At 43.4% G+C, this 284,213-nt stretch overlaps 2 protein-coding genes and 2 long non-coding RNA genes across 19 annotated transcripts; 2 read left to right on the top strand and 2 right to left on the bottom strand.

Moving 5' to 3' along the window:
* Positions 1-59,260: 59,260 nt before the first annotated feature.
* RBM46 (RNA binding motif protein 46) lies at positions 59,261-167,074 on the bottom strand. 10 transcript variants are annotated; one of them, XM_051819963.2, is made up of 7 exons: positions 166,833-167,074; positions 151,174-151,335; positions 148,443-148,910; positions 147,285-148,067; positions 132,364-132,406; positions 121,088-121,147; positions 113,197-114,400 (listed from the first exon to the last, which is right to left on the bottom strand). In XM_051819963.2, exons 2-6 carry the CDS (start codon positions 151,322-151,324, stop codon positions 121,111-121,113), a joined length of 1,482 nt encoding a protein of 493 aa, XP_051675923.1. In that variant the 5' UTR covers positions 151,325-151,335; positions 166,833-167,074; the 3' UTR covers positions 113,197-114,400; positions 121,088-121,110. The 10 variants fall into 10 exon arrangements, with proteins under 10 accessions (XP_051675928.1, XP_051675922.1, XP_008265530.2 ...); XM_051819964.2 differs by having other exon boundaries at positions 113,205-113,339; XM_051819965.2 differs by lacking the exon at positions 121,088-121,147 and having other exon boundaries at positions 113,166-113,339.
* On the top strand, positions 166,537-207,996 carry LOC103350671 (uncharacterized). Of its 5 annotated transcripts, XR_007909363.2 has the most exons (9): positions 167,006-167,337; positions 167,742-167,854; positions 175,981-176,097; positions 177,811-177,903; positions 179,166-179,314; positions 181,961-182,065; positions 197,428-197,503; positions 201,470-201,565; positions 207,793-207,996. It is a non-coding gene; the product is annotated as an uncharacterized lncRNA (long non-coding RNA). The 5 variants fall into 5 exon arrangements; XR_011378214.1 differs by lacking the exons at positions 167,006-167,337; positions 181,961-182,065 and adding an exon at positions 166,537-166,555; XR_007909362.2 differs by lacking the exon at positions 181,961-182,065 and having other exon boundaries at positions 167,007-167,337; positions 197,428-197,612.
* LRAT (lecithin retinol acyltransferase) lies at positions 192,233-201,853 on the bottom strand. Its single transcript, XM_002716901.5, has 2 exons — positions 201,018-201,853; positions 192,233-196,448 (listed from the first exon to the last, which is right to left on the bottom strand). The coding sequence occupies exons 1-2, from the start codon at positions 201,555-201,557 to the stop codon at positions 196,296-196,298; spliced, it is 693 nt and encodes a 230-aa protein (XP_002716947.1). The 5' UTR covers positions 201,558-201,853; the 3' UTR covers positions 192,233-196,295.
* Positions 207,997-221,806: 13,810 nt separating the features above from the next.
* On the top strand, positions 221,807-283,974 carry LOC127483253 (uncharacterized). 3 transcript variants are annotated; one of them, XR_011378025.1, is made up of 10 exons: positions 221,807-222,715; positions 236,458-236,661; positions 237,462-237,537; positions 239,608-242,631; positions 253,368-253,470; positions 254,374-254,514; positions 269,108-269,201; positions 269,324-269,468; positions 278,781-278,921; positions 280,501-283,974. It is a non-coding gene; the product is annotated as an uncharacterized lncRNA (long non-coding RNA). The 3 variants fall into 3 exon arrangements; XR_011378026.1 differs by lacking the exons at positions 278,781-278,921; positions 280,501-283,974 and having other exon boundaries at positions 253,368-253,422; positions 269,324-277,940; XR_011378024.1 differs by lacking the exons at positions 278,781-278,921; positions 280,501-283,974 and having other exon boundaries at positions 269,324-277,940.
* The last annotated feature ends 239 nt before the right edge of the window (positions 283,975-284,213 follow it).

The raw sequence follows: 284,213 nt of genomic DNA, 5'->3' as shown, positions 1-284,213 counted from the left end.
GAGAGAAAGGTCTTCCTTCCGTTGGTTCACTCCCCTAATGGCCGCCACAGCCACTGCTGCGCAGATCCAAAGCCAGAAGCTGGGTACTTCCTCCCGGTCTCCCATGTGGGTGCAGGGACCCAAGCACTTGGGCCATCCTCCTCTCCCCTCCTGGGCCACAGCAGAGAGCTAGACTGGAAGAGGAGCAACAGGGACAGAATCCAGTGCCCCAACCGGGACTAGAACCCGGGGTACCAGTGCCGTAGGCGAAGGATTAGCCAAGTGAGCCGCGGCACCCGCCTAGCATCCCATATAAGCGCCAAGTTAGAGTCCTGGCTGTTTCCCTTCCAGCTCCCTGCTTATGCTCCCGGAAAAGCGGTGGAGAATGGCCCAAGTGCTTGGGTCCCTGCACCTACATGGGAGACACAGATGGAGTTCCGGGCTCCTGCCCAGCTCCGGCCATTGTGGCCATTTCGGGAAGAGAACCAGTGGATGAAAGACCTCTTCCTCTGTCTCTCCTGCTCTGTCACTCTGCCTTTCAAATAAATAAATTTGTAAAACACTAATAACTGCAGGGGTGGGTGACTGGCTTAGTGGCTAAAATGCTCACGCCAGTGCTGGTCTCTTCCCTGGCTCCTGCTGATGCAGACCCTGGGAGGCAGTGCTGATGGCTCAAGTAATTGAGTTTCTGTCACCTACATGGGAGACCTGGATTCAGTTCCCGGCACCTGGCTTCAGCCCAAGACAGCCAGCCCCAGGCAAAGCAGGCAGTGGAGGAGTAAACCAGTAGATGGGAGAGCCCTCTTTCCCTATGTCACTCACGAATAAACAAGAAAATAATTACACTGATCCCCCCCCCCCCCACCTCTCTCCATCCCATCCCCACCCGACTGATTGGCGTCACTGGCAATAGAACCTAGCAAACTACATTTCTGGTAACTTCCCAGATGGGTTCTAACTTGAAAATCACCGGCCCAGAGGAGCATGGGGTCAGAGGCGCGAGGTGACACTGGTCACAGCCCTCCGTCTGCACCTCCGCGGTGAGGGAGGAGAATGCCGTGGGCAGCCAGTGGCCACTTCCCACCCATTTCACAGCATTTGACGACTGTCCAGGGTGTGCAAAATCCATGCCAGGAAATTCTCAATTTAAAAATTGCCTTTGATAGAGATGAGGAGAGTTGGGTTGAGGGGAGAGCAAGAGAGTGTGCGTGCACGAGAGAATCAGCCTGTTTTTCTCTCTTCGAAAATCAGGGAGCCGAAGAGTTGGATGGAGAGGAGCTTCTAATTCTAGTTTGCTCCAGTTTCTGAACTGGTTGCCCCCACCAATAACATGCACAGCAATTTCAAACACACGCACAGAACTACAAAAATAACGCAACCGACATCCATGCCCACCACCAGCACGAAGCACATTGAAACCATCTGTGATGTCTCCATCACACATTTTATTTTTTATTTTTTTGGACAGGCAGAGTTAGACAGTGAGAGAGAGAGAGAGACAGAGAGAAAGATCTTCCTTTTCTGTTGGTTCACCCCCCAAATGGCGGTTGTGGCCAGCATGCTGCGCCAATCTGAAGCCAGGAGCCAGGTGCTTCCTCCTGGTCTCCCATGCAGGTGCAGGGCCCAAGCACTTGGGCCACCCTCCACTGCCCTCCCGGGCCACAGCAGAGAGCTGGACTGGAAGAAGAGCAACTGGGACGGAACCTGGCGCCCCAACCAGGACTAGAACCCGGGGTGCCGGCACTGCAGGTGAAAGATTAGCCTAGTTAGCCGCAGCGCTGGCCTCCATCACACATTTTTTTTTAATTTATTTTATTTGAAAGGCAGAGTTATAGAGAGGCAGAGGGAGAGAGAGAGAGAGAGAGAGAGAGAGAGAGAGAGAGAGAGAGGTCTTCCATCTGCTGGTTCATTCCCTAAATGGCCGTAACAGCTGGAGCTGCACCGATTCAAAGCCAGGAGCCAGGAGCTTCTTCCAGGTCTCCCATGCAGGGTTGGGCCACCTTCTACTGCTTTTCCAGACCATAACAGAGAGCTGGATCAGAAGTGGAGCAGCCGAGTCTCAAACTGGCACCCATATGGGATGCCGGCACTGCAGGCGGTGGCTTTACCCTCTACACTATAGCGCCAGACCTGTGGGTTAGTATTTTTATAAATACTGTATCTTCATCATGTGCCTTTTGTGCCTTTTTGGAAATATCCTCAAACACATCTCTGTTCGCAGCTGTACATCTGCTGGATTCATTTTACCCGATACGGGGCATCCACTACATGCTCACTCCCACCAGCTGTCCAGCCAGGCCTCTCCTGGCCAGCACTCTGCTCAGATGATAAAGTTCAATGAGGGGCTGGTGCTGTGGCACAGCGGGTTTACACCCTGGCTGGCCTGAAGCGCCAGCATCCCATATGGGTGCCAGTTCGACTCGGCTGCTCCACTTCCCATCCAGCTCTCTGCTATGGCCTGGGAAAGCAGTAGGAGATGGCCCAAGTCCTTGGACCCCTGCACCCACATGGGAGACCTGGAAGAAGCTCCTGGCTCCTGCTTCGGATCCGTGCAGCTCTGGCCATTGCAGCCATCTGGGGAGTGAACCATCAGATGGAAGACCTCTCTCTTTCTCTCCCTGCCTCTCCTCTCTCTGTATAACTCTGACTTTCAAATAAATAAATCTTAAAAAAAAAAAAACTCAATGAAAAACACTCTTTGACAATCAATGGACTACATGGGATTTACAAGAAACAATATTATGAACTTAATTATTAGTTGTGAATTGTAGGTTATACATACCCTTTGTAAAATGTATGATAAAAAATAGACATGGCTTTTTCTGGGAAGAGCTGGTTGTTAAACATTTGCCAGCACCCTTCTGTGTAGAGTCACCCTCTCTCAGTCTGTCCTGTTGTCAACACCGTTCCCAAGGGGGCGGTTAAGCCACCATTGGAGACTGCACTCCCATAGCAGAGTGCCTGGCTTCGAGTCCTGATTCCAGCTTCCTGCTGACGCACGCCCTGGGAGGCAGCAGGTGGCAGCTCATTTTGTTGGGCCCCTGCCACCCATGTATGAGACCTGGGTGGAGTTCTGGGCTCCCAGCTTCAGCCTTGCCTGCACCCAGCGGTGGGGCATTTAGAGTGAACCAGTGGATGGAAGATCTCTGTATGTCTGTCCCTCTCTCTGTCTCTTTGCCTTTAAAATAAATAAATGACTTTTTAAAACCTGTCCCCCAGGGACCAGGGTTGTAGTATAGCAGCTAAAGCCACCATCCACAATGCCGGCATCCCATGTGGGCACCAGTTCGAATCCTGGCTGCTCCACTTGCAATTAAAATCCCTGCTAATGGCCTAAGAAAAGTAGCAGCAGATGGCCCAAGTGTTTGGAGTCTTGCCACCCATATGGGAGACCTGGATGAAGCTCTTGGTTCTTGGCTTTAGACTGGCCCTGCACTGGCTGTTGTGGCCATTTGGGGAGTGATCCACTGGATGGATGATCTCTCTCTTTCTCTCTCTCTCTCTCTCTCTCTAACTCTTTCAAAATAAAATAAATCTTTAAAAGCTGCTCCCCAGATTCTACTGACTTAAGGTTTCAGAGAAATCAAATATCTCAGCTCGCATTTGGGACACCTAGATAGATCAATGTGGTACATCAGCTAATAAGATCTCTATTTCAAAGCTAGCTTCCTTCCTGTACCGTGCTCGCTGTGGCCCTGTGTGGGGTGCCCCTTGCTGAGCCACACACAGGAACAAAAATCACAGGATGGAAAACCTGCAGACCTGCTGCAAATGCTCTGATGTCACCATGAGGGACAGAACTGGTGCCAGGAAACCCTCACCTGCGATGTCCCTGGTGCCACCAGCAGAAGAGGGGCCCCCAGAGTGGTCTTGGCACTGACAGCCTTGTTCACAGGAGATGCCAGGGGTGGGCACTGTGGCGTAGTGGGCTAAACCTCTGCTTATGGCACTGGCATCCCATCTGGGTACCGGTTCGAGTCCCAGCTGCTCCTCTTCCCATCCAGCTCTCTACTATGGCCTGGGAAAGCAGTAGAGGATGGCTCAAGTCCTTGGGCTCCTATACCCACATGGGAGACCTGGAAGAAGCTCCTGGCTGGTGAGAACCAGTGGATGGAAGACCTTTCTCTCTGTCTCTTCCTCCCTCCATCTGTAACTCTACGTCTCAAATAAATAAATAAAATATTAAAAAAAAAAAAGGATATGCCAATGGCAGACTTTTTGTCCTTGGAGACAGACTACATTTCATAAAGTCTCACTCTGGACAAATTTCTTTCTTTCTTTCTTTCTTTCTTTCTTTCTTTCTTTCTTTGGTTATAATCCAAAGTTCTACATATGCTAATTTTATAATTACAAAGGAAATCTTCCTCCATTTCTGCGCTGGCTTGCCAGGTTCATTTTTGAGGGAGTGACCATCAAAAGAGGAAATAGAGGATTCTCTTCACTGCCTTTGGTTTTTCTGAGGTTGCAGTGGCTACAGGTCCAAAACGATAGTTTGGGGCTGGCCTTCAGCTTAGCGGTTAAGACACTCACCCCGTACGCGACCACCTGGGTGGGACACCCACCTCCTGCCCTGACCAGCTTCCTGCTAATGCAGACCAGGGGGACAGCAGGGATGACCCAAGCAAACAGGTTCTTACCATCCCTGTGGGAGACAGGGACCAAGCCCAGTGTCCAGCCAGGCCCACGGCCTTAGCAGGAGTGAATCAGCCAGCAGATGAGATCTCTCTCCCTCTCTCTCTCTCTCTTCTTCCCCTCTCAAATAAATAAGTTGAAAACAAGTTAAGAATTTACCTGGGTTGGGGCCAGTGTTGTGGCACAGCGGGTTAAAGCCCTGGCCTGAAGTACCAGCATCCCATATGGGCGCCAGTTCAAGTCCTGGCTACTCCACTTCCAATCCAGCTCTCTGCTATGGCCTGGGAAAGCAGTGGAAGATGGCCCAGCTCCTTGGGCCCCTGCACCCACCTGGGAGACCTGGAAGAAGCTCCTGGCTCCTGGCTTTGGATCGGCACAGCTCCAGCCATTGTGGCCATCTGGGAAGTGAATTGGCAGATGGAAGATCTCTCTCTCTGTCTCTACCTCTCTCTGTAAATCTGTCTTTCAAATAAATAAAATAAATCTTAAAAAAAAAAAAAAAACAGAATCTACCTGGGTCCCTCTCGTGTACATCCTCTGCTAGAGAAGAAGTGGCACAGGATTTGAAGCAGCCCAGCCCCTCACAACGGCCCCAGCATTGCCCTGGTGTCAGAATCTGAGACAAGGTCATGAAAACTCAGAACATTTTTAACCCAAGACTCCCTGCCTTTTCAATGGCAAAACGTCAAGCCCCTCTGGCATCTCTAATTGAGCCCAGGGCTACGAATTCCTGGAGTTGTGCAATTCTATCTCGAACATGTAGTCAGCCCCAACCAATGCTCACGGGAGAAGAAGGAATGAGAGCAGAGGAGCCCAGAGGCTGGCCTAGACACGCCCACACCCGGAGTCCTGCTTGGAGCCCCCATTCCCGAGGAAGTGACTCATGGCTACTATCTGATGGTGCAGGGGAGACATACTGGCACGTGTCTCTGTCAGCCCGTTCCATGCAAGCGCTGTCCTCATCCCTGGGGAATGATGTGTGTTTGGCTAAGTTCCATGTTTAGCACAAACACACAGGCTGTCTGCCATCGCCAAGGCTGGGGCCGTCTCGGCTTCTGTGTCTGCCAGACAGCTGCGCTCTTCATTGCCGTGTAAGTTCAGGCAGAGTTCCAAAAGCAGGAACTTCATCATCAGAGAAACTCCTAAGTGAGTGCCTACTGTGTACATGTGTACAGCAGGTGCAATGAAAAACTAGGCTATGGGAGTGCAAGGGTGAACGACAGAGTTGGATAAATAAACCCTGGGTCACACCACAGCAATGGCAGAGCTCTGGGCAGTGTGGGGGGCACTTGACTCCTGGCTGGCAGGCCTGCACTCTCTCGGGAGGGTGGGGGGCACATGACCCCTGGCTGGCAGGCCTGCACTCTCTCGGGAAGAAGTGATACATGAACTGGGCGTTGGAAGAAAAAGTTCCCATTCGCTGGGGCTTTGAAACCAAAAGCCTCTACCTTCCCTCCTGACTTCCTGTGGCCTCAGATGGGAAGAGGCAGGAATTCTGCCTCCGGAGAATAACAGAAATTCTGGGGACTATGCTGTGGTGTAGTAGGTTAGGCATCTGCCTGCGGCACCGGCATCCCATATGCGCGCGGTTCAAGTCCTGGCTGCTTCCCTTCCAATCCTGTTCCCTGCTGATGGCCTGGGAAAGCAGTGGAAGATGGCCCAGGTGCTTGGGCCCCTGCACCTGAGTGGGAGATCCGGAAGAAGCTCCTGGCTCCTGGCTTAGGATCGGCCCAGCTCTGGTTGTTGTGGCCATCTGGGGAGTTAACCAGCGATGGAAGACCTCTCTCTCTCTGCCTCTGCCTCTTCTGTCTGTGTGTAATTCTGATTTTCAAATAAATACATACATCTTCTGAAAAAAAAAAAAACAACAGATGAGGATGAGGATTAGGGCTTAATGTGTCAGACCCCATTTTTTTAAAATTTGTTTATTTGAAAGGCAGAGTGACAGAGAGAGAGACACAGAGAGAGAGGGAGAGAGAGGGAGACACAGAGAGAGAGGGAGAAATCAGTCTTCTCTCCACTGGGAGAGAGAGGGAGAGAGAGGGAGAGGGAGGGAGAGAGAGGGAGACACAGAGAGGGAGACACAGAGAGGGAGACACAGAGAGAGAGGGAGAAATCAGTCTTCTCTCCACTGGGAGAGAGAGGGAGAGAGAGGGAGAGGGAGGGAGAGAGAGGGAGAAATCAGTCTTCTCTCCACTGGTTCACTCCCCAAATGGTCACAATGGCCAGGGCTGGGCCAGGCTGAAGCCAGGAGCCTGGAACTCCATCCAGGTCTCCCATGTGGGTGGAAGGGGCCCGAGTACTTGGACCACCTTCTCCGCTCTCCCAGGCACATTAGCAGGGAGCTGCACTAGAAGTGGAGCCAGGACGCGAGCTGCCACTCTGATTTGGGATCCCAACACCACAGGCGGCAGCTTAACTCAGGGCACCTCAACCGTCAATTCCTGAGACCCCTTTCTAAGCTGTATGTGTGTTAGACAACACGTGCAGTATCACATATTGACTGCTACTATTCTCCCCACCTCACAGATCAGGAAACCGAGCCACGTGGAGCAGAGTCGTTTTCCTAAACCACATATGAGAGGCAAGTCAGGTTCCAGCTCGCACTGCAGACGGCACGCCCCCGCCCCCAGCATGCCGCTCGCACGACTGCAGGGAACCCGGAATGCATCTAACCGCGGCAGAGGGAGCAAAGGCGGCCTCTCCCACTGCTCTGCGCTCCCACCGGTGCAGGAACGAGGAGGACTCGTCCTAAGAGTTTCTGGCTAAGTCAGGAGTCACTGGTGCTGGGCCTGTGTGATGCCGAGACCCAGCTCCTTATTTATAAAATAAGGGGGACAAGGAGGTCGACCAGATGGTCTCCGAGGCCCCTTTGTTGTTTCTGGGCTATGCAAGGCTCCGGCCAACTTTGGTGACTGGGGCCTGTCTGCAGCCGCTCCCCCACCTCAGTGGGCTCCCAAGCCCTCGGGAGTGGCTTCCGAGGCCTCTAGGGGCTGCGAACCCCACTTTGAGAGCCAATGAAAGTGGAGGCTCATCCTCTCCGGGAAGAACACCTGCACCTGCTTGTTTAGCACTGCGCCTTTGCGCACGTGACTCCAGGCTGTCCCATTGTCACTGAGGGCTGTGCCATCCGGAAGTCCCCAGGATAAAATCTCCGGCACTGGAAAACGAGGCCGGAAGTGAGTGAAGTTGAAAGCGCCAGCTGCCTCTGCGGAAGCTGCGGTGGGCGGGTCAGCTGGCCGCGCGCTGGAAAGCAGACCACGGAGACCACGCAGGCACAGGTGCAGAGGGGCGGCCTGGCCAGGGAGGGCTCTGAGACTGAGGTGTCGCCTCCCGCGTCTCCTCCTGGGAGAGGAGAGCGTGTGTGAGCCCCCTCTCAAGGCTCCGCAGGTGCCCCGGCCCTGAACACTTGGCCCCAGCATGGAAGACACCTGCTGGGAGCAGCAGGTGTCACCTGGTCCATGGCTCAGAGCCGGGCCCACCTGGCCTCAAATGCCTGGCAGCTGCAGGCCGGCTGTGTATGTGGGAGCTGGGGCTTCTCCATATGCGCAGACTGGCTGAACTCGACACCCCGAAGGCCCCGAGATACCGCATAGATAAAACTCCAAGGACTTCTAAAAATACCTTTCAGAAAGGATGCTGAAGCTGAACGTAATACTTGCCAAGAGACCCCCGGAGAGAAAGCAGTAGGCTGTGCAAACTGTGCTCCGGGCTGGCTGGCTGCTTCTCCCCCAACCCCGGCACTCTGGTGCATCAACGCGGCCAGTGCACAGGAGCTGCGTTTGCTAAGACGTTTTTTTGCTTCTTGCTCTTGGGCACCGCCCTTGTGGGCGCATGAGCCCACCTTCGTGGAGCAGCCACGCCCGCCTCTCCTACCTGTTGTTTGCTATCGCGAAGGAAGTGCACAGAGCACTAAGAAACCAACGTCAATAGTAGGAGCTTAAGGACCTCGTGAGTACGCACGAAGGCTGGGTTTTCCTTGGCGTGTTTGCTTGGAGACTTTGCTCTCTTGGTGTTGGATGAGGAATACTCGCTGTGTTCTTAGAAGCAGACCATGAAGGTAACTCTTAAGTTTTTACAAAGCACGAAGATTTGGGTAGAGCTGTTCCTAGGGTGGAGATGAGTTTTCTTTAGTAAACAGGAGGACGCCAGGTGAGGGGTGGGAACGTGGGGCCTTGTTGGGAGAAGTGAGGACAGCTGTCATGCAAGGGAGCATCTGTGTTTTTATCTTGGCTACACCCAAGATTCCCCTTCCAACGTCTGGCTTGCCTATGCGTATCGTGCAAACGCAACTCAGGCAAAATGTGCCATTGCATAAAGAGGGATTCCTAGGATAGGAACTTTTACCCCAGGCAAACAACATCTTTTTTAGCAAGCAGATGCTTACAACAGGAGTCACTGTGCACTACTTCCCACGCGGGACCTCTGTCCTCACTGAGTTGTGTTAGGAGAGTTAACTGTAAAACTCCAAGATTCAGTTCGTCGTAGTGCATGAAGTGGGAGATGTGAACACCTTGTCTCAGCTGTTGAGGAACAGGTTTGCAAGTGTGCAAATTGTTGAACTCTGCTTAGTGTGGAGCTGGTCTTCTGTGTAGAAATTCAACTGAAAATGGATCTTAGTGGAGGATGGGACTGGGGAGGGGAGAGGGAGGAGGAGGAGGAGGGGTGGGGGTGAGCATGGTGGGAGAATCACTGTATTCCTAAACGTGTACTTAGGGAACGCATGAAGTTTTTATCCTTTAAATATAAGGTTTCTTGGGGGGGGGGGGTGCTTTCCTTTTTTTTTTTTTTAACAATGCAATATTCAGCTTCCAGAAGACTGAGAAAAGATTTAAATTTCTCAAAAGCCAAGGAAAACAACAGAGAAGTCTGCATCCCGTGATCTCCACCCACAACCTCTAACTCAGCCACAACCTGAGATGGACGTGCTGGGGGGAGGGGGAGCCGGTCTGGGCGCCTTTGAGGAGCCTGGGGAACGAGTGCCCTCTCCTGGACAATCCAGTGATTGCACTTTCAGGAAGCCTTGATGGAGGCTCCGCTCTCAAGCTTGTTCTTGGTACAGACCGCAAAGACGTTCGTGGTGGTGCCTGCGTTCAGAGAGCCAGCTCTATGTCAGAGGATCAAATAGCTGACTCCGGGGTTTTCCAAGTAATCGGAGAGAACAGGAAATCTATTATCTAATCCTGTTTCTTAAAATGTGATGGCCTGTTCCATTTATAGCCCACATTTCATTTTTAAAATCTAATCGTTTATGGTCTTTCTCTGTTTAAATGTGTTTATTTAATGGTTCCAAACCCCTTCCTTTCTGAAGAGTGGGAGCGGGGTGGGTGTGTGACCTATGACTAAGGCAGCTGCCATGCACACTGGAGGGCCCGGGATTGAGTCCTGGCCGCTGGCCCTGACCCCAGCTTCCTGCTGAGGTGCAGAGGACCCAAGTGATTGAGGGAGACCTGGATCGGGTTCCCTGCTCTGGCTTTGGCCTGCCCCGATTCTAACCACTGTGGGCTTTGGGGAGTGAAGCAGCTTATGTGGTAGCTCTTTCTCTGTCACTCTCTTCCTCCTCCTGTCTCTCTGTTTCTCTTGTTTTCCAAGAAACAGATACAAATTTGAAAAATAGAGTATACACAAGATTAGTGGCAAAGATGTATAGAATGTTTGTTTCCAGGAGAGAGACTGGATCCTCAATTACCACCATAAGAAGATAAACTGATCTCTGTGAAGACCAAATCAAATTATTCTCTTGTGTGCCACTAATGTATCACAGAGTTCTTGGACAATACCTTCAGCTCTTCCAGAATGCTACTCATCAGGGCTGGCGCTGTGGTACAGGGGTCAAGGCACTGCCTGCCGTGCCCGCATCCAGTATGAGTGCTGGTTGGAATCCCCACTGCTCCACTTCCTTCTTCCTTTTTTATTTTTTTAAAGATTTATTTATTTATTTGAAAGAGTTACACAGAGAGAGAAGGAGAGGCAGAGAGAGAGAGAGAGAGAGAGAGAGAGAGAGAGAGGTCTTCCATCCACTGGTTCACTCCCCAATTGGCCACAATTGGCCAGAGCTGCGCCGATCTGAAGCCAAGAGCCAGGAGCTTCTTCCAGGTCTCCCACATGGGTGCAGGGGCCCAAGGACTTGGGCCATCTTCTACTGCTTTCCCAGACCATAGCAGAGAGCTGGATCAGAAGTGGAGCAGCCAGGACTGGAACCAGTGTCCATATGGGATGCCAGCACTGCAGGCAGCAGCTTAACCTGCTGTGCCACCCCCCACCCCCGGCTACTCCACTTGCAATCCAGCTCCCTGATAATGCAGGGAGTTCCAGGGATCCTGGCTTCAGCCAACCCCAGCCCCAGCTGTTGTGGGCATTTGGGGAAGGAACCAGCAGATTAGAGCCTCTGTCTCTTTCTAGCTTTCAAATTAAAAAAAAAAAAAGTTTAATTTGGTGCAAATTTTATTTTTTATTTTTATTATTTTTTTTTTTTACAGGCAGAGTGGACAGTTAGAGAGAGAGAGACAGAGAGAAAGGTCTTCGTTTGCCGTTGGTTCACCCTCCAATGGCCACTGCGGCCCACGCGCTGCAGCCGGCACACTGCGCTGATCCGATGGCAGGAGCCAGGTGCTTCTCCTGGTCTCCCATGGGGTGCAGGGCCCAAGCACTTGGGCCATCCTTCACTGCACTCCCTGGCCACAGCAGAGGGCTGGCCTGGAAGAGGGGCAACCGGGACAGAATCCGGCGCCCCGACCGGGACTAGAACCCGGTGTGCCGGTGCTGCTAGGTGGAGGATTAGCCTATTGAGCCACAGCACCGGCCAAATAAATTTTAAATCCAAGGGTAGTTTTTTCATAATATGCATTTTCCAAGAACTTTTTGAAGACCCCCTCATAATAAATGTCCAGCACCCCCATCATCAAAATCGCTTTCCACCCGTCTCTGCTCCTCTGCTTTGCACTTTTGATTATAAAAATAAACTCTCCAAAATAAATGTGGAACTTAGTGAGCTGTCATAGGTGAATGCCCTTGTGACCAAAAGTGCTAGCCACCCTAGAAACTCCTCCACTGCCTGTCCAACTCAACCCCCTCTCTTCCCCACAAAGAACCCATGTCCTGACTTTGATTGCAATCTGTTCCTTGTTCCTTTATGGCTTTAGCAACCACACGTGCAGGCTTAGTTATGTCTTCCACTTTTTATACTTTATGGCTTTTATCCTTTCCCACAGAACGTCATGGGGCCCGGGTTTTGCCGAGCGTGGTCTCGTGGTGCAATTCTGCTTGTTCCTCCATCCCCTTGGCAGGAAACTGCATGTTGGTTATCTGAAGCCGGAAGCTGAATCAGATGCATGTTTCGTTTCCCTGGCAAGACTGTAGGTGGCGCTGTGTCCTCTCCTCAGGAGGTGCATTGCCACGGCTTTTGTGATGTCACCAGATGCTGTAGACCCATCGCTTTGCTGTTCTACAAAATGGAGTGATTCTAATGTCGCTCTTTTTCTTCTACTTTTATAAAGGCTTGCTGCCCTTCGTGTTATATTTGAGTGCCCAGTAGTTGGATTCATATCAAAAAAGCTTGATTTTCTCTGCTTTAATTACCCAGTCTTCAAGACAGTGAATGCATCCCCGGGGTGAATTTAAAACATGGCTGTAGATTCTCAGTGCTTCTGCCTTCAAGAGGTGGACTCTGGGTGCCATTGAATCTCGGTGGATGACTGTATAAGGAGTGACAATTTGTGACTTCTGCGCAATATCATAGATCACGCAGCTTCTGCCTTGTGTGCTGAAGTACCTGCTCTTGGTGCCCAGAGCTGCCAGTGAGAAATCTGAGGACCTGAGAACCCACCGCGGACAGGCCACACACACACACACACCACACACCCCACACATGCACACGCACATACACACACCACACACACACACACCACACATGCACATACACAAACCAAACATACACACCATACACACCACACATGCACGTGCACATACACACACCCCACACACACACCCCACACACATACACCACACATGCATGTGCACATACACACACCACACACACCACACACACATGCATGTGCACATACACACACCACACACATGCATGTGCACATACACACACCACACACACACCCCACACACATACACCACACATGCACGTGCACATACACACCCCACACACATACACCACACATGCGCATGCACATACACACCACACACACACCACACATGCACATGCACATACACAAACCACACATACACACCACACACACCATACATGCACACACATACACACACCACACATGCACGTGCACATACACACCACACATGCACACACACATACACATACCACACACCACACACACACACACACACACACACCCCACACATGCACATGCGCATACATACTGGCTCATGGCCCCCGCTGACTCATCGCCCACCCCCACCCCAGCCCCAGATTTGATGGGAAGCAGCTTCCGCATGATTCCAGTCCCAAATGAGGGCCCAGAAGTCATGGGCCGTTCCCACCAGGCCCTGCCTGAAGTCCAGAATCCATCAGCATCAGACCATTGTTGCTTTGTGTTACTGAGTCTTGGGGGAGCTTGCTGTCCACGGTAGTTAGAACAGTCCCACGGCACCTCCTGAAGACAGTAGATGAGATGCTGTAGTGTCCTTATGAGCTCATGGATTTAACAAAGCCCATAATTTCAACACTGAGTATTCCCCATATTTTCAATGCTCCTGTTTGCCCTTATTTGGCCAATAGCGCCTCTTCAGGTTGGTGTTTGGTGTGACAAGATGATCAGGGATTCAGTCATTTCTCCAGAAATCCCTGGTTTTTTTCTTTCTTTTTTTTTTTTTTTTTGACATTTTAAAATTTTTTTAAGGAATGCAAATTTCATGAGTACAACTTTAGGAATATAGTTATTCTTCCCACCATACACGCTCTCCCACCCACACTCCCACCCCCCACCCCTCCCTCTCCCCTTGCCAGTCCCGTTCTCCATTAAGATTCATTTTCAATTAACTTTGTACACAGAAGACCAATTCTATACTAAGTAAAGGTTTCAATAATTTGCACACAAATACACAAACTGAGAACTAGTTTTACAGTTAACTCTCATAATACAATTCATTGAGGACAGAGGTCCTGCATGGGGAGTTAGTGCACAATGACTCCTGTTGTTGATTTAACAATTAACACTCTCATGTATGATGTCAGTGACCACCCGAGACCCTGGACATGATCTGCCTAGGCTATGGAAGCCTTTTGAGCTTTTGAGTCCACAAACTCCATCAGTATTTTAGAGAAGACCATAAGCAAAGTGGAAATTCTCTCCTCCCTTTAAAGAAAGTACATCGTTCTTTGATGACCACTTCTTTCTGCTGAGGTCTCACTCACAGAGATCCTTCATGTAGAACATTTTTTGCCACGGTGTCTTGGCTTTCCATGCCTGAAATGCAGTCCATACAGTAGACTCATAGAATGACAATCACTTTAAATAACATTCTGACTTCAGAATCAGCCCTTAAAGCTTCCTGGCCTGGCCTCGTTTCTTTTTGCAGGAATCATTCATTGCAATTAGATTGATGATTGTCCCTGGGCTTCAGCTGTAGATAGATAGATTCAGTAGACAGATAAAATACTTACAGATTCAAACCTGGATATTAGCTATTTTGCTTAACCCATTATGTTCCATTATCCTATATTTAGGACACCTATAAAGACTTCAATAGAGCTATTTATACCATGTGTACTAACTTTGAAATAAAGAACATGGCATTGAAATATTCACAGAATTGCAAAGTTGGGGCTTATTGGGTGACTTTCTTGCACCTTTCCTGACTGATTTCTTTGAATCTGTGCGGATTTTCTTCACACACTGCAACACCTGATTCTCATGGGATGAGAAAATGCCTACATTCCATAATTACTCTTTTACTGCAGCTGGCATCACAAGATAGCAGTCTCAGCATCACATCAGTGCTGCCATCAATAAAGTTACTGAGAACAGCTTAGAGTGTTCAGCATGTGCTGGTTCCCTTCTCCCCCATTTATATTTTAGGTTTGTTCTGTATCCACAGTGTCTGTACATATAGCCTGGACATAGTGCATACTCATCTTTTTAACACTCATTTAGTTTTAATTATGGTGAATATTTCAAAAAGTTCCTGGAGGGGCCAGTGTTGTGGCTCAGCAGGTTAAGCCACCATCTACAATGCCAGCATCCCATATGGGTGCTGGTTCAAGTCTTGGCTACTCTACTTCCAATCGGGCTCCCCACTAATGCACCTGGGAAATCATCAGAAGATGACCCAAGTCCTTGGGCTTCTTCACCTACATGGGAGACCCAGATGGAGTTCCAGGCTCCTGGCTTGGGCCTGGTCTGGCCCTGGTTGCTGCAGCTATTTGGGGGAATAAACCAGAGGATGGAAGATATTCTCTCTCTCTCTCATTCTGCCAAATAAAGAAGTAACTCTTTTCTTTATAAAGACGATCATGGAAAAGTGGAATTAAAAGATATGTGGGTTTTTTGTTTGTTTGTTTGTTTGTTCGTAAAGAAGCTTCTCATGGTAGGCATTTTCCGTGAACTTGTGCGGGCAATATGTATCGGATGTCCCCCAGCAGTCTGCTTATCGACGGAGCTCTAATCACTCTGGCTGTCCGAGACTCATTCTCCAGCAGATTCCTCGGGAAAGGCTATGGAAGCAGCAGTCCATACGTCCTGACATGTTGATGACAGTCCGTACCCTTCACCAGAACTCAGTTTTGCTGCATGTCAAGTTTCGGGCTCATGTCAGCCTGAGCCCGGTGGCCGACTGTGTATGCGGGAGCTGGGGCTTCTCCATATGTGCAGACTGGCTGAATTCGACACCCGGAAGGCCCCGAGATACCGCATAGATAAAACTCCAAGGCGCTCGAGGCTTTGAACAGAATGACTTCTAAAAATACCTTTCAGAAAGGGAAGCTGAAGCTGAACATAATACTTGCCAAGAGACCCCCGGAGAGAAAGCAGGATTTGTCCAACCTGCGAAATCATGGATGAAGAATCACTGTGTGTCTGAGAACAGAATCCTTGTAAATTGAATTCTAGTTAATACATCTTAGGGGAGCTCTCTGTATTTTTTTTTTTTTTTTTTTTTTTTTTTTTTTTTTTTACAGGCAGAGTGGACAGTGAGAGAGAGAGACAGAGAGAAAGGTCTTCCTTTGCCGTTGGTTCACCCTCCAATGGCCGCCGCGGTCGGCGCGCTGCGGCCGGCGCACCGCGCTGATCCGATGGCAGGAGCCAGGAGCCAGGTGCTTTTCCTGGTCTCCCATGGGGTGCAGGGCCCAAGCACCTGGGCCATCCTCCACTGCACTCCTTGGCCACAGCAGAGGGCTGGCCTGGAAGAGGGGCAACCGGGACAGAATCCGGCGCCCCGACCGGGACTAGAACCCGGTGTGCCGGCGCCGCTAGGCGGAGGATTAGCCTAGTGAGCCGCGGCGCCGGCTGCTCTCTGTATTTTTTTAAATGTTAAAATAGGAGAAAGAAGAAAGGGAAGGTCTCAAAGAGGTGGTTTCTCTCCTTTATTAATTTTTTTGAAAAATTTATTTATTTATTTGAAAGAGTTAGAGAGAGAGAGAGAGACAGATAAAGATCTTCCATCCACTGACTCACTTCCCAGATGGCCACAATGGTCAGAGCTAGGCCAGACTGGAGCCAGGAGCTTCATCCAGATCTTCTACATGGGTGTGGGGGCCCAAGCACTTGGGCCATCTTTCACTGCTTTTCCCAGGCCATTACCAAGGGGCTGGATTGGAAGTGGAACAGCCGGGATATGAACCAGAGCCCTTACGGGATGCCGGCAGCACAGGTGGCAACTTTGCCCACTACTCCACAATGCCAGCCCCTATTTTAAAGGAGCTTTTCTTTAGATGGATTTAGTGGCAGAGTGTTGATAAAGCATGACAGGTGTTGAACGTCCATGGTAATAAGGCAGCTGTATAATGTTAGTGGGAAAAAATGGAACTAAAAGATAAGTGGATTTTGGTGCAAAAAAAATGAAAATCATGTATAGTGTTCTCATATAACATGCAGTTTCCAGGAAAGCTTTGAAGACCTTGTACTTCAGTCTGAGTTGCTGGAAGGGATGTTTTAGGGGAAAGGATGAAAGGATACCAAGTGTGCGGGTAAAGGTGACAGCAGCAGGGCGGGCAGGGCAGGGCAGGCTAAGCCTCCAGCTGAGATCCCGTGCCCCACATGGATGCGCCTGGGTTCTGTACCCAGCTCCAGCTCCGACTCCAGCTCCTGACTCCAGCTTCCTGCTAATGTAGACCCTGAGAGGCACCAGGTGATGGCTCCCTGCCTGCCACCTGGGAGACCTGGATTGTATTCCTAGCTCACAGCTTCTGCCCTGCAGATGTCTTGAGCACTTGGAGGGATTGGCCAGGGTATGGGAGCTCCCAGTCTGTCTGTCTGCCTCTCAAATTTAAAAGAAAATGACACAAGGCCTGAATTGACCGGAAGAACTGGGCTGTGTCTCTGAGCAAAGCCAGCCACGGCCTGCAGGAGGCAGCAGCTGCTCCCAGAGACCAGGGACCTGGGACCAGGCCCTGGAGTCCCACCCCCCACCCCACCCACCCTGGAACAGCCAGGATTTGGTTCTGGCTGAGAATCGCTGACCACAGGTGCCCTGGACGAAGCGTTCCATTTCCTGTGCCTTAACAGGGGAATTCCTAGGGAATGGAGATTTCTTTAGCTCAGGTGCTGGAGGCTGAGAAATCCCAGGGCACAGGGCTGACTTCTGGTGAGGGCCCTGCTGCTGCAGGAGAGACAGGGAGAGACAGACACGCATGCATTCGGCGGCTCAAGTCACTCTTCCTCTCCCTACGGAGCCACTGATGCCATCACAGGGTCCCTACCTAATGGCCTTACCTAATCTGAATGACCCACGAGAGACCCCATGGCCCAACAGCATTAACAGATACCTTTAGGGCGTCAGTGTCCAGCACAGGCATTCCCGGGACACACCCTAGCCGCTACAGCTGGCGTGATTAGCAGGAGAAAGTGCCCGCTGGGCTCATCCGCACCAGCAGCTTTATCGTCCCCCCAGAAGGGCCTTTGCATTTGGTTTTACTCCCTGTTGCAGGCCTTATCTGACTCAAGGTGCCCCTGGGTGGGTTCGGGTTGCTGGCTGGCCACTTATCTAAGATGACAGAAGCCTTCCTGCGCCTAGGCATGTTAAATGCCTCTTTTCTCCCATTAAACAAAAGCCAGAAATTTTCATTTCTCTCTTATTTTCTGCAAGGCATCACATGTCCCAGGGTACTTCAAAGGATTCATGCCAAATGGATTCAAAGATAAGTTTATTTTGGTGCAAGAGAATGTGAAATCCTCACAGATAGGCTCCTCTCCCAAGTGCTAAGCCCGGCATGGGTTTGGCACTGAAGTGTTAGATCTGCCACCAGATGTCTTGGGTGAACCCTTGAAAATGAGGCACCCTTCAAACCTGATCACTACAGAGCTGACCGTGCACAACGCAAAGAACCGTGGCACCATCGCTTCAGTGCCTAAGAAGTTACCTCTGTTAGGTAGGAAGTTAAGAATCAGCCTCTGTGTGTGTGTGTGTGTGTGTGTGTGTGTGTGTGAAGGGCCTGAAGAGACCAACATCTGCTTTGGAAGCCCCAGAAGCCCTGCATCTTGCTCTTCAAAGTCCTGCTCAGACCCTGCTAACCTTGCGGGTAGTCCCAGCCCTTCCCCAGAGAAAAGCTCCCAGGAGAACTCTCTCTCCTCAAGACCAAACGGGTCACCTGACCTGAGAACAGGGGGCAGTAAGCCTTCCCAGACACTCAGGGAAGCCCCTCTGCTCTGCCCGGTGCTGGCAAATCTGGGGAGGAATTTGCTAATTTTCACCCAACAAAGCCTTTGCCCAGGGCTCCCCATCCTTTGTCCTGGGACGGGGTAAAGAGACTCCTTAAAAACCGGGAGTCTGAACAAAGACTGCACGTTCAGCTCTCTGCTCTGCTGACCGCCCACCTGGCCTGCCCAGGTGCATTCTCTCCACTCAATCATGTCACCTCACTCTCCCCCAGTCCGAGCAACTGGGCGCTCTCTCTCTGTCCCTTCCATTCTGAATGATGCCCCATCCCTAATAAAGCCTTATTACTTCGCTCTCCGTCTCACGCCTGAATTCTTTCTTGCGTGAAGACAAGAACCCCATGGTTTCCACGGCTCTTTTCTCCGGTGACACCTTCAGGACCTTCAGAGCTCAAGTGTGCAAAAACAGTTAGCGCAGTGCCTGGGCCAGAGAAACAGCCGTGTTAGCCGTCATCATGTGTTTGCACCGCTGCGCCTCTCCCTCTGTCTGAGAGTACTCGCCAGATCCACAATACAGAGTCATCTCCAGAGTTCTCTGCCTGTTCTGAGTCCATCTCTGATGTTTGCAAGCCAGTAAATGCAAACACAGGCAGCAAGGACAGAGGACTCGCTTATGCGCCCTGAGTGAAGGAAGAAACTCGATGCTGCGGAACATGCAAGCAGGGCCTCGTCTCCACCGGGCAGCACCTCCTGCCACGTGTCAGGGTGTGCGAAGAATTCTTTACTTCCTGCAGCTGCAGGGAAAGTGGTTTTGCCCTGTGTATCTGCCCCAGCAGTGCCAGCCTTGCCAGTGGCTCCACACAGGCATGGTGCGCCATCAACCAACAAATAGGCTCATCATGTCGCATGTGCAGTGACATGGGCCAGGGGTGGTGCTCCACTCCGATGGCAAATAGCTCCCGCCCCCACGCCACCCACCCCACCCCACCCAGAGAGCCTCTGCTCATAGGAGCCTAAAGGGAAGGGGATGTGGGGGGTGCAGCAGGGAATTTGGGAAAGAGGCCACAAGGAAAACACAGGCTCTGGGATGATTGTCTGGGGCCCTCAAGTCAGTGGAGAGGATTTGTTTATTTATTTGGCAGAGTGACAGAGAGGAAGAGACACAGAGAGATCTTCCGTGCGGTGTTTCACTCCCCAGTTGGCTGCAAGGAAGCCCTGAGCCTCAAAATACCAACCCCCAGGCCTCCCCTGCACCCCTTTCACCCCACAGGCCCCTCACCAACTCTGGATTCTGTGGGGACCCCACCCGAGGCAGCTCCCCCACCTCAGACTTCCCAGTCTCTGAACTGTGAGCTGAGTGAACCTTGCTTCCTTGTAAATTACCTGGTGCAGCAACCGGAAATGGCCCAAGGCTGGGGTCTAATTTACATAGACTGTATTCACTGATGTTACTAGCACAGTACAGAGTGCTGGGAAATGTGCGGGCGTGAAGCCACCACGCAGTCAGGAGATGACACCTGCTCCTCACCTCCAATCCACTGTGTCCCTGCACCAGGGTGCTTCCTGCCATTGTCTGGGACCAGCCAGCCACTGATCTGCCTCCTGCTTCTAGAATTCCTCTTCTGGAATTTCATGTGATTTAAATTACATAGGGCACAACCTTTGGTGTCTGAATTCTTTCACTCAACAATGTGCTTCTTTTTTTAAGATTTACTTATTTATTTTGAAAGGCAGAGAAACAGAAAGACAGAGGCAGAGAGAGAGAGAGCGCGCACAACAGAGAGGTCTTCCATCCTCTGGTTCACTCCCCAAATGGCCACAACGGCTGGGAGCTGAGCAGATCCAAAGCCAGGAGTTTCTCTGGGTCTCCCACGCAGGTGCAGGGGCCCAAGGACTTGGGCTTTTCTGCTGCTTTCTTAGGCCATAGCAGAGACCTGGATTGGAAGTGGAGCAGCCAGGACTTGAACCAGTGCCCATGTGGGATGCCAGCACTGCAGGCGGCAGCTTTACTTGCTATGCCACAGTGCAGGCCCCAACAATGTGCTTTGAGATCTTGTGTCCACCAGGAGCCTCTCTGTTGTTGAGAGTGTTCTTTTGGATGGATAAACTGCAGTTTGTTTCCTTAATTCACCAGCTGGTGCACACGCGAGTTCTTTCTGGTTTCTAGCCTTTATAAATAGAACTGATGGGGCCGGCGCTGTGGTGCAGCGGGTTAAAGGCCTGGCCTGAAGGGCCAGCATCCCATATGGGCTCTGGTTCTAATCCTGGCTGCTCCTCTTCCAATCCAGCTCTCTGCTGTGGCCTGGGAAAGCAGTAGAAGATGGCCCAAGTCCTTAGGCCCCTGCATCCTTGTGGGAGACCCTGTAGAAGCTCCTGGCTCCTGGATTCAGACTGGCTCAGCTGTGGCCATTGCGGCCATCTGGGGAGTGAACCAGCAGGTGGAAGACTTCTCTCTCTGTCTCTACCTCTCTCTGTAACTCTGTCTTTCAAATGAATAAAATAAATCTTTTAAAAAAAATGAATAGAACTGATACAAGTATTCACCTGCACATCTTTGGGTAGGCATGCAGTATCACTTCCCTTGGGTCACCATATACCCAGGAGTAGAAAGGCTGGGTCACGTGGCTTGGTAAACAGAATTCTGAGAGTGACCCCCCCAGATGACTCTGGCCCTTGAGTAACTCTCCCTGTGAGTGTCAGTGAAATGTGTGACAATGATGCGTTGGATGGCACCAGAGCCATGTTGTCGAAGGTTGGGGGTGGAATTATCTGTGTGTGACCTAATCTAATCAGGCGAGTCATCAAAGCTGTAAGCAAAGAAGGAAGTCAGAGAGACTAGAAGCCTAGAGGAATCCAATGCGTTGGCCTGACACCAGAGCCACCCCCAACCCTGCTCCACGCTGACCAGCAAAGAAGGGGAGACCTCAGTCCCGCAACAGCGCGGGACTCAGTTCTGCTAAGTACCTGGGTGAACTTGGCAGTGGCTGCGGGGGACCCAGGGGAGGCTGCAGCCCAGCCCACAGTGTTGTCCGAGTGCTGTGGTTCCGTGAAACCCAGCCACCCTGCTCCAGACTTCCTGCCTCCGGAACTGTGAGCTAACAAATGCACGTGGTTTTATCTAGAGTTGCGGTGGTTTGTTACAGCAACAGCAGATGGACACACGTGGGACATGTAAGTTTAGTTTCATGAGCAGCAGCTCCATTGTTTCCCATTGCTGCCAGCAATGCGTGAGCGTTCCAGGTGTCTTATGTTCTTGCAAATACTGCACTTGGCATTTTCAGTCTTGTTTTTCATTCGTTAGCCATTCTTTTTTTTTTTTTTATATATATATTTTTTTTAACTTTTATTTAATGAATATACGTTTCCAAAGTACGAATAATGGATTACTATGGCTTCCCCCCCATACCGTCCCTCCCACCCACAACCCTCCCCTTTCCCACTCCCTCTCCCCTTCCATTCACATCAAGATTCATTTTCGATTATCTTAATATACAGAAGATCAGCTTAGTATACATTAAGTAAGGATTTCAACAGTTTGCTCCCACACAGAAACATAAAGTGAAAAATAATAGATGATTTTTTTTAATGATGATGAAATCAGATCAGACCTATTGTCATGTTTAATCCCAGTGATCGTTAGCCATTCTTATCTAGTAGAATTTCACTGTGGTTTTCATCTGCATTTCCCAAATAATCAATGATGCTAAACATCTTTGCATGTGGTTATTTGCTTTCCATAGCTTTTCTTTAGTGAAATATCTGTCCACATCTTAAGTCCATGTTTAAAAATCGTCTTCTTTCAAAGCACCGTTAGGCTTGCTGTAAAGCCAAAGAAGGGTGGGTGAGCCCGGCTTCTGACCCCAGCTTCCTGCTAATGTGGACCCCAGGAGGCGGGGCTGATGGCTCACGTGCTTGAGTCCTGCCACTGTCATGGGAGACCTGGTCTGTGTTCCTGGATCCCAGCCCTAGCCATTGCAGGCATCTGGGGGAATGAACCAGCAGCTGGAAGCGCTCTTGCTCTCTGTCTAGCTGTCTGTCTCTCTCTCTCTCACTCTCACTCTCTCTTTCTCTCTGCCTCTCAAATAAATTTTTAAATGTAGAGTTACTCTTAAAAAAATTACATGCTTCAAAGAAGACTCAGGGTACAATGTGAATTTTCAAAACATAGATTACTCTTCTCAGCTTGAAAAAGCCTTTTTGCTTTATGAAAGCATTTTCCTGCCTGTTTCTTTTACGTAAGCCATTTCCTTAGAATATGGAACTATCACTTACTTTATGAAAGACTGGTAGCATATGGCACTTTTCAGAAATGCATGTATACCTTTTAAAGAGATACTTTTTGGGACCAGCGTCGTGGCATGGAGGGTAACTGCCGCCTGCAACACCAGCATCCCACTGGGCACCAGTTCGAGTCCTGGTTGCTCCCTTTCCTATCCAGCTCCCTGTTAATAGCCTGGGGAGAGCAGCAGGAGATGGCTGAAGTGCTTGGACCCCTGCCACCATACAGGAGACCCAGATGAAGCTCCTGGCTTGGCTTGGCCCTCCTCTGGCTATTGTGACCATCTGTGGAGTGAACCAGCAGATGGAAGATTTCTCTCTCTTTCTGTCTCATATACTCTTTTTTGGTACTCTGTTAGTTACCACAGAACAGGGAAAACATATGGTATTTGTCTCTTTGGGAGGGGTTCTTTTTAATAAGTATAATAGTTTGCAGTAGCATCCATTTTATTGCAAAAGACAGGATTTCATTCTTTTTATGGCTGAGTAGTATTCCATAGTGTATATATACACCATAATTTCTTTATCCAGTCACCAGTTTATGGACATCTGAGTTGATTTCATATCTTAGCTATTGTGAATTGAGCTGCAATAAACATGGGGGTACAGATAAGTCTTTTATATGCTGATTTCATTTCATTTAGGTAAATTCCCAGGAGTGGGATTGCTGGATCATGTGGTATATCTATTTTTGGCTTCTGAGACATCTCCATGCTGTCTTCCATAATGGTTTTACTATTGTGCATTTCTACTGACAGTGGATTAGGGTACCTTTTTCCCCACATCCTCACCACTATTGATTGGTTGTTGATTTCTGTACAATAGCCATTCTAACTGGGATGAGGTAAAATCTCTTTGTGGTTTTGATTTGCATTTCCCTGATATGTAGTGATCCTAAGCATTTTTCCATGTGTCTGTTGGCCATTTGAATTTCATCCTTAGAAAAATGCCCAGGGCCTGAAGCACTGGCATCCCATATGGGCGCTGGTTCTAGTCCCTGCTGCTCCTCTTCCAATCCAGCTCTCTGCTATGGCCTAAGATAGCAGTAGAAGATTCCCAAGTTCTTGGGCCCCTGCACCCTTATGGGAGACCCAGAAGAAGCTCCTGGCTCCTGGCTTCAGATCGGCACAGCTCCAGCTGTTGCAGCCATCCGGGGAGTGAACCAGAGGATGGAAGACTTCTCTCTCTGTCTCTACCTCTCTCTGTAACTCTGTCTTTCAAATAAATAAAATAAATCTTTAAAAGAAAAAGTTTAAAAAAAGGAAAATTGCCGATTCAAGTTCTTTGCCCATTTCTTAACTGAATTGTTTATTTTGTTGTTGTTGAGTTTCCTGAGCTCTTTGTAGATTCTGGATATTAATCCTTTATCAGCTGCACAGTTTGCAGATATTTTCTCCCATGCTGCCTGTTGCCTCTTAACTTTGCTGAGTGTTTCTTTTGCAGTACAGGCGCTTCTTAACTTGATGTTATCCCATTTGTCAATTTTGGCTTTGATTGCCTGTGCTTCTGTGGTCTTTTATAAGAAGTCTTCACCTATGCCAATGTCTTGCAGAGTATCCCCAATGTTCTCCTCTAGTAATTTGATGGCATCAGGTTGTAAATTCAGATCATGGATCCATTTTGAGTTTTTTATATAAGCTGTAAGGTTGGGTTCTTGAGTGAACTTTTCTTTTAATTCCATTTTCCATGAACTTTCTGGAATGCCATTGAACAATTTATCATAAAGTAAAACCACTATGGGGCATGTGTACATTTATAGTCCTGCTATGCCTTGCATGCAAGCTCATTGATTTGTTTCAGTTTACCTTTTAGTACTGCTCTGCAGACTGCAGAGTATAAGATATCCATACCCAGGAGTAAAAAAGTAGCCTATGAACATCTGCATTTTATGTAACTATGGACAGCCTCATCCACACCTCTGATCTCCCCTACCCAAACCTTCACCTAAAGTAAAGAATAAATTATTTTTTACCATATGTTCATCACAGCCTTATGGTGGGAGGTTATATTCAGAACAATTGTTGACTTATTCTGTTTAGGAGATTATCCACAGTTAGATATAATTCCCATGAAGTCCCCCTTCTGTTTCACATCTTTTCTATTTTTTTCATTTGAGAGACAGAAAAAGAGCGAGCTCCCATCTGATGATTCCCCAAATATCTGCAATGGCCAGGGCCAGCTAGGCAGAAACCAGGAGCCAAGAACCAATCAGGGTCTCCCATGTGGTTGGCAGGGACCCAAGTACTTGAGCCATCTCCTGATGCAACCCAGGGTGCACGTTAGCAGGAAGCTGGAGTCAGGAGTGGAGCCAGGACTCAAACTCTGGTGCTCCAATGGGGGACGGCATCATCCTAATCATGAGGCTAAATATCTGCCCCTGTTTCACACATCTTCTGCCCCTGTTTCACACATCTTCATGAGCCTCCTCCTCTCTCTTACTAGAGCCAGCTGGTACTCAATCACCAAGTTACAAAATAGCTTCAGTACAACGAGCGTCCTTCAAAAAGTGTGTGAAGAAATGAAATGGAATTTGGTACTGAAACATTGAGATATTCTATAAATGAGCATCTTTCTCAGAATAAGAAAAAATAAAGAAGCAGAAGAGACTGTTGGAAGTCATTTGAAAGCCAGTGGAAACTCCCTTGGTAAATGTAGACTGTAGTAAATAATTAAAGACATTAATACAAATGTTGCGTGGTTTGGTACTTCTGAAGTCCCTTTGTCATGTGGCTGTTAATCTATGGCTGTGAATTTTAGCAGAAATGCAAAATGAGATCAATATTTGTGTGGAAAATCTTGGGAACAAACCCAGGGGTTTTTACTGTTGTTGCATTTTTTGTGTTTTTATTTTCCTCATCCTTTAGCAAATGGCTTTAATTTTGTTGTAGCTGGTTTGTTTTGCTAAAGAAACGTAGAATTTCAAACTTGAATGCTTCAGAAGAGGCCTGCCTGTGGTTCATAATTTCAAGCAAAACCAGCTACTGTCAGAAACAGCTTCTTCATAAGCTCTTGCACTTCATGAGACTGTGATAAATGATAAAACTTCGTCACATTGAAGTTCTTTTTGTCACTGAAGTGAGCCTTGGTATTTTCAAAAGTTTGCACACGCTGCTCTGTGTGATTGTGTAAACCTAAGATTACAATGTACAATTCTCTTTTCCTATGGTGTATGAATCATTTATTGAAAGTGATCCTCTTTTTAAAATTTTTTATTTTAATTTTTCATTAGTTTTTAACAGATTCTGTGTGATTTGTAGATACAATGCTAAGAACATAATGATATTCTCTCCCTTCCACCCTCCCTATTCTTCCCATCCTCTTACCTTCTCCTTTTTTTTTTTTTTTTAGTTTTTGAGATAGCACATTTTACATTACAGTCAAAGGGCTTAATACTTGGCCGGCGCCATGGCTCACTCGGCTAATCCTCCACCTGTGACACCGGCACCCCGGGTTCTAGTCCCGGTCGGGGCGCCAGATTCTGTCCCGGTTGCTCCTCTTCTAGTCCAGCTCTCTGCTGTGGCCCGGGAAGGCAGTGGAGGATGGCCCAAGTGCTTGGGCCCTGCACCCGCATGGGAGACCAGGAGGAAGCACCTGGTTCCTGGCTTCGGATTGGTGCAGTGCACTGGCCGTAGCAGCCATTTGGGGGGTGAATCAATGGAAGGAAGACCTTTCTCTCTCTCTCTCTGTCTAACTCTACCTGTCAAAAAAAAAAGGGGGGGGGGAGGACATAATACTTCATCAAATAAGAAGTCTAACAAGTTAAAAGCAAAAAAGACCCTAGCTTGGTGAGAATAAATACAATGGCTCTAAACAATAATTGAATGGAAAAATGGCCAACTCACCCATATGCAGGAAATTTGAAAGTAATCACAGATCATTAAAACTATAGTAATATAACATTCTTAACCATTGGCTTGACAAACACATAAAACAAAGTTTTACAGGGCCGGCTCTGTGGTATAGTAGGCTAAGCCTTTGCCGGTGGCACCAGCATCCCATATTGGCGCCAGTTCAAATCCTGGCTGCTCCACTTCCAATCCAGCTCTCTGCTATGGCCTGGGAAAGCAGTAGAAGATGAACCAAGTGCTTGGGCTCCTGCACCCACGTGGGAGACCCTGAGTAAGCTCCTGGCTCCTGGCTTCAGATGAGCTCAGCTCCAGCCATTTGTGGCCATTTGGGGAGTGAACCAGGGAATGGAAAACCTCTCTGTCTCTCCCTCTCTCTAAAGCTACCTCTCAAATGAATTTAAAAAAATTTACAAAATGGTATTTGCAGTAATACTGATACAGGCATTTCCTTCTTTTTTCTTTTCTTTCTTTCTTCTTCTTCTTCTTTTTTTTTTTTTAATTTAGTTCCACATGGAAGGAAGAACATGCGGTGTTTGTCTCTGGGCCTGCCTCTTTTCACTCAACATCATGTCCTTCAGTTGTGTACTTTATCATTTTGAAAACCTCATTCACATTTTGTCACTGCAAAATAAAATGAACATAAATTTCAACGTTTCACATTTTTTAAAGCATCGTGGCGGGGGTGGGGAGGCGGGGCGGCGGTGTTAGCGGTTGAACCTCCGCCTGGGACGCCTGCACCCTATTTCAGAGTGCTTGGGTACAAGGCTGCACTCTGCTCTTCATTCCAGAGGGGAGGCAGCGGTGACGCCTCAAGTACTCTGCTACCCACACGGGAGACCCAGATTCAGTTCCTGGCTCCCGGCTTCGTCTGGCCCAGCCCTGACTACTGCAGGCATTTGAGGAGTGAACCACGGACAGATCTCTGCCTCTCTGCCTTTCAAAGAAATGAATATTTTTAAAAATAAACTCACTCGGTGGGAAGGGGTGAGTGCTGCCCACACCCCCGCCTCCCTCCCAGGCCCCTGCAGCTCCGACTGTATTCCTCAACACCACAGCTTTCCTACTTCCGCCCGGCTACCCTCGTGCATCTCCAAGTCTGTGCTTCAAAGCCCGCACCCACCTACATCCTCCTTGGAATGCCTAGCGCTGAGTCGCAGTTGTCAGAGAAACCGCGCGTCTGGAGGAAGAACCTGCTCTCCTGGGTTTCCACGGAAACCACCCCGGCAGAAGCAGGTGCAGCGAGCCAAGCACGCCAGACCCGGCTCGCCGGAGGCGGGGCCGGGTCCCTGGGGGGCCGCCCTGCGCCAGGATCGGCCTGCTAATAATGTCTCTACTTGCTCTCACACACAACTTTCGGTGGAATAGCTTTCTTTGACTTTCCACCGTCCAGACAGGACCACCGGTTCTTCCCAGCTTGGTAATACCGCGCGGCCTGCGAGGGAGGAGCTGCCTGCGCTGGAAATGGTCCGGGCCAACGAGGCACTGCCACGGAGCTCCCCGAGACAGTAAGGTCCTGAGTGCTGGGGCAGGCGCGCGCGCCCGCAGCGCCAAGCGAAGCGCCCTAGGCGCTTCTCACACTCGGCGCCCAGGGCATCCCGCCTGTGCCCAGGAAAATGAAGTCGAAATAGCGCTGAGGGTGGCGGCACAGTGGGGTCACTGCACGAGTGGCCTGCCTCGCGTTTTGTTTCCAAAATACTGCTGGGGCGGGATCAGATGTGTGCTCGGAGCGCGCGGGGAAGAGCGGCGGTTTCTGGAGAATTCTTGGCTGGCTCTTCAGCCTTTGCCTGCTCTGCTCCTGCACAGTCACCCCGGCGGCGACAGCGGCGGGCAGACCGGGTCCCCCCGCCCGGCGTCTGCGCGCCTCTCCGGGGGAGGGCCGGGCTGGCCCCACAGCTATTAAGACCCGCAGCTGCCGGGGCGGCACCGGGGCGCGTTTCAAGTGAGCTCGAGGGAAATGAGGGGCTTGCAGCCGGCCGCCTGCTTATCCCCTCTCGCCGCCTGAGAGGCGACTCCGGGAGCCCGCGCCGTCCCTCCGACTGCCCGGGCGAGCTGGGGGAGCGCGCGCCCTTCGGGAACCCCCGGCAAGGGTGAGTCTCGGTGGCCCGAGGGGCGGGCGCGCAAGGGCCGGGCTGCGGGAAGGCTCCCGGTGCGCGCCTCGCCACGCCTCCGCCGGCCGCGGGAGGGACTGGGGAACCTGCCGGTGCTCTGGGGACCAACACACAAAGGAAAAGAACCTTGGGCCTCGGTGGCGCGAGGCGCCGGCCCGGTTCTGTGCCCAATCCCTGGAGTGATTTTAGAAGGGGAGACGCCGCTTTTTTTGCGACTGGCCTGAAACAATGGGGCAAGGCTCCTTTTCCCTCTGTGGCTGTGCGGCGGGTCCCGCGGGGCCGCGGGTGTGGCGGCGGCGCGCCCCTGGGGCTGTGGGTGCTGGCGTCCCCGGGAATCCCAGAGTCTCGTGGGTCCTGCTTCTTCCCTGCGCATCCCCGCGCATTGCGTTTGCTCTCGCGGGATAGGCGGCTTTGCGCTCAGTGTCTCCCCAGCGTGTGAGTGAGATCGGAGTGCGTTTTCTTTCGGCTTCCTATTGATGGCTACAGGAGATCTTGGAAGTTCGATTTAGTTTTTATGTTTAATTCCGGACGATTTTCCCGGCTTTCCAGAGCTGGCATCATGGTTTGCACGTTTCGTGAGGAGCCGCGGCTTTTTCCTAGGCGGGGTCTCGGGGAGTGGTCAACAGTCAAGTGGCTCCACAATGTCACGTTCAAGGTTGGCGGTGCGCGTCCGTGTGCGTCTGTCTCAGGGGAGGGTGTGATAGAGAGAAGCCGGCGCGCGCCGCCCCTGAGGTCGGGTTTCCTGATGTGGTGTCTCCGCGGTCATGGTGTAAAAGCCATGGAAGCCCTCACCGTCCCGACAGGTGCCTGCCAGAGCCAGGACCCATCCAGTGTGGGAGGGTGGACAAGAAATTGTGAACCAGCAGCTTAAAGTTTGCGGCTTTCCCTTTCTCATCCACTAAATGTGCATAACAAAGGATCAAAACAGTCAGTAGTGCTAGTCGACCCACTCCATCTGCTGCTACACAGCGTTTCTGTTAACCTGGCGTTAGGGGATCGCTTTAATGTGAACAAGTAGGAAAGAAAGGCAAAGCCTACAAGATGGGCAAATTTTTGAAATAATCCTCAGAAAAGCAGTAATCTATTGTAGCTCAGAAATTGCATACAAACAGACTAATAATCAGTTGATCATTAATTATTAGGTGGGTAAAGAACTAAAGCTGTTAAGGACATATGATATGGCTCCTTTCATTTTATATGTCAGGTCTTGGCCCTACCCCAAAAAATGAGTCTTGATATTTGGTGCTTGAATCTGCCCCCAACCTTTTTTTCTTTTTTTTTTTTTTTTTTACAGGCAGAGTGGACAGTGAGAGAGAGAGACAGAGAGAAAGGTCTTCCTTTTTGCCGTTGGTTCACCCTCCAATGGCCGCCACGGCTGGCACATTACGGCCGGCACATTGCGCTGATCCGAAGCCAGGAGCCTGGTGCTTCTCCTGCTCTCCCATGGGGTGCAGGGCCCAAGCACTTGGGCCATCCTCCATTGCACTCCCTGGCCACAGCAGAGAGCTGGCCTAGAAGAGGAGCAACCGGGACAGAATCCGGCGCCCAACTGGGACTAGAACCCCGTGTACCAGCGCCGCAAGGCGAAGGATTAGGCACTTGCCATCATAATTACAAGAAAGATTTACACACACACACACACACACGCACACACAACAGATGAAGAATAAAATGAAGGCGGTGTTGGATGGCAGGCTGGACTGGCTCACCCTGGGAGAAGTGGTGCAGACAGCTCATTCTGTGCCAAGGCGAGGGAGGGGAGGGTGCTATTTTTGGACACGGATTATTGAGTGGTGGCTCTCAGGCTGCAGGGAATGGTTAGGACTGAACATGTAAGCAGAGAAGGTGGAGATGTTTTTCCCTTAAGGAAACCAGATGAGCAGTAGTCCAAGGGGCTGAGTGAACATGGACTTGACAATCCCCTTCTTGATGGTTGTTGCAGGAGAAGACACACAAGGCCTTGGTTCTGCAGACAGATGACTGGGGTTTGACCCCACAGGTGTGTGACCTTCAGTGATTTGCTTGAGACGCAGTCTCAGGGGCTGGCTCTGTCACTTAGCCAGTAAAGCTGCCTCCTGTGACACCAGCATCCCATGTGGGCACCCATTTAACTCCTGGCTGCTCCACTTCCCATCCAGCTCCCTGCTAATGCACCTGGGAAAGCAGTGAAAAATGGCCCAAGTGCTTGGATTCCTGCCATCCATGTGGGAGACCTGGAAGAAGCTCCTGGCTCCTGTCTTCAATCTGGCCCAGCCCTGACCATTGCAGCCATTTGGGGAGTGAACCAATGGATAAAAGAACTCTCTCTGTCTCTCTGTCTGTCTTTTAAGTGGATAAAATAGATCTTAAAAAAAGGACACAGACTTAGAGTCTTCCTCTATAAATGGGAGCAGCGTGTCAGGTGGTTTTAAAGATTCCAAAGAACTGGTCCAGCCTGGTTCACTGCACACAGATGATGAATCTGGGTGAATGAGCATTGTTATCAGGTCAAAGATGATGCAAGATGGAGCTCCGTCTTACTTCAGTATCACAATGACGACTTTGGATTTGTCCCCAAGACGTTACTGGAGCCTGAGTCTTTAGGACTCTTCCAGAATCTTGGGCCACTTGTATAAAAAGCTCACTGAAGTTTCACAAATTCTTAACTGACCTTTGAAGTCTCTGCTTGGATTTCTTTCTACCTCCGGGTCTGTAATTCAAACTTTAGTACTTTAGTACTTTAGTACTTCTCTCCATCTGTGAGGAGGAGTCCCCAGACAGCTTGTCGGTGCCCTGTGTGACCCGTGGTCAGCAGCATGTCAGAGACTCACGGTGGCTCAGCGCTGAACCACGCAGAAGTGCTGCCCGCTAGCCATTGCCATGACAGAGAAACTGGGGAAATTTAGTCCTTGAGAATTTTTATTAATTAGATGGGATCGTCTATTTCCATTCGTATATTATTCTTTTCATGTATTTTGCACAGCCCACTGTTTTCAGTAAAAGCTTCACTATGCTTCTGATTTGGTGATAAGTAATGTTTCCTTTGTGTATCTCTGTTTTACAACTTCCCCAAAAGCTGTTGAATACAATTCTTGGAATAGGAGACAGTTTCAGTCTTCACACTGTGGTTTTGAAATACCTTTTTATGTCCCTTCTGAATTAAATGTTTCCCTGAAATTCCTCTCCCAACCCCCCACCTCTCCCCTTTCTTTAATTTCTGTTGTATGCTTTTTTTTAAAAAAAGATTTATTTATTTGAAAGGCAGAGAAATATATATATATATATATATATATATATATATATATATATATATATAGAGGGCGAGGGAGGGAGATCTTGCACCACTGGTTCACTACCCAAATGGCCACAACAGCCAGGTCTGGGCCAGGCTAAAGCCAGGAGCCAGGAACTCCATCCAGGTCTCCCACATGGGTACAGGGGCCCAAGGATGTGGGCTGTCCTCTACTGCTTTCCCAGGAGCATCAACAGGGAGCTGGATGGGGAGTGGAGCAGCAGGGACTCAGACCAGCACTCCAATCTGGGATGCTGGCGTCCTGAGCAGTGGTTTTACCCGCTACACCACAGTACCAGCCCGTGCAATTGGCTTGGTTAAACCCTGTACTGGAGTGGAGGGGATGTTATCTGACCCTCGCCCATCAAGCTTCCAAGAGATATTCCGGATAAATCACTGATCTCTCTAGTGTCCCCAGTGGGAAGTCAATTAATCTTGCGAGTTACTAAGAGGACTTTTAGGAGAGGATTGTCGATTTCCAGGCTTGAAAGCAGGGTTGGGGGTAGCTCTGCCCCACAAACATTAATGAGTTCAGTTTCTGTGCTCGCACTCATGTGTTTGTGTTTCCCTAGGAGGGAGTGAGAGGAAGACCAGGCACAGTCCTCTCCACTGTAGAGTAAGTCTTCACTGGCCAGACTCTTTGTAGGGCTATCACTCGCCCATTCTCAGGTGCTCTGAGGAACAAAGATTTCGCTGTCCTTGAAATGAAATCAGCGCCTTTGTTCTAAACGTGCAACACAAAACTTTGAAAGGGGGATCCTGCTCCTTCCTTTGTACAGAAACACTTTGCAAGCAAATATTTGTAAGTAACCCCACTGCTTTTACTAGCACCGAGGTGGGTCAGAGATACTCCCATGCTTCGTGCTAAAAGGCAAACTCCACACATCAAACATGTGCGCTTATGCACCGCCAGTATCCTCCTTGCCTCTGCACATGCACAGATCCAACCAGCTTCCTAGATGGCTGAGTACTGGGCAGGACTCCAAGGCGGCAGACGTTGTGAGGGACACATGGCAAAGCATCAGTGAGCATGGCTCCGCGGACCTCTGATAAGTAAGTGCACTGCTGTCCTCCACAGCTGACTTAGAAAGTTGCTGTATTCCACCGGAGGAGATTTCACTTCCATCCACCAGGAAAAAGAGAAAAACCAGATAAGGCAAGATGGGAAGTCAGGTGCTTAAGTGGACGTGGTCAGGCTGTGTTCATGGATAGGCAGTAAGGAAACCTGAAAATCCCAAGTGAAAAGCACGGGCCCATTCCCTCTCAGGAGCAACTGTTATGGAACGCATTGCCAAGTTCCTGAAACGTTGAGGGTAAGGACTGTGGTTTTAATCTCTTGTCATTTTAACTGACTGCTTTGGCATCTAGCACATGTTCAATAAATATTTGTCTGAATGCCTGTATCAGGGTTCTCCAGAGAAGCAGAACCAATAGGAGACATGTAGCTATGGATATAAGTGATACAGAGGACATGGATATAGATGTGCAAAGAGATTTGTTGAAAGGAATTGGCTTACATGATTATGGAAATGGACCCATCTAGTCTTCAGGGTGGGCGGGCAGGCTGGAGACCCAGGGAGAGCCAGAGTTCCCATTTTGAAGGTCTTCGGGCAGGAGGAGCTGGTGCTGCAGGTGAAGTGTGGCGTGACTTCTCTTACACAGGGAAGGGTCAGTCTTGGGTGCTAGGCAAGCCTTCAACTGATCGGTTAAGGCCCACCCATAATTAGGGAGGGCAATCCACTTTACTCTCCCTACCGAAGACTCCATCTCATCCCAACACCCGGAGCAATGCTGGACCAGATATCTGGGAACCCCATGGCCAGTCAAGTGGCACATAAACAATTAGCCATCCCAGTGAGAGGACGAGTGGATGAAGAGCAAGAGTTTCCAGGCCGTGGCAGAGCGAGAGCTAGGGCAGGGCAGGCATTGGTTTCAGGCTGCGGTTCATTGCAGGCTTCACTTCACCCAGGGCCTTGCTAACAGGGAGGCTGCTCTCCCCAGAGCATGAGGCTGCCAGGGGTATTCGAATCTTCCTTTTCCACTGGTGCCCAAGTGACCAGTTCCCACTGGACTAAGTGAACTAAAGAAATCAGTTGGGCCAGTTACCATGCTCTCCAGAACTGAAGTATGGGGGCCGGCGCTGTGGTGTAGCAGGTAAAGCCCCCGCCTGCAGTGCCAGCATCCCATATGGGCACCAGTTCGAGCCTCAGCTGCTCCATTTCCAATCCAGCTCTCTGCTATGGCCTGGGAAAGTAGTAGAAGATGAACCAAGTGCTTGGGCCCCTGCACCCACGTGGGAGATCTGGTAGAAGCCCCTGGCTCCTGGCTTCGGATCAGCACAGCTCCGGCCTTGCTGCCAACTGGGAGTGAACCAACGGATGGAAGACCTCTCTCTTTCTGCCTCTCCTTCTCTCTGTGTAACTCTGACTTTCAAATAAATAAATAAATCTAAAAAAAAAAAAAAAAGAACGGATCCGTTAATGGGGTAAGATTTTCTTGAAGGTAAAATTCTAACAAATATATAAGAACCTAGTTTTTCTAAGAACTTGTAGGAAAAATAATATCTCCTCCAATAGTTTCCTTTTAAAAGAAATTTATTGTATTTATTTGAAAGAGTTACACAATGGGAGAGAGAGAGAGGGAGAGAGAGAGGGATATCTTCCAAATTCTGGTTCATTCCCCAAATGGCCATAATGGCTGAGACTGAGCCAGACCAAAGCCAGGAGCCAGAAACTCCATCCAGGTCTCCTGAGTGGGTGGCTGGGGCTCAGGCACTTGGGCCATTTCACGCTGCTTTCAGTCACGTTAGAATGAAGCTGGATTGGATCTGGAGCATCCGGGACTCAGCTGGTACACAGGTGGTGGTTCAACCCACTGTGCCTCAACAATGGCCCAAATAGTTTCTTAAGAAAGGATACAGAGAAGGTCATTTTGAGTCTTTGAATCACTGATGATGTCTTTATTACACTCGCACATTTCATAGTTTGCCGCTGTAGGGCCACCAGGTAAAATCTGTCTGCTCGGGATGTTGTAGTTGACCCCACTGGTGCCCACCACGCTCCTTACTTGTGGGCTGCACTGCTTTTGCCTGTCTGGACTGCCGCTGCTGGGCACCTGCTCCTCCATCCTCCACTCCCTCCCTGTGAGCTGGGCTTTCCCCCCGTGCACTCTGATAGTTCATGTGACTGCCTGGGACTTCAGCGTTTTCCCTTAATTATGTTGATCACTTGGCCTTTCTAAGATGCACCGTGACTTTCATTTCTAGGAAAATGCTCTCTGTGTTTATTTTGTTGACCCCCCCCCCCTTCTATTTCTTCTGTTCTCTCTTCTGGAACTTTATCACTTGGATCCATCTCTCTCTTTTTAAGAACTTATTTGAAAGGAGAGTTACAGAAAGAGGAGAGAGAGAGATGAGAGAGAGAGAGAGAGATCTTTCATCTACTGGTTCACTCCCCAATTGGCCACAACAGCCAGAGCTGAGCTGATCTGAAGCCAGGAGCCAGGAGCCAGGAGCTTCTTCCACATCTCTCACATGTGAGCAGGGGCCCAAGGACTTGCGCCATCTTCCACTGCTTTCCCAGGCCATAACAGAGAGCTGGATTGGAAGTGGAGCAGCTGGGACTTGAACTGGTGCCCATATGGGATGCTGGCACTGCAGGCAGTGGCTTTACCCGCTGTGCCACAGCACCAGCCCCTCAAATAATTAAAATTTTAAAAATCTTTACAAGCATCTTTAATGCCCATCACATTTCAATGTGAGCTGGGTAGGAGCCAGTCATATCATAGGTTGGGGCTATGTAATTCTTCCAAGGCTGAGATGTCTCCTAAGAATACTTCTTTGTTGGGTCAAACTGGTTTCCACCATCAGGGGCATGAGAGGAAGCAGAATCTGCCATGCTCACATTCAGTGTGCAGACTTCACTTTGACCCCCGGCTTCCGTTCAGCCAGCTCCCACCTCCCTGTGGTCTGTCTGGAGACCTCAGATTATGTTTCTCCTCCAGAGTGGAGGTTGTTGGTTTTCCACTTTACTGAAGCACAGGGATGGCTGGGTATGTATGGTGAAATCGGCTGTAGGGGCTGGAGTTATGGCACAGTAGCTTCAACCCACCACGCCAGCACCCTATATGGGTGCCAGTTCCTGTCCTGCTTCACTTCCAATCCGACTCCCTGCTAATGTACCTGTGAAGGCAGCAGCAGCGGAAGATGGCCCAAGTCCTTGGACCCCTGCCACCTATGTGAGAGACCAGAGTGGAGCTCCTGGCTCCTGGCTTTGGCCTGGTCCAGCCCCAGCACTCTCTCTCTCTCTCTCTCTCTCTCTCTCTCTCCCCCCACCCCCAACTCTGCCTTTCAAATAAACAAATCTTTTCTTAGAAATTAGCCATATAGCAACATCAAGAATACGGACTCTGCAGCCAGCATGTTTGGTTCAAACCTTGGCCGTGCTAGATTCAAGCTGTATGATTTTGGCCAAGTTCCCTACAGGTGCAGGTGGTGATGCATGGTCAAGGTGAACAGGGACAGCAAGAGCACACTTGCATTTCATTCCCTTTATGCTGGCTGTGGATTTGGTTCTTGAAGAATGCTTTCTTTTATAACACACAGCCAAACCAGCGAAAGCACAAAGGGACACAGCTGCACACATGACCTTGTTGCGGACCTGGTGTGGAGTTTCCCGCTGAAGTAAGTCATTGTTCACAGCACTTGGCACTCAGAAAAGGAAAAAGTCTCTAGACAAACAGCCCATTGAAAAATATACCATAACGTGAGTATGACGCCATGGCAAGTTGCAACATGGAAAGAAGTCCTGAATGGAAATTTTGTGCTACCAGCAGATGAAAAGGTGTCCACAAAATAGCAAAGAAACAACGTTGATTTTGAAGCCCATCTCAGTTTTCATAGTTGACTTTCCCAGTGAGGTCTTTAACCAGTTGCTTTCAGATCCCTGACACTTCTAGAACAAACATGGGCTCTCTCTCAGCTCTTGAATGTTCTTTGCTTCTGGGATAAGTACCCCTCCCGTAATAACTGAACGGAGGAGAGCAAGTGCCTGATGAAAACTGCAGGAGACATGAGCCGTGGGTCAACGCTTCCCCAGCAAGGCCTGATTTAGAAAGAAGGAGGCGGGCGTGGGCTGAGTCTCCCAGTGAGACAAGACTTGCAGGGCTTGAGGAAGGCGATCGAAATCCCGCCATCCACCACGTCCCCCCTCAGACCTCCTGGCCGGGAAGCCAGATATTAGCCTGTGGATAACACAAAACGTAAACACATGTACTTTGCAAGGCTTGTTTGCCAAACTTCTTGTCATTACTTAACCCATGGCTTATCTAGGATAATTTTTTTAAATAAGGAAAATGAAGGCAGCTACTTGTAAGCAAACATTTTAAATAGGAAACATTTGTAGAGGTGTATGTGCAAGGATGCTTTTGGTTAGATTTGTTTATAATATTAACTCACTCACATAAGTCATTGGTTAAATAAATTATGCTGCATCCATGAACTAGCACGTTATGCAGACACACACACACACACACACACGGGCTTATAGAATGAAACATTTCTAACCTTCTATAGAAAGTTACCCATGACATATTATTGATAAGAATGCCAAAGAGATGATAAATTTCATGCACTATTCTGTTTTAATAGATGTGTTTATGCACTGGTATGATGCTGACTTGTTAAGTAATAATTTCTGTGTCGTAAGATGACTGGTGGTAATTGGATTTTCTAAAGGGCCTGTATAGCTTCAGAAACTACAGAAAAATATGCAGCTACTGAGTGATCAAAAGCAGGTAGTGGGAAGCACAGAATTAGAAGGAAATGATCTTACTAATCCAGAGAATGGATAATCGTGATTGATTGAGATTAGCACTGTAGAGCCTTAGAAATAACCCCAAAGGTTAATTTTTCCATCTTCTCAAATAAAACCGTTTGAACAGGCACAAAGGTATACAATGGCATTTCTTCTATTAGAAAGTGAAGTGGCCCACAGTGGTTGATTTCATTGCAGGTTAAAAGGTCTTTAAAATGCATTCGCAGAGTCCTGACTTTTCCCAGCTCTGATGTAGCACTCACGCAGAATGCTGGAAGCCGGGTTCCCCTGATGTAACTGCTGTAGCCGCAGAGGCACTTTGCTGTCTGCCAGAAATCAATAATGAGTTGAAGAGTGGGGAGCTGTTGATCAGGACCCTGGTGGGGCCGTATTTCAGGCAGGTTCTTGAAGAAAGCTGTGGTTGCGGCTGCACCCACCTCACACACCACACGTTAATGGACAGTTAGCGTATCCTGTGCTTTGTTAGTGATCCTGGAGTGTGCAGCCTGGGATACAACAGCCTCAGTTACCAGGTTATTCCAAGACGAGATGACGGTTTACCTTGGTCTGTGCGTTTTGATTTAATGTCACTTGACTATTTAAAGCAGTATTTTTTGGCCAGTGCCATGGCTCAATAGGTTAATCCTCCACCTGCGGTGCTGGCATCCCAGGTTCTAGTCCCGGTCAGGGTGCCAGATTCTGTCCCGGCTGCTCCTCTTCCAGGCCAACTCTCTGCTGTGGCCCAGGAAGGCAGTGGAGGATGGCCCAGGTCCTTGGGCCCTGCACCCACATGGGAGACCAGGATAAGCACCTGGCTCCTGGCTTCGGATCAGTGTGGTGCGCCAGCCGCAGCTCGTCGGCCATAGTGGCCGTCATGGGGTGAACCAACAGCAAAGGAAGACCTTTCTCTCTGTCTCTCTCTCTTATTGTCCACTCTGCCTGTCAAAAAATAAATAAATAAATAAAATAAAAAATGAATAAAAAAAGAGGAGCTCATCCAACCTCCTTAAAAAAAAGCAGTATTTTTTGACTTTTCACTTTTCTGGTGTGATTCTAGCTTCATAAATGTATATAATTGTGTGAGTATATTATTATACCACAAGAGTATTAACCAAGGTACTTGAATAAGTTTCTAGAAAGTGGAATTAAAAGATAATTTTATTTTGGTGTCCAAACACTTGGAAATCCATGCATATGAGAGGTCTTCAAAAAGTTCTTGGAAATGTGTATTATATTAAAAAAATTAACTGACATGAATTTCAGAATATTCTTGAACCAGAATAAACTTTCTTTTAACTCCATGTTCTAGAAACTTGTTGAAATCCCCTTGTACATGGATTGATGTAATGTTTCATTAGAAAAGAGATTCTTTTTTTAAAAACGATTTATTTATTTTACTTGAAAGTCACAGTTACACAGAAAGAGAAGGAGAGAGAGAGAGAGAGAGAGAGAGAGAGAGAGAGAGAGAGAGAGAGAGAGAGAGAGGTCGAGACAGAGAGAGGTCTTCCATCCACTGGTTCACTCCCCAGATGGCCACAACAGCCAGAGCTGTGCTGATCCAAAGCTAGGAGCCCGGAGCTTCTTCCAGGTCTCCTATGCGGGTGCAGGGACCCGAGGACTTGGGCCAGAAAAGATTCTTAACCCGCAGCATTGGTGCAGATTTTAGTACTAATAAAGCTCCCTGTGACCCTTCCCTGTGATTTGACAGAAGAACCAAGGTCGGGAATTCTTCCTCTAGTCCATCTCCAGAATGCATTTGCATTTTGAATGATGGCAGATGGTCTACATGGGGCATCCATCCAAGCTCAGATGTGGCACTCCTGAGCCAAGTGCATTTCCGCCTGCAGCTTAGTGCCACTTGTGCTTAAGCGAGTGCCTCCCCCCCAACAGTGGCCACCTCTGCCACGGGCACGTTCACACTTTGTCTGCATCTGCAAACAGATGTGCACTGTGCAGGCTCCACGGAGTATTGGGGCCAGCATGTAGCTGGGGTGTGGATGGGACGTGTGCTTCCACTGTTTAACAAAATACTGAAGTGAAGGGCTGAAGTGAAGGGCTGGACTATTGGGACTAACATTGTTAGCCTTTGAGTTGAAAAGGAGTGGGGGAGAAGAGAAGGAAGAGAGGGGAGGAAGAATAGGTCTAATCAACTCCAGTAATACAGTAATTTCATTCTGAGTCAAACAAGCAGATTAACTTACGTTAACACTTGGTCACCACCCCTATCACCACCCGTTAGGGAAGACGCTGCCAGGGCTGTGTTGCAGAGACTCCCCTGCACTGCTGCCTGCTTGCAATCCAGCCTTTTGGGATGGGCGTTTGGCACAGTGGTTAATACACTGCTTGGGATGCCCACATGCCATACCGCAAGTACTTGGGTTCAAGTTCCAGCTCTGCTTGTAACTGGCTTCCCGCTGGGAAGATGCGGTAATGGCTCAAGTGCTTGGGTCTCTGCTGCTCGCATGGGGTACTGGATGGGTTTCTGGTCTCCTGGCATCTGCCTGCACTGGCCCTGGCTGTTTAAGGCATTGGGGTGGGGGTGGGGGGCGGTGAACCAGTAGATGGAAGGTCTTTCTATCTTTCTCTCTTGTGTCTCTCTGCCTCTTGAATAAATAAAAATAAAATTTTTAAAAAAGATGTGCCTTTCAGAGAAATATTAACAAATAAGTTAAGTAATAGAAAAACCTGCAGTCCTGCCACCGCAACCCCCAAACCAAAACTGATGGGCACCAAGCAGCACCTTGTTGAGGGCCGGCTCATTCACTCCCTTGCTGACGTGCAGGCAAACTCTAGGGCTTTTATTCCTCTTGGGAAACTTGCTGGAGGTCCAGGTGGGCCTGAAAAGCCTTCCCAGGGGCCCCACCTAAGACGTACACGTGGAGCTTACACAGGGGAGCCCACCCTGGGTACTGGTCACAGCTGTATCAGTGCTGAGAAAGGGCGGCTGGTGGCTGCCCAACCAGACAGCAATGGGAGCTGGCACTGTGGACTCCTTCTGCTCAGCCCGGGCAAATAGCAGAATGCACCTGTTCCTGTCGTGGTTAATGCTCACAGCCAGCCTACGAAATGAGAGCAACCAGCAGCTGCTTTTTTCATAAGTGAGGAGCCAGGGGCCTGGAAATGCTAAGCTGGCTGCATGAGATGTCTTGGGTGGGAGGGTGGGGGTGTCGCCTGCTTGCAGCTGAGGCTGGGGTACTGCAGAGCTCCAGAGTTGGTTCAGGCAGCAGATCCAGTGTCTGGGAAGGATCTGGGTTTTCCATACCCAAGGGGCTGAATATAACCCAACAGGGATATTCGCCCTGTGCATACCTGATAGTCCATCAGGTCTTGTGTGGCCCTGCAGCCCTCACAGGCTTTTAACCCCAGCAGGGTTTCCGTCAATACCAATTGAATTTGGGAGCGGAAAACAAGATGGTCCATCTTGGAGCAAGCACACGAGGTTATGGCTGCAGTGGCTTTTAAAATCTTTGCCTTCAGGAAAATTTGAAAATGACACTAAAGTAGAAAAGAACAATGTAATCAATTCCATGACACCAAACCCAGTTTCAACAGTGTAAACATTTTGTCAACCTTTTTTCCCCCGTCCCAAACTGTCTACTGTGGCATGCTTGGGTTTGCTTGCTGGTGTATTTGAAAGCAAATCCCACATTTGTCAGTTCATCTGTAAATACTTCAGCATGGATACCTAAATTATCTGCTAGGATGTTAAAATATACATGTATATGCATATGCATATATATATATAAAACCACAATGCAATGATTACATGGAACAGCATTAGCAATAATAACCTCAGTGTTGTTTTATTACCTGGCTCACATTCAGCCTGATCATCTCAAATTAATCCCTTTAAAGTCTGTGGACTCAGAGTGGAAATAATGTGCACGTTGCATTTGGTCGTTATGGCCTTGTAATTCGTCTCACCCTCCCCCTTTTAGTGACATTGATTTTTCAATAGAAACTGGCACATTTGTCCATTAAAGTGACTTTAAAATTTATTTGCATTTTTATGTTCATTTTACTTGAAGGGTAGAGAGACAGAGAAAGAACTACCATCTTCTGGGCCATTCCCCAAATGCCCACACCAGCTGGGGCTGGGCCAGGCGAAGCTGAGAGCTAGGAACTCAATCCGGGTCTCCCATGGGGGGGGCAGAGACACAACTATCTGAGCCTCACTGCTGCCTCCCGGGGTGCACATCAGCAGGAAGCTGGAACTGGGAGCAGAGCCGGCTCTGAACTCGGGCACTCTCATCTGAGATGCGCACAGTCTTTAGCCACTTTGCCAAAAGCCTGCCCCCACCGAGGTGATTTTAACTAATCCACGTGCACTTCCTGGGAGGGGGCTGATGCCCCATTTTCAGGAGTTTGGGGGACTCTGGCTTGGGCTGTAGTTGCTCATTCGGTGGGAATGTGTGTTGATTGTGGCCAAGCAGAGACAGAGCGGCGTCCTGACACGCAGTCTGCAGGAGAGTGGCCATGAAACATGAGAGAAGATAGGGCCCAGCCAGGCTCAGATGAGGGGCAGCCTGAGGGGACTGTGTAGGAGACATTTTTTAAAAAAAAGATTTATTTATTTAAAAGACAGAGAGAGCACTTTCATCTGCTGGTTCACTCCCTGAATGGCCACCCCGGCTGAAGCCAGGAGCTTTTCCTGGGTCTCCCACATGGGTGCAGGCCCCAAGTACTGAGGCCATCCTCCACTGCTTTGCTGCTTTCCCAGGTGCATTAACAGGGAGCTGGACTGGAAGTGCAGCAGCCAGGTCTCCAACCGGCGCCCATGTAGGGTGCAGGTGCTGCAGTCCACCTGCTATGCCACGGCACCAGCCCCATAGGTAACGTTTCGCGACTGTGATGAAGACCTGGAGGGGAGTGTGCAGGCCCAAGAGAGGAAGAAGCAGGAGAAACCTCACTCATGAGCAAGTGTGGGGAGGTCCCTGGGGTGGGCCACGAGCCGGGGCCTTGGGAGAAGAGAGGACGTCCACCTGGACACAGTGACGAGTGATTGTGCCCTGCATTCCCCAGGCTTTTAAAGCTCCCTTCCCACTTGAACAAGTGGGGGTGTGGCCAGTAGCAGGTGACATGCTTCGGGGCTGAGTCCAGGTGTCCATAACCCCCTCACCTGCACCTGCACCTGCACAGGTGGCTGAGCGAGCAAGGCCAGCGGAGGAGGGAGTGGCAGTAGAGCAGGAAGCAGAGCGCTGAGATCGCCACTTCCAGGAGCAAAGCTCTGAAAAAGAAACTCGGGAGTCACCTTAAGATGGCCGCGGGAGGGACAGGACCAAGGTCCCTGTCCCCAGCTGGGAGCGAGACACAGGGCGAACACACCTCTGTGCCCTGGGCCTCAGAAGCTGGGCTGGAGACCCACTGCCAGTCTGACCCAGTGTTGTTCAGAGTGGCGCGAACCCGCACAGCGCAGGCTACAGAGCCCCACCTGCAGCAGGGGCGCTAGGAGCTGGGATCCCAACCGCGGCGCCATTCGCTGTGGGAACCTTGCACTCCACGGCTCCACCTCGCTCACCTCTAGCTCTGCTGCTGGTTTTCTGCAGACGGCACTGCGGAGGGAAGAGGTGGCAGGTGTCACACCATGACGGCGGCCCTTTCTGAAAATGCACACTCGGTGCATTTCCTTTGCCGGGAACTCTTGTCAGTCTCAGCTCTGCTTGTATTTCGAGTGGGGAATGAGACCCGAGTCGGTCCTGAGAGCCGAGCTGGATGGAGAGAGAAGGGATCCGAGGACCTCCTAGGACAGGTGGCGCTGCCGCTGGGTGTGCTAGTGTCTCTGGCTCACCCTCGCCTGCCCAACCTGGCAGCCGCCTGCCGCCAGCACCATGAACCCCCCCCCCCCCAGTATGGTTATTTCAGCAAAATACTCACCTCTCCCTCTTTAATTCATTTCATTCATTTTTTTTAAAAAAAAGTATGTTTGTGTTCATTATCAAAAGCGAGCAATTGACTGCTGCCTGTAGAAGAAACTCCACAAGGCTGTAGCACCCCCTTGCAGAACGGGAATCAGCGGGCTCCCAGGCAGCCTGCTTCTTGCCATAGGACAGATAAGATGAACGTAAGCCCTCAAGGGTGACTAAACCCCACCTCTCCCGTCACCTTGGTCAAATACATGGCGAGGCACCAAACAACACTCACATAACTGCAGGCTGGTGCCTGCATTCAGCAGGCTTGACCCCCCACGCCCCCACCTGCTCGTGGAGAGCTGGCGTCATTTCTTCTGGTGCCTTGAGGCCATCACGGGAGGGGATGAGGAACAGCTCTGCGGTCTCCACTCCAGAGCTGTGCAGGAGAAGTGGCCGGAACATGGCTGGAGGACCTATGTGCTCAGCCCACAGCAGGTGGACGTGAGAACTCCCGGCTGCCCGGGACCGGCTGGAGGTGGGCGGGCGCCAGGCGGCCTCCTGACTTGGGCTCCTGGGGTGCCTGCTCCCACCCTGCCGCTTTCTGGCCCAGCTGAGATCCCCCGTCCTCTTCCCAGTGACTCTGCTGGGGAGCCCCGGGGTTCCGACGCTGGGGGCCTGCTGATGGAGTGCTTGGCTTTTAGAAATGGGGAGAGTGAATGCTGATCAACAGCTGCGTCCTGTGCCCACCGCTGATGCCTCCCGTGCTGCTGGCCTCTCCCCACCCAGGCCAGTGAAAGCCCGCAGCAGCCCACGTTCCAGGTGGGACAACTGAGACCCTCGGGGAGCTAATAAGCCGTGAGAGGAGGGGAGAAGAAGCTCGCTGGTTCAGAGGCAGCAGTGGAAACAGAGCTGGGAGAGGGAAGGGGCCAAGGAGGGGGTGCCTCGCCTAGCCACAGCAGCACCCGAGGATCTGCAGACCCAACTGTCTGCTGAGAGCGTGGCCTTGGGAAGGGCAAGTGACTAATGAATGAGGAGTGAGGGCGTGGGTGGGTGAATGGCGAGGGGCGACCTGGTGTGTCTGCCTCCAGGCCCGTGTCCCCCAGTGTGACGCTGCCACTCTCCTCCTCCTCCAGGGCCTCCCTGTCCTGCCAGAGCGGGGCCATCTCTCTGTGCTGAGTACACACATTCCGGGTCTGGACCATCTCCGGGCTCTGACACATGGGCTGGTTCCTGCCCCCTCTCACTTGCCTGTATGATTTCCCAGTTGCATTTGTCCCAGGACAAAGCCCCAGGACTCCAGCTGAGTCACACAACGTTCCTCGAGGACATGTATTGTGCAGAATACAAAAAACACGCCACCTGCTGGTGGGGAAGGAGGTTTCAATACAGACCGTGTCTGAGCTCAGTCCCAGCATTGGTGTGGGAACCTGAATGGCACCCAAAGTGGGGAGTAGAGATTGATTGTCCAGAGGGTTGCAGGTGAAAGGGGGAGGGGAAGTGGAGGATCAGGCTTTGCAGCTAAGCCGAGCCTGAGAACCAAGCAGATGATGCCCAAGTGTCATTCTGCAGGGATTGGCTAAGGGTGGAACTCAAGTGAGAGAGTGGCCTGGGACTCAAGATGCCAGCGTGGTGTCTCTGGGTTTGCACCAGTGAGCAGTGCACAGCCTGGTGAGAGGACTCAGGGTGCTGGGGGTTTGCCTGTGGGTGAGAGAGAGCCATGATCGAGACAAGCAAAAATAGGTCAGGATTAGGGACAAGTTGGGGAGTGTTTGGCATGGTGGTCAAGGCACTACATGGGATGCCCACATCCATATTGGAGTGCCCGGGTCTGAGTCCCAGCTCTACCACCAATGGTAGTTTCCTGCTACAGCTTCCCTGGGAGGCAGCTGGTGATGGCTCAACTGCTTGAGTCCCTGCCACCCATCTGGGAGACCCAGATGGAGTTCCAGGCTCCTGGCTTTGGCCTGGCCCAGTCTGGCTATTGCAGGTATTTGGGGAAGTGAACCAGTGAATAGGAGATCTCTGCCTGCCTCTCTCTTTGTCGTTCAAAGAAATAAAAATGAATAATTTTAAAATGAGAAAGATAGTAATATGCCACACATACATACATGCCCATATATGCACATATATGCACACACATCCACATACATACATATACAATCCAAAAAAAGAGAGAAAAAAGGGCCAGTGTTGTGGCACTCTGGTGAAGCCACTGTTTGCAATGCCAGCATCCCATACTAGAGAGCCTATTTGAGTCCTGGCTGCTCTGCTTCCCACCCAGCTCCCTGCTAATGCACCTGGGAAGGCAGCAGATGATGGCCCAAGTGCTTGGGCCCCTGTCACTCACATGGGAGACTTGGATGGAGTTCCTGGCTTGTGGCTTCAGCCTGGCCCAGTTCTGGCTTTGGGAGCCATTCTAGGACGAACCAAGAGATGGAAGATTCTCTCTCTCTCTTTCTCTCCCTCCCTCTCTCCCTCCCTCCCTCACTCATTCACTCTGCCTTTTAAATAAATGAATGTTTAAGAGAGAGAGAAGGAGAAGTGTGAACCCACTGAGCAGGGACCAGGACCCCTTGCAGGTGTGACTCAGAGGAAGCCTTGCACACCTAGGTTCTAGTTTCACCCTGCTACTTTGCTTGGTCTTCGATGGAGCAGGCGTCCTCGCTGTTGTGAGCTTCGGCTTTCTCCTCTGTGAAATGGGGATGAGGCCACTGCCTACCTCCCAGGGTAGCACTGTTCAGGAGTGCCGTGTCGGCCAGGGGATGGCCACGCCGCTTGGGCATGAGCTTCCAGAAGGCCACGCGTGAACCAGGGGTCTTCATGTCGGGCAGGGATTCGAGCGCATTGGAGAGATGGAGTGAAAGTGTCTTTTCCTGTGCTGGCTGCCAGAACAAAATAGCCCAGGCTGAGGGAATCCACCTATAGACATTTGTCTTCTTCCTGTTCCTGAGGCTGGAAGTCCAAGGTCACGGGCCAGCCAGCTTGAGACCTGGCGAGGGCTCTCTTCCTGGCTTGCTGCCACCTTCTCCCTGTGAGCTTCCATAGCCCTTCCCTGTGTGTGCACGAAAGGAGAGTGAGCAAGCTCTCCAGTTTGTCTTCTTCTAAGACAAAAATCGTCTTGGCTGAGAACCACTGGTCTTGCAAATCCCTCGTCTCCCTGCCCACAGGTGTTGTCAGGTGTTTGGGGTTTTGTGTGTGTGTGTGTGTGTGTGTGTTTTAAGATTTACTTATTTGCTTGAATGGCAGAATGTGAGAGAGAGAGAGAGAGAGAGAGAGAGATCTTTCATCTGCTGGTCACTCCCCAAACGGCTGCAGTGGCTGGGGTGGGCCAAGCCAGGCCAAAGCCAGAAGCCAGGAAGATCTTCCAGGCCTCCCGCATGGATGCAAGGTCTCAAGCACTTGGACCATCTTCCACTGCCCTCACAGGTGTCTTAGCAGCGAGCTGGATCAGAAGTGGAGCAGGAGGGCCAGCACTGTGCCATAGTAGGTTAAATACCCACCTGTAGTGCTGGCGTCCCATATGGGTACTTGCTCAAGTCCTGGCTGCTCCTCTTCTGATCCAGCTCTCTGCTAAGGTGCCTGGAAAAGCAGCAGAGGATAGCCCAAGTGCTGGGGCTCCTGCACCTGCATGGGAGACCTGGAAGAAGCTCCTGGCTTTGGATTGACCCAGCTCCAGCTGTTACGGACATTTGGGGAGTGAACCAACAAATGGAAGACCTCTCCCTCCCCCTTCCCCTCCCCCTCTCCCTCTCCCACTCTCTCCCTCTCTATCTCTCCTTCTCTCTGTCTGTAACTCTGCCTCTCAAGTAAATAAATAAATTTTACAAAAAAAAAAAAAAAAAAAAGAAGATGGCTGGTGCTGCGGCTCACTAGGCTAATCCTCCGGGTTCTAGTCCTGGTCGGGGCGCCGGATTCTGTCCCGGTTGCCCCTCTTCCAGGCCAGCTCTCTGCTGTGTACAGGGAGTGCAGTGGAGGATGGCCAAAGTACTTGGGTCCTGCACCCCATGGGAGACCAGGAGAAGCACCTGTCTCCTGCCATCGGATCAGTGTGGTGTGCCTGCCGCGGCAGCCATTGGAGGTTGGACTAACGGCAAAGGAAGACCTTTCTCTCTGTCTCTCTCTCTCACTGTCCACTCTGCCTGTCAAAAAAAAAAAAAAAAAAAAAAAAGTGGAACAGCCAGGACTCGAACCAGCACCCATATGGGATGCTGGCACCCAGGAGTGGTTTCACCGCTGTGCCACAAAGCCAGCCCCAGGCATGAACAGTTTCAACAACAATAGCCTTCTACACAAATACGTTCTGCCTAGTTCACTTATCCCAATCAGCTGCTCATTGAAGCCCCATCTGGTCAGCTGGCCCCGAGAATCAGGAAATCATCTCCTGGTTCAGCAACTTTCCTCCTGCCATGTTCTGTGTATAGAAGAATGTCCTGCTGCCCTGACTCCTTCCTGAGCCCCGTGGTGGAGCGTACCCTCCCCAACTGGCAAAATTCTTCCCAGGACCATCCCTCCTGCTTAGGGTGCAGGGGACAGAGCAGACACTCAAAAGCAGCACTCAGATCACAGCAGAGCAAACGGAAAAGGAATATGCCTGGGCATGACAGCCCAGAAGCCCCCTGGAGCTCACGACCCACTCTGCCAGATTGAGACATGCAGTGGGCTATGCCAAATACCGTCCAGGCAAGGAGCCAGAGCCTCTGAGAGCAAGAGCCTTTTTGCTTTACTTGAGCAAAGTGGTTGGAACTGAGTAACCTTGGAGTAGCGAAGCCAATGCAGTGAAACCCGAAGTGTCCTGAGAGTTCTCTGTACCAATGAGTATCTCTTGGGTGGGGAGCCTGTCACTTAAGGAACTAAGCACGCTGGGTGCCCCCAGGGCCAGAAGGGTCTTTGTGGAAAGAAGGAGTGAAGTCTGCTCCTGGGGAGACCGCAGGCCAATGGAAGGGCTCAGGGTGGCCGTGTGGGGCAGCAGGTTCAGCCACCAGCTGGGACTCCCGGATCCCACGTTGGCGGGCCAGGATGCAGTCCCGCCTCTCCTTCCAATCCAGCTCCCTGCTAACGCTCCTAGGAAGCAGCAGACGACAGCTCGAGTACTTGAGTTCCTGACACTCACGTGGAAGAACTGGATAAAATTTCTGCCTTTTGGTTTCTGCCTCACCCAGCCCCAGTTTTTGCAGGCATTTGGTGAGTGAACCAAGACATTCTCTCTCCGTCTCTGTCTTTCTCTCCTTGTCACTCTGCCTTTCCAGTAAGTAAGTAAATAAGTCTTCTAAAAATAAAAGGTGCTTCATGCTCTCGCTCTAGAAAAAAAAGTCATTTATTCATTCTCTTACCTATTTTGTAATTCATTCAGCAAATGCATGGGCAGAGGGATCCAGGCAGATACCACGGGCAAGTCACTGTGGCACAAGACCGCCAAGGGGATGCTGAGAATGCCCGCCCAGGGAGCTGGTTCTGGAAAATGCTATCGGGAACTAGACTAGAACCCAGTGTGACTCAGAAAGGCTTAGCTGTCCCCATGGGAGCAACGCGCTGACAGACTCTCAGATGGTGGCTGGGCCTGGGCTCTCCTTCCAGACCTGGGAGACCCCACTCCACTGCCTGACCACAGGACAAAGGCAGCAGCTGATGGTGACGTGCTGGGGGACCTTGGGAGCCAGTCTCCCCTGCCGCACCAGGCTGATCATCACCTGAGAACTTCTTGAAAGTGAGCAGGGCCCGGGTCATCCCGTCTCACACCTGGGATCGAAAGCCAGCCCCGGCCACAGCCGGAGAGTGCTGCTCTCGTCACGGTGCTGAGGACTTCTTGTCCGCCTGGGGACATTTGGCAGTGTCTGGGGACGCTTGTGGCTGTCACAGGGCATGGGCATGTGGTCCCTGGCATCTAGCGGGTAGAGGCCGGCCATGCCATGGACAGCCCCGCAACAAAGAACCATTCACCCAGGATAATAGCACCACAGAGGAGGAGGAAGCCGGGGACCTCAGGGGCATGTGCTGAGCGAGGGAACTGGGTCCCTCCCCCTCCGTGGGTCTCAGCTCGCTTACCTGTGACGCAGCCGTCTCCTGGGTTACCTCTGACCCCAAGGTCCTGCCTGGAGATTAAAGGTGGGCGGTGAATGCATCTGACTTTCATGCTTTAAAAATACATATGTAGATGGAAATTTATATTCATTAAATAAAAGTTAATATATATATATATATATATATAGAAGAAGTATGGAGGTTTGCGAAGGAGTTTTCTAGAAAATGGTGCTTAAACTTCAAATTTTGAGCCATCTCATCCTCCTGTAAACAGAGCTGGAGGGACCTTGTTCCCATGCTTTGTCACCAAGGAAAGAATTCTTTGGGCTCCAGGGAGAGCCCGGGACAGAAGCTTCTAGAGTTACACAAGACCCAAGATGCCGGCACCCAAGGGCTGCTTTCCAAGGATTGTCCCGGCTGCCAAGTCCCTGAAAGGAGAATCGTGACTCCCAAGCCGGGGTTATTCCACCTCCTGAGGCGCAACCAGAGCCACACCTTCTCTGCCTCCTGCCGCTGGCAGTATCGAAGAGTCTGCTCTTCCAGACCCGAAGCAATGACCAGAAGGGAAAGAATGAGAAAAAGTAAGGCTTTGCTTGCCCGGGGAAGCATCATCAGGCTTGCCGGACACAATGATGATACTACATTTATTAGTACTTTCCAGAAAAGGCTATAAGTTCTAGTACCGGAAACTTCAAAAACCATGTGGGAAAATGGAAGAAGAAGACGAGTTTAGAGTTGGGCATTTGGCCTAGTGGTTAGGATATACATATCCCCTATCAGGGTGCCTCGGTCTGATTCATAGCTCCAGCTGCTGATTGCAGCTTCCTGCTAATGCAGATCCTAGGAGGGATCCTGGGAGGTGATGGCGCGAATACTTGTGTCCCTGACCCTGGGAGGGAGCAGGTGATGGCGCAAGTACTTGGGTCCCTGACACCCACACAGGAGACCTAGACTGAGTTCTTGGCTCCTGGCTTCAGTCTCTAGGCACTTGAAGCATTTGGGGGATGGATTCGGGAGATAAGAGCTCTCTCCCTCCTTCTCAAATAAAGAAATCTTTTTAGACGTAACTTTATTTTCATGCAAAAAATTAACATTCAAATATACAAAATATCTAAAAGTTCTTAAGAAATGTATATTAGGAAAAAACTGCAGATTTCAAAATTTTTTGCAGCAAAATAAAATTATCTTTTTTTCATTTGTGAGGTAGAGCGAGAAACAGAGAGAACTCCCATCTGCTGGTTCACTCCCAAATGCCAGTGGCTTGGAACATGCTGCGTGCAGCCAGGAGGCAGGTGTCCCACATGGGAGGCAGGAACCCGACTACTAGAGCCATCACCACTGCCTCTTTGGGTGCACATTAGCAGGGGCGCAGTCAGGTACTGAGCCCAAGCATTACAGTGTGGGACGCAGGCATCTGAGGTGGCAGGTCAAAAGACCCCCCCCCAATAAACACCTTTTAATTAACTCCCTTGCCACAAAATAATAAAGGTTATTTTTTTTCCTCTGTAAAAAGATCCAGTATTAAAAATTCAAGTCAGGTTTCTCAAATAGGCTGTTTATAAAGGGAAAATTCTATATGAAGAGAACTTTAATTAAAGACCTGTCACCATGTCATAAATATGATCATCTTAAATTTCAGAATGTTTGGCGATATTTTCTCGACAGTGTCAGGAGTTGATTTGTAGACACAAATCATATATATGCAATTAGATTGCTGATACAACCTATCAGTTTCAATGTAAACAGAGGCCCCAAAGGTTGAAAAAAATAATAGATGCCACCTGTGCTCACATTCTTTGTTTTTTTAATATTTACTTTTTTATTTGAAAGGTAGAGTAACAGAGATGGGGAGACACAGAGAGAGAGAGATCTTCCTTCTGCTGGTTCACTCACCAAATGGCTGCAATGACCAGGGCTGGGCCAGGCTGAAGCCAGGAGCCCTGAACTCCATGTGAGTCTCCCATGTAGGTGTCAGAACTCCCAGAATCTGCTGCTGCTTTCCCAGGTGCATCAGCAGGGAGCTGGATCAGAAGAGGAGCAGCCAGGACTAGAACCTGTACTCCAAAGTGGGATGCCTGTGTCACAAAAGGAGGCTTATCCCACTGTGCCACAACACCAGGCCCATGTGCTCATATTCCATATCAAGTTAGTGCCTGTTTGCTGACCCTGCACCCACCACCCAACTCAAGGCCTCCTCTTGATCTTGGAAAGGTGGTCAGGGTGTGAGCGTCTCTGTCCCACTCCACCCACAGCAGAGGCAACAGGTGCCTCCTCCTCACTGAGTTACAGCAGAGAAGTCAGCAGGCCCCCTGAGAGAGCCGGAAGCCGGTGCTGCAGGCTGGCAGAACACGGGGCTGGAAGAACAGGGAGAGGGAAGAAGGCTGCGTGGAGGGCCATGGCTGTCCCTAGCATGGACAGTGGAACATAGAGGGTTCTAGTGGCCCGGCAGACTTCCCTTGAGGGTCCTGTAAGGACCTACTTCAAGGGCACAGCCTGAGAGGGTTGCCTGGAGGAGTGGTTGGGCCTTGACAGAGGCAGAGCCTGTGTAAGGTGGACCCCGAGGTGACCAGGCATTGAGGTGCAACGTCAGCCAAAGAAGCTGAGGCCATGTCCGGCTAGTTCACGGCAGGGCCACATGCAAGGCCCTGCAGCTTTCCAGGGCACCAAGGACCCTCTTCAGACATCCGCCAATGCCCAAGGGTAGGGAGGGCCTATGACATTTACACCCAAAGACTGGGTCCATTTCCCCCAAATTCCCCTCCCTTAGACCAACTCTGGAGGGTCAGAATCCTCCCCAGCCACAGGAGGATTGGGAGATTCCAGAAGAAAGAGTGGGGGAAAGCTGCCCTTTCCCATGCCCCTACTCTGGTTTCCAGGATGGAAGCTGGAACAGCTGAGGGAGAGAAGCTCCAAGCCTAGTGAGAGGTGGAGCTGTTGCTGTGACACTGGCGGGGGTCTTTAAAGTAACCTTTATTCCTTAAACCAGAGGAGCTTACACACAATGAGCTGTCCTGGCTCAGTGTGCCGATCAGTACGCTTCCACCAATGGATGCATTGTCTTCGCCCCGGGCAAGTCACCGTTCTGCCTTCAGACACTGGAGAATGTTAGCATTTTCTCGAGTTTTCCATAAATGGAATGACGCCACATATACTCTTTCGTGTCTGGTGCAATGGTTTTGAAATATGTCCATGTTGTTGTCTGAGTCGATAGGCTGTGTTTCTTGCTGAGTGGTGCTGTCTTAAATGGACGTGTCATTGTTTGTTCTCTGTTCACCTACTGATGGATATTTGAATGGTTTCTGGATTCTGGCTACTACTAATGAAGCCAAGCATGTTCTAGACTCGCATTCATTTCTCCTAGGTAATTATACAGAAGTGCAGCTGCTGGGTTACCTGATAGATGTGTGCCTACCTTCATTTTTAGCAATGCCAAGCTGTTACTCCTCAGTGGCTGTCCCAACTTAGATACCTGCAAACAACTGAGAATTTCAGTGACCCCCACGAACTTACAACTCGTGGATATGTCAGAGTTTCAAACTGTAGCAATCCTAGATGGTATAGAAAACTATCTTGTTGTAGTTTTAATTTGCATCTTCCTGATTATTAATGATGGGCATCTTACACGAATTCGTACATTCTCTTTTGGATGTGTCTGTCCAAATACTTTGCCAAGTGATTTTGTTTATTCTGTTGAAGGGTGTGATGTCTGGATATTGATACTCTTTTCTCCCAGTCTGTGGCTTGCCTTTTCATTTTCTTAACAGTAATTTCTGATGAGCAAACATTATCCATGTTTTTTCTCTTACAGCTTGAGCTTTCTTGTTGCAGAAGGTATTTAAATTCCATCTGACTAACATGTCTCTGTATACAGAATTCCCCTTCCCTATAGTACTTTCTTTCTGACAGAAAAACACCATTCCCCCCATTTTTAAGATTTATTTGTTTGGGGCCAGCACTGTGGCATAGTAGGCTAAGCCTTCGCATGCAGCACCGGTTCTAGTCCTGACTGCTCCTCTTCTGATCCAGCTCTCTGCTATGGTCTGAGAAAGCAGTGGAAGATGTCCCAAGTCCTTGGGCCCCTGCACCCACATGGGAGACCCAGAAGAAGCTCCTGGCTCCTGACTCTGGATTGGCCCAGCTCCAAGGTGTTTGTGGCCAACTGGGGAGTGAACCAGTGGATGGCAGACCTTTCTCTCTGTTTCTCCCTCTCTGTCTGTGACTCTGCCTCTCAAATAAATGTTAGACAGATGTGAAAATGAGAGCAGAAGGGAGGAACTCTGCCTTGAACAATAGCCTGAAGGACCCTGATGGAGTGAAACGGCAGGGAGTGGATTGTGTGACTTGAGCCCTGGGCCCTGTATCATCACAACAGTTCACACCGTGTGCTGAGTGCAGGATGCTGTTCATCTCACTCCTCACAGGAATCTTCCGGGAAGACATTCCTCAGTTACATTTGACATAAGGAAACTGAGGCTTAAAGACTGAAGATCAAGATTTTAATGGTCCCAAACCACACAGCTTATCACTTACAGAATCTGATTCCAAAATGTGCTGTTCACTGTTGTTTTTATTTATTTATTTGTTTCAATCTACTTGAAAGGCGGGGGAGAGAGAGATATATCAATCTTGCATATTCCAATCCCCCATATTTGGGGAGTTTACTCCCCAAATGCCTGCAGCAGCTAAGGCTAGGCCAGGCTAATGTCAGAAGCACAGACATCAATCCAGGTCTCCCACATGGGTGTCGGGGCCTAAGCACTTGAGCCGTCATCTGGTGCCTCCCAGGGTGCAGAGCAGGAAGCTGGATCAGAAGCAGCCACCCAGCCAGAACTTGAACCAGCCACTTTATCCACTGCACAATTATGCCCACCCCTACTTACCATCTTCTGGTTTCCAAGGACAGAAACAAAACTCGAACTCAGAAGAGCGATAGACATCAGGGGAAGGAATATTGAGGCATCTTAGAAAACATGGAGGTGGGGCCAGCACTGTGGCATGGTGGGTTAAGCCACCACCTATGACACTGTGACACCAGCATACCATATGAACACAAGTTCAATTCCTGGCTGCTCCACTTCCTATGCAGCACCCTGCTGATGAGCCTGGGAAAGCAGCAGACGTGCTTGGGCCCCTGCTGCCTGTGTGGGAAAGCCAGCTGGAGTTCCAGGGTCCTGGCTTCTGCCTGGCCCAGTCCTGGCTGTTGGGGCCATGTGGGGAGTGAACCAGCAGAATGATCTCTCTCCCTCTCCTTTCTCTGTAACTCTGCCTTTCAAATGAATAAATGAATCTTTTCAAAAAGAAAAGAAAAAAAAACATGGAGGTGCAGTGGCAGGGTCTTCTTTCTCAGTGTCTTCTCTCTGCTTCTCTGTGCATCGTAGCTTTATTTGCTCCTCCTGAGATGGCTTGGCAGGAGCATGGCTGACTGAGGCACACCCTGCAGAGCCAAGTATCTGAGAAGGCTTGCTTCTCTCCCTTTTGCTTTAGTTCAGAAAGCCTAAGGGTTGCCTTGGCCTGGGCAAGGCTTCCCATCTCATCCCAGACCCATCCCCTGTGATTGCTGGGTCAGCTTGGATTAACCACGAGTGGTTCACACAGCTCGGACATCGCCCTGGGGGCCATGCCTGTGTCTTGAACCATCCTAAAGAAGGAGAGAACTGAAACTGACCAGTACCACCCAGTGGATGCTTAACCACAATACCAAGGAACCATGATAACCTTAAAGTTGAAATATTTGAGCAAGACCTGCAGAGTTGCATAACTGGGACCTAGGGGGGCTTCAGTAGAAATGAAACAGGCAACACTTTGAGAAGGTGGACCGAGGTATACTACCGTTAGGCACAATCGTGGAGAGACATTAGCTCAGCTTTCTCTGTCGCTTGTATTTGTTTTTCAAACAACTGTTTTCCTTCATGATGACATCATTCTGAGAACAGAAGCTGTTTCCCATAAACATCCTGCCAGCCACCAGGCTGTGAGCGAAGCCTGTTTTCTTCCAGTCTGCTCTCAGAAGCAATGGGGGAGGAACAGAGACATGTCCCTTCTACACACCTAACTGCACGCTCCGAGCCTGAAAAGTCCTCCCTGGGCTTGTGGTCCAGTCCACAAGTTATTTTAAAAATTCATTTGGATGCATTTATTTCTCTTCTTTTTTTATTTGAAAGGCAGACAGACAGACAGACAGACAAAGAGAGATCTTCCTCTCACTGGTTCACTCCCCAAATGCCCACAACTACTGGGGGCTGGGCCAGGCTGAAGCCACAAATTGGCAATTCAATCCAGGTTTCCCACATGGGTGGCAGGGACCCAAGTACTTGAACCATCACCTGCTGGCTCCTGGATCAGAAGCAGAGGAGAAGGAACTTGGACTTGATAGTCTGATATGGGGTGGGCTTGATAGTCTGATGTGGGGTGGACTTGATAGTCTGATATGGGGTGCAGGTGTCCCAAGAGGCAACTTAACTGCTCCACCACCACCTGCCCATACAGTCCTTCTATCGCCTTGTTTACTCTCTACTGAACTCATCAAGCCCCCCATGACCCCTCTTGGTTGCCAAGTCCAGATCTGATTGGCCCGTCTCCTTGTGAGCCTCCAGATCACGGAGGGTAATTCCCAGTGTCGAGCTCTCTCCCAAGCACCCCAGCATCCTGGTGATTGTGCAAGCACAGAGCCAGGCTGGGCCATCTGGATTCCAGTGGGACCGGCATCTGTATCTGTCTCCTAAACAGTGACTGTGTTCACAAAGTATCCATCTCCCACCCACCGCTCTATCAAAGTTATGTACTTCAAGGGTAAGAGGCGCCTACTGCAAGTAGCGCAAGTGGAATTAACAGAAGCTCACGCTGAACCCATCCACAGACAGCTCTTCTGAAACCACCACTGGACACAGATGCCATGAGCCACTCACTCCACCTGCTCCAAGGATGCCTCTCAAATTATATATAAATAATTTATATATAATAAATATAAATAAATACAGGGGCCGGCGCTGTGGTGTAGTTGGTAAAGCCGCTGCCTGCAGTGCTGGCATCCCATATGTGTGTTGGTTCAAGCCCTGGCTACTCCACTTCCAATCCAGCTCTCTGCTATGGCCTGGGAAAGCAGTAGAGGATGGCCCAAGTCCTTGGGCCCCTGCACCCACGTGGGAAACCTGGAAGAAGCTCCTGGCTCCTGGCTTCGGATCGGCACAGCTCTGGCTGTTGGGGCCAATTGAGGAGTGAACCAGCGGAAGGAAGACCTCTCTCTCTCTCTCTCTCTCTCTCTCTCTTTCTCTCTTTCTCTCCTATTCTCTCTGTGTAACTCTGACTTTCAAATATATAAATAAATCTTTAAATAAATAAATACATAAAGTTTAAAAAGACAAGACATAGCAAGGGCTGGTGAGGATATGGGGTAAAGGGAACCATTGCAACTGCTGGTGGGACTATAAGCTGGGATAACCAATATGATGTGACAATTCCTTTAAAAATGAAAAACAGGCCAGCACCGCAGCTCACTAGACTAACCCTCCACCTGCAGCACCAGAACACTGGGTTCTAGTCCCGGTTGGGGCACCAGTTCTGTCCTGGTTGCTCCTCTTCTAGTCCAGCTCTCTGCTGTGGCCTGGGAGTGCAGTGGAGGATGGTCCAAGTGCTTGGGCCCTGCACCCACATGGGAGACCAGCAGAAGCACCTGGCTCCTGGCTTCGGATTGGCATAGTGTGCTGGCCGTAGCAGCCATTTGGGAGGTAAACCAACGGAAGGAAGACCTTTCTCTCTGTCTTTCTCTCTCACTAACTGTCTGTCAAAAAAAAAAAAAAAAAAAAGAAAGAAAGAAAAAGAAAGATTGAACTACCTAGTGCTGGATATATGCTATTAGATATACATCCATAGGAAAGTAAATGCTCTCTCTCTCTCTTTCAAATAAATAAATAAAATCTTTTTTATTTATTTGAGAGGTAGAGTTACAGACAGTGAGAGGGAGACAGAGAGAGAGGTCTTCTACCCGTTGGCTCACTCCCCAAATGGCTGCAATGGCCAGAGCTGCACCAATCCAAAGCCAAGAGCAAGGAGATTCCTCCCAGTCTCCCATGAGGGTGCAGGGGCCCAAGCACTTGGGCCATCTTCCCAGGCCATAGCAGAGAGCTGGATCAGAAGTGGAGCAGCTGGGACTAGAACCAGCGCCCATGGGATGCTGTCGCTGCAGGCAGAGGATTAACCTACTGCGCCACAGCACCAGCCCCAAGTAAATCATTTTTGAAATGTGATTTAAAGATACTTCAAAAAATTTATGAGTACAATTAAAAGATAAGTGTATTTGGATGCAATAAATTCATACCGAATTTTTCATAATGTGTATTTCAATGAACTTTTGAAGACCCCTTAGATGTGTACATAATGGAATACAATTCAGCCATAAAAATAGGGAAATTCTATCGCCTCCCACAACATGGGGGAACCTGGAGAACAGGAGACACAGGCAAGTACTGGAGCCTGTGGTACAGCGGGTTAAGCTGTCACGTGGGTTGCCTACGCCCAAATTGGAGTGCCTGTTCGAGTCTGGCTTCTCTAGTTCTGACCCAGCTCCCTGCATGGGCCTGAGAAACAGCAGATGACAGCTGCAGTACTCGAGTCCTTGCCATCCACGTGGGAGACCCAGTTAGAGTTCATCTACGGAATCTTTTTTATTTATTTTATTTATTTTAGAGGTAGAGTTCGATTCTGAACTAGATGTTCAGCAAATCCTCCCCATGGCATCCACCAACTAATTGAACAACTGCGGATGTTGAAGTTAATCACAACCTAGCTCAACGAGCTGGGTGATGGGGAAAAGGGCTCAGGGCCATTACTTGGTCCACCATATGGGGCAATTCACTGCCTCAGCCTGACTTCTGCATCTTTATGCAAATGTGGGCCATTGGTGGTATGGGGACGGAGCAAGGACTGTGGGAGGTGTGTGAAAGCCCATCCATGTGGCTGGGGACACAAGATGGGTGGGTGGCCAAGGCCTCTTCCTGGCTCAGCTTCGTAAGACACCTGACTTTACACCTTCCCACCAATTTCTTTCTCACAGAAATACAAAGAAATCACATAGGTTGATAAATATGAAGCATCCATATAGTGAGTTTGTTAGAATGAGTTCAGAACTTCATCTCAACAGGCTGACCTAAAGGTGGATGATATTTTTTATCCATAATTGACGTAGCATTGAGGAGCAATTAAGCAGACCATAATCAAAACCTGATCAAAGTCAAAGAAAACTGTACAGCCCCAAGAAGACAGACACCATGAAAAAGGCAGCTGCAGAAGATGTTGATGTTACTTTTGGGTTTTTTTGAGTTTTTTTTCTTTTTATTTATTTGAAACTCAAAGTTACAGAGAGAGAGGGAGAGACAGAGAAAGAGAGAAGGTCTTCCATCTGCTGGTTCACTCCCCAGATGACCACAATAGCCAGGGCTGGGCCAGGCTGAAGCCAGGAGCCAGGAGCTTTCTCTGGGTCTCCCACATGGGTACAGGGGCGCAAGGACTTGTGCCATCTTCTGCCATTTTTCCCAGGCCATAGCAGGGAACTGGATTGGAAATGGAGCAGCCGGGACACAAACTGGCACACATATATAAGGGGTGCGGGTGCTGCAGGCAGCAGCCTCACCCACTACACTGCAGCACTGGATCCTTGATGTTACTTTTGAAGATCATTAAAAGTAAGCAAATTTGGGGCAGGTGGGGTGGCACAGCAGGTTAAAGCCCCGACCTGTAGTGCTGGCATCCCATAGGTGCACTGGTTCGAGTCCCGGCTGCTCCACTTCTGATCAAGCTTCTGTGTATGTGCCTGGGATAGCAGTAGAAGATGGCCCAAATCCTTGTGCCCCTGCACCCACGTGGGAGACCCAGAAGAAGATCCTGGCTCCTGGATTTGATTCATCGCAGCTCCTGCCTTTGCGACCATTGAGGGAATGAACTAGTAGATGGAAGACCTCTTTCTCTGTGTCTCTACCTCTCTCAGTAAATCTTTGAGACAAATAAAATAAATCTTAAAAAAAAAAAAAAAAAAAAGGAAATAGGGGCCGGCGCTGTGGTGCAGTGGGTTAATGCCCTGACCTGAAGCGCCGGTTCTATTCCTGGCTGCTCTGCTTCCCATCCAGCTCTCTGCTATGGCCTGGGAAAGCAGTAGAAGATGGCCGAAGTCCTTGGGTCCCTGCACCTGCGTGGGAGATCTGGAAGAAGCTCCTGGCTCTTGGCTTCAGATCAGCACAGCTCTGGCCATTGCGGTCATTTGGAGAGTGAACCAATGGATAGAAGACCTTTCTCTCTCTCTGGATCTACCTCTCTCTGTAACTCTGTCTTTCAAATAAATCAATCTGTTTTTGAAAAAGTGTTTAATTAACTTGAATATTGTTTTAAAAAGATTGTAGCTTATTTTTCTTCTGCCCCTGAAGTCGTTCAGTGTCACTGAAGGTCAAATCTCCAGGGAACGTTAGGTCTTTGGAAGGCTTGGTTTAAATCCCCCTCTGTGTTAAGCCATGTGGCCTACAAGTCTGCTGCAGGCTGAAGGTTTGTGTCCCCTCCAGATTCCTATGTTAAATCCCTAACCCCAAAGGTGACAGTGTTAGGAGGTGGGACCTCGGGCAGGTGATTAGGTCCTGAAGGCAGAAGCCTCATGCATGGGACTTGGGCCCCTACAAAAGAAAACTGAGAGCTCTTTGCCCCCACCACCATGTGAGGACGCAGCAAAAAGACAGCTGTTAATTAAAGGGGAACCAGGTCCTCCCCAGTCATGAAATCTGCTCGTCTCGTGGTCCTGGATGTCCCAGCCTTCAAAATCATAATGAATGTCTTCTGTTTATAAGCCACAGTGTATGGTATGTTGATACAGCAGCTTGAAAGGACTAAGATGTAAATCGTCCCCCTTCTTTTTTTAAAAAAAGATTTATTGTGGGGCTGGCGCCATGGCTCACTTGGTTAATCCTCCGCCTGTGGTGCCGGTACCCCATATGGGTGCTGGGTTCTAGTGCTGGCTGCCCCTCTTCCAGTCCAGCTCTCTGCTGTGGCCCGGGAAGGCAGTGGAGAATGGCCCAAGTGCTTATCTTGTAAAATAAAATGTATCTATAAAATAAAAACACAAACAGGAAGAAGATAAGAAAAATAGCATGAATTATGTTACATGGCCTGTCTCTTTAGAAATAAGGGTGAAGCACGAGTGTGGACTGTTCTTTAGCCACTGAGGCATGAGTGCCATCCCTCTTAGGAGGCTTTGTCAGTGACAGTTTCAAGCCTTGTAAGCCTGGCTTTTATGTTGGACAATATTAATGAAATGGAAGCACTCGTAAGCTTCTATCCTTTGGTTTTTAGCTCGATTTACATAAATGCTAGAATGCAAAAAACACCAACTCTTCTTGTATGGCAAGATATTTGAAGTGATCATGAGGGTATCTCTTGTCTATTCAGAAAATTAAATTATTTTTGTCAGAAAGTGTCTTAATTTGGAAAGACTTACAACAAAACTTTGCATTTACCTCCAAAACAATCTGATAGGACAACATGTTACACGATCACTAATCACCTTCAAAAAAGGGACAGCCTCCATCAAGTAGAATCCTGTTTGTGACTAACATGCTGGTGATTGGAGCACAGGACAAAAAGAAAACAGAATCTTTGTCAAATTACACCAAACTTTTAAGGAATGCCAGTATTTCACTGTGTCTACACTGGTGTTCTTTTTTCTTACTATAAGTGAATACCTGGGGTAGGTTCTCATAAAGAAAAGGGGGTGATATAACTCAGAGTTTTGGACACTGGCAATCCCAACAGCCTAGCATCAGATCTAATGCAGGTCATCTTTGGCTGCAATATATTTTGACAGACAACACTAGGAAAACAGAAACCCATGCAGGGACAAAAGACCCCATTACCAGACAGGAAGCCAGAGAGCAAGGGAGGGATAAGACGTGTTTCTACAACAACTCATTCTTTGAGAACTAGCTCAGGTTCCCACAAAAAAAAAATTTACTCTAATTCCTTCCAAGGGCAGCACCTCCAGGAACCTAAGAACCTCCCACTAGGCCCCACCTCCGAGGGGTCCCACCACCTCCCTACATCTCCATGCTAAGGATAAAAGCTTTCAACACATGCACATTTCAGGGATCCATGCAGAACACAACATTCCAGAGGCAGTGATGCTTATGACATTTCAAATCTATAACTGAATGCAACTATAATAAACGTTTTACTCTATGGCAAGTTTCTGGTTTTTCTAAATATTTGCTGAATGAATAAACTCTAAATGCCAGGTAGTAATAGTGCTCATTTTTGGAGTACTACTAGATTCAGTTTGGTAATAGTTTGTAAAGGATTTTTGCATCTGTTTTCCTGAAATTGGTTGTATGCTGTTTCTCCTGGGTTCCAGGGTTAGGTAAATTCTGTCTCACAAAATCAGGTAAGTACTCTCCCCTTCTCTGCAGTAAAGATGCCATATTTTTCATAAGTACTTGATAGAAGTTACCAGTGAAATGGTATCAGCCTGGAGTTTCCTTTATGGGAAAGTTTTGAAAAAATTCTTTTAGAGGTTGATTATCCAAATTTAATTATCTTGTTTCAGGGAATTGGGATTTTTCAAAATTTGTATATTTCTTCTAAGTGTTTGAATTTTCTGGCATAATGTTCTCCCTGACCTCCTCTTAAATCTCTTTTAGGGGCTGGTCCTGTGGCATAGTGGGTAAAGCCACCACTTGCAGTGCCGACATCCCATATGGGCACCAGTTCAAGTCCTGGCTGCTTCACTTCCAATCCAGCTCTCTGCTATGGCTGGGAAAGCAGTAGAAGATGGCCCAAGTACTTGGGCCCTGCACCCACGTGGGAGACCCAGAGGAAGCTCCTGGCTCCTGTCTTCAGATCGGCTCAACTCCGGCTGTTGTAGCCAACTGGTGAGTGAACCAGTGGATGGAAGACCTCCCCTACCCCCACCTCTCCTTCTTTCTTTCTGTAACTCTTTCAAATAAATAAATTTTAAAAAAAATCTCTCTTAATGTATGTAGAGTTCATAAAATTCTACTTTCTTTCCTCACATTGGCAATTTGTATTCTCTCTCTCTCTCTCTCTCTCTCTATATATATATATATTTTATATGGATATGTATATGCATGTATATATATTTAAAATCAGTCCACCTAGAAACTGGTCAAATTTATTGATCTTTTCAAAGGATCAATTTTGGGCATTGTTAATTTTCTCTGTTATTGGTTTTGTATTTCATTGGTTTCTGCTTTTTTTGTTGTTTCCTCCTGGCACTTGGGGGTGAGGGAAGTATGAAACAGTAGATGGGAGACCTCTCTCTCTCTCTCTCTTTATTTTTCTCTCTGTTTTTTTTCTCTCTGTTATTCTCCCTCTGTTTCTGTTACTCCGGCTTCCAAATAAGTACAATTAATTAGTTAAAAAGCTTCTGAAGTAGGTAGACAACACCAGGCTTTGACAACTCTCAATTTCCTTTTGCAATGAAGGTCTGTTTTTGATCTGACTGGGTAGATGTCTGTTCCCTTTGCCCTCACTTTTCCCAGGATTTTACCACAGTAGGGTAATGGCATCATCCTTGAAGCAGTGCTGCTTCTCGGGCAATTTGATCTGCCTGAGACCCAGCGGAAGCAGATTTCACTGCCAGCCTCCAGCCTGTGTGGTTGCACATGAATCCCACAGACTGATTTTCTAACTGGGCGTCCAGGCTGTGCTTACCTCTCCAGAGTCTGAAACACCCACTTTATTTTTGCAGCTCCCCTGGGACTCTGAGTGGCATACAGGTAACCCCATTTCCCCTGCTGGGTTCGTGTTTTTTCATTCCTCTGTTTTGCAAGCTTGCAAACCTTTCATGGTTTGTGTAGGGTTCAGAAATTTAGAGAATGAGCATTACAATGAGGGTTACAGGGAGAGGTACCATTGCAGAGCACGTAACAACGTGCCAACCTCACTGGTCCCTTTCCTGTTTCCTTTTTCTTGCCTCTTTATTTTCCCAGAATACTTTCTTCTGCCTTCTAAAACTTCACTCCTGACACAAGCCCTCCCTTCCATGCACAGCTCTCTGATGACTGTAACCCAGCATCTTCTTACCCTGCTTCGTCTACCATCTTTTCCTACTAACTATTTTCTCTGTTGTGTTTTCAAGATCTCCCAGGCTCAACTTGAGCTACAGGTGTAACAAATCAGAGGTGTGGGTAGTCATTTGACACAATGGTTAAAATATGGCTTGGAATATCACATCTCATATCAGAGAACCTGGGTTCAAATCCTGCTCTGCCCCCACTTCTGGCTCCCTGCCAATGCAACCCTGAGAAACAGTAAATGATGAGACAAGTGTTGAGTCATCCCTGCTCCCATATGGAAGACACAGGAGTTCCCGGCTTCCAGATTGGCCTGGCCCAGCCCCAGCTGTTGGAAGCATCTGAGCAATCAACCAGTGGATGGGAAACATCTCTGTGGTCTCTCTCTCTCTCTCACTCACATGCCGCCTTTCAAATAAATAATTTTTATCAAAAAAATCAGTATTTGTGTCTTCATCTTTTATTGTCTGCCAGAATCATGAACGAGGAAATGAAGCAACAGCAAGTGTGGCAAGGAAAGGAGGCGAATGATTGCCTTTGAGGCAGCTTCAGTGAGAGTTGGGGGTGGATACCAAGCAGGCCGAGGACCATAAATGTATCCATGCTTACTACACAAGAATTCTGGGGATGAAAAATTGTGCGCTCAGTTTTTTTTTGTTTTTTTTTGTTTGTTTTTTTTTTTTTTTTGGACAGGCAGAGTGGACAGTGAGAGAGAGAAAGGTCTTCCTTTTACCGTTGGTTCACCCTCCAATGGCCGCCGCGGCTGGTGCATCGCGCTGATCCAAAGCCAGGAGCCAGGTGCTTCTCCTGGTCTCCCATGCGGGTGCAGGGCCCAAGGACCTGGGCCATCCTCCACTGCACTCCCTGGCCACAGCAGAGAGCTGGCCTGGAAGAGGGGCAACCGGGACAGAATCTGGCACTCCGACCGGGACTAGAACCCGGTGTGCCGGTGCCGCAGGTGGAAGATTAGCCTATTGAGCCATGGTACCGGCCTGTACTCAGTTTTTATACTGCTTAAAATCCACAAACCTATTTTCAGTTAAAAATATGAATAAATCAGTGCCAGAAATGTAGAACAGCAGGTTAAGCTACCACTTGTGATGCCAGCCCATATGGGCACCAGTTCAAGTCCCGGCTGCTCCACTTCCAATCTAGCTCCCTGCTAATGTATCTGGGAAAGCAGCAAAAGATGGCCCAAGTGTTTGGGCCCCTGTACCCATGTGGGAGACCCAGAGAAACTCCTGGTTCCTGGCTTTGTCCTTGCCCAGCCTAGGCTCCTGCAGCCATTTGGGGAATGAACCAGTGGATAGAAGCTGTCTCTCTCTCCCTCCCTCGCTCGCACCCCCCCATAAGCCTGCCTTTCTAACAAATAAAAGTAAATCTTTAAAAAATGAGCAAATCAAAACAAAATTGTTAACATTCATTTTCCATAATCAATAGCTTCATTTGCAAAGAAGCATTTTATTTAGGTAATTAGTCAAGTAAATAATTAGGACTTAATTGACCTTAGAGGCTGCTTCCAACTCTTGAAGTTGAGGCCACTCCAGTGTCTGTGATGTAACATTTGGCACTGAGATGCTCAGGTCAGTATGAGAAGCACAGTCTTTATGCACACTAGTGAAAGGTATCCATTGGAATATATTGCAATACATAAAAATACTGTGGATCTTCCACTGAAATATTAATGCTGACAATTTGTCGCCCTGGGTAGTCATTTTTTTTAACTTTTATTTAATGAATATAGATTTCCAAAGTACAGCTTATGGACTACATTGGCTCCCCCCCCCAATGACTTCCCTCCCACCCACAACCCTCCCCTTTCCCACTCTCTCTCCCCTTCCATTCATATCAAGATTCATTTTTCAATTTTCTATATATACAGAAGATCAGTTTAGTATACATTAAGTAAAGATTTCAACAGTTTGCACCCACATAGAAACACAAAGTGAAAAATACTGTTTGAGTACTCGTTATAGCATTAAATCTCAATGTACAGCACACTAAGGACAGAGATCCTACATGAGGAGTAAGTGCACAGTGACTCCTGTTGTTGACTTTACCAATTGACACTCCTGTCTATGGCATCAGTAATCTCCCTATGCTCCAGTCATGAGTTTCCAAGGCTATGGAAGCCCTCTGAGTTCTCCGACTCTTATCTTGTTTAGACACGGTCATAGTCAAAGTGGAAGTTCTCTCCTCTGGGTAGTCACTTTAATGACATACTTTGTGATTAATGGAGCCTCCTTCTTGTGAGGAGCTCACAGGGTTTCACAGCATCTCTATTCAGGCTCTTTTGTAGGTTGTATACATGATTCCTGCTTTCCCACTGGTACTTCATCACTCCTGGGCAAATTGCTTAGAGTAAACTAAAGGAAGGCTTACGCTCTTTGCCCAGAGAGGATCACACAGGCAACTTCTAACTTTCACTCTGGGCCTCCTGCTTTTCACTGAGGTCAGCATAGATGGATAAAACGAACACCAAGTGGACTCTGTTTCTTCCTTGTCTGAAATGTCTTTTTTCACTCTATAATTTTGCTTTGAAATTGTGTTACCCCATGATAGAAACTGTGTGGGCAAAGAAGACATTTAGTAGGTGAGGCTGGGCAAAGAGAATGAAAGAGAATGAAATGAAATGAAAGGAAGAAAAGATGTCTAATGAATATGGTGGAAGAATGTAAGCAATTTGGGACTGCCTCTATATTTGATTTTGGCCCCAGGCAAAAGACTGATTGAATCTGTGAGTGTTCTTATTATCTGTCACAGATAAACCTATGGTTCAGGGGGAAAACATTAGAAAATCTTAGGAAGCACAGTGCATGTGATTACTTTTGGCACTCAGCATCGACCACCTCCTAGACCAAAGACTTCAAGTAGAGAAGAGCAAAAACACTTCATTGTATTACCCACAATGGCAGGGATAATGTATCCACAATTTGAAAATAACAGAGGTGTCAACTTTTGCAACTGTTGGTGAGAAAATCTCCAGTGTGTGTTCTACTTGCCAATAACATGATCCTGGCCTAACTATAAAGGTAAGATCCTCCAAATAAATTTTATACAATGATGTATGACTACATTCTGGTTATTGTTTACTTATCTTTAAGGTTAATTAAAGTCTTTCCTGGACTGGGAGGGGTAGCTCTAATAATTGTAAATATAACAATGACAACAGCAATATTATTTGCTTGGTTTTGTTTTCTCACAAACAAAACCAAGAGATGAGGTGAGGTGGAGGGGGTGGTGGTGAGATGTAATTGTCTCTCCAGTGACAAGACACAGAATTCACTGTTATGGTGATTAGAAGCTCTGTAAACTTTAACCTCGTACTCAGAAACCCCATTGTCCTTCTTCTCTAAAAGTATCAGGAAATCTGGGGAGAAACAATAGAATCATGAAGTTATCATGAACAAAGCTCTTAGGAATTCTTGAAATTTCAAGGCCCAGAGTATAACTGTGTAGACTTGAGAGCAACAAGACCAATTCCATCCAGGACCCAAAAGTCATCACTTCTTGATTTAATAACCTGCTGTCCCACATGTTTGGGAATTTCATTTCCAATCCCAGAGGCTACTTTTTACTAACAAATGGGATTAAAGACAACCATGGGTTCATACAACACCTCCAGGCATTGCTTTATCACCAACAGGTACAAGCTCCACTTTTAGAACATCCACCTTGGGGACTGGCAGTGTGGCACAGCTGGTAAAGCCGCCGCCTGCAGTACCAGCATCCATTATGGGCGCCGGTTCGAGACCCGGCTGCTCCACTTCCAGTCCAGCTCTCTACTGTGGTCTGGAAAAGCAGTGTTAGATGGCTCAAGTCCTTGGGCCCCTGCACCCATGTGGGAGACCTGGAAGAAGCTCTGTGGAGGCTCCTGGCTTTGGATTGGTGCAGCTCCGGCCACTGCAGCCAGTTAGGGAGTGAACCATCGGATGGAAGACCTTTCTCTCTCTGTCATTCGCCAACTGACCATGCTGACAAAACAAAACTAATTATCATTCCTTTTACCACTTCAGAAGGAGGATTGTATCCTAGAGGCCCTCTCGCCTTAAACTTCTATCACATCATGAACTGTGACCATTGTCCTTGTAAACAAGTGGACCTTGCTCCCAACATGCACAGTATGCCCCTTTCAGGGCATCATAACGCAATCAACAAACCCAGGACACTAGACATGGGAATCTCATTGTTGTCATCATCAGTCTGTGTTCTTCAGAGACCTTGCAGCTAAGAAAATAAATCTTCCTATTTTAAAGGAACAACGACTGGCTCACCACGGTGCAGATGAGCACTAGCAGGTTACTAACAGGCTCTGTGTCCCTCTAAAGGCATTTCTTAGGAGGATACCTTCTGCTCTGGAAGTTCCACGGACAATGCTAAATCCATTCCCCACCGTGGTCATGAATAAACTATAGCTTTGGTTTCCCCTTAGCCAGCCAAGGGGGGTGTATGCTACAGCAAACACTTGTAACATAAATATTACACCTAAATAGATACCGCAAGCCAAATAGAACCATCTGTGACTGGGGAAAAAGCCATCTGGCTTTCTAGAAGGACTGTGTTCCTGCTCACACAGGCAAGTGAGTATTTCATGTGGTGTGGGGCTGTCCTGACACCCAGAGCTTTGAAATATGTGCTAGCAGTCACTCCCACCCTCAGTATCACCCCCTCCCTTATTTTTGCCTACAAACAAAGCCTTCTGTGTTGAACTAAGAGGAGTGATTTTGAGAATTTCAGGGGAGACGTGAGGGTGGGTTATAAAGGAAGCTACTAAGCCTGCCTCCCCTTACAGCTAGCTATCTTATGAACTCAGAACAAGGCATTTTTTTTTTAATCAGTGCTATTTTATTGTTCTAAGTTTTCAAAACTTTTTTCCCTCTAATTTCAAACAACTCAAAGGGAATGTCTTGGGAGTTTCGAAATGAAATAGCAGACGTGGCTGGTGCCCAGTGCAAGCCTGCAGTTGCTGCTAGTTGCTGTAGTGCTCGGATCTGAAATCTCCCCTATAGAAATTCTCCGGGTGACGGGGACACCTCTGCCTCTGGATTTACCATCCCTGAGTGGCCACTTGAGAGTTATGAAAGCCTGGCTCCCTTGCCTTAAGGCAAGATGAACTCCGCATGCAATTTACAGGCGAATTCTGGAGGAGAGTCAAGCTAAGACTAGACTTGACCTGACAGTGCAGCCTCCCCTGACCATCTCCCCTCTCTCCTGAGAGCTCTGACTTAATGCAGTGCTTGGGCGGGGTTCCCCTGCCGGGTGCCTGCTCCTGGAGTACCCAACACAGCCATCTCAGGGACGGCACACGCTGCAGCTGGTCCCTTGTCCTTTCTAGGTAAACTCCAATTTTCATCTGAAAGCCAGGTGGTCAGCACAGTTCTGTTCATGTTTATAAGAGACCATTCATTCATTTGTTCATTCATTTATTCATGCAGTGTGTTGAACCCTTCTCTGTGCCAGATTTTTGCTGGCTCCTGGAGATGGATCAAGGACTAACACAGAGGTTCTACCTGAACCTCTGTGAAATTCTTCAGTGTGAGAAACATTGATCAGCTTTTTCCTGTACCTTGTGTCAACTCACTCACTGGCAGTGCAGTGTCTGCCTCATTTTATGTCAGATGGTGATTTGAGATAAAATTCTAGAGATTTTGCAGAAAGAAGGTGAATCATCTGTAGTCAAACCTCTAAGTCACTTTGACTTTTTTTTAATTAATTAATTTATTTGACTGTCAGAGTTACATAGAGAGAGAAGGAGAGGCAGAGAGAGAGAGAGAAACATTTTCCATCCAATGGTTCACTCCCCAAACAGTCACCAACAGCCAGAGCTGTGCCAATCTGAAGCCAGGAGCCAGGAGCTTCTTCTGGGTCTCCCATGTGGGTGCAGGGGCCAAAAGACTTGAACCATCTTCTACTGTTATCTCAGGCCATAGAAGAGAGTTGGATCAGAAGTGGAGCAGGCAGGACTCGAACTGGCACCCATATTGGATGCCGGCCCTGCAGGCGGTGGCTTTACCCACTACATCACAGCATCAACCCCATCCCTTTGATTTCTATTCCTTCTTTTTCCCTACTACCAAACCAGACCTCTTTATATTTTTCAAGTTTGTGGTTAGAATGTGAAAAATCATTTTAATGACTATAAAAAGAAATAAAACACCTCAGTTGCTATTTGTTCCAGGAATTTTCAGAGCTTTTTCCTTTTGTTTGGGAATTACTAGGATCCTTCCAATATGTCCAATCATCCACAGGTGCTTAAATCCCATAAATCATATTCTGATCTCTCCTTCTCTCTGGAAACTGATGTTATTATTTTTTAGATATTACCTTTTAATAAATAAGATCACAGAAATCTATTGGCTTGATCAATAATAAATAATATTTGTTGGATTTTTGACAAAGTAAAGTCTTATTAAGAAATCAACCATTTTGTTGTTGGTTTCTTGATGTATTTATTTATTCTAATGGTGCCATTCCAATAACTCAATCTTGGGTTAGATAAAATCTAAATTACAAGTATGAAACTTATTCAATTAACTGATCTATCCACTTGTGTCTGTGCTCATGAGGAGTTCTACAGGGTGATGAGAAGAGCTTGGACTCTGGATTGCAGACACATGGCTTTTGAATCCTAGGAATATCACTTGCTCTAGACTCAGGTAAGTTCATGAATTGCTCTTTGCACCTAGTTTCTCCTTTATACAATAAGGATCATATTCCCTACCTCCTGAAGATATTTTAAGTCCTAAGGATGCACAGGATTAAATGTTTTCAATCATAAAGTACATAGACGTTTCCATTGCATATACTAAATCCCTGCTCCATACTGGCTATTGTTTCTATAATTATTGTCATAATGGTAACTGGTCCTAATTACCTTTTCCTGAAGAGAAAATACTACCCATGCTCTGAACTTTTTGATAGATGGCTTCCTATCAGCTATTTAAGTAATATAAAAGAAAAAGAATACTAGGGCATCCAAAAAATCTCATGGAAAAATGGGATTAAAAGATACATTTATATTGGGCAAAATATTTTTAAATCCATGCATAGTTTTATCCTAATATACATTTTTATAAACTTCTTGGAGATCACTTGTGTGAATGAATTTTTTTTTAAGATTTATTTTTATTTATTTGAAAGTCAGAGTTACAGAGAGAGGTAGAGACAGAGAGAGAGGTCTTCCATCTGCTGGTTCACTCCCCAGATGGCCATGACGGCCAGAGCTGCATCCAAAGCCAGCAGCCAGGAGCCAGGAGCCAGGAGCTTCTTCCTGGTCTCCCACACTGGTGCAGGTGCCCAAGGACTTGGGCCATCTTCCACTGCTATCCCAGGCCACAGCAGAGAGCTGGATCGAAGAGGAGCAGCCGGGACTAGAACCAGAGCCCATATGGGATGCTGGTGGTTCAGGCCAGGGCATTAACCCGCTGCGCCACAGTACCAGCCCAGTGAATGAAATTTTTTTTTTTTAAATCTGCAGCAAAGTAAGTTTATCCTTTTATTCCATTTTCTGCGAACTTTTAACTAGCTTCTCAGAATATGACCCAAATTGTTTCAAAAGGAGCCCTATACACATGGATAAAATTAAAGGATTCTTTTCTATAGAAAGATTCAAGTGCAAAATATCATTTTTAGAGGGCAGTTTGCAAGTGGTGCATTTGCCACGACCCCTGGAAGAGTGTGTGGTTACATGCATGGGGGTCCTGTGAAACCACGAGATGCGTCAAGCCTGAATGAAATGCTCAACTGCTAACTTTCTTCATGGGAGAGCTCCTTTCCTATAAGGGAGAAAAACAATTACCATTTGGCCATGGCTTCAGTCATATCCATTGCTAAAACAACCCAAATTGTTTTTACTTTACCACAATTTCCAAAAGCAAGGCAGAAAATGTGTTGCCAAGGAGACAGATGGCAGACGGAGAAAGGCAGGGTAATGGTACCTATGACCATGGAGCTGTGACTTCTGCTTCCAGCTCTAGACCTGCAGAAACTCACAAAACCTTCTCTGAGAATGGGTAACATGAAGATGCTGACAAATCTTTCATGGTCCCAAAATCATATTTTATGCCAATTCATCTAAATCCAGAAACTTTGATATAGATCTTAAACAACTTCTGTGATGGCAACACAAAGTTTCCCCAAATGAGGAAGCAGAAGCCACAATTTTGAAAAAAAAAAATCCACTTCACACATGGAAGAGCATTTACTTATGGCCACATGTAGGTGGCAAAGAACACGGAAGCAGTGTGCTGTTCCCTAACGGAATTATCTACATGTCGAGAGGAGTAATCCTAGTGCCAAGGTATGCTGAATAAATCGTGGTGGTTTCCAGTCCACCAAACTCCCTTTCCAGGGCTCCTGAGATTGTAAATCCTGTTATTATCTTCTTTTAAAAAGTATATTTCGGCCGGCGCCGCGGCTCACTAGGCTAATCCTCCGCCTGTGGCGCCGGCACACCGGGTTCTAGTCCCGGTCGGGGCGCCGGATTCTGTCCCGGTTGCCCCTCTTCCAGGCCAGCTCTCTGCTGTGGCCAGGGAGTGCAGTGGAGGATGGCCCAAGTGCTTGGGCCCTGCACCCTATGGGAGACCAGGATAAGTACCTGGCTCCTGCCATCGGGTCAGTGCGGTGCACCAGCCGCAGTGCGCTGGCCGTGGCGGCCATTGGAGGGTAAACCAACGGCAAAGGAAGACCTTTCTCTCTGTCTCTCTCACTGTCCACTCTGCCTGTCAAAAAAAATTATATTTATACAATTACAAAAACTAAGATTCTGAAGGCCACTTTTTACAGTAATATCCCACATTCTAACAATGTCAGTGAGGAAGAATTTTGTTAGGATCTGCTAAGAGTGTAAGAGTGTGAAAGAGGTAGAGAGGTTTTCTCAGAGGTAGCAGGTGGAATATCCCCATGAAGTGGCCAAAATTGCAAATTCATAGGCCAATTGAAAGTTACAGTCTTGAAAGGAAAGATACAGAAATACTTTTCTTTCCAAATGATCTTTTCTTTCTCAAAAAAAAAAAAAAAAGTGTTTTAAAGACTGCTTCAGTCATTGAACTCAGAGCCACGCAGGATGTGCTCCCTGCTTCCCTGAAGCCCTTGGTGCTAAGCGAGCACCATGCTTTTACCCTGAAATCCCTTCCTTGTTGGTTAGCTACGTGCTCACAGGTACGTCATGGTTAAGATGACTTTTACGTACTTACTCTGTGTCAATCAATGTCTCAAAAGCATTAGACGGAATCTTTTTCTTTTTCTTTTTCTTTTTTTTTAACTTTTATTTAATGAATATAAATTTCCAAAGTACAGCTTATGGATTACAATGCCTTCCCCCCCCCATAACGTCCCTCCCACCCGCAACCCTCCCCTTTCCCACTCCCTCTCCCCTTCCATTCACATCAAGATTCATTTTCGATTCTCTTTATATACAGAAGATCAGTTTAGCATACATTAAGTAAAGATTTCAACAGTTTGCTCCCACACAGAAACATAAAGTGAAAAATACTGTTTGAGTACTAGTTATAGCATTAAATCTCAATGTACAGCACACTAAGGACAAAGATCCTACATGAGGAGTAAGTGCACAGTGACTCCTGTTGTTGACTTTACAAATCGACACTCTTGTTTATGGCATCAGTAATCACCCTAGGCTCTTGTCATGAGCTGCCAAAGCTGTGGAAGCTCCCTGAGTTCACCGACTCTGATCATATTTAGACAAGGCCATGGTCAAAGTGGAAGTTCTCTCCTCCCTTCAGAGAGAGGTACCTCCTTCTTTGATGACCCATTCTTTCCACTGGGATCTCACTCACAGAGATCTTTCATTTAGGTTTTTTTTTTTTTTCTTCCCCAGAGTGTCTTGGCTTTCCATGCCTGAAATACTCTCATGGGCTTTTCAGCCAGATCGGAATGCCTTTAGGGCTGATTCTGAGGCCAGAGTGCTGTTTAGGACATCTGCCATTCTATGGGTCTGCTATGTATCTCACTTCCCATGTTGGATTGTTCTCTACCTTTTTTTTTTTTTTCTATCAGCTAGTATTTGCAGACACTATTCTTGTTTATATGATCCCTTTGGTTCTTAGTCCTATCATTATGATCAATTGTGAACAGAAATTGATCACTGGGACTAGTGAGATGGCATTGGTACATGCCACTTTGATGGGATTGAATTGGAATCCCCTGGTGAGAGCGGGGATGCAGCTAACTTTTTCATTAAACCTTAAGACATCTGTAACATCTCTGACATTATCCATCCATGTGAACAGAACATGAAAAAAAACAAGTATAAAAGTTGAAAGACCTAGAAATAAAATGTTTTGGCCCTTTGGATAGTCAAGATATGGCAGATTGAGAAAAAAAAAAAAAGAACAGAAGGAACAAATTCCAATTTAGACAATGTCTTATTCTGCCAGGCTGCTGGCAGGGATTTATTTCTCACAGTTCTGGAGTCTACCATGTCCAACAGCAAAGTACCAGCAGAGTCAATGTTGATGAGCACCTGCTTTCTTATAGCCAGTCGGCTTCTCATTGTAACTTCTCATGGCAAATATGAGGGTCTCTCCCAGGTTTATGAAGGAATCAGTACCGCGCATGACTTACTGACCTCCCAAAGGCCACATCTTCTTAAAATCTATTTACTTATTTATTTATTTGAAAAGTAGAGTGACAGAGAGAAGGAGAGAGAGAGAGGGAGAGAGAGATCTTCTATTCACTAGACCACTCTCTAAATTGCCACAGCGGCCTGGGCTGGGCAGGCCAGGAGCCTGGCACTCCGTCATGGTCTCCCACATGGGTGGCAGGGGCCCAAGAACTTGAGCCATCTTCTGTTTTTCCCCAGGAACATTAGTAGGAAGCTGGATCAGAAGTGGAGCAGCCAGGAATCAAACTGGCACTCATATGGTATCCTGGCATTACAGGTGGCAGCTTACCCCACTGTACCACAACACCAGCCCCAGGCTGCACCTTCAAAAATCATCACCTTGAGATGAGGAGTTCAACATATGCGTTTGGGACTGATAAAAGCACTCAGACCACGGTAAGCAGGAAACCAACTTGAATCACTTAAGTTCTGCCTTTCTCCTAATTTTTATATGTTTTGTTTGTCATTTTTTAAGATTTAATTTATCATTTATTTAAGAGGCAGAGTTAAAGAGAGAGGGAGAGACAGAGAGAGAGGTCTTCCATCTACTGGTTCACTCCTCAAATGGCCGCAACAGCTGGAGCCGAAACAATCCAAAGCCAAAACCGAGGATCTTCTTCCAGGTCTCCCATACAAGGGCCAAGCACTTGGGCCATCTTCTACTGCTTTTCTAGGCCATGGCAGAGAGCTGGATTGGAAGAGGAGCAGCCAGAAATAGAACTGGCTCCCATATGGGATGCCGGCGCTGCAGGCAGAGGATTAATCTACTTCGGCACAGTGCTGGCCCCTTAATCTTTATATTTTTAAACTTTATGCTTTTACTTATAGCATAAAGATTTTACTTGGGGCAGATACGTTGTTTTTCAGCCAAGAGATATAGAAAGAAGTAGACTTTTGGAAATAAAGGAAGATTCTAGGAGGACTACCCAGGAAAATGTCAAAAAAATTCTGTAAGCATCATTTTTAAAGTAATTTGCATAATTGAATGACAAAATTTTGTTGAAAGAAACTTCATGAGGAGTTAAAAAATCAGTCAGAGCCTAGGGTGATTACTGATGCCATAAACAAGAGTGTCAATTTGTTAAGTCAACAACAGGAGTCACTGTGCACTTACTCCTCATGTAGGATCTCTGTCCTTAATGTGCTGTACATTGTGATTTAATGCTATAACTAGTACTCAAACAGTATTTTTCACTTTATGTTTCTGTGTGGGAGCAAACTGTTGTAATCTTTACTTAATGTATGCTAAACTGATCTTCTGTATATAAAGAGAATCGAAAATGAATCTTGATGTGAATGGAAGGGGAGAGGGAGTGGGAAAGGGGAGGGTTGCGGGTGGGAGGGACGTTATGGGGGGGGAAGGCATTGTAATCCATAAGCTGTACTTTGGAAATTTATATTCATTAAATGAAAGTTAAAAAAAAAAGTCACAGGTGCTGATAGCATGGTCAGGTCCAGCTCTGAAAGCTAAGTAGCTCTATCACGGATACAGGTGTAGGTTATTCCCAGCATTACGCGCTTCCTCCTGCTGTTAACTGATAAGGGTGGCTCACAGAAGTCTCATATTCTTTGAGAAACTGGATTATTCTATTATTATTCCGTATTTGTGCTGGAAGTCCTTCCTTCGAAGTGCTTTCTAGCCTTTTGTGGTCCTTCAGTGATACTGTTGTTTTTCTCTTTCTCTTTTCACCTAGAAACTAGATTTTTCCCTCAATCCAGTAGACAAACTTCGTAAGTGTTTAACTCGGTACTGACCACGAGCACACCTGTGTATGAACTGAGTTAAGCAGAATGCCTTCTGTGCAGTGCAGTCGCCAGACACAAGCTCATGCCTGCTTTATGTTAGACAGAATGAGCTTTAGGCAAGGATTCAGCTCCAGGCTTTTTTTTAATTTACAAGTATTTACATCACCACTAATATGCTCCCTGAGACTTCAATGTTCTCTGAATTTGTGCAGTTCTACTTGTTCCCTTTTTTGATAAACTGATCATTCAGGTCCGCAAAGAGCCCATTTCAAATGCAGTAAACACAACAGCAAGCAATCTAAACCACTAAAACCTTTTGTCTCTGAAGACACGCTTTTCAGAGTAACACAAATTATTGGAGGAAGCCAGCATTGTGGTATAGAGGATGAAGCCACTGCCTGTGATGCTGGCAACCCAGATGGGTGGTTGCTCAAGTCCACTTCTGCTCCAGCTCCCTGCTAATGAACATAAAAAAGAGGTGAAAGATGGACAAGCACGTTGTTAACACACCAGTTGGGACACCCAAATCCCATATGGCATGTCTGAATGTAAATCCTGGCTCTGCTCCAACTCAAGCTTCCTGTTAATATGTATCCTGAAAGGCAGCAGGTGATGGATCAAGTACTTGGGTCCTCACAACCCACATGGGAGACCTGGATTGAGTTCCTGGCTACTTCCTGGCTTTGGCTTGGTCCAGCCTGGCTGTTGCAGGCATTTGCAGAGTGAGCCAGCAAATGGAGATCTCTTTCTGTCTGTCTGTCTGTCTGTCTGTCTCTCTCTCTCTCTCTGTTTCACTGCCCTATAAATAAATAAATAAATAAATAAATTTAAATAGAATATAAGGATCATTCTCAGTTCTATTTCCATGCCAAATTTTACTGTGTTTGCAAGTTAACAAGTTAGTCTGCAACAGCAGTCCACAGATGCTGGCAGAAGACACAGGATTCCTGTGTCAGAGACAAAAGACTTTATTACTCATAGCATAGCAAGCAGGCACCAGATTTGTATTTGTCCCCTTGGCCCTAGTCCCACAGAGATGACGAGAACAGGCCAAGACAGATGCCGGTCCACAGAGAAGTGTGCATGGAAGGAGAGGAAGCTTGATCTTTCATAGCTGGAAGTGTGCATGCTCCACTTTGGCTCTGGAGGGAAATCGTCTTTAATGCTGGCAGGAAAAGTGCCTCCATTTACTTTAGAGAAAGACACCACCTTTTCAAGTCTGATTTCTATACAAGGAATTCTCAAAAATTTTGTGGGAGATTAATTAAGTTCATTTTGGTACAAAAATTTTAAATCTATGCATAATTTTTCATGGTACACATTTTCTATTAAATTTCTGAAGACTTCCTTGCAAACACAGAAAGGAGTTTCAGAATAAGACAGATGGAGACCTACAGAGACCTACGGAGAATGATCTGCCAACAACACAAATAAAACTTAATAGAAAATAAGCATTTTAGGCCGGCGCCGCGGCTCACTAGGCTAATCCTCCGCCTTGCGGCGCTGGCACACCGGGTTCTATCCCGGTCGGGGCGCCGGATTCTGTCCCGGTTGCCCCTCTTCCAGGCCAGCTCTCTGTGGTGGCCCGGGAGTGCAGTGGAGGATGGCCCAGGTGCTTGGGCCCTGCACCCCATGGGAGACCAGGAGAAGCACCTGGCTCCTGCCATCGGATCAGCGCGGTGCGCCGGCCGCAGCGCGCCGACCGCGGCGGCCATTGGAGGGTGTACCAACGGCAAAGGAAGACCTTTCTCTCCGTCTCTCTCTCTCACTGTCCACTCTGCCTGTCAAAAAAAAAAAAAAAAAAAAAAAAGCATTTTACTGGCCTGGGCCAAAATGCCCTCAGATTCTCCAAATAATAATTAGAATTATTAATTCTAATTATAAATAAAAGTTAATAAAAAATAAGCATTTTACTGGCCTGGGCCAAAATGCCCTCAGATTCTCCAAATAATAATTAGAATTATTACTGAAGATAAACTCAATGTGTGCATAGAAATACTTATTTTGTATTTGCTCTTTGTTTTCATTAGGTGACTCCATGAATAATGTATACCAAGTTACTTGGGCATGAAATAGAACCTTCTCTGGGATGGTGATAAAAGTTGGTGACATGCTTGGCTTGCTCTCACTGCCCTTCCCCCATCTTTCACAGGTGATGCAGCAGAAACACAGCAAGCACTGAGTGTGTAACGGATATTGTAGGACGAACTCAAATGAGGATGTGTCAGCGCAAAGGCCCTTTCCTCAAGGATATGATACAGTACTGACTGTCAGCTCAAGCCATACAGACTCTGATCTTTGAAAAGCGGCAAGGTTAAGCAGAAAGAAAGAATCCCCTAGTCTGGCTGTAATTGTAACCTCTATGAGAGTGTTATGTTACAAAAGTAAACATTCTGGAATCAAGATCTCAAATTCATCCTAGACCACCAGGAAGTGCCCCTTCCCAGACAGAGCATCCCTCCAAGCTAGAAGAAATGAGGAGTGGATGCAGAGAGCAGTCTTTAAAGTCAGAGCCGAGATGTCCATCTTATTTATGTTGCTTACACATTTTGTGACATTGACGGGTTTATATAACCTCTTTAAGACTCAAATTTTCTTGTCTGTAAAATGAGATTCGTACTACCTAGCTGAAAGTGTGAAGTCTAAAAGGGATAAGAGACTCTGCCAGAGACCTACACAGAGCAGGTGCTAAATCTCCATTCCCTTTATTTCTCATTGTTGCACAGATGCTGATGGCTCTAACAAACTCTCCTCTCCAGCCAAGTAGGTACTAAGGTTGACCCTAAAGTACTCATTGTGAGATACAAAATGTTGTGTCTCAGATCGCACCTTCCTTTTCTCCATCCAATTTTCCTTCCATCCATTTGGCTTGCATTCCCAAGCTTACTTCACCCAGCTTGGATTCAGCAGCTGCCTTCCTGTTGTGTAACTTCCTCCGGCTCTGAAGCTGAACTGTATGCTTCAATATCCTCCTATCCTCTCTACAGGCTTCCTGAATAAATCCTTTCTGAACTTCTTCATAAAGCAATGGCCCAGATTAAGTCATTGATGTGCGACTTCTTTTTAATTATGGTATTCACAGAAACATTAAGCTCCTTTCATAGTTCAGCAAGGCTCATTCCTTTATAAAATGCGATAGCCTGGGTTATGTGAAAAGGCTATAAATGAGGCAGATTAGAAGCTGCTGGATCTGCTTTTCTAACACTAGGAGATTGGGCTTGAGGTTGCTTTTCTAGGTCTTCTAAATATGGTAGACCTGCTTTATCCTTTCTCATTCACAGAAAATATATTTAATTCACTGACATTTAAGTGTGTGTGTATGAGAGAGACGGGGCAGGGAGAGTGAGAGGGGGCAAGAGAGAGAAAGAAAGAAATTGAAATTCAAAATGAAATTCAGAAGGAAGATTAAATGTAAAAATAAACGTTTTATCTAAATGAACTCTGAACTCACAGAGGGACAATTTCAGTATCAGAGAATGTTAAAGATTTAACCTTGAAAAGATTAAATTCAACTTCTTTACTATAAAATGGGGAAGGAAAGGGCTAAGGTCACAGAAGGAATAAGAATCAAAGCTAGGACTAGGATAAAATCAGGGGATTTCCAGGTCAACGTGATTTCCATTTTAATATAGGCAACAGCTAAAGTAGGACCTTTTGATGAAGCCTGAGGTGGACTATATGTCTCAGACTTGAGCCTAAGTAGGACTTTCTATTCTTCTGAAAGTGTATGTTGGGCATGTTTGGCAGTGCTGGTCCAAAGCTGTGTGAAACGCCAACAACCAAAAGAACATGAATCTTCTCACATGCTCATTTGTGAATTCAGAAGAAACAGAAAAAGAGAGAACAACCTACTTAGGCCTACTTAGAACAGAAGAGAGGGCTAACCGTGAATGCACAGTAAGCCACACATCCCAACTAGCAAAACAAGATCCAATGAAGCCTTCTGCCAATGTTATGTAGGGTTTCCACAATGTTCTCTAATAATTTGATGATATCATGTCATAGATTTAGATCTTTGATCCATTTTGAGTGAATTTTTGTGTAAGGTGTAAGGTAAAGGTCTTATTTCAAAGGCAAAGACTTCTTAGAAAAGGCTTCAGAAGCCGGGAAATCAAGGCCAAAATTGACAAATGGGACTACATTAAGCTGAGAAGCTTCTGCACCACCAAAGAAACATTCAGCCAAGTGAAGATGCAACCTACAGAATGGAAGAAAATATTTGCAACTGATAAAGGATTAATGTCCAGAATCTATAAAGAGCTTGGGAAACTCAACAAAAACAAAGCAAACAATCCAGTTTAGAAATGGGCAAAGGATTTGAACAGGAATTTTTCAAGAGAAGAAATTCAAATGGCCAACAGACACATGAAAAAATGCTCAGGATCACTAGCCATCAGGGAAATGCAAATCAAAAAGACAATGAGGTTTAACCTCACGCCAGTTAGAAAAGCTTTCATACAGAAATCAACAAACAACATGTGCTGGTGAGAATATGGGAGAAAAGGTGCCCTAATCCACTGTTGGTGGGAATGTAAACTGGTGCAGCCATTGTGGAAGACAGTATGTAGGTAACTCAGAAAGCTGAAAACATATCTACCATACAACTCAGCAATCCCATTACCCAAAGGAAATGAAATCAGCACATGAAAGAGTTACCTGCACCCCCATGTTCACTGCAGCTCAATTCACAATAGCTAAGATATGGAATCAGCCAGATGTCCATCAGATGAAGACTGGGTAAGGAAATTATTGCATATATACACTATGGAACACTACTCAGTGGTAAAGGGGAAAGAAAAGAGAGCATCTCTTTTGCAACAAGATAGTTGGAACCAGAAACTGTTATACTTAATGAAATAAGCCAGTCCCATAAAAGCAAATACCATGTGTTTTCCCTGATCTATGACAACTAAGAGTATCTAAAATGTAATGCTTAGAAGTATAATTGACATTTTTAGATTCAAAGATTGTTTACAGCTCTTGTCTATGTTGTTGAGGAACACTGTTTTTTTTTTCTCTTCATACCTTTGTTGAACTCCTTACTTATTTTAGGGTTAGTCTCAGTGTATAAAGTAAACTGAAAATAGATTTTTGTAAAAATTAAGAGTGGGAATAGGGGAGAGGGAGAGAATCATGGTTGGAGCTTAGGTGGAAGGTAGGGTATGGTGGTAAGAATCACTATGTTCCTAAATTTGTATGTATGATACACATGAAACTTGTATACCTTAAATAAAATTTAAATTTATTTCAAAAAAGATACAATGCATACTCCAAGCTCTGCCTAATCTAATAGACAACCAACTGTCCCCAGAGAAGACCAAGAAAGGATGTGGTCAGAGAAGAGCCAGGCCAGAGAGGACAGACACCCTCCCTTCCCAGCTGTGGTGCTAGAGTACAGATTACATGTTAGACACAGGGTCCAGAGGAGAGGAACCATGCACCTTCTTTATTTGGGGTGATAGCGCTGAGCGTATTTGTTTAATATAAAGCATAAATGCTATTAAGTACCCTCATTATTCACAAATATGAGTATCCCTTGTGACTAGAACCAATTTTTTTTATTATTTGAGCAAACGACAAGGTGCTGCTTTATATATTTCTTAAAATCATCTTAAATTATATGAACCTGTCGGTTGATTATATCAGCCCTGGCAGAAAACATGAAGCCCAACTTTTTTTAATCCTTCAAAGAAACCAATTTTTCAACTAACCCCAGAAATGTACTATACCAGCTAAAAGACCAAAGTCCAGAGGAATAAAAGGAATGTGATAAGATCAGGTGCCAGACCCCCAGCTCAGCAATTATTTTTTCTTTAGACATCACAGAAATACAGTGTAGAAATGAAAGCACAAACATTTTTCATTGTTCAAATCATCAGCGTTAATGTCTGTTACAAATACGCAGGATCTGGTCTTCCCAGAAGCAGAAAAACTAATTAATGATCAACTTGCCACAGTTATGACCTTTAGTTTATGAGCTTGTCATTTACATTTCAGAACAAGTCTCTTTCAAGATGATGCTCAGAGACTTCTTTTGCAACCGTTTCAAAGCAAGGCTACCCACACTAAACACTTGTTAAACTAGCACATTCAGGAACTATGAAACCCACGGCTCCCAGAGCATCACTGAACACACTCTCCTACATTCTCGACGTTCTGGTACTAATGGGAAGAAGACAGCTGCTGGCTCGCCTAATGGTGCATTCAGAAAAGTGCTCCCGCAAGCCCTAATTAGAGAAAGTTGAAATCCAAATCAAATCGCTTCTTGTCTCCCTGCCATTTAACTGGATAAAACACTGACTTAAATGATGGACTCCACCTGACTAAAGAGCAGCATTAGAATTTGAAGAGAGTTGTTCAAATGGATGAATTTGTCAGAGCCCTGAGCTCTGAGCCACAGCTGCTGCCGAAGCCAGGCTAGTAGAGAAAAGATTTGTAGAGCCATAGACCTGGGGTTGAGGCATACGTTCCATTGGCTGAGTATACTTCAAATCTTTCCCATAAAAATCCGGTCATTTTCTGGATAGAACTTTTTATGTTAATTACTTTAAAACGGGGGTCAGCTACTCCTTGTGCACCAACAAGAGAGTCCGAGAGAGCACAGTTCTCAGCTGCATTGAGATCTCTCGATTCTGAGGACCACCCTGAGAATTTTTTCAGATCATCGACCCAAGCAAGAGCTTCCAGGAATCATTTTAATCTAAATACTGGATTCCTGCTATGGTTTTTATTTGTCATTATTGGCATTCCAGCACCTTACCTTAATGTAAATACTGAGGTTCATGAATCATTCTGAGACAAACTGAGTTTGAAAATCATCACAAAGTTGTAGAGAAGGCAGAGACTTTGTCCAGCCCTCCCCCACCCATGTAAAGTTGAAGAAATCCTAACTTAGAGAAGTCAAATGCGTCAGTCTCCCAGTCAATACATAGCAGAGTCCAAATTCAAACTCAGAACCATTTAAGTCCAACTCTCAGTGTTCATTTCCAGCACAGCATTGTGTTACCCAACCTCTGGGAAGTACCACCCAGCTTTCTCACGGTCTCTAGAACTGCACTATTTCAATGCAAACTGTGCAAATCAGTCAAACCAGGAAACTAGCTTGTCTATGCCGGATCTTTCCTTAGTGTTGGGGTCTATCAGCTCATTTCTTCCAATTCTTTATTTGGTGTATAATATGTTATTGTGAACAATAGTCACCCCATTGAAAGATATCTAGGTTTATTCCATAATTTGATAATTGAGAATAGTGGAGAAATGAGCATTGGAGTATGCATAACTTTTTTTCTTCTTTTTAAAAGATGTATTAATTTGTTGATTGATTTTAAATGCAGCACGAAAGAGAAACAGAGAAAGATGATAAAGAGAGAAAGATCTTCCCTGTGCTGGTTCACTCCCCAAACGCCTGCAACAACTAGTGCATGGCCAGGCCAGAGCCAGGAGCCTGGAATTCTATCCTGGACTTGCACACGGGTGGCAGGGTCCCAAGTACTTGCGACGTCTTCCACTGCCTTCCCAGGCATATTAGCAGGAAGCTGGATCAGACACAGAGCAGCCAGGACTGGAACCAGCACTCAGATATGGGATGCCAGGCAGAGCAAGCTGCAGCTTAGCCCACTGTGTCACCATGGCAGTCCTCGGCGTCTCTCTCAGGTGCTGACTTCATTTCCTTCAGACAGACACCCTGAGATAGGTTAGCTAGGCCATATGGCAGATGTTTAGCTTTTTGAGGAACCACTATGCTGCTCATCATAGCTGTGCTAATTCTCATTCCCACAACAATGTATTAAAGTTCTCTTTTCTCCATGTTCTTTGTCATCACTTGTTATTTCTTTTTAATTTGCATTTCCCTGACGGCAGGTGTTATTGGGCATTTTTTCATGTGCATGTTTATCATTTGTATTTCTTCTTCTAAGAAATATCTATTCAGACTCTTTGCCCATTTTTAATTGAATTGCTTGGTTTTTTGTTGTTTTGTGAGTACTCTACATATATATATATTCTCTTTATTAATTTTGTCAGATGTATTGCTTGCAAATATTTTCTCCCATTCTGTTCATTGTCTCTTCACTCTATTGATTTTTTTCTTTTGCCTGTGCAGAAGCTCCTGAGTGTGATATACTCCCATCTGTCTAATTTTGCTTTAAATACTTGTGCTTCAGCAATAAAAATATCATTTCCCACACCAATGTCTTAAAGTGTTTTTCCTACAGTTTCTCTTAGTCATTTCACAGTTTCAGGTATTACATTTAGATATTTGATCCATTCTGAATTTAAATTTTGTTTAGGGTGAGAGGTGGGGGAGTGTCCTGGGTCAGTCTCCTGCTTATGGATATCCAGTTTTCCCAGCACCATGTATGATAAGACTGCCTTTTCTCCAGTCAATGTTTTTGGCACCCATGTTAAAGATTGGATAGCTGTACATCAATTTATTAATTTCTGGGATCTCTCTTCTGTTCCATTGATGTTTGTGTTTATTTTATTTTAGTATCAGCTGTTGCAGTTACAGTAGCTCTGTAGTGGGTCTGGAAATCTGATATTGTGATGCCTCCAGCTTTGTTCTTTTTTTTCCAAGATCTATTTATTTATTTGAAAGTCAGAGAGAGAGAGAAGGAGAGGCAGTGAGAAAGAGAGAGAGATAAAGAGAGAGAGAGAGGTCTTCCATCCACTGGTTCACTCCCTATTTGGCTACAACAACTGGAGCTGTACCAATCCGAAACCAGGAGCCAAGAGCTTCCTCCGGGTCTTCCACATGGGTGCAGGGGTCCAAGGACTTGGGCCATCTTCTACTGCTTTCTCAGGCCATAGCAGAGAGCTGGATCAGAAGTGGAGCAGCCGAGATTCAAACCGGTGCCCATATGAGATGCCGCCACTGCAGGTGGTGGCTTTACCTGCGACACCATGCACAGCGCCAGCCCCAGCTTTGTTCTTTTTGTTCAAGATTGATTTGTCTATTCAGAGTCTTTTATGAATGTCAGAATTGTTTGTCTTGATACATGAAGAATGCTTTATGTATTTTGATGGGTAACACAGAATCTGTAAAGTGCTTTGGATAATATAGACATTGTGATAATAATTCCTTCAACTCATAAACATGGGTTGATGAAGTTCTCTTTTATTCCTGACTTGTTGAGTGGTTTCTGCTTATCCAAAAAGGATATTACATTTTTCTCAGTTGCTTTTTCTATATCAATTGAGGTGATCAAATTAATTTTTTCTTGTTCTTCTATCCCCCTTGCTTTTATGCCCTTACTCTGTGAAATCCTACTCTTGCTACATCTTACAGAATAATCATCTTTTCTGTGAAGACTTCACTAGTGGACCCAAACCTCAAAATCATATCAAGTAAGATGTATGACATGTACTGACAAACTTTATGAACTCCGTACTCAACACATTTTAAATGATCCTAACATTCTTCTGATGGCATTGACTCCTGATCTCTCCTGTACCCCCCCCCCAAGATGTCAGAACAGTGGGCCACCTTCAGGGGATCATTGTCCTCATGGCACTGACATTCAAACCCCAGAGCATGAAGGATGCGGAGAGGCACTCTTTTATTGACATTCTATGGCACCGGCCTATTCATGCTACCAGGCCAAGGAATGAAAGATGTTCTATTTCAGCATATTCACAGGAATATTTGATGCTAAAAAGAACACTAGGAAGTTGTAAAGCAGCCTTTAAAAACCTGGAGAAGCCTTTGAAAAGCTGGGGAAAAGTTGTGTACCCCTCATTCAAACAACAAAATGATAAACAACAAACACGTAATTTTTCTGCAAAAACATGAGAACTTAAAACCATGTAGCAACCAAACAGCCAGAATTCAGAAAAGGGGCAGACTCACACCCAGAAGCAAAAAGATCTACAGGCTGTTCCAACTATGGCAGGGAAAAGAAGGAAACACCAGAGACCAAATAAAGCAATAGAGACAATCAAGTCGAAGTTTAACAAAATGTCAAAGTCCGGGGCCGGCACTGTGGCATAGTGGGTAAAGCTGCCGCCTACAGTGCTGGCATCCCATATGGGCGTCGGTTCCAGGCCTGACTGCTCCACTTCCAATCCAGCTCTCTGCTATGGCCTGGGAAAGTAGTGGAAGATGGACCAAGTCCTTGGGCCTCTGCACCTGCATGGTACACCCAGAAGCAGCTCCTGGCTTCTGGCTCCTGCCTCCTGGCTTCGTATCAGCACGGCTCCAGCCATTGCAGCCATCTGGGGAGTGAACCAGCAGATGGAAGACACCTTTCTCTCTCTCTCTCTCTCTCTCTCTCTCTCTCTCTCTCTGTGCTCCTTCTCTCTCTGTGTAACTATGACTTTTTTTTTCTTTTTTTTTTTCTTTTGACAGGCAGAGTGGACAGTGAGAGAGACAGACAGAGAGAAAGGTCTTCCTCTTGCCATTGGTTCACCCCCCAATGGCCGCCACGGCCAGTGCACCATGCTGATCCAAAGCCAGGAGCCAGGTATCCTGGTCTCCCATGGGGTGCAGCACTTGGGCCATCCTCCACTGCACTCCCAGGCCACAGCAGAGAGCTGGCCTGGAAGAGGAGCAACCAGGACAGAATCCAGTGCCCCGACCAGGACTAGAACCTGGTATGCCAGTGCCGCAAGGTGGAGGATTAGCCTATTGAACTGCAGCACCGGCCTGACTTTCAAATAAATAGATAAATCTTTTTAAAAATTTTTAAAATGTCAAAGGCCAAGTGTGGGCTAGAAAAAAAGCATAGAGGCCCTCGAAGCCCCAAACAGGCCAAATGCATATTACCTCTGACTCTTTTCCGAGGGCCTTTACTCTGCACAATAAGATAAGAGTGTAGGAGAATAGGAGACTGGAAAGCCTACCTCAATGGCACAAACACAGAGGAGGGGAGGGACCATCACTGAATTAAAAATAAAAAGTTCCATCCTCCTCCCCATGCCCTTCTCTCCTGCAGAGCAAAGGACTTAAGCCACTAAGAGAGAAGCATCAAACTTGCTGACCCCAGGACCCAGGGACAGATCCACCCTCACTGACAGAAGAGTAAACAACAATATGGGAAATAGTGGGCTAAGCCTCCGCCTGCAGTGCTGGCATCCCATATGGGTGCCAGTTCATATCGCAGCTGCCCCTTTTCCAATCAAGCTCCCTGCTATCGCCTGGGAAAGCAGTACAAGATGTCCCCTGTACCCATGTGGGAGACCTGGAAGAAGCTTCTAGCTCCTGGCTTCAGATCAGCCCAGATCCGGCCATTGTGGCCATTTGGGGAATGAATCAGAGGGTGGAAGACCTTTCTCTCTGTCTCACCCTCTCTCTGCCTGTAACTCTACCTCTCAAATTAAAAAATTAAAAAAAAAGAAAAGAAAAGCAGAGCAGCCAGGGCACAAACCAGCTTCATATGGGATCATGGTATCATAGGCGGCAGCTTTACTTGCTATGCCACAACCACTGGCCCCAAAATTCTGATTAATCAAAATCAAATTCACACCAGAAATCCATACCTTCCAGCCATTGTAGATAACTGAGATTGAATTATACTGTTTTTTCCAGACTAAAATGACAACTCATATTAATTCCAGAAATGAGCCTGATTTAATGGTAAAGGGCTGATTTTTCAAAAGAAGGCAAGAAATTGAATTTACATTCTGGTTACTGAATGATACATTAATTATGAATCCTATTCAAAAGACACAAAAAGAACATGATAAAAAGTCACTATTTCCCATTATCTTGTTCCTCTATGCAAATGTAATCAAATTTATTGGTTTCACCTGTATCTTTTCAGATACTATATGTATGTATATTTCAGGTATAATGGGATTTCTTTCCCCAAAACTCCTGCAGATGTTTCAACTGTGATGCCTGAATGTTAATGGCTAATAGGTTCAGGGTGGAGACTTGATCTAATTACAGTAACCACCAGGCAGGTCTGCTGGGAAGTACTTAGATTATTAAGTGGGTGTCCTTGATGAGTGGTCCTCCAAAGAGGGTTAGTCATTTTTTGTTGTTGTTGTTTAAATATTTATTTATTTGAAAGGCAGAGTTAGAGAGGAGAGGCAGAGAGAGAAAGAGATCTTGCATCCACTGGTTCACTCCCCAAGTAGCCGCAACGGCTGGAGCCGCACCGATCCAAAGCCAGGAGCTTCTTCCGGGTCTCCTGTGCAGGTGCAGGGGCCCAAGGACTTGGTCCATCTTCCACTGCTTTCCCAGGCCATAGCACAGAGCTGGATGGGAAGTGGAGTAGCCAGGACTCGAACCGGTGCCCGTATGGAATGCTGGCACTGCAGGTGGTGGCTTTACCCACTATGCCATAGTGCCAGCCCCAGTTAGTCATTCTGAGTTGAAATTCTGCCTTGCTCTCTGCTTCCCGGCTCAGCATGCGATTGTTCCTCCACACCTGCCATGGGCAGCCTCCACAAGTGCTACGTGATCCTGAACTGTAACCTCCAAACTGTAAGCTAAAATAAACCCTTTACGTCTCGAGCATGTCCTGTCAGGTATTTTGGTTAAAGTATTGAAAAGGTGACTAACATGTAATATACACAAGCAGGCACACGGGAATCCTTTCTCCCCCTTCATTACACAGCAATAGCAGACTCTCCATAGTTCTGCACTGCGGTGGTTTCCTTCTTTCACTTCATCCATCTGGAAGGCTATTCCATACCAACAAATTAACAGCACAATAATAAGATTAGCAAATAATGATATCACATTTACTATATGCCAGGTATATTCCATGCAACTGTTGAAGAACACAGGTTTTTTAAAATTCTTAATGAAATAAACAAGAAGCAAAATCTCAAATTCATACTAAAAATTCCAACTCCACTCAACAGGAATTAAGTCTGTATTTGATTTGTAGAGGGAAGACCCAGTCTCCTGCTCCTGTCCAGTGCATGCCAAACCCACGCTCACACCTACACTCCTTCGGGCACTACCAGGAGACCATCTGCAGGAGGATGCTAGATTAATCATTCTGCCCGTGGAGCTGGAGTGAACCAGCTCAGAGTACTAAACTAAGAGGCTCTACCTGAGTACATACTAGCCTGATTTCCATACCCGTGTCTCACCACCGGCCCTCCGATCCTGATAGGCACTGTAGAACTTGTGGTTCAGGCACAGCCAAGCATCAACAAGTCAGACCTCAGGGTCCTTCTTGGGCACAAGGAGCAGTCCCTACCACAGAACATCCAACTTCCGTCAACACAGGAGACCGGTTACATCCACGTCACACGCATAACTTTACAGCTAATTTCTCTTTCACAGTGTTTAAACATAACCACTTTCATAAGCTCAGCATGAAGGAATTTCAAAGACAATGTATATCAAATTAAAAATAATTTTATTCAAAAACATTCAAATAATGCTTGCTTTTTAATTTACACATATGCAAATATTTTTCCCAAAAAGAGTGCCTGGGGTATATAGTTTTGGAAAAAAGGGAGGAACGGGGAAGGGTTGGAGAGAACTCTGAGAACTAAAATACCATCTGAAAGTATGGCTCATTGGTCTGGACTCCCTAACATAGATTAGGGGTGATCTTCCCTACACGGATCCCAGGCAAGGAAGAAAAGCAGCAAGGAAACTATCTTAGCTTCCCTGAGGAGGGACTGGCCAACACCAGTGATTGTGGTTGATACTGGCCTAGTATGAAGCTTGCAAAACTGGAATATAGAGCCCCACAGCTGGGGTAAAGCAGGCAATGAGGCATGTGGAGCACCAAAGAGGAAAGGCTGTGCTGTTAGCCCCACAGCTCAGGGCGTTGGTCACTACGTTGAACCCAAATCCAAAAGGACTCAGGTTGCCCAGGACCTTGTGCACATCGCTGACACCATAGCCAAAAGCACTCATTGCTGTCAGGGGGCTGGTCACACCGTTGACCCCACAGCCAAAAACAGTCATGTTGCTCGGGGTGCTGAAACCAAAGCCAAAAACAGTCTCGGTTGCCAAGGGGCTGGTCACATCGCTGACACCAAAGCCAAAAGTGGGTTTTCTTTTCAGGGCGCTGGTCATATCGCTGACACCAAAGCCAAAAAGAGTCTTTGCTTGTACTCGTAGTTGTGGCAGAGGCAGCTGCACGGGAGGCAAGAACCTGGCTAGAAAAGGCAGGAGCAGTTGTGGCTGGGGCCCGGCTAGTGGAGGCTGGAAGAGTTGGGGCTGGAGCCCAGCTAGTGGAGGCTGCAGCAGTTGAGGCTGGGGCCCAGCTATTGGAGGCTGCAGCAGTTGAGGCTGGGGCCCGGCTAGTGGAGGCTGCAGCAGTTGAGGCTGGGGCCCAGTTAGTGGAGGCAGGAGCAGTTGAGGCTGGGGCCCGGCTAGTGGAGGCTGCAGCAGTTGAGGCTGGGGCCCGGTTAGTGAAGGCTGGAGCAGTTGAGGCTGGAGCCTGGCGAGAGGAGGCAGGAGCCTGGATTGTGGAGGTTGTAGCAGTTGAGGCTGGTGTGGTTGCTGAAATAGTGGTCCGCTTGACGTGTTTGGCCAAGTGCACAGGTGCCGGCTTTAAATTCAGTGTGGAGGTACAGGTTGTTGTCACCATAGTAGAGCTGGAAGAAGTTGGAGTTGTGAGAATGGGGCCAGATGGCAAAGGGCCTGCACTCTCACTTCCAGATGTGGTGGTATACATGGCCTTCAGCATGGGTGCTGTCAAGTTCTCAGGAGCAGCACCACCAGGGCAGACAGCGTCAGGAGGTGGAGTGCGTGGCTTGTCCAGCAGCATTGGTGGAGAGGAGGTAGGGAGCAGGCCCTGTGGCATGGTGACTTGGGCAGATGTCTCAGCCCAGAGGGCTGGCGGGGACTTGGTATCACTTGCCATCATAACAGGAGCAGCGATCAGTCCCGCACAAGGGGCTGCGGGCTTGAGGCCTACAGGGTTGGCGGGAAGACGCTGTGGCCGTGAAGAGTCAACAGGGCCCATTAGGCGGGCTATCTTCGCAGGCGAAGGGGCCACTGTCGCTGCTACTCCAGCATATTCTGGGAAGGCTGGACAGGAAACAGGGCCCATTAGGCGGGCTATCTTCGCAGGCGAAGGGGCCACTGTCGCTGCTACTCCAGCATATTCTGGGAAGGCTGGAAACCGCCGAGCAGTCTGCCTCGTTATCGGGCCCCAGAAGGCAGCTGATGAGGGCGCAGTGCTGGCTGCAGGCAGCGGGAGTGCGCTGGGAGGCTGAGTGCGGGGTGGGCTCCCGGGGGCAGACTCTTGGGCAGCATCCATCCTGTGCTCCAAGGGCTTGTTAAGCCACCGAGATGAACCTTTAGTTGCCATGTCACCATCTCCCAGAGTGACAGGATAGCCCAGCCGGGGCGCGGGAGGCAGAGTGCCCAGGTCCCCTCCCCCGGAAAGCTGCTCAGGAAACTTCCTTTTATGCGGCCAGGAGCCGCCAGGTGTAGGTGGGGAATTCCGCAAGCCTGGTTTCTCTGCGGCTGCACCTACCGCTCTTCGTCTCTGGGACTCCCTGTCCATCACCAAGGGAGGTGAGGTACTGGAGCGAGGCCCCAGCGCCTCCTCCCCACTCACCTTTGCTGGCCTCTCTGGTATTTTGGAGCAGGAGGCGGCCGGCCCGCGGAAGGCACTCGACGAGGGCCGGCCCCGCTTCCTCGGCCGCAACAGGCCGCCAGTGGAGCTGTAGGAGCTGCTAATGGCGTTGCGGACGGGCACAGGGATGCCAGCCGTGGTGGAGCGCTCCGGGGAGCTCTCACAAGAGTGGCGGGCTCTCTTACTCAAGTGGGCGTCTGAGTCTTGGGGACCGGTTAGCGGGGCCCAGACGGCTGACTGCCCCTGCCCAGGGCCAGCAGGGCAGCCTCCCTTAGTCTCCGGGCCGGCCAGGAGGCTTTGGGCTTCCCCCGCGGGGCTCCTCCTCCTCTTCCTCTCTGGGAGGGCGGTGGCACCACTCTGCGGGGCACAGGGGTCCCGAGCCTTAGCCGACTGCGAGGGCAGGGTGGAGCTGATGCTCAGCCCAGGTCCTGGGCGGCGAGTCAGCCTGCGGTCAAGAGGGGGGACCCTCACCGTCCCCGACCTACACACCGTCTTGGAGTTACCAACAGACAGCACAGGCTTCTTGGGGCTGCCGTTCCAGCACACGGTCGGCAGGCAACCCACACGGGAATACCGGGGCTGCTGGATCGGGTAGCGTCTGCGAGGCGCTATTCCAAACCGACTGAACGGAGTCTGACCACGCCGCTGGGCAGGCCTCCCGGAGGGCTGGCAGCCTGGGGAAGGGTCACGGCGGGGAACCTGGTGGCCAGGGGGCGTCGGCAACGGGGCGCGGCCGGGTGGGTGGCGGTCAGGCGTCTCCCGCTGGTCCTTGCCCTCCTGCGAGGGGACAGGCTGGGGTGGGCCAGAAAGGCCCAGGTCATTGCCCATGGGGCGTGATTGGGTTAGTTCAATATCCTTCTACAAGGGTCAAAAGTCGAGGGGCAGCTGCGCAGGGAGACTTCCCTTTGCTGCCAACTCGCTGGGAGTCAAGGCGACTACATTCCAAGTGAACAAAGAGGCTCCCCGCGTTCCACCCACTTCCTCTTCCCCTATGCCCGCCAAGGAGAGCTGAGGACGTCATCTTTTACGCATTTTGCTGAGTGTTTCAAATCATCTAATAACGATTAACTCGTATAGTATCTCAGTTAACTTTATACTTTTAAATGAAGCTTATTAAAATATACATTATTATAAGGCTATATAGTGTATGCTGACAATAACCCTAACTATTTAACCGCTTCTTTGTAGGACATTTAGATCGCTGTCAATGTTTTGTTACTATAAATGCTATGTTCTCAACAGATGAAAAACATGACTTCCTACAGAAGATTTTCTATTGGGTGAGCCACAGGATCCGGAAACACTAAGACCAGAACCTTTAGGTAGATTCTTCAACACCAGGGAAAAAGAAAGTCATTGTGCTAGTACAACATCCCAGAGATGATGCTCTGAATTAGGAAAGTGATAGGAAAATGTGCAAAAATATGTTTGGAGGGCAGGCATTTGACCTAGTAATAGTGTTTAATGTTTAGTTTAGTGTGTCTAGATCTAGTGTTTTTTAGATCATTATGTCATCCGCTTGTAATGCTCATTAATGTCCTCATAACTTTTATATCTATGAATTACTTCTCTAAACTAATTACATAGAATTCGCTATAATTTTGCTTATTTTTATTTTAATAGAAGCTGGATATTCTTAATTTCTTACAACTATGGTGGACAAATTAACAAGAATTGCTATTGTCAACCATGACAAGTGTTAACCTAAGAAATGTCAACAGGAGTGCAAAAAGAGTTGCCCTGTGGTTCAAGTGGGTAAGCTATTTCTGTTGATAAGTAAGGATAATAGGTTTTGAAAGAAAGAAAGCAATTTAATAGTTTTATTTGGGGTTTATCATATACTCTTATTTTCTCCATTAGTTTCTTTGAATAATAAAATGTAGAAATCCAGAGTTTGTTCTCAATTTCTTTTATTGCTTTGTGACTAAATGGACTAATTTTATCAAACAAAAGCAAATTATACACAGTGTACACTTATCCCTTGGTATCTGGGAGGTGTTAGTTCCAGGACCCCTATCTTTACTTCCACCTCCACAGATAGAAAAATCCAGTGGTACTCACGTTCCCTATATAAAATGGCAGAGTATGTGTATATTTCCTCTGCGTGTCCTCTTATGTACGTTAAATCATCTGTAGGTTACATATAATATCTACCACAATATAAGTGCCATGTTAATAGTTGTCATTACTGTATTTAGGAACTAATGACAAGAAGTCTGCATTTGTTCAGTAGAGACAGTTTTTCCCCCAGGTATTTCCATCCTTGGTTGGTTGAATCCATGCATATGGAACCCCTAGATATGTAGGGTTGACTATATCAATATTTAATAGTTCATAGAATGTGAGATCAAACTAGAGTTCAGGCTGCTGAGAGTCTTGCTGTTCTGCAAAGTCCAATAATTACCATAAGTCATGGGGGAAGAGCTACCAAAAATTGTAAATGTTCACATCTTAAGAAAGAATAAAAAACTTATTAGGAATAACTTATAATGCTGTGTTTAGAAGATTAAATAAATTTCCAACAATGCAAATTTCCAACAATGCAGGGTAGTTGGTAGTCCTTATGGGCTATGTTAAGTAGTTGTTACTTTACATGTACTTATAATATATAGACTTAATGAACCTTTAAAAGAAACTTTAGGCTGGCACCGCGGCTCACTTGGCTAATTCTCCACCTGTGGCGCTGGCACCCCAGGTTCTAGTCCTGGTCGGGGCACCGGATTGTCCCGGTTGCTCCTCTTCCAGTCTAGCTCTCTGCTGTGGCCCGGGAGGGCAGTGGAGGATGGCCCAAGTGCTTGGGCCCTGCACCCTCTTGGGAGACCAGGAGGAAGCACCTGGCTCCTGGCTTCGGATCAGCACTTTTTTCTCATTTCACTTACATCTACCTATTTAAGGTTCATGGCATATCCTGTCCAATTCATAAAGTGTTCCATTATGCAGGAACCTATTTCCTTTCTGGCCTTCACTGGATTTAATTGTCTAGGTAATATTTTGCCATGCAGCCTTTTGTTATTGTTTCCTATCCCTTGCTTTTTCCATCTGCATTGGAAGTTCTCAGGTTAAGGATTCTGTGCTTTCTCTGTGCATCTCCTGAAGCTGCTAACAGGGGACACTGCAAGTCAGGGCTTACTACATAAGTACAGTTGTGTACTGTTCCAACAGTTAGTCTTTATCTGGATTAAATCTGTTACAGTGGTTTCTACTTTAAGTTTATTTTAGAAAATGATTCTTATTAGCAACACATTTTTTATCATATATATGAATGAACTTGAAAGTGAACTGTTCTCTTTGTAGTTTAGGAAAACTGTTTTTAATTTTTTTTAAAGATTTTTATTTATTTATTTGAAAGAGTTATGGAGACGGAGAGGCAGAGGTAAAGAGAGATCTTCCATTCACAACAGCCAGGACTGGGTCAGGCCAAAGCCAGGAGCCACGCTCTTCATCATGTCTCACACGTTGGTACAGGGGCCCAAAAACTTGGTCCAATTTTCACTGCTCTCCCAGGCCCATCAACAGGGCGCTGGATCAGAAGTGTAGCAGCCAGGACTTAAGCCAGCACCAGTATGGGATGCTGCTCCACTTCCTGCTGCTCCCTGCTAACGTGCCTGGGAAAGCAGCAGAGGGTGGTCCCACTGAGGCCCCTGCATCCATGAGGGAGACCGGGAAGAAGCTCCTGGCTCCTGACTTCTGCCTGGCTGTTTCGGCCTTTTGGGGAGTGAATCAGCAGACAGAAGGTTGCTCTTTCTCTCTCTCCCTGTCTCTCTCTCTCTAACTCCATCTTTCAAATAAATAACTGTTTAGAAAAAAATATAAGCACTGATAATGTTCAATGATAATGTGAACATGGAGAATGTTTTATGACTTTGATTTAATATGGTTAATACACATCTTTTTTTTTCAAAATATTTTCCTGAAATTTGTAACTTTAGCAAGATGTTACATAAGACTTTTAGTTGCTTGTATTTGTTGTGTGAAATTTGAAAGTTAAAAAACTGTTTTGATTTTCAGGTACATCATTGTGGTGGAGCATGATCTAAGTGTATTAGATTATCTCTGACTTCATCTGCTGTTTACATGGTGTACCAGGTGCTTATGGTGTTGTCACTGCGCCTTTTAGTGTTAGAGAAGGCAACTTAAAATTTTTTTCATATAATTTTCTCTGCTGTTCTAATGCTGATAAGATCTATATTATTATTAATACTGAGTACAGAGTTAGAGAGAAAGGGGGAAATAAAGAGGTCTTCCATCTGCTGGTTCATTCCCCAAACGGCTGCAATGGGCTAGGGCTGTGCCAGGCTGAAGCCACGTGGGTGCAGGGGCCCAAGGACTTGGGACATCTTCCCCTGCTTTCCCAGGAGCATTAGCAGGGAGCTGGGTTGGAAGTAGAGCAGCCAGGGCTCAGACAGGTGCCCATATAGGATGCTGGCATTGCTGGTGAGGGCTTAACCCACTATGCCACAGCGCCAGCCCCAGCTAAGGTTCTTTTGAGTATATGTTTTTATGTTAAAACTTTAAGTTGTTTAAAAATGTTTTTGAAGTCCTGATTTGGGCCAAATAAATGTATCTCTTCATTAATTCTGTGAATACCTTTCTTCTAGGCTAAGTATACATGTTAAATGACATGGTTAGATTAGCTGTCAAGAACTCCCTAAACTTCTGATACTTGCTTTCTTTTATTTCACTTATATATAGGAAACACTGAAAAGGGGATATTTTACTGCTTATGAAATAATTCCCTGTAGGGGCCAGCGTGTGGTGCAGTGGATTTAAGCTGCTGCCCGCAGTGCTGGCATCCCATATGAGCACCAGTTTGAGTCTTGACTGTTCCACTTCCAGTCCAGCTCCCTGCTAACATACTTGGGAAAGCAGTAGAAGACAGTCCAAGAGCCTGGGCTCCACCCATATGGGGAACTTGGGTGAAGCTGCTGGCTCCTGGCTTCAGCCTGGCCCAGCCCCAGCTGTTGTGGCACATGAGGTGGATAGGAGATCTTCTGTCTGTCCCTCTTTCCCTTAACTCTGCCTTTCAGATAAAATAAATAAGCTTAAGATTAAAAAATAATAATTCATTGTAGAGAGGGATTCTCAGGTTTAATGTTTGTTTACTTTTAGTTATTGAGACCTTTTTGGGTAATGCTGGTTACCTATGTGTAGTGAAGCCAAAAACCTGATGAGAAAACAAATTTTTTTAATATATTTATTTGAAAGGCAGAGAACGAGATCTTTCATCAGCTGGTTTACTCCTCAAATGGCCACAATGGCCAAAGCAGGACCAAGCTGAAGCCAGGAGCCAGAAGCTTCATCCTGGTCTCCTATACGGGTGTAAGGGCCCAAGCACTTGCACCATCTTTTGCTGCTTTCCTGCTGCAGGCAGTGGCTTTACCTGCTATGCCACAGTGCCGGCCCCTGAGAAAAAAAATCTTGGAGCAATAAAAATCAATTGATAATGAAAGGATGTGTTGGGAGGCCGGCACCATGGCTCACTAGGTTAATCCTCCACCTGAAGTGCTGGCATCCCATATGGCTGCTGATTCTAGTCCCAGCTGCTCCACTTCCAATCCAGCTCTCTGCTGTGGCCTGGGAAAGCAGTAGAAGATGGCCCAAGCACTTGGGCCCCTGCACCCATGTGGGAAACCTGGAAGAAGCACCTGGCTCCTGGCTTTCGGCACACAGATTGGCACAGTTCCACTCCGGATCAGCTAAACTCTGGCTGCAATGGTCATTTGAGGAGTGAACCAACGGAAGGAAAACCTTTCTCCCTGTCTCTCCCTCTCACTCTCTGAAACTCTTCCTCTCAAATAAGTAAATAAAATCTTAAAAAAAAAGTAAATGTGGATGGCATTTTATAAAAAAAAAAAAAAGGATGTGTTTTGTTGTGTGTGTGTGTGCACATATGTCCACACACTCATGGGCACATATATATATGAATGAATTAGTTAACATTTACAATAGATGCATGAAACAAACATGTTGTCGCTTCATTTTATGCAAACCTGTATGTTAGGAAAATTCCATAAGAAATTTTGTTTTATAAGGATTTGGTTTATTTATTTGAAAAATAGAGTTACAGAGAGAGGTAGAGCTGGAGAGAGAGAGGTCTTTTCTATCTGCTGGTTCACTCCTCAAGTGACCGCTGCAGCCAAAGTTTAGCTGATCCAAAGCCAGGAGCCAGAAGCTTCTTCTGGGTCTCCCACAGACATGGGCCGTCTTCTACTGCTTTCCCAGACCGTAGCATAGAGCTGGATCAAAAGTGGAGCAGCTAGGACTTGTACCAGCACCCTTATTGGAATCCAGTGCTGCAGGCTGGGGCTTTAGTCCACTGTGCCACAGCACCTGCCAGAAATTTAAAATCTATACATAGATTGCTCCCAGGAGAGCCTAGAATTTTGAGAAAGTTTGGTTTTTAATTGATCTTTACTAATCTGTGAACAATTTTCCTTCCAACAGGCATAAACATTTTCTTGGATGGCTATGTTCCAATAGAAAACTTGAGATTCAGAGATGCATCACTTGTTTTTAAAGTGGCTGAGACAGCAAATGAAGTTAAAAAGATGTGTATGTATAAATACCCAGGGATGAAGAAAAAGATGGGAGAGTTTGAGCTAGCCATTGTAGCTGGAGAGTTTACGGATTCTGAAATCATGGTGATGCTTGGGGAAAATGGTTAGTTTTCCTTATCTTATAATATGTAGAAAAGTCTGTTCTGTTAGTTTGGTAAATGAAAAAGTCCATGAAAAAGCCTTAATTCAGGGTTTTTTTTTTAATTTTTTTTTGACAGGCAGAGTGGACAGTGAGAGAGAGAGACAGAGAGAAAGGTCTTCCTTTTGCCGTTGGTTCACCCTCCAATGGCCGCCGCAGCCAGCGCACCGTGCTGATCCGATGGCAGGAGCCGGGTACTTCTCCTGGTCTCCCATGGGGTGCAGGGCCCAAGCACTTGGGCCATCCTCCACTGCACTCCCAGGCCACAGCAGAGAGCTGGCCTGGAAGAGGGGCAACCGGGACAGAATCCAGCACCCCGACCGGGACTAGAACCTGGTGTGCCGGCGCCGCAAGGCGGAGGATTAGCCTAGTGAGCCGCGGCGCTGGCCTTAATTCAGTTTTAAGGTTGTCAGCTAGGTTTTCAATTCACAAATTTTTCATTGTAGCCTCAAAATTTTGCAGCAATGTATATTTCAATCTCATTAATTCAAGTTAATACTTCTTGTTTCATGGCCTTCAATGGAGATGTTTTTCTCAGCTGGCTTTTCAGTTATTCAGCTTGCAAACTGACTAGGGAGAAAACAATTCCTATGCATAGTCTAGTTTAAAAAGTTTTTAAATTTTCTACATTTTTATTTGAAATTTATTTTAAATTTAGGATAATTTACCTTTTAAATAGCAGATGCATTACCAGCATGTTTTTCTTTTCAAGATTATTTATTTGGAGGGCAAAGTTAGAAAAAGGCCTTCCATTCCCTGTTCACTTCCCAAATAGCCTCCATGGCTGGGACTGGGCTAGGACAGAGCCAGGAGCTTCATCCAGTCTCTCACGTGGGTGGCAGGAGTGCAGGCACTTTGACCATCTTCCACTGCCTTTTCAGGCACATTAGCAGGGAAGCTGGAACACAAGTGGAGCAGCCAGGACTTAAACTGGCACCCATATGGGATGTCAGTGTCCCAGGTAGTGGTTTAACCTGCTGTACCACAATGCTGGTCCCATATTACCAGCATTTTCTATGTTAAAGACAATGAATTTGAAAACTAAATAATCTGTACTTACTACTTTCATGACTTAAACTGATTTGAATTATATTCCTATAATTTAGAATGATAGGAGAAAACTTTCTATATAAATGTTATTGTAATAAATCAGTCTTCAGTTAAATATAGAAATTTTTAATTGGGTTGCAGTAATAACTATTTCATGTAAAATGTAAGATGCTGGTATCATAAAACAGCCTAGTGAATTATGTGCATTGATGATGTCGCTAAATAATTTTGTTAAACAATCTCAAGACTTAACACTTTATAGACCTGTCCATTTTTAAAATGGCCATTATAAGGTTGGAATAGTCTTTGTTCCTTTAATCAGATTAGAATGATTCATTTATTTGAAAGGCAGAAAGAAACAGCTCTGTCATTTGCCGTCTGTTCTCCAAATGTCCCTGACAGCTAAGACTGGAACAGGTAGAACCAGGAACTGGGAACTCAGTCTGAGTCCCCAACATGGGAGGCAGGGACCACCACTTGAACATACCAGGGTGAACCTTAGTAGGAAACTGGAATTGGGACTGGAGCTAGAACTTCAACCCTGTCAGGCATCCAAGCAATATACGGAATGTCTCCTCTCCAAGATAAAGTGTGTAACCTAAGGAATTAGATCTCTTTGCATCTGTTTCTCTCTTCCATCTCTCAAATAAAAATTTTAAAAATAAAAATGTATCCCCAAACCATCATTTCTCTCCATAGCAACAGCTTTTAGTGTGATCCAAATCAACATGTGTAACTATAGTTATATATAACATATCTAACTATATACATATAACAACATATATAACTATAGTTATATACATAGTTATATATATATATATAACTATAAAGTACAACTGGTCTTTTTTTTTTATCTTTTATTTAATGAATATAAATTTCCAAAGTACGACTCATGTGTTACAATGGCTTCCCCCCCCATACCGTCCCTCCCACCCACAACCCTCCCCTTTCCCACTCCCTCTCCCCTTCCATTCACATCAAGATTCATTTTCGATTATCTTAATATACAGAAGATCAGCTTAGTATACCTTAAGTGAGTATTTCAACAGTTTGCTCCCACACAGAAACATAAAGTGAAAAATAATAGATGATTTTTTTAAAATGATGATGAAATCAGATCAGACCTATTGTCATGTTTAATCCCAGTGAGAGTCAAGTTGGGAATTGATAATTTCTTTCTTTCTTTTTTTTTTTTTTTTTTACAGAAGATCAGTTTAGTGTACATTAAGTAAAGATTTCAGTCGTTTGCACCCCCATAGAAACACAAAGTGAAATATACTGTTTGAGTACTCATTATAGCATTAAGCCTCAGTGTACAGCACGTTAAGGACAGAGATCCTACATGAGGAGTAAGTGCACAGTGACTCCTGTTGTTGACTTTACCAATTGACACTCCTGTTTATGGCATCAGTAATCTCCCTATGCACCAGTTATGAGTTTCCAAGGCTATGGAAGCCCCTTGAGTTCTCCGACTCTTATCTTGTTTAGACACGGTCATAGTCAAAGTGGAGGTTCTCTCCTCCCTTCAGAGAAAGGCACCTCCCTCTTTGAAGACCTGTTCTTTCCACTGGGATCTCACTCACAGAGATCTTTTTGCCAGAGTGTCTTGGCTTTCCATGCCTGAAATACTCTCATGGGCTTTTCAGCCAGATCCGCATGCCTTTAGGGCTGATTCTGAGGCCAGAGTGCTATTTAGGACATCCGCCATTCTATGAGTCTGCTGAGTATCTCACTTCCCATGTTGGATCACTCTCCCCTTTATTTATTCTATCGGTTGGTGTTAGCAGATACTAGACTTGTTTATGTGCTCCCTTTGACTCTTAGTCCTTTCATTAAGATCAATTGTGAACTGAAATTGATCACTTGGAGTAGTGAGATGGCATTGGCACATGCCACCTTGATGGGATTGAATTGGAATCCCCTGGTATGTTTCCAACTCTACCAATTGGGGCAAGTCAGCCCGAGCATGCCCCAAATTATACATCTCTTCCCTCTCTTATTCCCACTCTTATGTTTAACAGGGATCACATTTCAGTTAATTTTCAACACTTAAGAATAACTGTGTGATAATTACAGACCATTTATTTTTAATTTTTTAATTTTTTTTTTGATAGGCAGAGTTAGTGAGAGAGACAGAAAGAGTTATAGACAGTGAGAGAGACAGAGAGAAAGGTCTTCCTTCCGTTGGTTCACTCCTCAAATGGCTGCCACAGCCAGCGCTGCACCAATCTGAAGCCAGGAGCCAGGTACTTCCTCCTGGTCTCCCATGTGGGTGCAGGGCCCAAGCACTTGGGCCATCCTCCACTGCACTCCCGGGCCACAGCAGAGAGCTGGCCTGGAAGAGGGGCAACCGGGACAGAATCCGGTGCCCCAACCGGGACTAGAACCCAGGGTGCCAGTGCTGCAGGCAGAGGATTAGCCAAGTGAGCCACGGCACCAGCCCCTACACAGATTCTTTTAAAGTCTCTCCCTTTTACTAAACAACTAGAATAGCATCTTTGCCCAAGAACAAAGGAATAGAAACCAAGCACGCATGTACTGCAGCTTTGACTTTCAAAAGCACTTGGAAATCTCCACCAAGCCAGAGCTGCATAAGATGGAACATGTTTCCCCCTGCAGGCCGACTCCGGCCACCTCGTGAGCTGTCAGAAAGAGACCTCCAAAACATGCACCACTCTTGCTGCAGAGGGAAAAGGATTGATCCCGCCTGTTTTCAGGGATGTGTGAGAGGGCAAGCTGGGAGGAAGAGGCCACTGAGATCCATCCTTTTGCATAGTTTTGAGACATCCAGGTGAGGACAGGATGGTGACTTTCTCCTTCCCCTACACCTCAAACAGAAAGAAGCATGAAGCATCAACTTTCCCCCTTCTAGTTTGCCCTTGGATAATCAGCCCTGGGTTATCTCATTATATGCACGTGGACTCACAGGAAGATGGGTGAGAAGCTAGGCTGGCCTGCGACTGCTTCCTGTAATTCTGTGACACTTCGAGGCTCACTTTATGCCCAGGATTATTCTCCCTTCTCAGAGTGAATGTGTTTATGTGTCCAATTCTTAACGTTTTATCTTCTCACCCACCTGGGTTGTCTGTTTTGATGGATCATGCAAGGTAAGAATCTAACAGTACTTATTTTCTAAAGTATTAAGCAATTTTTCTTGATATAACTGACATTTCACCTACACCAACCTCCACAGGTTTCAGTCTGTACTGCTTCACAAGGATTAAAATCTCATATGGCAAGTGAATGATGAATAAGAAGCAACTTAGTAGACATGGCTGCTCCATCCCCGAGACAGAAAAGGGTACACAGTCAGCTCTCAGTGCTCATGGGGGACAAGGTCCTCAGAACCCCAGCAGACAATGAAATCTGTGCTCAGGGTCCTTATAGAAAGTGATGTAGTATTTGCATATCACCTACACAAATATTGTGATATCTTTTTTTTTTTTATTGCTAGAAAAAGAATCTGATTGCCTGGTTCACTCCTCCAAAAGGTTCACAATGGCTGGAACTGAGCTGGGGGCCTGAAGGCAGAAGCTGGGGGTCAAATCCAGACTCTCTAATGCTGGTGCAGGTGTCCTAACTGGCATCTTAAAAGCTATGCTAGGGGACCAGCGCTGTGGTGTAGTGGGTAAAGCTGCTGCCTGCAGTGCCGGCATCCCATATGGGGGCTGGTTTGAGTCCCGGCTGCTCCACTTCCAATCCAGCTCTCTGCTGTGGTCTGAGAAAGCAGCAGAACTGGCCCAAGGCCTTGGGCCCCTGTACCCCTGTGGGAGACTCAGATGAAGTTCCTGGCTCCTGGCTTCAGATGGGCCCAGTTCCGGCTGTTGGGGCCATTTGGGGAGTGAACCAGCAGATGGAAGCCCTCTCTCTGCCTCTGCCTCTCTGTAACTCTCTTTTTTTTTTTCTTGTGATTTTAATTTATTCATTTACATTCTACTGGGTTTTATACATTTTTGATTTACATGCAGCAATTGTACATATCTTTAGGATACAGTGTGATATTTCAACACCTGTATACACTGGTACTGATCAAAGCAGAGTGATTAGCTTTTCAATTTCCTCATCATTCTTTATGCTTGGAGGGAATGAGCTTCTCTCTTCCAGTTCTTCATAAAACATATAATAAGTAACCTTTTTTTAGCTTGCATGAATATTAATTTTTCCCAAAGAAACCTTTTATTAAATGAGTACAAATTTCTTAAGTACAACTTTAAGAATATAGTGATTCTTCCCAACATGCCTGCCCTCCCACCTCAATTTCAACCCCACCTCCTCCTCCCTCTTCCATTCCCATTCTCCATTAAGGAAAAAAAAATACTGCTCCTCCACAGTCAAGACAACGGCTGTTCAACTCATTGCTTCTCAAAGTGTCAATTTCACTTTTTTTTGTCTTTTAAAATTTTTTTTTTAACTTTTATTTAGTAAATATAAATGTCTGAAGTACAGTTTGGCTTCCATAGCCTTGGCAACTCATGACTAGAGCCTAGGGAGATTACTGACGCTATTAACAAGAGTGTCAAATTGTTAAGTCAACAACAGGAGTCACTGTGTACTTACTCCTCATGTGGGATCTCTGTCCTTAATGTGTTGTTCAATGTGAATTAATGCTATTACTAGTACCGAAACAGTATTTTACACTTTATGTTCTGTGTGGGTGCAAACTGATGAAATCTTTACTTAATATATACTAAACTTATCTTCTGTATATAAAGATAATTAAAAATGAATCTTGATGTGAATGGAATGGGAGAGGGAGCAGGAGATGAGAGAGGTGCGGGTGAGAGGGAAGTTATGGGGGGGTGGAGAAGCCATTGTAACTCTGACTTTCAAGAAGAATAAATGTTAAAAAAAAAAAAAAAAAGCCAGGCTATATTCCTGCCACCTCCTATATATTTTGTATCAGTCTTACAATATCCAATACAATGCAAATGCTATACAAATAGCTGTTTGTTTTGTTTTTTAGTTACACAATGATTTTATGGCTTGAGAACATAGACAAATTTATGCCACCAGGGCAGTGGCTGTGGGTGACTCCTATTTCCAAGTGCGGTGGGAGGACTCACTTGGTTTTGTGGAATGGAGCCAATCCTTGCATTCTGTTATCATAATCAGGCAGCATTTAGCGCCCGCATCCTCTCTGTTCCTCTCAGGGTGCTTTGAACAGCAGCAGCTTTTTTAATTAAATGATGGAGAGCAGGAGCAAGACCTCTGGACTTCAGGATGCTGGAGATTTCCTGGCCTGTCACAATGGCCAGTTGTGAGTCTGCTCCTTCACGTCGCCAGTGGGGGGCGCTGCGGGGACAACACAGAGCCCACTGGGACCGGCCCTTCCTGGGAGCCTGCATGCGGCCCCTGATGGCGGCAGAGCCAGACGACAGCTGGTTGACTGTATGTGCAGGGAATGTTCGTGCATGTTCAGTTCAGGCGCGAATTGTTTGCAGGTATTTTCAATCTGCAGTTGGTTGCATCCATGCATTGCAGAACCCAAGGGTGAACCCAGGGCCTGGCTTCAGTGCAGAAAACAGAAGCCATTCTAGGCCCCCCGCACCACGCGAGGTTCTCTCTCACAGGCCATCTTGCATGTATTACTGCGCCGCCTGGAACCAGGCCCCCTCCTTTGCTTAGAGAAGTTTTTCCTAGTTTATACAGAATATTACCTAGAATTGCTTACTGACATCCAAGAAAATGAATCCATCTGTACTACTTCAGGGATTGCATTGGGAAGTTAAAAGGCCAGGGATCAGGTAGCACCATCAGCATAAGATAGAATAGGCACCAGGTTAAGGATCAAAGATTCTAGTGGTTGAAAGTTTGGTTGGCCTTCATCTCCCTAATGTTCTCCAAATAGTGCCTTTTAAGCATTACCTAGTGTTGAAAAGCTTTCTCAAGACTCTTTCGTAATGGGTAATTACACAATCAGAGCTGAGTTACTTTACCTTAACGTTTATGCTATACAGACTTTCATGCACTCTTCATGGGCACCTTGATGTGCACATTTATAGCTCTTAGTAATATCTCTGTTACCAAGGAATACAAGGATGCTTTGAAACATTCGTGGAAAATGGGATGAAAAGATGATTTCATTTTAGCCAAAAAATCTTGAAATCCAAGCAATACTTTTTCAGAATATGCATTTTCATGAACACTTTCAAGCTCTTTTGTATTCATTGTTTAGAGCATTTGGGCACCAAAATAAACTTACCTTTTGATTTTATTTTTCATGAACTTTTTGAAGCACTCTTGAACAGAAGTTTTGATCTGGAGGGGGTTTTACACACTGACTGGTCAGGCGTGCTCCCCAAGAGAAGAGGAGCAGTGTATGCCCACCACTGTATATCCAACACTATCACCAGGCTGAAAGTAGGCATAAATCTATTTTAGGCATGAAAATATGCAAAATGCAGATTGAATCCATGTGATTTCCAAGGATGAAACTTTCCAAATTAGCGGTAAGAGGTGATTTTGTAGCCTGCTGTTCCTATCTTTTCTGGTAATTTCTCCTATCACCCACTTTGGAATGTCAGTATCACTATATATATATAAAGAAAATTGTGGGGCCGGTGTTGTAGCACACTGGATTAAGCCACTGCCCACCATGCCAGCATCCTGTATCAGTGCAGGCTGCTCCAATTTCAATCCAGCTCCCTGCTAATGCACCTGGGAAAGCAGCAACAGATGGCCCAAGTGCTTGAGTCCCTGCCATCCATGTGAGAGACCCAGATGAAGTTCCTAGCTTTGGCCTGGCCCAGCCCTGGCTGTTGCAGCCATCTAGGGAGTGAACCAGTGGGTAGAAGATCTCTCTGTCATCTGCCTTTCAGATAAATAATAAATTTAAAATATAATTAGGAATTACACTCCATCATGACTTTATTTGATGTTAAAATGCCCCATATTGGCCAGAGAGTCCTTTGAGCTAGCTCTGGTATAATTTACACTTATCTCCATCATTTTTTAACACTTTGTGACAAGCATAAAAGATATTCCAGTTCATGCTAATTTCCCTACTCCAGATCTAGAATCATCTAGATCCCTGGCTTGTCTTATTCAGAAATGGTATTGAGAACCCAACGTATGGGTAAAAGGGATGCATATTGCTACTTACAGTATCATTGCCTCAATCTCTGGTCAGCAGACACAGCTGGGAAATCTCATGTTTTTAAAAGAAACACAGCTACATACCCATAACTAGATTTCTGTTAAGAAATGTAAGTTCAAACTGGTACTTACAAGGAAAATCAAACATCACAAAATTCTTCCTAGCCTTCCAACTCCCTTCTCCAGCAGTGAAAACCTGATTCCTCACATCCCATATCCTCAATATACTTACGCATTCGATCACTCCTGTAATACACACAAACTCATAGCACTGTGTAAGACAAACCTAATAGTTCACTGTGTTTAGCCATTCTGGTATTTACACTCAAGGTTATACTGTCAAAGTACTGGACTCAAAAGTTCCTTGTGTTAGTTATTTTCCCTTCCTTTTCTCCCCTCCCCTTCTCTTTAGGGTGGCTAATTCTTTGGTACACAGTCAGATTCATTTTTTTTGTACTCCAGGATTTAGCTTTTTAAGGAGTTCCATAATTTGAAACCATACAGAAAAGATACTTAAAGATTTGTTGCTGTCCCGCCCCAGTCCCTTTCCAACCTACTCCCACCCACCTCCTGCAGGTAACCAACGTCGTCTGTTTCTGCCTCACCATTCCTAACTACCCCACCTCCTTTTAAAATATAAAGCACATTTATGTCTTTCCTCATCTACAAAAGGTACTACATATTATCCTCTCCTCTTCTTTCATTCACACTATATCCTGAAAACCAGCTCACATGTCTCTCTCATTCTTTAGAGCGACACAGTACCCCAATTTCCCATGTATGAACATTTAGATTTTTTGCTATATATTTCTATTACAAATCATGCTGCAGGTAATACAGTTGTGTACGCGTTTGTGCAAAAGACACACACGTTTGCTTCTGAGATATTGGTATACATCTGTCATTCCTTCATAATTTGCCTTTACGGATCACTTTGATTTAGGTCTCTTTATTTATTTATATTTTTTATTTTTGACAGGCAGAGTGGACAGTGAGATAGAGAGACAGAAAGGTCTTCCTTTGCCGTTGGTTCACCCTCCAATGGCCGCCGTGGTCAGCGTGCTGCGGCCTGTGCACCACGCTGATCCGATAGCAGGAGCCAGGTGCTTCTCCTGGTCTCCCATGGGGTGCAGGGCCCAAGGACTTGGGCCATCCTCCATTGCACTCCCTGGCCATAGCAGAGAGCTGGCCTGGAAGAGGGGCAACCGGGACAGAATCTGGCTCCCCGACCGGGACTAGAACCTGGTGTGCCGGCGCCGCAAGGCGGAGGATTAGCCTAGTGAGCCGTGGCGCTGGCTGATTTAGGTCTCTTGTACAGAACACGGAGCCAGCCTTGTTGGGTGAGCCACTTTGGGGTAAGCCCATCCACAACTATCATGTTATTTTACAATATCATTTCAGGTTGAGCACCCCTAATCTGAAATGCTCCAATATCTGGAATTTTCTGAGCACTGACACAATGCCACAGGTGAAAAATTCTACACCTGATTTGAGGTGACAAGTCTCAGGCACATTGAACCTAGTGTGCTAAATTACCTTCAGCACCTGTGTCGAAGGTAAATAGGAAGCATAAATGAATTTCACATTTAGACTTGAGGTCCATCCCCAAGTCATCTCATTATGCATGTGTAAATATTCCAAAATCCAAAATCTGAGATACTTCTGGTCGTGGGCTTGTCAAGTAAGGAACACGAAACCTGTACTACATGTAGTGTTATAATAGCACACTGTTCCCTGTAGGACAAGTTTGCTTTAATATTTTGGAAGGTTTATATTTTTGCTCTAGAGAGTACTTTTTTAACAGTACAAAGATAGTCATCAGAGATTTTAGTTCCTGCTTTTGTATTTGCTATGTCACTTTATAACAGCACCATCTGCCACTTATTATCTACAAAACGAAGGGCTTCTTCCTCCTTCCCCTTTTCCTCATCCATTTTTCATTATTGCTACTTTGTCACACATGTGATATTTACATACTGTAGTCCCACCCTTAGCCCTACCATTTAGTCTTAAAGCTACAGTTAAATAAACTGTATTATTGCTATTACGAGACATTTCCTAACTGTCTCCCGGCCAGAAGTTCTTTGTCTAATAGCATTTACCAGAGGGCCTACTCCATCACTGACAGGTACTGGACCTCCCATTTTGGGTGGGGGCTCAGCACAAACTACATCAGCATCTACTAGAGTCTGCGGTGCCACCGAGCACCACTAGGTGGAGCGCCAGTGCCGTGGCTGCTGCAGAATGACAGCTGGATTCCAGGAGCTCAAGACCACAGAGCACAATCCCGGAAAAGGCTTGAAGGGCTCTAGATTCTCTAACTGGGCTAAAACCAGATCACGAAGTAAGAGAGGTGGCTGGTTTTTCAAATGGCAGAATCCCAACCGAAAAATGATATATAAACAGGGCCCTCCTGAAATTCCGCATTTCGGATCTATTTTCTACTCTTCCCACTCACTCCCCACAGGAGTTGGGGATGTCCTCCCAACCCAGCCATGCCAACCTGGCGGGTAGGGGCTCTGGTGATAACTGCCAGGAATTCGTCTTGTACTACGAAGGCCGTGCTTCTGGAGGGGAATTAAGGTCTCGGGAGGCTGACTTTGCTATATTGCTGGCATCACACCATCCTCTCCTACTTTGGTTGTCATTGGTCTTACAGGATACTGATTCCTGATTTGTCTTTACTACCCGTACCCCAAGGCTCCCTTTAACTCTTTTTCTACCAGAAATTATGCCTTTCCGAGATTGTCACCTCACAATTTTCAGACGTTTTTATTCAGTCAGTGCTCACATGAACCTGGTTTTCACAGTATTCCTAAATGTGGGTTGGACATTCTATTAGCTAACTCTTGGGCCCTCTGCTCTCCTGCTTCCTTAGGTGCAGTTTTCCATACCCCTCAAGACACCACTTTTCCACAAAAGCTTGTAGCAAGGGCTCAAAAAACTGCTTGACATTGCATACACAGGTAAGTTCAAAGCTGAAGGCGTGGGTCCTGGTGTGGATCATTTGTTTTTGGTAACTTCAGGAATTTGGTGACCAAGTTACAGCGAACTCATGATGGGCAGCTGAATTCACTTAGGATCTCACAGTCTCTACTAAGGTCTCATTGGCTAAGAGGGATTTCTCAAAAAGGAGATTAATTCTTTTCCCAAGAGAACAATGGCTTTGCTCCAACTCCTAGGGACTTGGCGATTTTCCTGCCAGAAGTGGAACATGCTTCACACCCACACCCACACGACAGGTATTTCAAGAGCCTTGGGACCAGTCAAAAGCCGTGACGAGCAACTGCTTTTAGTGCTGCTTATCCCCTGGAGAGCTTGCAAGATGAACTTCCACTCAAAACCCATCATCTTGTGATCAGTAAATAGATCAGCACAGCTCCTCCCAGCCTGGCAACGTGTTTTTGTTCAGGTAACCTCCCAGCCTGGCAACGTGTTTTTGTTCAGGTAACGGAGAGCCCCATTTCCTTCTGTGAACAATATATATAATCTTTTTGCTTAAATTACTGCGTTGTCACGTAAAACTGAATTCTATGGTGTGACTTAATCTGCTTCACTCATAACCACTTGTTGGTGTTTACTTCCAGAATTTCATGTACAAATAGGAGTTGAAGCCCATGCAAGGGTTCTCTTTACCAAAACAGGTACACTGTATTGCACATACATTACTGAACTTTGCTTTCACTGAACATTCTTTGTATTAGGACTAAAGGTCTTCATTCTGCTTTGTACAGCTTCTTAGCATTCACTGATAAAATGTATCATTTCATCAGTCTCTTGTGATGAATAGCCTTATCCACACATATCCCGTAACTGGGACTGCAGGATTAAAACGTTTTAAGTGTACTGCTGGATGACAGAAAGCAAGCTACTGGCCATTTGAATTATACCAATTTACAACTTCATCAGCAATGTAAAGACTGTTTATCTACTTATGAATTTCTGTCAATCTGAACTTTTAATCCATTTTCATTTTACTTGGGAATCAGAGAGAGATCTTCCATCCACTAGTTCACACCTAAGTTCCTGCAAGAGCCAGAGATGGGCCAAGCCAAAATCAGGAGCTGGGAACAATGCGGGTCTCTCACATGAATGGCATTACACCTGCTGCCGCCTGGTGTGCAATTAGCAGGGAGGCAGATCAGAAGAGGAGCCAGGACACCGCCCAGTCTTTCCCATGTAGGATGTGGGCATCCCAAGCAGTGTCTTCACCATCGTATCAAACTCCTACCCCCAAACTGAACTTCTAATTTGTACTTCTCTTATTATGAGAGTACTTTTCTGTGTGCTCAGTGACTGTCATCTATTTCTACATTTTACCCACTTAACAAAATTTGAATATCATTCAGTCTATCATTTCTCCTTTGACATAATCTATGGCATTTTCTTACATAAAGACTTGTTAACATGGATTTATTAACCTTTCCTATAGATTCAGAATCACAGATAACTATTTCCCACTAACATTATAAAACAAACTAGAGGAAAGAGGTAAAATTAAATTTACTCTCATCCTTACACTCACAGGGGATTTAAAGCAAGATATACCCTGGTCATAGCTCCCACATTACCTCTGTTTCTTTGAAAAAGTTACACATAGTTGATGAAAGTTGTCTCTGGAACTGTTTCCCTTCCCAGTGGGCTTATCATGGCTAAAATCTATCAATATCTTGTCTTCAGCCAACAAGGGAAACCCTCATTTGGAGCAGAGGCCTTCCAGGGGCTACTGCATAAGAATTCAAGCACCAAATCAGCACTATGTCCACAAATGAAACTATGCAGTAAGAACAGAAACTGCCCATCCATAACATTACAGAAAGGGACAGCGTTTGCCATGATTGTGCTTATTTCTGGTTGAAGTGAGAATGAATGAAAACTGTACAAAGAAGTACTACTATGCTCTTCCTATAATTATACTCATTATCAGCTACCACTTGAGTAACTATTAGCTGTTTTGGCTTTTAATTCTTTAAAAAAATTTAACGACAAAAAAAAAAATTGAAAAGCAGGGTTCAGAGAGGTAAGAATTATATACAAGGGAACAGCAATGGTGATGCATCCGAGTTCCTGCTGTCCATGTGACAGACCTAGATTGCATTCCCACCTGCTGGCTCTGACCCTGGGCAAGCTCCAGTAACTGCAGGCATTTAGGGAGTGAACCAGTGGGTGGGAATTCTCTCTCAAACAAATATAATAAATTTTAAAGGAAAATTGTGTCCAAGTTTAAATAGCTATTACCTGGCACTATTATAAAACTTAGGCAATTCTTGTCATATTACCAAGATGGTTCAAATAAATTATGTGGCTGGTAAGCTATCTAGATTATTTGAAATTTTTTTAAAAAGCTACATGATGATTTGGGTCATTCCACATTATTTCCATAAAAAACTAAAAGGGTCTGTTTTTCTTCTGGCTTAGAGTCTGAGTCAACTCAGTATCCCATGGGTACTATCACATGCTAACAAAACACACACTCATTGTGCGTTTGCTGAATGAGTGATATGCAACTGAGCGCCACTTGCCTAGCACATCAGTTACATAATCCATGCACTTCAGTTATGTTAGGAGGAAAAAGGATGCCAGTTAGGTATTGAGTCTATGAAGCCTAAAGCAGTGGGCTGGAAAGGTAAGTATTAAGTTGTAAGAAAAATATCTGCAATCATTTCAAATCTGTACGCAAATCCTATTACAAAAAAGGTACACATTGATTTGATCAATAAAGGTTAATTTCTGGTATCTCAAAGATTTTTGTCTCTGATACCAATTATGAAACTCATTATTAGACTTCATAACTGTTGAAATGACTTGGATTCATGAATTATTCATAAGTAAAACAGGGACTCTTCAGTGTGCCTATCAGAATATTTGATTTTTATTAACCATTTTACAAAACTAACAATTTTTGGTCTACAATTTCATTTGCTTTGGTCTCATGAAGACATTGAGCCTCTGACTGTATATCTTGTGAGAGAAACTTCTCAGAAAAGGTAAGTGATTGTGAGAGCCAAATTTTTGTGCATTCTATTAAAAAATGAAACGCGCATATTAGAAGCATCACATATTTAATGTCAGAATTTGAATTCAAGTACAAAAATTAACACATGATTTCAACATTTAAAAACTATAACATTTCTTATTCAAACAATACAGTGAATATCAAAAACACAAATGAAGCACAACTATAAAAACCTTAAATACATTAACAGCAAAATTATAATTTATTCTTGTAACAAATAATTATTAACCAAAGTATTTATAGTTATTTACAAGGACCACAATGGCAGGCTATATTTTCTTTAGTACTGCATAAAATTTGCATCTTATCTTTTGCCTCATTAATTCTTTCTACATAATAGTCAGATGCTTCCCATTAAATAACTGTTCTAATCTCCAATACAGATAGTGATCCTTGCTAATCAAATCTGGTATAATCATTTTCTTCCAGTGTTGTAGTATGTGTATAATGCTACCTCGTGAAGTTATTATGCAAGAAATTAACATAAACCACTTTGGGCCCAACTTCCCACTCAGGAATTAGAAGCAAATCCCAAAAGTTTAAAAAGAACAGCAGTTTGCTGTACCTTTATTAAGGGAAACCACTGAATAACTTTTTAAACTTTGCATTTTTATAAATGCTATAATTCTGTCATTCAGAGTTATAGCTGATGTTTAGTATGCTGGAATAAATATTACCTTTGTAAAACCAAATGTGCAAACCCGATTCTAAAATAAAACAGTATTTTAATTTGCATGCTTTATACAGAGATATTTTCATACTAATGTTTACAATATTTTCTTCAGAAGAATGAGGCCTGATTGGAGATAAATAGTCGCTGTCCAACATGGCTGCCATTAGCAAGTGATACTGTTGGTGACAAGGGATAGCTTGGATAAGAATAAGGCCTTGAAGTATAAGGAAGCACGCTGGGAGTCCCAGAAGAGAGGGTAGCACTAACAGGGGAAAGACTATTTACTGAGCTGCGACGGAAATTGTAGTCTGTAAATAAATACATGAACAATTATGGTGCACATCTTCATGGACACAAATTTAATTCAAAGACACAAAGCATTAAAACTATAATCACATTTAACATAATGTTCAAACATTCAAAATACTGATATATACTGGTGGTAAGACTATTTCAGCATTCACTGCAAGGCAAATCCTGATAGTTTGGTCAGTATCATGTTTCCTTCACTCACGCAATGCTTCAGAGATCTTACTAGAATGAATTCTGGGATATTATTATTTTGATCACAGAAAAAGAGAACCTCTGATTCCTCTTGCTCTTCAAAGAAGCTTATTTTAAAATTGGTACTGACACTAAGGGGTAGTCCACGAAGGAATGATAAAAATCAGCGAATTCATGTTTGCTTCTTTTTTGTTTTGAAACTGTTAGGCATCAAACCAGCAAAAAACATTTATCCCTTTACTGCAGAAAACATTTGGTAAACTAACTGCCTAATATTTCATTATTTAAATACTAACATAGACATATATTTGTAACTCAACACATCAATTTAACATTAGATTCCTACTGGTACCACAAAACAGTAAAATGAATCATCTCCATAAAATAAACTTCAAGAAACCATTATCAACTTACAGTATAGAAAAATATCCAAAAATTAAACCAAATTATTTAAAAAATTATACCTCAAATATTACTGTTCCACAATAAACATTCATCTAATGCAATAATAATTTTCTGCTTCATTAATTAGAATTTTATATAAGTTGGTATAAAGACCAAATCTTTAAATCCTGTACTTTCCAAAAACTCAACTACGTTCTTTAGTGTAGAATAAACCCAGGGTATAACAAAGACTATAAAATGATTATTTATAAAAGTTATGGTGTTTTGGGGAATAGAAGAAAAGAAATTAGGTCATCTAATGTACAGGTGAAACGTTTCTTCTTCTGTAACACTGTCCTGGTACTATAAATGAGGCCTAAAACACAGAGCACTAACTTAATGTTGTCATGGGACTTAATGTTTAGCCAACAGGAATGAGATCAACTGCAGGAGAGTAAGCTCAAGCAACATCAGAAAGGACCTAGTTAAGAAAAACAAATGAAAAAAATAAAAATCAGTTAAATATAGGTTTCATTTCTAGCATCGCAAAACTCTTCATTAAAATATTCACCTTTTAAATTTTTATCCATGATACCATAAAAGCAATAAAGCAGTTTATTTTTAAAGTATCTAGTTCAAGTTATTTTCAGTATTTTAGAACTGGAGAACTTACTTTGATATTTGATATCATTTGCTTTTCTAACATACAAGGTAGAATGCCTCCAAATATTACATATTTTTTTCTTCTTTGAAAAGATGCACTTTGCTTAAAGGGTACAGTATTGAGAATACACTGAAGCATCAGTGTTTCTTTGTATTCCCAAATAACTACTTTAAAGGAAGTTCTTTCCTATTCAAGAGTATTATGCAAACACAGTCAATTCCATATTAGCCACATGTACTTACAGTAAATCTATGCTCTTTGAATTTTAATGTGATCATTGATAAGATGATTTAGAACAGAACACTTTGGCAGGCAGAGAAATACAGTTTTAAAAGAGAAATTATTTTTGCTTTGAGTTGATATCCATTTGAGAGGTAATAAGGTAATACAGCTTGTTCAGAAAATGTACAGACAAGAAGTGTCTTCAGCAGATTTTAAAAAGTGAGCTGAACAATTTGAGTACTAGCACAGTATTTAGTAAACCTTCATTTCTCATAGGCCTCTGTTATAAACCTTTAAGTTTTTAAATTAAAAATACACTAATGAAGTATTGTCTTCCTATATCTTTAAGGGGACTAAATTACTCATAACAATTAAAAGCTGACTCTGATGACTTGGTTCATGTAGTATATTGACAAGACAAAAGAATTTCCCCCTAAAACTGCAAGATTAAAAACAAGCTGTATTTAGATGCTCACAAAATTTCATAACCATTTCAAAATAAATTTTAGCACAAAGACAATCTACATTCAGAAAACATTTAAGGGGTTAGAAACACAAAAATACCAAACTTAAGACAGACAAACTGCAAATACTTAACTAGTCGGCTAAACCTAAAAACAGAATGTTTTCCTTAGATCTAACATAGAATTTATATATCATGGAAAATGAAAAACAGAAATTTTCATTAATTTTTAGCAAATAATAAATTAATGAGTAAGTTACAATTCCTAGCATGCACTCACTTGCCTACCCCTGGTTTTGCTTCCCAATCTTCACTCCTGAGGTTTATGCCTTGGACTGATTCTGAACTGCCCTGTTCCCTTCTTAAGGAATGACACAGAGCCAGGTTCAGAATTTAAGTTTTACAGTAGGTGTTAAATCAGCTGTCTTAATGGTTTAAAAACTGAAGTATAATTTGCCTACCAAAAATGATTATTTCCTATAGTGTTCATCAACGAGTTTTGATAACTGTACAAATCCATGTAACCTGCACCTGAACAAAGTGTAAAACACATCCCCCAATCCAGAAGATTCTGCTGCCCTCCCCAGTCAGCCTTTCTTTTGCAGGCAACTAGTATCTACTACTGCCAGAGGTTAGTTCTGCTCCTCTTGGCATTCACAGAATGCATTTTTAAGTTATGTGTTATGTTATTTTTATCTGATTTCTCAATATAATTTCTAAATGTGGTATGTTCTGTGTTTCAGTAGTTGTTCCTTTTTATTATTATTCTATTGTATGATTTAGTTTAGGTCAAGATTTGGGAATGGGACTGCTGGGTTGTAGGGCAGATAGATACTGCTTAAGCCTCCTCCACTGTGATCATTTTATAGTCCCACCAGTAAAATAAAAGAGATCAACAGTGTTCTACATCCTCACGAACATTTGATATTCCCAGTGTGATTCCAGTTTTGATCAACAATGTGTTTACCATCCACTAGAACATCTTTGGTAAAGTATTCAAGTGTCATGTTCATTTTTATTGGCTTTGCCTTTTTATAGTTGACACTAATGAAGTTTCTGAATAATTAAATTCTCTAGTTCAAACATCACACACCAGAAGTTGAGACTCTGGAAGTCTCTATTCCAGGATCTATTTCAGTGATTAAGAGACTGATCTGAACTCCCACAGCTGAACAAGGAAAGAGTAAGTTAAGAAGTAGGCCTCCTGTTTCCTAGAAAAGCATTATTTCCATTTGACCCAGTGTTTTCACTTTGTCAGTCTCCTTCTCAAACATAGCTGAGAAAAGGACCTCAAGCAGTTATGGGCAGGCAGACAGAAGTGAAGTAGATGGCGACGCTTTCAGCTACCTGGCCTTTGTGTGCACCTACCCAGCCCTGCACCTCTATTTCAGTCCACGTAGCTCCTCACCCACCCTGTTTTACATGCTAAACTTTTATGCAGTACTTCCTAAATTTGAAGAAAAGGCCATTTATTAAAAGTAAAAAAGCGTGAGAACAACTGTTCTAATATAGGTAGCATTTTAAACAAATTATCTGGAATTTAAATTTATATCCTAAATGATAATAAATATTTGTATAGAACAAAGTTGATTTACATAAAGAATGCCATATAGGCTTAATTCTAAGTGTCAATTCTAACCAAGAAGTAATGACCAACTAGGAACCCAGGACTCATGTGGATTCGGAAAATATCTGGAAAGAGCAGATAAGTGGGTAATAACTGGAAACACATCACACACAGTTAAGTGTACAGGCTGGCAGTACATGGTCGAGGTAACTACTTGTCCTGTTACACAGCCACTATGGTGTGGCCCACTACCTATCCCTGACCAACGCACAACCTGGTAGTGAATACCACCAGTAAGTTTCTTAGAGAAAATATAAACAATAGATACACTGATATACCTAATTTCTTTCTAACTTTGTTTCTAATTCTATCTTACATATCTCAACCAAACCTCACTAATTATATCTAGCTGTATTCTGTCTTAAGTGAGACATAAATAAAGATGGGGAAAACCCTTAAGCAAAGAGACTTAAGAGTCAGCTCAAAGTATCTGCTTGGATGAATTCTAGCCAACTCTTTTTTTTTCCAACTTTTATTTAATAAATATAAATTTCCAAAGTACAACTCTTGAATTATAGCAGCTTTTCCCCCCATAACATCCCTCCCACCCGCAACCATCCCATCTCCCACTCCCTCTCCCATCCCGTTCTTCATCAAGATTCATTTTCAATTATCTTTATATACAGAAGATCAACTTAGTATATACTAAGTAAAGATTTCAACAGACTGCACCCACACAGACACACACAAAGTATAAAGTATTGTCTGAGTACTAGTAATACCATTAATTCACATAGTACAACACATTAAGGACAGAGTTCCTACATGGGGAGTAAGTGAACAGTGACTCCTGTTGTTGATTTAACAATTGACACTCTTATTTATGTTGTCAGTAATCTCTCATGGCTTTTTAGCCAGATCTGAATGCCTTAAGGGCTGATTCTGAGGCCAGAGTGCTGTTTAGGGCATTTGCCATTCTATGAGTCTGCTGTGTATCCTGCTTCCCATGTAGGATCATTCTTTCCTTTTTCATTCTATCAATTATTATTTGCAGACACTGGTCTTATTTATGTAATCCCTTTGACACTTAATCCTATCATTGTGATCAATTATGAACTTAAACTGATCACCTTAACAAATCTATTCTTTAATTTTCCATCTCATAATTAGCTTTATTTCTCCTTATTAGCTATTTAAGTTCTGCTACTATATTCACCATCCTTTACTGTTATACCTTTATATTTAAAGTTACAAAATTATACAACTCAAACCACCTCGTATTAATTCCAGAACACTTGCATCATTACCCGGAACTCTTTTCCCATTAGCAGTAATTTTTTATTCCCTCCTACCCCAGCCCCAGCAACCATTAATCTTCTGTTTCCATAGACTTGCTTATAGGCTTTTCATATATATGGAAGTATATAATTTACATGGTCTTTCTGAACTGGCTTCTTAATATGTTTTCAAGGTACAACCATGTTGTAATATGTATCAGAACTGGATGCTTTTTATGACTGAATGATATTCCATTGTATGGATATACCATTTTTGTTCAACTGTTCCCTAGCTGATCCATATCTGAGTTGTTTCCCTCTTTTGGCTATCATGAATGATGCCACTAACAATGATGGTACGAGTCTCTGTATAGACATGTTTTCAATCCTCTTGAACTGTACAGAAATGGAACTGCTAAGTGATAGGATAACTCTATGTTTAACTTTCTCAAGATAGCTATATGATTAATTACTCCCACCACACCAAGATGATGAAACATCTGCTCTTAGTCTATGAAATACCCTTCCCAAGGCTTTTAACAAATATTTTAAGCATTTCTTTAGACTTCTGAAGAATATTCATAACAATTTTAAATGTCCTCCTCTCATCAATTTGTTTTAGTTTCTAAGATTCAATAACCACTATTGAAATAATAATTCAGTGTTTCAGTGACTAAAAATTAAAAACTAAAACTGAAAATTGACTAAAATTTTCACTAGAACACTGAATTTCATCTACAAAAAAACTACTGTACTCTTAATGGGATTTTTTAAACTGTACTGTATACCTGCAGAACATAAAATAGAGATTTAAAAATATGTATTTGAATATAAATAATATTTACAATTTATTATTTTCTGTTGCATCCTAGTTGAGAAAATCAAGCTAACTATAAAGCAGAGGAAATATTCTCAGAATCATTAGTGATTAAGCAACTTGGCACCAATAAAATATTTAAAATCATTAATTAGTGATACTTATTAAGTGATACTTCTGCCTAGAACACACATATGAAATTTACTGAATTTTTACCTTACTTTCCCTATAAAAATCAAATTTTGAAGAAAAAAATGGGGAAGCTTGGGATATTTTTACCTTCTAGTTAATTTTTCCTATTAAGCTACTGATAGCAAAAGGCAAGAATACTAGGAAATTTCAAGGGAAAAAAAATGTTTTCTCTAAGAGCAGGCCCACAACGTAGCTTACGTCTATCTGTTTTTGACTATTTATTTACTTATTTATTTGAAAGGCAGGAGAGACAGAGAAATCTTCCATCTGCTGGTTCACTCCCCAAATGGCTGCAACTGCCAGGCCTGGGCTAAACCAAAGCTAGCAGCCAGGAGCTTCTCCCAGGTCTCCCACATGGGTGTAGGCACCCAAGGATTTGAACTACCCTCCACTGCTTTCCCAGGGAGCTGTATCAGAAGTGGAGGAGCTGGGACACCAAGTGGCACCTAGAGGGGATGCTGGTGTCACAGGTGGTGACACAATGCCAATACCTATTTTAGACAATTTTCAAGGAGGCTTTGGATATGTTAATTTTAGTAGAGGATGGCTGAATAAGAAAGTTACTATAAAGCCTATGGCTTCTTCCAATTTTCACTAGAGTACTTAAATTTTTGAGATTCAAGTTTTAGTAAGAAAAAAAGCATCTTGCTTTTTTTTTAATTTGAGAGAGTCACAGACAGTGAGAGGGAGAGAGGGATATAGAGGTCTTTCATCTGCTGGTTCACTCCCTAAATGGCTGCAACAGCCAGTGCTAAGCCAATCTGAAGCCAGGAGCCAGGAGCTTCCTCTGGGTCTACCATGCAGGTGCAGGGGCCCAAGCACTTGGGCCATCTTCCACTGCCTTCTGAGGCCATAGCAGAGAGCTGGATTGGAAGAGGAGCAGCAGGGACTAGAACTAGAAAATAGTGCCCACGTGGGATACCAGCACCACAGACCAAGGATTAACCTACTGCACCACAGCACCAGCCCCACTTTTGATTTTAAACTCAATTTATTTTTTCAATTTATAATGTATTTTCTCTAAATAATTTTGATATTAAGATTTCAGTTGCAAATTCTTATGTGACACTTTTGACAATATAAAAGTACCATATACACACTATCAGACTTTGTACCTTTATTTTCCAGAAATTATATTATAAATTAAAGAATAAAATTTAAACCTTAAAAAACTAAAGAGTGAAATTCTAGAAGTTGCAAACTAATCTAGAATGGATGCCTGGGTAAGAGGTTAGAAGGAAGAACGGATTAGGAAGGGACATGAGGCAATTTTTTGGAATGACAGAAATGTTCATTTTTGTGACTGTGATGTAATTTCAAAGTTGTAAATCAAATGATCCAAAGTATATACTTCAAATATATGGCAATATATTTAATCATACCTCAATAAAATTAGGAATATACAAACTAAACCCAAATGTTTCTTGGGTTATTTTAGTGTTTCCCAAACAATATCCCATAAAATTTAAGGGTAAGAATCCCTAAAATCACTAATATCTTACCTAAACAATCTTGGGGAAAGTTTAGGAAAGATAGGTTTGTTTCTTCTTCAATTATTTAGTATGCTAATATGCACTATCATTTTCCCAAAGAAGTATATGGTCAAAAGTGTTTCCCAAAATTGTTAGACTTTAGAAACCATTATTTTAGTCAACACCTTAAAAATAATTTGAGGAAGAACATTCACACACTCATTCCATCTGTATCTAATTTATAAAAGTATTTACAATCTTAGGGTCCAAGGTACACTTGCATGTTAAAAGTTTTGAGAAGACCTGAAATACAGAAACTAATTTAACTTTCATTTTTTCAAATTTTGCTGAGTCTATAATTAATAAAATTATAATCAAGTAATTTGCAAAATTTCACTAGGTAATTTTAAGCATTTCTTCTATAGCCAGAAAAAGAATAACTTGTTTTTTTGAAACTACATATATCTTAAAATCCCCAAGAGGCTTTCTCTTACCTGCTTATTTTCTCCAAATTCTTCTACACAGGTCCAGGCTGAAGAGATTGTGTTCCCTGTCTGTAGGCAGTGAAGACAGAAAAGAATTGAGTCTTTAGATTGATGTTATCCCTACCGTGAAAGTGCATGGAATCCCTGATAACTTTACTTAAAAACGTTTTGACCAGTAAACAGGAAAAAAATTTAGAGGAAAAGAAACAAGTGGTAAATGATTATCATTTCTAAAGTTCTGCAAAGATGAATTAAAAAAATATTTTTATATCTGAATGAATATTATCAGCTAATATACCATCAGGGAAAAAAATTATCTGCCTAAACAAAGTTAGTTTTTTTAGTTGGTCTTTCTAGCTAACTATATATATGATAAGGAAAAGATTTTATAAACAAATGACACTGCAATTTCTGACAAGCAGAGTCAAAGAACCTAAGCAAATCTGGAAAACATACATGTTGTATAAGGTGCAGTTATTTTACACATGAAACATCATATCCTTCCTGTTTTAAGAGATATATACTCTAAAGTAATACTAAATTTAAAAAAACATGTTGTTTGCTAGAAAACTCTACCTAAAGTTAATTTAATCATACAGAGTACACTAGACCATCCATCCACCTTAGGGGTTCTGTCCAGATCCCTTAAAAGTTTCTGTTAATGATGGATGTCCAAATCCTTCCTATAAAGAAAATGTGCATAAAAGTGTGAACAAGTGAAAAATGTTTAATCTACAGAAAATTTTAAATGATCACCTAACAATTATAACTCAGGAAAAAGTCACAGTATCTTGTTTTCTATATGATGAACTCAACTGAGTAATATTATCAAGACTTCTGATAAGAATAAGAAAATGTAAACAAAAATATCAGAAATAAAACCATCTGTCTGAGATGTATTGAGAATAATCAAGACATGACAGCCTAAGGGCTGTGACCTCACACAAGAAGAAAACCAAGAGAGTTGTGTGGCTCTTTTAGGAGGTGCACACCATCTAAGAGTTTGCAAGTTCTCAATAAGTAGATGAGTAGCAAGGGAAGATGAGAAGAGACAGACAAGTTCTTGAGACAAGTAGGACAAGTACTAGAGCTGGGAGCCACTGATGCGACATGACTCAGACTGAATAAAACTGAATCAGAAGTAGATCAGCCTTACCAGGACTAAATTCAGCTTCAACCTTCATTGCTCCTGCCTGGATGAAAAACACTGCCAGTCCTTTGGTCATCTTGCTGAAGTCAAAATAAATCTTTTCTGAATAAGACAATATCATGCCCACCTTCATATTATCTTTATAATTTTTTCATATATCTGCCATTTAATAAAAAGTTATACAAAACAGTATCATACCTAAAATCAACAGAAACTACAGTCAACACAACAGATCTTAAGAGTATTTAGATAATGAAAGTTTCAGAACTAGGTATTAAAATTACTGTCTAAATTGATCAAGGAGATAAAAGTCAAAAGTTTTTTCAAGGAAATGAAAATCAAAAAGGTCAAGTGAAATCTCAGAACTGAGAAATAAACTCAGATGAATAGTTTTATCAACATGTTAGACACAGACCAAATAAAGAATCTATGAATCAAAACACAGGTAAGAAGAAAATACACAGATGGAACCTATAAAATAATAGAAAATATGGAAGGAATATAGTTGATATATATGATATAGTTAAAAGTTCTAACATATGTAAGCACAGTATCAGAAAGAAAAGAAAAAGAAATATGTTAAAAAGAAATATTTGAAAAGAGTAACTTAAAATGTTTTGCAACAAATGAAAGACATTGAAACAAAGATTTTACAAGTGGTGAAAGTCCCAGGCAAGACAAAAACTAGTAAGACTATATGAATCCATTATACAAAAATTCTGAAAATAAAAGAGAAAGCATTCAAAGCAGTTGATGGGGAAGGGAATGACTCAATTTATGTTCAAAGGAATAACAAGTTCACTGACAGTCAACTGCCCAACACAAGCAACAGAAGTCAGGGAGACGGGAAAGGGTTAAAGGAAAATAACGATCTAATAAGAACACCCTTTCAAATGGCAGGTGAATTAAAAACCCAAACAAAAAACTGAAATAATTTAGCACAAGCATACTCACACAAAAGGAAATGTAACTAAGCATCCCCTAGAAAGAATAATATAGATATGTATGATGAAATGATAAATATATAAACAAATATAAATGTACATATACTAAGTCTAAAAGCTATCATGGTGGGGCCAGCACTGTGGCGTAGTGGGTAAAGCCTCCACCTGCAGTGCTGGCATCCCATATGGGTGCTGGTTCAAAATCCTGCTGCTCTACTTCCAATCCAGCTCTCTTCTATGGCCTGGGAAAGTAGAAGATGGCCCTCCTCTCACATGGGAGACCCAAAAGAAGCTCTTAGTTGCTGGTATCGGCCTGGCCCAGGCTCAGCCCCCAGCCATTGTGGCTATCTGGGGAGTGAGCCAATGGGTGGAAGACATCTTTCTCTCTATAACTCTGAATTTCAAATAAATAAAATGAACCATATATAAATATATGTTTATATATCTATATAAAATTGATTTATGTTTATTAAAATATATATTAAAATTTATGTTTATATGTATCTATATATAAAATTATATAAACAAGCATAAAAAATGGAAGCAATAGCAAGATGAGAGACTCAATCCCAATTCTATCAGTACATGTATTTAATACAAGCTGGCCAAACACTTCAAAGACAAGAATTTGAACAAATACAAACTACAACAACAAACAACCTTGACTACAATACTGGGCTAATCTTAAGGCTAAGAAATGGCAAAACTAAAAGTAAAGATGGAAAAAATACACAAGTACAACATACAAACGTTAGCCAAAACAAAGCTTGTAAGTTTATATTAGTATCACAAAGCAGACTTTAAAGCCAAAGCGTGTTAAAAAGAGTGAGGGGCAGGCATTAGGGCACAGTGGTTAAATAGCCGCTTAGGATGTATGTGCCTAGGTTTTGAGTCCTGGTTCTCCTCCACATTCCAGCTTCGGGCTAACAATACCCTTCAAGGCAGCAGGCAATGGCTTGAGTCCCTGCCACCCACATGGGAGACTGAGATTGAGTGTCTGGCTTCTTGCTGCAGCCTGGCCCAGTCCCAGCTGTTATAGGCATTTGGGAAATGTACTAGCAGATGAGAGATGATCAGTTGGTCCCTGTCTCTTTCTTTTAAAAAATAAATAAATAAAACAGTGACACAGAATAATGGAAACAAGGTTAATCATTAGAAAAAATGTAATTCTAAATTCGAATGTACTTAATAACTCAAAATACAAGTATATCAAGCAAGAACTGACAACTGAAAGATAAATTTACAATCATAATATGTGATTTTCATAAACATCTCTAAGTAAATAGAACAAGCACACCAAAATTGTAAGAGATCAATCTGAACAATGATAACTTATTTTAAAAAAGATTTATTTATTTATTTGAAGGCAGAATGAGAGAGGGAGGCAGGGAGGGAGAGACAGATAGAAATCTTCTATCTCCCCAAATGGCCGCGACGGTCACAGCTGTGCCAGTTAGAAGCCAGAAGCTTCTTCTGGGCCTCCCACATGGGTGCAGGGTCCCAAGTACTTGGGCCATCTTCCACTGGTTCCCTGCTTCCCAGATGCATCAGCAGGGATAGCCCAATGCTCTATAATCTTACTAAATGAGGCTCAAGTATCATTAGTAAAGAGTGATATAAAGGTTCTTCCAAAAAGTTCACGGAAAATGTGCATATTATAAACAAACCGATGCATGCATTTCAAATTTTAAAAATCTTTTAAATGCATTTTCCACAAACTTTTTGAAGTACCTGCATCCTAACCAGAATATCCAAAATTAAAACTACTGACAACTAAGTGTTTGGAAGAAGGTGGAACAAGGTGAATTCCCATTTACTGCTAGTAAAGTATATACTGGCATAAGCACTGTGGAAAATTGTTTAGCTCTGTCTCCTAAAGTTTGAAAAGTATGACCCATAACTTTCAATCCTAGGTATTCAATGGAAGGGCACACAAATGACCACCAAATAATTTCCGTACAGGAATCTTTATAACATCATTATTCAGATACCTCCAAACTGCAAGCACCTCATATTTCCATCAACACCACAGCCAGTAAATGACAAAGTTTTGATGGGAAACTCACATCAGTGAGAGAATCAAGAGTCCAGCTACACAGAAACAACATACATCATTCTGACAAAGTGTAAATTTCAAAAGTACATAGAATAAGTAAGTCCAAAATGTGGTTTCTTCTAGGAGGGAGGAAAACGTGAAGCGAGAATGCAAGTGAGCCTTCCAGAGGGCTAGTATTTTATGCTTTCACCCAGGCAGAAGGTGACACAGATGTGGTTCTAGGCAATAAACCAATCGAAGCTTATATATTTGTATGAAAAGTTAGATAGCTTACAATGAAAAAGGAACAGAACACCTGCCAAAGATAGACATAAAGGAGAGGTTGGAATGCATAATTATGATAAAACATAAAAACACTAATTACAATACTGCTTCTACCAAAATACAACAATTATTATAAAATAAAAGCGATTCAGACTGAGAAACTATAATAGTGATTTTTCAATACAAATTTAACTGGAAATATGAAAATGGAATGACTTCTTTTCACAATGCCTTCACTACCTACCATTTGGAGTTTTACAGGGTTTTTTGTTGCTGTTGTTAATTTTTGAGTGACATCAAGTTTAAAGGGAAAAATGCTGAGATAAATAATTTACAACGATTAAATTTTTGTTAACATATAGCATGCAGTAATTCTCAGAATAAAGGCAAAAATTATCATCAGAGTTTGAATTTGGTGTAAAACACAAGGTTAATTATTACTCAGGCATTAATACAATTTGTCTTTTTATTGGTGTCATTCTTTAAAAAAAAAGAATATCAACTGTCACAAATACATGCTCAGAAGTTATTTAAAAAGGGATTATTCACTGGCGCTGTGGCTCAATAGGCTAATTCTCTGCCTGCGGCGCCAGCATCCTGGGTTCTAGTCCCGGTTGGGGTGCTGATTCTGTCCTGGCTGCTCCTCTCCCGGTCCAGCTCTCTGCTGTGGCCCAAGTTCTTGGGCCCTGCATCTGCATGGGAGACCAGGAAGAAGCACCTGGCTCCTGGCTTCAGATCAGCACAGTGCGCCGGCCGAGCGGCCATTTGGGGGGGTGAACCAACGGAAGAAAGACATTTCTCTCTGTCTCTTTCTCTGTCTACTCTGCCTGTCAAAAAAAATAAATAAATAAAGAGACTAAGGAAGAGAAAAGCCATGCTGAGAAGTCATGAATGAGAACAGAATAAATTAAAATTTAATGAGCAGGCTCAGGACCCTTCCCTGCTTTCTGTAAAATGGGAACCATTGTCTATGTGTTATTTTGGTTTTCTATTATATAGGAGTAAGAGTCAAAAGAAAGACAAACTAGGTAAAAATTCTACTAATCAGGATTTTAACTTTCATTAATTTCAGTAAGATTCACACATATACGAACTGCTCTACCTAAGATGGGATGAGGGGCCGGCACCATGGCTCATTTGGTTACTCCTCCGCCTACGGTGCCGGCATCCCATATGGGCACTGGGTTCTAGTCCTGGTTACTCCTCTTCCAGTCCAGCTCTCTGCTGTGGCCCGGGGAAGGCAGTGGAGGATGGCCCAAGTGCTTGGGCCCTGCACCCCTGTGGGAGACCAGGAGGATGCACCTGGCTCCTTCAGATCGGCGCGGTGCGCTGGCCGCAGCAGCCATTTGGGGAATGAACCAACAGAAGGAAGACCTTTCTCTCTGTCTCTCTCTCTCACTAACTCTACCTGTCAAATAAATTAAAAAAAAAAAAAAAAAAAAAAAAAAAGACGTGATGAAAAGTATAATCTGTCTTTGAAGAAGACTTTCCAAGGGAAGATTCTGTATAAATTTTAACATAACATGAAAAGTGAAGAACTGTTTTTCAGATACTGCAATTCAGATTCTGTTTCTTTGTTTTGAAGACAGAAAATAACTGAATTCACAGAACTGAATTTTAGCATCCTTAATTACCAGTGGTCTTTTCTGCCTTTGGGAGACTAAACTGAATGGAACACCACCATCTTTTCAGTCTTTACCTGTGTAGAAGAATAAAGAAGCAATGCAACACTAACATAAACTAAGATTAGTAATAACATTTAAGAGGTAGTGTCAATTACTTCGTGTTTGTGGACCCTTAATCAAATGTTAGAAATGACACTAGCTATAACTATGTATTATGTAATAAATGTGAAACTATAAAACTATATAACATGATTATTTTCTACACATTTTAATACCAATAAGAAACATAAGTTTTATCAGTTGACTTAAAAGAAAACTACTGTAATCTTAATCTCCTATCCCCCATTATACAAATTATACACATAATAATGCATATCCAACATAAAATAATCCATAGGCTTCAATGCATATTTCAAGGGTTTCTGTTGTTTTCAAACTCTGATTTCATGAAAATGGCCTTGTGTAAATAAGATCGAAGTTGGCAAACTCAAAAGGCTTCCATAGCCTTGGCAACTCATGACTAGAGCGTAAGGAGATTACTGATGCCATAAACAAGAGTGTCAAATTGTTAAGTCAACAACAGGAGTCACTGTGTACTTACTTCTCATGTGGCATCTGTCCTTAATGTGTTGTCCAATGTGAAGTAATGCTATAACTAGTACTGAAACAGTATTTTACACTTTGTGTTTCTGTGTGGGTGCAAACTGATGAAATCTTTACTTAATATATACTAAATCGATCTTGTGTATATAAAGATAATTGAAAATGAATCTTGATGTGAATGGAATGGGAGAGGGAGCGGGAGATGGGAGGGGTGCAAGTGGGAGGGAAGCCATTGTAATCCATAAACTGTACTTTGGAAATTTATATTTACTAAATAAAAGTTAAAAAAAAAAGTATTACATTTTACTAAAAAACAAAAAAAACCCTGTATATGGATTTTAAAATTGTTTTGAACCAGAATAAACTTACCATTCAACTCTTAAAAAAAAAAAGAAAATCCTCTCAGATATTTCAATAAAAGAAAAGAAAAGTTAACACAACCTTACAGCACATGGATCACTTTATCGGAAAAGCACACATGCAGAGTGCCAAAGGAGACAGTGAATATCTATGTAACACAGGGTTTAACAAGTAACAGTCATCTATACAGGTACAAAGACCTTTAGCTTTATAAATCCTGATGGATCAAAAATTGTATTACAGAAAATTGAGTGATTTAAAACCATTAAGCTACTGAATAATATTACAAAGAACAGTGATTTGGGTTACTATGTCCAATAAAAGCTTAGCAGAAGACACAGATGAGGGCAAAGAAAATATTCTAAGCAGAGTGGGCAGCACTTAGGAAGAGCCTACCACCAGTGAGTATGACAAGTTCAGATGATCAAAACAGGATTCATTCACAGCCAAATGACCCAGCATTCTGAACTGGAAAATGTGCTTTCAGTAATTTCTTGGTTCTAATTCTAGGTTCCTGAGCATGGAAATAACAATGAGAAAGCACCTAGTCTGATATATATGTATATATGTGTGTGGCTGAACTATGTATTGAGATGTTCTGAACATAATCAGAGTAAAGTGGGAGTAGTAATAGGATCAAGTAATAGACATAGGTTGAATAATACGTGTAATGTCTGGGGCCAGAAGTGGTTCAGATTTTGCAAAGTTGTATGTAAGATTCTACCAGTTAGATATCGCTAACTGAAAATTCAAAACCCAAAATTCTCAGTGTCAGGTCAGCACTCAAGAAGTTCTGGATTTTAGAGCAATCTGGATTTTAGGATAAGGGATGTTGAACCTTTATAAACAAACCTTGCCTGTCTAAAATTGTCTAGCCTCTGGATGCACAGAAAACCACATCTCACTACCTCCTTCACATATTATGCCTTCTGTTGGTAATGTTTATCCTAGAGTAGACTTAAAAATTCCAAAGCTACCTTATATAAAAAAAGATATGTTCTCAAGTTCTTTCTTAGAATGATCTCATTAAGATTCAGCCAGATGTTCCACACCCATACTACACTGGAGTGACAGGTCTGATGTATGGCCAAATAGGATTCAGAGACAAAACTGACTCTGAAAAGGAGGGAAAGCATGTGCCACAAGCCCATTTCATCATAATTTATTTTTCAGCAGAGTAACTTGCCAGTAATATCCATATGGCCATAGCCTGTTACCAAATGTTCAACAAAGGTCAGTCTTTTATTGGAATCTTTTGAAGTTACCAAGAACAGCAGTTCAGACCACAGACTCTCAGCTAACTGGGAACTCAAGCAAATTACTTAACCTTCTGAAGTATCAGTTTCCTCAGTGGTGTTAAAAAAATGTATGACACTGTCAGCATGAAAACAGTACCTACCTGAAAGAATTGTGAGATCAACATGTTATGTAAAATCACTTAGCACAATACCTAACATACAGTAAGTGCTCAGAGGACCATATGATTATTAATAATAATTACCATATATGATTGGAAACTCTAGTATCTTACATTTGTTTTGTGAATAATTATCATCCTTCAAAACTTAACATACAAAAGACACTGTTCTGAGCCCTTTACAACTTTAACTCATTCAATACTCTGTAAAATGGAAATGATGGTAAAATATTTATCTCCCAGAGGAGGAAACTGAAGTTCAAGTAATGAACCTCAATTGTGAGACCAGGAAATATGGCAATAGAAGTCATGCTCTTCTATTCTACAGTGCCTATATGCTATCTTAACTTCAAGGTATTATATTTCCTCTTACTGAAATCCCTTCTAAAACACAATGTCCCATTTTCCTGCTCTCTCACCTCAGATTAGGGCAGATCATCCAATCTTATGTTCTCATAATACTCTCTACTCTCCAGAGCATTTATCAGAACTATTAACTGGATAGCAGCCTCCTTCAACAGGAGTAAGCTGTTCAAAGGCAGCAACAGTGTCTAATTCACTTTAGGGATCTTTGGGACTTTATAAAAAGCATATTGGTTCAGTAAGTATTTGTTGAATGAATGTATTTTTACCAAGATTAACAACCAATCAACTGCCAATCAATAAACAGAAAATGAGAATGGAAAGCCCTTAGGAACAGATGATAATAAAAGAGAAGAATCGGACTTGTCCAAATCAAACTTTCATATATCACAGTTTGCAACGAGCAAATTTTTCAGAGGGCTTCAAAGATGGCAAGGAAAGTTAAAGGAAGGTAATTCCCCTTAGAACATTCCAGTAAAGCCTCTTTCCTTCTCCCATACATTTATTTAACAAATATAAACAAGCTTAAAATAAATATTAGAACAGTAAAGGTACATTTGACTCTTTTTTAGAACTGAGATACAGAGTTATTAGAATTTCAAAGGTTTAGATAGCTCTGGCTTATTTATATTAAGTCATAATCTACCTTTCCAAAACTTTCTAATGATTTAATTCCATTTTCTAAAGCATCAAAGTCTTTCATGTGCGAGCTTTTCAAACAGCTTAAGACAGCAATCACTTTCCCCCTACAGGTAGTAATTACATGTGTCGCAGATCCTAGCATTTCAGGTGCTCCTTCCCCCTCTTCACATTTTGAATTTCCAGGCCCTCCCAAGTTGCCAAGGTTTACTTGAACTGGGTACCCAAAAGCAAATGAAATTATTTAGCCTGAATACTAAAGAACTTTCCTATTTTGACTTGAATTATATTAATTTGTGAAATCTCTAGAGTAGAATGACATTTACAAATTCTTCCTCTTGGCTGGCTGGCTTCTTTCCCAGTTTACTTTTAATAAAAATATACAAACAGGTGTACAGATTACACAATTTAAAAATTAAAAACATGGAATCACTATCCAGGTTTAGAAACAGAAATTTATCAAAACCTTAGAAATCCCTTTGCATTCTTTCAAATTTCTCTTTCTAACCCTCAAGGTAAATACAATCCTAATTTTTAATTATTCCCTTGCTTTTCTTTATGGTTTTAGTACATATTTATATATTGCTAAACAATATAATGTTCTGATGTACTTGGAGTTATTTTCGTAATGATAATTTTCCATTGCTTGAATTCCTTCAACTTAAAAACTGCATCCATTTTGGTTTTCCTTGTTTTTAATAAGCCACCTCAAAACTTGTGTGGAATGAGACAGAGGTGAAAGTGGAAAACCTATCCATCATCACGTAAAAGAACAGAAGAGAGACAGAAGACAGGTTCACATTCTGTTTTGGTCAGTGCACTACATCAGTATCAGACCATGCATGCCTTATCTCCTCAATAATAAACCGGGCTGAGGGGAAACTGAACATCTTTCCATCATTTCCTAAGATTTATAACAGGAATTTGGAACTTATGTAAATTTCCTGTACATATTTAAGTGACAAATATTTATCTCAGTACACATAAGTAAATATAATTAAATAAGCCAATTATATTTTGATTATTTAGTGTCAGTGTATTCATGTCACATATATAAATATAAATATTGGGAGTTGACTATAGAAATTTTTCTTGTCATAGAAAATTCATAACATAGAATTTCAAATTAAAAGAACTGGAAATACGAAAATAAACCTTACATAAAAATTCAGATAAAGGGGAAGGCACTGTGGCACAGAGAGTTAAGCTGCAGCCTGTAATGCCAGCATACCACATCAGAACATCAGTCCGAGTTCCCGCTTCCAATCCAGCTCATTGCTAATGCACCTGGGAAAGCAGCAGAATATGGCCCACGTGCTTGATACACTACCAGCCATGTGGAGACCTGGACAGAGTTTCTGGCTTCAGCCTGGACCAGCCCTGCCCATCGTGGCCATTTGCGAAGTGAACCAAGGGATGAAAACTCTTTCTCTCTTCCCCTTCCCCTCTCCCTCCTCTGTCATTCTGCCTTTCAAATAAATAAACACTATACCTGATATCTAAATTTCATACTAACAAATCCCTTAAAGGATTTACCTCTCAATGTAACACATGTAGACATAAAACATAGGTGAGAGACTCCCTTAAATTAATAAACATTGTTTGCTTAATTTTTTTTTTTGCCTTTGTTGAAAACTATACCCTTATGGTGCAGAATGCGTTTTTAAACCTGCCTTCCAAAGATTCATAATGGTTCACCTGGAACTTATAAATTCTTTGCCCTAAACAAGTCAATATTTTCATAAATCCATATCTACAGATTCTGTCACTCTTTGACCAAAAACTGACAGAGCAGCAGAAGGGGAAAAAAGCCAACTGCATATATATGGCACACATGCTGCAAAGTTTATAGATACTCATTTACCCTGTTATCTGGCCAGTTAATAAGCAGACTGGAACATAGATTGCTGAAACAAAGTTAACAAGAAAAAAATTAAGTTAATGGCTTGCAGTCTTAAATAAAATCCACACACAAAATAGGACTTAAAAACAAAAGGCAACAAGAAAAGCATTTCTATCAATAATATCCTTAGAAAACAAAACTGAAGGAAAACCAAAATAAACAGGAAATGTGAAGTAAAGATCACCATAGGTAACTATTTTATAAAAGAAGCTAAAGTTCTACATCATAATTTACATTTTTTATTTATTCAAGTGTCAATCTCTTGAATTAATTTGTGTACAGAATTCATGTGATACAGTTTAAACCACACAACCAAAAAGTGACCCCAGGATACATTCAGCATATTAGTAGATAGTACAATTACAATAGATTAATGTTTCTAATAATGAGTATATTCCATATGCTTCTTAAGGTGATAGAATTATAGCAGAAATCATACTAACAGTATAGTAAAAAGACTATTTACTGAATCAAAGAAATGCAGCAATGAACTAAACTTATTTAGTTACCCAATCATATTATTTTCTTAAAACATTAACTACTGTGTATATAAAAATCCATGTTATAGTGCAAATGACTCCTGCAATCAGACAAGTCATGACCCACAAATAATTAATACAGTATTAATAAAATGTCATCACTTTAAGGAATAAGAAAATCCAGAAATTTATTAATATTCTGGTGATTTAAAACTTCTAATCCATCAGGGAGACCAAGGAGTTCAATGTTTTCTGTTTTAAATCCCCACAGGGGCGTGTAACATTCTTGTAGCTATGGTACTACCAGTTCTTGAACACAGGGTGCACTGCTCTGGGGGAGGACAAACTGATCTAGGACTGATGCTATAGGAGATATTAACCAGGAAGGGCAAATACTACATTTAAAAGTCTAGAGGCAACTGATGAATAATTTTAAAGTAATTAAAAGAACAAATTTATCATAATGAACCACTATTCTAAAACATCTTCTGTCTTCATTCACTAGAACTTTCACTAATTTATATTGCTACTACATAAACAATTACTATCTACTAACTATTAGAGAAGAGACAGAGGTATGACAGACTGAAGAAGACTAAGCATAGCTCCTCACACATATTTTCCTGATTCTAAACGAAAACAGTAATATTAAGTAAGCTCTAAAGGAGGTAAAAATCAATGGAACACTGAAATTCCTTTTGAAGTTCATTTTAACAATATATTTAGGCGACACCATGTGGCTTACTTATGAACTGCTGTAGACATTAAAGAATGGAACATACCCAGAAATTTTATCATGGTATTTGATATGTGGAAAATTTTTTAAATACTTTAAAATTTATAATAATTTAAAACTTTAGATATTAAATTGCTTAACACAGCAGTAACTACTGCTAAAACTAATGTATACTCTAATCCTATATTTTAGGATTATATTAATCAAAGATACTAAGAACTTAAAAGGTAAAGAATTATCAAGGTTAAATAGATGAATAAAGTAAATTAAAAAATCATAATAATCACTTTAACAATAAATATAAAGAGAGAATACTAACCTCATAATGTATTAATACACATTATTTTCCCAATCCTCTTATTTTTTAAAAAAACTAGTTTCTAACCTTTTAATTATTTTTTTATAACACTTTGGGTTTTTTACTTACTATAATCACTTGACAAATTTACATAATAACCAAAAAACCAGCTACTTGTCAAATAAAATTGATTTTTTAAATCCAGTTGTTTTGCTATTAAGTAGACAGACATAAGCTTTGACTTCTACAAAGGAAGGGATATTAAAATGAAGGGTTGATTCTGGTTTTAAGCTGTTTTAAGTCAAATACTCAAAATACAGTGGTACACGTAAAATATTTTAATTATTGATCCTGTGGTAAGGTTTCTGACCATACAGGGATAGAGAACCTTTTTTCTTTCAAGGGCCATTTGGGAATGCACAGCATCATTCATAGGCCAATACAAAATTATCAACTTAAAAATCAGCCTGCTACAGATAAGGTCCCCCCTATGGCTGCCTTGGCAGAACCAGGCCAAATGATTTTGCAGGCCTTCTACAGCCTGTGGGCCAGACATTCATCACACCTTCTAAGAGTCCTCAGAATTCACCAAATAAAATCTTTATATTTTAGAGGTGAAAACACAGAGGGTCCACTAGGATTACATAATTCATTTGCTATTACAAGGTCACACAGTTTGTTGGAGGCTAAGACTACATGATTCTTTTATTTTTATTCTAGTACTCATTAAACTATTAAAGTTGTTTCACAATTCCTTAATCATATTTAGGGACCATTTATACAAAGATACTTATGAATTATACTAGATGATATTTTAAAGGGCATTCAGGAAAAAATAGTAAATTTCAAAAATATAAATACATTTTCATGAGACTGTGCCCTCTCTGAGGGTCAAAGACACATAGTTGAGTTAATGGAATTTTGTTCGCACCACTGGTCATCTGAAGAAAAATAAATGTCTGATACACTGATACAGGTGCATACCTCTCACTCCTCTAGGTCATTCTAAAGCAAATTCAATTATTTCTGTTCTTTAAAATTACCAGTTTGAAACAGCATCACCAAAGTTAATCTGTAAGTAAAACTGGAAAGAACACCACTTAAGTATCATTTTTCTTCTGTAACAGGATGAGTATCCCTTATCCAAAATATGGGAGATCAGTTTTGGTTACAGATTATTTGGGAATTTCAGAATATTCACATACTCATAATGAGGTATCTTGGGGACAGTACACAAATCTAAACACAATTTATGTTTCATATATGCATTATATACAAAGGCTGAAGGTAATTTCATTCAAAAATTTTAGTGTACCTGTTTTGACTATGACCTGTCACATGAGGTCAGGTCTGGCATCATGATGGTATCCAAAAAGTTTTGGATTTTGGATCATTTTGGGTTTCAGATTTTTGGATTAGGGATGCTCAACTTGTATTTATAATAAAAACTTCTCTGTGATATGACATAACCATTATTTTCTTAAAATTATTTCTTAATTTTTAAAAACTGGCAAAAGTTTGTTTCAAAGCAACTTTTTGGCATATTTTTGAAATCTTAAATTCTATTTTAATTTTTGCATTGCTGCCCATCAATCTGGAAATAATAACTCATAAGAAAAAAAGCACCAACTATTTTTCAGATCAAAACTTCTCACAATTTATCTTCACCTGCAGTCTTTCTCATTTATACCTTCTGATCTTTTTTGCCTTTCTTATTTTTATTTTAAAATAGTTCAAATATAAAAAAGTATAAAGAAGGATTCAATCAGCACACAATTTAACACTTTTTAATCTTTTCATAACTTTCAAAAACGTTACATGTGGTAACACAAAACAAAACCTAGCTTAAATTATACTAATGGGGCATCAAACATAATATCATTTTAAAAATATATAAGTACTTTACCATTCAACTAGAAAAAATGAAAAAATGTAGTAATTTATGTCACTTCAGAGTCAAACATGAATATAAAAAGCAATAAACAAATTGGCCACAAAATGAGTACTTGGAAAAATAAAGTACAGGAGATTTTAAAAAGATAATTAGGTCATAAAACAGTCCACAGAAATTAGGATGTATTCATCTATTAAAAAAAAAAAAACACTGGCTCAGAATAAAATCAAGTTCAGCTAACCTAGCTGTAATAAAAACTACGAATTTTTACAAAGTAGTATTAATGAAATTTTGATGGATCTGATAAAATCCCCAAACACGACACAGACCTGCTTGCTACTAGCCCACCATCATGCTTTTTCTACAAGTTTGTTCAGATTGGCCCTTCTCTGCCCAAACTCTCCTCAAGGTTTGCAATTCAGATCAGGTGGGATGTATACGTTCCCTATTCATATAACAGTATTTGTGTATCTGCCTTCTTCACTACTTTGTGACTCCTTAAAGGAAAAAAAAAATAAAAAACAGTGTTTTATTCATCTTTGTCTTCCAAACATTTAGGAAGTATACTTAGCACAAAGAGGAATTCAGAAACAGATTTGCTCTTTAAACTTTATCAGTGGAGGTTAGAACAGTATACAAAAATCAGAGGAAATTAAATCAACAGCACAAGTTACTTTGTAACAGTTCACTTCTATCTTTAAAAGCTTTAAGTAATCACACCAGTAGGAAAAAACTACTACTTGTATCAGCATTTACATAAATATAGAAACAAGAACAGAGATGGCTTGCCTACAATTATCTGTTAAGAAATTATTTAACAATGTGAATTATCCACACTACATCCCCAAAACTACATCTCTCCTTCCACTCAGTATTCTCCAGGATTTTCTTCACAAGGACTTCATCTCCTTGACTGCTTATTCCACTGCTATGTGACAAAGGATCCTAGACAAATACAGTGCCAATAACAGAAGGCCCAGATTCAAAACAGTGTCTGTCATAGCAGAGGAAAAGTAGGGTTATTCATGTTGATAGTCTGCTCCATTACTAAACAGATATAAAATTATAAAATAGAAAATGCTTATTTAAAAGAGTAATACCGAATGACCCAAGATGTCTCCATATATCATTCTGTGTAACACCAATGTAACCCCCCAGTCTAAGTATCCTATCCAGATTACACTGCTTATTCACAAGTTTCTAAAGATAACCAGGTAAATATATGAATTTTTATCCTGAGTGATCAGTCTCCAATGAGATAAGGGAGACTATTCTCTTAAGATTATGAAGATGGAAATAGTTTTTAAATTTCAAATAAAAATAATTTAAAAATAGGGTTCAATTTTGGCATTGACCCCCACCACCTTTCAGCTTTTCATCTATCACAGTAATTTGCTTACAAAAGAAATAACTTTACAAGGACCAAATGGACCAAAAAAGAAAATTCTGATTTTGGGGTTATACACCAAGAAATTTTGGGATTCTGCTAAGAGTACTAAATAGCACCAGAAATAAATTCTCTGAATTCAGTACTCATGTAAGTGTCTCTCATTCAAAATAAATAAATAAATAAATAAATCACACTCATTTAAAGGAAACTCTAATGTTTTTTCTCTTTTTGCTTGGAAAATGGGACAGTAAGACCAAAACTATATGGATATTAAAAAGACAGTCTTAACGATATCTGAAATAAAAATGTAACTGCAGATCAAAACAGCATCAAATTGAAAATAAGGGTATCAAGGCAAAAATATTTAATTATTACACCCAAAGAAAGTATTTTAAAAATAGTTAAATACACTATATATGAAATTAGGTTTCTCAAATCCTTTAAGGAACTAGAGGATGATTTTAAACATGCAGAACTTGATTTGAAGAACTCTAAGAACCTGTAACAACCTTATGTTTATGAGTGTTCAATCCTTACAATATGAACATGTTTGGAACATTCAGCAGGCCATCCAGAACACTCCACTGCTGTCCCTAAGAACATTACTTTCAGATTTTATCAACCTTGCATTAGAGCTGCTTTTTTTAATAATAAAAGTTTGAATACGTGTGGTTTAAGACTAAATGCGGGGGAGGAGGGGGCATGTTTCTCTCTCTGATCACCCTGCAACAGCATCCTGTAACAAGCTAATAGAGAGCAAGCACCATTTTGGACATACGTAACAGCTGTGCCAGCTTGTGTCACGCCAGCAATCAGCCTCAAGTGGAGACTCCTGAGTCTGGTGGGGAGGACAGGAGGCTGGGTGCTTGTGACTGTGGGAGGCCTGTGTGCCAGGACTGAGGAAACACTGAGGCTGCATGGGAGGACTCAGGATGTGGCTGGGACATTGGGCAGCCCCTGTGGGAAGCTCCACATGATCAGGATTCCCAGGTTACCAGGAGAGGGACATTGCTGGGGAATCTGAGCTTACACTGGGGACCGCACAGATCCTTTGTGTGGTCCTTGTGGAAGTGAGAATGAATAATATACTCACTGGGGCTAGCACCCAGGCACTAGGCTCCTTTGAGGCGAGGAGCTCGGCTGAGTCTACACCAACAGACAAGAACAAACCTCCTCAATGATTTAAAAAAACAAAAACAAAAAACAAAAAAACAGGACATTTACCATGCCAAACCCAGGTATGTGTCACCTCAGCCCACACCCTTCACCCTGGAGAACTGAACAGAACTCCCTGGCCACACCCACCAGACACCTCTAGGTATTCCCTGAAAGCAGACACTCTACTAATCTGCAAAGGTGTAGTATAAAGATAAAAACCACCACAGCAAAAAACAAAACAAAACAAAAAAAAAAAACAAAAACAAACAAACAAACAAAAAAAAAACAAAAAACAAAAACAACAATGAGGATCTCCACAAATTCTGAATAATAAACACACCATTCAAGAAACAAGAATAAGGAAAACAACATGATGATGAGATTGATGAAACACCAGAAATGGAATTTCAAAAAATTGGTCATAGGAACACTGAGAAGTAATCAAAAGTAAATGCACAAACTAATGAAATCCGTACATGACATGAAAGAAAATTTCTCCCACGATATTGGGATCTTAAAAGAGAAATCAAAAGGAAATCTTGGAAATGATGACTTCAACAGAACAAATAAACAATGCAATGGAAAGCCTTAACAACAGAATTGGTGAAGCAGAGGAAAGAATATCTGACTTAGAAGACAAAGCACAGGAAATTATACAGTCAGACCAAACACAAGAAGAAGAAATTAGAAAACTAAAAAACACTGTTGGGAACCTATAAGATATTATAGAAAGACCCAACATACAGGATCTAGGAGTTCCTGAAATCATGGAAAGAGAGAAAGAATTGGAAGAACTTTTAAGTGAATTAATAACAGAAAATTTCCCCAATTTGGGAAAGGAACATCCAAGTACAAGCAGCACATAGAACTCCTAAAAGACAGGACCAAAAAAAATCTTCACCATGACACACTGTAGTCAAACTCGCCACATTAAAACTTAAAGATTCTAAAATGTGCATGAGAGAAATGCCAGATTACTTTCAGAAGATCTCAAAATTAAACACACAGTGGACTTCTCATCAGAAATCCTACAGGCTAGGAGAGAAAGGCAAGATACATTCCAAGTCTTAAAAGAACTGTGAACCCAGAAATAATATACCCTGCAAAGCTCTCATTTATGAATGAAGGTGAAATAGACCTTCCATGACAAACAAATTGAAATAATTTGTCACCACCTGCCCAGCCTTGCAAAAGCTGCTTAGCAATGTGCTGCACACAGAAACAACAGAAACTTCGAAAACAAAACTGTTACAAGAGAAAAAGAAGGGCACTATGTTATGATTAAGGGATCAATTCAACAGGAAGATGTAACTATTAGAAATGTATATGCACCTAATGACAGGGCACCTGGCTATTTAGAAGGAATGTTAAGGGACCTAAAGGGAGAATAGACTCAAATACAATAGTAATGAAGGACTTCTATATCCCACTTTCAGCAATGGACAGATCAACCAGACAGAAAATCAGCAAGGAAACAGAAGAACTAATTGACACTGTAGGCCAAATGGACCTAACAGGTATCTACCAAGGATGTCCAGGATTGTTGTTGTGGATTTGTTTCTGAGAGGAAGAGCGGTGGGGGCAAGAGGTGCGGAGTCACCACACAGACCTTGGGAGTCAGATGAAAGCGGGCCAAAGGCGAGCAGCCTGCAGACTCATTTATTTCATTTGCTATAGCAGCTTATATAGCCAAGGCAGCCAATCCAGTCAAGGGGTGGTCTATGCCCTAACCAATCACACCTTGTTGCCAAGCAGTTTCTGAAGCCATCCAATCACAGCCTGTTGCTAGGCAGGCTCCACTGTCACGTGGTTTCCAAAACCATCCAATCACAGCCTGCTGCCAGGCAGTTTCTGTTGCCACCGGCCATCTTGGCACGGCCTTCTCATTCCATGTTTCCCCCTTTTCATTTATTTTTGAGCAACGGGGGGCATGATTCTTGGCCATACCATTGTTGACCCCATTTCCATGTGGTCTCCGTATGCAGCTGTGCCTGTCTTAGGTTGTCCCCCAGGGGATCTTACCCGTCATTGACTAACCAGCGCTCAAAACCAGAGACCACAGGAGTGCTTGCTCAGATAGGGGTAGGAAGAAGGAACAATGGTAATCAGGAATGGCATGACCACACAAAGGCTGTGGGCCATTTGAGAGGCTGACCAGAGCCACTCAAGGGGTATAAAACAGTTACGGATGTGGCTAAGGGCAGTTTCTCAGGGTAGGATGATAGGGAAGGTGCACCGCTAACAAGGAGGACTCTCAGTCTTGTTCAGTTGGTTCTGGCTGGCTGTCAGCTGCAGGCTGGTTTGTTTCTGGCTGGTACCCAAATGGGCTGTCTTGCATTCTCTGGAAAGACACAAGCATATCCTCGACCCTTGGTTAGCAGAGGGTGTGCTCCCTTCCATTCTCCTGTTAAGGGGTCTTTCCACCTAACCATAGGGGCTGGAGTCTGGGATGGAAAGGATCCCTATTGTTTATAAGCTGGGCAGATCCCCTGGGAATCAAAAGTAAGAAAACTGATAGTGAAAAGGACCTCAGTCAAAGGACCTCTATGATGAGAATTACAAAACATTAAAGAAAGAAATAGAAGATACAAAGAAATGGAAAACCTTCCATGTTCATGGATTAGAGGAGTAAATATCAAAATGTCCATTCTTCCAAAAGCAATTTAGATTCAATGCAATACCAATCAAAATAGCAAAGACATTCTTCTCAGATCTAGAAAAAATGATGCTGAAATTCATATGGAAACACAGGAGCCCTCCAAAAGCTAAAACAATCTTACACAACAAAAACAAAGCTGGAGGTATCACAGTACCAGATTTCAAGGCATACTGCAATGCAGTTATAAGCAAGCAGCCTGGTACTGGTACAAAAAGAGATGGAAAGACCAATGGAACAGAATAGAAATGTCAAAAATCACTCCAAGTATCTACAACCAACTTATATTTGACCAAGGAGCTAAAAACAATTCCTGGAGCAAGGACAGTCCCTTCTACAAATGGTGCTGGGAAAACTGGATGTCCACATGCAGAAGTATAAAGCAAGACCAAAAATCCACTCAGAATGGATGAACGGCCTAAATCTATGACCTGATACCAGAAAATAGAGAACATTGGAGAAATCCCGCAAAACACTGGCACAGGCAGAGAGTTCTTGGAAAAGACCCTAGAGGCACAGGCAATCAAAGATGAAATTAACAACTGGTTTCCCCTTTGGTGGAAACTTGTTGAAGTGAAATGGACACTGTGAGAAACAGTGACTTGATCAGCTCTTGTCCTGATGGTTGATGTACAATGTAATACTTTATCCATTTTAGTATTTTTTTTTTTTGTTCTAGTACCTTTGGTTGAACTCTGTAATTAACACACAATTATTCTTAGGTGTTTAAATTTTAACTGAAAAGTGATCCCTGTTAGGAATTTGGAAAACATTATGCTGAGTGAAATAAGCCAATCCCAAAGGGACAAATACCACTTGTTCTCCTTGATAGGTGACAACTAAGCACCAAAAAGGAAACCTGTTAAAGTGAAATGAACACTATGAGAAACGGTGACTTGATCAGCCCTCACCCTGACTGTTGATGACCAGCTTAATATGTTATCCCTCTTAGTATTTTTTTGTTTGTTCTACTTAATACTTTTGGTTGAATACTGTAATCAATACACAATTCTTCTTAAGTGCTGAAACTTAACTGAAAAGTGATTGCTGTTAAATATAAGAGTGGGAATAAGAGAGGGAAGAGATGTGCAATTCGGGACATGCTCAAGCTGACTTACCTCAAACAGTAGAGTTAGAAACATACCAGGGGATTCGAATTCAATCCCATCAAGGTGGCATGTACCAATGCCATCTCACTAGTCCCAGTGATCAATTTCTGTTCACAATTGATCATAATGATAGGACTAAGAACCAAAGGGATCACATAAACAAGAATAGTGTCTGCAAATACTAGCTGATAGAATCAAAAAGGGAGAGAATGATCCAACATGGGAAGTGAGATACACAGCAGACCCATAGAATGGCAAATGTCCTAACAGCACTCTGGCCTCATAATCAGCCCTTAAGGCATGCGGATCTGGCTGAAATGCCCATGAGAGTATTTCAGGCATGGAAAACCAAGACACTCTGGGGGAAAAAAAAACCTAAATGAAAGATCTCCACGAGTGAGATCCCAGTGGAAAGAATGGGTCATCAAAGAAGGAGGTACCTTTCTCTGAAGGGAGGAGAGAACTTCCACTTTGACCATGGCCTTGTCTAAATATGATCAGAGTCAGTGAACTCAGGGGGCTTCCATAGCCTTGGCAGCTCATGACAAGAGCCTAGGGTGATTACTGATGCCATAAACAAGAGTGTCAATTTGTTAAGTCAACAACAGGAGTCACTGTGCACTTACTCCTCATGTAGGATCTTTGTCCTTAGTGTGCTGTACATTGAGATTTAATGCTATAACTAGTACTCAAACAGTATTTTTCACTTTATGTTTCTGTGTGGGAGCAAACTGTTGAAATCTTTACTTAACGTATGCTAAACTGATCTTCTGTATATAAAGAGAATCGAAAATGAATCTTGATGTGAATGGAAGGGGAGAGGGAGTGGATAAGGGGAGGGTTGTGGGTTGGAGGGACGTTATGGGGGGGAAGTCATTGTAATCAAGATTCTGTACTTTGGAAATTTATATTCATTAAATAAAAGTTAAAAAAAGAAAGAAATTAATAACTGGGATTACATCAAATTGAGAAGCTTCTGTATTGTAAAGAAACACTCATGAAAATGAAGAGGCAACCAACAGAATGGGAGAAATTATTTGCCAACTATGCAACTGTTAAAGGATTAATAACCAAAATATATAGAGAGACCAAGAAACTCCACAACAACAAAACAAATAACCCAGTTATGAAATGAACAGAAGACTTAGACATTTTTCAAAAGAGGAAATCCAAATGGCCAACAGACACATGAAAAAATGCTCAGAATCACTAGCCATCATGGAACTGTAAATCAAAATCACAATGAGATTTCACCTCACCCCAGTCAGAATGGCTTTCATACAGAAATCAACAAACAACAAATGCTGGTGAGGATGTGAAGCAAAATGTACCCTAATCCACTGTTAACGGGAATGTAAACTGGTAAAACCACTATGGAAGACAGTATGGAGATACCTCAAAAATCTGAATATAGACCTATCACATGACCCAGCCATCCCACTTCTGGGAATTTACCCAAGGGAAGTAAAATCAACAAATAATAGAGTTATATCACCCACATGTTTATTGCAGCTCAATGCACAATAGCTGAGACATGGAATCAACCTAAATGTCAACCATAGATTGGATAAAGAAACTATGGGACGTGTACACTATGGAATACTGCATAGCAGTTAAAAAAAAAATGAAATCTGGTCATTTGCAACAAAAATGGATGAATCTGGAAAAACATCATACTTAGTAAAATAGGCCAATCCCAAATGGAGAAATACCATATGGTCTCCCTGATCTGTGATAACTAATAGAGCACCTAAAAGAAAATCTGTAAAAGTAAAATTGACACTTTGAGAAGCAATGACTTGAATAGTCCTTGTCTCAACTGTCAAGGAACAGTTTTTTTTTTTCCCTTAATACTATTTGTTGAACTCTTTACTTAACAAAGAGTTAATCATATGTGTACGAAGTCAACTGAAGTTGATCTCAGTAAAAAATAAGAGTGGGAATAAGAGAGAGAATAGGAGGTTCGTAACTGTAAAGCTGTATAGTTCTGCATACATTCCTATGGACTTACTTCTAAGGGTACAGATTAAAAACTTGCCATGAGACCCCAAATCCCATTAAGCTAGATGGTAAAAATGCCATCTTAAGTATTTAAGGTATCATATCAAGTGTTAAAGTGATCATATAGATAGAATTAAGTATTAAAGTATATAAATAGGATCAAGTGTCTGACAATAATAGAGAGAATTAAAAAGAAGAGAATGTTCCAACATGGGAAGAAGTCCACACAGCAGACTCATAGAATGACAATTGCTTTAAATAGCACTCTGACCTCAGAATCAGCCCTAAGACATTCTAGTCTGGCTGAAAAGCCCATGAGAGCATTTCAGGCATGGAAAGCCAAGACACTGTGGCAAAAAATGTCCTACATGAAGAATCTCTCTAAGAACCCCAGTGGAAAGAAGGGGCTATCAAAGGATGTACTTTTCTGATGGAGGAACGAACTTCCACTTCACTTACAGCACTGTCTAAATACTGACAGAGATTGTGGATTCAAAAGTCCTCCACAGCCTTATCAAGAGCCTTGTGTGATCACTGACGTCATACGTAAGACTGTTAATTGGTTTTTTTTTAAAGATTTATTTATTTGAAAGTCAGAGTTACACAGAGAGAAGGAGAGGCGGCGGGGGGGGGGGGGGGGGGGGTCTTTCATCCACTGGTTTACTCCCCAACTGTCCACTGCACCAATCTGAAGCCAGGAGCCAGGAGCTTCCTCTGGGTCTCCCACGTGGGTGCAGGGGCCCAAGGACTTGGATCATCTTCTACTGCTTTCCTGGGCCATAGCACAGAGCTGGATCGGAAGTGGAGCAGCAGGTACTTGAACCAACGCCCACATAGGATGCCAGAACTGCAGGCATCGGCTTTACCCACTATGCCACAGTACTGGCCCCAAAAGTGTTAATTGTTAAATTAACAAAAGGAGTCACTGTGCACTTACTTCCCATGCAGGACCTCTGTTCAATGAATTGTATTATAAGAAATAACTGTAAAACTTGTTCTCAGTTTTGTGTGTTTGTGTGCAAATTGATGAAATCTTTAGTTATAGAGCTGGCTTTCTATGCATAAAGTTAACTGAAAATGAATCTTAAGGGAGAATGGAATGGGAAATGGGAGAGGGAGGAGGAGATGGGGTGGGAGTCAGGGTGGGAAGGCAGGTATAGAGGGAAGAATCACTAACTTCCTCAAGTTGTACTTATGAAATTTGTACTCCTTAAATAAAAGGTTTTATTGGAGGAAAAAAAGAAGTTTAAGTTACATTTATAAGGAAATGAGTAGGTATAGAAATAAAAAAATGTTTCAGTATTACCACAGTAGATCAGACACAAGTATCTGGGGAAAACTTTGCTCAGCAACTAATACTTAATCCATTCCAAAAGAATATTCTAATCTATTTTTCTCTGAGAACTCTAATTTAAATTACTTCCTATCCCCCTAGTTTAAATTTTAACTTAGATGGTCTTAGTAGAAGAAAAATGGAGCTTCTATTTTGTTCACTGACAGAAAACAAACCTTATAATTTCTTCATTTAGATGATTAAATTCCCAAATACCACCAATAAATAATTGAAGAACACAGTGAAAAGTTTCTTTGAAAGGGCCCTACCTTCATTCCTAAAATTTTGATGAGGTCTCCAAATTACAATCTCCTAAGAATATTCACGTTAACATATGAGTAGCTATGATAGATAGGAAGTCTATACAATGCATACAGATTATCCTCCCTTTTGATAACATCTTTCTTTTTTGATTGCCATCTCTTAAACAAAGGTGAGAATACCAATTTTAAATAGATTTTACAGTACCATGGTTCTACAACCATAGAAAAGATAAATTGCATGTTAGAAGTTTGACAATTAATATCGAGAAACAATATATTTATTAGTATAAGACAATTTCCCCTTTGTTGTCAAGTCTTAAGAAACCACTGCTCTTCTAATAAATTCATTTGGAACACAAGCTAGGGTAAGTATTTGGCCTAGCAGTTGAAATGCTAGTTAAGACACCTGCATCTCATGTCAGAGTATCTGGGTTCAATGTCTGCCTCCTGCTAATGCAGACCCCTGGAAAGGCAGTGGTGACAGCTCAAGTGGTTGAGTTCCTGTCACACACATGGGACACCTGGCTTCAACCTCAGTAAACCCAGGCTGTTTGGTAAAAGCAGCAGCAGATGAAACATGATCACTCTCTCTTGTTCTCTCAAATTACAGGAGTGGGGCAGAGAGAGAAAGAAAGTGACAGAGGGAAGGGAAAGGCTAACATACTCATAAAAAAGAGGAAGAAAATACCAGAGTGATGTACTTTATTTTCCTTTAAAATGTCTAATATCGGGGCAGGCATTTGCCCTATCAGCTAAGGTGCTCTTCAGGATGTCCTAGTCTCCTAGAGCAGCTGGTTGGGTTCCTGGCTCCTAGCTTTGGCCCCAGTTGAGCCAATGTAGGCATCTGGGAGTGAATCAGCAACTGGGAGCCACTCATGCTCTCTCACATGTGCTTTCTGCCTTTCAAATAAACAAACTTATCTTTTTAAAAGAGAGAAAAAAATAAAATGTCTAGTATTTAGTTAATATATTTTGATAGCCCAAAGCCTTTCTTAATTATTCAAATGTTTCAGAAAAAAACTTTTTTAAAAAGATGAAATTAGAGAAAGATCACAAACGTCTCCTAATGATGCTTTTTGTCTTTCAAGAGTAATAATGATAAATTTCCAGATTAGTGAGCATAAGGCTATGTCTACACATGACCCACCTGAAATGTCTTTGATTTCATCAACTCCCTATTTCTGCTTTAAAAAAAAAAAAACATTGTGTAGACTTCACCAAAGATGCAGAGACACAGTTAACTGGTTTAAGTAACAAAACCAGTGATTTACACAGAAAATTTTATTTTCAATCAAAGTCACTATAGAAACAATAAAATAGAATCATGTATTCTATAGTAAATCAAAACCAAATTAACCTTAGGTAAGTTATGCTTAAAAAAGCTAAATGTATAAGACTATGTAACAGGCAAGTTTCAAAAAAGTTTAACATGAATTCATAAAATTGAAATAAAAAATTGATACTTACCATTAACATTGGATTAAAAATAAATGAATGCATAAATAATCTCTAATAGTTCTTAATTTAATATTTTACAAGAATATTTAAAGTATTTTTGAACTTACCCAAATGAAGCAGTGTAAACTGGGCTGCCAGTTCCTTTGCATCTTCTAATGTAGTACACAGTTTGTCTGGCATGAAGTAACTCTGGGATCCATTTGCAATAGCAGGAATAACTATTTTATAAACCAAGAGTACTTTTCCATCCTGACTTGTTGTTGAATACAAATAATATTCCGGTGGTGCCCAATTATTTTTGTTGCAGTAATAATCCAAATGCATTACTGCAGAATTAAAATGATTGGATTTTAAAGAATACATACTAATTGGAGTAAGCTTTGTTCCAGGAAAGAAAGGGTAAGTGCATCTTTCAATTTCAGGTGGGCTTGGGCTATGCTGACCATTAAGACGAGTAGGAAGAGTCGGTGGCTTGCCTAGAGTTTTAGGGTGGCTTTCTTCTTTGTTAGCAAACACAATCAGGTTTTCAGAATTGGGGCTAATCTGACCATTAAGATGTTGTCTCCAAGTGTTTTCCTTATTTACTGGTTTTGCCAGTGTTACCTCAATGCTTGCTCCATCAATGCATTTGCCATTCATAACAGACATAGCAGCCACTGCATCTTCTCGGTTGAAAAAGTGAACAAAAGCATAATCTCTAAGTTTCTTTACTCGCTCAACAGCACCAGGCTTGAATTTATTGAATTCTGCTTTAATTGTTTCCTCTGTAGTTGAGATCATTAAATTTCTTACATAGAGAACTTTAACTCTCTGCATGGTTTCCTCATCAACCTCTTTCTCTGGATCAGCCCAGTCCACCTGAATGGTGTGGCCCCACAGCTGGAATGTTCCTGTGAAAAAGAATACAGTAATTTGAAAAGAAGTCAAACAGGGAATGAAAAGTAAAAATATTAAGTACAAAGAAGAAAGTTCTTATTAATAAGCAAATCTAATCAGAATTTGTGGTGGACTTTAAAAGTCAACAGATTCTTGTTAGAAGAATTAAGTTTTGCGCTTTGGATTTTTATTAAATTAATGGCCAAGTTAAAGTATATGCATTAAGTAAATGATCATAAATATAATTCATTTTATAGAAACAATTTGTTGTTTTAGAATTATGTGATTTACTTCCTTAAACCGTGCTTCTTTAGGAATATACCATGATAATACTGATTATAAAGTGTCATTTTTCCTTGGAAAAATACTTTTTAAAACAGTAAGTTTACCTGGAATTAGTTTTCTCCTAGCCATGGCAGCAGCTCTGTGAGATTCATATTCAACAAATGCAAAACCACGATTTTTGGTCTTATCAGTTGCACTTGGATATACAATGACATCTACAACTCCTTCTGTAACTTTCTTCATTTCATCCAAAATTTCTTCTTTCTTCTTTTCCTTGGGAATAGCTCCAATAAATAATCTGCAATTATCCAAACTTACACATACACCAATAAACTTCCCTGGTCTAATTTCATAATTATTAAGAATTCTAATGGCTAACTGGGCTTCTTCTTTTGTAGTGTACATCACAAAAGCATAACCTCGATTTTCACCACTAAATTCCATCATAAGTCGAAATTCATATATCTTTCCAGCTCTTTCAAATACAGGAACTAACTCATCTTCATACATATCACGAGGTATTTTTCCCACAAAAACTTCACAGCCCCTAGGTGGAGGTGGACCTTCCCAACCTGAAAGACAAAAATAACATGCATAATCATAAGATTTTTATATTCACTATTCAATCATTTATTCATTCAACAAATTTTCTGTGAGTTTCCTAAATGCCATGCAGTTTTCTATGTGTTGGGGACATAACAGTGAACAAAATAAAGCTTTCTTTCATGAAGCTTATAATCAATAGAGAAGGGAGAAAAGATGTGAGTGCTAAGCACTAAGAAGAAAAATCAAACTATACAGGGGTATTATCTTAAACAGGTAAAGCTTTGATCTCAAGCTCAAGCAAAGGAGGCCGGCCCTTTGGCTCACTTCGTTAATCCTCCACCTGAGGCGCCGGTATCCCATATGGGCGCCGGGTTCTAGTCCCGGTTGCTTCTCTTCCAGGCCAGCTCTCTGCTGTGGTCCAGGAAGGCAGTGGAGGATGGCCCAAGTGCTTGGGCTCCTGCACCTGCATGGGAGACCAGGAGGAAGCACCTGGCTCCTGGCTTCAGATCAGCAACAGCGCTGGCCATAGTGGCCATTTGGGGAGTGAACCAATAGAAGGAAGACCTTTCTCTCTCTCTGTCTATAACTCTACCTGTCAAATAAATTAAAAAAAAAAAAAAAAGGCTGAAGCAGAGACCTGAATTATGAGGGAATGAATATTGAGGGTTATTAGAACAAATGCATTCAGAAAACAAAAAGCAAAGGCTGTGTAAGTTAGATCAACATGGAGTATGAGTATACGGCAGAAGGATGTATTTGAGGATGAAAGTGATATAGCCATCAAGGTAACTAGAACCAAGAGCTGTATTTTAATAATTATAAAGGTAATTGGAGGGTTTTGAGCAAAGGAATTTTACTGGCTATTGGCAAAAAGGTAAAATACCATATGTATATGCTTACTGTTTGGATCTGGCTTATTAGTATAAACACTACTCTTTGATTCACCATTCTTTCAAATTCCTCCCCAAATGACCTTCTTTTTAATATCTAGATTATCCTTTTCCCCCCACTACCCCAATTTTGATTTCTTTCCCAACCCAACCCAATTTCTTTCTCAACTGCTTCTTAAATCAAAAGTGAAGCTGGGGCCGGCACTGTGGTGCAGTAGGTTAATTTTCTGTGGTGCTAGCATCCCATATGGGCACTGGTTCTAGTTCCAGCTGCTCCACTTCCAATCCAGCTCTCTGCTGTGGCCTGGGAAAGCAGTAGAAGATGGCCAAGTCCTTGGGCTCCTGCACCCACGTGGGAGACCAAGAAGAAGTACCTGGCTCCTGGCTTTGGACAGGCACAGCTTTGGCCGTTAGGGCCACTGGGGAGTGAATCAACAGAAGAAAAGACTTTTTTCTCTCTCTCTGCCACCCATTGTCTGTAACTTCTACCTCTCAAATGAATAAATAAAATCTTTAAAAACAAAAATGTGAAGCTGGGGGAGGCAGTACTGAGTGCAACAGGTTAAGCACCACCTATGACACCAGCATCTTGTATGAGCACTGGTTCAGATCCCGGCTGCTCCACTTCTGATCAGGCTCCCCATTAATGTGTGTCCAAGCACTTGGACCCCTGCTATCCACGTGAAAGACTCAGATGGAGTTCTTGGCTCCTAGCTTCAGCCTAGCCCAGCCTGGCCAGCCCCACCACTGCAAACATTTGAGGATTGAACCAGTAAATAGAAGACTGATCTCTCTCTCTCTCTCTCCCCCCCCCCAACTCTGCTTCTCAAATAAGTAAATATTGTTTTAAAAAAAAAGAGCAGGGTTGAGGGGCCGGCGCCATGGCGCACTAGGTTAATCCTCCGCCTGAGGTGCCGGCATCCCATATGGGCGCCGGGTTCTAGTCCCGGTTGCTCCTCTTCCAGGCCAGCTCTCTGCTGTGGTCCAGGAGGGCAGTGGAGGATGGCCCAAGTGCTTGGGCCCTGCACCCGCATGGGAGACCAGGAGGAAGCACCTGGCTCCTGGCTTCAGATTGGCACAGCGCCAGCCATAGCAGCCATTTGGGGAGTGAACCAATGGAAGGAAGACCTTTCTCTCTCTCTCTCTCTCTGTAACTCTTCCTGTCAAATAAATAAAATCTTTAAAAAAAAAAAAAGAGCAGAGTTGAAAAAATTTAAGGGTAAGACATGTATAATATTTACAATCTACCTCATGCCCTTCAAAACAGTAAAAATAATTGCTGAGATCTTAAAGCAGATAAAAGAGAAAAACTACTGTTTGGGATACTTTTGGGGAGATGCAACCAATCTACATCACTGCATTAAAGACTGAATTTAAAAGAGCACAAACAAATTCACACCTGGAGGAGGACCACCAAATTTCCTTTGCCCATTTTCTTGAACCATGTTGTAACCAGTCTTTTCCATCAAGGCAAGTAATGCTGCTTCATTCTGAGTACCAGTTCGAACTTTACTACATCCATTTGTTCCATCTATATTTTCTTCATTCATGGTTGTAGTTCCTACAACAAGGTTAACAGTGTTTGAAAGTTACAATCTGGAGCACTAGGAGTCTATGAAGCATTTCTCTTGAGTTGCAAGAAATCAAGAACAGTTGTGGTTGCCATGTTTGATTACCCTTCATGTCCTCCCCAAAATTTTTCCCCAAAGCACAAATTGGACTCCTAGTGTCACTGATCAATTAAGCAGGAGCTTTAGAAGACCTGGGCTACAATAAAGGAAGGCAAAAGTGAAAAAGAAAAAAGAACAAAGAATGGGAAAACAGAAGTAAATCAAAGAGAAGACAAAAGAAAGCAGAGAGAATATATATATATATGTAATACACACACACACACACACACACCACCATCAATGAATACAAGATCACTGCCAATCTCTGGACCCAAGGATTCAATCATTTTCCATACAGACAAACTGGATTTTCCTGTGACCTGTCAGATACATTTCGTCTATTGGTAGTACCACTCATAACCTAAGCAATCCTCAACAGTTTCACCAGTTATCAGATATCAAGCAGATGCTTGGAACAATTAGACAGAAATTCAAATCAGTCTGTTTCCATCTACTGAAAGAAGTTACCAAAGAGAGCAAGGAACATCTTCATCCTAGCAGAAAACAGGAGCTACTGTCATTTCCAACTAGCAGTAACTTAAGAAACTTCCATCAGTAGATTAGCAGGAACTCAGGGTGAGGAGCAGAGATCTCCTGTGACCACTGTATGCAAGTATAAATACGTAGTTTACAGGCCAGTGTTATGTATGGTACAGGAGGGTTAAAATGCCACTTGTGATGCCGGCATCCCGTATCTGAGTGCTAGCTGCAAGTCTTGTCCGTGTTTCCAGTTCAGCTCCCTGCTAACGTGCCTAGGAAGGCAAAAGATGTTTGGACCTCTGCCACTAATGTGGCAGACCAGGACAGAATTCCTGCCTTCTGACTTCAGCCTGGCTCAGACCTGGCTGTTGTGGTCTTTTGGGAAATGAACCAATAAATGAAAGATCTCCACCTTCATCTCTCTCTGCTTTTCAAATAAATAAATAAATTAATTAACCTTTTTAAAAACTATAGTTTAATTTTTTAAATGACCTTAATTACCGTATCTTTCAGGGTTTTTTCTTCTAAAGAGCAATGCAGTGATTCATCGCTTCCTCTCTCTCATTTAGTATTATCATGAATGAATATAAAAATTAAAATTCACAGTATAGAGAAAATACTAGGGAAGCTATTTGCCTTTCAATAGTCTTCTTATTGTAAATAAAAAACCAAGTCACTGTAGCCACTATTTTTAAAGGTATGATAATTTGAGCCACAATACTTCAATTTTAGACTTCCTGGCTAGGCAACCAATTGACATAATCAATTTCTTTACAGAGTAGCCTCTTCATTTGAAAATGGGTGTACCAATAGAATTTTATCACAGGATGCTGTCAAGATTAAATGAAAAGTGTGTGTGTAAAAGACTTGTTGACATTCCATAAGGATTAAATAAAGGCCAGTTTTGATAAATACCAGACACCAACACACACTCATTTTTTTCTGCAGCTACACTGGCCACGGGCAGCATGTCCTTTTCAGAAACATCTTGATACTCTCAAAGGTGGGATGATAGACACACGCCCAGGGAAGAGTATCAGCGTCTCTGCAGTGGGTTCTCTGTGGGAGTGGCAGCAGAAAGAATCACTGCTCCAGGCAAGTGAAATGGCACTGCAGTACCTGCCTGAGTTCTGAGTACAACATGGTGGCTCTGGAGCCAACTGCCTGGATTTAAATCCTTTCCTTTTACCTACCAACTTTGTATATATGAGCAAATTACATAGCTAACCTGTACCTCCAACTCCTCATCTATGATTTGCGCATAGTAACAAAGTCTATCTCAAAGAGATTTTATGAATCATAAATCACTTAACGGATAATAAAGATCTGTAAGATTCACTTTTTGGGCCTTCATATGGAATTTTTAGTCACATACACCAGTTTTTAGGCATACATTGTGACTTTTAGAATCATTAAACATCTGCAAGTAACTAACTGGAGCTCTAAATCCAGTTATTTAAATTTTTAAGAGTAATGGACTTTAAAAGAAAACTGACACCTTGAAGAATAATGATCATAAGAAGTTCACTTGCTTTACAGGTCTATTATAAATGGCAGGACAATTTTACCTATTATGTCTAAGCTCTATAACTACTGGAATACAGTATCAATCTTGCTTAAAAATATTATTCCCATTTTAGTGACCTAAAGAAACTTAATTTTATGAAGAGAAACTATGCCACCCAACATCACAGAGCCAGGAAGTGGCACAGACAGAACTGCTTGATCACAAATATCCCCTCCTGCCAAGAAATTTGCTTTGGCACATGTCTTCCGCCACTGTGTTTTTTTTTTTTTTTTTTTTTTTTAAATTTATTTTTTTTTTTTTTGACAGGCAGAGTGGACAGTGAGAGAGAGAGACAGAGAGAGAAAGGTCTTCCTTTGCCATTGGTTCACCCTCCAATGGCCGCCGCTGCAGCCGGCGCACCGCGCTGATCCGATGGCAGGAGCCAGGATCCAGGTGCTTTTCCTGGTCTCCCATGGGGTGCAGGGCCCAAGCACCTGGGGCATCCTCCACTGCACTCCCTGGCCACAGCAGAGAGCTGGCCTGGAAGAGGGGCAACCGGGACAGAATCCGGCGCCCCAACCGGGACTAGAACCCGGTGTGCCGGCGCCGCAAGGTGGAGGATTAGCCTATTGAGCCACGGCGCCGGCCCCGCCACTGTGTTATATGGAAGTCTCTAGAAAAGTAGGAATCTCCCAAGTTGACTTTCACATGAAGAAATTTTCAGAAAATATAAATTGATGCAGCTAAATGAAGGCACTTCCAAGTCCTTCCTGGTTTTGAAGATTTTGAATGTTTCTGAGATATAAATACCTATATCATCATATACCATACATAAACACACACTTTCAGTCTTTAAAGTGGCATCTGAGCCATATTATATTGAATACGATTGAGTAATAATGAAACAATCTTAGCTACCTCATGCACCCTGAGTTCCTACCTCCATCTACCTCACTTCCCTAAACCTAGCATCCCCTAGTTTTCTTTCTTACACCAAGATTCATTTACCAAACTTCCTAAGTGCTGAATGTTTGTTAGGCATCTTGAATTCAGCATATCAGAAATTCAGTCATTACCTTATCTCAATTCATCCATTCAACCCATAGATGGCACCCTAACAAACCTACTCCTTTTCTTCCAAAGTTACAAACCAGAAACCTGGGGAAGTATCCTGAGTCCTTGGACTCAGAGCTAGTCAGCCACAAAGTCCTACAAATTTTATCTAAATGTTTCTTGAAATCAGTCTTTTCCTGCCCACCCTCCACCCCCAGCCTGTGTCCCATGTCTTTCTTGACTCAGTCTAGGTTAGTAAATGTTTTACCTGTTTTTTTGGGGGGTTGGTTTGTTTGTTTTTTTGACAGGCAGAGTGGACAGTGAGAGAGAGACAGAGAGAAAGATCTTCCTTTTGCCTTTTTGCCGTTGTTTCACCCTCCAATGGCCGCCGGCGCACTGCGCTGATCCGAAGCCAGGAGCCAGGTGCTTCAGCCTGGTCTCCTGGGCCACAGCAGAGAGCTGGCCTGGAAGAGGGGCAACCAGGACAGAAATCCGGCACCCAGACTGAGACTAGAACTCGGTGTGCCGGCGCCGCAGGGGGGAGGATTAGCCTATTGAGCCATGGCGCCGGCCTGTACCTGCTTTTAATCTTGTCCCCTACAAAGAAAATCTCCATGATGCTATACAATATATACATCTTCTTACCTCAAAACTTCTACTTCCAATAAAATCTAAAGGAAAATGAGTACAGTTCTAAAATCTTAGAATCAAGAAGGCTCTTCTAAAACATACATCCCTCAAAAAACCTCAAAAAATATTAAAATATTCCATAAAAATAATTTAAAGGCAAAAAATACTGTAAAACTCAAAAAAATTTATAAAGAAGGAAAAGTGACCTGCAATACATATGATAAAAAACAAATTTTCCTTAAAATAAAAAAGAAAAAGGCAAGCACAGTGCTGTTTTTAAGAACAGATTCAGGCATCAGATTGTTTAAATCTGAACCTTTCTTCTTTCCTTTCCTAAGCTGTGACATTAGGCAAGCTATTTAACCTCTAAATGCCACCATTTGCTTGTCTATAGTAAGTGTTAAATAATACTTTATGTCTCACAGGGTAGAATGACTGAGAGAATTAAGGTTAAGGTGCTAAAAATAGTCCTTTGAATATTAGCACTATAAATATATTTATCAGTGCTATTATATGGTAAAACTGTAAAAAAAAATCAAACTGAAGACCAGTGACAGCAAATTCAAATTCATTCATTTGTTCAAAAGTTATTTATTGAGTACCAACTGTCTGGGAGACATGAGTAAGTAAAAAAAATATATAAAATTTATCTCTGGCATTGCATATACTCAATGAAGGAAATAATGTATTTTAAACTCAAGTAAATAAGCCAATACATAAGAAGATAAGAGTAACATGGCAGGGGGAGGAATAGCAATAGGGCACATAGGGAGGTGGGAGGTTGGCAGGAGACCATACAGTGCGATTTTAAATGGGACTGCCAGCATATCTCTCCATTGAGAAAGGAGTCGAGAATTAGGCAATCTACCCTTGTAGCCATCTGGGATGAACCTTCCACATAAATGTAAACAGCAGGACGAAGTCCTTTAGACAGAAGTGTGCCTGGCATATACCAGGCACAGCAAAGGAGCCAGCGGGGTCAATCCAGGGGAAACTACAACAGTAGAAGATTCAGTCAGCGAGGGAACAAGCAGTCGTATCCTGTAGGCCCTGTTAAATCAGCTTATGGACTTTCGCTGTTACTCTGAGTTATAGAAGAGTTACTGTAGATGCTAAACACAAGCCTAATATAATTATTATAAAAAGGATCATCTGGGGCTGTGTGGAGAAGTTAGTAGTAGTGGTGCAAAGGTAGATGCAGGGAGGAGTTGGTGTTGTGGCATACAGGTTAAGCAACAATGTACGTCGCCAGCATCCCATTATGAGCACTGGTTGGAGTCCCAGCTGCTCCACTTCCGATCCTGCTCCCTGCTTATACAACCAGGAAAGCAGTGAAGATGACCCAAATTCTTGGGCCCCTGCACCCACGTGGGAGACCTTGATGAAGCTCCTGGCTTCGGCTTGGCCCAGCCCTGGCTGCTGTGGCTATTCGGGGAGTGAACCAGCAGATGGAAGCTCTCTCCCTCGATCTCACTGTTAACTATGACTTATCAAATAAATAAATAAATCTTTAAAAAAAGAAAAAAAAAAAAGTGCCAAGCAGGGAGACCACCTGGAAGACTACTACTAAAATCGCAATGAGGGCCTGGTGTTGTGGCACAGCAGGTTGAGCCACTGCTCGAAACACCAACATCCCATTTTGGTAGTACAGTTTCAAATTTCAGCTGCTCCAATTCAGATCAAGCCTCCTGCAGGTGCACATGAAAAGGCAACAGAAGATGGCCCAAGACCCAAGTTACTGGGTCCCCCTGCCACCCATGTGGGAGACCAAGGTAGAGTTTCCAGCTCCTAATACTGGTAGAACCCGGCTACTGTGGAGTGAACTTGTGGATGGGAAGTGGATCTCTCTTTCTACCCACCTCTCTGCTATCTGTCTGCCTTTCAAATTAGTAAATAAATCTTTTTAAAACAAATAAAATCCAGGTTAGAGATGATGGTGGCATGTACCAGAAAAGCAGAGATGGAGGCATAGGAAGTGGTCTGATTTGAAATATGTTTTTTAAGGTATAGCTACCAAAATTTTCTGACATACTGAAAATGGATTGTGAGATAAACAGAAATGAAGGGTGACACCAAAGTTTTGGTTATGCAGTAAGACGGGGTAAACTGAGTAGAACCAACTTTAAGGGTAAGATCAAAATTTCATTTTGGACATGATAAATTTTAAAATCTACTAAAAAACCAACTTATACACTTTGCAAGGTTTGGCAATAAATGGTTAGGGGCCAAGTATAAGACCCTAAAAGTGATATGAGTGGTATAAACTGTAGTCAACTAGAAATGCCACATACCATCTGAAAAGGGCAGTTGGCTACTCCCCTTTAGCAAATGGTTACCATAAGGAAACCTAGCCTGCCCAGTTATGTCATGTGTTCCCATTTTTCAAGATTAGTCAGAAATCTAGATATTTTTATGTAAATCTCTCAATATTGATAATCTAGAAATTCAACTGTAAAAAAAAATCTCAAAATCGTACAGACCAAACAAAGCACCTGGAGATTTCCTACAGTGCAAACTCTGTAGACACCACTTCTGCTTTGAATAGCACCCCTACTAGTCACTACAGTGCCTGGCACACAGTAGGTACTCAATAATTGTTAGAGGAAACCACAACAATTTGGAAAAAAAAAAAAAACTCCATCCACTGTTGTCAGACATTCATTAAATTGGATTATCTCTTTAAATGAAAACTTGAGAATATTTATAAAAATCTAAAATATACATCCTCTGATTAATTACTAAGAATTTAACCTTTAGATATAGTTGCACAAGTATACAAAGATAGATGTACAAGTACTTTCACTGAATTATTGTATATAAGAGCAACAATCTCGAAAGTAACTAGTTACCCATCAACAGAGGACTAATTAGAAAATCATTATATAGGGGCCAGCATTGGGCATAACGTGTTAAGCCATCACCTGCAATGTCGGCATCCCATATGGGAGCCAGTTCGAGTACCAGCTACTCCATGTCCAATCCAACTCCCTGCTAATGTGGCTGGGAAAGCAGCAGAAGGTGGCCCAAGTACTTGGGCCCCTCCACCTATGAGGGAGATCTGGCTGAAGCTCCTGGCTTCAGCCTGGCCCAGCCCTGGCCATTGCAGCCATTTGGAGAGTGAAGCAGTGAATGGAAGGTCACTCTATCTCTTCCTCTAACTCACTCTGCCTTTCAAATAAATAAAATAAATCTTTAAAAAAGAAAATTATTACATAATTATACAACGGAATATTTTACAACTATTAACATCAGAGATTTATGTGTACTGATAGGGAAAATATTCAAGAAATAAGTAAGAACAAGTTGAAACACAATATATTTACTATCATACCCATAGTGTGTGCATTTTTAAAAGATAATACACATGCATATTCATAGAGGCTTATATAGGAATACAAAAATCAGGAAATTTAACAGTAATTATTACTAATGAGTAGGAGTAAGAAGTCAAAGGATCCTTTACTTCGCACTTTTCTGTGAATTGCAAAAATATGTGCTACTTGTATTAAATATAGAAAAGCCCTTTACCTTTCAGAGGTCTTCCACTGTTCCTTAAATATGAATTCAGACTCTACAAAGCTTCTCTCTCCAATTCACTTCTTATCATATGCCAACAACAATGCCTTCCTATCTGCAAATTGTCAAATGTGCCATTTTCTCGTAGACCAGCCTTTACACGGACTTTTCTCACAGTCCCTCCCTACTTTCTTGATCTTTCCCAGAAATATTCTCGCGAAAACTGCGCTATACTCCACTTACAGAGGCATTCCTCTGTAAGTACCACTATCACAGAAGCCCTCTCAGAGTGCTGTGACTATCCAACACCTCCAGCTCCACCTCATCCTCAAGTCCCACAAGAAGGGTCCAGTCTTTGATTTCCCTGGCACCAGGTAGACAACTTGACATGAATGCTGCATGAAACACACACACATCATGACTTAACTAAAAATAATGGGTCTGGCCGAGAGAAGACCTGAATTTCAGTTCTCAATCCAAAGATCTTTGACAAATCACTTAACAACTCTGGTATTTAGTTTCCTAATGCTAGACACTCAATTTTGTTTACTTCTGCACTTATTAAATACATTAAACACCATGCACGATAGGCATTTTATACACAAAATATCACTTAGCCTTTACAACAACCCTACAAGTATTATTATTTTCCATTTTAAAAACAAAGACTAAGACAGACAAAGTCATAGCACTAATAAATTGTTAAGGCAGATACTCAAATCAGAGATCTGTCAGCTCAAATGCGGGGTTCCTAACCCCTACTTTATATTACCCTTCTTCTGTGCATTTTGAAAATTGAGATCTCTAAAAAGTAAAGCAAGTTGCTGGAAGTCATACAACTTTAAATAGCAACACCAGTACCTGAATCCAGATTTTTTCATTAAAACAGCTTTTTATATAAGCTTGTAACACCTAATCAATTATTCATGCCTTTAGAAAATTATGCCATTATTTAAAACAAACCAAAAATCCTATTACATTGGAAAAGCCTAACAACTTCTGGGAAAACTTGCATTAAAATGAGTAATTTCAGATTTGAGACCTTGAAAATCATCTGATTCACCCCCTACCAAATATCTGCATCAGCTTTATGACTGCAGAGCAGACCTCCATCTTATACTCTTCAAGAAACTATTATCTAGAATTTAACTTTAGATAAGCCTTAAAATTTCTCCTTAGAATGGACTACATTCTGGCTCCCTCTAACTTTCACATATTGACCCTGACTTTATCCTTCTGGCTAAAATAAACCTACCTCTCATATAACTGCACTGCATTAAAAAGATAGCTCTCCTCTTCTCCAGGTAAACAAGATCAGTTTCTTAACCTAACATTTCCTAAACTGCTATCCCTTAGAACATTGTTCCAGGAGCTATTAATAAATAGGTCTCAAAAATCTGTTTCATGTCTAATGCACCTGAAAAAAAAAATCATTATACTTCCCTCTTAAAAGCATTACATTGATAATCACATTTTGATCATCTCAACATCCCACAGACCATCAAACTGACCCTCTACACAAAAGATCAAATATGACAAACAAAAAGTGTGAGATTTATATTTTTCAAATGTGCTGCATCGAGAAGAGAAATGGAGACTCTACTATGCTGCCTTATAAACGCTAGCTCCTGACTACAAAAGCAGTAGATAAGTATGGCAACTGCCCCCATTTCATGGAGAATGTAGAATTCAATGAATAAGACTTTTCAAACTATAACTTATAGCTATCTCCAAATATATAATTGTTGCAACTCAACTTATCCTCACAATTACCTTACACGTATTTTGTGCTAATTATTTTCTCTGGGGTTGTATTTTTAAAGATTCCATAGTGTATAATGTTGAAATAGGCCACGCTGCACAGTAAAGATTCTTCACACTACAGAACAACTAGACAGAAGCAGATGCTAGGCTTTGTACATTTCAAGAAAACCCAAATCAAATTACTATAAAAACTGGAAATCAGAGGACAGTGCTGTGGTGTGGTGGGTAAAGCTGCCCCTGCAGTGCCAGCACCCTACATGGGCACCAGTTCAAGTCTCAGCTGCACCATTTCCAATACAGCTCCTTGCTAATGTGCCTGGGAAAGTAGCAGAAGACAGTTCCAGTGCTTGAGCCCCTGCCCCCGCATGGATGCAGCTCCAGGCTCCTGGCTAAGGCCTGGCCCAGCCCCAGCCATTGTGGTCACTTGGGGAGTGAACCAGCAGATGTAAGATACCTCTCTCTCTCTCTCTCACTCTCTCCCTCTGTCTCTGCCTCTCCCTCTCTGTAACTCTGCCTTTCAAATAAATAAATCTCTAAAAAACAAAAACCTGGAAATTAAAGAAGTATAATACACACTGGAGAGTCACCAATCCCATCCTGTCTTTAGAAAAGAATGTTTCTTAAAGGCTCCAAAACAAAGCTAAAGCATATACACGTTTAATTCACAGTGAAAAGCTTCAAAATATCTTGTTTAACACCATATTAATTTAACCAATGTATAACCGTAAAAGAACCACAATTCAAAAACTTGAGCCAGAGAGTTATAATCAAATCTAACACAAGTTTACAGTATCTTTTTCTATATTCTGAAATATGAGTAGTCCAGAGTCAATCTGAATTAACTAAATGTGCAAGGAAGCACAGCAGTTCTGTAAGTTATGAGAGCTGACTTATCAACTGAGGCTTCCAGGCTCAATCAGGCCTCTACCACTTTTAGTGGGGGATTTATATTCCAAAGTGTCCTTCAAGTGTTTTTTCTTCCCTGCTGAGGAAGAGAAGGAGGGGTCTTGAGGTGGAGAATGATATAAATTGCTTATGTTGGGGCCAGCACTGTGGCACAGCAGGTGAAGTTGCTTCCTGCAGTGCCAGCATTCCATATGGGCACCAATTCGAGTCCCAGCTGCTCCATTTCTGATCCAGCTCTCTGCTGTGGCCTGGGAAAGCAGTGGAAGAAGGCCCAAGTTCCTGGGCCTCTGCACCCTCATGGGAGACCTGGAAGAAACTCCTGGCTCCAGGCTTCAGAACTGCACAGCTCTGGCCCTTGCAGTCATCTGGGTAGTGAACCAGTGGATGGAAGACACCCCCCCCACACACACCCCGCTTCTGCCTCTCTGTAACTCCAACTTTGAAACAAATAAATAAATCTTAAATAAAATTGCTTATGTTAAAAAACAAAGAAACTAAGAATGATTAATTAAAAATTGTACCATATTTAACTTAAGCTTTCATGGATAAATCTTTAATTTTAATTCGAGACTTTCACTGATTGCTCCCTAGCTCAGTTGTCGAAAATAATAATAGGGCCGGCGCCGCGGCTCATTAGGCTAATCCTCCGCCTAGCGGCGCCGGCACACCAGGTTCTAGTCCTGGTCGGGGCGCCGGATTCTGTCCCGGTTGCCCCTCTTCCAGGCCAGCCCTCTGCTGTGGCCAGGGAGTGCAGTGGAGGATGGCCCAGGTGCTTGGGCCCTGCACCCGCATGGAAGACCAGGAAAAGCACCTGGCTCCTGGCTCCTGCCATCGGATCAGCGCGGTGTGCCGGCCGCAGCGCGCAGGCCGCGGCGGCCATTGGAGGGTGAACCAACGGCAAAGGAAGACCTTTCTCTCTGTCTCTCTCTCTCACTGTCCACTCTGCCTGTCAAATAATAATAATAATAATAATAATAAAATAAAGTAAAAGAAGGGTAGACACATGGCCTAGCAGTTACAAGGGTGTTTAGGATGTGCAAGCCCCACATCAGAGTGCTTAGGTTCAATTCCAGGCTCCAAGTCCTGCCAATGCAGACCCTGCCACCCACGGGAGAAACCTGTTTCCTGCTCCTGGCTGTGGCTCCAGCCCAGCCCCAAACACTGCAAACATTTGGGAAGTAAACCAGCAGATGGAAGCTCTCTTTCTCTGTTTATATGTTTTTTGCTCTTCTTCCCCTCCCTTCCTTCCCTCTCAAATAAATACATTTTAAGAGAATGAGGAAAAAAAGCCCCACTGAGCTATGAAGTGAACAACAGCAAGTCAGCATAGCCAATCACAAGATAGATATTAAAGTATCAATTTCAACATATTTTTAGCTTTAAATGCTAACTATATCTTCATTAATTTTAAGGCATCCAAGTTTCATGCATTTCATAAACACAGATTTGGAACACAGTGATACTTCCCACCCTACCCTTCCTCCTACTCACCCTCCAACCCTCCTTCTTCTCCTCTCTCCCATTCCTACTCTTTATTTTTACAAGATATATTTTCAGCTTAATTAATACTCATAAGGTTAACCCTACACTAAACGTTCAACAAATAGTATTAAGAAAAAACAGGGATCCGCAACAAAAGAGCAAGGGCTATAATCTCAAAATGTCCATTTGAAACAGAAATCAGCATGTGAAAGAGCTGTCTGTACCCCTCCCCCCCAATGCAGCTCAATTCAGGACAGCCAAGATATGGAATCAACCCAGATGCCCCTCAACTGATAATTGGATAAAGAAATTATGGTAAATGTACAGACTTTCAGAAATAGAAAACATATTGCTGAAAAAAATAAGAAGCATGCTACTAGCGGCAAAAGTAAATAAAAATAAATCGCTGATCTACACTAATTTGTTTCAGTTGTACTCAAACCACTTAAATGAAGCTTCAACTTCCAAATTATGAAAATTTGTAAAATTATGAAAGCACATATTATGTAAAATTTTACTATAGTTTTTAAAAACCAAATTTAATACTGGAAATAATTTTAAGATACCAAAAGAATTTTATAAAGGGCCGGCGCCGTGGCTCAATAGGCTAATCCTCCACCTTGCGGCGCCAGCACACCGGGTTCTAGTCCCGGTCGGGGCGCCGGATTCTGTCCCGGTTGCCCCTCTTCCAGGCCAGCTCTCTGCTATGGCCAGGGAGTGCAGTGGAGGATGGCCCAGGTGCTTGGGCCCTGCACCCCATGGGAGACCAGGAAAAGCACCTGGATCCTGGCTCCTGCCATCGGATCAGCGCGGTGCGCCGGCTGCAGCGGCGGCCATTGGAGGGTGAACCAACGGCAAAAGGAAGACCTTTCTCTCTCTGTCTCTCTCACTGTCCACTCTGCCTGTAAAAAAAAAAAAAAAAAAAGAATTTTATAAAGACACATTAAATCTTTATGGCACCTCTTAAATTACCTGCATGAAATTTCTGATTTATTAGTTCAGTCCTTACTGAGAATGATACAATAAGCCCATGCTTGCCGGGTCAATGTAGGATTCTTCAGCAGCAATTCATTTTAGGTACTGTGCTAAATTAATGTTTGAAAAATGAGGATTAATAAAAAATGTGTAGATGTGGAAGTTGAAAATTATCTCAAAATGGATCAGTTTTTCTATTGCAAATCATTTCTAGTAAAGAAAAGTATTTTATTACTAGAAATATTTAATATATAAAAAGTTTAAGTACTAGATGTTTCATATACTTAAGGGGCAAGTTTTAATTTAGAACAACTCAAAACTTGAACAACTTAAAATATAATTTGTGGAGGCCAGTGCTGTGGCATAGCAGATACAGCCACTGCCTTGGTTTTAGTCCCAGCTGCTCCACTTCAAATCCAGCTCCCTGCTAATGTACCTGGGAAAATTGAAAATGGCTAAGTGATTAGGCTCTGCACCCCTGTGAAAAAGCTCTTGGCTGTTGGCTTCTGCCCCTTGCTCCTCGCTTCGGCCAGGTTTGCGGCCATTTGGGGAGTGAATCAGCAGATGGAAGACCTCTTGCTCTTGCTCTGCCTCTCCCTCTCTATAACTCTGCCTTGCAAATAAATAAATCTTCAAAAAAATAATTTGCAATAAATTTTAAATATTGCTTTGAACACGAAAGCATACACGCTCTTTGAATTTAGAATACAGACTTCCACATTTTCTTTTCCAAATGACACATTCATTCCTTACACCCGTCTTCTCCTACTTGAAATGCTATCATTTTGAACACAGAGATCACATTTTCTTCCCTCATTTTCTGGCCTACACAATCATCAGGGGCTAAAATGGAAAACAATATTCTGCATTAATGCGCAAACCTGGACAACTCGTACCTCAATTATTTGACCACTATTCACAAATTCCCCTTAAGCTGACCTACCAACAAAAATGACACCAGTGTAAACATGAGGCTTAATTCCAGTCTATAAACTGGCTATATTCTCACTCTTAGTAATTCTTAGCGCATGATATATCCCGTAAAAATATCTTTAAGTGTTGACATGTATTCCAATCCTTGGCAAGTATCATTAAGTCCCACCCTCCTAGGTGACAATCAGCAACTAAAGCAGTGCCACAAGCAAGAAACAACCCATTGTTCGTGTTTAGCAACTGCAGCGCCAATAGTCATCCTTGTGACTACAATGGCGTATAACTGCAAGCAAATTTTAAAACAGAATATTTTAAAAGAAGCCTGCACGGGAGGCAAGGCTGTTATTTGAGCCCCGCAAGGGATTTAATTCCAAAATGCTGCCGCCCCACACGGATGTCTGTCAAACTACCCAAGGGCGATTCTTGAAATGAAAAATAACTAAACAGAATGGCACCGTCGTTTCGACTTGCGTCCACTTACACCTGCCGCAGACGCAGCCTTGGATTCCCAAACACAAAGTGGGGAGCAGATTTAAAGGAAGCCAGGGCGTACAGAAGCTCCTGTTCAGGTGCTCCCTCCTGGATACCGGCCCACGGGAGGGCTCCCACAGGATACAGTGGACCCCCGGGAACTCGGCGCGAGCTTCAGCGGCCAACTCACGTCCACACAGCGCCAAACCCGGGGCCGCACAACTCTCCGGGAGCAGCCATGCCTGGGGTCGGCCCGGAGCGCGCGGCTGGCTTCACAGCGGCCCAGATCCCCCACTCGGACCTCCAGGGCCCAGCGGAGTCAGCGCGCGTATCCGCACCGCTACCCGCGCAGCCCCGCACCACCCACACCCCGACACGCCAACCGGGCCCGGCGGGACACGCGGCGACCGGGGCGACCCGCACCCGCACCCGCGCAGCCCCGCACCACCCACACCCCGACACGCCAACCGGGCCCGGCGGGACACGCGGCGACCCGGGCGACCCGCACCCGTACCCGCACAGCCCCGCACCACTCACAACCCAACACACCAACCGGGCCGGTGGGACACGCAGCGACCCGGCAACCCGCACCCGCACAGTCCCGCACCACTCACACCCCGAGACGCCAACCGGGCCCGGCGGGACACGCGGCGACCCGGGCGACCAGCACCACCCACAACCCGACACGCCAACCGGGCCCGGCGGGACACGCGACGACCCGGCAACCCGCACCCATACCCACGCAGCCCCGCACCACCCACAACCCGACACGCCAACCGGGCCCGGCGGGACACGCGGCGACCGGGGCGACCCGCACCCGCACCCGCGCAGCCCCGCACCACCCACAACCCGACACGCCAACCGGGCCCGGCGGGACACGCGACGACCCGGGCGACCCGCACCCGCACAGTCCCGCACCACCCACAACCCGACACGCCAACCGGGCCCGGCGGGACACGCGGCGACCCGGGAGACCCGCACCACCCAAGCCGACACGCCAACCGGGCCCGGCGGGACACGCGACGACCCGGCAGCCCGCACCCGCGCAGTCCCGCACCACCCACAACCCGACACGCCAACCGGGCCCGGCGGGACACGCGACGACCCGGCAATCCGCACCCATACCCACGCAGCCCCGCACCACCCACAACCCGACACGCCAACCGGGCCCGGCGGGACACGCGACGACCCGGGCGACGGCGCGGGAAAGTTCGAGGCCCGTCCCCACGCACAACCCAAGCGAAAACGACGGCGACGGCCAAACCTCACCGGGCAGCAGGGACGCCGCGGGCGACCCCAGGAAGCCTCCAGCGGGGGACGTGCGGGCGCGACGGCGGCCGGGGCGGCGGTGGCGGACGGAGCAAGGGTCAGGCAAACAACATGGAGGGCAGCAGGTGGGAAGCGGCCGGAAGGCGACGGGGCAGGGCGGAAACAGGGCGGAAGGAGCAGGCCCGCGGCCCGACGGCTGCGGCCCACGCAGCGGAGCGGGGGCGGGCGGGCGGCCTGCGCGGCGCCGTCGGGGCGGAGGACAGCGCCCCGCCGGCCGCTCGACGGCGCTGCGCGCAGGGGCGGGGTGGGCGCCGGGCGCCCGGCACGGGAGAGGCAGGGTCTGTATCCGTTAGCAGGGTTCTGGCGGTGACCCCTCCCCTCGGGGCCCCATCCCCTCCTCACCTCTTGGGGTCTTCAGACGTCGGTCCTAAATCCTGGGGACCAACGACCACAAACCGCCGCCACCGTTTCGGGGAGCCAGTGGGTCGGAGCGGGTGGAGCGGGAGAGGGAGGCGGGGGGGAGGGGAGCCGGCCGCGAGCAGCTCGTGGCGGTCCTCGCGCTTCGGCCGAGCTCATAGCGGGCGTCGCGGCCTGGGCAGCCTCACGCGGAGGGGCGCCTCCGCCTATCAGCGGCCGGGCCGGGGGAGCGGCCGCGGCGCAGGGGGCGGGACCAAGGTTTAAATCTGAAGCGGGGGCTCTTGGGAGAGGCCGAGAAGTACTTGGAGTGACGGGCGCTGGAGCCAGTGGGAGCACGGAAGGAGCGAGTTTTGCGGTGTGGGTGATGACCAGGGTCAGCCATTCAAGCCGTTTGAGGACGAACCGATGCTTGAATTCACGTCCTTTTCTTAGGGGAACGTGTGCGTGGACCCTTTAAACACTTCATCCATTCACCGCGAGAGCTGCGCTGGTAATCCTTATATAGATTTTTTTTTGTTTTTTTTTTTGTTTGTTTGTTTTGTTTTTTTGTTTGTTTTTTTGTTTGCCCCCTCTGCTCCTCCAAGTATAAAGAAAATCAAAGAAGGGCTTAACAGGCATTAGAGTCAGGACTTGGAGCCTTGCTTTCGATGAGACACTGCTGTTTAAAGATGATTCTCATCCCTACATTGTCTATCCTTTTGGTCCAATGCCTTCTGAACTTAGTATGTACTAAGTGTATGTATGAAAATGCTATAAAAGCTATGCTTTCTGTACGTGAAATTAAATACATGGCCTTTAGCCATATGTCCCAAGGCTCCTAGAAAAACAGATGTAAAAGCACTTTCACCAGTTAGAATTACTTTTCGTGAATACACCCTATGATTTGTTCATTAGCAACTTCACAGAAAAAGATGAGCCAGATGAATAAGAAGACGCGTGATGAAGAGGTATAATTGAAAAGAAGCCAGGAGTTGGAAAATACTTGTGGGTACCAGAGAAAGCAGAAGGTGAGCTCTGCAAACAAGAAAGGGAAATACCACTGGCTGTGGGATGTGGGGGAAAAGTTACCAATTAAAGAAGCTGGAAGGGATTGTAAAATATAGTCGGTTAAAATCGTTTGGATTCATATAAATGCACCTTTTTTCCATATAAAATGCAAGCTTTTTGGAGTACTTAGAAGTCAATTTGTAATATGTTTTCTGTAAAATACAAACTTCCAAGAGGGAAAAAAAAGCAATGAGAAGTTGCTCCTACTAAAAGGAAAGAAAGGTGCAGCGGTTGGGTTCGCATTCCATGTGTTAGAGCCTCCTGCATCCGTATCTGGCAGTGAGGACACAGATCACCGGACACTTGATACAACAACTGATCTGTAGGACAGAGGTGGGGAGCAAGGGATTCTTCTTTAATCTTGTGACTCTGCAGTTGAAATGACCCCTGATCTGTGGCAACTTACAGATACAAAACAATGCAATGCATGTAAAAGAAACTGCCATTTTTTATTTGATCATTGTTCACAGCCAGTGCCCCTACTGTTGAGGCCCCTACTGTTGTTTTCTTCTTACTGTTTGTTGAATTCCTTACTTAATGCAGGGTTAAGCTTATGATTATAAAATAAACTGAACGTATATCATTGTAAAAATTCAAAGTAAGAAAGAAAGGAGAAGGGGGGTGGGTGCATGGGAGGGAGGGAGGAAGGGTAGGGTGAGAAATATCACTATGCTCCTAAATCTGTATATATGAAATACATGAAATCTGTTCACCTTATATAAACAAAAAATTATTAAAAACCAAACCAAGGCCGGCGCCGCGGTTCAACAGGCTAATCCTCCGCCTAGCGGCGCCGACACCCCAGGTTCTAGTCCCGGTCGGGGCGCCAGATTCTGTCCTGGTTGCCCCTCTTCCAGGCCAGCTCTCTGCTGTGGAGAGGGAGTGCAGTGGAGGATAGCCCAAGTGCTTGGGCCCTGCACCCCATGGGAGATCAGGATAAGTACCTGGCTCCTGCCTTTGGATCAGCGCGGTGCACCAGCCACAGCGTGCTGGCCGCGGCGGCCATTGGAGGGTGAACCAACGGCAAAGGAAGACCTTTCTCTCTGTCTCTCTCTCTCACTGTCCACTCTGCCTGTCAAACAAACAAACAAAACAAACAAACAAACAAGAGACAAGAGGACAGTGTAGGCAGAGTAAAGTGAAGACAAGGATTTTTGTCTGCCTTGTTCACCATAAATACCACTCTGGCAACTAGCATACTGCCACACGCACAGCAGCCACTCTGTAAATAGATGTTGAATAAACAATCGATCAATAAATCAATCAATGGGCAAAGGGAATGAATGGAATTAGGGCTGGTGGTCAAAGAGGATTCCATACAATAAGTGTGTATATTCACTTAAAAAAAATTTAAAGCAAATGTTACTATACAAAATAGTCTATTAGGAGTTGACTGCTTTTGTGGTTGTAAATAAATAGTAAACAATTGAAAAATCTCACATCCTACAAATGAAGCAGCTAGGACCAGGCTTCATGTTTTCACCTGCTCTTCCATTCTTATGCACTTGTGGCAGAGCTGGTATTATGCCCATTCTCCAACAGCGGGAGCAAAAGGTCAGAGAGGCTGAGTGGACCAAGACTATGATACACAGCTAGGACAGAGAGGAGCTGAAATCTTCATACGGGATTTCTGACTGTAATCCCAGAGGTTTTTTTTTTTTACATTATACTATTCTGCACATCACATATGAAGGGACTTCAAAAAAATCTGTAGTAAAATGCAATTAAAAGATGTTTATTTAGTGAAAAATTTTTTTGAATTTCCTACATAGTGTTTTTATTACATACATTTCCCATGAACTTTTTGAAGACCCCACCTACATATGCAAACAGGCTTTTCTACAAACATAAATTATAAAATGTATTTAATTATTTGCTGATAGTAGTAAATAGTTAAAAATAAAGCTGTGTAAAATTTCAGTGTGACTAGTGCTATTAATGTACATTCTCAAAACAATCATTCTGAATTTAGATCTTATAGTCATTTGGCCGATCACTCACCTCCCATGTCCTGTTCCTGTTTGCTACTCGGTCAATCCTCACCTCTCTATACATGCTACAGACTCATCCCATCTGATGTTTATTCACAGGACAGGACTATAACCAGTGTCTTCAAAGTTTTAACCTGGCTTCATTCTCAGAAAGTTATCTTATAACATATATTAGTTTTCTTTTATAGGGTAACTTAAGCCTAGATCTTTCAGATTTGGGGGAAATAAAGCCTCCACTCCGGCATTATCCAAGACTACATATGATATTGTAGTTGCTTATTGTTCGATTTTTAAATTTTATTTATTTATCTTTTGATTTATTCAAAAAGCAGAGAGAGAGAGACAGACAGATACATATCACTCCCTAAATGCCCAAAACAGCCATGACTGAGCCAGAGGCAAAGAACTCAGTCTGGTTCTCCTATGTGGTTGGCAGGGCCGGGGAACTCTCAGTTCTTTATCCTCTGCTGCCTGCCAGGGTGCACATTAGCTGGAAGCCAGAACCAGGAGTGTACTGGCTTGAATTCAGGAGCTCTGATATGGGATGCTGCAGAATCTTCATTTCTCCATCAGATGTCTGCTCCTATTTAGTTTTAGTAATTGGATGACTAGTCCTTGATGTTAATAACAACTAATACCAATCAAGAAAGCTTGGCTCAGTCAATACTTCCTTTAGTTTGCATCCATGTTAACGGAGGCCCTGGTAATGGATTTGGTTCCTACTTAGGTCATTATGCTAAATATAAAGAAAATATCAGTTTCTGATTTGCTGCCCTGGAAAGCAAAGTTGTTAATTTCTAGAGGTAGACTGACAGGATGAAGAGACAGCTCATCAGCACAACTAGAAAAAGCAGCCCTAAAGTAACTGTCCTACCTTACAGTACCTGTAATGCTTAAGTGCCTGTCCTACCCTGCAGTCAGCTGATGCTCACAGTCCAGAGTAATGAGATGTGCAAGCTAATCTGTCAGGATTAGGGTAAGGAAATAAGGGCCAGGGAATTGGATAAACACATTTATTGTAAGTACAAAAAAACCTGTTGTAGGTCTGGTTCAGAATGTCACTTTTTCAGGCAAAACGTTCCATGGCCATATTGTGCTAATTATATCCTTCTCCTATATCACAAATGCAGATTTTGTCTATCTCTGAATTATTTTTCTCCACAATGTTTCTTACTATGCAACTCTATTTTGTTTATCTTATCTGTCTCCCCTACTAAAATACAGAATCTAAGGAGGCAAAAATGTGTCTATTTCTATTGCTTTATCCAGTGCCTAGTTCAGTGAGTGCCATTAATAACTACTGAAATGAATGAAATGAAATGAAAACTCAGAGCAGCCTATTTTCCTCTCAAATTTTACTGCATGAAGTGACTAAGTGAAAGTGCAATGGCTGCCCAAATTACTAATGCATAGATGCCATCTCCAGCTCCCTGCTGTGTAGAAAAACCTGAGTACTCGTTTTCAAAATATGAGTGGGATAGTTCTCGTGATATGTAGGTTTTCCAGAAGTTACAGCCAAAGTATTTTGAAAGTAACAGACATATGACCCTAAAATTAAGTTTCTGGACAGTTTATGGAGCATCCACTCATATGGTGCATTTTTTCTTTATTGAAATTATGGTGAAGCTTAGGAATCCTGTAGACTCCTAGGGAAATTTTCTTACCACACTTTTCTCTTCAGCTTCTGGAAGTGTTCTTAGCTAGCACAATAAAGGACTATACCCTTTCAGTAACCCCAGGCGTCACTAAAGGAGTGGTTGAAGGACATGTGCAAGATCACTCTGCAAGTATTTGTGTAGCTCCTACTGATTTATAAGCTTGGTAGTAATTCCAATAGGTTTTACTTCAAAACTTTCATTTTTGAGTTAGAGTGATAAGGTGTTGATGCAATGGGTCTTGCAATGAGAGACTCCAGATGCTAGCAGTGTAACTTAGAACACAAATTACTTAAGCTTCCCAAAGTGTCCGTTTTTAAGCCAGTTATATTTATACCAATATTGCCTTCCTTGTGTGTCTATTAGCTGGAATAAATAAGATTTTGTATCAGTCAGGATAGGATAGGCTGTACTACCATAATAAACAATCCTACAATGTCAGCTTAAAGCAACACACTTTCTTTCCAGAGCTGCCCTGTCCGCACATGCATTGTCCTCCCTTGCATGGATCCGGGGGGCTGTTTCCTCACAGGCTAATGAAGCACCTGTCGTTGTGACTTTGCAGGTTGCCATGGCAGAGGGAAAGCAGACTCTGAAGATCCCACATGGGCAGTTGCATGCTAGATTCTAAACTGACACATGTGCTTTGGAAGTACAGTCTGCGAGACAGGTGGTGATCAGCCTTGTTAGGTTTATTCACTTTTTCACCTAAGTAGGCAGAGCAAAGTGCTCATCCTCCCCTTGCAGGTTGCCTCCTGGGACATTTCAGCACCTGCAGGACCCTTCCACTCGCCTGTGCTCCCATGCCTGCCCCTTTTCAGTGTGGAACCTGGGAATGCACAGTTACGGGCCAGCAGATGATCGCCCTCTCTTTGAGCATCTTCCAGATCTGCTGACTGGAGTTGGCACTGACCAGTGGCTTGGTCTCCGGGATCCCTCCTGCCTTCTTGCCACAGCAGGGAGTGCTGCAAGCAAGCTTTTTCAGAGCCAGAGCAATACCCACAACTGCGGCTTTAGCACACAAAGAAAAGCAACTTACCTGATTTTTCCCTTCTCTAAAGCAGTCGATCAAGCAGATTCTCTGGGAACACATCCACAGCCTGAAGGCAGATAATGCCTGCAGGAAGTTCCTGGCTGAGCAGCCTGAGGTCTGCAGAACTAAGACCAGGAAAACAGGAACACCCTGGGGAGAGCTGCTCCAGGCCAAGGAGATGATGAAGACTCTCCCCTAGCAGGAAGAAAGCAAGAAGCAAAGGCTGTCCTCTCATCCCTAAGCAGCGCTCTGGGCATTCATGTAATGGGTCTACTGTAAAAAATAATTTTGTGTACTGTAAAAAAAATAATGGAGCAATTTAATTAGCCAAATAAATATATATGTACTTAGTTTTAGTAAGGAATGTTAGTAGGTTTTGTGCCACACAGGTGTTGGCTAAACGCACCCTCTTGGTTTATGCCTCCATTAGGTTAAAATAAAAAGTCTAGATACTTCTCTAGAATCACCATGGGTGGGCTTCTTACCTATTGGGTGGCACCCTCAGGTAAGCTTACCACCAGGCCAACTGGAGTATTAGGTTGCACTTGGTAAAGATTTAATCATAGGTTTTTCTTTATGAAAGAAACCTCATTAGCTCAGATGAAAATGAGGATTGGGCTTTGGCTTTAAAAAACAAATGCAGATATTTTATGTGTTCAGACTATCAATAAGCATTTATTATTTTTAACAGAAACTTGAGCAATAGAATACTGAAAAGGATTCTTTAAAAAAGATTTAAGTGATTTACATCTAACCTATCTGCAAATAAATGAGTGTCAGTTAATGGCTGCCTTTGAAGTTTATAAGATCCTTAAAGTGACTATCCGAAGTAATTTGAATCCTCTAGTAATCCTGAGTCTGCTAGTAATTTTCTTAAGTTCTTGCAAATTTAAGTCTCAGCCTGTACCTGTCAGCAATGTCACAAATTTTGGAAGGTCTGAATTAATGAGGTTTCAGTTGTATCAGTACATAATTTTTAAAAATCATTCATTTCCTTATTTATTTCAAAAGCAGAGACGGTTGGTCCATCTGCTGGTTCACTGCCCAAATAACCACAAACAGTCCTGGCTGGGCCTAGCTGAGGCCAGAAGCCCAGAACTCCATAGGGTCTCACATTTGAGTGTCAGGGGCTAACTGCTTGGGCCTTCACCTGCTGCCTTCTGGGGTGCACAGTAGCAGGAAGCCAGAATTGGGGGCAGAGCTGAGACTCCAACTAAGCATTTGGATAAGGAATGTGCACATCCCAAAGGGCATCTTGATTGCTCTACCCAAGTGCCCCATAATTTAATGCTGCAACATTGTATGTCTCTAATGGTGAGGTGATAGCCCTGTTGAGTGTGACAAATTGTTAACTTATGAAGAGATTGCCAACCTATGCATGACATTAAGGATAGAGGAAATAGAAATTTAATATAATAGGACCTGCTGAAGCTTGGGGCTCTTTTGTTATTTTTCCCTTTATCTCCTAAGATTTGTTATTTTCCAATGATGTGGAAATTGTGTATTCTGTGTGCCTTACTGAGATCTCTGCTTGCACTCAGCAGCATTTGTGTCTCCTTCCTATTAGAGACAGGGACTTGAAAGCTGCTTCACCTCCTGTTTCTCTTCGTCAGCTCTCCCAGCCAACACATACCCCTCGCTTCAGTTGCTGTCACATGGAATTTTTGCTTTGGACTATCTCTACAAACATATGTTGTACTTTTATATATATTTTTAATATTTATTCATCCCAAATTCTCACGTGACTGTCTACATTTATTTTTCTTAGAATATTGCCTTCAATAGTCTTTTCAAAGTTGGCCTTTGATAAAAAACAATCTAAATGAAAGATCCTGGTGAACAAGACCCCAGCAGAAGGAACAGGCCATCAAGGAGAGAGGTGCCTTTCTCTAAAGGGAGGAAGGAACCTCCACTGTGATACGGCCTTGACTCAACAAGTTCAGAGTCAGTGAACTCAAGGAGCTTCCATAGCCTAGACAGCTCATGGCAAGAGTCTCCGGTGATTGCTGATGTCATAAATAAGAGTGCCAATTGTTAAATCAACAACAGGAGTCACTGAGTACAGGCTCCCCACGTAGGATCTCTGTCCTTAATGTGTTTTACTATGAAACTTAAAAACAACCCTACTAGTCAAACAATACCCTATACCCTGTGCAGTTGTGTGAGGGCAGCCTGTTGAAATCCTTGCTTAGTGTATACTAAGTTGATCTTCTGTATATGAAGGTGATTGAAAATGAAACTCGATGAAGGGCAGGATGGGAGAGGGGGGTGGGAGAGGGGAGGGCCATGGGAGGGAGGGAGGTTGGGGGGGGAGCCACAACAATACAAAAGTTGCGCTTTGTAAATTCACATTTATTAAATAAAAAAAAGAACTTAAACAAAAAGAATCAAAAAAAAAAAAAAAACAAAGTTGGCCTTTGAGAGTATAAAGTTTTTGAGCCCTGAATGTTTGACACCTTTGCTCCATCACATTTAGATGCTAGTTTTTCTGGCATCAACTTCTGCTTTTCCAGTGCTTTTACTACTGCAGTTTGAACTAGTACTTCATTGTCTTCTTGAATCCATTGTTGTGAGGAAGTCATTGTCAACCAAATTTTGTTTTTTGGAAGATTTTTTTATTTCTGTAAGCATTTCTGTTTTCTCTCTCTCAATTTTTTTCCATGATATATCAAAGTATATTTGTTTATTTTTTGAAAATATTATTTATTCATTTGAAAATAAGAGAGAGGGAGAAACCCTGAGAGAAAGAGGTCTTCCATCCCCTGGTTCACTCCTTAGGTGGCTGCAATGGACACAGCTGGGCCAGGCCAAAGCCATGAGCCAGGAGCTTCATCTGGGACTCCCACATGGGTGGCAGGGGCCCAAACACTTGGACCACCTTCCATTGCTTTTTCCAGGTTGTTAGAGGGAGCAGCCAGGACAAGAATTGGTGAGTAACCTGCAATGTCACAACTCTGGCCCCAATATGTTTGTTTCTGTCATCTGTTTTGTTAAGCTTCCTATGAAGTCCTTCAGAGAGAGTTCATCTTTAACATTCTATTAGTGTTTTCTCCAAACACTTGCTTCTTGGAAGGAAGTTGGGAGGGAAAGATGGGGGAGGGAAAGAGGAAGGGAATATCATTATATTCTTAGAATTGTATCTACAAATCACATTGAATCTGTTAATTAAAAATTAAAGTTAAAAAAATTGTAAAAAATCTTTTCCTTCTTTCACCTTAGTTGTTTTTCTCTTCAGTGACTCCTATTATATTAAAGAGAGATATACTTTTCTCCTACCAATTGTTCTTTCATAGGTCCTACCTCTTTATGATAATAATAGCTTATATTTATGTAGCATTAACTTCTCACAAAAGATTCTTATGTGTACTCTGTATATTTTACTCATTTAATCCTTATATGTCCTATAGGGTATATGGCATAACGTTTAAAAAATGTAGACCCTGGAATGAGGTGCCTGCATTCAGATCTCAACTCTGCCTCCTGAGACATCTGACCAAGTTACTTCATCCATAACCCTTTTACAGGTAAGAACAAACCTATGCATGGATTTCAAAGTCTTCTTGCACCAAAATACATTTATCTTTTAATTCTAATTTCCCATGAGCTTTTTAAAGCACTCATCTGTTTATTTCAAATTTTATTAATTAAATCTCATTTAAGCCGGCGCCGTGGCTCAATAGGCTAATCCTCCACCTTGCGGCGCCGGCACACCGGGTTCTAGTCCCGGTTGGGGCGCCGGATTCTGTCCCGGTTGCCCCTCTTCCAGGCCAGCTCTCTGCTATGGCCAGGGAGTGCAGTGGAGGATGGCCCAGGTGCTTGGGCCCTGCACCCCATGGGAGACCAGGAAAAGCACCTGGCTCCTGGCTCCTGCCATCGGATCAGCGCGGTGCGCCGGCTGCAGCGGCGGCCATTGGAGGGTGATCCAACGGCAAAGGAAGACCTTTCTCTCTGTCTCTCTCTCTCTCACTGTCCACTCTGCCTGTCAAAAATAAAAAAAAAAAAATAAAAAAAAAAATAAAATAAAATAAAAATTAAATCTCATTTAACTATTTAATTAATTTAACTTCACCTTCTATAGCCTGTTTAGTGCCCTTTGCCACTGTTGTGCTCCTTGGTTCTCTAATGTTCCTGTAAGCTCATAATCACATCCACAGTCTTCATTAGTGATGTCAACTTTAGGTGGAGGACGGATGTTAATGAGCCAGCAGCTGTCCTTAGGCCAAAAGAGTCTCCTGGGTTTTCTGTCTATAGACATATGGCCCCAGTGCTTGGGCAGTTAAGGTGGAAGAAGGGACAGTGCCAGGACCTACCTCTCTTGTGCTCTACTCTTTGCCACAGCCAACATACCTCTCTGTGACCCACTAGATACCCTGACTGGTACTGATGTTTTCAAAGCACTCTTCCCTCCAGTGAGGGGAATATTAAACAATATCAAGCAATATTGCACAAGCACTTCACAAACTTTTCCCATTGTGCTACCCATTGTGCTGCATCTGGTCTGTTGTTTTATTCACGAAACAGTTTCAGTATTAGGGTTCTGTACATTTTAAATAGTAACTTGTTTTTAATTTTTATTTCTTTGAGAGGCAGAGACACAGAGAGAGAGAGAGAGAGACAGAGACAGAGCTCACATCTGCTGGCTCACTCCTCAATGCCCACAACATCTGAGCCTGGGCCAGGCTGTAGCCAGAATCCAGGAACTCAATCCAGCTGTCCCTTATAGATGGCAGGGGCCCAACTGTTTGAGCCATCATCTGTTGCCTCTAAGGGTCTTCATGAACAGGAAGCTGGAGGAGGAACAGAGCCAGGACTTGAACCTAGGACCCCAATATGAAATGTGGGCATCTGTACAACTAGGCTAGACATGTGCTCCTGATAATCATTGTTTTAGGTGCCTTTATGTCTATCTTGGTATTCTAACATCTCTAGGGTTTGGTCTTGGAAAACAGCTGTAGGCTATGCAAAAGTAACCATCTTGTAAGGGACCAGAAACCTTAAACACAGTCGTTACACAAATAACAAAAGTGTGTAAATCATTTATTTATTTATTTATTTGAAAGAGTTAAAGAGAGGCAGAGGCAGAGAGAGAGAGGTTATCCATCTGCTGGTTCACTCCCCAAATGGCCGCAACAGCCGAAACTGTGAATATCCAAAAGCAGGAGCCAGGAATTTCTTCCTGGTCTCCCACGTGGGTACAGGGGCCTAAGGACTTGGGTCGTCTTCTACTGCTTTCCCAGGCCAAAGCAGAGAGCTGGATTGGAAGTGGAGCAGCCAGGACTTGAGCCAGTGCCCATAAGGGATGCCAGCGCTGCAGACCAGGTCTTTAGTGGGTAAGTCATTTTCATTGATGTCATAAAAATAGACAGATTCCATAATGTAAATGAAGATCATCGCTCAAATTTATCCAGTCAAATAAGCTGATTCTGCCATTGACTGTAGCATCTACCAGCCTGTAGAAACGGACCTCAAAGATGCCCCTTCCTTCAATACTCCATCCTCTTTGAGGGGAAGATTGGTGGTAGAGGTAAAGGGACCATAACGGAGCTTGGCTGCTATAGTTATCTTCTGTTCTTTACTACTTTCTTCCCTGTCATGTAACTAGAGTGGCCTGGAAGCCCAGGCAGCAGCCATGATAGAGACAAGGGGAGGAAAGGCTGGTTATAGAGTTGGGCTTGCAGTCCTGGTCCCGACAAACTGATGAACATAGGACCAACATAGACCACATTAGGCAGCATTACATTGCCATTTTGCTAGCAATTTTGGAGGTTTTAAATGGCTAACTTCGAGAGAACTGGACCTATTTCCCCAGTTTATTAAAATCCTAAGAGAATAGGTTTACAAGAAGAGAACCTAAGAGAATAGGTTTTCATGAAGTTTCATAGGTGTTTCAAAGTCTAGTCAGAAACACACATGGAAGTGGAAACACTTAATACAAGGAGAGTTTAAATTACAGACAGCATTTATTGAGCACTTTGTTTAGGCATGGTGCCAAGAGCTTTAAATACCTTCTCTCATTTGTTCTTCACTGCTGTTTGATGAAAAATGCTATTATTACCTCCATTTTATAAAGAAGGAAATTAAAGCTTAGAGAATTTAAGTTTCTTGTTTTATTTGGTTTCAGTAGTTACTTTACCTTCAGGCATTGTCCTGTAATACTAGTGGCAGAATCACTAGCTCTGGTTCTCGGTAGCATCTGTAGCACTCTCAGAACAAAAGGAAAAACAGTGACTTGGGTCACTGACAGGCTCCGTGCTGTAATGAATCTGGGAAGGCAGGCAAGCAGCCAGAATTCTTACACCATGTTAGAAACATTGGCTGATTAACATGCTAAAGCACACAGGTGGGATATTTCAAAAATTCATTGTTAGCATTCCGTAGATCATTCATGTATATCATCATGGACTTCTTTTTTTCTGATTTTAATATATGTTTTATTTTAACAAACACATCAAAATTGTACTTGTTTATGGGTACTATGTGATATTTGAAAACATGGATACATTCTGTCATGTCCATCCAGAGTAAATATATATGTCCCCTCAAACATTTAACATTTCTTTATGGTGAAAACATTCAAAATTCTATATTACAGGATTTTAAAAGAAATATGCATTGAATTAACATTATCTATAGACTCCTACTGTGCAGTAGGACTGCAGAACTTCTTACTCTGACCTGGCTGTAACAGTACCTGCTGATCAACCTTCTTCCCTCCACCCTGCCACGCCTCTTCAGCTTCTGGTAACCACCACAGTATCTTTAATTACTATGAGATCACTTTTTATTTAGACTCCACATGTGACTGAGATCATGTGATACTTGTCTTTCTGTGTTTAGTTTTATTTCACTCAATGGCCGTCAGTTTTATCATGGTTTTTGCAAATGACAAGATTTCATCCTTTTTTATGGCCATCCTTGACTAATATTTGTTTTCATCAGTAAATATTTATTTCTTTTAATTTTATTTGAAAGCCAAAGAGAGATATTGCATCCCAAGATTCGCTCCCCAGCTGCCCACAACAGCCAGGGCTAGGCTAGGCTAAAGCTGGGAGCCTGGAATTCAGTCCTGGTCTCGCATGTGGGTAGCAAGGACCCAAATACATGAGCCATCACCTACTGCCTCCCTATTGTATTCGCCAGGACTAAAACCAGGCACTCCACTATGGGATGTGGGGGTCCCAAGCAGCATGTGCTATACCACATGCTTATCCGCTTCCTTGACTTCTGAGTTCCACAAACAACTTCCTATTCAAGTAAGTAGTATTTTCATTAGCATAATTATCAGTTATTAATTGTCATAACATTGGAGGAAATAGGATACCTGAGAAGTTGAAAGTTTGCTTTCTTTATAATGTGAAGACTGAAAAAAATCATGGGTGATAATATAAATTATGATGGAAATCTGCAAATAACGTGGTAGTATTTATGAAACAAATCATAAAAAAAATCAGAGCTAAATACTACCAAAACTTTCAGTTGAATAAATTTTTATTCCTGCTAAATCTAGAAAGAAGTAAATTATTTTGACAATTAAATTAGATGGTAGACAAACAGGAAAACATGCGAGATGGAACTAATTAAAAAATGATCCCAGTAGATGCAGTGGTTTAAATGGGAATTGTCTCCCTGAGTGTGTGCAGGAGTTTACTCTCCAGAGTCTGTGGTAATGATACGAAGAACACGGAAGTCTCCAGTGGGGATGTACAGAGCTGGTCCTTTGGGAAGTGATTACACTGGATTAGTCCACTGGGCAGAACCCTCCTGATTGAATCCTGGTATCTGTATTAGGAGAGAGGTCATCTGACTACACAGAGAAAGGAGTGCTCTCTCTTGCCATGTGATATTCCCACCTCAGGACTCTGCCAATAAGTTCAGCATCGCCAGAGGCCAAACCCATGGGGCCCACATGGTCTTGGAGTGTGACCTTCTAGAACCGTGTACCAACGTAAACCCTTCTCTTTTTCAGTTAGCTGGCTGCCTTGGGTGTTTTGCTGTAGTAACAAAAGCCTGAATAATACACTAGTGTTGGAGATGGGTAATGTAGCCGATCTGAAAGCTCAGGCAGTGAACTCACTGATGTGCCTACTGTGGAATCCCATGGGTGGGGGAAGACACCCTGAAAAATGGCTGCCCTCTCAGAGCCAGTCAAATCCACTGTACTTGGTGCATGCCAACATTTTTCTTTATGGGATAGTTATCTGGGAAACCTAACAGATTTAGGAAGGCAGGAAAAGCTGTCTCTACCTTGAACCTAGAGCCCATTCTAAAAATGGGGATTTTAATCTATGAGCTGTGGTTGTGTTGAAGAGCAAAGGATTCAATAGGATATTTACAAGGCATAGTGATAAGTGCCTTTTTTTTGCACATAATCCACAGCCTGAGGGGTGTCAGCATTAATACTGTAGGGTAGGAGATTAGGAGAAACCACAGGGAACTGCCCCCTGCCTTCTTGGTAGAAAGATATGCTGCCTCATCTAACATGTTCAGGGCATTTAAGAGTGCCTGCTTTGCTCTTAGGTGCTTGACATAAACTTGTTGCAGGCAGGAAGGTGGAAGGAAAAACATAAAAGAATAGATGGTTAGATGTTTGAATGTAAGTCAGCTAAGGAGCAGAAATGTTTGCCCTATCTCAACTGCCAGTCTGTAGCAATTTTTAAAAATCTCTAGGGGGAATCATACTAATGTAGTATTTATGAGAGCTACACACATGGTGAGCACCAGGCGCTTAGAAGCTCCATAGGAGAACTGATGGTTTTATTAGGGAACAAGATGAGCCAACTGTAAACCAGGCAAACTCTTCCATTTCAAATTTGCAGGGTGGTGGTGTTTCAAGGTTGGCCCAGCCTGGGGCTCTGCCTCCCCCAGCCAGGTTTTAGAATCACAAAGAGAGGCGCTAAGTCTGCCTTGACTTACTGACTCCCTCTCAGCAGAGGGCGCTCAAGGTACGCGCTTGGTTTGTTTCCTTTTCCCATACTGTTAAAAACATTTTGGCTGGTGCTTAACAGGCGCCCAGAGGGGCCTGATTAGGCGAAGAAGCCTGTCTCCAAAATAGACTGGGCCTGGTGGCCTGCTGACAGGCACCATCCTGAGCCTTTACACCTGCCATCTCCCACAGTCCCCATTTCTCAGGCTGACTTCCCCTTTGGGGCTTCACCTTCTTCTAGACATGACCATGACCTCTCTCTTGGCTTCTCCACATCAGCAAGGATTCCAGGGCTTGGTTCACAGTGTTGAAGATTTGGGGCTGAAATGAGGGTTGAGAAGTTAGAACAGTAGGAGGATATTAAGACTTGTCTGCTCTTAGAACATGGCCAAGACATATTTATGCTGAGTGGACATTTTATGTACAGCACACATGGAAATGATGTCCTTTGATTTGTGACGCAGGCCTATAATTGCAGTAAGCCTGCAGGCCTTGAGAAGGATTGCGCCATTTGCCACTGGTGGGGAATCAGGGAGGTCCATTTGCCACCACTGCCCCTCAGCTTGTTAGTAAGTATTGACCCAGTTGAGTCCCAGAGCTGTCATTTGGAATATGAATCCCCTTGCCCAGAAATGACTCCTCCTCATATACCTAGGGGGTGTGCCCCAAATACCGAGGTGCCCAGCTTAGAGAAGTATGTGTGCATCTCTGTGTGTAACAAGAACCAGATGTTAGAAAGACACACCTGGTGTTGTTACTATTACAGGCTTTTGTTTTATCTTGATATCTGTTACGGCGTTGCTTCACAAAAGGAAATTGCTTTGTAAACAGTCACTGTGGAACAGAAAATGTTCATAAAGGTGTCAGCTCATAAACTCCATGTTGTGCTCATTAGAGGGCTGCCAAGGGGGAACAGTGCCTGGTGTAGGTAGATGCAACTTACATGGAGACGGCCTTAGTCAGCTTGGGCAGCTGGGACACCACAACATAGACTGGGACCCAAACCACAAACCTCCATTTCTCAGCACTGGAGGCTGGGCAATCCAAGGTCAAGGAGTGAACAGATTCTGGTCCTGCTAAGGGACCAGTTTGCACACAGCCACCTTCTCACTGTGTCCTCACAAGGCCAGGAAAGAGAATGAGTTCTGTTCAGGCCTCCTCTTCCAGTAAGGACAATGATCCCATCACGTGGCCCCCACCTTCATGATGCCATCTAAACCTAATTACCTCCCAAAGGCCCCCCTCCACATACCATCATACTGGGGGTTAGGGATTCAGTATATGAATCTGGGGGGCACAAACATGCAGCCCATAACATACATTAACAAAACTACAAGCAGACGGCAGTTGCATCAGCTCAACTTTCAAGTTCCAGGAATGGGGATTGCCTCATCTTTCCGCCCCATTTCCTTGGGTGGGGATTTAGGATCTTAAGAACTGTTACATCATATTGAACTTTAAACTCTACAGCCCAAAAGCACAGGAAAGGACTGTAGAAATAAACACGTTGCCTTCTTATGCCCCGTTACTACTGAGTGAACATAGCAGTATGATCTTACAAATCAATGGCTTGATTTACTCCATTGCCCACAGATAGGGCAGTGGGAGATAATACAGATGCTACAATAAAAATGCTGATGTTTGAGTCCTAATGTTGCATTATGATTATGAGATAATTTGCCTGGTTAGCCTCATTTTCCTTAACTATAGGAGAGTAACAGTTCTCTTATTGGTTAAATGAGTATGTGGAAAAAACTAAGCCACTCAGTCTTTATAGGTTGAGTTTCTTCTTTGCTATACATGGTGAGGTTATTAAATGATCAAATGTATATAAAAACTTTATAAAATTAATGCCCCAATTTAGATACTTTCTAAGGCCACTTTCAACTCAGGAAGTTACACTATGATCACACATACCTTCTTGAGAATAGACACTTTGTCTTTCACCTCTTCAGCCCACTGCAGGTGTATTAGTGTGTTCTGAACACTGAATGCATTCTAGCTGAATAAAGGGAGTGAAGCAAAATCTGGATTCTCTGCGGTGGCCGTAAGTTGGTTGCCTTGCCCTGCCGGGAGGAAGGTGTTCTCCTGAGCCTGTGACTGCTAACGTGGAGGGGGGAGTAGTCCCCACAGAGTCTGAGTTCCTCAGATACCTCCCTGACGCCATCAGCTTGGCAACATCAGTGCTTAGGAGCACATTGTCTGTGAAAGCACGTTGAGCCTGGCTAGGGAAAGGGCCAAGCAATAAAAAGAGGAGGAGCCACAGGCATTTTTGTGCAGAAGTTAATATACCACTTTGGGATGCCTGCAACCCGTAACAAAATACCTGGGTTCCTGTTTCAGCTCTGCTTTTGATTCTAGCTTCCTACAGTTCACATCCTGGGAGGCAGCAGGTGGTGGCTTAAGTACTTGGGTCTTTGGAACATAGAAGATCCAGATTAAGTTCTAGGTTCTCAGCTTTGGCCTGGCCCAATGCAGGTCATTGCTCACTTTTGGGGAGTCCAACAGGATGGAAAATCTCTCTCTCTCTCTCTCTCTCTCTCTCTCTCTCTCTAACTCTGTCTCTCTCTCTGCCTTTCAAATAAAAAAATAAACAAGTTAATTAATAATTTTTTTCTAAAAAGGATGCAGGGAGGATGAAAGTTGGCCTTTTCTAGGAGTCTGACCCACTGCCTAGGTGGGAAGATAACTTTGGGGTCAAAGTTCTTTCCCCCAAATAAACAATGATAGCAGTGTGAATACCCTTCCCAGCTAACAAGCTTGCAGTCAATTCAATATGGAATCCCTAGAACAGAACAGGGAGTCAGTGTCAGGAGAGTCATATTCTTGCTCTGATTCCATCACAGAGTTTCTTGGGGGGCCTATGTTCTCAGCCTCTAACTTGCGTATAAAGGAGGGAGGATGGGACTGGCTCTTGTGTAACCCTCTCTAGCCCTACCACCTGAGGCTCTGACCGTGTTGTCACCTCTGAGTCAGTAGACCATCACACCACAGTTGCCATGGCCACCTACTTCTGACGGATGATTCTTTGCTGAAGTTAGGAGTGTCCATGACCTGAGGGTGCACTCCTACCCTTGGACACCTATGACTCCCCAGGAAACTTGAGATCCCTTCCTCTGCTGTTAGCAATGATGTTCAGTATTAGTCACCATGACTTCAAGACAGCTTTGCCATTTCACTGGGGTTTGGTTGTAAATCAGCTCAGCAGGGAGGTGGTAACATTAGCATTCCGTAGTAGTTCCAGTATGTTAATTAAATAGAACTTTCAGGCTCCAGTCTCTTGTCAGAGCATTTCCTTCTGTATGTTACGTCTGCTCACCTTGCTTGGAAAAGTCCAGGTGAGCAGATGAAGGCCTTGACAGCTGAGGCATCTGAGACTAGAAATGATGAACACAAAGCTTTTGTTTACATTGGGAAAAATAAAGAGCAGGTTCTAAGAATAAAAGTTGCTATAGCTTTCTCCTTATATAAAAATAGTAATACAATTTAGGGTGGGCATGTTTCCTCTTGGTTAAGCTGCTAGTTAGGATGCCTGCATCCTGTTCTGGAGTGTCTGAGTTTGAGTCCTGGCTGTGCTCCCAATCCCAGCTTCCTACTGACACGCACCCTAGGAGGGCCCAGATGATAACTCAGATATTTAATTGGGTCCTTGCCACCCAGATGGGAGACCTGAATCGTGAGCATTCAGGGACTAAACCAGCATATAGGAGCCCTCTCTATTTATGTGTGTGTATGTGTGTGTCTCCCTTCCTGTCATATACATACATGCATACATGGAGGTCAGTGTTTGCCATAGCAGGTAAGGTGCCCCCTGGACACCCACTTCCTATATCAGAGTACCCGGATTCCCAGCCTTGACCTAACCCAGCTCCAGCTGTTGCAGGTATTTGGGTGGTAAATAATCAGGTGGAATGTAAACGGTTTTTCCTTCTCTCTTTCTCTCTCTCTCTAAATTAAAAATAAAATTTTAAAAAAGACAAAAATAATAATAAGCCATAAAAAGGAAACCAGCAAATTTACAAATTATATTTAACTAATTATGCTGTGAAAACTTCTAAACTCTCATGAGAAACCATGATTATACCTCTTTCATTCACATCCATTCACACCACACAGCCCTCTAAAATGGTGACTTAAACTTTTGTTTCTGACCCATTAAAATGGACAGAAGACTATTGCTGATCTATTCCCATCCATCCCCACTTCACTGTATAAACCAAGAATGAACTTACTTTTAGGAGGTAAATTAAGTTTGAGTTTGAAAACCAAGAAAAGAACCCTATCTGGAGGCTAACTTCTCTAAAACAAAATCTTTCTCTACTTCCAAAGCCTAGCAACCCTACAGCTCAAGTAGGATTAATAGTGAGCTTATAGAGAATAAACGCAAAAAAGAACATTTTCTCAAAAGAACTGGAGAAAAGGTGACTGTGGCACTTGGCTCCAAAATTGGTCAGGAAAATGAGCACCAGCATAGTAGAGTAACATGGGCTGCAGGAGAAGATATGGCAGGTGCAGGGGGAACAATGACAGAAGCCCCGATGGTTTCTGAGTCTTCACCTAACAGAGGAGCCAGACCCTCAAATATGCTGAGGTGCTGTCAATCCACTTCCTTAAATCTCATTTCCAGATTTTTTTTTCCCATCTTAAGTCTTAAATTCCTTTACATTTTTTTTTCTTTCAAAATTTTATTTAATGAATATAAATTTCCAAAGTACAGCTTATGGATTACAATGCCTTCCCCCCCATAACGTCCCTCCCACCCACAACCCTCCCCTTTCCCACTCCCTCTCCCCTTCCATTCACATCAAGATTCATTTTCGTTTCTCTTTATATACGGAAGATCAGTTTAGCATACATTAAGTAAAGATTTCAACAGTTTGCTCCCACACAGAAACATAAAGTGAAAAATACTGTTTGAGTACTAGTTATAGCATTAAATCTCAATGTACAGCACACTAAGGACAAAGATCCTACATGAGGAGTAAGTGCACAGTGACTCCTGTTGTTGACTTAACAAATTGACACTCTTGTTTATGGCCTCGGTAATCACCCTAGGCTCTTGTCATGAGCTGCCAAGGCTATGGAAGCCCCCTGAGTTCACTGACTCTGATCATATTTAGACAAGGCCATGGTCAAAGTGGAAGTTCTCTCCTCCCTTCAGAGAATGATACCTCCTTCTTTGATGACCCATTCTTTCCACTGGGATCTCACTCGCAGAGATCTTTCATTTTTTTTTTTCCCCAGAGTGTCTTGGCTTTCCATGCCTGAAATAGTCTCATGGGCATTTCAGCCGGATCCGCATGCCTTAAGGGCTGATTCTGAGGCCAGAGTGCTGTTTAGGACATCTGCCATTCTATGGGTCTGCTGTGTATCTCACTTCCCATGTTGGATCATTCTTTCCCTTTTTGATTCTATCAGCTAGTATTTGCAGACACTATTTTTGTTTATGTGATCCCTTTGGTTCTTAGTCCTATCATTATGATCAATTGTGAACAGAAATTGATCACTGGGACTAGTGAGATTCCTTTACATTTTAAAAAATAATTGTCACAAATCATATTGCCAACCTTGAATCCCCACTCAGAACAAGTTATGTGTAGCATGACATGAAATGAATTTACCTTTGTTAAATTCCCTGGCAGTCACTTATCTGAGGTGAACCAGAGACAAAATGGAGAGAGATGTGTGTGGAGACGTGGGTGTACAGAAGGGACTTAGGGGAGGCTTAGAGAGAAGTAAATCTGAATGTTTATCACACAAGTAGCAGTTGCTACCTTTTTAGTTTCCACCCAGCAGTGAGAAGCTTGTAAGTAAGGTCAAGTGGAGTAAACACCTTTGCTTCCTTCGCCTGAGGACAGACCAGGTATAGCAGACTAGAGTGGTTTACCTGATACATTTTGAAATTTGCATTTATTGTTTGGACCAATATAAAAAAGGAGATTTTCCCATGAATCTAACCATTTTTCCTCAAAGAGTAGGTGATTCAGTCAAGTAGGCAATAAAGTGGCCTTAGAATTTACACATAATGTTGTCACAAAGGAGCAGAGGGATACGAACCCTTTTTTTGGCTCAATTTATGTTGGATATGATAGACATTTGGGTTTGTTTAATCTTCCATGTTTCTCAATGACTTTTTAAAGTAATTTTTAATAGATTAATTTGAGAGCCAAACAGAAAGAGATAGAAAGAGCAGTCCCATCTGCTGGTTCAGTCCTTTAATGTCTGGAATGGTAGGGACTGCTCCTAGTCAAAGTTGGGAGCTAAAATGCCATCCAGTTCTCCCATGTGGGTGGCAGGAACTCAGTTGCTTAAGCTGTCTCTGCTACCTGCCAGGGTCTGCATTACCAGGAAGCTGGAGTCAGGTGCTAGAGCTAGGACTGGAACCCAGATATTCTAGTATTGGGCATGGACATCTTAACCCCTAGACCAAATGCCTGCCCTTAACGTGAATATTTTAATGGTAGAGAATCTGAGGTAATTACGAGGTCATGCTTCTCAAAAAGTTTTCATAAGATTTAGAAATGAGTCTTAACACTGTGTCTTCATATGTCTGCTCCATCATCGTGTGAAAGGGAAGAAATGGTAATGGGCTTCCCTCAACAGGATGTTTAAATGACAGTCCAAGGGGCTAGAGTGCTATGAAGCATGGTTTCTGTTTCTACCTCTTCCCAATCCTCTGACCTTATTAAATTTGAATCTGAATATGTGTTCCTTTCAAAGCCAGTAGAAATGAGTCTGTCATTGATTTGACTGAGTCTCTGGTAATAATCAGTTCTGGGCAGGGGAAAAGTGTTGTTCCGATAATATCACTTTGTCCCTTAGAAACGAATTACAAAAATTAAGATCCATGCTTCTTAATTGAGGAATAAAGAAGTAGCTATGTTTTCTTCCAAAGCAAGCTGAACTGAAAGGAGATGTCAGATATACTGTTTTCTGAGTCTTTGGACTTTATCTGTTCTTCCTTCTTGACCAAGTGACTACAAAGAGAAGCCCACATTTTCCTTTTCATCTCAATCTGCCTGATCCCCCACCCTCCAAGTTCCCTAATGCCCCCATACCTAGCACTAGCCTCTTGGTGGAGGATACAGCCTTCTTGCTGTCAAATCCAATGTGAGCACTGTCTAGTCTTTCTTAATTCTGCATCTGGATGCTTTCCAGACTCTCACCTTTAAAACACACTCCTCCTTGGCATCCTCACACGCTCTTTTCTGGCCTGCCATATCCTTAGGTAGCATTGTTTCTCAGACTCTTGATTGGACTGTCGGTGATCTTTCCCCTTTCCCCTTGCTTGTTTGTTTCTTTCCCCTGGCTCTTCATAAACTGCCTCAAGATGGTCTAACTTATATCCTTAATGCAATCACCACCATTGTAATAACTCACAAATATACCCCCACTTCTGAATTGTCTTAAGCATGAGACTACAGTTTCCACTTGTGTGCTCTCTATTTCTACCTAACAGACCCTAGGCTACTCAAGTTTCATATACCTAAACCCAGATCCACCCCACTTGTCTCAAGACCCATTTCCTTTACATTCCCCTAAATTAGCTGTTGATCTACATTATAACCAGTTATATTTATCTGGTGTACATTTTGGCCTGTTGTCCCTTGGATACATTTTTTTTTTTTTTTTTTTGCCTTCCCCTGGAAAGTGTTCCCTAAGCTGCCCTGCCATCTGGTTCCTGGCCCCATTGGCTAATGTGAGGCCCCCCTGGGAGATAGGAGAGGAAAGGGAAACCAGGGCATTATACACACACACACACTCACACACACATATCACCACCAGATAGTACCAGAGAGTACTAGAGTGGTAGTGGTTGGAACACCCCCACAAATGCATTTACTCTCTCTCCCTCCATTTTTACTGCTACTGACTTAATGTCTACTATTCATCATTTCTCTCCTGCATTTAGTAGAAGATATCCTTGATTTCATATCACTTCAGCCTTCTGAGATGATAGTCACATATTTACTCTCCCATTTAAACTAAGCCATCTGATAGACATACTCAGATCGGTATCAGTTGTAAATAGCTTCTTAAGAAAAGATTGCCATGCCTGGAAGCACATGGTTGTGCAACTTGGCAGAACTGATTAGGCCAAGGGTGTCACTGATATGAAGGTACCTTACCTCAAGGCCATGAGAGGGACTGATGGCTCATGAGGTAGCCTGGCTAGAGAGCTGTTTACTTTGACCACCAGGATTGCATAGTGACTGATCCTCCTGAGAAGAGCCCTTGGCAATTTTAAATGTGAGATAATCGAGCAGGGCAAAAGCTAGAAGAAACAGAGTAAAGGTGTAATAACAACCGTGAGGCCTCAGAAGCAACAATACACTGAGCTGCAGGAGGTGGGCACATACGAGTAGCAGTTAGAAGCTCAATGGAAGGAAAGAATGGCACCAGCATCCAGAATGAATACCAGATACCACTAAGGTTGTGGTTGGGACACAGGAGCAGTTGTGAGCTGAACAGGACAAGTGACGATTCACCTGCTGAAGTGATTCCTCTACCTCCCCCTTTTCCATGTATCCTTCAGTAAACCCCTGCCCACAAAACATATTTCTTTCCCTCACAACCTAATTCTACCCCGTTCCTGAGGCATTGTATAAAAGTATATGCATGTAATTACTTACCCAAGTGCTTGCAAAGTTTGGGCAATGCTTTCTCCCCACTTCAGACTCTTAAAAGTATAAGGCTCTCCATCATCTTGTCTCCTTGCCTCAGGATCCAGCATCAGCTGAATCAGAGTTGTTCCCCAATGAACTAGTGAGTTCTTTGTGACAGGACTGACACCTTTCTCTAAAAGCAACAGTAGAAACATGAGGGATTGCTCTTAATGACCTGTGGCAACCCAGCTGTGTCATCATGACTCTGTACCTTTGTATTGACTACTCCTTGTTCTAGGAATGGCCTGAAAAGGGGAGGTCCTTGTCACCGCAAGCATTCATATTATTTATTATATATTTATAATATACATTATAATATAATATATAATATACAAAATATAATATTATGTACTTATTATATAACTATATATTATATATTACATACAATGTATAATATATTATATATTAATATACAATATATTGTATAACATATACTATAATATATATTACACAATATAATATATCATACATTATAATATATATTGTATAATTATATTATATATGTATATTATAATATACATAATATATTATATAATATAATACATATTATATATTTATATGTAATGTGTGTTATATATTGTATGCACTGTATAATATAGATTGATATACAATATAATATATAATATACTATGATGTATAATATATATTATGTCATATAATGTATATTATGCATTGTGTATAATATATAATATATTATAGCATATATTATATACATTATATTATGTATTGTATTATATATTATGTATTATATTATAAATTATATGTTATATTATATATACAGTTATAATATATAATACATTTTATATATAATGTTATATAATATTATTGTATGCAATGTATAATATTATGCATTATACAATATATACAATTATATAATTGTATACATAGTATATATTTATTATATAATATTATATAATATATTGTCTTATATACAGTGTATAATATAATATATTGCATGTTATATATTGATATATGCTATGTAATATATTATACATTATATACTATATTATATATAGTATATTATGTATTGTATACAATGTATAATATACAATATATTATACATTATACAGTTATACTATATACAATTATATAATACATGGTATATATTCATTATATATAATATATATTATCTGTTATATATGATGTGTAAGATTGTATATTATATATTAATATGTGATGTGTAATATACATTATATAATGTAATATATATTATAAATTATGTATTATATGCATGATATGTTATATTGCATATTACACAATATATGTTATATTATGCATTATAAGTTATATATTATATATCAATATATAATATATTGTATATAATATATTATTTATTGCATATATTGTTATATGTATCTCAAGCTATCAAAGAAGACTTCTTATACATCTCTCTCTTTCACACTAACCCCAGTAGACAAGGAAAGGTCCTGTCTCTGCTCTTCTGACACTCATACGTGGTTATCACTGTTCTAAAACCTATATTCCTGTCCTCTTTCTCAACAGAGCAAATACAGTACTGATGTTTTAACTAGTTCATTCTCTTGTGGCCCTACTTAGAATATGTTGAAGATATGCAAGAAATTAGTACATTCATGGATTAAAACTTAGCCAATTCCTAGATCTCAAGGAATCATGCCGTCTAGTGGCAAGAAATCTGGGGCCAAGATCTATATATGACTCCAAAGCACTCCATGCCCTCTGTCCTGGATTTTCCACATCTGTAAATGTGGTTGCATGTTTAAAAGTTCAGTATTGTGGTCCTTGTTAATGCTGTGAATGTATTTCAAGACTGCCCTCGGACCTGCCCCACCTCATACCCCATTCTCCACCCTGCCTGCAGCCAGGGAAAAGCTACGGACTACTTTGCTTGCATTACAGATCTGTCTACAGCATTCGTACCATACTAATACAGTATGAAGGTAGAACGACTTAGTTTTGCTTTCCACAAATATAGAACTTTGTTCAGCAAACAGGAAAGGAAGGATAGAAGGGCAAAATTCCTGAGGCTATCATGCTCAAAAACGATTATGATCTGCATCTGTGTATCTCAAATGCAAAAACAAGACAGGGTAGCATATAAAACGTGTTTTATTAACGCATGTACAACAGGTATAAAATCAGTTTAGCAGGCAGATCTAGGCTGGGTAAAACTTTCAAAATAAGTCTTATAAACAAAGATTGGCCACCGTTTCTTACATGTTTCTCATCTATAACAGAGACTTTTGGCCATTGCTATAATTTCATTTTGCTGCAAAACATTTTTGTGCTTTACATTAACAGTATAAAATGGAAAACAGAAAAATAAGAGCTATATACTTTGAAAAATGTTAAACAACAAATCCATATTTACCTGCTCATTCTTGGAAAAAAGCCTATCTGTGAGAGTAAAGGTCAGGAATGTCCAGTATACACAGTCATCAGGGTAATTTATTTTGCAGGAGCCAACTTTCTGACAGGAAAGGAGAAACGTGTGACATCCCACCCTGAGTTATTCATGGGTCAGATAAAAGGATTTGGGTAAAGTCTGTGGATAATGCTCTAACATGTTTGTTGTTCTCTACCCCTCACACTCAGGCCCTTCTGTGAGAGATTGAGGACATTAGCTATGCTCTTATTAATAGGCCCATCGACCCACTCTTGCCTACTGTTCCCATCCCTCTTCCATACTTTTTGGAGATATCATTCTATATCCTGGAACTTCACTGCATGTTCATAAAGTCTGAACTTCTTGCCATACCCAAGACTTGTACCATCTGACTACTAAATTCCTTTTTGACATCTCTGCTTACCACCCCTCTTGTCTCTAGCCCTGGAATCACTTGCATTTGCCTGCATGTCCTATGCTTTATTATGCTTTCAGTCAATATAGTGTGGATTACCTCACAGCTACATGCAAGGCATGTTGGAGGCAATTTTCATGCATCTGCCCATGCTGTTCCCAGTGAGTGGAATGTCCCACCCAAAATCTGTCCCTTAGAAAATACATATATTTAAAATCTCTGTACCCAGTCTCTATTATTTTTGCTTTACCAATTAAAACCAACCACTTCTTTGTCTATACCTTCAATCAGCTCTATTCAGATGCCAATCATTGAAAGTCTTAATACACCTGTATCTATTGGGTTAGACCATAAACCTCAAGGAAGAGGCCCATGTATCAGTCATCTTTTCATCCTTGACACTTGCCTTGTACCTGACACTTGCATTAACTCCTCCTAGGCCCAGCTCATCCTATTCAGCCTTCATCTATGACAAAGAACATAATGAACAGTGAAAAACTTTACCAAACACGAACTGATTATCATTTCACAAGTTAGGAGATTTAAGGGAGTTGCAAGATCATAAAGATGACTCTTAACTGATGAAGTCCTGAGACATTCATGAACTCCCTCAAGGTAGGAGACCTATTAATGTCTCAGGGTTTCTTCCATAGGCAACAATCAGGAAAATATGCCTTTCTACCTGCATTGTTAAGCAATTAACCAAATGAGCACAATAAAACAAAAACTCTTGTTTTTTTCCCAAGAAGTTCAAAAATTCTAGCATTGTGGAACATTCAGTAAATAAAACCTTCCTTCCACCTCCTTCTTCCCAATAGTAGTAAGAACCACTATTGTGGTAGGATCACCTAATTTCTCAGTTTAATGCCAGCATTGCCTCCTTCAGATAGATTTCTCCGATCCTTCAGGCAGACTTAACTGCTTCTTTTCCTGTATTCTCATAGGATATCTTCATACCATTATAACTAGTTAAAAGATAATATTAATTCTAGCCATGACATTGCAACAGGTCAGTGCCTGGCACATAAAGAGCACTGGAATGAATGAAGAATTGAGCCTTGCTTTAATGATATGAAGTGAGAAAAAAACTAATGATACTAATTCCAGACTTAAGAACTTCCTTGGCATATAATGAGGAGTAATTATTTTTGAACACAGATTTAATTATTTTTAAATTTTTATTTATTGTCATTTCATTTGAAAGGGAGAGAGAGCTTCATCTGCTGCTTCACTCCCCAAATGCCTATACCATGATTGGGCCAGCCCAAAGCCAGGAGACCCCATCCACATCTCCTACTTGGGTGGCAGGGAGCCAATGATGTACCTGAGACACCACCTGCTGCGTTCCAGGGTGCACATCAGCAGGACGCTGGGTCTGAAGTAGAGTAGCCAGGACTGAAACCTGGCACTCCAGTATGGGAGGTGCACGTCCCAAGTGGTATCTTAATTGCTGTGCCAAAGCTCGTCCCACAGATTTAGTTTCAAACAGTGGACTTTGCAGCCTGCAATACTAAAGTTTGTGAAAAGGTATTAATTATTTATGACAACACTGTATTTTCAAGACTGGATTCAGTTAAATAGTTGCTATGAGGGTAGTAAGTGAAAAACCATTAGTATAATGGTTCTCATATATATATGTATATGTATTGAAGTGGTTAGAATAGACCCTAGAACACCTGTATTGTATGATATTGACACAATGTTTTAATCATTTAAGACATTTAAATAACTAAACATGTAGGTTGAATAATACACATCAAGTTTAATGATCATGATGTTCTAACTGCATTTGTTGTAGGAAAGTTAGGGATGATAATATCCTTCAGATAAACTGAAGTCTGCTCTTTACTTTGCTCTGATTGGATCACTGGCTCCGCCCTTCCCATATCACTTATAGTATGTTTCATTATTTTGTGATTCTTGATAGTTAATAAAGCACTTTAAAAAATACTTAAAATGCAAATCTAGGTTGTGGCTTAATATTAGAACCTGGTAATTCTACAAAAGTACTGGAATGCTTGTTTTAACGTTGCTATATCTCAACACATAACAATCTCACAGGAAAACAAATTTACATTCCTAGCAGTATTAAGCCTCTTAAAAATAATTCAAACCATAATTTCCTTTGGTCCTGCTTATCTGGATTTTATATACTGCTGTGGCATCTTTTTAAGAACATAACAATACTTAGAAATGGAGAAAACTGACCAGAAAACCATTACAAGGGCTTTTTAAAAAGTTAGATGGTATATTAGTAAATGATTTACAAGAATAACCCAACCTGTGACATATACAAAGAATGTTCAAAAAGTTCATGGAAAATACATGTTAAGAAAAAACTATACATGAATTTCAAAATTTTATTGCACCATATAAACTTTTCATTCTGTTTTTCCAGGAACTTTTTGAAGTACCCTCATATGAGAGTTACACTATAGATTCAAGGGTTCTATAATAACCGTGCCAATACGATAATAAAGCAATCAAGTATAACCACAATCTGTACCTTAATCTGTAAGTATGTGGATAGCTGCATATTTATTTGTCATATACCACATACCAAACACCCCACTTACTTTAGTCCTATATCCATGTTCCTCTCAGCATGATTTAAAGTAGCTACAGGGGTACATAAAAGGGGAAAATTAATCAATGCCAGACTTCCAAGTAAAGAGATACAACTCAAATTGCTCAGATGATGTTTTAGTAGCTATTTCTTAAAGAAAACACAGATTTTAACATGTTTGAATCAGTTTTTTTTTTCATTAAACTTTAGCTTTGCCAATACTGGTTTCAAGTAATAACAATAAAATATTCTTAACATACTCAGGATTATATATAATACATGAAAAAATAGATTGTGGGTTTGAATTGTTGCTTTTGGCCAGTCATCGAGCATGTTTCCACCTGAAAGAGGGGAATTCCTTCAGTTTCATGTACTTTTATCAATGAAACAAATTTACAGTGAAGTTAATGATCCCAGTTTGTAAGTCTTCCAAACTGCAGATTCAGGCCTGAATAAAACAAGATTATAGGAGGAAAAAAAGTAATGCAAATACGCTGTGCAGCCATCAGCTTAAGGGCTGGATTTCTCGTGCTGCTGGGTTCCATCACAAGCTGTTAGGTTTCCAAGGTTTGGCGGCCCTTGAAAATGGAACTGCCTCGGAAGATCCAGAAAGCCTTTGTTCTTGGCTTACACAGTAAGCACTTTGCGTGATTCTTAAGTCACAATTTTATCCAGAACACAGTGTTACAGGTCACATTTTTCTCAACAGTGCTCATACTGATTTGTGGACTATAAATATAAACCTATTTACACACAGAACACACACAGTTGACGTGGGGAAAGGAAGTCAGCCAACCATCCATAGGCAGAATGGAATAAAGATTGCAGGGAGAGTGGTATAGGATGCCAGGCCCATCCACACTATAGATGCCAGTCCCAAGATTGCTGAGGCAAGAACGCTCCTCTGATCACGAATGATTATCTTCACGGTCTCACAAAACTGAAAAATAAGATACAAGGATACAAGAATATTAGGAAAGAGAGATAAACCTGAAAAGAATCACATATACCAAAAGGTAAAGCATCTGCCCAGCTGTTTTCTATCTACCTGAAGAACCAGCGTTCCCTTGTGACTGAGGGAAAAATTGAAGAGTTAACGGTCCAGTTTCCTGCAGTAGCTGAAATGATGCTGGAGGCCTTTATAAATTCAGAATCGTATAGACTACAGAGAATGTGATAAATGTGATCACGTAAAAGGCATTCAAGACCAACTGTTAAAGACACATTTAACTACCTATCAATAACAGTAGCATATTCTAAAATTAGATAAGCAAATATGTCACTGATCTTGAGTAAAAGGAATAGAAGTTAGCCTCTTATTGTAAATTCAGTACTTCCAATTCCCCATTCTAAAATCTGGTGATGCTAATGATAACTTTCTTTTTTTTTTTTTTAAAGATTTATTCACTTATTTGAAAGTTAGAGTTATACAGAGAGAGGAGAAGCAAAGAGAGAGAGAGATCTTCCATCTGCTGATTCACTCTCCAGATGGCCACAATGGCCGGAGCTGCGCCAATCCAAAGTCAGGAGCCAGGAGCTTCCTCCAGGTCTCCCACGCGGGTGCAGGGGCCCAAGCACTTGGGCCATCCTCCACTGCTTTCCCAGGCCATATCAGAGAGCTGGATTGGAAGTGGAGCAGCCGGGTCTCAAACCGGCACCCATATAGGATGCCAGCACTTCAGGCCAGGGCATTAACGCGCTGCGCCACAGCGCTGGCCCCTAATGATAACTTTCTTAAAAAGTCCTGAAATCTAAAGTCAAAGAAATTCTAACTGTATCGCATCCCATTCCCTGGCTAAATGAATTACAGTCACCATCAATTATGTGTTACATAATTGGCTGCTGGGAATAAAGACAAATAAAATATAGTCCCTACCCCTGAGGGATGCATTCTTCTAATGAGTGATTTTTTTTCTTAGAAAAATAACTCCTGTGGAAGTGATGGTCCTGTGTTTGAGTGTCCCGACTCTGCCTCTCAGTGGCTGTTTGACTCAGGTCAGTCGCTTAGCCTGTCCAGGACCATGGGACTGCTGGGGTAGTTGTAAGGGTCAGATGAGATCCTTTATGCAGAAGTCCTCTGTATTCTTCTACATGCTATATAAAGGTAAGTTATTACAATGATTATTACTCTTTTCATCTGTGGACAGTATCTCTACTTAGCCCTTGTCAGTGCCAGAATTTCACAATTGCCACTTTTAACTGAGTTTTGCCAGTCATACTAGATTTAGGCTCCTTTGTTAGACATGGCGTTTTGTATATGTTTTGAGGAACTCTTACATTTAGCTTTCCATTTTATCCATTAATTGTCTTAATTTGAGAGCCAGAGAGAGAGAGGAAAAAAAAAAGAGAGAGTTTCCATCATAGGTTCATTCTTCAAATACCTGCAATGGCCAGGACTGGACTGAGACAGGACCAGGCCAGACTGTGAGACAGAAACTCAATCCAGGTCTGCCACATGGGTGGCAAGAACACAATGACTTGAGCTGTCACCTCTGCCTGCCAGAGTCTAGCCTGGCCTGAAACTGGAGTCAGGAACTAGAGCTGGAAGTCCAGCCCAAGCATTCCAGTGTGGAACGCATGCATCTGAACTGCTAGGCTAAACGCCACCCTGGTTTCCAAACTCTTAATAGATAGAATCAGCAAGTTCAGTACAGTCCTGGGTCACTACGGGATGGGGATACATTCTGAGGAATGCGTTATTAGGTGATCTCATGGTTTGCAAACATCAGTGTGTACTTACACAGACTAAGACTACAGTATCTCTAGGTGATACAGTCTTATGGCACCACCGTTTTATATGTGGTTTGAAATGTGGTTATGTGTATTTTAACTCTCTATCTTGAATATAAGGTTGTTCCTAGTCATACTGTTACACAATGTGTAGACAAGTTTGAAAAACCCTATTATCCACTTGTTGGTTCCTTTTTATCCCACACATTTGATTTTCTCTTTTTGCTACTCTTCGTGAACTGAGTGACAAATATATTACCTTAAAGCAATGTAGATCAAACTGAATAAAGTTTTCAGGACAGTGAGAAGAGACACTAGGAAAATAATGGAAGGTATATATTTATGCAAGCAAGTGACTTGTCTTGATATGGTTATACTTGTTTTCTTGTCCCCAGTAATTTTTGTGAGTAAGCAAGCAGAAATCACTGTGGATACTCTTTCTTCCCAAAACAGATTTTCTCCTGGAGCACCTAATTTCTAATATCCTATTCTTGTTGGCTTGCCATCAGCCCACAGGGCATCTGTAGTGGTGCTCAACAGTGGGAAATTTCTAGAAGGCATCAAGAAAACTATAGGGGCACTCTTTTGAGCATGAGTCCCCAGTAAATAAAGGGGCATTTGCATTCGTTTTAGCAATGAACAAGCAGTATTATCAAAGTACAGGGAAAAAATTCATAGAGAAAAACCTCAAGGAATAGTGTTAGTTATCAACTAGAGGGATTTATAGTTAAGATACTGATTGTCAATAGCAATACAAAAAATACCCTTAATTCTATGATTTCTAAAGTTGTTACAGCATTACCACAAAGAAGTAGAAGATTTTTTTCCTAGTTCATTTTCAAATTAACTGCAGTGTTGTAATGAGAAGGATTTTTCAGAGTTTTTACACAAATTTAAGAAACAGTTTTGCAGTGCTCATGTTAACTTGATAATGGCTGTGTTATCTACAGAGAACTCAACAATGAGACCCAGAATCCAATAGTTCCTTACCTATCTAAAACGTAGAAACCAATCCTCCTGCAGTATTAATGACCTTCCTCTCTCAGGGCATGTTCAATAAACACTTCTTAGAACTAGAAAATTTGGGATGAGAATTTTCCCGGGAAATCCACTCTGCAGCCAAATTGTTTGTTAGACCATTCAAAGTGAAGACAAAAACTCAGTTTCACAAGAGGTGCTACTCAGCAACAGCAATTAGAACACTTCTGTGAAACCTAACCAAGTTCCCAAAGATGAGAAACTACTCCAACTAGTTATTCATGCCGATTAAATATTTCAGTACCTTTAGAAAGCACTTGTACTATTTTTCTATAAAGATATATAATACAGTGCTATATGTGTTCCATGAAAGCATACCTCCTAATTACTGGACAGAAATACTGTTTTTCCTTGGAGAAATGATTTGCTTGGTTCTTAAGTAAATCTGACGTGTTTCCTTTTGTACACTTTCAGAGCCAGTGTTTGTAAATGTGGAGAAATTCACTTCTAAACAGGCCTGGGCTGGAGCTCTGGTTCTTAGCCCTTGCACAGTGCTGTAACTGTATTTTTATTTTACTTGGAAAAGAATTCCTAGATTGAGTCTGTTGTGGTTCTATAAAAAGCTACAAGGAATTTCATATACCAGTGTGTGAAAGTGTAATACTTCCATGCTCTGCCACGGGGGAGAGAGAAAGATTTTCCCATATGGGCCAAAAATTTAATCAAGAAGTAGAGCAATCAGAAATGGTTACATGGACTCAGATTCTTTTGGTCCAAAAAAAAAAAAAAATCATCTAAACAGGAAGAGTAGCAGTAAAGCTTAATGGGTGATGACCCAGGCTTCCCTTATGAAAAGTGAGCATTAACAGTATTTTTAAAAACTTCAGGGATGCCTGAGCACGTTCCCAATTGCAAATGCAGTTGCAGACTTAAAATATTCACCATCTTGAGAAATTATGAGGTTATGAAAAGAAATAAAAATCTATCTTTCCCCCATTGGATTAGTAGTTTGCTTTAATGATCTTAAATTCCGTTTATTTCTTTTTCCCCTATGACACATAAACATTTAACAGCTCTTCTTGAAAAATCAGTTGTTTTGATCCCTGGAAATTTATGAACTTCTGACTTACCTTCAGGGCTGATGAGTAAAGGATGCCTAACTAGGAGGAAGGACTGATGGAGATGGAAGGCAGCACAGGAAGCACGCAGAATACCAAGACAGAAACATTTCCACACAGCCCCGGGGGCATGCGATCTAACCGGGAGGTCCTCTTACAGGGAATTTTGATGGTTTATTGAAGCACAGGGAATTCACTCTGTGCAGCTCACAGAGGGAAAAAATGGCATGCTTTCTTATTTTAAAGGCACAGAATTTAGTTGTACCTGGTGGTATGGATTCAATATAAACCCTAAATACCTTCCTTTCCAGTTGCAATTCTTGGGAGACGTTGCAAGCACAGGGTGACAGATTGTTGTGGTCGGTTCCCCCCCACCTTTCCAGTCACCTGCTCTTTGTCATTTGAACTAAGTGGTGAGCGGGTGCAGTGACAGCTGGGCAGCTGTGTGGAATGTGGTAGCGATCCTGCATCGCCACCTTTGCATTTCCAGACATCTTGTAAGGAACATCGCCCCTTACTTTGTCTCCCTTGGAAACTCCAGAGCTTCCCTTCCTCAGTCTACAATTATTTTAAGAAGTGATGGGAGAGATGTCCAAGAAAAAGACGCGTCTACTAGGGAAAGGGTGGAGGAAAGGAGAGGGCATCCCCACGCAGCCCAGCGCCGGGCGAGGCGCGCGCCCTACCTTGTCAGCCTGCGGGCTGATCGGGGTGCCGTATCTACAGTAGGTCACGAAGTGCTCGCAGTTGTTCCACAGCAGGCTGTAGGTGGTGATGCCCAGCAGCTTCTCAGCCCTCCGCGCCACCTCCTCGTTGAACAGCGCCTTTTTATTAAGGGACTCGTCCAGGTGATTGACCAGGATGTGGGCTCCGTAGGCGAAGTCCTCCACTGTGTCCACGCGGATGCTGGCCACCCTGGCAATGACGCCCAGGATGAGGCGCTTGTTGGAGACCACTTTCTGCGTGCGCCCCTTGTCGTCGGTCAGGGCCAACAGGATGTCGGGCATTAGGTGGGCGACACGGTTGTCGCCCAGGTAGATGCCATAGTGGGTCAGATGGGTCCGGGGCACCTCCAGCACGTCGCCGCGGAGGAAAGAGTTGATCTCGTAGAAATCGCTCTGCTCTTTGTCTTCGCCAGGGCAGTCGGAGCCGAAGAGCCTGAAGTTAGAGATGAGGAACAGCTTCTCCAGCAGCAGGGACACCACCTCCAGCATCGGGTTCTTCATCCTGCAAGGCGAGTCGGGTGGCGCGGCCGCTGCCCCGGCACGGGCCGGGCAGAGAGCTCTGGGGCAGGGGCGTGACGCTGCTGCTCACCTGCAGGCTGGGGGCCCAGCAAGGTACGGCGACTGCTGAGGGCCAGGGGGAGAAGCTGGGAGACACTCTGCCAACTGGCCCTGGGGGCCCAGCAGAGGGAGGAATCGGCGGCGCCCGGCTGTAGGGTCTGGGAGGAGCCTGGCAAAGCGCGCACCTGGAGGCAGGGCTGAGGCGCAGGGCCACGCGCCGCGCTGCAGAGTGGCTTTTATCGCGGCCGGGGGCGGGGTGGAACGCCGTCACTGAGCCGGCGGAAGCCCTGATTGGGCGCCGGCGGGGAGTGCGGCGCGGCGGGCCGGGCACAGGACTGTCAGCTCCCTGCCAGGGACCGTGTGGGCTCCGGGCGGCGACCCCTCCCGCCTCCCGCGGCCTCTTGCCCTCGAGACCTAACCACTAGCCACTTTTCCGCGTTGGATTTAGAGGAGCAGAGGCCGAGGGCGTGGCAAGAAGGATCTTGCACCTGTTGGGATGGCGGCGAATTTTGGGCAGAAACTCCCATGGGGGACATCTCTGAGTAGACTAGGAATGGGTACCCGGACCTCGGCTCTCTGGAGTTCGCATTCACTCTGCCTAGTGTGTGCTCCTGGATAGTCTGCGGATTCTTTCCTAGGAGGAGCTCCCTCCTTTATAAGTGCCCCCCCCCCCCCGCCCCGGGCTTTCGGCTGGTGCGTGGGTGAGGTCGCCCCACTGATTGGAACATTGGGATCCTCCACGCTCGGAGCACCAGGGACGGTTGAGCTCGCGGCTCCCAACCGTCCCCAAGAAAAACGGCAGGCGGGCCACGGAGCAGGCTTCGTGTTTCTGTCTCAGGGGCATGGACCCGCTTTGTAGTCATCCGCTGAAAGCTCAAGCCGCACTGTGGTGACCACGGAAGGCAAACACTTGGAGGAGGCGCTGCGGTCCCGACCCTGAGCCTGCAACCCGGCCCGCGGCTCCATGGCCGCGGGAAGTGTGCGGGCGCTGCTGGGCGGTGGAGCACCCATCACTGGGTGCTGGGCGGGAACGCTGCAGGCTGTCACACTGTGTAAATACTGAAATTCCGCGGACAAAGGAAGCAGCGGAGAGGAGAGCCTCAGTGGGTGTTCAGAACTAGCAGCTTCTGCGCCCTTAGGGCGGGGCCGGGAGGACAGGAGAGAGTTGGCTGCCGGTAGTGGGTGAAGGGACGGTGGTCTTAGTGGACTGGCACTGTGGACCCGGTGGCTGGCTGCCATTATTCCCCCGGACGGCCTCTGCTCTCATCCGCTTCCCACTGTCCGCGCTCTGTCCCTGTCGCCCACTCACAGTGACTTTTGTCCGTTTCACAAAGGATTGCGAACCACATCGTAGTCTTAGCAAAGTCCCCCAAATGAACTGAATGGGGAAGGTGGGGAGGAGAGAAAAGCAGTGGACATGGAGGTCGCAAAACCCTTGCATTTCTTCAGTTTTCAAAGCAGGTAGCTGGTGATTTGCAGAACTGGCCAGACACCCCTCCACAAGGGCATTGGCTTGCTTAGAATCCAGGTCTCTCTGTAGCCATCACTGAGGAAGGCATGGACCTCCCATTAGTCCTTCTGCCTCCAGCCATTCATTTATTGAACACTGCCAGAAGCCAGGTGCTATGTCCAGCCCTGGAAATGCAAAATAATCCTAAATGTGGATCCCACATACTTTCTTTGTCATTGGGATTTCATTTCCCTACTTGTCTAGTGCAAGGGATTCCAATTTCTAAAACCAGTGTATTTACTGGGACTTTAATAAAGGCTAGTTGAGGTGCTGGTTAATACTTCCCCCTCTCCAGGAAGGCCCAGCACCTATGTCAGGGAGTCCTATACCATCCTTAGGCACTTGAATCTGAGTGCCCAAAGGCAGACAGGCAGAAGCAGAGAGCCTGGGCACAGATCCCAGCTGTGGTTTTCTAAAATACATGGCCTAAAACTCTTTTCTTCTTGTGGATGATTTTGTTGTTCTGAGATTTTTCTGTTTACAACGTCATCAGGGTCATTAATAATCTTAGCATTTGTTTATCTTCTGGACTGGCCATCCACGTTTAGTTCCTGTAGATATGCTCTGGTCCGGCCCCTAGACTAGGAACAGGGGCCCTAACTAACTCTTAGGAGGTGAGGAAAATCTTTTGTGGAATTCTGTCTGGAGGCAGAGGAAGAAGAGCAGCCACCTTTTCATGCAGCTTCCTGGCCAAGTGTCATGCAGAGTGTTAGGCCAGTAGGAACCAGTCACCTCCGGGGAGGCCTTTTTCTCCTTATTAGCACCTTATTAAGAAGACCCCATTCCTGCCTTTGTTCTTCAGAAAGATTAAAAGACTGCAAGTTCAGCTGGAAATTCTTGTTGTTGTGTCAGTCATAAAATAAGAACACTGAGCAAAACAAATTAGCATCGTGAAGAATTGTCAGCCAGATAAATACAGCTTCATGTAAAAATACAACCGGTTGAGGCAGCTGTGGTATAGAGAAAGGAGGCAGCCGTTAAAGGCTGGGTGCTAAAATTTGCAGCTCCACATACTCAGACTAAGTCACTGGTCACCTTTTGTAAAATGACAATATTTCAGAGGGCTGTTTGGAGGATTGGATGGAATCAGATCTATTGCAGCATTGTATGACATTCATAATATGCATCATCTGTAGTATCATTGGTGGTATTCAGAGAAACTAAAGTGGAAGGGCCTTTTCCTTTCTACCTTGACAGTGCAGTCACCCTAGAATGTGCTGTAGACAAAGGACACACTTTACTCACAGGGCCCTTCTGACTGCTGGGCACAGAGCCACAGTGATGAGCAGAGGAAAGCAGGCACATGTCTGGGGTTGAGCAGAGCTGCAGGAATGGCCTGAGACCTCCCTCTGCAGTCAGAAGGCAGCAGCACAGAGGAGTGACTGGCAGGAAGGGGGAGAGGAGTGATTTACAGCCTCCGGCTGCTCACCACCAGTGAAGTTCTGTATAATTCACCCTGTCATTGGTTCACAAATGCCTCTCACAGGTACAAAATAACCACAGAAACCCACTTTAGAAGTGATAAAGTGACATGATACCAAGCAATGATTTAAAATTTTGAAGGCAGACATTTGGTATGATGGGTAAGATGCCACCTGGGATGATTGTGTTCCATATTGGAGTGCCTGGGTTTGAATTCCTTCTCTGCTGCTGATTGCAGCTGCCAGCTCACGTGCACCTGGGTGGCAGCAGCTGATGGCTCAAGTAGTTGGGTCCCTGCCAACCCTGTGGGAGGCCTGGCCTGAGTTTCCGGCTTCTGACTTTGGCCAGTGCCAGCCCCATCTGTTTGGAGCATTTGGGTAGTGAACCAGCATTTGGGAGCATCTGTCTGTCTGTCCCTGTCTCTTTGTCTCTCTGTCTCTGCCACAATTAAAAAAAATTTAAAAATTTATTTTAAAAATTGAGATACTCATCAAATATAAAGCACATTTTACTGTAAAACCTGTATGATAAGTGAGAAGCTATGTTACTTCTTAGTAACTTGGAACAGATAGAATAGCTTTTTATGATTTCATCTTGTTTCCTTTTGATTGTAATTTATCATGATGATACAATGATAAATGTGAAGATTGGATGACCCAGGATTGTTACCAAAAGCCTATGTGACAAGAGCTTTTTGCTATATTTTCAAAACACAATTTCGGCACCACTGTATCCATTTAGAATACATACAGGGAGAGCAGGCATTGCTATGTCCAAATAGAGCAGCCTTGGCAAGCACCAGTGATCAGTGCCAAGTTGTTTGTATTTCAAAAATCCTTTCTGAATACAGACACTGCAAGGGTACGACAGGTACCTGAAAGCAGAACCTCTCTCGCTCTCTCACTCGCTCTCTTTCTCTCTCTCTCTCTCTCTTAATACCAGGCTTCACTTTAGGTATCTGAGGTTCTATGAGGTTGCTGACTTTTTTTTTTTTTAAGATTTATTTTATTTGAAAGAGTTACAGAGAGGCAGAGGCAGAGAGAGAGAGAGAGAGAGAGAGAGAGAGAGGTCTTCCATCCGATGGTTCTCCATCTTCTAAACCAAATCCAAAAGACAACCAGAAGCCCAGTGTGACAAGGAAATAAAAAAAGTCTTCATGTAAGACTAATTGCACACCTTGTTTTGTTAACACACAAAGTGTTGAGAATCTCAAGTTGGATTGGTTTGAAGAGCATGAGGTGAATTTGACCAGATGATGAATGCCAGTATGAAATCTGGAATTGTAAGTACAAAATGCATAGAGACAACATCAAAATTATAGACATAATTTCCTTGAATGTGGTTTAAGAAATATGGGCCATTGAAAATAAGAATAGATTTTGTCTTAACTAGAGATAAATGATGGGATGTGGAATAGAGTTTCCATTTTCAGGTTCATTAAATGTATAAGGCTGTAGGACAGGTAATATATAAAACTTCCATGACTTTATTTATATATACATTAGAAGGAAATCAGGTGTGATTGTAGTTCCTCCCTGTATTGTTTGAGCAGCAGGAACTTAATGCTGATATAAAGTTCCATGTTGTTAACGTACCACTGTTCTCTCTCTTTTTTAAAAGATTTTATTTGATAAGTAGAGTTACAGCCTCTGGCTGCTCACCACCAGTGAAGTTCTGTATAATTCACCCTGTCATTGGTTCACAAATGCCTCTCACAGGTACAAAATAACCACAGAAACCCACTTTAGAAGTGATAAAGTGACATGATACCAAGCAATGATTTAAAATTTTGAAGGCAGACATTTGGTATGATGGGTATGAGAGGGAGAGACAGAAAAGTCTTCCATCCGATGGTTCACTCCCCAAGTGACCACAATGGTTGGAGCTGGGCCAATCCAAAGCCAGGAGCCAGGAGCCAGCAGCTTCCTCCAGGTCTCCCATGCAGATGCCTGGGCACAAGTGCTTGGGCCATATTCCACTGCCTTCCCAGGCCATAGCAGAGAGCTGGATCAGAAGAGGAGCAGCTGGGACTAGCACCAGCACCCATATGGGATACGGTTGCCACAGGCAGATTAACCTGCTGTGCAACAGTGCTTGCTCCAACACTGTTCTTTTGAGAACTGAACTCTCCTTTCCTCTGAGGTTTTGAATTTGATGTTGCACATGACCTTTTAGATAGTAACTGACTTGTACCAGGACAATGATGGGTTGGAATCTACCTCTAAATCCGAGTATGAGGAAATCTTGCTTATTCCCAGAAAATCAAATGGCAAACACTTCCCATCATCTATTTTCATTCAAAAAGAGTGGGAAAGTCAATTATATTACTTCTAGAGTAGAATTGCACTGACCTCAACTAATTGCAAAATGCTGCTTTGTAAATTTCTGTATATGCCAAGTACTTTTTGCAATTAAAAAAAGGTCTTTTAAGATAAAAATTATAGATTTTTGAAGCTAAATATGAACAAAAACAAATAGGCAAATATGGGAAAGAGCCAAAACTATTAATCAAGTGTTTGGTAAGAGAAGACTGGAAGCTAACACAATAAATTCACAAAAACTTTGATAAGTTTATGTAAATACTTTTCTTTTAAAAACTATGGATCAAAATAACCACATTTGGAACACTTTCTGTTATGTCTGTATTTTTACTTACTTACTTATTTATTTATTTATTTATTTATTTATTGGAAAGACAGAGCTACAGAGAGGCAGAGGCAGAGAGAGAGAAAGAAAGGTCTTCCATTCCACTGGCTTACTCCCCAGATGGCCGCAACAGCCAGAGCTACACCGATCCAAAGCCAGGAGCCAGGAGCTTCTTTCAGGTCTCACACATGGGTGCAGGGGCCCAGGGACTTGGGTCATCTTCTACTGCTGCCCCAGGCCATAGCAGAGAGCTGGATCGGAAGTGGAGCAGGTGGGACTTGAACTGGCACCCATATGGGATGCCAGCACTGCAGGTGGCGGCTTTACCCACTATGCCACAGCGCAGGCCGCCATCAGTCTATATTTTTAGGTAGTTAAAACCTGATAATTTTAAGTCTAAAAATGGGTTTCATTCTGCAGTAAGTTTTTTACAACTACCATGATAGACAATCTTTTAAAAACCAGACACTATTGAAATCTTTTGTTCGCATGGTCACACACTGATGCTTAAATATTTCAATTTCTGGTATGCCAGCTGTAGTCTTGATAACCAAAGTCATTTGTTCTCATCTTTTTTGTTGTTGTTGTTCTCATCTTTAGAAGCCTACGTGGGAATAGCAAGATTGAACAGCTCTGCAGCTACTGTATGTATGTGAATGAATGCTCCCTTTTGCTTCAGACCTAAATGCTATGCATCTGTTATGGACTGTATATTGAGTTTCGGTATCTGTGCTTTGATTTATAGTAACTGGTTCATTTTGGACACAAACTGTAAATAAAAGGAAATAAAGAGGAAAAATAACATTTCTTGTAAAATTAATTTGAAGGAGAGTCAGTGTATCCTTCGCCGTTCTGCAATTGCCTTTACTCATATTCCACCCCATGCTGGAACAGAATTCAACGTAGTTCTCAGGGGGGAGTGAGCATATTACTTTCCAATCCTGGTTCTTGTCTCCAAAAGGTAAAATTCTAAACAGAGATTAGTAATGTGCACAAGTAGGAACAGGATTTATTTCACAGTGAGGAAATATACATTCACACACGAGTATGGGCTGCACAAACAGAGAAATACCCAACATGGGATTGCAGAAAGAAGAGTGGTATCTCTAAGCATGGCCCGTGGCTAAGAGAGACCCTCCCCACTCTCAACCCCTTCCATGAGGTAAGTAAGGGATGATGCAAACAGGGTGGCCTTTAACATGTGCCTGGTCCCAGGTTAGACAGGTGTGTCCTGGGAAGGTGGGTGCAACTGGCCAACAAACAAAGGTTACTTTGCAGGGGTATGAGAATTCCAGCTCACCTAAACTTTAACTGCCTGGTTACACCATATCAGTTCAAATGAAGTAGATTTGTTTATAAAAAGCTCAAGCAACTATAAAAAAAAAAAGGGGAAGTTTGATTATTATTTTTCTCAGACTTCATACTTGAAAGAATCCCAGATGGGCAGCTCTCTTCTTAAGGACTGATTGCTGTGTTCTCTGTAGGTACAAACTGCATGCTTGAATTAAGTTCACTTATTTTTATTCTGGTTGCCTTCTGCAGCGACTTGTCTTTAAGTCAGATTACATAAGGTTACTTTCATTCTATTAACACCCAGACTTTACTCATTAAGAATGTGAGTGGGACTGAAACTGACTCACACAGGAATAATAAAATAAATAAGCGCAATAACTTTTTTTTGTTAAAGGTGAATTAAAAATCTATAAATTTGTTTTTGTCTACATGGAAATTTAAATCAGACATCACAGTCATTTTTTTTTTTTTTTTTTGACAGGCAGAGTGGACAGTGAGAGAGAGGGAGAGAAAGGTCTTCCTTTTGCCGTTGGTTCACCCTCCAATGGCCGCCGCGGCCGGCGCGCTGCGGCCGGCGCACCGCGCTGATCCGATGGCAGGAGCCAGGAGCCAGGTGCTTTTCCTGGTCTCCCATGGGGTGCAGGGCCCAAGCACCTGGGCCATCCTCCACTGCACTCCCTGGCCACAGCAGAGAGCTGGCCTGGAAGAGGGGCAACCGGGACAGAATCCGGCATCCCAACCGGGACTAGAACCCAGTGTGCCGGCGCCGCTAGGCGGAGGATTAACCTAGTGAGCCGCGGCGCCGGCCCATCACAATCATTTTAATGTATGATTAGTTTAGCATCCAAAAAGCATAAATCAGAATATTTGCCTTTTGGTCACAGTTACTTCATGCTGTAACACATACTACATTTTTTCTTTTCCCATCATTCTGCTACTTCTCTTATGTAATTCTAGGGAGTGGGGTTCTGGAATGGACATTCTATCATTTTTTTCTGTAGTATCCTCTCAGGTCACCATTCCCATTGGCACTAATCATTGGGGCCCAGATGCTGTCCAGAAAATCAATGCTCAAGGCGTCTGGAGTCTGGGAAATCAGGCTCTTAGCAGGAGCGTGGTTTGGGGTCTCTTAGATCACTCGTTTCATCCAGCAGTGACCTGCAAGCCACAGAAGACGTCGTGGCCAATCCAACCATACTGAGAAACCTCGGTGCCAGCTGACTCAGCATTCTGGAGAGGGAGGCCTGGAGTCAGGCCCAGAGGTTTTGCCGGACTTAGACATTCTCAATATTGTTACTACATTTCTGATTCTCAATCCTCCATCATTCAGAGTATTGTCACAGTTTACCTAGTGATCCCAAGTAATTCCTGAACTTTCTGGAACTCCATGTAGTGAGAGCTGTGGCTGGGTTCCTGCTGGCCTCACTGCAAGTCAAATATAAGATGAAAAAGTCTAAATTCCGATTCTGTTTCCTTAAAGCATGGCCCCTCTTGCATTTGTTTTTCTTCTTTAGAAATGGACCTCTTGAAGCATCATTTGGTTTGCAAATGACAAGTTCTGGTTTTTGTCTTTTACAAAAGAATTAAGGAAGACTTACCTATAATTTAACTGAGTATTCTTTATAGTTTAGGTGACAGAAATTTGAAGATTTCTCTCTGCTTATGAACTTTCAATGTAGAATGTTTAGTAAAGTTTTATTTTATCATAAAGCCAAATTCAGGAAGAATAAATAATGAAAGGATAGTAATTACTGATATTGCAAGAATATTTATTGCCAAAAACAACTTTAATAATGTGCTTGACTGAAAATATGACTTTTAAACCTCATTTTAGCAATCTTATCAAAAATATCTCTTCCTTGAATAGAGCACTATATTCATAAGTATTCTGAGTTCACAATGGAAATTTAATACAACTACTTACAATTCTATCTAATAATTATATTTATAATCTTTGTAATGTATTTAGATTAGTTAAGAATCTTAAATCTGTTGACTAATATTCCAAAATCATTCTTATTTAGAATTTTAGACTTTATTTCTTTGGGCAAATTGTCATCCTTCTTTCTCAGGTTCCTGGTGCCTTTTGACTTTAAAATTCAAAACAGCACATTTTAGTGTTCTTTTTTATTAGGTAAATGTTGATCTTATAAAATTGTAAAAATATTAGCATAATTTATGTTTCATATAACTTTTAAAATGATAGATTATATATCAAAATTATATCAGTGAAAGACTCTTATATGTATATAGCCAAATCAATTAAAGTGTTCCAAGTTATAATATTTGCATACTGTGGGAGAAATACATGTTTGTGGCTTCCAAAAAGTAAGGACATAGAAGTCAGCTGGGACAGCAGACTATAAATAGAAACAGCAGAAGGCAGTGGTTAGGAGTCTGTAGCCAAATTGCCTGGGATCAAATCCTGAGTCTTCTATCTAACTTTGTAACCTTGGGCAAGTTACTCAAACTCTCTGGTCTTAGGATGGTGATGAAGTGAGGATGGTGGCAAAGATAATGCCTATGTCATAAGATTGTTGTGTTGAATCTTGATGTGGATGGAAGGGGAGAGGGAGTGGGAAAGGGGAGGGTTGTGGGTGGGAGGGACGGTATGGGGGGGAAGCCATTGTAATCCATAAATCGTACTTTGGAAATTTATATTCATTAAATAAAAGTTAAAAAAATTGTTGTAAAGATTAAATGAATTAATATGGATGTGTTATTTAAGAATCATATGCACTAACTCAAGAAATGATGGCATATAATATTGTACTTCTGGGTCACATTTAGCAGTCTCTCTTCATTGTCTGTAGCCCTCATATAAATTTGCAAAGAGTGGCAGATATGGGGGAATGAGAGAATTAGAGAATTCTAATCTTGAATATTTATCGAACACTTAATTTCAAGGTATCTGTCAGACTCAGAAATACAGCAATGAATGAGATGTAGTCCCCTCCGTTATGGAACACAGAGCCAACCGGGAGGAAGGAGACCTAAATAAAGCTCCATGATTCAGTGTGATGTGCTAGAAAAGCAACATACGTTAAAACCAGTTCTGATGGGGGTGGGAAGCATGAGAGAAGGAGTAGTACCTAAATGGTGCCCTATGGGATCAGAGTTCGCTGGATACACAGGTGGAGACGGGGAGTGCCCGGGGCCAGGCCCAGGGAACAGGGCAAGGTGTAAGCAGACCAGCTCCCTCAGAATGTAAGTTGCCTGCGTCTCCAAGAGTCAAGGTCAGCATTTGCAGGGACCAGGTTGTGAAGGGCCTCCTGGGCCTTCCTGAATGCTCAGGCTTGTTTTGTGCAGGCCATTGATAGATCCCAACAGCTGTCAGGAAGGTAAGAATATGATTGGAGACAGCTCTGGGGCAGAGAGCACGCAGAAGGCCATTCAGTAGTCCAGGGAGGGCAAAAGGAGCTGGATTAAGGTGGAAGCACATGAGATGGATAGACTTGGGAAAAGGCAAAAATGATATTTTAGAAACACACTGCCAGGGTCTGCTGAAGGGGTGTGGAGGTGGTGGCAGGAGTAAAGTGGGTGAGGTGACCCCACAGTTCCTTGCTGGAGGAAGTGGGCACACCGCGAACCCCTTCACCGAGATGAGGAAGTTAGGAGGAGGGACAGGTTGTGATGAGTATCAGGTGTCTGTGGATTTCTAAGCAGGCCAGTCCAAAGATGAGAGGTGATCCCAGAGAGAAGTCTGACCAAGAGGCCGAGATGTGGGAGTCAGAGGAACCCTTTGGAGTGTAGCCGCCCACCCGGGGACAGCACACAGAATGGGATGAGAAGGCAGCTAGGATGGAGCTCTGCCCAGCAGGAAGGCTGCAGCCAGGCGTGTCAGGACGCTTGAGGAGGAGGGAGAAGTAGGAGTGGCTAGGCTGAAGGAAGTTCTAGCAGGAGGGTCATAGTCCATCGTGTCCACATGCACGAGAGTTGGCAAGAGGGCCAAGAGGCCGTTGCATTATCCATAGGGCAGTGCCAGTGCTGAGGGAGTTTCAAGAAATCCTGACAGCTGAGGATCAAGGGAGTGGGAGTTAGGCAAAGAATGCAGGTGATTCTTTCAAAAGGGAAAAGTAAGGAGAAAGATCATGTGGAAGGATTTTTGTTGCTTATTTGTTTCTAGAATATTTGTAGATTAAAAAGAAGAGAAATGAAGGAGAGGGAAAAAAATGTAGCAAAGAAAAGTGGAATAACGGTAAAGACAGTCTCAAAGCAGATGAGAAGCCCTGGCATCAAACCACAGATGGGAGAGTGAGCCCTGAGGCCAAGAAAAGAATTTTACTCCTCTGAGACAGGTGAGGAAGTGGAAGTCAAGAGGCAGTGTGTTCTCATCCACTTTGGTTTGTGTTAGAGCTGTTGAAGAAAGAAGCTCCCCAACCCAGCCACCTGGAAAAGTCATCTGCCAATCCATGTAAGATGGCACTAGCAGAAGTTTGTGGGGACGGGCCTGCGCCGTGGCTCAGTTGGTTAATTCTCTGCCTGCCACGCCAGCATCCCATATGGGCGCTGGGTTCTAGTCCTGGTTGCTCCTCTTCCAGTCCAGCTCTCTGCCATGGCCCAGGAGGGCAGTGGAGGATGGCCTAAGCGCTTGGGCCACTGCACCCACATGGGAAACAGGAAGAAGCACCTGGCTCCTGGCTTCAGATCAGCGGCAGTGCTGGCTGTGGCGGCCATTTGGGGGGTGAACCAACAGAAGAAGGAAGACCTTTCTCTCTGTCTCTCTCTCTCACTGTCTAACTCTACCTGTCAAAAAAAAAAAAAAGTTTGTGGGGAAATGAAAAAAGTTTACTTTGGTGAAAAGGTTTTGAAATCCATTTATAAATGCCTCAAAGTTCAGTGCAACCAGGGAAATCCCAGAAGTGATTGGCAATGCAGTAAACTGACAGAGTAACAGTAGTAGGTCATGCATTTGCTTATATTATAAGTCTTAATGAAAAACTGAGTATGGAATTCAGTGCTTTTCTTTGTAGCAAATTTTACATACCTGTTCCCAGGATCTTGATTTCATTTTTCTTCCTCATTTGTTAATTAACAATTGGCTCTTCCTATTAAATAAGGAAGTATTAAATAGGGTATATGATGAGATGCTGCTAAAGGAATCACATTAATAATGGACTTAGACCAAATCACACTTATCAGAGCAATTCATTAAGATTCCTACTCACATTCTATTGTATAAAATCACTGCAATTATTACCATACCATCAGCTATAGAACAGAAAAAAAAATATTTGAAAGTAGTTACATTCCCTTGAGCTAAGATATGAAAATAGCTTTATTTAGAAACCTTGAAATTAATTTGAGTTTAAAGTATTAGATCATGTTACCACTAAGTTTAAATTTAAACACTTCTCTCCTCAAAAGGTCAAACATTCAGGTATTTTCTCTTTCTCCAAATCCAGGCTGAAAATCCTGCAGATGTGTTAAAATTATGTAAGGAATTGATAGACAGCTCCATTGAACCTGAACTTAATCTGTAAATGTATGAAGATTGCTGAGGACACCATATGATGTCTACATATTTTTAAAAATATATATATATACTTTGGGCCAGCGCCGTGGCTCAGTTGGTTAATCCTCCGCCTGCCGTGCTGGCATCCCATATGGGCACCGAGTTCTAGTCCCGGTTGCTCCTCTTCCAGTCCAGCTCTCTGCTGTGGCCCGGGAGGGCAGTGGAGGATGGCCCAAGTGCTTGGCCCTGCACCTGCATGGGAGACCAGGAGAGGCACCTGGCTCCTGGCTTTGGATCGGCGCAGCTCTGGCTGTTGCGACTATTTGGGGAGTGAACCAACGGAAAGAAGACCTTTCTCTCTGTCTCTCTTTCTCACTGTCTATAATTCTACCTGTCAAATAAAAATATATATATATCATATATATATATCTACCTGCCAAATAAAATATATATGATATATAGGCCGGCGCCGTGGCTCACTAGGCTAATCCTCTGCCTTGCGGCACCGGCACACCGGGTTCTAGTCCCGGTTGGGGTGCCGGATTCTGTCCCGGTTGCCCCTCTTCCAGGCCAGCTCTCTGCTGTGGCCAGGGAGTGCAGTGGAGGATGGCCCAAGTCCTTGGGCCCTGCATCCCATGGGAGACTAGGATAAGTACCTGGCTCCTGCCATCGGATCAGCGCGGTGCGCCGGCTGTAGCACCGACCGCAGCGGCCATTGGAGGGTGAATCAGTGGTAAAATATATATGATATATAAAAAATATATAAATATATAATATATAATGTATATATTTATATATTACATATAATGTAATATATAAATATTATATTTTATTTGATAGGTAGAATTATAAATGTACTTTGAAAACAAATAAGAATGATTGGGCTTGGATTCAAGCATCAGAATAAAAGAGAATGTATTAAATGAATCATAGTTTATCTGAATTTTTAAGCATATGTTTTACCAGTTTTCAAAAAAGGACATTTTCACCAAATACCTCCAGATTTTATGTTCCAGCTTCCTTTTTTCATATGTTCTGTATTTGAATATATCTTCTATTTGTTAAAAATCACTTATTCCTTCTTACTCTCCAGTGATCACATTATTATTTCTGGTATCATTCTACTTGACATTTTAAGGCATTTACTTACAGTGCATATTTTCTGTGTTCTATTACCTGAGATTCAATTTTAAATTTGTTCTAAGAAACCATTACTTCCCTAAGACCAAAGTTCTTTTTCCATCTAATATTAACCTTCAAGGAGGAATATATTTTATTTGTAAGTCCAGTATCATATGTCCAAGGGCTTTGCCCTGAAGTACAAACACATATGAAATTCCTGAGTGTTCAGAGTACAATTGGCTCTCCATATCAACAAGTTCCATGGTTCCAAAAATGTATTGTGTTTGACTGAACATGGAAAGGCTTTTTTTCTTGCCATTATTCCCTAAGCTATACAGCGTAACTGCTATTTATAGGGCATTGTCATAGCAGGCATTGTACATAGCCTGGAGATCATTCAAAGTACACAAGAGGATGTGGGTGGGTGATATGTAGATAACATGCCATTTCATACAGGGAACTTAGACATTCACAGGTTTCTGGTGTCTAGAGGGGGTCCTGAAACCAATACCCCTTGGGTACCAAAGGATGGCTGTATTCTGCTATAGCTATTACTTTTCAGGTCATACATTTTTATAAAGTGACTCCTATTTAAATGATTTGGGTAATGAGCTTCTGATATAATAACAATAAATAAATTTTAAAAATTATACTAATGGAATAGAGCTACAAGTGAAATGTATTATTTGAGAGATTAATTCCACATGAAGAAAAAAATTGAAAAAAATTTAATGTATGCTAAGAAGAGACAGTTCCAGAATTAGAAACTCTCAATGTCCAGTTAGCCAAGTGCTAACTGCAAGAAAATGATAGGAATAATTTTAGAGAAAACTAAGAATCACAGCAGAACATAATGAACAGCTAGACGTCTAAGTAAATTAACATATAAATTAACTGAAATAGTATCTTTTTTCTGTTCATGATTCACCCTGTAGCAATAAGTATTTAGATTCCATCAGTATGGCCAGCGCCGCGGCTCACTAGGCTAATCCTCCACCTGTGGTGCCAGAACACAGGATTCTAGTCCCAGTCGGGGTGCCGGATTCTATCCTGGTTGCTCCTCTTCCAGTCCAGCTCTCTGCTGTGGCCTGGGAGGGCAGTGGAGGATGGCCCAAGTTCTTGGGCCCTGTACCCGCATGGGAGACCAGGAGAAGCACCTGGCTCCTGCCATCGGATCAGCGCAGTGCGCCGGCCGCAGCAGCCATTGGGGGGTGAACCACGGAAAAAGGAAGACCTTTCTCTCTGACTCTCTCTCACTGTCCACTCTGCCTGTCAAAAAAAAAAAAAAAAAAAAAAAGAAGAAGAAAGAAAAGAAAAAAGAAAAAAATAGATTCCATCACTGATGTCTGTAGGTTGTCATATTAGGCAGGAAGCTGGTTTTAATTTTTTTTTAAATATTTATTTATTTGAAAGAGTTACACAGAAGAGAGGCAGAGAGAGAGAGGTCTTCCATTTGCTGATTCACTCCCCAATTGGCCACAATGCCAGAGCTGTGCCAATCTGAAGCCAGGAGCCAGGAGCTTCTTCCAGGTCTCCCACACAGGTGCAGGTGCCCAAGGACTTGGGCTATCCTCCACTGCTTTCCCAGGCCATAGCAGAGAGCTGGATCAGAAGTGGAGCAGTCGGGTCTCTAACCAGCGCCCGTATGGGATGCTGGCACTGCACGCCAAGGCATTAACCCACTGTGCCACAGCACTGTCCGCTCTAATTTTTAATTATTGTATAATTATAGGCTTCCAGAATATTCTCAGAAGTTATCTAAATAATCCCCACAAATTCTTCACCTATACTTTCCAAATCTTGTTTTATTCTTCTCTTTGTGTGTGTGTGTGTTCACATATGTTATTACTTTTTTTTTTTTTTTGTCTGAACTGCTTGAAAGTAAGTTTCCCAGGGCCAGTGCAATGTCACAGTAGGTCAAGCCCCTGCATGTGGTACTGGCATTCCATATGGGTGCTGCTCCACTTCCTGTCCAGCTTCCTGCTAATGTCCTGGGAAAGCGTGGAAGACAGCCCAAGTGCTTGGACCCCTGCTCCCATGTGGGAAACCCAGAAGAAGCTCCTGGCTCCTGGCTTCACATCAGCCCAGCTCCAACTGTTGCGACCATTTGGGGATTTAACCAGCAGATAGAAGACCTCTCTTTGTGCCTCTCCCTCTCTCTGTCTTTAATTCTGCCTCTCAAATAAATAAATCTTGAAAAAAGAAAAAAAATTCAGACGTGGTGCACCTTTAACCCTAAATAATTTAACATGTATTTCCTAAAAGTAAAGGCAGTCTCTTATATATCACAGTATAAATATGAATGTAAGAAAATTAATGGTACAATAATCCAACCTACAGAAACATTTAGAATTTTCCAATTATCCAGTGATGTCCTTTAAAGCCAAAGAAAATTCCAAATCATGTATTTGCAGCCAGTTATGTCTTTCTAGTCTCCTTAAATCCGACCAGTTCTTTTTTTTTTTCAATTATTTATTTATTTTTTTATTTGACAGGCAGAGTTAGATAGTGAGAGACAGAGACAGAGATAAAGGTCTTCCCTCCGCTGGTTCACCCCCTAAATGGCCGCTATGGCTGGCACGCTGCACTGATCCGAAGCCAGGAGCCAGGTGCTTCCTCAAGACCAGCTCTTCAATATGTCTTTCTTTGATGACGCTGACATTTGTAAGAATACAGGTCTGCTCTTTTGTAGACTGTTCATCAATTTTTATTTGTTGAGTGCTTTTCAGGATTAGAATGAGATTATGCACTTTTGGCAGGAATGCAGTAGAAGTGTTGGTATCTCCTTTAAACACATCATATGAGGGGGCACATGATGTTGATTTATCCCTGATATTGGGGATTTAAAAATCCCACTAGCCAGGCGTTGGTGTTGCTTGGAGATAGGCTGGGACTCCTCGCTGAGCCTGGAGATCTTCTGTTGAACATAAACTATTGATTTCCCAGGTCATCAACCTGAGTCAAGGCTACTGTGTGACGTTGTGACAAGACTGTTCCATTAGCACATCTGAGCCCAGTTAAAATCATAAACATTGCCTTCATGACACAAGTGGCCAAGCACCCCTCTGTCCTGGCTGATACATATGTCTGTGGTTTCTTTACCAACCATCGCACTAGCTTCAGTCTACTTTCCTTCTACCAGGGGACTTCAAAAGGTCATAGAAAAATGGAATCCATGCTGTGCTGTGGCAGGTAAAGCCTCCGCCTATAGCACCTATAATGCTGGCATCCCATATGGGTACCAGTTTGGGTCCTGGCTGCTCTGCTTCTGATCCAGATCCCTGCTTGTGTGCCTGGGAAAGCAGCAGAGGATGGCCCCAGTGCATGGGCCCCTGCACCCATCCAGCAGATGTGGCCATTGGGGGAGTGAACCAGTGGATGGAAGAGTCTCTCTTTCTATCTCTCCCTCTCATCTGTAACTCTGCCTTTTGAATAAATAAGAAAAAACTTGGAAAAAAAAGAAAAATGGTCTGAAATGATAGTTTACTTTGTTGCAAAAAATTTGAAATCCATACTTTTTATATAGTACTCATTTCCATGAATTTTTGAATACACTTTCTATGCATACATTTAAACATTTTTTGCTCCCAAATAAACTTATATTTTAATTCCATTTTCCATGAATTTTTGAAGTACCTTTGTATGTATAGTTTAGTAAAGTAGTCAGACAACCTACTTCCCAACAGCATCCAATTCAGAGCCACTTCCTTAAACCCACCCCTAAGTTGCCTAACACAAGGTAATCCAGTAATTTCTCTGTGACATCTGCTTAAATGAGACACTCCATGTTTCTCAGGGTGAGCTTTCCCCCTCACTGCCACTTGTTCAACGGCAGGTGTGTCCTTGGAGGACTTTGGCTGCAGGTTGCGGTCAATGGTGATGAAACGTTGATCAGCCGATTAATGGATCAAGTTTGCCTGTTGCAAAGTTGCTGTTTTCTTTTTGTAACTAATATGCATTTGGGGGGAGTAATGCTTTGAAATTATGTAAACAGCCTGGCATTCCTCCTCCATTCTCCATTAGTTTCAGCAGCATTGGAGCTTATTTCCTGAATCAGTTGTTACTGTGATGATTGCCAGATGGTAATTTTTCCATTCTCTTCTTTCTTTCTACAGAAAAGAATTCAGTTTCTATCACAAGGAACATCTTTCCATCTTTCCTAACTTATTGGTATCGTAGACCTCATTGTATTCTTATTTTATTCAATGAATTATAATCCATTAATCTTTCATCTGTTTTGATGATCAACTTATACCAAATTTGTCCTGCAGTAGCTCCTTCAGGCTGGGTGATGTGTCTTTTTGGTTTGTCCCTGTCATTTTTGATATTTCTTTATTTCCTGGTACCACAAGGTGTTCCAGGTTCATCTTTTATTTTCTTTTTCAAACCATAGCCCTTATTCCTTTTACTGTAGAATTACATTTATAAATAAGCATCTAGACACTTGTACTCATTGGTACTGGAATAACACTGCTTCTAGGCCTGCTAAGCAGGCAGAGGTAGCAAACAGTTGCATGTATACACATACATACATGCATACGTGTGTGCACTGATATTGTAGTGTAGCGAGTAAAGCTGCCACCTGCAACACCACCATCCCATGTGGGTACCACTTCAGGTCCCAGCTGCTCCACTTCCCATCCAGCTGTATTAATTACACAGGTATCAACATAAGAATTTCCATGTTCAATTTTTGTTCTAGCATTAGGATTGGTAGAAGACAACGTCATCATCTGTGTCTTTAAAACAAGTATTTCATTTTGTTTTCTCACCTACCTGCAGCACGTAAGATATTCATGATTAGTGTCAATAAGGGATTCTTTTTCCCCTCTCAAACTTTCTACTTTCAAAGAATGAGAAGAACGAGGCTTTGATATTTTTTGTCCCTATGCAATTTCAGTCACCAATTCTACATAGCACCAAATGCACTCATTATTCTTCAAGTGATTAAAAGCCATGTTTAAGAGCAGTTTCTAAATATGTTCCTGCAAGCAGAGATCAATTTAAAATAAGAGAATCTCTCCTCGGTTGTTATTTTCTTTGTGGGTAGACTATTACTATAAATTGGACCCATTTTTTTTTTTTTTTTTGCATCAAGATGTAACCGAGTGGAATGTGGGCTTAATGAAGAGACTGAAAGCCATATGAGAACTGTCACTAAGCATGCTCTTATAATTACTGCAGTTATGTCGTCTGTAAAGTCTGTTTATGAGTCTCCAGTACTCTGTAATGCTCCCCAGATCTTTTCCATTCGTTGTTTCATTTACTGGATACGTATTTCTGCCATGCTGCACTGTGCTACACGTGTACCGCCTTTAGCAACAATTTAAGACGGTGTATGACAGGAAGGATATAGAGTCCTGAGGAGCTCAAAGAGGGAGATCAGTTGATATTATGTAAGCTGAGTTGCTTGAAGCATAATAGGGCTAGATCAGAGTCAAGCCCCCCACCTATATGTAACCACACAAGCCATGTATACCTCAGAAGCATCAATGTCCCAGTCTACTAACAGAAATAATGCAGGCGAGGTCATCTGACTTCAGAGAGGGAAAGAGTGAGTAGGCCCAGCACTTGGTTTACAAAAACACATAACCAGGGGCGTTTTGGTCCAGTGAGTGATGTGCTGCCTGTGAGACTGGCATCCCATATCAAAGACCTTTTTCAAGTCCAGGTGCTCTGCTTCCGGTCCAGTTCTGAGCTTCTGTGCTTAGGAAAGCAGCAAAGGATGGCCCAAGCATTTGGGCCCCTGCCACCCACCTAGGAGACCCATATGAAGCTCCTCTGGCTCCTGACTTCCGCCTGGCCAACCCCCCTGCCCAGCTTTTGCAGAGATTTAGAATGTGAACCAGCAGATAGAAGATCTCTGTTTCTTCTCTCTCTGTAACTCTCTCTAACTCCTCTCTCTCTGTAACTCTGCTTTTCAAATAAATAAATAATCCTTTTTTTAAAAAAAAAAAAAAGACAGCTACAGGTAATGGAGAATTTGAAATATTGATATTAATATTTAAAAGCTGTGAAAATATTTCATTGGAGACTTGAATAATGAAGTTTCAGTATTCCATTCAAACTAGCATTAAACTTAATTCATGATGGTCACACTATTAAATTTGAGTCTCTATTTAAAATATATATATATATTTATTTATTTTGAAAGTCAAGAGTTACAGAGAGGGGCCCGCACTGTGGCGCAACAGATAAAGCCACCGCCTTTAGTGCCGGCATCCCATGCGGACGCCGGTTCAAGTCCCAGCTGCTCCACTTCTGATCCAGCTCTCTGCTATGGCCTGGGAAAGCAGTGGAAGATGGCCCAAGTGCTTGGGCCCTGCACCCGCATGGGAGACCCGGAAGAAGCTTCTGGCTCCTGGCTTCGGATCAGCACAGCTCCAGCCGTTGCGACCATATGGGGAGTGAACAAGCAGATGCAAGACCTCTTTCTCTCTCAATTCTCTCTTTCTCTCTCTCTGCCTTTCTGGTAATCTGCCTTTCAAATAAATAAAATATTTAAGAGACAGAGTTACAAATAAATAAAATATTTAAGAGAGAGAGTTACAGTGAGAGGAAGAGAGAGAGAGAAAGGTCTTCCTTCCATTGTTTCACTCCCCAAATGGCTGCAATGGCCATAGCTGCGCCAATCCGAAGCCAGGAGCCAGGTGCTTCCTCCCAGTCTCCCACATGGGTGCAAGGGCCCAAGCACTTGGGCCATCTTCTACTTCTACTTCTACTGTGGCTTTCCCAGGCCACAGCAGAGAGCTGGATTGGAAGAGGAGCAGCTGGGACTAGAATGGGCATCCATATGGGATTAACCTACTGCACCAGGGTGCCGGCCCCATAAATAAATCTTTAAAAAGCAAAAAGAGTTACAGAGAGAGGTCTTCCATCCACTGGTTCACTCCTCAAGTGCTCCCAACAGCCAGAACTGAGCCAGGCCAAAACCAGGAGACATGGGCTTCATCCAGGTCTCCCACATGGGTGGCAAGAGCCCAAGTATTTGGGCCGTATCCTGCTGCTTTTCCCAGGTCACTAGCAGGGAGCTGGATTGGAAGTGTAGCAGTTGGGATATGCCCATATAGGATGCAACCATAGCAGGAGGCCTGTTTACGCACTACACTCTGAACTTTTTAAGAGTCTCCTTTATGCATGGATTTCAAAAAATTTTTTCACCAAAATTAATTTATCTTTTAATTCCATTTTTTACAAGCTTTTTATCAGTGCTGGATCAGGGCAAATCCACATGAACCACACATCCCATTTATAACTTGGAAGTGTGTTGTCCAGTTTTACAAAAAGAAATAATGCAAAGGAAAGCACACCTGGTTGCAGGAAGACAACTTAGTGTGATAGGCCTTCCTTTGCGAGGTCACGTGACACAGCACTCCTTTGGTGCCTGCGTATGGATTCTGCTGTAACCATGATGGTCATAGGCAAATTGTTTCATCACTGTGGGCTGTGTACTACAGTGTCATAAGTGTTTTGTGAGAAGGATCTAGTGATGTAGCAAGTGCTCAAAAACCATGACTGAGCCAGACGGACTCTGAATGAATAATACTGCTGAATGAGTTGATTTGTTCAACACGCACTATAGTTCCTCATGCAAGACATTGTGCATGGGCTTACATGTGACTTTCTTTAGCGTGGCTCATGTAAAATTACCTGGTAAGCTTTTAAAACCTATGATCCAGTGATTTTGTTTTCCAACAGTGTGCTATACCTTCATGAATTTATTCTGTAGCCAAGGGGGATATCCATATCTATATCTGTAGCCCAGGGGGATATCCATATCTACTAATGCTGTATTTGTGCCGTTCATATAGCATTCCTGTACCTTGAAGACCCTTAAAGTGTAGTAGGGGAGATAGAACACAGAAACAGTAATGAAAAGGAAGCATGTATCAAGTGCTAACTGTATGTAGCATAGACAGAAAGTATATTGGTATAATTATTATACTTATTATTTGTGTCATTCTTTTTTCATTTAAGCATGATGGAGTCAATTATTTTCCCTTGAATTGCTGTTTCGATTTTATATCATTATTCAATTATTCTTTATTAATTGGTTCACCCCAGCTCTGAAAGTTCTGTTCTTTGTAAAGTTGTTTATTTCTATTATAATATTGTTTTGTTTTACCTTCCTTCAGAGTTTCAAAGCAACTTGAATTATGTGTCCATGTCTTAAATTCATTTATGTTTGTTGTATCTGCAGTTCACTTTGCACATGATTGCATTACATGTAATATATATATATATGTACAAACATATATATATACACAAACACATATCTATCTTTTATTTAATATCTTTATTTAATAAAATATTTCTGTATATGTATACAAAAAATAAATACTTTATTTAATAAATACAATATATAGGAAAAAAGTTAACAAATCTATTTTTTTCATAAATATTTATTTGTTTGAAAGGCAGAGATAGAGAGAAAAGGAGAGGGAGAGAGAGATCTTCCATCCACTGGTTGACTCCCCAAATGGCTACAATGGCCAGAGCTGGGCCAGGCTGAAACCAGGAGCCAGGAGCGTCTTCTGGGTCTCCCACATGGGTGCAGGGGCCCAAGCACTTGGGGCATCCTCCTCTGCTTTCCCAGGGGCATTAGCAGGGAGCTGGTTCAGAAGTGGAACAGCCAGGATTCCAGCTCTGAAGACTGTGGCATTTTACGCATCGTGCCATAGCACTGGTGCCAACAAGTCTCTTTCCAAATTAAAGTGTATAGAGATTATTAAATTCATTGTTTGTTTACACTGGAGGAAGATGTGGACAACTGGATTTTGACGTAAGCTCAGGTGTCTTAAGCACCACCCTCCAGGGCCTTCGCTGAGGAGGGTGTGCTTGAAATACACACCAGGGAAGCTTGTGCCTTTATTTCTTGCAAAATTATCTCAATAGCATTCTTTCTGACTGACTGATTATCCCTGAACCCAAACTCTCCCCCCTTCCTTCTCCTCCACTGTGCGTGCTCCATTTATTGGAAGCATTGCTTGCCCAATTCCGTTAGATTTCCTAGGCACCCAGCCTACTTGTGTGCCTCCCCTCCCCCTATGATTTAGGAACTAGTGTATTCATCAGGGATCAGCCGTGGGGGTCCTGAGATCATGCCTCACTCACCCTGAAGGTTCATAGTCCAGTAAAGACCACAAGCTAAGGGTCTTAGGAAAGGTATCAATAATGGGGAAAAAAATGTGGTACAGGGAAGGAGAAGTGGGAACAAAAGTCAGGCAGATAAAATAGTAGTCCAAATAGGGAGAATGGATCAGAGAGAAATAAGCACAGAAAAAATCAAGTTAAATATGAGCATGAGAATAAAAGCAAAAAAGAGGTAGGTTTACTTAAAGACAGAGTTAGGGACCAGCACTGTGGCTTAGTGCGTAAAGCTGCTGCCTGCAGTGCCGGCATCCCATGTGGGCACCAGTTGGAGTCCCGGCTGCTCCACTTCTGATCCAGCTCTCTGCTGTGGCCTGGAAAAGCACTGGAAGATGGCCCAAGTCCTTGGGCCCCTGCACCCTCGTGGGAGACCCAGAAGCTCCTGGCTCCTGGCTTCAGATCAGCATAGCTCTGGCCTTTATAGCCATCTGGGGAGTGAACCAGCAAATAGAAGACCTCTCTCTCTCTCTCCCTCTCTCCCTCTCTCCCTCTCTCCCTCTCTCCCTCTGCCTCTGCCTCTCTGTAACTCTGCCTTTCAAATAAAATTTTTTTAAAAATCCTAAAAAAAGCCCCAAGTTGAGTCAAAAGAAGGAAAGAGAGTTTGGAGGTGCACTGTGAAGGATCAGTGTGAAAAACCTACCTGGTAGAGTTCCTGTAAGAGTCAAAAACTGGCCGGCACCGCGGCTCACTAGGCTAATCCTCCGCCTTGCGGCGCCGGCACACCGGGTTCTAGTCCCGGTCAGGGCGCCGGATTCTGTCCTGGTTGCCCCTCTTCCAGGCCAGCTCTCTGCTGTGGCCAGGGAGTGCAGTGGAGGATGGCCCAAGTCCTTGGGCCCTGCACCCCATGGGAGACCAGGAGAAGCACCTGGCTCCTGCCATCAGATCAGCACGGTGCGCCAGCCGCAGTGCACTGGCCGCGGCGGCCATTGGAGGGTGAACCAACGGCAAAGGAAGACCTTTCTCTCTGTCTCTCTCTCTCACTGTCCACTCTGCCTGTGAAAAAAAAAAAAAAAAAAAGAGTAAAAAACTGAGTCAGTCATTGCCAAGTGCAGCTGTTCCCTGCAGATGGGAATGCTGTGTAAGGTCGGGTTTTACTGTGGGTTCCATGAAGGCAGACGAGGTGGGGGAATATGGCTCAAGTAGACCACAGGAGCTGAGCTCCTGGGGAAACCTAGGAGCAGCCCTTTCTTTTTTTCTTTCTTTTTTTTTTAAATAAAGATTTATTTTATTTATTGGAAAGACAGAGTTAGAGAGAGAGATAAAGAGATCTTCCATCCACTGGTTCACTCCCCAAAAGGCTGCAGCAGTCAGTGCTGGGCCAGGCTAAATCCAGGAGCCACATGGGTGCAGGGGCCCAGGGACTTGGGCCATCCTCCACTGATTTCCCAAGTGCAGTAGCAGGAGCTGGATTGGAAGTGGAGCAACCAGGACTTGAACTGGCATCCCTGGCACTGCAGGCTGGGACTTTAACCCACTGTGCCACAGCACTGACCCCAGGAGCAGCCCCTTCTGAAGGAAGGTGATAAAACTGATGACCACTTATGACCTCTTGCAAGGAGCAGTTCTTACATGGCTGCTGTGTTACATAGCACATATAATCACACAAACACACAGGTGCACATACACACTTACGTAGTGTGCGTGTATAGGAGGTAGTTCAACACGTTCCTGGAAAATGGAAAAATGTAGGTTTATTTTGGTGTAAAAATATTTTGAGATCCATGTAAATTTTTTTCTAATACATACTTTCCATTAACTTTTTAGGGACCCCTGTATGTATGGATTTCCAACATTTTTGGCACCAAAATTATTTATCTTTTAATTCCATTTTCCAAAACTTTTTAAAATATCCTACTATATAACTAACCAGAAAATACCTGTGGTATTTATTATGGTTTGTTGAGTTGTTTTTTTTTTTTTTGGGGGGGGGGGGTTGAAATTGAATAGGTACGTTTATTGCATGTCTAGGCCATTTGTTTGGAAAAACCCTCTTAAAGTTACATGGACTATAATTTTTTAATATTTATAGAGTTCATTGCTACCAACAAATTCCTTTATATTTTTGTTTTAAAATGTAGACAGACTTAAAATTTGACAAAAACTCATAAAAATAGAAAAATCTTGTTTTGGCTGACCTGGTGTACCCAAACACACTGGGGTGCCTTCTTAATTACTTCCTGTAGCGTGCTGAACTTGGTTTCAGTGTATTTATTAGAGATCAGAGTTGTTGAAGAATTTTTGTTAGTTTAGCTAAATTATTATTGATGAACTTATACAAAAAAATAGAGCATATCAATTATAGCTAGTGTTTAGAAAATACTAGGTAAAAGAAGTGTATCTGCATAGAATCTAGCAATTGAAGTGACACGTGATCAGCCGAGTCTCAGAACACACTAATGAAATTCAGCTCTCCCATTGGCCTGTGTTGTGATGATTGGCACCATATGGGTTTGCTAAACGCAGCTAGAAACATATTTAATCCTTCCTTCTTAGTGAAGTTACCAGATGGCCCCAAGAAAAGAACATGAGTTTTTTTTTCAATTTTACTTATCCCGAAAACAAAAATCTTAGATTTATGTATATCTTAGTTTTTGTGATCACGATGGAGCACACTTACAAAATGATGTTAGAGCACGGAAACCCTGCCCCTTTGGCGAGCGATCCAAGATTTAAGATATTCAGAGATGCTTTGTGTGTTCCTGACACTTACAGGAAACATTATGAACAAATTATGCTTTCCATGGTGAATTTATTAGCAAGAACGACAAGCCATGTTCTTTGTTCACAGGAAAAATTCAGCACTGTTAAGGGGCTGGTGACATTGCTGATGAGAAGGTAAGACATGTGGTAGCCACATGCTTTCCTGGTTGACAAAATCAGATATTGCACTGCTAGGTCCACCCATTTCCTGGGATTTTATTTCTCAAGTACAGACTCCAAGATTATCCAAATACCGTTAATGACTTTCTTAATTTTAAAATTATTGTAGTGCAGAGGTGTAATGTTTAAATTTGACACCCCTATTGTTGGTGTCAGTCAGTCTAGCTATTTAAAGCAAGTTACTAATGAAAACAAAGTTGGAATCACACAAGGTAATTAGTTTTCCAATCATCTCTAGTGCAAATGGCTCTAATCTTGGGACTCCCTGCAACTGCATCTTAAAAATGTCATAGGTGGCAGAAAAGAACTGGTAGAAATTTGTTTTTTTGTTGTTGTTCTTTTTTTTTTTTTTTTTAACAGGCAGAGTGGACAGTGAGAGAGAGAGAGACAGAGAGAAAGATCTTCCTTTACCGTTGGTTCACCCCGCAATGGCCGCTGCGGCTGGCGCGCTGCACTGATCCAAAGCCAGGAACCAGGTGCTTCTCCTGGTCTCCCATGCAGGTGCAAGGTCCAAAGATGTGGGCCATCCTCCACTGCACTCCCAGGCCACAGCAGAGAGCTGGACTGGAAGAGGGGCAACCAGGACTAGAACCCGGTGTGCCGGCACCGCAGGCGGAGGATTAGCCTATTAAGCCGCGGCGCCTGCCATGAAATTTGTTTTTTTAAGAAAAGATTTATTTAGTTATTTCAAAGTCAGAGTTACAGAGACAGAGGGAGAGACAAAGAGATCTTGCATCCATTGGTTCACTCCCCAGATGGCTGCAATGGTCAGGACTGGGCCAGGCTCCTGGGCCAGGAGCCAGGAGCTTCATCTAGGTCTCCCATGTCAGTAGCAGGGGCCCAGGAACCTGGGCTATCTTCCACTGCTATTCCCAGGCCACTCACAGGGAGCTGGATCAGAAGCAGAGTAGCCAGAACACAAACTGGCACTCATATTGGATGCCAGCACTGTAGGCAGCTGCATTACCTGCTAAGCTACAATGCCAGCCTCTGAACTTTATTATTTTTAATTTTTAAAAAAATATTTTTATTTATTTACTTGAAAAGCAGAGTTACAGAGAGAAAGAGGGAAAGACAGAGAGAAAGAGAGGGAGGGAGGGAGGGAGGGAGGGAGGGGGGGAGAGAGAGGGGAGAGAGAGAGAGAGGGAAAGAGAGAGAGATAGAGATCTTCCATCCCCTAGTTCACTTCCCAGATGGCTGCAATGGCCAGGACTGTACCAGGCTGAAGCCAGGAGCCAGGAGTTTCATCAGGTCTCCCATGTGGGTAGCAGGGACCCAAACACATGAGCCATCTTCTGCTGCTTTTCCCAGGCCACAAGCAGGGAACTGGATCAGAAACGGAGCAGCCGGAACACGAACCGGCATCCATAGGGGATTCCGGCACTGCAGGCAGCAGCTTCAATGTGCTATGCAACAATGCCACCCCTGGTAGAACATTCTTTTACATCCATAGAGATAAATGAATTTATCACCCTGCTTAGTACACATAGTTAAGGTGAAAAAAATGGGTGTACTAAAGTGGCACAGGCTTGAGGATTTTACAGGGTTTTAGTAAGTTGTACTGAAATTTCCTGTAGAAACCGAAAAGTAGGTACAAATCTATTAACTCTGAGTATCACAGCCAAGATAAAACTTCACTTAATACTGAATAACTAGGGCACCAACACATGCTTAGGGAAAATATGCCTTATTCAAATACTGATTATTCACTGAAGTAGCAACTGAAGATCAATAATATGTAAGATTTGCTGTTTGGGACAGGGAGAATGGCTCCCCTCTGCCCTCCTAGCTTCTTTGGCTGGGCTGTGAAATCAGCTTGACATAAACAGATTAACAAAAGTAAACCATATTCAGCGATGTATAATATGTGGGAGTCCCAGAAGACCCTGGAAGAAGGGCCAGATGATTGAAATTTTGTAGCATCCCAAGTTACAGAAGGAATAGTGCTTGGGGCATCTGGGTAGGTGGTGGAGACGTTATTGGAGGGTGAGGAGAGGAATGATTGTGAATAAAGGGTGTCTCCTATGTGAATATAAAGTCTCTCAGGGAATGGGCATTTAGTCTAGCAGGACCCCTGCAGCCCTCCTCAGAGGTCCTGGATTCAGTTCCCAGCTTTGGCTCCTGACTCCAGCTTCCTGCCAGCACAGACCAGGGGAGGCAGTGGTGATGGCTCAAGCTGTTGGATCCCTGCCATTCATGTGGGAGCCTGGATTGGGTTCCTGGCTTCCCAGCTTTGGCCAAGTTTGCCCTCAGCCATTGGGGGCATTTAGGAAGTGAAGTGGTGAGTGAGAGATCACTCTTCTCATCTCCCTTTCTCCGTCTCTCAAAAAAAATTTTTAAGTGTCTCTTTCAATAGAAGTTTTGTAGGGGCTGCCTTCTTGCTGGTACAGATCTGCATTATAAATTTAAATTTCTTTACATCAGAGTAGCTCTCCACTACTTAATGAAGTAGGGACACGAAGACCAATATGTGACAGAAGTCTTTCGAGAAAAGAAAGGCTAATTATCAGCGAAGTAATCATCATGGAGACAGGATAGACTTAAATATGTCTCCCTGATTTTGGGGAGGAGGGGGAGGTTATAGAAAGTTTAATGAATTAAGTAGGAAACACTGGCATAAGGAAATGCTGGCAAGGTGTATTCTCATGGGATGGGCTTGGAATTCTTGTGGGAGGAGTTTGGAATCAGAAACTTGGAACCGTTTGTGATGAAGTTTAGTGAAATCTCCGACAGATTTCCTTGTTCCACAGACCTCTGCTCAGTGGTCCCGCAGTGCAGGTTCTCATCGCCCTCCTTTCTCTGGTTCCCCAGGTTCGGTTTCCTTCTCCTGCACCTAGTCCCTCTGTAACTAAGTGACTTAAACAGCTTTCCTAAGACAGCAGGGACTTTAAAGGATGTAGTCAATCTTCAAGGCAATGAAGTTAAAGTGTGGGTCAGGGAACAACACAGCAGTGGACTTTTGAGCTTCCCAGGTGTGAAGAAGAAACCTAAGGGGCCACACGTTTCATTTTCAGAGCCACTCTCCTATGTGCTTTTCCTCAAAATAACCAGCTCAGAGAACTATGTCCTGGGGTGCATTTTCTGGTCCCATATGGTCATATTTTGAAATGCTGCATCATCTGAACCCTTACAATTTCTTCTGATAAAATCCCTTCATTCTAAGGCAGATTAACTCCCTTGGAAATAGAATTTTTAAAATGCAGAAAACAGAAAGAACCAAACAAACTGGAAACATGAAAAAATATAAATTTTCCTTAAATATTTTTATTTAATTGAATATTGGGTCCAGTGTTGTGGCACAGCTGGTTAAGTCACTGCTTGCAAGGTTGGCATCCCAAATTGGAGTGCTGGTTTGAGTCCTGGCCTCTCTGCCTCCTATCCAGCTTCCTACAAGTGTACCTGGGAAGGCAGCAGAGGATGGCCCAAGTGCTTGAGCCCCTGCCACCCAATTGGAGACCTGAATGGAGCTCTGGGCTCCTATCTTGAGCCTGCCCTGGCCCTGGCTGTTGTGGCAATTTGACTAGTAAACCAGCAGATGGAAGATCTCTCTCTCTGTCAAGGTAAACCAAAACAAAGGAAGGAGGAAGGGACTTCAGCAAGGAGTTTATCAATCCAGTTTGTAAAGACATCTGAAGAGTGAGAAAGAGTGAGTGGTTCTGCAGCTGATCATTAAGGCAGCCTTCAAGAAAGCAGAACAAGGGAGGTGGAAACCAGATTGCAAGGGATTCAGGAGTCAGTGGATGCCCAAGAAATGGAGGCAGTGACTGCATGAAACAGTTTACAGACACAGGACCCTAAGCGGAAGAAATGACGAAGGACATTACCTGGACCAGCAAGCCTAAGAGACTTAAGTTGGTTCTGCTTTTACTTGATGCTCTGGATAGGGACAGTCCAGCACTTCTCGGAAGAAGAGACTGGAAAGCAGTAAAGATGAAGGAGACAGTGGGGGCTGTGGGATCGGGTGGGTGGGGCCTTTGTGTGGAGCTGTTGGATAGGGAAGATCTCTCTCTCTGAGAGGGAGGAAAGGAGAACAGGGCAGGCAGATGAAGAGTAATAAGGGGGAAAGGGAGGGTGTTTGATTAAGTTTTGGTTGTTTGACATGAAGACCAGAGGAAACAAAGATAAACCGTTATTAATAGCAGATAATCTTGAGTGGACTGAAGAACAGTAGAAAAAGCTGGGTATAGTTACTAGTGGGAATGCGACTTGGAGTCAGCTAGAGATCACTACAGCTATGCAGATACTTCAGAAAGTTTGAGGGAAATTGGAATTAAAAGATAAACTTGTTTTGTTGCCAAATGTTTTGGAATCCATGCATTGTTCTTCCATTAACAAGTTCATGAAAAATGTATATTATAAATAAATTCTGCATTTGTTTCAAAAGCATTTACCTTAAGCAAACTTACCATTTAATTCTACTTTCCACAAATTTCTTTGGAAGAGAGAGTGACAGAGAGGGACAGAGAGGGACAGAGAGAGAGAGAAATCTTCTTTGGAGAGGATCCTCACATCATTCAAGCTGGTTCACTCCCCAAATGGCCATGAGAGCTGGGTTTGGGCCAGGCTGCAGCCAGGAGCCAGAAACTTTTTCCAGGTCTCCCGTCTAGGTGTCAGGAACCCAAAGACTTGCCACATCATCTTCTTCCATCCAGGCACATTAACGGAAGCTGGATTGGAAGCAACAGCTGAGACTCAAACCAGTACTCCAATATAGGATGCCAGTATCCCAAGCAGCAAGTTTACCCACTGTGCAACAATGCCCACCCCCAGCAACGTTTTTGATGTGCCTTGTACTGCCTGTAATGGTAGTACTGGAGGAACTCTGTGCAGGATTCTTTTATTATTATTGTTGTTGTTATTAAACTTATTTATTGAGAAGCAAGGATAGAGAGAGAAACCCAGTCCACTGGTTCACTACCCAAATGCCCAAAATGATAGGGGCTGGAAACACAATCCAGGTCTCCCACAAGGATGGCAGGAACCCAATTACTTGGTCCATCACCGCTGCCTCCTAGGGTCTGCATAGCAGGAAATTGGAGTTACGAGCCAAAGCTAGGAATTGAACCCTAGTTTTCCAATGTGGTCTTACCCTGTAGTCATTGCCTGCTACTATGCAGGATTCCTTTCCTGTGCATTGTAGAAAGTTTAGTATAACTAATTCTGTCTACTCAATGCCAGTATACTCCCCATAATTGTGATAACCAAAAACATCCCTATTCATTTCCAAATGCACCATTGAGATTCACTTAGGTGGCATTAGGCAGCCTGACCAAGTAGTAGAATCAAGTGGTGCTTTATGTGACTTTCTCCAGGCATACTTAGGAACCTAAGAGTTCAGAAGTTTCAAAAGCTTTGATAAGGAGACAGTAAAGGAAATATTCCTTGATATGTTCCCACACTGGATGAGAATATTTCTATCATGCTAAACTCACTTCCAGAGATCCTTTACCTGTAAGAGAAATTCCTAAGCATACATTACATTTTAGAGCCAAATACAGTTGCATGGATTAATTATTGCTGATTCAGAAACTTTTTTTTCATTGGCATTATAGGTCTAAACCCTGATCCAAAGGCTAGTTTTGTAAGCCTGGCCCTTTGCCCAGGATTTTGGGGGCTGGGACGAGAGTGAAAGTACCACAAAGAAGGTTAAGGAAATCAAAGAACCTGGCCTCTGAGAGTCCCTGCTGAAACCTCAGGGCAGGGCAGTACTAGCCAACACAAACACGGGCTGGGGCTTGGGAGTTTGAAAATGCAACTGCTGACCTACCTCCATGACTAGTCCAAGAAATATTGACAGAAACAGCCGTCTTTGGAAGACGTGGAAGACTTGTACTGCCCACACAGAGAAAAGGTCAGAGTTAGGCGTTGCTTCTTAGAGAAGTAACTCCCAGGAATGCTACTTCATCCCTCTTAGGTCTGCTCCTCAGCTTCTACTTACCTGATTCTGATATTCATGAGCAGAGTCTGGGTATGCCTTGCTACTGCAGCTGCCTGTGACCCCAGCCTTCCCCAAGCCTGTCCTGTGTGGTAAGCTGGTGGGCTTCACCCTGCCAGTACAGCTCTGCCCTTTGTGGCCCCTGTCTAGTGGATCACCAGTTAACCCCTCCCTGACAGTGACCCTTCAGTTGTAGTCCTAGTCCATTTCAAGCGCTCCTCCCATTTAAAACACTGATGGGAATCTGGGTTCAGTCCCTGTCTCCCCCAGACTCTTTCATCAGCCTTCTAACTACAGTGCCCTAACTCCTGACGCTCGTGTATCGGTAGAGTAGCACAACCCAGCCCAATGGCATTGATCCGAAATTTCCAAATGTATGAAGTAGTGAGAGCATTCCACAAGACCTAACTTAATGTTGAAGATGGGGATTTCAGTGACTTAATTCTGAGATGAAAGAGAGCCAAGGAAAATATAGCCTCACTGTTACTTTTAGTTAAGCAAAAACATGAATGAACTAAAGAAAATTAAGAAAATATCTAATATATTCTAATAGGACTATATTGCAAAATCAAAAACTTCAGAAAAAGGTTATTTATGTAGAAATAGTAGCATCTATTAAATCTCCTTTAACTTTGAATGGTCTGCTTGTAATTGTTGATTTTTAGATTATAAATTAACTCATCTAATTATTTCAATTCTCTGGTCTCAGGTTAAATTATTAATAATTGTGAATTTGTAAAGTTGGCTATCAGAAAATAAATAGATGTTAACTAATAATGATAGTAAACTGATAGGAAGAATTATGTTTTATATCATGACAAATAACAAATATAATTAAAAATTTTGATATGTATAAAATATCCCATAATTTGAATGTATTTCTTATATGCTTTAAAAACTATTTTACTTTTAGGAGAACTAAAGTATTTATATTTCTTTTTTTTTCTTTTTATTTAGTAAATATAAATTTCCAAAGTACAGTTTATGGAATACAATGGCTTCCCCCCACCCATAATTCCCTCCCACTCGCACCCCTCCCATCTTCCGCTCCCTCTCCCATTCCATTCACATCAAGATTCATTTTCAATTATCTTTATATACAGAATTTCGATTTAGTATATATTAAGTAAAAATTTCATCAGTTTGCACCCACACAGAAACACAAAGTGTAAAATACTGTTTCAGTACTAGTTATAGCATTACTTCACATTGGATAACACATTAAGGACAGATCCCACATGAGGAGTAAGTACACAGTGACTCCTGTTGTTCACTTAACAATTTGATACTCTTGTTTATGGCGTCAGTAATCTCCCTAGGCTCTAGTCATGAGTTGCCAAGGCCATGGAAGCCTTTTGAGTTCGCCGACTTCAATCTTATTCCAACAGGGTCATAGTCAAAGTGGAAGTTCTCTCCTCCCTTCAGAGAAAGGTACCTCCTTCTTTGATGGCCCCATTTAAAGTATTTATATTTCATTTAGAGTAAGCAACCAAGATAGGCCTAATATTTTGTTCATAAAGTATCTCTGGCATATGATGCCATTATATTGAGATTTCTGACACTGAGGCAGCATCTAAAGGGAGTAACGTGCCATTGCATGCACCATCTCTACACTAAGCTGTTTAATATATGAACTTAATTTGCTACATTTGTATTTCTTTTTCGTTTTAATCACTCGATAAGTTACATTCCTACCTGTCAGGTCCTATGAATTCCATTGAGATTTTTCCTAGCCCATGTCACACCACTTTCTGCCATCTCCTGGGTTTAATATTTGTTTGTCTTGTATCAGAGGGCCTCATACCAACCTCTAGATGCTCCAAATCCTATAATTTAACAAATGTGCAAAGAGTGTCAGTTTAGCAACAATACTAGTTAATTTTGGAGAATAACGATCAAGTCTTCTGCTTTTTTGTGTCCTTCATAATGCGACAAGGGATAAAAATTGTAGAATCAGAATACAAACTATCCCCCAGTTCAAAATCAATATTCGCAAACATTATAAACTAAAAATATAATTGGAATAATTTAACCACACCTTAATACTGAATTCCCTTCATGTTGTTCTTTATGCAGAATATATTAGAAGCAATCTTTTATTTAAAAATATTTATTCATTTATTTTGAAAGAGTTATAGAGAGAAAGAAAGATACATGGAGAGAGAAATCTTCCATCTGCTGGTTCATTCCCCAGATGGCTGCAATGGCCAAGGCTTGGCCAAACTGAAGCCAGGATCCAGGAATTTTTCCAGGTCTCCCACTTAGGTGTCAGGGGCCCAAACACTTGGGCTATCTTCTGCTGCTTTTCCCAGGCCATTAACAGGGAACTGGTTTGGAAGTAGAGCAGCAGCCAGGACACAAACCAGCCACCTGTATGAGATGCTGGGATCATAGGTTACAGCTTTGTCTGCTACACCACAATGCCCACCCCCAGAAATAATCTTTTATGGACTAAGCAGTAGACTTTTTTTTAATGTATGGTTCCCTGAATTAAGTTTAATGCTGTTCAACTTAAGTGGTTATCAATAAAGTTCTGGTCTCCTCCATGACATGTTACCTGGCTGTAACTTCTTAATCACTCAGTTCAGGCACACACAGAAAGGTGTGTAGCTCTGTTGCCTCCTTATCTCCCAGGGATAAACCCACATAACAAATAACAAAAATGGACCCTTGAAGGAATTGGCCAAGAAAGGTGGAAGTGCAGCAAAGCAGTGATCAGTGAAAATTCTGTGAGTAAAATTCAAATCAGTCGTGAATAGAATGATAGAAGGAAGAACAGACAGGGGGACGGGGGGCATCACTGATGTTTGAGAAACTGTAGTAGTCAAGGTTACCCATGTACATGAGGAAAGAGATTTGGACTGAAAGGATGAAGATATCCCAAAGGAAGTGCTGCCAGCCAAAAAACTAAAAGAAATCTTCACACATTAAAGGAATTCTTGGAGATATTTTACAACACTGAAAACAAAAAAGGATAAAAAGTTGGAAGCTTATCCAAACATAGAAATGAGTATGACAAGTCAGAATAAATCGGTGGTTTTATCTCGGCTTCCTGAAGCTGTCTCTGTAAAAGGCTGAGGGCTTTCCATAGCTCTTTCTTCATTCTGATTAAAATATTCTGTTAGGGACTGTTTCCCACATTGACAATGACCTCTTCTGCACCCTTCCCACCTTCACTACAGTGTTAGGTCTCCCCCAGCTTGGGTAACATAATTTCCTTGCAAATTTACCTCCCTAAAAAATCCAGCCTAACATCTTAGACTTCCATTTGTGTAAGACTATCCTGAATTAATTTAACAGTAACCTTTCTATATGCTTTGACCAGGCGGACTTGTAGGCTCATCATTTTTCCTCATGAATCTTAGCTTAGTCAGTATGGTTTCTGAACTCAATCCCTGGCTCACTCATGTATTTCACTCATGTATTTCAGGCTCTTCCAAACGTCAAGCAAACCACATTATTGCTTCCTACCACAGTGGTGTGCACTCTTTCCATATCTTATTCGTATCTACCAAAGATATACTGAAAAGAATAAACTACTTTTGCAGAAAATTCCAGGCAGAGAAACGGAATGTACCACTTAAGTCGTCATCTATCGTGGAAACATTTGGTGCAGCCAGTCTCCAATGTAAAGGTGAGAGCTTTGGAGCTTTGTGAAAGATTTCAACATGTTCCCAGTTAATGTGGTGATCAATTCAACCCTGAAAAACAGTTTTTTAAGCCAAGAAATGACAACAAAAGATTTTATGAATAAGGAGTCTGAGCTTGGAATGTAGTTTATTCAGAATACTAATCGATCCGTTCTTCGTGCCCAGTTGGAAGTTATGCCTTAAAGCTCTCATGGGACTATGTGGAGCTTTGTCATTCCATTGAGCGCAAAACAAAAACAAAAAAGCAAAAAACAACATAGAACCTCCCTGCAGACTTCTCTGCCTCTTGGCTTCTGGACAAGCACTCTTCTCTTAGAAGTTCTTGTCTCTGCTTGCTTCTAGTAGTCAGGGGAAGCTAAGTTGAAGAAGCCCTAACGAGTGTGACCCTGAGGCAGGCACTGGAATCAAAGACTCTTTGTTTCTTGTGGCTTGGTGACTGATGGCTGCTCATTAGTCCAGCCTCCCTGGAAAACCATTTCCAGCTTCTTCACCCTGTCCTCCAAGAATCCACTGAGGTTGAGGCACACCTTCTGTCCTGGGCCAGCTTCTCACAATGGAGCTTTCTGTGCCATAAACAATGTCAGCTTCGTCTTTCTGTCAGGGCGTGGTGAGGCTGGCTCATCCTGCACCAGTGCACAGTCCACTTACCTGATTACAGAGAATCATGTGATTGCATTGGTTTATAAGTTGATCGAGAGTCCCATAACCTACCTTAGTGACTGAAGCCTATGAGCTCTCAATTCGTACTAAACTGAATGATTTTTATTTATTTATTTTTTTTCAGTACTCATCCTTACAATTTACTTCTGATCTTCATGACCAATGCCAACACTGTGATAACTGGAACCAAGTTGCAAAGGGTAGGCAAGCAATAAATATTGATTGGGTTGATGGAATCATTCCTTTTACAGTTCTGTGTATATTTCAGGATTTTTTTTAATCTCCAAGCTATTCTACCTTAAACAAATTAAATTCTTGACTAGTTTATCATGCTTAAGGTTGTTAAGACAAAACTTGTTGATTTAATTGTGCTAATGTTAATTTAATGTACAAAGTGTTCTCCTTGGCTGGATATCTCACTTATTTTTAGTGGGGAATAATATTCCATTGTTTGCATTCTACAGCTTACTCACTTGTTGAAGGATACCTTGGATTTACACCCAAGTCTTTCATATTGGGGAGTCTCCATATAAGTTGCATTTTTTTAAAGCTATGCATGGATTTCAAAGTTTTTAGGATTTTATTTATTTATCCTTGCTGTTACAAGGTCTATGCATACTTAGATTCCTGGCACAACATTTTTCACTCATTTTATAAGATGATATGGCAAAAATGGAGGGAGCCACACTAAATACTATTAGCAAGTCCTTTTCTACAGGGTCTCATGCAAGAGTATCTCTTTCCAAATGTTAAGAGATACACTAAAGGGGCTGGCATTGTGGTATAGTAGCTTAGGCCTCCACCTGTGGCATCACCATCCCAGGTGGGGCTGGTTCCAGTTCCTGCTACTCCGCTTCCTATCTAGCTCCCTGCTAACAGCATGGGAAAGCAGAGGATGATGGCCCAAGTACTTGGGCCCCTGCACCCATGTGGGAGGCCAAGATGAATCTCCTGGCTCCTGGCTTCAGATTGGCCCAGCTGCTGCCATCGCGACCATTTCGGGAATGAACCAGAGGTTGGAAGAGCTCTCTCTGTCTCTCCCTCTCTCTGTCTGTGACTCTGCCTTTCAAATAAATAAATAAACGTTTTTTTTTATTTTTTATTTTTTTTTTTAATTTTTTTTTTTAAAGAAACCAAGGACTGAGCCCAGAAGCAATCCAACATTTAGAGTGAGGAAATGAGAAGAAACCAATGAGATTTTTTTTTTTTTTTTGACAGGCAGAGTGGACAGTGAGAGAGAGAGACAGAGAGAGAAAGGTCTTCCTTTTGCCGTTGGTTCACCCTCCAATGGTCGCCGCTGCAGCCGGCGCACCGCGCTGATCCGATGGCAGGAACCAGGATCCAGGTGCTTTTCCTGGTCTCCCATGGGGTGCAGGGCCCAAGCACCTGGGCCATCCTCCACTGCACTCCCTGGCCATAGCAGAGAGCTGGCCTGGAAGAGGGGCAACCGGGACAGAATCCGGCGCCCCGACCGGGACTAGAACCCGGTGTGCTGGCGCCGCAAGGTGGAGGATTAGCCTATTGAGCCACGGCGCCGGCTTAAATAAACGTTTAAAAATAAAAAAGAAATATGCTAACGCAGAGGCATTTGAATATTTGCTCTGATAAACTGTCTCAAACATTCCCGGGGAGAGATACAGCAGCTGTGAATAAGCTTATCATCCATTCTTCTGTTTCGAACTTCACAGTGGCCTGTGAGAAGCAGATCAGTTTTTGTCTTTTGGTTAGGGGATCAAGAGAAGACTTTAAAAAAATCAGATGATAAAAGTGAGTTATAAATTCTTTTTTAAAATTAGCTTTGTACTCATGCCATGCATTGGGAGTCCTGGAAATGCTTTACTAATTAGCTGTGGTCCAAATTTTCAGTAACTGTATAAAAAAAAAAAAAACTGCAGATGGCATTGATCAGTGATGGATAGATTCTCAAGCACTCATTGGCTGCAAGTATGAGGGTAAATGAGTACCCTAGAAAACAAGGGCACATTAGTGCATAATTAAAATTAAACACTGCCATTTGTACCACGTTCTGAAAGCAACGAATTGAAAGGATCTGCATACTCTGGGTTGATGTCATCATCTTCCTCTCTGTGAGTCACCCAGGAGTTCCTCCTCTTGGGTCTCATAATGTCCTGGATTTTTCTCCTCCACAGTGACGGTAGAAATCTTACTGCTGTGGGCAGTGCTGAACGCTGTCAGGCACACAGCTGAAAGCCCCAGTAATACGCTGAATTTCCCGTCCTCTCCACCTACCTTATCATCTCCTTTCCTAGCCAGTGGCAATGCCCGAGGCCTCTCCTGTAGAGCAGATGCCCTTGTGGACGCACCATTGAGATGGTGGGAATTTGCTGAGACCTGTGAGCTGCTAAAGGAATGTGCCAGGAGAAAGCACCTCTTGTGCCACTGAGATCTCTCGGGAGAACTCTCTCCAGAAGGTTATGGCGGACCAGGACAGCACGGGCTGGACAGCAGACTGTGGTCAGTGGTACTCTCCCAAAGAAGCAATTTTCCCAGATAAGTAATACTTCTTGTTGTCATTAGTCAGTGTCTTAATGAGCTTTTCTCTTTGACTATATGCGGATGTAAACCAGGTTGGGTTTTACCTGTGCAGTTCAGGCAGTAAATCAGCAGGAGGTGGGAGCTGGTGTTGATGGCTACCACCATCTTATGTCTCCCCTCTCCTGTAATATAATTTCAAATGCCTCCACACCGCCCACCCCAGAATATAATATTAAGTGAAAAAAGTGAATTACAAAAGAAAGCATACAACATGATTCCATGGATATAAAGCCCAAAATTTGTAAAACTGGAAGTGTGCATGTAGCCTTGTGGTTAAGGTGCCCTCATCCTACGTAAAAGTGCCTGTGTTCAACTCCTGGCTCTCAGTCTAGACTCCAGCTTTTGGCCAGTGCAGACCTTGGGAAGCAATGATAATCACTCAAGTAGTGGGGTCCCTGCCACCTATGTGCAAAACTTGGAGTGAGTTCTTGGCTCCTGGTTTCAGCCCTAGCCCAGCACCAATAGTTGTAGACATTTGGGGAATGAACTGGCACATGTGAGCACGTGCACTCTCTCAGTCCCTCCCTCTCTCTTCTTTCTTCCATTCAAATAAATTTAAAAATTTATAAAACTAAACAAGTTTCTTTAGGGTATATTCATGTATTAGTAGCAAAACTATACAGACAAGCAAGAGAACAATAAACACATGAGGAATCTCCACAAAGGCATTTAGGAAGTGCACCAGTAGATGGGAGATTCTCTCTCTCTCTCTCCCTCCCTCTCTTACTCCCTCCCTCCCCTTTCAAATAAAATAAATAAGCAAATTTTAAAAGTTCACGGCAATGCATATTATTAAAAATAATGCATGGATATAAAATATTTTTGCATCAAAATAAACTTACCATTTAATTCCATTTTCTATGAATTTTTCCTAAAAATGCAAAGTATGTTAAAATTCAAGTATGTTACTAGAAACCTGAGAGAAAAGACTGCAACTCATACTTATTTATATCTGACCCTCCCTCCACCCCTACCATGTAGACATAGCTTAGCAGTGAGCTCAGAGCCTTACAAATTGAACACTGAAAAAGTGTTAAAAAATTGGTTTATGTCAAAGTTCAGTGGGTTTTTTTTCTGATTTACTTTTTTTTTTAAAGAGATTTTCTTTATATGAAAGGTAGAGTGACAGAGTAGGAGGGAGAGACCCAGAGAGAAAGAGAACTTGCATCTGATGGTTCACTCCCCAAATTTCAATCTTGGTGGGGGCTGTGCCAGGCTGAAACCAGGAGCCTGGAACCCCAGGCAGGCCTCCCACTTCAGTGGCAGAGACCCAAGCACTTCGCCATCTTCTGCCGCTTTCCCAGGCTCATTGGCAGGAAGCTGGATCAGAAGTGGCGCCTCAGACAGGCAAAAGAGCTCTCCAATATGGGGTGAGACGCCAGTGTTGCAGGCAGTGGCTTAACCAGCAACCAGCTGCATAGCACCAGCACTTCTGCTTTACTTCCTGACTTCACAAAATACTTTTTCTCCAAGAAGTGGAGTTGTCATTGAAGTAAAGTGTCATCTTGTTGACCAACAGTTCTCTGATTTCTCTTCCTTCCTGTAGTTCCACAGGGCTTCTAGGTATTCCAGAACTCAAAGCTGCATTAAGAATAGCTACCTTGAAATGTCAGTAGGTCCTTTTCAAATGCTGCTTCTCTAAATCTTCCAGGTGAAAAAGAAATCATTTGTTTTTTTTCAAATGACCTGAGATTTTACATCTAAAATATCCAGCTCTTTAGTTGGTTTGCACATCCATGATCACATTCACGATTAGCACAGACTTTTTGCAATACACATCATATCAATAGATGTATTTATAAATGACACCTGAATCACACCTGGAAAGACATATTTTAATTATAGCAGAGCTATTAAATGTAAATATGAGCCATGGATTTCCAGTCTTGAGTCCGTATCGTAGTTTATAATTGTACCACAAATTTCCTTTTGTGAAGATCCGCGCTTTCCACATTTCTCCCCTTCTAAGAGCTCCTTTTCTGGAAGAGTCACTCTGGAAAGAGGAGGAAGCCGGTTTCTCAGTCAGTGCTCAGGAAACAGCAGGTCTTTGCTTTGTAGTATCTGAACTTAATTCAAAGACTTTTTGGGCTCTATTCCTAATAAAATAAACAAAATCTGCCATGAGCCAATCAAAACAGACTTCGTTGGAACACTTGTGTGCTCTTGGCACTTAACATAGTCAGTGTCTGGCAGGTAAGAAAAGAGAAAAAACAAAGAAAAATAGGGAGAATATCTTTCAAAACGCATTGGGAACCCCGAATAAACCGATTTGCTGTAGAGCTTAGCAATGCCAAAGACAAGAGGGACGCGTGCGCTGCGTCAGATGACGTTTTAGTGTCTTCTTTGCCACTTCTCAGGTGGGGAGGAGCATACAAGTTCTCTGGAACATGCAAATCAATTCTTTTATGTAACTGAATACTTATCACTAATAATTAATGGAACCATTCATTTTAAAAGCCTACCACGCCCACTTCTGAAAAGGCCTGAGGCAGTTTACATATTAACGCACAGTTCAAAGATACACTATTATGTGTAAGTACTAATGACACAGAATCTGGGAGACACGCAGAAGCCAAACCATCGAGGAGCAGTCACGGTCTGGCTTTTTTTAGGTGGCGCCATAGCTTGGACACTACCTCCCACCAGTGCTCACTAGTGGGGACTACGTGTTCTGGAACTTTCCTCACTGCCACAGGGGCTGGCCCTCGTTGCCTGGCAGAATCAGGACAGCAGCATAGGTAAGAGTTTGGACTTTGAGGCCTACCTACCTGGGTTGCAATTGTGACTATGTACCTTGGGCAAGTTATTAACCATCTCAGGGCCCTAGTTCTCTCATTTACAAAGTAGGGGATAATTACAGTACTTACCTTACAGGAGAGAATTATATGAGCTTAGTATATATAAAGTTCCTCAAACAGAGCCTGGTGCACAGTAAATACCAAATAACTATAACACTGATGTGTGGGGAGCGTGACCCACAGCTGGGCTTGTTCCAAGCACTTGACTCTCCGTGAGAAAAGAATTCAAGGAGGATATGTAGAGGAGCACAAGAGAGCAGGATTTATGGAAAGGATACCACAAACTCAGATGTGAGTGCAGGCAACTTCTCTTCACAAGAAGAATAGAAATGGCTGCACCCCCACCAAAGTCGGGGTGGTCCTTATATAGGGTACAGGGTTACCTGAGGCAGAGCCTAATTGAATATTTGAAGGAGGCAGAGTTTGTGCTGGAGTTGAGTACCACTCACTTCCATATCCCTTCCTGGGTAATTTTGGAAGTGCCACGGCATCTCCATGTAAGGTCGGGGCACACATGTGGTCATCTCTAGGAAAGTTCTCTTGTGTTATGGGAAGTGAGGCCCAGGTGCATGCTGGGGAATGGGTGTGCTGAGCCTGCCATCATGTTGGGCATTTCAAGCAAGCATGCACAGGGGGGTGGAGTGTGCAGCGGGCATGGACAAAGGTACTGCCGGCTTCCTCAGCTTCTCCTTGCTGGCTACTAACCTGTCCATATTGCTTCAATATTCCTCAAATATCATGTGGGAATTCTGCTCCTTGGAAATGTGTGCCTCACAAGTGTGCAGTCGTCCATCCCTGCTGCAGGCTCTCATCACTCCCTGATATGTGTCAAGAGATTTGGGAACATGGCTTACAGATTTTCTCTCCACCCTCCATCTGCCTTGATCGTGGTGTCTTTGATGTTCATGGAGATGGCTGTTCCCTTGCCTGGTGTCTTGGCTCCTTCAGCACTGTGGACCCTCATCTCCACGACGCACCTGTCGTCAGCAGTTAATTCTCCATTAGCGACCCACCCCTGCCCCCGATGGTTACCAAGAGCAACTCCAGCTTCAGAAGACTCAGCACTCCTGCCAGGGTGACCTTTGGCCTCAAGGTGAAAAGACACCCAGGTTCCACACTGGAGTAGCTGAGTCCAATGCCTGGCTGTGGCTCCTGACTCTTAACTTCCTGCTGGTGCACAGCCTGGGAATCAGTGGTGATAGTGGGTTTCTGCCGCCCACATAGGAGACCTGGATTGAGCTTCTGGCTCCTAGATTTGGCCTGGCATAGGCTTGGCTGTTGGGGGCATTTGGGGAGTAAACCAGCAAATGAAAACTCTGTCTCTCAGCCTCTCAAATAAAGACATATTTTAAAAAGGTATCTTTTGGCCAGTGCCGTGGCTCACTTGGCTAATCCTCCGCCTGCAGCGCCGGCATCCCATATGGGCGCCGGTTCTGTCCCGGTTGCTCCTCTTCCAGTCCAGCTCTCTGCTGTGGCCCGGAAAGGCAGTGGAGGATGGCCCAAGTGCTTGGCCCTGCACCCGCATGGGAGACCAGGAGAAGCACCTGGCTCCTGGCTTCGGAGTGGCGCAGTACACCGGCCATAGCGGCCATCCTGGGAGGTGAACCAACGGAAGGAAGACCTTTCTCTCTGTCTCTCTCTCTCTCTCACTGTCTAACCTCTGCCTGTCAACAAATAAAAAATAAATAAATAAAAAAGGTATCTTTCTTTAAAATACTTTCTTACTCACAGATTCTATTATCCTCATTGCTCCTGATACATGAGGGTATTTTGAAATATTCAAGGAGAAGTGGAATTAAAAGATAGGTTTATTTTGATCCAAAAAATTTTGAAATCCATGTATATGAGAGGACTTTTTTTCATGAAAAAGTGTGTATTATAAAAAAGCTATGCATGCATTTCAAAAGTTGTTTCACCCCCACAAACTCATCTTTTACTTTCATTTTCCCAGAGGTGTTGAAGTTTCCTTGTACCTGCGTACCCTGTGAGCGAAGTCCTGTCCCGTGCTCTCCCTTCAGGGGTTGCCCCCATTTCCAGCCTGGTTTGGCTCAGCACTTCACCTGCGGTCCTCGAAACAATACCTTCACCTTCTCACTTCTCTGGCTCCCTTCTCTTTCTGCAGAACTTACCCAAATGTGGAGTAATCCATCCCTCTTTGGTTGTAAAACCACACGAAGTAAAGCTGGCAACCACACGCACTGGCGTCATCGCCAGCCTTGGTCCCTCTCTGCAGCCTCCTCCGGGCCTCACTAAATCTGCCTCTCTTTGCAGACCTACTACTCCGCTACGTCCTCATCTCTCAAATGCGGTCTCCTAAATACCCTGTGTATCTTTTGCATCTGAAAACTCTTCATTTCCTCCCTGCTTCCTGGTAACCCTTCTGGTCTCCTTTCTCCCCTCCAAAATAGTCTCTCTGCTGCTGCACCCAACATCCTTTATCACCCTGTACTGCTTTCTGCACAGGCCTCAACCCAAAGCTTTGCCAAGGCCCCTTGTCACCTCTGTCAGACTCTCCCAACCTGCACTCTCTACACACAGTTGCTGTAGCACATTCTCTGACCCTCTGCTGTATCTCAGATGTTCTCCCCCTTTGCAGGAAATGCCCTTTGTTTTTCCCCCTCACCCACTCAGATCATTCCTGCTGGTCTTTTAGCATTTGGCTCCAATGTCACCTTCTTTTCAGTGCTGGTGTAGCCCCTGCCCCGACTCTCCCCGCAGCCCACCAGCAGGGTGCCTGAATGTCCCCCTTTGCAGACCTCTGGTCAAGCACTTACGCACCTGCCAGCAGCAGCCACCCAGGAAATGGCTGGTGAGTGAACGAACAAGTAAGAAGACCCCATTTCCATAAAGTCATCAGAAAAACGATGACAGCATTTCATTTTAAATGCCCATTTGCAATGAGGTTTCAAACACTGTGGAGCTGGTGTTAGACAGGGTCAGTTTGACAGAATGACTGACATTCCAGTTCGCTGGTTCCTGGCCAGCCCAAGCTCTCAAGCAACTGACTGAGAAAAACCAAGGCCTTGATCATTCACAGCCGGTGACTGAACAATGCTGGGAACCCAACAGTACATCAGGTGCCCAAGGCCGTCCCCTCCTGCCCCTCTGGGCAGCAAGCTGATTCTAGTAGCTGCAGGCATCACATCCCTGTACAAATCTGTTTCTTGTATTTCTTTGCTGAAGAGGCAAGAAGAATCCTTTTTTTAAATCCTCCTCCCCCACCACCTGAGTGTTTGTCTGCAGTCTCACTGACCAAAGCCAGATCGCACTCCTGACCCTAAGTAGTCCGAGGTCTGGGGAAAGGGAAGCATTGTTTTTGGCTTGGATCGATGAAGGTTTATCTGAGCCACCTGAAAGTATAGGACGGCAGAGCTGAGTTCGAGTTCTGTCTGCAAGGGCGAGGGAGGAACTGAGTGTCGGGCAGGAAACCAGCAGCCCTGGCTAAAGTGAGTGCCGCAGTGGAACAGATGTTCACTTGGAATTAGGCTTCTCATAGCTGAATTATTCTGCTACCGCCTCTTTGTGTGGCCCGGGGCCACTCCCTTATCTCCCTTTAGACTCGGTTTCCTCCTCTATGAAGCGAGGACACCAAAACCTAACTTTTAAACGTTTGTGAAGATTAAATAAAGTCTGTGGTGTTGCTAACCAACAGGGGACACTCATCCATCCATTCATTTACAAGTGTTTTAGGGGTACCCACCACTTGCCAGGGATAGAGTGGGGAACCAGGGAAATACGACACCTCCCTTCCTATAATTTATTAACAACAAATGCTCACTTAAAAAGTTTCCCAATTTCCCCAACATTTCAGAAGTACTTTGATACTTTGACAGTCACTTTTCAATTCAATGTTTTCAGAAGTGCATGGCTTCTAAAATTTTGTATTTAATATTTGAAGAAAAACAAACATTTTTTCCTTTCAGTTTATTCTGTTTAATTTAAACTGCCCTTTAAAGTAAATGAAAAGGCAGGTCACAGGGTGGAAGACAATATTTGTAAAAGTTATATCAAGTAGAGAGTTATTATCAAAATATGTTTAAAAAATTTAAAATTCAGCAATGAGAGCAAAAGTTCAAAAAAATTTTTTTTTGACAGGCAGAGTGGACAGTGAGAGAGAGAGACAGAGAGAAAGGTCTTCCTTTGCCGTTGGTTCACCCTCCAATGGCCGCCACTGCCGGCGCGCTGCGGCCGGCGCACTGCGCTGATCCGATGGCAGGAGCCAGGTGCTTCTCCTGGTCTCCCATGGGGTGCAGGGCCCAAGCACTTGGGCCATCCTCCACTGCACTCCCTGGCCACAGCAGAGAGCTGGCCTGGAAGGGGGCAACCAGGACAGAATCCGGCGCCCTGACCGGGACTAGAACCCGGTGTGCCGGCGCCGCAAGGCGGAGGATTAGCCTAGTGAGCTGCGGCGCCGGCCAAAAGTTCAGTTTTTAAAAATAGGGCACAGAAATAAACAGGCATCTCACTAAAGGAGATTTAGAGATGGAAATTTGCTCAGAAAGGATCATCCACAACATACACCATCAGGGAAAAGCAAATGTACAAGATACCATGTACACCCGTTAGAGTGGTCAAAACCCAGAGCACTGACAACACCAACTGTGGGGCAGGAGGCGGAGCAACAGGAACGCCCATTGATTGCTGCTGGGCATGCGGGATGGTGCAGCCTCTGTCGAGGCTGCTTTGTCAGTTTCTTCCAAAACTGAGCCTTCTCTCACTGTTTAATCTGCCAATCTTGTTATGTGATCTTTACCCGAGTCAAAAATATGTCCACGCAAAAATTTACACTTGAATCTTTATGGTGGCTGTAGTCCTCACTGCCCAAATGTGGAAGCAAGCAAAACGCCTTTCAGTGAGTGAGTGGGGAAGTAGACCGTGCTGCTTCCAGACCTTGCAGTGTCATTCAGTACCCAAGAGGAATGAGCTATAGGCCATGCAAAGATGTGAAGAAAACTTAGCTACGTATTACTAAGTGAGAGAAGCAAATCTGAAAAGCCTACATAAAGCGTGAGTCCAACGTCAAGTATATGACATTCTGGAAAAATCAAAATTACAGAGATAATAAAAGATCAGTGATTGCCATGGTTTACAGAGGAGTGAGGTGTGAATAGGTAGAGAACAGAGAATTTTTGGGGAAGTGAAACTGCTTGGTATGATAGTATAGTGATGATGGCCTGTCATTACACATTTGTGCAAACCCATAAAGAGTGAACTGTAACATAGGGTATGGACTCCAGATGATAAAGGTCTGTCAATGTAAGTTCATCAGTTAGAATAACTGGGGGAAGATGTTGATAACGGCGAAGCCATGCATGTAAACCTAAAACTACTATAAAAAGTAAAATACACAAAAACAAAACAAAATTACGAGACACATTTATATTTTTTACAAGAATATGGTTACTTTGAATATTATCCTGATTCTTAGACTGAAAATGATGGGCAAAGTATGTTTAAAAGGGAACTCCTCAGATAATATCCAATACAACCTGGTGAACCTAAGGAAAAATCTGGATGCAACACATGCAGTCAATCTATCTGGGTAGTGAAATATGGAGCCTAGGGTCAAGACAGATCCAGTTCCCGGGAAGGACCACTCTTCATTAATGGGAGCAGTCAGGCAATTACAGAGCCCATTCCCCAACCATGTTCATGAACAGTTCTTCCTCTTTTTGATTGAATAAACAATATAATAAAGGGGTTTGTCAAGACTAGAGTCTCCAAAACAAAAAATCTGTATAACACCTTCAAAATGTAATTTGTAGCTCAAAACTCTTATAAAATCTTTAAGAAACTATTGGCTATATGGTAACAAATTAAAGGGTCAGCCAGTGTCGCAGCTCACTAGGCTGATCCTCTGCCTGCGGCGCCAGCACCCGGGGTTCTAGTCCCGGTCAGGGTGCCGGATTCTGTCCAGGTTGCTCCTCTTCCAGGCCAGCTCTGTGCTGTGGCCCGGGAGTGCAGTGGAGGATGGCCCAAGTGCTTGGGCCCTGCACCCCATGGGAGACCAGGAGAAGCACCTGGCTCCTGCCATCGGATCAGCTCGGTGCGCTGGCCACAACGTGCCGGCCATAGCGGCCACTTGGGGGGTGAACCAATGGAAAAGGAAGACCTTTCTCTCTCTCTCTCTCTCTCTCTCTCTCTCTCTCTCTGTCTCTCTCTCTCACTGTCTAACTCTGCCTGTCAAAAAAATGAAAATAAAAATAAACAAATTAAAGGGTCCCTCTTACTTTGAAAGTTTTGGGGAGATACAAGAAGAAAAATGGTTTTGGAACTGGAGATCTAGAGGTATAACACAAAAGAAAGAACAATTAACATTAGGTTTGCAAATCCAGGGGCACTTGTTTGTCATACTATGATCCCCTTCTACTAGTTTTCTTGTTGGCCATGTGCACTAGCCTGTTCCTTGGTTGCAGCACCCTTTGATCCTACCGAAGAGCATGGAGATGTCTTCATCAGAAAATGTCTTTAGACATGAAAACCAAGCACCAGTGCGTTGTCAGGACTTGAGGTCATGGGGCCAGCATTACAGTGTAGTGGGTTAAGCTGTCACCTGTTCCTACAATACCAGCATCCCCTATCAAATTCCTAGCTGCTCTGCTTCTGATCCAGCTCCCTGCTAATGCACATGAGACAGCAGTAGAGGATGTCCTTCCCCCACCATGTGGAAGGCCCGGATACAGTTCTGAACTCCTAAATTTTGGCCTGGTTCAGCCCTGGCTGTTGTGGCCATTCGGGGGAGTGAACCAGCAGATGGAAGATCTGTTCTCTGTCTCACCCTCTCTCTCTGTCAGTCTGCCTTTCAAATAAATAACATAAACAAATCCTTGAAAAAATCATATGAATATGTAAAAAAAAGACGAGATTGTCTTTTATTATCTTTAAATACTACCTACAGATTTTTTCTTTTCTTTCTTGCTTTTATTTTTTTTTTACAACCAGACAGAATTTATTCAAAGAAAATAAACTCACAGAGGTCAACCAACTGCCAGCATGTACACAGACCAAACATGTGGCATGGCAGAGAGCCCAGACCCTAGCAGGCTGGGCCATTTTATATCTTAGGTGGGCTGGGGTGGGGGTGGGGGGCAGTAGGTGGAAGTGAGCTTCTCCATACAGGTTTTTCAAGTTTTTTTGCAGGCTTCTTGCAGAAGAATGCAAGGTGTGGGGTCAGAAACAATACAGGGTGTGAAATTGAACTGGTCCCTTGAAAGAAGGCAGGGGTGGGGGAACAGAGCCATGCTGGTGCCAAGGCTCACTTGAATCTTCGGCCTTGGCACAGGCGTCCCATATGGGCGCCGGGTTCTAGTCCCGGCTGCTCCTCTTCCAATCCAGCTCTCTGCTGTGGCCCGGGAGTGCAGTGGAGGATGGCCCAAGTGCTTGGGCCCTGTACCCGCATGGGAGATCAGGAGGAAGCACCTGGCTCCTGGCTTCGGATCGGCGCAGTGCGCCGGCAGCAACGCACCAGTCATAGCGGCCACTTGGGGTGGGGGGTGAACCAATGGAAGGAAGACCTTTCTCTCAGTCTCTCTACCTGTCAAATTAAAAAAAAAAAAAGGCAGGGGTAACAAGAACCCAAAACAGCGGAGGCTTCGTCCTTGTTCCATCAGCCCTGACTCTGTGTGTAGATAAGGAGATGGAGCCCTGGTTTCCTCCTGGCTCATTCCTGCTGATCTGGGGGTTGACTCAGGGCGGGGTGTCTGTACTCGGGATCGGATTCATTGAAGAGCAGTCTTGTGTTGTTCCTGTGGGATGGCTTGGAATACAGCAGTCACTCGCTCCTGTAGGACTTTATACATAGTAGGAATAGGAGCACAATGACTATGAAGATAAAAGGAGGAATTAGAAACGTTGGCCGTGGTGGAAACGATGGCCAACAGGAGGAGGACAAAGTGGGATACAGGAAAGCGGGAGTCCTGTCCAGTTAGTGTGCAGACAGGTGTGGGCCTGAATGCTCCCGGTTTGTTTAGTGTGTACGTGCTGGCAGGGAGCTGTGGCGTGGAGATAGTCTGGCCTGCGTCTGGTCCTGGGCTCCCTCGTTTCCTCCCTCTGAAAAACTCTGGCTGGACTGCTCTGTTCTGACTCCTTCAAGCTGAATAGGGGTGGAGGAGGGACCCGTGGTCAAGACAGGGTTCCAGCAGAAGGTGGTCTTTCAAGGGGGCTGCAGCCCCAGTTTACAGAAACTGTCTCCAATCTAGGATCCACGAGCATGGCCAGCTAAAAGCCCACTGCTTCAAGTCTGGAGGAAACAGATCTAACAAGCAGATTAGATACACAGCGTCCAAAACTAAGGACAGAGTCATTATTAGAGGATCTAAGAAAGGTGCCGTCCAAACCAGGAGGGAGTTTTCCCATTGAGAGGCAAACAGAAACCGACAGGAGGGGCCTGATAATATCAGGTGGGCATTAAGGCCTGGCCAGGTTATGTGAGGTCCACACCTGTCTATCTCTTCACATGGAGTCCTGGAAGAGACATCATAAGGGAGGTGGGAACCTTCTTAGGGAAGACCCCCTGTTGATTTCCATTACCTGGCTGGCCTGGGAGGAGAGCTGGCATGAATAGGTTAGTGTAGAATAGGTGGCATCATGAATGGGAAATTTACAGCTCTGCCTGTGATGTCATTGACCCTAGGCTGTCCCCGATGGCAGTGGTCACTTTGAAAGCTGGGCAGAATGAAGGGCTTTTTCAGCTTAGGAGGGCCAGCAGGGTCTGCACACTGACCTGGGAGTCCTTCTGTCCCAGGCAGTTCTGTTTCCAGCGACCTAGCTCTTGGCAGAGCTGACAGGGCTCTTCAGAAGCCAGATTCAGTCTCTGACGCCTCATTTTGAAAACAGGTGCCATAGGGTTGGCGCCGGGGCTCACTTGGTTAATCCTCCGTCTGTGGTGCCGGGATCCCATACGGGCCCTGGGTTCTAGACCCGGTTGTTCCTCTTCCAATCCAGCTCTCTGCTGTGGCTCAGGAGGGCAGGGGAGGATGGCCCAAGTCCTTGGGCCCTGCACCCGCATGGGAGACCAGGAAGAAACACCTGGCTCTTGGCTTCGGATCTGCGCAGCACCGGCCCGTTAGCGGCCATTTGGGGAGTAAACCAACGGAGACCTTTCTGTCTGTCTCCCTCTCTCACTGTCTATAACTCTGTCAAATAAAAAAGAAGAAAACAGGTGCCATTTGAGAGTGGACTTGGCCTTGTTGGGTCTATGGATTTTTTCACCAGTGTACTCCATCCAGTTACTCTTAAGCTCAAATGAGTACCCAAAAGAGGGCTGGAAATATCTAGGAAGCAGTTTCTGTACATAGTTTAATGGCCTTTGGTGTGATCTAACATTTCAGCTTAACCTTAATCACTAATATAAAGGTTGGAAGGATTTCTGTGTGTCCTATATGGAGAGACAACCCTGTGTAAAAGGACTCAAAAAGTTATAAACAAGCACCCAGACACACAGAAGGCAGAGCAAGTTTATGGATTGAATTAATTAGAGTCCACGCTAGTGACAAAGTATGCTATTATCCAATTTTATGGTGCATAAGATTAAGTTTATAGGACCAAATATCTTGGGATCTTTAAACATTTTAAGGCTTTTTCTTTTTATAGTGAAATATAATGCTTACAGAGAATGCTTTAAGGGACAGACATTTCTGGTTTGAAGACGTATCACAATACCACATCCTTGGAAACACCGCTGTGTCACGTTGCTCCCTGCGCCTCAGAGGACGGCCTGCTGCCCTCTCCAGAGCGCTGCTGCCCCATCAGAGATAATCAGTCTCCTGACTGCCAGGAAGGAATTTCCTTCCCTTCGTGTGAAGTTTTTCCCCAGCCACTCACCTGCCTTGAGAACTTCGTATAAGCAGAATGATTACGTGTATTCTTTCATACCTACCTTTCTTTCTTTTTTTTAACTTTTATTTAATAACTATGAATTTCCAAAGTACAGCTTTTGGACTACAGCGGCTTTTCCCCCCCAATAAATTCCCTCCCACCTGCACCCCTCCCATCTCCCGCTCCCTCTCCCATCCCATTCACATCCAGATTCACTTTCAATTATCTTTATATACAGAAGATCAATTTAGTATATACTAAGTAAAGATTTCAACAGTTTGCACCCATACAGAACATAAAGTGTAAAATACTGTTTGAGTACTAGTTACAGCATTAATTCACATTGTACAACACATTAAGGACAGAGATCCTACATGGGGAGTAAGTGCATAGTGACTCCTGTTGTTGATTCAACAATTGACATTCTTGTTTATGGCGTCAGTAACCACCCTAGGCTCTTGTCATGAATTGCCACGGCTATGGAAGCCTTTTGAGTTTGCCAACTCCGATCTTATTTAGAAAGAAACAAATTTTTTTTTTTTTTTTTGACAGGCAGAGTTAGAAGCCAGGAGCCAGGTGCTTCTCCTGGTCTCCCATGGGGTGCAGGGCCCAAGCACCTGGGCCATCCTCCACTGCACTCCCTGGCCACAGCAGAGAGGTGGCCTGGAAGAGGGGCAACCGGGACAGAATCCGGCGCCCCGACCGGGACTAGAACCCGGTATGCCGGCGCCGCTAGGTGGAGGATTAGCCTAGTGAGCCGCAGCGCCGGCTTCGTAGATGTTTTTAAAAGTGAAAAATATTTAATCCCTTTTGTTCCCTATGTAGCCTCTCCTAATGTGGAGTATATTTTTTGTTCCTAGGTTGATTCATTGGAGGAGGAGGAACAACACAGTCGCTTCTGTTCAACAGCTTCAGGTGAAGAACTAAAGGCGGCGGTACCTGATTGCCCTGGCCGAGGGGGAGGTAAATGTAGAACTGAGGAGGTTGCCAGCGCCGCGGCTCACTAGGCTAATCCTCCGCCTTACGGCGCCGGCACACCGGGTTCTAGTCCCAGTCGGGGTGCCGGATTCTGTCCCGGTTGCCCCTCTTCCAAGCCAGCTCTCTGCTGTGGCCAGGGAGTGCAGTGGAGGATGGCCCGAGTGCTTGGGCCCTGCACCCCATGGGAGACCAGGAGAAGCACCTGGCTCCTGGCTTTGGATCAGCGCGGTGCGCCGGCTGCAGTGCGCCAGCCGCGGTGGCCATTGGAGGGTGAACAAATGGCAAAGGAAGACCTTTCTCTCTCTCTCTCTCTCTCACTGTCCACTCTGCCTGTCAAAAAAAAAAAAAAAAAAAAAAAAAAAAAAAAGAACTGAGGAGGTGTCCCCCTCCATTCCTCCACCTGGAGAAGCCTGAGTCCATACCCCAGGCAGCTCTGATGTCTGCTACTGAAGTAAGAGCAAGGCTGCCACGGCCATGTGGGCAGAATACGTGTGCTTGGTAAGCAAGCGAAAAGAGCATGTGCATATGTACATGCAATACATGACTTCAGCTCTAGACATTCCTTTGCTTCTTGACATTTATTTTGATATATTTGGTGCATTTTGATTCCAAAACCAAAAGTGCTCTATTACAAAAGCATTGCCAGTTTGAATTGGACTGGGTTATTATTCAGAAAATGGGCAGTGCCCTCCACGGTTCCTTTGAAGTGGAGTTTATTTCCTGCCTTCATGGCTTAGCCATGTGACATGCTTTGGCTACTGGAAAATCAGCAGACATGATGGAAGCGGCAGGCTCCACTATGCTGATGTGGTAGACACGTTCTCTTACGCTCCAGTGATATGCCTACAAAGGAGCAAGCCCTGGTTGACTTTTGCCTGATCATTCTAGGTCCCAGCATGAGAAACATGTCGCTGACCTGAATCCAAAATACAGCTGATAGCCAAGCCCAGACAACCCACAGCTTGTATCAGAGCTGCTCAGCCAGCCGAGGTTACATTAGTACAGCTGATGGCAACCATGGGCGTGAGAGTAAGTGCTTCCTATTGGGAACCATTGTGTTGTGGAGAATTTCGCCATTATGGTGGCAATAATTGTTTTATAGGTATAATCAGAAGTGTAAAGGTCAGTTCATTATCATTCTCATTAATGGGCTTGGCTCCATTTACCTCATTCTGCATGCACTCTGTGAAACCAGGATTTCAGATTTCAAGATGTATTTTAGTACAAATTCTGAATTCCCAGGTGACTCCTATTAGACACCTATGGAATTTGAAGGAGACTGGCAAGGAATGGACAAGAGATATCTTTGGGGATAGGGACGAGGAACTAGGATCAAGGAGCTATTTTTTGGGCCACAGCTACATTTGGAGAAGTGGGAGAAGAGATCACACCTACATTCATGTGAGCAGATATGCTATTCTGGATTTGCTCAGAAAGGAAGGAGATGTCCTACTCTGGAGGGAGGTTTACAAAGAGTTAGGGAGTAGGTAAGTTATGTTTTTGAACATCCAACTGTTGAGTTCAACAAAGCTTTAACCTAGAAAAAGTGTAACTTTAAGGACAAAAAAAGAAAAATACCCTGCATGCATGTGGAAAATACACAAACACTTGGAGACAGCAACATGCTCCTGAATGAACAGTGGGTCATGGAGGAAATCAAAAGAGAAATAAAAAAAATTTCTGGAAAAAAATGAATATAACTACACAACATATTAAAACCTATGGGATACAGTAAAAGCAGTGTTAAGAGGGAAGCTTATAGCAATTAGTGCCTACATCAAAAAATTGGAAGGCATTAAATAAATAATCTATCAGCGCATCTCAAGGACCTAAAATATACAATAACAAACCATACTCAAAATTAGTAGGAGGAAAGAAATAATAAAAATTACAGGGGCCTATGCTGTGGTATAGCGGGTTAAGCCACCATCTGCCATGCCAGCATCCCATATGGGTGCCAATTTGAATTCTGGCCGCTCCACTTATGATCCAGCTCTTCACTATGGCCTGGGAATGCAGTGGACGATGGCCCAGATTCTTGGGCCGTTGAACCAGCTTGGGAAACCTGGAGGAAGCTCCTGGCTCCTTGTTTTGGATCGGTGCGACTTCGGCCATTGTGGTCAACTGGGGAGTGAACCAGTGGTTGGAAGACCTCTCTTCCTCTCTGCCTCTCCTTCTCTCTTTGTGTAACTCTGACTTTCAAATAAACAAATAAATCTTTAAAAAAATAAAAAATAAAAATTACAAAAGAAATAAAATTGAAATAAAAACATACAAAAGGTTAGTAAATTAAAGAGTTGATATTTTGAAAAATAAACAAAATTTAAATACAACTGGCCCAACTGACCAAAAAAAGAGAAAAGACCCAAATCTGTAAAATCAGACATGAAAAAGAAGGTATAACAAAAGATACCACAGAAATAAAAGAATCATCAGGAATTACTACAAACAGCTATAAGCCAACAACTTGGAAAATCTAGAAGAAATGGATAGGTTTTTGAACAATACAGTCAGTCTACTAAAAATGATTTATGAAAACATATAAAACCTAGATAGACCAATAACCAACATTGATTAGAGATTGAATCAGTAACAAAGACCCTCCCAACAAAGGAAAGCGCAGGACCAAATGGCTTCACTGCTGAATTATACCAGACATTTAAAGAAGAACCAGGCCGGCGCCGCGGCTCACTAGGCTAATCCTCCGCCTAGCGGCGCCGGCACACCGGGTTCTAGTCCCGGTCGGGGCGCCGGATTCTGTCCCGGTTGCCCCTCTTCCAGGCCAGCCCTCTGCTGTGGCCCGGGAGTGCAGTGGAGGATGGCCCAGGTGCTTGGGCCCTGCACCCCATGGGAGACCAGGAAAAGCACCTGGCTCCTGGCTCCTGCCATCGGATCAGCGCGGTGCGCCGGCCGCAGCGCGCCGGCCACGGCGGCCATTGGAGGGTGAACCAACGGCAAAAGGAAGACCTTTCTCTCTGTCTCTCTCTCTCACTGTCCACTCTGCCTGTCAAAAAAAAAAAAAAAAAAAAAAAAAAAATAAAGAAGAACCAATTCCAATTCTTCTCAAATTAATCAAAACAACTGATAAGGAGGTAAGCCTCCCAAACTCCTCCATAAGGACAACATCAACTTCATTCCAAAACCAGAAAGATACAACAAAGAGAAGTTAAAGCAATATCCCTTATGAACATAGATATAAAAATCCTCAACAAAACACTAGCTAATCAAATCCAACAACATATCAGAAAGATCCTTCATCCAGACCAAGTGGGATTTATCCCTGGTATGCAGGGATGATTTAACATATGCAAATCAATAAATATGATCCATCACATTAACAAATTTAAGGATAAAAACCATATGATTACTTCAATATATGCAGAGAAAACATTTGATAAAATACAACCTCCTTTGATGATAAAACCTTAAGCAGATAGGTTATAGAAGGAACATACCTCAACACAATCAAAGCAATGTATGGCAAACCCACTGCCAGCATCATGTTGAATGGGGAAAAGTTGGGAGCATTTTCACCAAGATCCAGAACCAGAAAAGGATGCCTACTTTCACCATTGCTATTCAATATAGTTCTGGAAAATTTAGCCAGACAAAGGACTTAAACAGGCATTTTTCAAAAGACGAAATCCAAATTGCCAACAGACAAATGAAAAATGCTCAGAATCACTAGAGATCAGGGAAATGTAAATAAAAACCACAATGAGGTTTAACCTCACCCTAGTTAGAATAGAAACAATAAATGTAGGTGGGGATGTGGGGAAAAAATACCCTAATACATTGTTGGTGGGAATGTAAACTGGTGCAGCCATTGTAGAGGACAGTATGGAAACTCCTCAGAATTCTGAAAATAGCTCTACCATATGACCCAGCCATGCCACTCCTGGGAATTTACACAAACAAAATGAAATCAACATATGAAAGAGTTACCTGTACCCTCATGTTTATTACAGCTCAATTCACAATAGCTAAGATATGAAATCAACCAATGACTAGATAAAGACAATGTGGTATATATGCACTATGGTATATATACTATAGATAGATAGATAGAGTACTCAGCTGTGAAAAAGAACGAAATCCTACCTTTTACAACAAAACAAATGCAACTGGAAACATACTTAGTAAAATAAATCATTCCCAGCAGGACAAATATCATATCTTTTCCCTGATCTGTAACTTACAGAGTACAAAAAATCTAATGTATATGAGTGAAATTGACATTTTGAGATTTGATTATAGTTTATAGCTCTTGTCTCTACTGTTGAGGAACAGTGTTTTATTCTTACTATTTGTTGAATTCCCTACTTAGTGAGAGTTAAGCTTTTGATTATAAAATAAGCTGAACGTATATCATTGTAAAAATTGAAAGAACAAGAAAGGACGAGGAGGAAGGATGGGTGCATGGGTGGGAGGGAAGTTAGGGTGGGAAGTATCACTATGCTCCTAAATCTGTGTATATGAAATACATGAAACTTGTTATCCTTATATAAATAAACTGTTGTTAAAAATAGAAAGTGTACTACCAAACCAGATGGTACTAAGTACCTTCAAGAAAACTCAAACAGGAAAGGAGGACAGAAAATATTAGGCAACATTAAAGAGGGTGGTCAGCTTGTTCTCTTTGAGTACCTCCAAGCCAAGATCTGATGTAGGGAAGGTACACTGGGTAAGAAGGAGAATGCCTGTCTGTGAAGAAAGCCAGCAGGTCTAAATCATCAAAGAGGGTCAAGAGAAGACGCCAGAGATTGCCAGAGGCTTTTAGAATTTTCCAAAGAGCATTTCCTATTAGTGAGATACACAATCTGGAACAAAGGAATGACGTGTGGCTTGCACTTTTAAAATAATGTTCTCTATTTAGAATAGATGATAGTGGAGGCTAGATACAGAGAGATCAGGAGCTTATTGCAATAATTCAGGCCAGATATGATGGCGGCTGGAACCAGAATGACAACTGTGGAAGCGATAACTGGCCAGACTTTTGGCAAAGATACAGGCACGGTTATCACTGAGAGACTGTATGTGGGGCGTGAGAAACAAGGAAGAATGATACGAAGGTATTGGCTTACAGCTGCCATTTACTGAGAAGATGGGGAGTCAGTTGGATGGGATGTTAAGTTTGAGGTGCTTATTAAACTCCCAAATAGGGTTGTTAAATAGAGTTGATTTATGAATATGGAGACCAAGGAAGACAGAGAAGCTGGAGAAATAAACTGGAGAATCATTAGCATATAGGTGTTATATAAAGGCAAAAGGTAGGATGAGGTCATCAAGGGTGTACATGAGCCATTACTGAAGAGAGGTCCAAGGGCCATGTCATGAGGTACTACAAAGTACAAAAGTCCGGAAGAGAAAAGACCCAACAAGGGGCAGGGAGGAGGGCCAGACAATGAAGAAAAGACACTCACACAAAATAATGCCTTGGTTAAGACTATTTGAAGGAAGAGTGACTAACCATGTCAAATTGTGCTCGGGACCCAAGCAAGATGATAATGATAGTTGTATTAAGAAAATTAACGTGGAAGATCTTGACCTTGGGCAGTTCTGGAAGATGGGTGGAGGTTGCGAAATGTTTCTTCTACAGGGTTCAGGAGAAAAAAAAATAATTTAGACAGCTTTTCCAAGGCCCTTTTCTGCCTTAATTGACTTATGATGAAACTGAAACTGACATAAATGCATACTGAATCCAGAAATCTAAATATATCATATCTTAGCCCCCCCAAAATGCAAATCTCATGCAAGTACAAGAATTAGTTTCACTTTCTAATAACAGAGCTAACGAGAAACTGTCTGCATTCAGGGTCCTGGTAGGAAAAGCACTTGCCTCAAAGCAGTGATCAATTTCCTCTAGATTCATTACGTGGTGCCAAATAAATCCCCTTTACTTGGCAATGACTCACATTGTATCTACTGTAAATTAGTGGCTGGAGAAACAGATTCGTTCAGTCCTTTTACGCTGTTTGCTAGAAAAGCCACTCACTTATCTCAGGAGAACTTTAAACCCAGAGGACATTTCACCTGTCTGATTCATCCAGGGTCAGCAGAGGTGATTAATTCTCAGATAAGGCAGGCTTACTCTTCAAGAATCACAGTGAGGCTCAGTCAAGTTAATGAACAGGGTGGGCCAGGAGGACAGGTCTCTGATCACGAGACCTGTGCTGTTCCAGGGCGCCTTCACTCAGCAGACTGTGCCGAGGGGGCACAGTTACCAAAAGACTGACTTCACTTTATCATCAGAAAACTTACTTCCAGCACTGTCCAGCTGCTGTCACTGGGCCAGGTGCTAAAACAGCTCCTTCCTACAATATAAGAAGACGGTTATATTACTGTGATGAAACTCCATTGTGATCCTCTTTGGATCATTTTTCTAATATAGGGTGCTATTGGGTCTTCAGAAGAGTTAAAACAATGTCCATAATCCATAAGCAGGAATCAGTAAAGAAAGGAATGATTTGACTGTTATCAATTCTGGGGTAAAAGGCCAGTAGAGATGGCCGTATCCCCCATCAGGATACCTGGGTTCAGTTCCCAGATCTGCTTCTGACTTCAGCTTCCTGCTAATGCAGACCCTGAGAGACAGTGATGATAGCTAAATTGTTGGGTCCCTGATACCCACATAAGAGACCTGGATTGAGTTCCCAGCTCCTGGCTACAGCCTTGGCCCAGTCTCACCCATTGTGTGTATGTAAGGAGAAAACCAGTGGATGGGAGCGTGCGTCTCTCTCTATCTCTCTCTCCTGTCTCTGTCTTTCTGTCTCAAATGAAGAAAGATTGCGGCAAATTATTATTGCCAGTAAGATATTTGAAAGAATTAAGAAAGCAAGCAATTTTCCTCATATTTACTGACTAAAATACTATTTATTTCATAACATCCCTCCCATTAAAATATCCCTTTTGTAGAATTAAGTGCTTTGATATTCAACAAAAACCTTTAAAATGTGTTACAGAAAGCCCATTTTGCTTGATATTTTTAGAATAAGAAATTCTCTTTTTTGCTCCCCGATCCAAATGAAATTAGAAATTTTCATTCTTCTCCTTAAACAAAACATTTGTTTCTGGGCTACAGAATAGAAAATTGAACTAATTTCTCTCTCTGTCTGCCCATACACACTGTCTTGCGGATTTATGATTTAATGAAAAGCAAGGTTGAGGAAAGACCTTATTATGTGATCTAGTAACCCAAATTATAATTTTTGGATAAAAAGAATATTTTATAACATATGGCAGAATATTATTATAAGAAACATTGAAGGTCTGAGGTTAAAGATCAACCTGTCTGTGCTCGGTCAAGATCAGAATTCAGATCTCTTGATTCTCAACAAAATGCTTTCTTCCACCACTCCAGCCTGATTAGGTAAAAACTGGCAAAGGGGGCAGATACTAACATCCAGACAAGTAACTACATGATTTCATTCTTTGAAGAGAACCTGATTTAGCTTGAAGACATTTTCTCTGTAGATGTGGTTGATGAAAAAGGGAGCAAGTGAAGGAAGCAGGCATCTCAGGCAGCGGGAAGACCATGATCAGAGGTGCATGGGCTGTCTTCCTGCTCAGGTGAGACAGAGACGTCATGTCACAGGAACTGAGTATGAGGACAAGGGAAAAGCCCCCCAAAGGCTCTGGGGTGACAGACAAGCGGCCAGTCCAAGGAAGGCCATGAAGGATTGGACTGCGTTTTATCCTAAATACAAAGAAATTCATTGAAGTGGGCTAAGCAGAGGGACATTTTGAGTCTTGAAAAGAACTCTTTTGTTTTTTCCTTTTAAACCTGTCAACGACAAGCACATGACCAAGGTCAGTGAGAGTACAATTAGAAGTTAGAGTATACATTCCGCCCTGTCCTACAATCACCTAGTTCTCTGTCCCAGAGAACAATTTAAACGTCTGTCAGCAGAGAACAGGCACGCCCACACAATGCCACTGTTCAAAGTGGTTGAGGCACTTGAGAAGAGTGAAATCTATAGAGTGAAGAAAGCAAGGAGTGGAATAGCGTAACCTGTGGGCCATCTGTGAAAAAAATGAGGAACTATAAAAAATGCTACTGTTGGTGGGGGAAACGGGAGAGTTTTATAACCCAGCAAAAGCTCGTCCTTGCATAGAGCGTATTTTGGGAAGGATGTACAAAAAACTAGTATTGACCCTCCGGAGGAGAGGTAGGGACTGGGAGTTGGGGTGCAAATTGAATTCTTTAACTAGATTTTCTGTTCTGTTGTATGAATTCTGTACCAAGTGTGCACTCAACTACCTATAAAAAAATTAGAAAGGATACATGAGAAAAAAGTCTGTCCTCTCAGCTTGGTCTGCACATGCATCTCCCTCCTCTTTTGCTCACCTGCCTGTTCAAAACTGGCCCAGCCTTCTCTGTGCTGGGTGACCTCCGCCCACACATCTGTACTCATTCCCTGATTACATGAACCTGGTCAACCTTCATTTCTTCCAATTAATTCTTCACTAATTGATGCTAATGCCTTTTAGAAATGTTCCAAGTGTCTTGGGAAAGCTTCTGCTTGACCTCTGCACTGCTGATAATCTTATCTTAGTTCTGTCTAATAACAAACTATAGCATTCTGACTTGTGTTTATCACGCTTACTTCCTAGTCTTTCTACTCTCTCCCCTTGCCCATGGAAAACTACACGGAAGACACTCAAGAGCTGTTCTACAGGGCTTATGATAAAAAAGGAGCTTGAATGAGAACTCTAGATGAAGTTGTGACAATGTTTAAGAGTCGAGCTTTGATACTCGATGTGCCTTTTTGAAAATTATGAGACAAAAGGGTGGGAGCCATTTGTCCATGGTATATCTTGGATCCCCCAGAGAGTTACTGTGTCCTAATAGATCTATTGTAGAAAAGGAAGTGACAAAAACGTCTTTGTGATGCATTTCCTATAGACTATTACTATTGTCTCAAGACATAAAACTAATTTGGAAAAGTATGTATCCCATCACCAAATTGCAGGACTCTGAACTTCAGAGTTGTGTACAAACTAGTCACTTCCATTCATAGCATTAACCTCCAATCTTGATTCTGTGGAGTCCAACTACATGTTTTTAATTACTCTACTTCCTCTAAATCCAGAGGACAATTTTCTGGGGTGACACAGCAAACTGTTAAACCAAAGACCTTTCTTACAGTGTCTTCCAACACACTTATGAGCTCAGTCATAATATTTATACATACTCAAGCACTTTGAGATCTCCAGCTATTTTAACCAGCTGTCATTTTGGTGTCAAACCCCGGTCATTTTAATGTGAAACAAGGGTCAACAGAGGGTTTGTCTTATTCTTTTCCTATTAATGAAATCATTTGTAGATAGTGAACTCTGCTTAAACTCCCAACAGTAAGTCCCTGTTGCATATTCCTGTTATCTAGGTCACATAAAATTGTATGGTTGTTCACAGGCAAAATACATAAAAAGAAAAGTAAAAATGCTAACTTAATATTTAATGTCTTATTTTTTTTAATTTTTTTTTTTTTGACAGGCAGAGTGGACAGTGAGAGAGAGAGACAGAGAGAAAGGTCTTCCTTTTGCCGTTGGTTCACCCTCCAATGGCCGCCGCGGCCGGCGCACCGCGCTGATCCGATGGCAGGAGCCAGGTACTTCTCCTGGTCTCCCATGGGGTGCAGGGCCCAAGCACTTGGGCCATCTTCCACTGCACTCCCTGGCCACAGCAGAGAGCTGGCCTGGAAGAGGGGCAACCGGGACAGAATCCAGCGCCCCGACCGGGACTAGAATCTGGTGTGCCTGCACCGCAAGGCGGAGGATTAGCCTAGTGAGCTGCGGCACCAGCAATATTTAATGTCTTATTAATAACTAAACATATACACACTGGTATTGGTTATTAAGATACATTTACGCCGGCGCTGAGGCTCACTAGGCTAGGCTAATCCTTCGCCTTGCGGCACCGGCACACTGGGTTCTAGTCCTGGTCGGGGCACCGGATTCTGTCCCGGTTGCCCCTCTTCCAGGCCAGCTCTCTGCTGTGGCCAGGGAGTGCAGTGGAGGATGGCCTGGGTGCTTGGGCCCTGCACCCCATGAGAGACCAGGAAAAGCACCTGGCTCCTGGCTCCTGCCATCGGATCAGCGCGGTGCGCCGGCCGCAGCACGCCGGCCGCGGCGGCCATTGGAGGGTGAACCAGCGGCAAAGGAAGACCTTTCTCTTTGTCTCTCTCTCTCACTGTCCACTCTGCCTGTCAAAAAAAAAAAAAAAAGATACATTTATACCATATATATCTAATATGTATAAGCACATAATATCAGTTCTCTGTATATATCTAAAATAGTATGATATTACTGTTTTAATTGCTTATTCTAGAGGCTGTACTGTAAAGAATATTCCATTTTATAAAAAATGATTGATTGATTTTGAAAGTTGGAGTTCTTCCATTCACTGGTTCACTCCACAAATGGCCACAATGACTAGGGCTGGGCCAGGCCAAAGTCAGGAGCCAGGAGTTTCATCCAAGTCTCCCTTGTTGGTGGCAGAGGCCCAAGTACTTGAGCCATCTTCCACTGCTTTTCCTGGGCCCTTAGCAGGGAGCTGGATTGGAAGTGGAGCAGCTGGGACACAAACCAGTACTTATATGGGGTGCCAAAGTAGCAGGCAGCAGATTTACCTGGTATGCTACAGTGCCGGCCCCTCAATCTTTTTTTTTTTTTGCTAAATTGGCCTTTATAAGGAAGATATATTTTGTTGTTAAAGCTTATTCTCTCAGATTATTGCTTAACCCAAGCATAGTATTTTTGTTTTTCTTTTAATATGTTACCTCTTGTCTCTCTGGAAATTTTTTCTAAACTTTTGAGTCTAACCTTCCAGAAAATTAATTAATTAATTAATTAACAGAATTATTTTATTACAAGAGTTAGCCATCATATTAAACTATAAGGGTTTGCATTACGTATTCAAATCCTTACAAATGGGGAAGAGTATTCAAAGATATTTGTTTAGTTCCCTTTAGAGAAGAGCTTTAGCTCCTAGCTAGCGTTCTCCTAGTTGGTATTTTTGCTGTCTTCAGCACTAGTTCCTGCTTCCAATCATTGAACATAAACACATTGAGCACCTCCTATGACCAAGCACTACTCTCCGTGCTGCAGGTGACAGCAACAACTTGACATTCAGACAGCTTATCTGAAAGGAGAGACAGACAGTGCCACATAGACAGTGCCACACAGGCACGTTCATGATCAGCTGCAGATGGTGGTACCTTTTACAACTGAAAGCAGCAGCATAATAGGTGAGAGAGAGTGAATGGAGAGAGGCTTCTTTTGTTGTGGTGGTAAAGGAAGCTGCCATGGGGAGGGCCCAACCGAGAGGATTTCCCAACCAGGAGAGGACAGCAGCACTGAGTTCATGGGGAAGGCCTGATCTTAGCATGACCCAGGAGTTCAGGGGGAACAGGGAGTGAGGGGTGAGTGAGATGGGCAGGGCCCTGCTGAGAATCTCTGCGGCCATAGGAGATTGTATTCTTCCATAATGGCCTTGGGAAACCCACACAAGGCCCTGGAGGATGCAGTGTGGCGATGAGATGGAGGGAGAGGCCAAGGCAGTGACCAGGAACTGAGAACGCTCTGGAGCAATCCAGGCAAGACGTGTAGCACTGGCCAAGCTTGTCTGAAAACTTGAGATAAAGAAGCTTAATGCTTTCTATACTTTAGAAATTTCCACTAAAACACACTGTAGTGAGAGCCAGCAAAAAAAACACCACATTGCTTCCTTTCAAATGAATAAGTACGTTTTTTCTAAAGCACATCACTCCTTGTCACCATTTAATAACAGAAAATTAGAATTGGAGTGAATCACAGGTAACAGAGTCTTATTATCTGCTTTTGCTCTCACATGAACATGTTGGAATAAGTAAAGCATGTTATGCTAGGAGTAGCCAAGGTGACTATTAGTGCTTCTTGCTGTAATTATAGTACAGCCACGACTCTGTCGAAAGAGAAGATCATATTTTAGGTTACCAGAATAATTAGAATGAATAATATTTCACTACAATTTTTTCCCTTTAAGAAATAATTCTCTGAGCAGTCAGAACTTCTAAAATGGCACTTGGCTAACCAAAACTATGTTTTTACTACAATTTTGTATTTTAGAGATTAACCTGAAATACAATTACCTTTTCAAAATATTAATATCGAATTATCCGAATTTCTGGATTTTCTTAATGAAGCCAATGAAAACAAGATCCATTAGAAAAATGGTATGAAATACATCTTACATAGATGATCGCTGACCTACTATGGTTTGACAGAATTCTTCTATTTTACAGAGTGAGAACACAGTACAGATTCAGTAGAAACCATATTTCAAATCTCAGGTTTTGATCATTGCCCAGAGCAGCTCTGTGACGTGCAGTCCTCTGTCGTGGCACAGAGCAGTGGGATCCAGTCAGCCCCAGGATCCCAAGCAGAAGCAACCAAGATGCTACATTGTGTTGCGTTGCTCAGCTCCCGCAGTCAGGAGGGCAGGTGAATTGAATGCATTTCTCACCTCCCATATTTTCTAAGAACAATGGGTTCATTTGAGGTGTGAGCCATTGTACCTTGAGGAGCATGTGTTTATGGAAAAGCCATAACTGAATACAGAATTCAGTAGAGGATTAATATGAAAGTGTGTTTTCATTTATAATGATGATTTAAAGCAGTAAGTTTCTAGATACTTTATTTTAGAAAGACATTATAATCTTCGTCTACTAACAATGCTGGAAACTATGATAAAAGTAGAAGAAATGATTTATTCAACATTGATTGGCACTTAGAGGTACCAGGCATTGAGGATATAGTCCTGATCCAAGGAGAAAAATAAATATTCTACTTGCATGCAATTTTCATTCTAAAGCAGGAGACAGACAATAAAAAGTAATTAACTAGGAGACATAAGTCTCCTAGCCTCCTGGTCTCCTGGCCGCATGGTTAGACACCAGCTAGAAGCCTGTGTCCCACATCAGGATACCTAAGTTCAATTCCTAGCTTTAGGTTCAGACTTGAGCATCCCGCTAGTATGTACCCTGGGAGGCAGTGATGATACTCAAGTAGTTGGATCCCTGTCTTTGACATGGAAGTCCTGGGTTGAATTCCTGGTTCCCAGCTTTGGCATGGCCCAGCCTCAGTGGTTGTAGGTATTGGAGAGTGAACCAGCAAATGGAAACATTCTCTCTCCCTCTCTCCCTTTCTCTCTTTCTGGCTTCCTCTCAAATAAATGAATATATACATTTTTAAAAAGTAGTTAATCAGTAAAATGTCAGGTGATGATAAATACTATAGAGGAGGAAAAGTATGGAAAAAGTGAAGAGTGTGGTGGAAGAAACTGTTGTTTTATATGCAAAGGTGCTAACCACTCAAAACAGCATCCCCACTAGGTTAGGTAGGGGGAAAGGCAAGGACAGAGACCATGAGGTGCCAGCATGCTTGATTTATGAGAGCAAAGCAAGGACCAGCTGGATTCGAAAGGCAGGTGTGAGGTGGGACTCAAGGCACAGAAGTGGACAAGGACAAAATCACTGAGGCCTCCTGGCCTTTAATGTGACTTAGGAAGCCACTGGAAAGTCCCAAGTTAGGGCCAGCATTGTGGCATAGCAGGTTAAGCCACTACCTGAAATGCTGCTGTCCCATATGGGTGACGGCTTGAGTCTCAGCTTCTCCACTTCTGATCCAGCTTCCTGCTGGTGTGCTGGGGAAAGCAACAGAAGAAACCGGAAGTGCCTGGGCCCCCTGCACCCACTTGGGAGACCTGGAGAAGTTCTGGCTCCTGGCTTCAGCCTGGCCCTTCCCTTGCTGTTGTGGCCATTTGGGGAGTAAAGCAACAGATGGAAGCTATCCCTCTCTCTCTCTTTCTCTCTCTCTCTCTCTCTCTCTCTCTCTCTAACTCTGACATTCAAATAAAATAAATAAATCCTTAATAAAAGGAAGAAGGAAAAAAAGAAAGCCCCAAGGAGAGGAACGATACGTAGGATTAATGTATGTTTTCAGTGTATCACTCTAGCTGTTCTTTTGATAATAGACTATGCACATGTGTGTGTGGTGCACACATATGTTTGTGTGTGTGTGTTTGTGTGCACTGGAGGGTAGAGAGGTTCAGTGGTGAAAGCAGTGAGTGCTGCCAGAAGACTTTAGCAAAAATGAGCCAAGATGGATGATGTAGAACTGGCTAAATTTTAAAAAGTGTTAGATCTCACACTTTGAAGACAGAGTCAACAAATTGACCACCAGGTTGAATGCAGCTTATGAAAGTAAGAAGCCAGGGTCTGAGCCACTAGGAAAATGAAGTTTCCCATGGGGGTGGGAAGAGAACTGTGAGAGGTGCAGGTTTGGGGATTGGGTAAGAATGGGAGCTTGGTGTTTCATCCAGGAGGTTTGAGGCAGTAATTAGACATTCAAGAGCCAGCAGAATAGATGAATTTAGTAGCCAAAAAAGAGGTTATGGCTGGAAATATAAATGTGGGGGGCATAAACTTTCAATATTATAGACTGTTAAATTAGAGACCATTTAGGATTAGAACTATTTCAAGCTTTTTGTACATGAACTCCTTTGAAAGCTTGCTAAAATTCCCAGACTCCTCTGAATACCATTTTAAATACATAAAATAGGATTTCCAAGTATATTTTGTTGTACTACAGTTGATATAAATAAAACCAATTATAATGAAATGTCTCATCAAAACATTAGAAAAACTACACTGTTGTAAAATATACACTTTTTATGAAGACATTAAATAGTGAGATCTAGCATGTACGTAATAGTAAAATGACTTCAAAGAAGTCATGTGATACATATTCCAAGATATCTGTACTAAGTGTAAAGAGTTGAAATTCTTTATAAGTTTTCAGCCACAGCTACAGTCACAAACACAGCTGATGTTCCCATGGTCCGATGGTCCATGCTGATAACTGCAATAAATACTCAATTTCATTCAGAGGACTCTGAAGGTAAGTGCAGAGATTGGTGCACCACAGGCTTAGGTCCTTGATTTATGGGGGAAGTTAGCCAGAGAAGACGGGCCAAGGAGTCTCCAAAATTAAGAGGCAAGGAGAAAATGAGAAGCAGCCAAGAAACAGAGAGGAGAGCAAAGAGACAAGTCAGGCAGAAGGAGACTGAGAGATGGCAGCAAGGGCTCTAACAGCTAAACACAACAGGAGATGTGAACTCAGGACACCTGTGCACAGATGGGGACAAAACTTGGCCAGAGCGTGAATCTAGAGGGAATGGGGGAATGAAAGGTGAATTCTAGGAATTGTGTCTAAGGAATTTTGCCAGATCATGAGTTTTTTAAATGACCTAGTAAGTAGAGAGAGATCTGGGGAAGCTTTCTGTTTTTTTATGATAGGAGATGTTCCAACATGTTTACACACTACAGAAATTATTCCAGAAGATCGGGCAAGTTGATAATTCAAGAGAAAAAGGAGACCACCGAAATCATGAACAGGCAAGAGGCGATGGCACCTAGTGCACAGGTGCAATACTTGACCTCAGGCAGAGCCTGGACTGTTCACGAAGGAAGGAGGCCTTCAAAAGTAGGCAGGCAGGCAGCTAGATGCATATAGAGCCAAGTCGATGTGAAAACATGGTGGGAGAATGAGGGAATTCTCTGCTGTCGTTTTGTTTTCTCAGTGAACACCAGCTGAGAGAGAAGGTGTAACATAGTGATCCAGTGCTGCAGGTGGGTGAACGGGCTGCAGAGACAGAGCTGTCGGGACCCACCCAGGTTAGTGGTCATGAATTAAAATGTGTCCCCAGGATGGGCATTTGGCACAACTGTGAAGACCCTTCTGGAACGCCCACATCCCACACTGGAGTGTCTGGATTCAAGTTCTGCCTCTCTTCCAGATTCCAGCTGCCAACTCCTGTGTACAGTGGGAGGCTCAAGCGCTGAGGTCCCCGCCACCTGCATGGGAGACCTACATGGAGTTTTGAGCTCCTGGCTTGCACCTGGCCCGGCTCCAACTGTTGTGGGCATTTGGAGAGTCAATCAGTGAGTGGAAGATCTGTCTCTGACCATCTGATCTATGTCTCTCTCTCTTTGTCTCTCTCTCTGCATCTTTCAAATAAATAACAGAAAAATTAATTAAGACCCCATCAGTGTGGTCACGTTTTTCTTAACCATGTGTCATGGGTGCAGGTCACATGGCACGTGACCTAGCTTCAACCAAAGTTAACAGTGTATCCATCACCACAAGGCGTGGAGCAAAAGACGATGAGATGTGTCTGCTCAGTGTAGCTTTGTCTCTAAACCAGCAGCATCCCAGGAGCACTGGAGTTCAGTGGCAGTGCCTGGGACCCACAGGAGTCTGTGCATCACGGGCACCTGTGGCTGATGCTGCCAGGGCTGGTTGTGAACAGAGAAATGTCAGTCAGAACGGGGAGCTGCACAGGCCCACATGCTGTGGCCTGCCCTGACCCCACAGCAGACAGCAGTGCACACCAGCAGGAACACATCCCATACCATCCGACAGCCTTGTGTGCTCCTGCAAGATCTTGAACGTGTTCATGAAGTTGCTGAATCGCAGTCGCTCTATTTCTCCATCAGCAGACTAAATCCGTGTGAAAATTAAAAGGCGAAAGTAGACATGATCAAGAAACTTGTTCCTGCTTGAATATCCTCAGACCCACTCCTGCGTTCGGCAGATGGCCTCAAAGTACACGGCCTCTCGCCTTATCTGGGCTTTTATTTACATGTCCGTGTCAATGTTGTTTTAGAATTCCGGTTTCCTGATAAGGAGTTATGTTTGTATTTAGAAAAACCCAGTGCCTCCTACAGTATCCTGCATCCAGAGGACATTAATCACTAATGTTTTCAATTTTATATAAAATAAATTTCTTTACAAAATACCTTCGCCTCAATCACTGGATGGTATTTTATTAATTAACAGTTCTAATGCATCCATAAAATAGCTGCTTTATCCACTGGGGCAAATATCAAGTCACATATATCATTTAAACAATGAAAGTCACCATTTATTAGATAAACTCAAAGGCATTAGCTGGTTTGTTTAAGTGATAATATAGATACATTGTATCCCCATGCAATACTCAACCCAAGTCAGAATGAAAGATGGAAGGGTAGACCATGAAATTGGGAAGTAGAAGTGTAGTGCTAAAGAGCAGTACTTCCCTTCTGATCCAGCTCTCTACAGATGTGCCTGGGAAAGCAGCAGAAGATGGCCCAGGAACCTGGGCCCCTGTTACCCATGTGGAAGATCCACATGGAGTTCCAGGCTCCTGGCTTCCATCTGAGCCAGCCCAAGCCATTGTGTCCATTCAGGGAGCAAACTAGCTGATGGAAGATATCTCTCTGTGTGTCTCTGTCTCTCTCTTTACTCTGCCTTTCAAATAAATCTTTTTTAAAAATTAAATTTAATAAAAATCAGAATTCATAGTCAAAAACGTTGAATAGGACAGTCATTTTACACCCATGGAAAGTAGCATTCTCCCTGCCATTGGCACTCCTTGAGAAGTCACATAATTGCCTAGATATGTGCCTCGTGGATCGCTAACCTCTAATTGAACCTCTGGGTTTTGTCAGTCCCTATTCTCCCAAATGATGGTGTTTCTCCAAAGATGGTATTTCCTATTTCTCACCACTCTCAAACACGCCATTCTTCAGAGAGAATCTCATTTCGAGCTCCAGCAATAACTCATCGGCAGTCCCTTGCCTGCGTGCTATTAAATTTGCAAATTTTCTGCGCTTGCTATATGTGGGATGCTGTCATTTGGCTGATCTGCCCTCCCCCAGTCTTGTATCCCTTGACTTCTGTACCATGAGGTTAAAGAAACATTTCCAGCCTCCTGGCCATTAGGCACAGCCACACGACATGGTCCTGGCCAATGAGACGTACACAGAGGTCTGCTGGGGGCCTCTGGAAATGATTTTCTGATTAAAAGGCCCAAGAGGAGCCAACACTGTCCTCTCCCCCTTTTGCCTGCCTTGATCACACCCTGAGAAGAGAAGACCCATAGGAAAGCAGTGATGCAGTGTTGGCCCTAGCTACTTTAAATTTCTTGTCCTGTGAGAAAAATGAACCCTTGCTTGGGTGAGGTACTGTTGGTAGCTGGGTTTCTGCTACTTAGAGTTGACAGCACTCCTAACTGCTGCTGACCCCACGCTCTGCTTCCATTCACAACTGGAGAGAGGTCCCTTATACAGAACTGTGTAACCCTGATCTTCCTCCTGCTCCTCCTCTCAGAGGTCTCTCTCGAGGGATTATAACCACTCTCTCCACAGTATCTTCAGTCTTTCAGGAAGTAGTAGGCAATTCGCACCATCAGTGTTTAAATACACGCAGGTCTCTCTCACACTAAAGTAAAAATAATACTGTCCCTCCACCTCCCATTTGTCTCCAGCTGCTCCCTTATCTCTTCCCTCTCACTGACATTGTGTTCACAAGAGCCGCCTGCATTCACCATCTCCAGCTTCTTATTTCCTATCCATTCCATGACCCCGTTGCATCTGGATTTAGCCTTGACCATTGCCTGAACGTGCCTTGGCCAAGGTCACCAGCAACATCCTTATTGCAAATGCAATGAGAAGTTTTCAATTCTTATCTTATTTGACTTCTTTGTAGCATTTGACAACCGTGACCACTCAATCCTTTTTGAACTACTTTCTTTTCTTGAATTTTTAAAAACCATTTTTGGTTTCTCCTCTCCTCTTTAGCAGATACATCTAAGTCAACCTTGAAGTAACCTCTTCTTTTGCAAGTCTTTTGAGTGTTGGCATGATATTAGGAGCTTTGTATTGAAGTCTTTGACTACAGTTGCTCCATACTGGGCATAATTTTTTTGGAATTTTACAATTTATTTTTCATTTTATTTGAAAGGCAGAGAGAGAGAGATCTTCATTCCACTGGTTTGTTCTCCCCACAACAGTTGGGACTGGGCCAGGCAGAAGCCAGGAGTCCAGAACTCCCACAGGGGTGACAGGGACCTAAGTACTTGCACCATCACCTGCTGTTTCCTAGGGTATGTGTTAATAAGAAGCTGGAACTGGAAGCAGAGCTGAGACTTGAACCCAGGCCCTCCAGCATGCAATGTGAACATCCGAACACCTGCCCTGTTACTGTATGTTGGCAGGCTCCCCAGCCTGTTTCTTCTCCCATGTTGTCTCTCTCCATGTCCACCCTTGTGGTCCGCAATGTCAAAGTGACCCTTGATGCTCCTCTCTCTCTTGGTTCTCCAATCTATTTAATCAGCAAGCCCTGTAAATTCTTTCTGCAAAAATGTCTCTCAAATCTGCCCCTTCACCTAGTTTCACCAATCTTAGCCTAGATGGACCCCCCTCTGCCATCAGTTCCCTGATACTTCTCCTTCTGTGGCCCCGTCTCTCTGCTGCAGCTAAAGGGAACTTCTATTAGGTTCTCCAAAGCTGCCAACTTCTCTCTCACCTCCGGGCTTTCATTCATGCTATTTTCTCAAACTACTATTCTTAATTTTTTAAAAATTTTAAAAGATTTATTTATTTATTTGAAAGGCAGAGTTGGGGGTGAGGAGAGAGAGAAAGGTGTCTTCCATCCACTGGTTCACTCCCCAGATGGCCACAATGGCTGGAGCTGCGCCGATTCAAAGCCGGGAACCAGGAGCTTCTTCCAGGTCTCCCACGAAGGTTCAGGGGCTCAAGGACTTGAGCCATCTTCTGCTGCTTTCCCAGGCCATACAGAGAGCTGGATCGGAAGTGGAGCAGCCGGGACTCGAACCAGCGTCCATATGGGATGCCAGCGCAACAGGCTGTGGCTTTACCCACTAGGCCATAGTGCTGGCCCCAGAACTCTTTAATAATATTTGAATTCTCAGTGTAAGTGTTACTTACCTGGTACCCTTAGGCTAGGCTGGATACTGCAGCAGCACAGCAGTATCAATGTTTTTGTTTTATTTTGCTACAGGAGGACACATTTCATCTCTAGTTACCAGCCTCTCCAAATAGATTTCTATGCTAAATTACAATATCCATATTTTAATTTTATTTGCACCAAGCTAAAAATTCTCAGTATAGCATTGGCATTCATCAAAGGTTATGAACTGAATGCCTGAACTATGAAAATTTCCATTTAGGTTTAAGAACTACTTAACATAACATGTAAAAGTAATAAATGAATGAATGATGGAACAAATGATCATTACAATGACTTTTGTGTCATTAAAGATAATTATATTCTACTTATTGGAATGAATGTGCTACTTTTAAAAGTCAAGAGTAGGGGCCAGCTTTGGGCATAGTCGGTAAAGCTGCCACCTGCAACACCAGCATCCCATATGGGCACCAGTTCGAGTCTAGGTTCTTCCACTTCCAATCCAACTCCTTGCTAATGTGCCTGGGGATGCTGCAGAAGATGGTCTAAGTCCCTGGGCACCTACGACCACATGGAAGACCTGGAAGTAGCTCCTGCCTCCTGGCTACGGCCTGGCCCAGCCCTGGTGGTTGCAGCCATTTGGGGAGTGAACCAGCAGACGGAAGATCTCTGTCTCTCCTTCTCTCTCTCTGTAATTCTGCTTTTCAAATAAATGAAATAAATCTTAAAAAAATTAAAAAGCCAAAAGTGATCTTCCATTTTCCCCGGAGTATATTGCCTATTGCAACAGAAGTTCCCCGAAAGAACAATTAAACAGAATATGTATAAAACACTCCCTACATCTACAGCGATTGTTCAAGCTGAAAAGATTACACAAAGTACTGAAGAACCTAGACATGATGCGGAAGTACAAGGTCTAACTAAATCCTGTGATGATTAGTGATCACCAGGGACACAGAGGCCAGCAAGACTTACAGTAATTTAAGGGTAAAACCATTATGTAACAGTGTTACCAGTAAATTCGGAAATAACAATGTGACATTATTGAAACATTCAGATTATTGCCAGGACTCACTGTAATTAGTTTTCTCTACTTAATATGCATGTGGTTCAGATTATCACACCAAAAAGCGCATTTGTTTGATGAACCAGAAGCCAAAACACCGATTAGCTCAAACGTTTCACACAGTTCCAACCGTCCAATGCCAACAAAACATAATTGAGCACACAAACGTCTATGTGCAGCCCAGATAAATTTTACAGCAAGTTATCTATTTATTTTTTTCTTTTTAAACTTTATTTATTTATTTGAAAGAATTGCAGAGAGAGAGATAGAGAGAGAGAGAAAGAAAGAAAGGAGGTCTTCCATCCGCTGGTTCACTCCCCAGTTGCCCCAAATGGCCAGAGCTGAGCCAATCTGAAGCCAGGAGCCAGGAGCTTCTTCCAGGTTGCCCACATGCGTGCAGGGGCCCAAGCACTTGGGTCATCTTCTACTGCTTTCCCAAGCCATAGCAGAGAGCTAGATCGGAGGTAGAGCAACCAGGACTCAAACTGGGGCCCACATGGGATGCCGGCACTGCAGGTGGCAGCTTTACCCATTATGCCATAGTGCCAGCCCAACCTATTTCTTTATTCCAAGGATAAAATGGTATTTTTCCTACATTTTAAAACTTTTTTTTATAAAGCATGAGACAAAAGGACAGCTATTGTCATGTTTAGCAAAATATATTTCAATATAATTGTGTAATTTTATGAAGGAAAAGCCTGTCTAAATACAAACAGAGTCCACATTCAGATGAAGAAATGATAAAGGGCTGGCACTGAGGCACAGGGGGCTAAGCCACAGCCTGCAAAAACAGCATCCCTTGCGGGTACCAGTTAGAGCCCCAGCTGCTCCACTTGGATCCAGTACTCTGTTAATGAGCCTGGGAAAGCAGCAGAGGACAGCCCACTGCCCCTGCACCCACATGGGAGACCCAGAAGAAGCTCCTGGCTCCTGGCTTGAGCCTGGCCAAGCAGCTCTGGTTATTGTGGCCATTTGGGAAGTGAACCAGCAGATGGAAGATCTTTCTCTGTCTCTCCTTCTCTCTTCCTGTAACTCTGAAAAAGATAAAAGCAAAAAAAAATTAAAGATCAATTTTTATATTTTATCATTGATCTTTTAAGCCAGATCTGGCTGAGAAATATGATTGAGGCAAAATGCCTGGCAAAAGCTGTCAAGCCAATCTATTCCTTCACATTTCATGTTTACTTGCTTTAGGATTCAAAACTTTCCCTATAACGTTTATAATTTGTTTACAGCTGGGACTCCACACTCTTAAATTTTCTGTTGACTCTAGAATTCAGTTTTAAGTTCCTAGAAGGCAGGTCTTATGTGTATATATCTTATTAAGCTGCACAGCACTCAGATACACAACGATCTGAAAATAAATGAGTAAATCCCGTATCACATATTGTGGTACACTGGAGTAGGATCAGAATTGGCCTTGGACTTGGGTGGCTGACTGCCACAAACCCATCCTCTGGTGGCCTGCTGTGTGACACCCTTTCTCCAGTTAGAGGCCCTACTCCTTGGCCACAGCGGTGAGCACACTAACCAAGGTTACCTAAGTAGAGTCCTTCTGGGCCCGGAAACTAACTCTGGGAAAGAGGAGCTCTTCTCTCTGATCTCAGAGCTCCTTGGAGCTGAGTGTTGGCCTTGTCTAGAGCTGCTTTCTCAGCTTCCAGGAGAAGCTGTCTCTATAGGTTAGAGAGAGAGAGAGAGAGAGAGAGAGAGAACAGAGGAAGGGGATGAAGGGAGGCCCGTGAACCCTACACCCCTAAAGCCAGCCTCACCCATGCTGTTCCTGCAGTTAGATTGTAAGAGCCAATAAACTCCACTGCCTCACAAGGTCATGTAAGGATGCCCTCACTGGGAGCCAGAATTCTGAGGAGTACAGACCCAGAATTGTATTCTTATAAGGACCCTTGGAATTCATGGGGGCCAAAATCCTCACGTTAGGTATTAGGAAAATGGATTAGTTAAAGAGGTTAAGTACCTTGCACAAAGTCCAGCAGTGACATTGTGAGGAAGAAGAATACCGTGACCTGTTCTGTAGACTGGTTCTGTCCTCATTCTAAAGCTGTTGTCGCTGGAGACTACCAACACGTCCCAGTCTCCCTGCAGCAGGGGCACAGACATGTGGCCTGCATCCCTGGCCAGGACAGACGTGTGCCTGAGGCTTAGATGACATGCGAGCAACGACAGGGTTTGTACCTTCTGGGGAACATGTGGTGGTCCCTGTAAGACAACTGAGCAGATTCTCTGGCATGTAGTCTTCCACCTGCCAGTGCAGCGGTGGCCCCCTACAACCACCAGTCTCCTGTTTGCTTTGACTGAGTAGGGTCCAGATGGGTGGTATGGCTCTCTCAAAATGCTAGAGCCATCTCATAACTGTCAATAAGCACTTTCATTTGTAAATTAGTTAGATTACTGATTGAGACCAAGGAAGTGGCAGACTGGAGCTGTCTCTCTCTCTGTCTCTCTCTCAAATATAAATAATTTGTTTTAAAAAACAGCTTTGACTTCTATACAATTTGGTGCCTGGAATTGGGGGGGCAGTGTGCACCTAGGGCATATATGTCGTAAACCAGGAAGCCAGTAACTCTTGCTTGCAATGATGTCAGAGTTTGTCCAACAGTGCCCTGCTGAGCCTTGGAAAGCAGACGGTCCTGTGAATGAGGGAGTAAGGAAAACTTAGCCTAGAATAAAGACAATTTAATAGGGCATAGGTAATAATTCTGAGTGAACAGACTAGTCAAACTTCTCAGTATCACTTAGAAATTCAGTAGAACTTAAAAATTATTTTTAGCTGTATCAGAAACTAAAATATAGAAACTAAAGTAAATTGGGGTTTTATTTTTTTTCACATCTTGAAAATAGTGGCCACTAAAGGGAGACTCATTCCATGTACTTTCTGTATTCAAAGTGGAATCCTAAACCATCAACAGAAAAGTGAAGAGATAGGCAGTATTCCAAAAGAGACAGGAGTGGTCTCTCTTACTCTAAAAGTATTTCACTAGGCTCTCTTTGTATTTTGATCATGTATATTGCTTTACAACTTAAGACATACATTCAGAGTCTTCTCTATCTCTGTCTCCCCTCACCCCCTCCTTCCTCTCTCGCCCCTTCTCCCTCTGCCTTTCTTTTGTTCCCTACAACCCTGTAAGGCCTCTGAGTCGTCACAGTTCATGATGCTTTCCATTTCAGAGACAAAGAAACCAAGGTTTGGGGCTAGTGTGGTAATACAGTGAGTTAAGCTGTCACTTAACAATGCTGGCATTCTATATCAGAGCACTAGTTCAAGTTCCAGTCACTCCACTTCTGGCCCAGCTCCCTGTTAATGCACCTGGGAAGAAGTTGGCCCAAGTGCTTGGTCCCTAGCCACCTATGTGGGAGACCCAGATGGAGTTCCTGGCTTCAGCCTGGTCAACCTTGCTTGTTGTGGCCCTTTGGGCAGTGAACCAGAGGGTGGAAGATCTCTCTCTCTTTCTCTCTCTCTCTCCCCCCTTCCCCCCCCTCTCTCCCCTTCCCTCTCTCCCTCTCTCTCTTCTTCCCTCCCACCCTCTCTCCCCCTTTCCCCTTCTATCCCTGTCTCCCCTTCTCCCCCTTCCCTCTCTCCCTCTCTCCTCCTCTCTCTATCCCTCTCAGATAAATCTTTAAAATAAACACACAGAGGCTTTAAAAAGTTTGATAACTTTCTCAACACTAAATATCAAGCAGTAGACTCACTATTAACCAGGAGGGGAGCAGATGCAGATTTTGTGAAGCCTGAAGCTAATAAAAATTGCAGAAGATTTATTAAGAGAAATCATACAAAATTAAAATACAGGGGCCAGCATCGTGGCTTTAGTGGGTTAAGCAGTGCCTGCTATGCCAGCATCCCATAAGGGTACTGGTGTAAGACCCAGCTGCTCCACTTCTGATCCAGTTCCTTGCTAATGCACCTGGGAAAGTAACAGATGATGGCCAAAGTCCTTGGGTCCCCCCCAGTGTGTGAGACCCAGGTGAAGCTCCTAGCTCCTGGCTTCAGCCAGGGCCAAGTGAACCAGAGGATGGAAGATCTCTGTCTCTCTCTTCTCTCTCTGTAACTGACTTTCAAATAAAATGAATAAATCTTTCAACAAAAATAAAATACAGATATGAAATTGAATGAGAAAAAAACACAACAAATTATAAATTTTATAAAGCTAACAAATGTCACTAGCATCGCAGAACGTAGTAAAACAGGATAGCACTTTTATGAGCCAGCCACAGGCTTCTCCAATATCTTTCCTTACCTCTCTGGACTGCACACTCTGATCATTTCATCACATACAAATAATTTTGAAAATGTAATTTTCTGTAGAGCTAGCAAAACCACATTGGTTATTTCTGTATTGCAGTGGATAAAAATGTATTCTTTATTGTTGATAGTTTCAAAAAATATATTCAGCTTCAGAACTCATCTATGTCATGTAAGTTTTTAGGATCTTCAGGAAAATCGTCTTCAGTTTTCTTTCATGCATGAGTTCCAGTGTATCTCAATTTTCCTGATTAATTTAACTTCTTGATGACTGCCCTCGACCAGTTCTTCATGGATGGTTCATTGTAGTGAGGAACTGTAAGTTTTCTGCTACTCTATTGATGTCAGTATTTACTGTCATATCGGCAAGCAACTTAAAGATTTTTAATGTGTCTGTGTGAAACATTATTCTTAATTTATTGGATTCAATTTGAAATCTCTTCTTTTGCTATTTGAAATTTATCTCTCTCCTTAATGAATTGCTGCTCTTGATATGATCTAAAAATTCACTTGTTACAATTTCCTTCCTTTTTTTTAACGGATAAAGAAGTCTATGTGGCTCAGGATTCTGGTGGCAGGAGGATCCAAACAGCATGCCACCAGCGTCCCAGGGAGGTCCCCTTTTGGTGTCATAACACAGTAGAGAGGGGAGAGAGAGAGAGATAGAGAGAGAGAGAGAGAGAGAGAGGTGATCTGATGAGACGGTAAGTGAAAGGGGGAGCAGAAAAAGCCAGACTGCCTTACAACAGCCAGTTCTCCAGAGAACCAGGCTAGTCACACAAGACCTGACCCACTGCCTCAAGAGGGGATGGAGGTTCTAGGAACCAAAATCACCTCTCACTGGGTCCCACCTAGTAAGTGGGGAGACAGAGCACATGCAAGCCACAGCATCCAGTCTCCCATATTGTGAGTAGCAGTCTCGGTGACAAAACTAATCCCGCCACCACCAATGTAACCACTGACTATTATAAAAATATAATTTCATTTTGCACACGTACTCTGCATATAAATGATGAATGATACAAGTGTATAATGAATGATAATTATGATGACTAGGGGGTAGCACTTGGCAAAGCAGTTAATTAAACCCCCGCTTGAGACATCTGTATCCCACATTGAAGTGCCTGAGTTTGAATCCTGGATCCATTCTTGATTCCAGCTTCCTGCTAATGCACACCCTGGGAGGCAGCTGGTGATGGCTCAAGTACTTGGATCCTTGCAACCCTTGTGGGAGACTTGGATTGCATTCTGGGCTCCTGGCTTCCGCCTGGCCCAGCCATGGCTGTCTCAGGTGTTTGAGTGAACCAGGGGATGGAAGATCTTTCCCTGTCTCTCTTCCTTTCAAATAAAAATGAAAAAATAAAATCATAATTTAAAATACTAGTTATAGGGGCCAGCATTGTGGCATAATGGGTTAAGCTGCTGCTTACAATGCCAGCATCCCCTATGGGCACCAGTTTGTGTCCCGGCTGCTACACTTCTGATCCAGCTCCCTGCTGATGCCCGTGGGAAAGCTGATGTCCAAGTCCTTGGGCCCTGTCACCATGTGGGAGATCTGGAAGAAGCTCCTGATTCTTGGCTTCGGCCTGGCCCAGCCCCGGGTGTTGTGGCCATCTGGGAAGTGATCCAGTGGATGGCAGATATCTCTGTCTTTCCCTCTACCTCTAACTCTGCCTTTCAAATAAATAAAATAAATCTTTATAAAATAATTATTGTTATAATATCTAAATGATATTGTTATAATATCTAAACTTTTCTTTTTATTTCTTAGTTCTATCAATAAAAATATATTTAATACTCACCACCAATCCCTTTTTCAACATTTTTTTATACCAGCATTATCAGTAGAAGTTTTAGCAGTGATGGAAGTGTTCCCTATTTGTGTTGTTCTATACAGGGGCCACCACCCTATGTGAATGCCGAGTTTTTGAAATGTGCCTAGTGTGGGGAGCAACTCGGACTAGACTAAGTTACTGGAATTAAGACTTATTCTATGCATCTGCTCTCCCACAATGTGGCGCTGGGAGAGGAGTAAAAACAGCTTCTACACAGCTGCCTCCAGTTCAACCAATAGACTGTGGGACCTGCTCCTGATTGGAGGAGAGCAGCGTACTCGGCGTGTGGATAGCAGAGTTGGGATTGGTGGAAGAGGACTATAAAGGAGGAGAGAGACAACATGCACCAGGAACATCTAAGGGGAACATCTATCTGAAGGAACACCTGTGCAGCCCCCGAGAGAGCCGGCTGGCGGTGTGCCGCTCCCCTGCGGAAGTGGGGAAAGTGGCTAGGGGGGAACTGCCCTTCCACAGAGGTGGAAGGGTTGGTAGCCAACCCGGGAAGAACCAGCAGCAAACCCCGGGAGGGCCGAGCAGACGAAAGAACAACGCAGGGTCCTGTGTCGTTCCTCCACGAAGAGGGGGAGCGACAGCCTAGTGCAACTGAGGACCTAAACCTTTCGTTTTCATTCATTTAAACTCCAATAGGCACATGTTCCAGTGCTGTGTGGGGCAGTACATTTCAAGACAGTTTGGTCATGTGAAGCATGTTCTCTATTAAGTTTTACAAAGTGGACTTATTAGAACGATAGTTCCTAAGGCTTTGTTTTATTTTTAATCATCCTCTTCTGCAGTATAATTTATTGAGGATCCGCTTGAAAGGATTTTGACAAATATGTACATTGTATCATTATCACCAAGTCAAGATTAGAACATTGTCATCACCCCAGAAACTTCCTGTTTCCCTCCGTGTTAGTTCTTCCATGCGTCTGCCCCAAATAACCATTGATCTGATCTCTGTCACTAAGGGCTGCTTTTTACTAGGTCTAGAACTTCATATAAATGGAGTAATATGGTATTTACTCCTTATGCATTAGCTTTTCTCAGTATCTTTTCAGTCAATTTTGTTGAGGTATAATGCAAAGGATACTCAAGTATTCACTTTTAAAAGTTATTTGGGTAAAAGACACACACACACACACACACACACACACAGAGAGAGAGAGAGAGAGAGAGAGATCTAATCTGCTTGTTCACTCACCAGATATCAACAGTGGCCCAGTAAGGTCAAAGCTAGACTACTGGAGCTGTATCTGAGGGTCTGCATTAACAGGTAGCTGGAGTCAGGAGCCAGAGGCAGAGAATGAACCGGAGCTCTCTAATTTCCAGGCCAAACACCTGCCCTTAAGCGTACATTTTGAAGAGTTTTGACAAACATTTACACCTGTGTATCAGCTATACTATCAAGATATACACCATTTCCACCATCATCCACCTTTCCTGTCAAATACTCATGCCAACCCCCAAACAAAAGTTGATCTGCTGTGTCACTGCAGATTCCATTTATCTTTTCTTGAGTCAGGCGACCAGAATCATGTGATAAGTACTCTTTGGCATAGGTGTCTTGGGCATAATGTAGTGTTCTGAACGCTGCCATGGATGCCTACGTCGCTGCTTGCTGATCTGTTACTAGATATTTGTATCGTTTCTAGTTCATGGCTATTATGAGTAACTGTTGTGAAATTTTCTGAAAACAATTTATTTCTTGATAGAAGAGCATGTATTGATTGCAAATGGAAACATACGCAAAATAATCTCACTGTGGAGAGCTACAATAATTATAGGTACCTCATTGCCCAGGGCTCTCCCACAGGGATGCACTTCTAATCTTGACAAACTGACAGTAAGAACTGAAGCCTCTGCTTATTTGTTTAATACATTTTATGTGTATAATCATTGGAAGAATCTTCCAGACTGACTGTCTCTGTCTCCATACTTTTCAAACTTCATTTCTCCTCCACTGCCCATATTCTTCTTGTGCTGAGAGCTAAGGATCAAGCCCCGGGCACCAACTCCAGTACCACGACACCGAGTGAGTTTGTGTGACTGGGAAAAGGAGCTTCCCTGGGATTGAGAATCGTGGGAAGACACACAGAATAGGCATGGGCACACCAACAAACAGAGACACTTAACAGGAGAGGTAGGCAAGGCAGGATGAGGCAGTGGTCTTGAGAAATAACAGATAAAATATCCCAGTTCTAGAAAACTTTCCCAGCCATTCTTGACTTTTGGGAGCACAGTGGAAGGATCTCGAAAGGTGCCCAAAGAGGTCCCCTGGAGATTAAGTTTCCTGGGGAATGCATCTCTGTTCTTCCCATAATGTGGTTCTTGTTTTCATTTGAAAATCTAAGACTTGCATAGCCAAAATTCTAGTTCCTCTTCGATATTTAATCAGTGGTAGAGGAGGAGGGAAGAGGTGGAGACAGAAGCTCTCTCCTAATTCCAGGACACCAGGATTTCCAGGAGATTTTACTTCTCTCCTTGAGAGCCGCAGGAGGGCTTCTTCCCATCTTCCCATTTCACCTCTCTTAGCCGTGATCTCCCAAAATGTAAATGTGGGCACTGGAGGTACAGCAAATGCTGTGTCCTAGGGAAAACGCTGGTCTGTGCGATTGGGCAAGTTGAAGCCTTTGAGAGACCTGGTCCCTTGGAGATCAAATCGGGAACACTGTTAGGGGGAAGAAAAAGCTCAGTAGGAAGAAGCCCTGTGTACCTGGGGCTGCAGGGCCTTGGACACCAAAGGACTCGTGAGGGGACACTGGGAAGACAGAGACCATTGTGGGGACCTGAGACCCTGAGTAGCCCTGACTGGAACACAAGATGAGGATGATGGCAGGGGTATAGATGCAAAGTGAACTTCAGCAGGTTTTGTCTGGGATTGTGACCCCAAATCTACTATCTGGAATTTGAGAAAACGTGTACACCTACACTTCCATAATTCATGTCAGGGTTTTGATATTCTGATACGTTTGAAGGAAATGTGATGAGAAAAGGTATATTCTTGACCAAAGTTCAAAGGCACTAAAATGCTCAAGGCAGAAAGGTTGTGAATATTGCATCAACCATGTAGCTTAGCACACATTGCCTGGTTAAGAAGGGCTAACTAATGAATACTGTGATTGATGATGATGGTGAGAAAATAGGGCTTCTTAAAGCTAACAGTAGAAATACATTTGTATTTATATGCTGGCACAGTTTCTCAGGGAAATCATTTCCACACCCACCTCAGTTTGTGAAGGGCTGAAAGCCAACGACTTCTTGAGGACCCTGTTAACAAAGAATAGAAATTAACAAGTGCATGCCTCTAAGTAAGGCAACAATTTGTATCTGCATGCCATGGAAGAACATTTTTCTGGGCCATATATATATATATATATATCTCACTAGTTTATATGATTACTATAAGAATACCCTTGTGAATATTTGTTATTGTGTCACATATGTACATACAATATAAATTTATTAAAAATGGTAATAGCTTTTTTGATCCTCCATAAATTAACAATGATTAATTTTATCTTAGAAATACAATTTAACAGACAATAATAAAAGCTTTGAAAAACTACTAAAATTGTGTTTGTAATTTTAGTGTTGTATTTTTTTCATTTTGTCTTTTTTTAAGTTGATATCCATTGCTTTGCTTCATATGACTGTTGGTTTTAAATAATAATGTAATAATATAAATGGTATATAATATATACAGGTTATGTATTATAAAGTACAATGTAATGTATAATATAGTAAATATTACAGATACTTCTTAGGTTATTATAGA

Source organism: Oryctolagus cuniculus, chromosome 8, assembly GCF_964237555.1.
Source record: "Oryctolagus cuniculus chromosome 8, mOryCun1.1, whole genome shotgun sequence".
Taxonomy (NCBI): Eukaryota; Metazoa; Chordata; class Mammalia; order Lagomorpha; family Leporidae; genus Oryctolagus; species Oryctolagus cuniculus.
This window is presented reverse-complemented; position numbering and strand designations above follow the sequence as displayed.

Excerpts from the sequence above, each read along its gene's own strand:
- RBM46 (XM_051819961.2), bottom strand. The coding sequence starts at position 151,324 with ATGAATGAAGAAAATATAGATGGAACAAATGGATGTAGTAAAGTTCGA. Across the intron at positions 148,911-151,173 it reads ATTTGGTGGTCCTCCTCCAG|GTTGGGAAGGTCCACCTCCA; the intron begins GTGTGAATTTGT and ends TTTGTCTTTCAG. Across the intron at positions 113,340-147,284 it reads GTTTACACTGCTTCATTTGG|ACTACAATTTCCGTCGCAGC; the intron begins GTAAGTTCAAAA and ends ATTTATTTACAG.
- LRAT (XM_002716901.5), bottom strand. The coding sequence starts at position 201,557 with ATGAAGAACCCGATGCTGGAGGTGGTGTCCCTGCTGCTGGAGAAGCTG. Across the intron at positions 196,449-201,017 it reads TCAGCCCGCAGGCTGACAAG|TTTTGTGAGACCGTGAAGAT; the intron begins GTAGGGCGCGCG and ends CTTATTTTTCAG.